The 288358-nt window shown below is 44.8% G+C and overlaps 2 protein-coding genes across 3 annotated transcripts; one reads left to right on the top strand and one right to left on the bottom strand.

The window, feature by feature from the left end:
* Positions 1 to 57240: 57240 nt before the first annotated feature.
* PTDSS1 (phosphatidylserine synthase 1) lies at positions 57241 to 170855 on the bottom strand. The gene is made up of 13 exons (XM_029591753.1): positions 170533 to 170855; positions 147739 to 147830; positions 147309 to 147353; positions 144850 to 144974; positions 135822 to 135980; positions 123207 to 123358; positions 115391 to 115532; positions 112902 to 113014; positions 112090 to 112155; positions 88268 to 88367; positions 86695 to 86763; positions 79210 to 79279; positions 57241 to 59211 (listed from the first exon to the last, which is right to left on the bottom strand). The coding sequence occupies exons 1-13, from the start codon at positions 170709 to 170711 to the stop codon at positions 59111 to 59113; spliced, it is 1413 nt and encodes a 470-aa protein (XP_029447613.1). The 5' UTR covers positions 170712 to 170855; the 3' UTR covers positions 57241 to 59110.
* A 73-nt stretch (positions 170856 to 170928) lies between these two features.
* MTERF3 (mitochondrial transcription termination factor 3) lies at positions 170929 to 257654 on the top strand. Of its 2 annotated transcripts, none has more exons than XM_029591755.1 (8): positions 170929 to 171058; positions 174462 to 174827; positions 178953 to 179105; positions 185235 to 185424; positions 188099 to 188246; positions 206732 to 206803; positions 225946 to 226107; positions 256211 to 257654. In XM_029591755.1, exons 2-8 carry the CDS (start codon positions 174473 to 174475, stop codon positions 256403 to 256405), a joined length of 1275 nt encoding a protein of 424 aa, XP_029447615.1. In that variant the 5' UTR covers positions 170929 to 171058; positions 174462 to 174472; the 3' UTR covers positions 256406 to 257654. The 2 variants fall into 2 exon arrangements, with proteins under 2 accessions (XP_029447615.1, XP_029447614.1); XM_029591754.1 differs by lacking the exon at positions 170929 to 171058 and adding an exon at positions 171069 to 171373.
* The last annotated feature ends 30704 nt before the right edge of the window (positions 257655 to 288358 follow it).

The raw sequence follows: 288358 nt of genomic DNA, 5'->3' as shown, positions 1-288358 counted from the left end.
ATTGTGAGAGACTGTTTCTCCAAGAGAGGAAAAAACAAAGCACACATTGTTCCATTAAGATAACGGTGTCACTGGTTTTAAGCCACATTTCTGTGACACACAAAATGTCAGAGTTGTGACTAATAGGGGTGCACAGGAGTAAAAATTTAGTTTCATTTTTTAATTTCATTATTGGGTTGTTTTTCCCATGAATTTTGTTTCTTTTAATGTTTATTTCATTTTCTTTAGTTTACAAAATGAAATTTAAAAAAATCCAAAACACAATAAAAAGAAAAAAGAAAGGGGGCCTCCCGAGGCCTACTGTCCTTACCATCCATCCCTCCCACCTGCAAAAATACCAAGGCCAGAATCCTCCCCGGCCCCCATTTACCCAGTCCAGAGGGATCTGCTGTTGAGTCCTAAGTTCAGGTTAAAGACTTGAACCTGTATAGCATTAGGCCTTGGTAGGATGCTGCGACTTTGGTCTAGGCCCTACGCCCAGGCTTTGAGGACAGTCCCTTGCCCTTGGCCTAGGCCCAGGCCCAATGCTGGGACCAAGTCCAGAAGCTGGCCCTTATTATCAGTTTTACCCCATTGCATGCTGGGACTTATTCTGATTTCCCTATTGAATTCCCTAAGAAAAGCAAGACTATAGTACCTGCATGCAGGGGAGTAAAACTAGGATTGGCTCAACCTGTCCTGAAAATCTGGAGCCAGTTGGCAACCCTACCACATAGTTAAACTGATCCTGCAAGACTGCACCTGGTCAGTGGAGGAGGCAGATGCAGATATGAAGAGCTTTCTTCCTGCTAGGGAGGATGAGAAGAGGGGAGCCTATTCTGGGATAAGGGAGATGTCATGGAAGACCACTCCTTAATTTCTCCCTGGGATCTAGCACATCTGATGCTGGGCCTGTGGAAGAGGGAATGAGTGAAGATTCAGGGAGGAAAGAGAATGATGAGAGACAAGGAACTTCATAAAGGTGTAGGAGTTCATAATTACAGTTTTGCAATACTACACATCAGCATAATCCTGCAAGCAGGTCTAATTACATCTTATACACCAATTTTTAATTGAACATAACTTGTATAATAACCATCATAATATTAACAGAAATCTAATTGCAATGAATTGACTTAACATTAGTACCAGTGTTACTGATTTAGCAACAGAATGTATGTCCTTCTAGACTCATGCTAGATATTGTCATTACTGGGAATCCCATTAATAATATAAACCCTCAGGCTCATAAAATATTATCAGAAAAAGAATATTGCATAATGCATACATAGAGACTTCCTGAACCTTTCCTGGTGAACCCATAGTCAGATGAGTTTTCAGGATATTCACAATGAATATGCATGAGATCAATTTGCAAATAATGGATCTGTAATTCATGCAATTTGATATCTTGCATATTCGTTGTGAATATCCTGGAAACCTGACTGGCTATGGAGTTGCCAGGACAGATTTGGAAACTACTGCCCTACACCAGCAAGATCATGCACATACTGTAATGAAACAATTCAAGCGCTGTTTTAAAATGAGTGTGTCTGACACTGGCACTACAGAAAGCATCAACACTAGACTCAGGGCCGGCGGAACCACTAGGCGAACTAGGCGATCGCCTAGGGCGCTGAGCATTAGGGGGCGCCGAGCCGCTGATGGCCAATGGCCGCCGGTAGACGTCATCCCAATGGCGGCTGAGCGGTGAACTACTGCTATGCTGTGTGCCGGATACACACAGCAAGAAGATCGGCAAGACCGTGGTACAGTCGCGTCTAAGCATGCTGGTGCTCCTCCTCTTTCCTGCCCGCGCGGCTCCGGCAACATTTTTCTTCCGGGGCCGCGCGGGCAGGAAGGAGGAGAAGCTCCTGCATTGGCTGGTGCTCCTCCTCCTTCCTGCCCGCGCGGCTCCGGCAACATTTTTCTTCCGGGGCCGCGCGGGCAGGAAGGAGGAGAAGCTCCTGCATTGGCTGGTGCTCCTCCTCCTTCCTGCCCGCGCGGCTCCGGCAACATTTTTCTTCCGGGGCCGCGCGGGCAGGAAGGAGGAGAAGCTCCTGCATTGGCTGGTGCTCCTCCTCCTTTCTGCCCGCGCGGCCCCGGAAGAAAAATGTTGCCGGAGCCGCGCGGGCAGGAAAGAGGAGGAGCATCAGCCGCGTGCAGAAGAGGATCAGCGCGGCTCGAGAAGACCGGGGCCGCTGCAGAGCCCATCCTGCAGTGGCCCGTGAAGAGGAGGCCCAGAGGTGAGAGAGAGACTGAGGGTTTGTACAGTGTGTATGTATGAGATGAGTTGAGAGACTGTGTGTGGGAGTGAAGACCTGAATGTTTGCAGAGACAGCATGGGAGAGCCTCTGTGTGTGTGAGACAGCATGTGACAGTGAGAGCCTGTGCTTGAGCAAGACAGCATGTAGGAGTGAGAGAGAGCACCTGTGTGTGTGTGAGTCAGCATGTGACAGTGAGAGCCTGTGTGTAGGAATGATTGTATGAGAGAGAGCATGTGACAGTGAGAGCCTGTGCTTGAGCAGGACAGCATGTGGGAGTGAGAGAGAGCCTGTGTGTGTGAGTCAGCATGTGACAGTGAGAGCCTGTGTGTAGGAATGATTGTATGAGAGAGAGCATGTGACAGTGAGAACCTGTGCTTGAGCAAGACAGCATGAGAGAGCATGTGACAGTGAGAACCTGTGCTTGAGCAAGACAGCATGTGGGAGTGAGAGTTAGACAGCATGTGCAAGAGAGAGACTGTGTATAAATGATTGTATGAGGGACAGCATGTGAGAATGAGTGCCTGTGTATGTGAGAGAGAGAAAGCATGTGAGAATGAGAACCTGACTGTGTGTTTGAGGGAAGCAGACAGATGGAGAGAAAAGAAATATGTTATAAAACGAATTGGCAAAAAAATAAGAAAGGGAAGGTGGAAAAAAAAAAAGCCTGTGACCAACCGATTAGAAAACTAAGATCAGACAGCAAATGTAAAAAGAAATAAATTACTTTTTACTGATTGGAACATGTAATCTTTGGGAATGTGCAAGAGTAGCACTTTCTCTATGCGGATCTCACAATGTACGAGATCAGCATAGAGGAACTGGAAGCCCATGGGGCCTGCACAGAGGAGGCAGCAGAATGGGCTTCAGTGCCAATAGCAGCAATCAGCACCTCCGCAATAGCCATAGAGCAGCAGTGACAGTGGCAGCAGAAGAATGAGAGAGGCTCTGAGGTTGCTGGCAAAAGAAAGAGAGGGGGTCTCTGCCTTTATTGTGTGCATGTGTATGAATGGGAGTCTGTCTGGCGGTGTATGTGTGTGAATGCATGGGTGCCTGCCTGAGGGTGTGTCTTTGAATGTATGGGTGTCTTCCTGGGGTTTGTATGTGTGAGAATAGGTGCCTGCCTGTTTGTGGTGTATGTGTGTGTGTGAGAATAAATTGGTGCCTGCCTGGGGGTCTGTGTGTGTGAGACTGAATGTGTGCATGCCTGGGGGATGGGGAGGGAGTGGTGTGAAAATGAATGGGAGCCTGCCTGGGGTTCAGTGTGAGAATGACTAGGAGCTTGCCTGTGTGTGTGTGTGTCTGTGTGAGAACGAGTGGGAGCTTGCCTGGGAGTGTGTGTTTGTGTGTATGTGAGGGAGCCAGTGAGAGTGAGAGCATGAGTGTGTATGAGAAAATCCAGGGGAGTAAGAGTTTGTGTGGGGGTGTGTGTGGAGGGGGAGAGAGTGCCTGAGTGTGTCAGTGTCTGTGAGAGCGAGAGGTTATGGTTGGGTATAAGAGCATGAATGTGTATGTATGTGACAGTGTATGTGTGAGAGAGAATGGACATGTGAGTATGTGTGAGAGAGAGAGGATAACCTCCTAATCCTCGACAATATCAGGGTGACTGGAAATCAAGAGCTCCCATGTATGGACAGCAGGGGCTTTTTAAAATCCTTATTAGTTTTAATTATTGTGTGTTATTTGATATATGTACTGTTTTGAAATATTTTATTGGTGTTTGGGAAATTGTAAAAAATATATATGATTTTAATTAATAGAAATTCTATTTATCAGTAGTTTTAAAATATTTTATTAGTATGGTTTTACTATTATAACTGATGCTTTGTTTCTTGATTTTATTTGTTTTATGAGGAATGGTTGTTCTGTTTTTCCATTGCTAATACACAGAGTCTGGCTTCTTGGGGTTTCCATTTCAGTTTTTTCTAATTTGTGCTCCTTTATTTTGTATTCTGTATTTGGTGAGGGTCTGTCTCTGCTCTGTGTGTGTGACCATGATGAGAGATTCTGCTATCATATAGTGTCTGTATAGAGATCTATAGCAATCGGGTTTGTTTTGTTTCCTCAGTAGGTGGTGTATTGGTATTCTAGGACCCAGTGTAATATTTACCCTTGCTTATTCACAGGTAGGGTATTGTTGTTTGAGTCCTTGGTGTTATTACTGTTATGTTATGATGGGATTGCAGTATAGATTTTGGGTGTCTTTTTTGCGGTGCTTTGTGTTAGTTCACAATGTGTCTGGCAGTGGAAGGTGTTTGTGCTGCTGTTACTGTGAGGTGACACCAGAATTTGAAAATATATTTTAATATGATGAGCTGTAAGGGAAACATCCAAGCTCCATTGTTTGGGGGAATTTCAGTGGATGCACAGAGATACAGAACTGGAGGTGCAGGATTTGTATTGACATTCTGTCCCTTCCTATATATTCCAGACTTCACTCTCATAATCCATATAGAATTAGTTGAATGAGGCTATCAAATAATTTTATAGTAGTTTTACTAGAAGTGTGAAACTGGCCAGCTTTTTAAAATAATGCAGAGGACCCTTTGGACTTACAACACTTTTTTTTATAACCAATTTTAAAGCAGGATCCATGCTATAGAGGTGGGTGAGATGAAGAAATGTCATTTTGGCTCCCCCCCCCCACCCAAAACAAATTCTTCTGTCTAGAGATGCCACTGATTTTCTGTGGCACACAAATGCATTGGCCCCTGGGCGCCGGAGACCCTTGGTGCGCCACTGGGTGCGAGCCATATGGGGCCGCAAGTGGTGGCAAAGAGGAGTGGAGATTTGGCGGGCCGCAAGCAGTGCCCAATCTGCTCGCGACCCAGAAAACCCCAGTCAGCGGGCGTGATTGAGAATGAGGTAGGAGTCGGGGCCGAGACCGGGGGGGGGGGGGGGCGCAAGGAAGAAGGCTCGCCTAGGGCGCCAAATCCCCTTGCACCGGCCCTGACTAGACTTAGTCCTTGGGGAAGTAGAGAGGTGAAATCTATTTTTCCCCGCCACAGAGGACAAGCAAGCATCAAGGTTGGAGAAAGATTTGTTTTGTTTTTTTGCAAATGTGACTGTGCCTTTTCAATTCATTGTGAATCAATTTGCCTGTGCTTTAGTGATAGTAATACATTTAGAAAATAAAAAGGATTCCTCTGCTTTGTTAAATATTTTGCAAACATCATCATGCAATAATTAATACTTCATCTTTCCTATTTTTTAAAATTTGTATTCATTAACTTCTTGCCAAGCCTCCTTAATCAAAGATTTATTCCCATGTATTTCCAGGGAGGTCCTTTTATAATGCTCCAGTATAAATTAATTTAGAACACTATTTTCAGACGGGGTGGGGTGGGATGAGGTGGAGTGGGGAGGGAAGAGGAAACTTGAGGAGAAGCTGGGAGAGCCAGGAAGGGAAAGGCAAAAGAAGAGGGGATGGAGAGAGAGGTAAAGAGGTACATGACAGAAGCAAAAGAGGCAGGGAAATAAAACATAGGAGGTAATTTTCAAAGGAGTTACGTGTATAAATGTAACATACTACTGTAGCAATTTTCAAAAGCCATTTACCCATGTAAAGTGCACTTACGTGAGTAAATCCTATGGACAATTCAATGGCATATATTGTAGCAATTTTCAAAAGCCCACTAACTCTAGTAAAGTGCATTAAGAGGTGTAAAACCCAATTTTAAGCATGTAAATGCTTTTTAAAATCAAGCCTAGAGCAAGCAGAGACATGGAAAAGACATAGGTAGAGTGAGAGAGTGAGAGAAAGCAGCAAGAGAAAGAAAGATGGTAATGAGAAAAAAAAAAAAGAAAGTCCTGAATCCTTTTCATAAAGATATAAAAACAGTGATGGTAGCAATGTATGCTTTGGAAGGTTCAATGCAACAGAGTATGGCAAATGGGAGAACAAAACAGGGGGATAGAGATTTAACTAATAGATAAGGCAAATGAAGAAAAATTTGAGAAGCAAATAAATTAGGTAAAGAAAAACTCGAGAGGGTGGTTTTTCCTATATTCATTTGGGAATGTGAGGCTAGGCATTCCGTATTATTTTAGTCACATAGGATGGATATAGGCGTGCATTGGATAGATAGGGGAGGATTGGAGATTGGGTATATCATGAAGGAGATGGGTTGGTGAGTGTAGTAAAGGTTTAGTAGGTGAGTGAAAAGGGAAGGGGGATAGGATAGGGGGAGGAGAAGGAGAGGCTATGAGTGAGTTGAGTGGTGATTGTTCTCATGATATTGTAAAAGCAATGGGCCGGATTTTAAAAGGGTTACGCGCATAAGTTATGCCAACGATAGGGGGGGGGGGTTAGATAGGGCCGGGGGGGTGGGTTAGGTAGGGGAAGGGAGGGGAAGGTGCGAGGGGGTGGAAAGAAAGTTCGGAGTGAACTGAGGGAACGGGCAGCGCGCGTAGGGCTCAGCGCGCGCAAGGTGCACAAATGTGCGTATCTTATAAAATCTGGCATACTTTTGTTCGCGCCTGGTGTGCGAACAAAAGTACGCTTGCGCGTAAGTTTATAAAATCTACCCCAATATGTTTAAATATGGCAATGTGTTTAAACAGAGAATTAGAAAGTGTCACTCCTTCAATATGAAACCCTCTTTGGAGCTATTTAATATGTTAGGAAGCCAGTCGGTGTATGAAGTGATTCACCACCATCTTATCTATCACCATCACCTACCTTTCTTGAGTGAGAAGTGTAACATAAACAAGGCATTTTTAAAGTGTTTTCAACATAAACATACACCAATATTAGAATGTAAAATGTTCAATTAGAAAAAAGAAAACCCTGACATCAGCTAACGTTTTTTCTAATTGAATATTTTATATTCTAATATTGATGTATGTTTATTTTGAAAAGAAAACTTTAAAAATGCCTTGTTTCTTGTGTTACACTTCTCTCTCAAGAAAGGTGGATGATAGATAAGACTGGGTGATGGGGGATCATTCCATACACTGACTGGCTTGCTGACATCTTAAATAGTTTCATACAAGTGTGCTCGTGACTTTAAATTCTATTCATGCTTGACCCTCCTATTTTTCAATTGCATTGATATTGGGCATTATTTTATTCTTTTTTGTTATTACTCCTCTTCAGAGACCATCCCAGAATGCAGGAGCACACAGTTGTCCCTGGGGCCACTTCTACACCTGGACCTCACACTCTTCTCTTTCTCTCTCCACACAGAACATACGAACGTAAGAATTGCTATACTTGATCAGACTGAGGGTCCATCATACCCAGTATCCTGTTTCCAAAAGTGGCCAATCCAGGTCACAAGTACCTGGCAGGATCCCAAATAATAAATAGATCCCATGCTGTTATCATGCAGTGATAAATAGTGGCTATTCCATAAGGGGGTATTTTCAAAAGGATTTACAGGTATAAATATAGCTACTATTATAGCAATTTTCATAAATCATTTATCCACATAAAGTGCACTAAAATGGGTAAATCCTATGGACAATTCAATGGCATATATTGTAGCAATTTTCAAAAGCTATTTACATAAGTAAAGTGCATTTATATGTATAAAACCCAGTTTTAAGCTTGTAAATTATTTTAAAAATTATCCTCTTAGTCTACTGATTAATAACAGATTATGGACTTCTCCAGGATCTTGTCCAAACCTTTTTAAAACCCAGCTATACTAACTGCCTCAATCACATCTTCCAGCAATAAATTCCAGAGCTTAATGTATGCTGATGAAAAACAATTTTCTCTGTTTTGTTTTGAATGTGCTACTTACTAACTTCATTGACTGTCTCCTAGTCTTTGTATTTTTTGAAAAAGTAAATAATTGGTTTATATTTACCCATGCTATGCCACTCATGATTTTATAGGCCACTAGCAAGTCTCTCCTCAGCCCTCTTTTCTCCAAGCTAAACAGACCTAACCTCTTTAACCTTTCCTCATAGGGGAGTTGTTCCATTCCTTTTATCATTTTGGTCATCCTTCTCTGTACCCTTTCCAATGCAATCTTATATATATTTTTTTTAGTTCACTGATGGCCACCAAGATGCTGGGTTCCATTCTGGCAGGGAGGAGGAAAAACCTCCAGAGACCTAGGCTCAAGAGGGTGGGGACAAGTTCACAGTCTCTCAATCTCTCTTTGGTTGCAGTCTCCACTGTACTCATCCTTGGGATGTTCTTCTTGAGGGCACCCTTGGCATTAAAGAAATGTGCTGGATACTCAGGTGAAGTGTTGACAAACATTTACTGCAACCAAAAATACTCAAAGTCCAATTTACAACAAAAATTCTTCAGATAATCTTCATACAAAAATAAACAGTCCAAAGTGCCTTTTCTCAGTTCTGCTAGCTGAGTAAGTGTCCAATGGCAAGCACTAGGAAACCCTACACTCCTAGATCGTAGGGGAGGATTCCTAATAGGGTTGGGATCTCCTAATCTCTCTGGACTTCTTGGGGAAAAGTCCAAAAAATGTTCAAAGTCTAAAAAATATCTACTCCTTCTCTACTAGGCAGGAACTGGTGGCAAAAGAATTCCTCCCAAAAATACAAGCTCAGAACTCTAATCAAAATCTTTTCTCTCAATACACAGGCAGGCGACTGCTGTCCCTTCTTTAAGTGGATGGAGGGATTCACAGCACCTTCCTGACATGCCAAGGCAGGCTAACCCTATCCTCAGGCAGGAGCAGGTCTCAAAACAAAATCTCAGCAAAAAGACAAAACTCTTTTAAAATCTTCCAACTTGCTCTTCACTCCTCCAAGACAATCCCTTTCAGATCCGTGAGGGTGCTGCCAAGGGCAGAGTCCCTTCTCTGGTACTGAGCTGGGTACCCAGATGTGGGAAATGCCACCTCCAAAACTCTCCTCCACTCAAAACACTCAAAACCTCAAAAAATATTTTTGGCGCAAGCTGAGAAGCCCAAATGGAAAATCTCCAATTGCAATTCAAGACACCAAACACTACTAAAAATCCACACCTCTCTGCTCCATGTTCTGATCTCTTGGAGGAACACGCTGCCACTTAATGAAATCTCACTTAGCCCAGGAGATCATCACCATCTTCTCATGCTGTTCCTTCGTAGTATCTTGCTCAACAAGGTCAGCCTTTTGAAGGTCCTTCTTGGCTCCTTCAAGGTTCCGAACTTTAAAATTAGAGCCACTAACATTAAAGAAGAGCCCAGATTGGGAGAGCCACTTCTATCAGACATTCCCGCTCCTCAATTCAGCTGCAGTTTCTCTGAGTTCTTGTCTTCTTTTGAGAGTAACTGTAAACAAGTCCTGGTATATTTCTGCTTTATGGTCTTCCCACAAAAGAAAGCCATGGTCCCTCATCTTAGTCAGGATTTTCTCTTTAATCGGGAATAGAGTTGCTAATTTGCCTCCAGATTTTCAGGACAGGTTGCTTCAGTCCTGGTTTTACTCTCCCTGCATGCAGGTACTTATTGTTTTGCTTTTCTTAGGAAATCAGAAATTAGCATGCAATGGAATAAAACCAGGACTGGATCAACCTGTCCTTAAAATCTGGAGCCCATTAGCAACCCTAATCGGGATGTCCCGATAGCAGACTATAATGTTTCTAGGCAGATTCTGCTGCTGCATGCCAAGGGCTCTATGTGCTGTCTCCACCATAATGGTAACTGGAGAATCACCGGCTCTGGACTCCTCACCCTCTAACATGGCTAAGCTGATCTTGTGCACCACCTCCATACAGTTCTCATATTCTGAAGTTTCAGGTACACCCTTAAATCTAATATTCTTTTACCTAGACCTATTCTCAAGATCTTTCAGTTAGTCCAGGATTTCATCCATGGAGGATTCTAGGACTTTAGTGACCAATCTTATCTCTTCCAGCTGGTGCTCATGCTCCTCTAACCTCTGCTCCATCTCATTCCCTCTCCCTCTAAACTCAGCAAGTTCCCCTTTAAGCGCGAATGTCAAGTCCAATACTTCTCCCTTAACAGCTGCAAAGTCACTCCATAACTCTTGAAACCATCTTTTCAGCTCCAGCTGCATGAAATTGTTTTCCTCCGCCCCCCACCTTGGCCCCTTCCATATTTTCTGCATCAGAGTCAGAAGAAATCTAGTTACGCCATTCTCGGACTTTATTTGTGCACTTCAAGAAAAGGCTTAATTTTACTAGTTTTATGCCTCGTTGTCATAGCAGAGGATGTCATGTTGCCTACCAAATGAAGAGGAGTGCTGAGGTTTGTTTTAAACTGTATTATAATTAGTATGCCATCTGATCAGAGCCCATGTTCTAAGCGGCTGTCTCCATCAGTGACATCACTTCCTCTTTGCTGCCCTGCCATTTTTAGGGGAAAGCTGACCAATCCAGACAGGCATAGGGGGAAGTCTTCAGGAATGGTCTGCAAATAAAGAAATCCTAGCTTAAGGAAAAGACTAGGGACAATTTAGTAACAATGGTAAATACTTAGAACTAGGAACCTTGAGACCTTGTTCTAATCTACTGCATGCTATACACTGTGCCACTGAATATTCCAGTTAAGTTAGCCAGATATGGGTATCCGGCTAACTTAACTAGCTACTTAGCGGTTGAATATTTACCCCTGTGTGTTCTTCAAATCACTGAACTTCCCTTTGCTCAAACTTAGAGCCTGATTTACCAAGCTATTTTTCCCATAGATACAAAATGAGAAAAAAGCTTTCATTAATCAGGCCCTTAGATTTATATTCTTTGGAATCATGACATTGTAACATATGACTTATATTGTACAGCTGCTAGATAAGTAATAAATATTATTATTAGCAGGATGCATAAAAGGATTATTATGTAATCCTATGGAGTAGGCATACCCCAAAATTGTGTAGTATATCTAGGTTAAGGGTTCTTACTATAATTTCTAATGTAACTCACTCTTGGTGCTCAAGTATGGCAGCGTGCTGTATCCTTTTCCTCTCAGCTCTTCTGGTGATCTCTAATTAGTGCCAATGGGCCTTGTGTTTAATGTGACAATGAGGTTGAATGGTGATTCAGAATAGTATAGCGTGGTGCTTCCACCTAGTGATTACATTCTATAATATTTCTGCTAGCAAGGAAATTTGTATCATCCAGGCAAGTTTTCCTGACAGAGAAAATGAAGTACTGACAATAAAATGTTTTTAAAAAGAAGCAGGAAAAATATATTGGAATCTAAGCCAGTGTTTCCCAGCCCTCTCTTGGAGGCACATCTAGCTGCTCTGCTTTTCAGGATATCCGTAATAATATGCATGAGATCGAGTTGCATACAAAGGAGACCCAGTGAATGCAAACCTATCTCAAGCATATTCATTATGGATATCTTGAAAACCAGACTGGCTAGGTGTGCCTTCAGAAAAGAGTTGGGAAACATTGAACTAAGCATTAATTTACAAAATTAAAATATACCAATAACTGTAATGAGGCATAATAAAACAATTAGAGACGAATAGCCTAAAGCGGAACATAAATCAAATAAATAATAATAATAGTCATAGCCAATATTGCCCTATAGCACAAGGGAGTGGTCCCTTCACTTATTTCAAACTCACATTTTGTCATGTTAGGTATAGGGCAAGAAGAATGCTGGCCAAGAATGTAATGAGATATAGCTATGTACCAGCTATTAAATATGAGGTAAGAAAACCAGTCCTATATCTTAGGCAGCAGTGCACTGTTGCAAGGATTCAGGTTTGGCCGCCCCTCATCCACTGGGCTCAGTTAGGCTTGGGTGTGCTGCAGAGGTGGTGCTCTTAGGCCCAGGGAGAGAGGGGAGATGGTTACTGCTCCTGTGGCAGTCACTTCTAGTTACTGACTGGTTCTGAGAGTGCGACCAATTGACGTCAGGTTGGCGAGGGATCCTTGGGCTGCTCAGATATGCAGGCTAGGGAAGAAGGAAGGATACTAAGGGTGAAAAAATAAGTGAAAATATGAGGTAAGTCCGAATCAATCAATCAATCAAGCTGAATGAAACGTTTATATTATTTTATAAAAAATAAAATTTATTTTCAGTCACAAAATGTAATGATACCAGAATGGATTATTTCTTCCTGGATACCATTATGTCTAAACTTAAAAAGAAAAGAAGAGGAAATTTCTGTGTCAGAAATAGCTAGTTATTAATGGGGCAATTTTCTGAAAGTTTTCCATGGGAAAATATATGGAAAATAGCCTTCTGAAAACTCCCCTCCTCCTCCTTGTATGTGGGGGGAAATAGTATGCTGTCTACAGTGCCTGTATTTCTTACTGCTGCAAAAAGGAGCATGCCTGAGGTAGGGCATGGCCCTAAAATACCTGTAGGGATTTCATTCTGAAATAACAGCACTTACTTTACTCTCCATGCCCCATCCCACTCCCTCCCTGCCTGCAAAAGTTCTAAGGAAAACTTCTCCCTCCTGCAAAATACCCTCGGGGACTGGAAGTACCCCTCTAAAGGTCTAAGTTCTGCATAGGTCCCTGCTCCAGATATATTTGGAGAAATAATTTTATAAATCCCGGAGCCCATAACTATGTTCAGAAGGAAAACTCTGTTTCTTTACATAGATAATAACATGATGGCAGAAAAAAAACAAACCAACCAGCCAATCCAGTCTTCCTAGTTATGCTGTCCACATTACTAAGGATATATCCCAGATGTCAGGTTTCTCTTTATCCTGGACAGTCATTTTTTTGTCTCTCTCATTTGTACTCCATTATCTTGGGCAGAAAACCATACAAGAGCTCCACAGAGAGGTCAATTATAAAACGAGTGGGTGTGCACCCATACAAGCATATATCGGCACGCATGCAAAGATACACTGGAATTTTAAAGCATGCGCACGCTTTAAAATGCACCAACCGTGCAGAAGAATGCTCCTGATTTTAAGAGTGTCTTCCATGGGACCTTGTTGGCTTTTAAGTGTGTATGTAAAATGTGTGCATGTGAGCCACATTCCCAGTTTTGCAATTAGTCCACCAGTTTGTCAGAATTCTCTAGTTCTTCATCCTACACAGCTCCCAGTTAACCCAGACCCCTCACCCTATATTATAAGCCCTATATCTCAAGATCTACAAACATGTTCCTCATTAGGAGCAGCAGTAAAGTTACACAGATATCTAGCGTGCATGTGGTGCAGTTTTTGTTTTTTGAATTCAGTTACATGTGCATTTATTTATTTTAATTTTTTTATATTCCACACTTTAAAGTGGATTACATTTAGGTAATGTAGTTATTGCTCTGTCCCCAGAGGGCTCACATTCTAAGTTTGTATGTGAGGCAATGGAGAGAAAAGTGACTTGCCCAAGGTCACAAGTAGCAGCAGGGGGATTTGAATACTGATCACCCTGGTTCACTCCTTCCTGGGAACACCCATGCCTAGGCCATGGGTGTTCCCAGGAAGGAGTTGCAAAAGGAAGGAATTGCAAAACCGGTCCCTTATTCCTTACACATGCATGGGTACAATGCTCGTATTTTGCGGCTTTTTAAAATCCGCGTTGCTCACGCACAGACTACATATGCGCATATGTGAGCATTTTTGAGTGAGCAACGCTTTTAAAATCAACCTGTTAGCTCCCTCCAGCACCCACTCTTCCCTTTTGTAAGCTCTTTGATAATCTAGTCAGCATACCTAATGCCTAGAAATACTACCTCTTAGCTTCCTTGAGTAGCTTACCAGATAGACCTGGCTAATAAAGACCTGGCTAGGACTTGAGTTTAATTACATAATTTGAAGCCTTCCAGACAGACCCTAGAAGTCCTTGCAGAAATACAGGCACTCGCATAGCCAGGTCTGTTTGGCAGGCTATGCAGGGGGATTTAGGAGGCCATACACTAGTTTTTCTGGATATTTAAATTATCATAGAACTTTATGATTAGACATGGGATAGGTGGGTGCTGGAGGGAACTCAGTAGGGATTTTGTATGCTCTTCTACCCAAGTATTATGTTTGGAGGTCCATGGGTTAATCCTGCAGACCGCTGCATTCACCTCCTTTGCTGGGCCTATCCTGCCTGCTCCCGACGCTTTGAATGAGCTACATGCAGCAGTCTGTCATGCTCTAATATGGCTATACACAGACTCCTCATGCGGCCCGATGTTGCTGACTCCTGAAGTGGCCCAGCGCTGCCAACTCTGCATATGGCCCAATACGGACGACTCCCCATGTGGCTCGATGCTGCCAGCCCTAGCTGACGCACCTCTTCCTAGGCATGCATGCGCCCAATATCACTTGATTTAAAGGGCCAGTGGCAGGAAAGGCCCCGCAGCACTGGATAATGATGTCACCACTAAAGCCCTATAAAAGAGCTCATTTGCTCCTGCCTCATTGCCTAAGCAACAGGTCCTACTACTTTAGCAGTAGAGGTTGTTGCCTCAGCATCTTGTCTTCAGTTTCAGCCTTGTCTTCAGCATCTTGTCTTCAGTCCAGCCTTGTCTTCAACATTTTGTTTTTAGTCCAGACTTGTCTTCCATGATCTTGCCTGCCTGTGCTTCTCCTTGCCTACCTGCCCTGCCTATCCATCCCTATTTCCCTTTTGGATGGATACTTGGTTTGACCTCAACTTTATCTTGGATTTCCCCTAACTGAAGCCTGCCACTGACCACTGCCTGTTACTGGATATGCTTGACTGCAGCCTGCCACCAACCACTGCCTGTTACTGAATATGCCTGATGGCCACCAGCCCTGACCAGCACTTGAACCTTGGACCATCCGACCTCTATCTGCTTCAATCCAAGGGCAACTACCTCCACCATCAGCAGAAACCTGCACCTAAGACCTGCCGGCCCGGCACCCAAAGGCTCAACCCAAGGGGAATGAGGGCTGGTATAGGTGAAGCCCCAATAGGGTCTCTGCTTCATCCAGGTCTGCCTGTCAACAGTGGGAATCTGCAGGTTCCTCCCTGAAGGATGTGCAAATCCCACCTCGGCCCAAGGGTCCATTAATGCAACATCAAGATAGTGGAGTACAAAGAAAGAAGACAAAAAAAATTGCCCTGCATAAGAAGAAATCTTGAAGGTGATCCTGCTCTGTGATTGACAACTGGGATGTATTTTTAACAGTGTGGACAGAATAACTGGGCAGACTGACTGGGCCAGATGATCTTTTTCTGCCGTCTTGTACCTTGTTATTATCAGAAAGTTCCCTTATTTTTTTTAAAGATATTTATCCCACAGAATCCAATGTTCTTGGTAGATAAACGTTCATACATAATAAAAACATTAAATACTTTACAATACTAAACATACAAGCACATCATTTGTGGTATTAACATCTTCAGGATCAGGGCAGGAGATTATATAGTAGACAGCCTTGAGGCTGAAAAAACCTTTGTTATGCTGTCATGGGTCACTTCATATTCAAGCTCGACGATGTGGAATGAGTTTACTCATTATACATTAGATATTATAATGATAACTCTTCCCAGTATCTCCAGATCTGAGGGTTTTCAACTGGCTAGGAGGATGAGACAAGGCTGTCTGCAGTCCTTGCTGTTTGTTTTGGCACTTGATCCAGGAGAAATTAACACTTTCAAGGCATTCCAGTTGGGTCAAAAGAAATTTTGTTGGCACTGTTTGCAGGCAACCTGCTGCTTTTAATTGATATCACAATATAATCCCTACCAAACATTATTAGTAGTATTTTGGAGTTTGGATCCTTTTCGGCCTTCTAAATTAATTTTGAATCATTAGAGGTCCTGCTATTATATGCAAAGCTTTGAACTTCTTGAAAGGGGCCTTTTCTGCTAGAATAGGCTTGTGATCATAATAAATGCCTAGACTTATTTATACCATCTGATCTGACTGAGATTTATGCTTCAAATATTATTTTGGCATTCAAGAAAATTAAACATGACTTAGAGATTTGAATATTTTTCCCATTTTCATTTTCTGGAAGGATACACTTAATTAAAATGGTAATTTTGCTAAGAGTTCTTCTGATTAATATTGAATTTAAAGATGTTCTCAGAGCTTGTCTGAAGGGCAGAAAATCTCATATGCATATTGAAAAGTTGGTGAGGCCTTGGGACAGAAAGTGTTGGCACTTCACTTGACACTTCTAGATCTGAGATTACATAATATTAACAAGGTTATTGAGATATGCTAGAGACAGGATCATTGAATTTTCACAATTTAGCTCCTCAGGAATTGTTACAAGAGAATTTCCATTCTCTCAAACATATTATCCATGTAGGCATGAGGAAGGAGATTGAATCTCCCCTAACATATAAATAAAATAACATCTTGAACAAATCTAGAACAAATCGGGGTATGTAACGCTCCCGCTGTATTCCAATTCATGGTCAATAAGATTTTCAGGGACCTTCTCTACTCTCATGTAGTAGTCTACGTGGATGACATCCTGGTCTTTTCCATGTCACTGCCTGAACATTGGGATCATGTGAAGAAGGTCTTGCAAAGGCTTTGTGAACACCAACTCTATGCTAAACTAGAGAAGTGTTCATTTGAACAGGGAAAACTACCCTTTTTGGGATACATCATCTCTTGTCAAGGCCTCCGTATGGACCCAGAGAAGCTAAAGTCCGAAATGGATTGGCCCTGACCAATGGGCTTCAAGGCCCAGCAATGCTTCCTGGGATTCATCAATTATTATAGAAAATTCATCCCGAACTAATCCTCCTTGACAGCTTCTCTCATAGCCTTGATGAACAAAGGAGCGGACAACAAACACTGGACCAAGGCTGCTGTTCAAGCCTTTAAGCATCAGAAAAGGGAGTTCACCCAGGATCCATGCTTACTAGGGATGTGAATCGTTTTTTGACGATTTAAAATATCGTCCGATATATTTTAAATCATCAAAAAATTGTTAGGGCCACGATACAATACCAATTCCCCGATTTATCGTTAAAAAATCGTAAATCGGGGGAAGGGGGAGGGCAGGAAAACCGGCACACTAAAACCCCCTAAAACCCACCCCCGACCCTTTAAATTAAATCCCCCACCCTCCCGAACCCCCCCCCCAATGCTTTAAATTACCTGGGGATCCGGCGGTGGTCCAGAATGGCGGCGGTCCGGAACGGCCCCCTCAATAGAATCGTGTTGTCTTCAGCCGGCGCCATTTTTCAAAATGGCCGCCGCAAAATGGCGGCGGCCATAGACAAAAACGATTCGACGCAGGAGGTCGTTCCGGACCCCCGCTGGACTTTTGGCAAGTCTTGTGGGGGTCAGGAGGCCCCCCCAAGCTGGCCAAAATTTTCCTGGGAGTCCAGCGGGGTTCCGGGAGCGATTTCTTGCCGCGAATCGTTTTCGTACGGAAAATGGCGCCGGCAGGAGATCGACTGCAGGAGGTCATTCAGCGGGGGTTCCGGACCGCCGCTGAACGACCTCCTGCAGTCGATCTCCTGCCGGCGCCATTTTCCGTACGAAAACGATTCGCGGCAAGAAATCGCTCCCGGAACTCCGCTGGACTCCCAGGAAAATTTTGGCCAGCTTGGGGGGGCCTCCTGACCCCCACAAGACTTGCCAAAAGTCCAGCGGGGGTCCGGAACGACCTCCTGCGTCGAATCATTTTTGTCTATGGCCGCCGCCATTTTGTGGTGGCCATTTTGAAAAATGGCGCCGGCTGAAGACAACACGATTCTATTGAGGGGGCCGTTCCGGACTGCCGCCGTTCTGGACCACCGCCGGATCCCCAGGTAATTTAAAGCATTGGGGGGGGGGTTCGGGAGGGTGGGGGATTTAATTTAAAGGGTCGGGGTGGGTTTTAGGGGGGTTTAGTGTGCCGGCTCACGATTTTAACGATTTTTCACGATAGTTTACACACCCAAACGGCAACAATACGATTCCCTCCCCCTCCCAGCCAAAATCGATCGTTAAGACGATCGAGGACACGATTCACATCTCTAATGCTTACATCTCCAAGATCTGGCCAAGCCATTCGTCCTCAAGGTAGATGTGTCCACCCTCGGGGTGGGCGATGTCCTCCTGCAACACAGTTGAAATGGTATACTCATGACCTGCACCTATTTCTCAAGAAAATTCTCCCCAACAGAGTGAAACTATACCATAGGGGATTGTGAGTTGCTAGCAGTTAAACTAACACTAGAAGAATGGCAGCATTTGCTGGAAAGAGCCAAGCTCTCTATTACTATCTATACAGATCACAAAAACCTTGAACATTTGGCACAAACTGAGAAACTGAATCCCAGGCAAGCATGCTGGTCTTTTTTTTTCAATTTCTTTGATTTTCAGTTGCAATATCGGCCTGCTGACAAGAATAGTTGAGCTGAATCTCTCTCCCGGTCCTTTGATACAGAAGGAACCCTGGAATCTCCTCACCACATCATTGACCCAGCCAAGATTGTGGTAGCAGCCATCTTCACTGTCCCTCCCGGGAAGACGGTGGTACCTCGGTGTCTATGACAGAATGTACTTGATTGGGCTCACAACTCCTGGATATCTGGACATTCTGGTGTAACCTGGACTTTGAAAACTGATCGTGTAACATTTCTGGTGGCCCCAAATGAAAGCTGACGTTCAAAGCTACATGAAATGAAGTACCGGTAACTATGCAGTAAATAAATCTATAAGAATACAAAAACCACATACAAGCATAAAAGCCACTAATGTGATGAGTATAGGTGTTAAACCTTCATAGGTGAGCACAAGGCATTGTGTAACACTCCTGCGTTACTTTAAAGGATAAGTGTCTTTCTAAGCCTTCTTTTTGACGTTGAAGTAATATGTATGTGTTTAACAAAGTATCAAAACATTTTTGAAAAACAAAAAAACAAAGCAAAGTGGCTCAATATCTCTTCATAGAGTGTTAATATAAACCCCGTGATTAAACTAGTGGAACAGACATTATTGTTACACTTTGTAATAAGTGAACATACTGTGAAAAACGCTTTTGGTATTCATGCCTTGTGCTCACCTATGAGCACAAGGCATTTATGCTTGTATGTGGTTTTTGTATTAATATAGGTTCAATGCTACATGGCATCCTCACCATGTGTTGTGTCCGTCGCTGCTCGAAGCCCTCACTCCACCCTTTTTACCTCTGTGGCAACTCCCTTCGGGTGTGATGGACAGCTAGCTGCCGCGGCGTCTTCTTGCCGTCTCCCTCCGGCGTCCCTGGACCGGCATGATGCTGTGGATCCGCCATATTGCCTGATGATGTAGGGCGCGCACGCACGCGCGCTCCCATTGATGTACCAGCAAGGGCGCGAACCTCGGGGGCGTCCCCCAAGATGACGTCATCCGCTTCCAATATAAAAGGTCTCAGTTTTTGCTAACGAATTGAGTTAGCAAGGGGTTTCGCTACCTAAGCTACTCTGCCTCCTCGGACTTACCAGGGGTACCCGCTCCTCAGGGGCCTCGCTCTCTTTTCTTTATTTCAGATTGCCGGCAGGAACCAGTACTCGCTCCTCGAGGGCCCATATTCCTGAACACTCTGAAGATTCTCTACTGCCTGGGAGCTACCGCAGATACAGACATTGTGAGTTACCAGTCCTTTCTCAGAGCTTTCCCTGGAACCAGGTACTTGCTCCTCGAAGGCTCATGTTCCTGAACATTCTGAAGATTCTTTAATGCCTAGTAGCTATTGCAGATACAGATATTGTGAGTTACTATCGCTCTCTCAGAGCTTTCCCTGTAACCAGGTACTCACTCCTCGAGGGCCTAACCGTTTCCAGCTACTGAGCTTCATTAAGACCTTATGTGAGTTTTATCAACCAGTTCTGACTATGTACACCGCATACCCTGTCTACTCGCTATCTATAGTTTCTCTACAGCTCAGCAACCCTGGGATCACTGTTTCAATACCTGAGGGACTTCAGCCCTGCCGGGCATATCAGCTCACTACTGCCACCTCTGGTGGTTCTACTAACCTGTCTAATAAAAGAACTATCTGTGTCTGTCTCCATATCCAAGCCTAGCCGGTGGTCCCTCTCAGGATATCCTCCTGGGGGCACAGTCATCTGCCATCGGCCCAAGGATCCACCTATCTACATTCCTCTACAGCTGAGTGTCCTCTCCAAGCACTCCGCTGATAACAGATTGCTACTCCTTTCTCATCAGGAGCTGAGCATATCAGATGGCTAACTCCTCCTTCCACAGGAGCCAGTTCATAACGGATTACTAACTCCTCCTTCTACAGGAGCAAAGCGTAACAGATTGTTGACTCCTCCCCTCTGCAGATGAAGAGCAGATTCATAACAGATTGCTAACTCCTAGCTCTAACACAGAGCTTTCCTAATAGTTTGCTACTCATATCAGATTGCTCCGCCCATCCGGCATCAGATTCCTAACACCATGTGTGCCATTTAAAAGAGTATCAAAGCATCACTATGGGGGTTGTTATAGCTGCTGCCAGCGACCCATGGAACTCTGGACCCATGTGACCACAGATTTCGACTGTGACCTTCCCCTCTCTGGCAGCCATATCACAATCTGAGTAGTCATGGATAGATTTTCAAAGATGGCACATTTCTATCTACCTCCCTGGTCCAGTCCTCAACTCCTTGACTTTTCCGGTATCCTCTTCTCAGCCTGTCCCATTATCCAGTCCTCTCCTCCTTGCAGGCCAGTTCTCAGCTTCTTCCCTGTACCTATATCCAGACCTCTGCTCCCATTCTGTCTCTGCCCACTATGTCCAGCCTGTGTCTGCTCTACCTTGTCCAGCCTAGCCAACCTGTCCAGTTAAACCCTAATGGAACCCTGGGACCCAAGGGCTCAACCTGCGGGGGAGGGGGCTGGCTAGGCAGAAGACCATCCCAGCTTCAACTATGATGTTCAGACAATATATTTATTTATTTATTTTATTTATTTATTTAACAGCTTTTAATATACCGGTGTTCGTGCGAGCACATCACGCCGGTTTACAATAAACTTGAGAAAGGAGGAAATTACAAAAAACAGGGAGTGGGAGATGGAGCAGGAGCGAAATGAGGGGGGGGAGAGAGAGGGAGAAGGTAAAAGAGGAAAGACAGCAGTTGAGAAGGTAAAGGAACGTAGCAGTATTTACAAGAGAGACTGATTAACGAGGGTTAAACATTGTCGCTTAATTACAGCGGTTAATGAAGGATATATAGATTATATAGAGGATATATATGGTAGCTTATTTTCAACAGTTATGGCAGGTTATAATAGATAACTTATTTAATATTTAAACATGTATATATAATAGCTTATTTACAGCAGTTATGGCAGGTAATAAAAGATAACTTATTTAACTTTTAACACACAGATTGTACATTTTAATTTGAATTACAGTGGACATGATATATAATATAGACGATCTTGCTGGCCCCCAGAAGCTGAGGGCTCAACCTGTGGGGAAGGGGGCTGGTCAGGCAGAAGATAAACTCAGTTCCTGGCCTGCAGTTCTTCCCTGCTTCTGAGAGGATAGCTCTAGACCACAGCCCACATGACTCTCTGACTACTTGGCTTTCACAGATTCATATCACAGTTATACCAGGTTCTGCTATCTATTTGGATATCCTTGATATCATATCATTTGCAGTGAGTGTTAAAATATTCGTTTAATAAATGTTTTGGGATAAGAACTGAGGTTTTTCTGATATCTGAAGCTGGGGAAAAAAGGTTTAGTAGCAACTCAAGCAAAGGCAGATGAGTTATGAGAACAGTACACCTAGATTGGTTCTGCGTTTTAAGAGGATCTGAGCGTTTGAAGTGTTGAAGAAGACCAGGAATATTTACAAGGAGATAGAGGTTCCCTCAGTCAACAGGGATATTTTTGCCTTGGAAAGTCCATAATTTGGGACAAAGATCTTTCAGGAGGATAGGAGTTTCCAGTGCTGCATTTAGGGTCCTGTAGGAGTAAAGGGCCCTGGGGAGATGGCCTGGAAAAATCCCCTGAAAATGGTTACTTCTGAAGTAGATGGAACTGTGAGTACATCTGTATAGGTTTTTGGTGATTGGAAGTGAAAAGCTGTACCTTGAAGTTAAATTTTGGACTTGGATTTCTGAAGTTTTTCCCTATTTTTATTCTGCTCTAACTGGACTGTGATTTTATACTTCTGGAATAAATGCGGGTTTTGTTTTTGGATCAACACTTTGATGTGGATTTCTATTTTTGACTGGTTGAGTGCAGTGTCTTCTTGGGCCTCACAGCTTTGCTGTTCCCCAGTGGACTGTATCCTGAGTTCTGAGGCTGCAGAAAGGTGTTTATCCCACTCCTGCAGCTGCTGAAGGTGACTCCTGCTGAAGGATGGGTTACACATAGATGCAGAACAATGCCTGGGCTATATCCCTTTGTTTACCTTTTTAGGCATTCTTTATCATGCATACTTTAAGAAAATCTTATGTGCCTGACAATTTGTCCATCTGTAATTTTTCAACTGTACCTGCACAGGTACAGTTGAAAAATGCTGAGATGCTGAGAGTGGCAGGGAGAGCCGCTCTCAGCATCTTCATGCAGCCTGAAGATTCTCCTCCTTCTCTTTGGCTGGCAGGGCTTGGAGATTCTCATCAGCCCCATTGATCCCACCACTGGCTCCCACTCTTCTTCAGCTGATCAGTGGGACTGGTGAAGTGGGAAACTGCACCAGCCCCATTGATCTTGCCATAAGCTCCTTCTGTCTTTATTTGACTGGCAGGGCCTGGGGAACCCTGTTATCCATGCTGTTCCTATCCTGACTCCTTCTGCTGTTGTCCATCAGTTTTCAACTTATGTATAACTCAAATAATGAGTACTCCACCTCAAACAATACCAAATTACAAAAAGAGATGTCTAATAAATCCTAAAAAATACATCTTTAAGTTAAAAGATTTTTTTTATTTGGAAATGGTATCAGATTTCAAATGTGCTTCAATTATTAATCCACAGGCTCTTGCCTGCAATGGGCTTTCAACTTGTATCATAGCGAAAGGACTCTGGTTAGACGTTAATCAGAGTGCGTTAATCAGAGTCTTCAAAAGGTTCTTATGGAGAAAATCGGAATCGGCCTGAGTCTCCTGAGACCTCCTACTAGGACTCGTAAGGTTAGGCAGAGCGGTGGCCACAATCAAGGCATGAGGAGGGTTCGCTGGTTCAAGGCAGTTCTCCGAACATTGTGGACCCCACTGAATAAGGTCCGAGGCCCAATCGAACTGTGGCTGATGTTTTTGTAGCCACGATAGGCCTAGTATAACTAGGTTCACAGCTTTGGGAAGGACATAGAAGGTAATGAGCTCGATGTGATCATCTCCCACCCTTAGGGTCAATGGATGAGTAACCCGAGCCACCAATTTGGGAAGGAAGTTTCCATGGATAGAGTCTAGAGCCACTGGTGGGTTCAAAGGACACGTGAAAATATGGTTTTGGTCGACGAGGTCTTGCTGGATAAAATTCCCCCCCCCCCCCCGAGCTGGAATCCACTAGAATCTGGGTGGCGAAGCGGGTAGAGGACTGCTCCAAGGAGGATGATAATAGAAACAAAGGTGATGTGGTAGTTAGACCGAGGACCACCAAACCCGTGATTCCTTGGCACAGAGGAGGTTCCTTCTTCTCTGGGCACTGAAGACAATAATGGCCCTGGTTCCCACAATACAGGCATAGGCTGAGTTGGTGGCGATGGGATTTCTCTTCTTCTGATAGATGGACACGAGCCAGTTGCATAGGTTCTTCGGAGCTCTCTGAGAACAGTGGAGGGTTCTTGATGGAGGGAAGTGGGACCCTCAGACAGTTTCTCAAAATAGACCGGTTCTCTCGGGCCCTCTCCTAGAGGCATCGGTCCAATTTCCCCGTTAAGTCAATTAGACCTGCCAGAGATGCAGGGATCTCCCATGCGGCAAGTTCATCTTTTAGCCAGGGTGCCAGTCCCTCCAGAAAGATGGCATGTAGACTGCTCCCTTGCCAGTTCAGCTCCGTGACCAATGTGCGGAACTCAATTGCATAATCAGACAAGGAGCGAGTCTCTTGTTTTAGTTGTAACAAGTCGGAGCCCATCATGAGAAGCCTGCCAGGTTCATCAAAGACTTGTTTGAAAGCTGACAAGAACTGTGGGAGGCTGGACAGCATAGGGTCGGAACGTTCCCACAGTGGGGAAGCCCAGGCTAGGGTCTTGCAATCCAGAAGGGACATGATAAACGTTGTTTTGATTAAGTCGACCAGAAAAAGCGCAGACTGTAGAGAAAACTGCATCTGACATTGGTTTAAAAAACCCCGGCATTGTTTGGAATCTCCCAAGTAACAAGGTGGTGCTTGCTGGTAAAGAGATGACCACATGGCCAGGGCTGGGAGTGGGTGGTGCAGGGGCCGCTGAAGAAGGTAATGGGAGGTTTATCCAGTTTAGGAAGTCTTGTCGGCTAGCAAGGCGGTTCACGTCCGCTACCACCTGTTCCAGAGTTGACTGGAGCTTCTGAATAATCCCAGGGTAGGAATCCAATCGGATGTGCAGCCGCTCCACAGAGGAGGACAGGGCCTCAAGGCATCGCTGCTGCTCCAGTACCTTGGACACCAAGCCAGGAATGGCCTGCAGAGCAGAGGACTCCGCCAAGTCCATGGCCTTTGCAACCTGTTGCACTGGAGGTGGACCCTTGGCCTGGTGCAGGGTTGGTATGGACCTCAGGTTGGACCCAGAGAGTGTCTGCTACCAAGAGGCAGAGCTCACGAAGAGACAGAGGCAAGCTGGAGCTTCGCCAATAACAGTCCGGGATTTCTGCAGGTTGAGCCCTTGAGTACCCGGACTGCCTGGACTTAGGTGGGCCTCTGGAGGTCTCCCAGAGAGATGACGGAGTAGTTGGACAGGCAAAGGTCAGGCTTGGAGAAGTCAGCGTAGTCAGGCAGGCGGAGGTCAGGCTTGGAGAAGACGGCTTAGTCAGACAGGCAGAAATCAGGCCTGGAGAGGTCAGTGTGGTCAGGCAGGTAGAGGTCAAACTTGGAGAAGTCAACGTAGTCAGGCAGGTGGAGGTCAAGACTGGAGAGGTCAGTGTGGTCAGACAGGCGGAGGTCAGGCTTGGAGAAGACGGCGTAGTCAGACAGGTGGAGATCAGGTCTGGAGAGGTCAGTGTGGTCAGGCAGGCGGAGGTCAGGCTTGGAAAAGTCAACGTGGTCAGGCAGGCAGAGGTCAGATACCAAGGAATCTACGAAGGGTGTTCAGGAACCAGGACACAGCCGAGAACCAACAGGAACAGGGGGAACCTTGTTGCAAAGGCAAAGGCTGAAGTGACGATTGAGACCTTTTGTAAGGCTGAAGGTGGATACGCCCAGATGACATCACAGGAAGGAGTAAGAGGTCTGGCCTTTTAAATTCGGCGAAGCAACGCGGTCCTGCGCCTAAGGAGGAAGCAGGAAGGAGTGCAGGACCTTGGACAGCGGCCCTGCTGAAGACGCTGAACAGGAGGAGGAGTGGACCGTAGGACAGGCCCGGAGTGGGAGGCGGCTTCCTGCCGCATGAAGGCGCTGAGAACAGCTCTCCCTGCCATGAACCACTAGCATCTGCGGCCTCCTGACCACAAGAAGAGGAGTCTGGTTGGTGGCCCCTGCCGCAGGCGATTCCGGCGTCGGCAGCCCAGCTGCGGGAGAAGGTAAGATGCGCAACAGCAGCCACTGCTATTACTGGCATCGGTAGCATGGGATCTAATTAGTGTTTGGGTACTTGCCAGGTACTTCTAGCCAGGATTGGCCATTGTTGGAAACAGGATACTTGGCTTGATGGACCCTTGGTCTGACCCAGAATGGCAATTTCTTATGTTCTTATGTCTCCAGGACAGACCCGGGAAGTCCTGCTGTATGGACTGTTGGACCAGTGTCAGTCCCTTCAGGACTATATTTAGTGGACAGGTTATCTTCACCCTATACATCCTGTACAACTAGCCACAAATAGGAACCGCTGGCTAAAGCAAAGGAGAGTAGTATGCATTTCATCAGCATACGCATGCTTACCTGTCCCTGATGGCACACTAGTGGGATGGCCAGGGTAGGGGCAAGAACAGCTCTAGTAGGGATGGAGCATCAGGGTGCAGGAGATGGATAGCCCTCATAGCTTGTGCAATATTCTATCAGACATGAGAAAGATGCCCGAGGGTTGGCAGCTAGACAGGAGAGGCAGGAGTTGTCAAGCAGGTTTCTTTGTGATAAACAGTGGAAAAAATGTGAAAAGGGCAATAGAATATAGGGATTTTTGGGAGATCTGTTGCTTTGCATTCTTGTTACACCGGGCAGTGAGGGATGACCTAGGCCTGGGAATCCATTCCTGAAGAACCTGATAAGGAGGTTCCAGAAAATAGATGAGTATTTCCACTGAAGTGTGAAGGGGGCCCGTATTCTCCACAAGAATTCAGGATGCTTCATAAATGTCTGATTCAAGATGTTGGCAGCCACTGGAATTCCACCTATATGATGCTGCAGAGATTAGTGGCAAAATATTATAGTAACACATCAGATAATTATTTAGAAAATTTGCATCTTTATTTTATACAAAACACCAATTTATATAAACATTATATATAGGCTCTCATTTGTTTTCACAAGATACACATGAAAAAGCCCAGGAACAATACATACCTCACACTACAATAAAAAACAAACACTCATACAGTCATCCATTCAATTTAAAAAATAAAACTTTCTTTTCTTTTATTTCCTCTCTTCTAAGAAACTCCCAACATGTTTCGCTGTCAAAGCTTCTTCAGGGGAGCACATATCCAATCACATAGTTAATGTTCCTGTGCATTCAAGAAGAAAAGCATTTCCATACCGCTTCATCTTCAAAACATGTAATTCTTCCAGATGAAAAATGTGTATCTTTTCATATTAATCTATCTACAAAATATAATACAAATACTAAAACACTTTTTAACTAACAAATAAACTTTTACAAAAAACAAAAAAATCATATATTTTTTTACAATAGCAAACCTCAAATCCTGATCCTGTGGGTTCAAATGCAACACAGAGGAAAGGCTATTCTTAAATTTTCACTTACTTCAAATCTGCAATAGTTAGATTTAACCCCATAAAATTAGTGCACTCAAAGCCAGTAGGCACCCCTTCTTGATCTGTCTCTTGAAGCAGAGATAGGTGATAGATGTGGATCACTCCCTGCGGCATCATGATTGGGTAGTGAAAAGACAGCTGATAAAAATCCTTAAACCCTTCAAGGATGTCATGGAGGATATGAGTTTCAGAGCACCACCCTGGGCAGAGTCATCTCTATCATAAATATTCTGGAGGAAAAGGTATAGGATTTCTATGAGCAGAGGTGTCGCAGTTTGTGGATTCCTTGCAGCAGCAGGTATAAGTGAAACTGAAGCCTCTGACAGAAAATAATGCGTTCAAGCTTGCTACACTTTGTGATCCACAGGTTAAAGGGAATCCACCTTTCAGTCCCACATCCTAGCTGAAGTTTCTCCTTCATGTATGTGAGATACATGAAGGAGAAACTGATAGCTAGGGGTGTGAACAGGAGCACTAGGGGCATAGTGGAATATAGTGCAGGAAAGAGTGGCCACCCTAGAGAGTAGTGCAGGTACAAGTATCAACCTGTCAGGTAATACTTTCTCCCCCACCTCAAAATTCCAAAGCCACATTGCCAGTGACTCCACAAAACCATCTCTCCTGACATAGGCTATAGCTAGAGAAACTGGCAAAGGAGCCCCCAGAAGACATTTCTGTGACATATTATCTCACAAAGCCTATCAATGACAAGTACACAGATCCGTTAACATATTGGTCACACAAGTCTATAGTCTGGTCAGACCTAGCCAAGGTGGCTTAGCACTATCTTTCCTGCCCACCAACCAGAATGCCCAGTGAATGTTTCTTCTCAATGGTAGGGAACAATGTGAGCCCTCATTGTTCAACAATGGAAAAGTTTAACCTTTTGAAAATCAAACTGCCTTTGCTGGATGTTTCATAATTTCTAAGCAAGTGGCAAAATTACTGAAAGCACCTTGAATGTCTTGCTACCACTCTGCCTATCTGCCATGCCCCATATGCTACAGCATGGAGCTATTGTTTCCATTCTGCCTATCTGCCAGGCCTATGATGTACCATTTTTGGATCTTGCTGCCAGTATATCTAGCTGCCATGCCCTGTTGTACCACCTTGGGAGTTTTAATGCTTTTATGTTTGCTCTTTGTAGCCCAGCCTAGTTCTCCCACCCTACTTCTTTTTTATGTTTGGGTGGTTTGTCCCCGAAAGAAAAATGTGAAAAAAGAAAAATAATACAAGTTTTCTAGTTCTCCACCTTATTGTTTTATTCTACCCATCTACAATCCCTGCCTAGTTCTCCCATCCTGCTTCTTTCTTGGTTATACTGAGGTGGTTTAGCCTCAAAATAAAAATGTGAATAAAGAAAAAAAATTATACAGGTTTTTCCTCTGAGTGATCTGCCAAGTGAATCAGCCTTGCCATGTCACAAAGTTCTCTGGAGGGGACCTGAACAGGAAGACATTCTTGGTACCTTAGGGTGCTTCCTCCTCTGCTCTGGCTGTCTTCAAGGTTCTTTTCAAATCATCTTCCCCTAAGCTAATTGACAACTCTTGGTCTTACCCTGGCCATCCATTGCTTTGCATTCTTGTTTCACCACCCTGGTACTACATTGTCCTTCCTGATACCTTGGGCTATTGAATCCATTCTTCCTCCCACCTCAGCTCTTAAGATACACCATGGGGGGTTTCAGATACTCTTGATGCTGTGTTGACCTACTCCTATCATTTCTGTTTTTAATCACCAACACCACTGCTGCTGTCATTACTCTAAGCCAGTCTTGGTACCTTAGGATACTTCCTCTTCTGCTCCAGCTGTCTTCTTGATGTTTTCCCAATCTCAGTGAGCAGCTGACATAAGATGTCCCTGAGGCAGACTCTAGTTTAGAAACATGGATGCCATGTTGGGCTTTGATGGTTTTCAAGAAAATGTTGTTGATGAGAAATATAGTTCCTCATGACTCTAGATTGCTGCCAAAGCTAAATATAATTTAATGCAATCCAAAATATTTTTTTAAAAATTTGAAAAAGTTTTAAGAAAATTCTATGAAAATTGTGGAAACTGATGATTTAAATGATTATGACTGCATGTTTAAAATCAAATTAATATTAACAGTCTGTTTCCAATTTATGAAAACCTTCGTAGTATATAAAGTTTTCTTCTAATTGAAAGGTAGGAAAAAGCTTAGGGGCGGATTTTAAAAAGCATTTACATGCGTAAATCTGGGTTTTACGCATGTAAATGCACTTTACTCGAGGAAGTGGGCTTTTGAAAATTGCTACAATATATGCCATTGAATCGTCCATAGGATTTATTCACATAAGTGCACTTTACGTGAGTAAATGGCTTTTGAAAATTGCTACAATAGTAGTTACATTTATGCGCGTAACTCCTTTGAAAATTACCCCCTTAGAGTTTGTGTGTGTTTGTCTTTCTCTCCCACCCACCCCTAGTTAGTTCTTTGATTTATAGGCAGGATACACTTTCACATTAAAAATCAATCAGGCATTTATCTAAAACACAGGATTGCCTCTGGCCTTATTAAGAGTTTAATTATCCTATTGCAGGTCACTACCAGATTAATAGTGAATATACCAATACATTTAAAGGACTCATTTATTTATTTATTTATTTATAGGCTTTTCTTTGCCAACATTCGTAAGGCACATCATACCGGCTTACATTGAACTGAAAGGAAGAAAATACAATAAACAAAAATCATATCACAATCAATGTGAGGAGAAACTATGTACATAATATGAGGCAATATATAACAGGTCTTGAAAGCAAAACAAAAGGCAGAAAGGGGAGAAAAGAACTTTGTACATTCTATACATCATTATCTTTATCCATGGAGTTTGTATGCTGAGGGAGTTCAAAAGAGCAAAATTCTGGGGAGGAATGGAGGGGGCTGGTAAGAGGAAAGTCATGGTGGAAATCCGACTAGGCAGTAAGTCTACGTTGTAAGTCTACACATTCCTACTCCCTTACCAACCTAAACTTTTTACATTGTTAAGTTCATTTAATTTTATAGTTTTAGATAAGTTATTACTTATTGTATTGATGTATATATTATGAATTTTTAAATTGTATATTTTGTAAACCGATGTGATGGTCCTTCAACTAAACACCGGTATATAAAAACCATATAAATAAATACATAAATAAATAAGAACTCAACAAAATTAAGATGAAGGCAGCAATCCAGAAGCAAGAGGGGGGCCTTCTAGTCTTCTACATCAAATGTTACATGTATGATTTTTTTACCCACCGGTGAGAGGTAGTATGTGTGCACCCGTGCAAAGAGCTCAGAGAATGAGTCTGATCTCTGGAGTCTAGAATGGCAGACCTGGAGGAGCTGAGGCACACAGAGAGGTTTATAGTTGAGACCTTAAGGGACATAGTAGCCAAGTCCTAACTCCAGTCTGGCAGCTCTGGTTGCTCTTCAGGTGATGCGTTGTCCTCTTGCACCAAGTATGTGTCTCCCAGGGTTTTCCCAGGAGGGAAGGCTTAGGTCGACCATCATAGTTGGTGATTAGATTATTAGGAATGTAGATAGCTGGGTGGCTGGTAAATGCGAGAATCACCTTGTAATATGTCTGCCTGGTGTGTGAAGGTGGTGGACTTCACGCATCACCTAGATAATATTTTAGACAGTGCTGAGGAGGAGCCAGCTGAATGTACTACATGTGGGCACCAACGACATAGGAAAATATAGGAGAGAGGTTCTAGAAGACAAATTTAGGCTCTTAGGTAGAAAACTAAAATTAGGCTCTTAAGTAGAAAACTGAAATCCAGAACCTCCAGGGCAGCACTCTCTGAAATCTCCCATTCCATGCGAGGGTCCCCAGAGGTAGGCAGAGCTCCAGAGTCTCAATGTATGGATGAGACAATGGTGCAAGGAAAAGGGATTCAATTTTGTAAGGAACTGGAGAACACTTTAGGGAAAGCAGAGTCTTTCTGAAGGCATGGGCTCCACTTTAACCAGGTGGAATCAGGCTGCTGGTACATACCTTTAAAAGGAGATAGAACAGCTATTAAACTAAAACAAAGGGGAAAGCTGACAGTTGCTCGGCAGCACATGGTTTGGAGGGAGGTATCTTCGAAGGATACTAGTTTAGCAGGAGAGTTAGGAAATCCCAACAGAAAGGTTCCAATAAATGGAAAAGTAGTCCGTGTGTTTATAAGTAAAAATTCACCTTAGCTAAAAGATTCCAAAGTATCCCTTTCCACTAAAAATCAGGATTTTAATATAAACAAAAAACACACTTTGAAATGTCTATATGCCAATGCCAGAAGTCTAAGAAGTAATATGGGAGAGTTAGAAAGTATAGCAGTGAATGATGTGAGAGACTTAATTGATAAGGTGGAAGGAGAATAACCAATGGGATAAGGTGGAAGGAGAATAAACAATGGGATAGTACCATACCGGGGTACAAATTATATTGCAATGACAGAGAGAAGCAACTTGGTGGCGGGGTGGCACTTTATGTCTGGAATGGCATAGAGCCCAACAGGATAAGGATCCTGTAAGAGACTAAATGCACAATAGAATCTTAATGGGTAGAAATCCCATGTGTATTAGGGAAGAGTATAGCAATAGGAGTATACTACCGTCAACCTGGTCAAAATTATAAGATGGATGATGAAATGCTAAGAGAAATTAGGGAAGCTAACCAAATTTGTAGTGCAGTAATAATGGGAGATTTCAATATTGACTGGGCAAATGTAACATCAAGACATGCTGGTGAGATAAAGTTTCTAGATGGAATAAATGACAGCTTTATGGAGAAATTGGTTCAGGAACTTATGAGAGAGGGAGCTACTTTAGATCTAAATCTTAGTGGAGTGCAGGATTTGGTGAGACAGGTAATGGTGGTAGGGCTGCTTGGCAATAGTGATCATAACATGATCAAATTTGAATTAATAACTGGAACAGGGACAGTAAGTAAATTCATGGTTCTAGCTCTAAACTTTCAAAAGGGAAACTTTGAAAAACTGAGAAAAATAGATAAAACTAAAAAGTGCTGCCACAAAGATTAAGAGGGTATAACGGTGTTGTGTTTGGTGATCCTTGGGTCTCCCCCACAAAACACCTCACTTTCCTCTGGCCCTGAGCCACCACCATCAGCCCCTGATACCGCCAGACACTCCCGATGTGGCCTCCCCTAGGCGCACATGCAGCCAACATCACCATATTTAGAGAGCCCATGGCAGTAAATGCCCTGCGGCACTCATTGATGACCTCACAGGTTCTGGCCTATAAAAGACCCTCTCTTCCCTACGGTCCTCGCCTCAGCAACAGGTCTCCCTACTGGTTAGTAGTGTGAGTTGCTTCAGTGTCTTCAGTTCCTGTGGTCCTTGTCATCAGGTTCTTCGTAGTTTCCTAATCTGCCCGCCTGTCCTGCTGTTTGTCTTCCTGCCCTGCCTATCTGTCCTACCTTTCCTTTTGGATGGATACCTGGTATTGACCTTGGCCTGCCTCCTGGACATTCTTGAATAATGCTTGCCAGTGACCACTGCCTGCCTCCTGGACACTTGAACGCCGCTTGCCACTGACCCCAGCCTGCTTCTGAATTCATGGAAGACATAGGTGCATTTTGTCCAGAGGGGCAAAGTGAAAATTGTAATTATAAGCATGCCAAGTGGATTAACACAGATTTGTTGTTACAACCACAGGTACATGAACAAGAGAATGAATTGTGTATCTGCTTCCTGGAGGAAGAACTTAAAGGATGGGAGAACGAGAGAGATGTGGATCAGCAGTGGACCAATCTAAAAGGAGCAATCACCAAGGCAACTGCTCTATATGTTAGAAATGTAAAGAAAAGCAAAAGAAAATTGAAACCTATCTGGTTCTCAAAGGAGGTGGCTGACAAAATTAAAGCTAAAAGAACAGCATTCAAGAAATATAAAAGATCCCAAAGGGAGGAGCACAAAGAAGAATATTTGTATCAACTGAGGGAGACAAAGAAATTAATCAAGTTGGCAAAAAGTCAAGCAGAAGAGAGGATTGCCAAGGAGATAAAAAATAGTGACAAAACATTTTTCAGATAAATCAGCGAAAAGAGAAAGGTCCAAAGTGGTATAGTGAAATTGAAAGGTGGTAATGATCAATGTGTGGAGAGAGACGAAGAAATGGCAGAAATATTAAATGAATACTTCAGCTCTGTGTTCACTAAAGAAGACCCTGGAGAAGGACCATCTCTACACAACAAGAAACTGGAGGGAAGTGGAATAGATGAAAATCCTTTTACAGTAGAAAATGTGTGGGAAGAGCTAAAGAACCTGAAAGTGGACAAAGCCATGGGGCCTGATGGGATTCATCCAAGGATATTGAGGGAGCTCAGAGATGTTCTGGCGGGTCCGCTGTGTGACCTGTTCAATAGATCCCTAGAAACGGGAGTGGTGCCGAGTGATTGGAGAAGAGCGGTGGTGGTCCCGCTTCACAAGAGTGGGAACAGGGAGGAGGCTGGCAACTACAGACCGGTTAGCCTCACTTTGGTGGTGGGAAAAGTAATGGAGTCACTGCTGAAAGAGAGAATAGTGAACTATCTACAGTCCGGAGAATTGATGGACCAGAGGCAACATGGATTCACCAGGGGAAGATCCTGTCAGACAAATCTGATTGACTTTTTTGACTGGGTAACCAAGGAATTGGATCAAGGAAGAGCACTCGATATCATATACTTGGATTTCAGCAAAGCTTTTGATACGGTTCCGCACAGGAGACTGGTGAATAAAACGAGAAGCTTAGGAGTGAGTGCCAAGGTGGTGACCTGGATTGCAAATTGGTTGACGGACAGAAGACAATGTGTGATGGTAAATGGAACCTTCTCTGAAGAGAGAGCGGTTTTAAGTGGTGTACCGCAAGGATCGGTGTTGGGACCGGTCCTGTTCAATATCTTTGTGAGCGACATTGCGGACGGGATAGAAGGTAAGGTTTGTCTTTTTGCGGATGACACTAAGATCTACAACAGAGTGGACACGCCAGAAGGAGTGGAGAGAATGAGATGGGATCTAAGGAAACTGGAAGAGTGGTCGAAGATATGGCAGCTGAGATTCAATGCCAAGAAGTGCAAAGTCATGCATATGGGGAGTGGAAATCCGAATGAACTGTATTCGATGGGGGGGGAAAGGCTGATGTGCACGGAGCAGGAGAGGGACCTTGGGGTGATAGTGTCTAATGATATGAAGTCTGCGAAACAATGCGACAAGGCGATAGTAAAAGCCAGAAGAATGCTGGGCTGCATAGAGAGAGGAATATCGAGTAAGAAAAGGGAAGTGATTATTCCCTTGTACAGGTCCTTGGTGAGGCCTCACCTGGAGTACTGTGTTCAGTTCTGGAGACCGTATCTACAAAAAGACAAAGACAAGATGGAAGCGGTACAGAGAAGGGCGACCAGGAAGGTGGAGGATCTTCATCGGATGACGTACAAGGAGAGATTGAAGAATCTAAATATGTACACCCTGGAGGAAAGGAGGAGCAGAGGTGATATGATACAAACTTTCAGATACTTGAAAGGTTTTAATGATCCAAAGACAACGACAAACCTTTTCCGTAGGAAAAAAATCAGCAGAACCAGGGGTCACGATTTGAAGCTCCAGGGAGGAAGATTCAGAACCAATGTCAGGAAGTATTTCTTCACGGAGAGGGTGGTGGATGCCTGGAATGCCCTTCCGGAGGAAGTGGTGAAGACCAGAACTGTGAAGGACTTCAAAGGGGCGTGGGATAAACACTATGGATCCATAAAGTCAAGAGGCCGCCAATGAAGAGTGGGTGACTCGCCAGAATGATGGCTACTGCCTGGAGACAATACCCTTATTCAATAAACATACACATGCTTACTGTGACTCCAACATCGCTCTAAGCTTCAACAGCAAGAGGAAATGTGGAAAAAAGGATTTGCACTCACAAAGAGGGGAGTAGCTGGCTTGTTACGGCAGTTACTACCCCAAACCAAATAAGCCTGATACTTCACTTTCAATGCATATACAGCATAGTTCTCTGCTTCAACGGCAGGGAGAAGAAAAAAGGGTTCGCACTCACAAAGCGGGGAGTAGCTGGCTTGTTACGGCGGTTACTACCCCAAACCAAATGTGCCTGATACTTCACTTTCGATGCATATCCAGCATGGCTCTCTGCTTCAATGGCATGGGAGAAAGACTGATACATCACGCATTTCCAGCATAGCTCTCTGCTTCAACAGCAGGGGAAAAGAATAACTGATGCTTCACGCATATCCGGCATAGCTTCAACGGCAGGGGAGAAGAAAAAAGGATTTGCACTCACAAAGCGGGGAGTAGCTGGCTTGTTATGGCAGTTACTACCCCAAACCAAATGTGCCTGATACTTCACTTTCGATGCATATCCAGCATGGCTCTCTGCTTCAACGGCATGGGAGAAAGACTGATACATCACGCATTTCCAGCATAGCTCTCTGCTTCAACAGCAGGGGAGAAGAAAAACTGATACTTCACGCATATCCAGCATAGCTCTCTGCTTCAATGGCAGGGGAGAAGAAAAACTGATACTTCACGCATATCCAGCATAGCTCTCTGCTTCAACGGCAGGAGAGAAGAAAAACTGATACTTCACGCATATCCAGCATAGCTCTCTGCTTCAACGACAGGGGAGAAAAAAAACTGATACTTCACGCATATCCAGCATAGCTCCCTGCTTCAACGGCAGGGGAGAAGAAAAACAACCAATAAGGGCTGTATAACATAGTCAGGGTAAAACAAATAAGCATGGGTGTAGCTTGCTTATTGCGGCGGTTACTACCCCTACTACCCCTAACTAATCAAGCTAGATATTTCACTTGGATGCAGCTCCATCACTGCTCTCTACATTAATGGTGGAGGTGGAAGGGAAATAGAACCAAGAGCTAAGAGAAACAGATAAGTATGAGAGAAAAAATTTGTGAAGCTTGCTGGGCAGACTGGATGGGCCGTTTGGTCTTCTTCTGCCGTCATTTCTATGTTTCTATGTTTCTATGTTTCTATGCTTCCATTTTCACCATAGAATTATAAGGTTCAGTGTAGTGTAAAGAAACATTGAGGTGTATTATGTCTTCATCCATCTTTTCAAGATTCCCTGGTGTTTGCTTTCACAAGGGGATATAATATATGTGATAAATTGGTACATTCCATGTTCAATGATGATGAGGTTTCTCCCAGTACAAGGTCACCACCCCTATGGGAGATGATCTATATGTACACAAACTTTTGATGGTGATTTGTTACCTTTGACCCCACTTTCTACACACAGATTGAATATTTATATCACTTTTGCTTCCCAAGGGGTGGTATACATTTTATGGTGTACATGCCCACTCATATACATTGGGAAAACAAGGAGATCATTGACTTCAAGAATGATAGAGCATCATAGCTCTATTACAAGACAGCAAGTGGAGGCACCAGTAGTTACCCATTGTTTAGCTAAGCAGCATTCTTTTGCCAATTTTATTTTTGCAATTTTGGAAAAAGTGGCTTTGGATGCATGAAGGGGCGATCTTGATGCTTTATTAATATACAGAGAACAGCGATGAATTCACAGGTTGAATTTTATACATCTGTTTGACTCAATAAATGGGTGCTTGTGGTTAATATATGGATTCCGTGTTATCCATGAGTGGGTATGGTGCTATTGATTGGATAGGAGCAGTGTCTATGATGTTTACATTCATGTTATTGAGTAGGATAGGACATGGGGGTATTGAAATGGACATGATGTGATTGGGCACGCAATTGATTGTTAAGTCGCTGATGAAGAAATAATATGCTGTTGCGGCTAGGCAGGTGGACCCCTTGCCCGAGATGAAGTTGACACAACCTGTGGAGGAAACCTCCCCAAGTCCCCACCATCAGAAGGCGAGGCCAGGCTGGAGCAGAGACCCTGCTGGAGCTTCACCACTACCAGCCCTCGTTCCCCTCAGGTTGAGCCCTTGAGTACCAGGGCGGCTGGACTTACGTGGGGTCTCTGAAGGCTGCGGAGACGAAGTTGGAAGGAATTCAGGAAAGAGTCCAGGAGTTGGACAGGCCGCAGCACTCGAAGAAGGCCAGGCGTAGGACAGGTCAGATGGTGGATCTCGTAGTCGGGTTTTCAGACGTAAGTCAGGGCAGGCGGCAGATCTCGTAGACGGATTTCCAGGCGTAAGTCAGGACAGGCGGCAGGTCTCGTAGTCGGGTTTCCAGGCAAAGGTCTAAATCCGGAAGGTGAAAGAGCAGGAACAAGGACTAAGGTGCAATCCCCGCAGAGGAACAGGAAACAGGACCTGAGCAGAAGCCAAGGAAAGGTCTGAGAGCCAGACCTTGCCTTAAGTAGCAAAAGGCTGGGCAGGAATCACGGCAATTTCCTGCTATGGTCCCTTTAAATCAAGAGCAGGAATGCAAGCGCGAGCCTAGGCAGGCCCAGAAGAGGTGGGGCCCGTGCTGGGAGTGGCAGCACACCGGGAAGGCCTGGGTGGACGGGTCTGCCGACGCAGGGGGAGAGAGGAGTGAGAAGCAGCGCCCCGAGCGTGGCTGGCCGCCACAGCAGGCGACCCAGAGCTGGAGGATGCCGTGCTGGTAAGGAAGGATGACCGGGCATGGGAAGCTGCGGCCAGTGGCCCTAACAGTACCCCCCCCCCCCCTTTTAGGCCTCCCCCTTGAAGGTCTGGGCTTCCCAGGGTGGTCAGTATGGAATCGCTTAATAAGATCCTTGTCGAGAATATTAGTAGAGGGTTCCCACGAGTTTTCCTCAGGGCCAAAACCCTACCAGGCTAGGAGGTATTCCCATTTGCAACCCCGTCTTCTCATGTCAAGAACCTCTCGGACTTGATATGTAGTCTCATTTTCAATGGTCAACAGAGGGACTTCAGGAATCTTACGAGAAGGCCAGGTGAGGACCAGCGATTTTAACAGGGAGACATGGAAATAATTATGTATCTTCAGGGGGGTAGGCAAGCGAAGTTGATAAGTCACCGGACCCAGCTGCCAGAGAACTGCGAAGGGACCAATATAGCGAGAAGCCAGGCAAATGAATGGTACCCTTAGATGGATGTGCCGGGTGCTGAGCCACACTCTCTCTCCCTGTCGAAATTGAGGAGCCGGTCATCGATGAAGATCCGCAAATCTTTTAGCAGACTGAGCCGCCTCCCGCAGCATCTGTTGAGTGTGCAACCATAGTCTCTTGAACTTTGCCGCTGTCAGCTGTACCGCAGGAGATGGAATGGACAGTGGAAGGGGTAGGGGAGGGGTGAGTTGTTTCCCATAAACAATTTGAAAGGGGGAAGCCCCCATGGCAGTACTGAAATGAGAGTTATGTGAAAACTCAGCCCAGGGAAGGAGACAGGCCCAGTCGTCCTGACGAGCGTTGACATACGATCTCAAAAATTGCTTCAAGATGCGGGTGGTTCTCTCAGCCTGACCATTGGCTTGTGGGTAGTAGGCGGTAGTAAAGTCTAAGGAGATAAGACATTTTTTGCAGAGATACTGCCAGCATTTGGCAGTAAACTGGGAGCCTCGGTCAGAGGTGATGTGCTGTGGTAAGCCGTGAAGATGGAAAATGTGTCATATGAATAACTGGGCTAGACGAGGAGCAGATGGAGGATCGAGTAAGGGCGTGAAGTGTGCCATTTTAGAAAAGCAGTCGACCACCACCCAGATCACTGTGTAGCCCTCAGAGGCAGGGAAGTCCACTATGAAATCCATGGATATGTGGGTCCAGGGTTTCCTGGGAGCCGGTAATGGTTGCAGTAAACCCCAGGGTTTCCCCACCGGGGTTTTTGTTGAGCACAGGTGGGGCAAGGGTTGACGTAGACACGGATATCCTTGATCATCTCTGGCCACCCGTAGAATTGTTGAAGAAGGTTCTGAGTCCTTGCCATACCAGGATGGCCGGCGACATGGGAGTCATGTGCCCAGGCTAGGACCTTGCTGCGGAGCCTCTTGGGGACTACAGTCTTGCCTGGAGGAAAGGTCTGGATGACCGAGAAGATGACGCAGGCTGGGTACAGAATGGTTTTAACAGATTCCTCTTGATCTTCAGAGGAGAAGGAACGGGAGAGAGCATCCGCTCTTGTGTTCTTACTGGCAGGTCAGTAGCTGAGTTTGAAATTGAACCAGGTGAAAAAGAGAGCCCACCGAGCTTGGCGGGGGTTCAGTCGTTGAGCTTGTTGCAGGTGTACAGGATTCTTATGGTCTGTGTACACAGAAATATGGTGCTGGGCCCCCTCCAGCCATTGACACCATTTTTCAAATGCAAGTTTGATGGCTAGTAGCTCCTTATCCCCAATAGAATAGTTTCGCTCTGCTGGAGAGAATTTCTTCAAAAAGAAGGAACAGGGGTGTAGTGTCCCCCCCTGAATTGTGTTGACTAAGAACAGCTCCTACTCCCTCGGAGGAGGCATCCACCTCCACAGTGAATGGAAGTCGAGGGTCTGGGTGTCTGAGGCAAGGTTTCTGCAGGAAGGACCTCTTGCGGGATTGAAAGGCCACCTCTGCTTCGACGGGCCGTGTCTTAACATTAGACCCCTTGCGGGTCAGAGCTGTGAGGGGTGCGGCTAGTTTGGAGAAATCTCAGATGAAGCTGCAATAATAGTTTGCAAATCCGAGGAAACGTTGAAGAGCTCGCAGCCCACTGGGTTGAGGCCAGTCTTGAATACACCTTAACTTAGACGGGTCCATCTGGAAGCCTCGACTGGAAATAATGTACCCCAGGAAGGGCAGGGATTCCTTTTCAAAGATGCATTTTTCTAGTTTCACATACAGATGATGCTCCCTCAAACATTGGAGGACCTTATAGACATGTTGGCGGTGGGTACGCAAATTGCTGAAATAGATCAGAATATCTTCGAGGTAGACAACCACACACTCATACAGGAGGTCCCAGAATACCTCATTCATTGGGTTTTGAAAGACTATGGGAGCGTTGGTAAGGCCAAACGACATGACTAGATATTCATAATGGCCTTCCCATGTGTTAAAGGCCATCTTCCACTCATCACCGTATTCGGATCAGGTTCTAGGCCCCTCAGAGATCCAACTTTGAAAAAACCCTTGTAGACGGTCAAAGAGTTTGGATATCAGTGGAAGTGGGTACCGGTCCTTGATGGTGATGGCATTCAGACCACAGAAGTCGATACAAGGGTGCAGTATCCCGTCCTTTTTGCCAACGATGAATAAACCAGCCCCAGCTGGGGAGGTGGACCGTCTAATAAAGCCCTTCTGGAGGTTCTGTCAGATATAATCTGACATGGCACAGGTCTCCGGGATGGATAGCAGGTAGACCCTCCCGTGAAGAGGTGTAGAACCGGGAATCAAGTTAGTGGCGCAGTCGAAGTCTCGGTGCGGTGGCAGGGTGTGAGCAGCTTTCTTAGAAAAAACATCGACGAATTGGCTGTACTGAGGAGGCAGTCCTTCCAAGATCGGGGTGTTGAAGCAACAAGGGAAATGGGAATTTCCTTTCAGACAGGTTTTTTGGCAAGTGGATCCCCATCGGGTCAATCGGAGGGAAGCCCAGTTGAATTGGGGGTTATGCAGCTGGAGCCAAGGTATACCGAGAACTACCGGGTGGATAGCCTTCGGAATTACATAAAGGGTGATATGCTCCAAGTGACTAGGATGCAGCACTCCAGCGGGATCATGATGTGCGTGATCTACCCGGAAGAGGATCTCCGCGGATGGAAGAGAGGGACAAGGGTCTAGGACATTGGCAAGTAGGGATGAGAAACTGTTCTACAATTTCCCGCATGACAAAGTTTCCTCCCGCTCCAGAGTCCACCAAGGTTAGAATAGAGAATTTGCGTTCTCCCAAAGAGAAGGTCACAACCAGTGTGAGCGGGGGAACTGGAGAAGTTGAACCTAGGGTCATTCCCCCCACTGACTCTCTTTGATTAAGCTGGGTAATTGAAATCTCCCATTATTACTGAACTGCTAAGTTGGTTATCTTCCCTGATTTCTCTTAGCAATTCATCATCTGTCTGACCATTTTGGCCAGGTGGATGGTAGTATACTCCTGTCACTATACATAGATTCTACTGAGCATTTAGTCTCTTGTATGATCGTTATCCTGTTGGACTCTATACCCACCTGAACATAAAGTGCCACACCCACCAAGTTGATCCTCCCTATCATTGTGATATAAATTGTACTCTGATATAGCACTGTCCCATTGGTTATCCTCTTTCTACCATGTCTCTGAAATGCTAATGTGTCTATCTCACCATTTACTGCTATACACTCTAAATCTCCCATTTTACTTCTTAGACTTTTGGCATTGGCATTCTATGCCTTCGTTAAGCTAGGTACCATCACAACGGTTTACAACAAGGCACAAATATTAATGTTGGTAGATGTCTTGATTTTTATCCACTAAACAGGTGCCATCAGATTACGGTAACATAGTTTCATCATAAATACTAAGCGGTGGGTGTGATACATTATGTCCATTCTTATCTGTGACCACTTTAAAATAGATTGTTCTAGTTTAAAAGCTGTTCTATTGGTGTGTACTGCATGCTCTCCTCATTCTACTGGAACTGGAGGGGAGGGGGCTAGAATTTAAAAGCACAGCTTGCTTTCTGCCTCCTCAAGGATGGAAGGAAGGAAGGGAGCATAATTGCATGCTATTCTCACTCACTGTTCTATCCCCTTCCCTTATTCACTCTTTACCCGACCCTCTGATTGTCTCACAGACTGCCCCCTCAGCTTTGACCATTTCACCACACCTCAGTCCCTCCAATCCCCTCACTCACATCCTGCAGCGGCTTTGATCCCCTCACTCACTGTCTCTCCCTTTCTTTCTCACAACCCACATCCCCTTCTAGCTGCTCACTTACACTTTTGCCCTTCCATATTCCCTCACTCATCCTCTTGCCCCTTTCCCCTCCCCAGTATGGTCACCAGGGGCAGAGATGACAGGAAGTAGGAAGTCAGCATGAAAGCAGAAATGGAGCCAGTAGACCAACACACCAGGAGCAGCAGAAGCAGTGGGGCTGGCAGGCATTCACCCCATGAGCCTTCAACCATGGCCATTTCCCTCACAGCCTCTTCAGTTGTGCTGGGAAATCACGCAAAAATCAAGGCCATATGATGCCCCCCCCCCCATCTCAGGGTAAGCAGCTCCAACACTCTCTGTTCTGCTCTGCTTCCTGCAGGGGCTAGGAGGCCAGAAATGATCCATTCTGTTACTGGCTCTGCTCAGGCGAGCCAGAACTGATTTACAATGGGTCCTGGAAAAAAAGGTGCCAAAATGCTGTTCTAGGTCATTCTACCAGAAAATAAGTCCTAGGTAACAGATACAGAGGGTTTGAAATAATTTAACATAAGTTTGAAAGTTGTAAACAGTAATGCCGTTCATCTAGGCCAGGGTCGAAGCCTTGACAACTGACCCTACTGCTCACAAGTTTCAAACCTATGCTAATTCAATCACTTTTTGTGTCCCTTGCTCTGCAGTGTCTGCTTCAGGATCACCCCCTTTCCTCCTGTTCCTTACAAAACAGGATAGGAGGTGGGGACAACAGGGTTGGGAGAAGGGGGGCTGGATTAGGAAGCAGAGTTACTGTTCTTTGCTCTGTCTGCTCCCAGTTCACCCCCTGTTCTCCTCTTCCCTGTAGGCTGCCTGCATGGGAGGGGCTGGAGTAATACAGTCCAGCTGCTCTGCTTCTTAAGAACTCCTTCCCCACAAATTAAGCCCTAGTTAGATCTGCCAGGAGAGCCTGAGATCTGGATCCCTTATCTACCACTGACACAGCAGAGGTTTGCAAGACAATAGAAAAAAAGGTGTGTGTTTCTAATCCTTACTACAAATTTAGGACGTACAGGGCATATAAGGGTTAAACCTTTTCCCTAAAGTTTGAATGTCTGTCCAACTTCTTGCAGCTGCAAACTCGGAGTTAATAATTGAACATGCCAAAAGTTCCCAAAAACTCAAAGGAACGCCAGTAAACTATTCTGAGGATAATTAAAGAGAGCTATTTTAAATTACTAATTGGCTTATTCAGGCACTCTGAGGTTTGATTTTTTTTTTTTTTTAAAGAGAGGTTTGAAAAAGACAGAGTTAGAGAAAGAAAAAAATTGAAATGCTACAGGAATAAACTGCCTGCAAAAAACCCCAGGCATTGCTTCCTGTTTGGATATCAGATAGCTGCTTTAACTTCAACATAAGTTACTAGATACTTATTTCCTGTGGAAGGAACTTCAAGGCTTATAAACTAAAAATCTGCTCCCGTTTTGTGTCTATGGGAAAAATGCTTAGTACTTAGGGCCCTTTGCGAGGGCCTGGGGTTGCTAGAAAGCCAGAGAAAGTAGTAATTTCTAGGGGTGTGAATCGTGTGATCGATCGTCTTAATGATCGATTTTGGCTGGGGGGGGAGGGAAATCTGAACGTCGTGTTTTGTTTTTTTTGTTAAATCGTTAAAAATCGGGGGAGGGCGGGAAAACCGGCACACCAAAACAACCCTAAAACCCACCCCGAACCTTTAAAACAAATCCCCCACCCTCCTGAACCCCCCCAAAATGTTTTAAATTACCTGGGGTCCAGTGGGGGGGGGTCCCATCGCGATCTCCCGCGATCTCCCGCTCTCGGGCCATGGCTGCGTTGAGAAATGGCGCCGGTGGCCCTTTGCCCTTATCATGTGACAGGGCAAAGGTAGCGCCGGCGCCATTTTGGTTCCTGGCTCCCGACGTCACGCGTGCAGGAGATCGCTCCCGGACCCCCGCTGGACCCCCAGGGACTTTGGGCCAGCTTGGGGGAGCCTCCTGACCCCACAAGACTTGCCAAAAGTCCAGCAGGGGTCCGGGAGTGACCTCCTGCATGTGGGCCATATTGCCAATCTTCAAAATGGCGCCAGCGCAACCTTTGCCCTCACTATGTCATACGGGCGACAGTCGCCCATATGACATAGTGAGGGCAAAGGTCGCCCTTATGACATAGTGAGGGCAAAGGTAGCGTCATATGACAGGGCAAAGGTAGCGCCGGCGCCATTTTCTATCAACGCACTCGTGGCCCAAGAGTGGAAGATCACAACGGGACACCCCCACTGGACCCCAGGTAATTTAAGACATTTTGGGGGGGTTCGGGAGGGTGGGGGATTTATTTTAAAGGGTCGGGGTGGGTTTTAGGGATGTTTTAGTGTGCCGGTTTTCCCGCCCTCCCCCGATTTACGATTTACACGATATTTATAAAAACAAAACCGCGACGATCCGATTCCCAACCCCCCCAGCCAAAACCGATCATTAAGACGATCGATCACACGATTCACATCTCTAGATTTTGTTCAGTTCGTCTGACTCATCACCCCTGAAAACCATTTCCAGAACTGGTATCTCCCCAGCATCCTCATTAGTAAACACGGAAGCAAAGAATTCATTTAGTCTTTCTGCAAGGCTTTATGTTCCCTAAGAGCCCCTTTAACCCCCTCGGTCATCTAATAGTCCAACCGACTCCCTCACAGGTTTCTTGCTTTGGATATATTTTAAAAAGTTTTTATTATGAGTTTTTGCCTCTATGGCCAACTTCATTTCCAATTCTCTCTTCGCTTGTCTTATCAATGTTTTACACTTAACTTGACAATGCTTATGTTTTATCCTATTTTCTTCAGATGGATCCCCTAGCATTGCCTTTGCAACAGGTCTCCTCGCTGGTGGAGTACTCGTTGCCTCCTAGAGATTCGTCTCAGCCCTGTGTTCCTGTTCCTCATTGTTCCTGGTTCCTGTCTCTTCGTTCCTTCCTTGCTTCATACCTCAGATTTTGAAGATGTGTTTTAAAAGCAAAAAGCAGACCTTCTTCTGCCTCTTTGAATGTTTGATTGTCCCATTGACCTCCTTCCTGGGACCACGCCTCCCCGAGGATGCACCTATCCTCTGTCTCTGCCAGAGACAAAGGCTATGATGGAGTACATTCAAGAAAACCTTGTGAAGGGATTCATTCGCCCCTCAACTTCTCCTGCTGGGGCAGGATTCTTTTTTGTGACAATGAAGGATCGGTCACTCAGGCCGTGTATTGACTATCGCAGTCTAAACTCCATCACCCGCAAAGACAAGTACCCTCTGCCGCTGATCTCGGAATTATTCGATCGCTTACATAGAGCATCTATATTCACGAAGTTTGACTTACGTGAAGTGTATAATTTGGTACGGATATGTCCCAACAACATTTGGAAGACTGCCTTTAATACCCGAGATGGGCATTACGAATATCTGGTGATGCCTTTCGGCCTCTGTAAGGCGCCCGCAGTTTTCCAATGAATGATGAATGAAATTTTCTGAGATTTACTGTATACTAAGGTTGTGGCATACTTGGACGATATACTTGTCTTTTCTAAGGATCTGGCCACACATCACATCGATGTCTGTAACGTCCTCCAACGCCTTTGCGAGAATCACTTATTTGAAAAATTCTTTGGGCTTATAAAAGTTTGGTGAAAGGTGAAATTAAGGGTTATATTCTTTAGAGTTTGTGTGTGTCTGAGGTAATAAGCAAGCCAGAGATAGTTAATTCTAGTGTCTGTCTTTCCCACCCATTCACCCCATGACCACCGCTACCCATACCTTTGTTAGTACCATCCCCTGTGGCGCAGGCTACTGCGGATGCTCTCTAGACTTTATGGGAACAGACGAATCTTCACTTACATCAAGCTGCTTACCGGGCCAAGACAACTGCTGACAGTCACCGACGCTCGACCCCTGAATTCCTTCCTGGCCATAAAGTCTAGTTAAGTACTCAGTATATCCGACTCAGAATACCTTCTCAAAAGTTCGCTTCAAGGTACATTGGACCTTTTACATACCAACTTCGGCTGCCTCTTATGGTGGGAATACATAATACGTTTCAAGTATCTCTTTTAAAACCTGTGGTCTTGTCCTAGCCTGCCGGAAAGGCTCCTGAACCACCTCCATTGGTGACTGAGACTGATACGATGTACAAGGTACATGAAGTCCTCGACGTCCGCCATAGGGGCCGCTGGTGGGAGTACCTCCTTTCTTGGGAGGGTTATGGACCTGAAGAAAATTCTGGGAACCAGCTCAGAACATCCTGGAGAAAACCCTCCTCCTGAACTTTCATCATGCCTGTCTGGGGAAACCCCAACCTCCAAGAGAGGGGCGTAAAGCAGGGGGTACTGTTACGCGTGCCATCCACGGCAGACCCGCGGCACAGCCCCCTCACCTTTCTACAGTGACTCCAGTTTCTTGTTCCTTTTCGCTGGCAGTGGTGGGCCTTCAGCTCCATCCTCGGACCTCCCCCGGTGCCTCCGGTCCTGCCACAGTCCCCGGCATTCCCTGTCCTGCTAACACGTCTCGTCGGGCAACTCCACGTGGCCAGCGGAGAGATGCTGCTACTTGCGCCACACCATTGATTCTTAAATAGGGACTGTGGCGGGAACCTAGCCGTGGCCCCAGATGATGACGTCAACCTAGCTAAAGTATTTAAGCTCAGGTTTCACTCCCTAGCGTTGCCTTTGCAACAGGTCTCCTCGCTGGTCGAGTACTCGTTGCCTCCTAGAGATTTGTCTCATCCCTGCGTTCCTGTTCCTCAATGTTCCTGGTTCCTGTCTCCTCATTCCTTCCTTGCTTCATAACTCAGATTGACTACACAGACTTTGACTTCGCTTTGCCTGACTTCACCATTGATTCTCTCCAAGCCTAGACCTTCGCTTCACCTGACTACACTACTGCTTATCTCCAGACCCAGACCTCTGCATTGCCTGACTACGCTACTGTTTATCTCCAGACCCAGACCTCTGTTTTGCCTGACTATGTTACTGCTTATCTCCAGACCCAGAGCTCTGCTTTGCCTGACTACGCTACTGCCTATCTCCAGACCCAGATCTCTGCTTCACCTGACTACGCTATTGCCTATCTCCAGACCCAGACCACCGCTTCGCCTGACTACGCTATTGCCTATCTCCAGACCCAGACCTTCGCTTCGTCCGACTATGCTACTGCCTATCTCCAGACCCAGACCTCCACTTTGTCTATGTTATTGCCTCTCTCCAGACCCAGACCTCTGCTTTGCCTGACTATGCTCTTGACCATCTCCGTGATCAGACTTCTGCCTTGCCTGACTATGCTCTTGACCATCTCTGTGATCAGACCTCAGCCTTGCTTGCCACTGCCTTCAGATTGCTGCCAGCCCTGACTCAAGCCTGCCCTTGGACGCCTCTTCAGCTTACTCCCTGGACGTGGTTTCTTCAGGCTTCGGCCTGCTTTTGCTCGAGCGCCCTCTATCTGCCTCCGTTCCATTGGCGCCTGAGTTTCCAGGACAGTACCCAGTCCAAAGTAAGACTGCACCATCTCTCACCAGCTGTCTCTGAGCTGAACCAACTCCTACTTCAACACAGAGGCCCACTTAAGTCCTGCCGGCCCCGGCAACCAAAGGCTCAACCCACAGGAACAAGGGCTGTTATAGGTGAAGCTCCAGCGGCCTCTGTCTATCAACCCACTCCGCCTGCCAATGGTGGGGACCTGTAGGTCCTTACCTACGGGTTGCGTCAACCCCACCTCGGCCCAAGGGTCCACCTCCGACGCAGCAGTTGGTTCCCCAGCTCTGTGTTCTGTTTAATTATTTGCATACACCGGGTGCCCAGGTGGGTTCTTTAACTGAGGCCCTTATTATTTTAATACATAAGAAGCCGAAAGATTTCTTGGAATGTGCCTCTTACAGACCTATCTCTTTAATTAATACAGATGTGAAATTGTTAGCCAAAATTTTGCAGCTTCGGATTGAGGATTTGCTCCCTACTCTCTTCTATCCAGACCAGAGTGGCTTTATAAATGGATGCCTTTCTGTTAATAACACCAGACATTTATTTAATATTCTTTAGCTGCCTCTAAGAAAAAGATAAGCGGGGCAATTTTGTCACTAGACGCCAATAAGACATTCGACAGAGTGTCCTGGACCTGACCTAGACCACCGCTTTGTCCAACTACGCTGTTGCCTATCTACAGACCCAGACCTCTGTTTCGTCTGACTACGCTACTGCCTATCTCCACGGTACCTATGTTCACGGTACTATCCCGATTTGGATTCCCAGAAGCTTTTGACAGCTGGATCCGGGCACTTTACAACCACCCCCACAGCGCGCGTGGCTACCCGAGGCACTATGTCTAGGTTGATTCATATTGAGAGAGGGACGAGACAGGGCTGCCCCGTCTCTGTTACTGTTCACTCTTGTGATTGAGCTTTTGGCGCAGGCAGTCCGCCACTCGGACCTGATACAGGGGTTTCATCTTGGGGGCTTAACCCATAAGATTTCGCTGTATTCTGATGACACTCTTTATTATTTAACCCGAGTGCCTGAATAGTTGGCCACGTTGATACAATTGTTGGAACATTATGGCTCTTTTTCTGGTTATACTATAAATTATAATATGTCAGAAATTATGACCGTGGGTGGAGGAATCCATGTGGTTCAGGGTAGGGATATTTTCCAGCAGGCTCCTATGGGTTTTAAATATTTAGGCCTATGGGTTCCTAAGGATATGACTCATCTCTATCAAGACAATTATGTCCCTTTACCGCTAAGATTTATAGAGACTTGTCTGGCTGGTCTCAGCTTCCGCTTTTGTTAATTGGCAGAGTCAATTTGATAAAGATGGTCATTCTGCCTTGCTTAATTTACCCTTTTATGCATTTACCCTATGTCATTCCCTCTCGGACCTTTCAGCAACTTCAGGGTGTGGCGTCCAGTTTCTTATGGCGGGGCAAGCCAGCCTGCTTAAAATACACCACCTTGGATAAACATAGAGATGTGGGAGGGCTGGGGCTTCCAGAATTTCAATGGTATTTCTGGGCATGACGGTTATCTTGTTTACGGGAATGGGTGGGTGCAGATCCTTCTCAGGCCTGGACAGAGATTGAAAGGGAGGTGGCAAAAGGGTACAATCTGGCTGCATTATTATACCTACCTTTTTTGTCCTCTAAGCTTCGGGCCATCCTATGTGATCATAAAATAATCTCCCACGCTCTGGCTTTGGAGAAGGGCCCAGCGCCGCCTTGTTGGCTTGGTGGACTCTCCCCCATATATGACCTCTCTTCTTTGTAATCCTCAGGTTTCCCCCAGTATATTCTCTCCTGACATGGATCATTGGGTGACAGCAGGCCTGCAATATCTTGGGCAGCTGATATTCCCTCTTCCTCTCACTATCTTTATCTACAATTACCTTTCAAATTGTCCAGATAGCAGAAGAATGTAGAGTGGAGGGGGTGATATGCTGTTCTTCTAGACCTCGTCATCTATCAGTTTTATACATCTCCTTCTGATCTGAGTTGGGGGGCTCGGCAACTATCTCAGGATTGATTAATCAATGGAATGTAGAGCTGACTATACATTTTGGGCCTCGGGATTGGAAGGCTATATGGAAGCATTCTCACAGGATTACTATCTGTTGTAAAGGACAGGAAACACTCTTTAAGCTGGCTTGCAGGCTGTGCGCATCCCCATTTCTTTTCTCTAAATTTAGTAACTCTGGGGCAGATTGCTGGAGGAGTTGTGAACAAATAGGTTCATGCTTGCATATGTGGTGGGAATGCCAGAGAGCGCAAATCTTTTGGGCTGCAGTTGCAGGCTGCATATCAGCTATGTTTTCAGTCCCTAGTGTTATTTTTGTTGGGGCGCTAGACAGATCATCTCATCATGCGTGGCTGTAGGAAGCTGGTGGGATACCTCCTTCATGCTTCTCGCCTCACAGTGGCTCATATGTGGAAGTGGACTCCTTCACTCCAATGTTGGTGAAGCAAGGTTACCAAAATCGCTTGGATGGAGAGATTGACACACCAGCTGAAAGACAAACTGGACTTTTATAAGGACTGGGGGCCATATTTGGACTGGAGGGGACAGGAGGTGGACTCCTCTGGGGCACTGGTTGAAGCAAGTAATGTTTAAGTTCTGATGTGGGACCCTTCTGTAACTCTGTTCATGCATATGGTGCGATGTATGTCTTAGCCTTTTGGTCTGTGTAGTTTAAAAATAAACAGTTAAAAAAAATACAGACATGTTTTGTCTGATCACGCATGTTTTCTTAAAATGCTACACATCTTACAAATGCTGCCAGAGGTATGTAAACTTATGAGCACAGCTGTATATATTAATAATATGAAGGCATTTTTATCTATCTTACAAGTACTTAGTTATTGCACTGTCAACAATTTTGACTGGGTACCCTTTAGTAGCATGACTATTTTCAATGAATTAATTTACATATGAAGGAAAGATGTGAATATAGCATCATGCCAAAAAGGAACCAAACGACATACAGCTTATGACAATATATACAGCACACATGACAATGAATACTGAAGAGCAAACAAGTTTTCACTGTTGATTCTAGTTGAGTGGAACAGTTTATTTACAAATTTCAAAATTAAAACTGCATTGTATAGGCAAATGGGAGTAAGTAGTCAGAAGTATAGTTTGAGAAAGATCAGATCATCCTCCTTTTTGAAAGGGGATTTAAGCACTATTTACTCTTTATCATAAGGCTATCTCCATGACATTAGCTAACTTCGATCTCCAGGGTGACAATAAAAATCCTCTCTGTATATATAAACACATATATTTGCATGAATCAGAAATTTTGCAGCTCTTTTCATATTACATTCTTGTATCCTACTATTGCTCATCCCTAAATCCTATGACTAAGATTGTAGCATGTGGCCAGCACTTGAATAGATTTAGCAGAACAAATGCGAATTATACACAATGAGTCAGCTTTAACCAAGCTGTACATTTCCCATGACATTAACATCATGCTTTGAAGAAATGAGAAAATAAATAGAACTAAAACTAATGTGATCAATGTAAAAATGCTGTTTCCACTTTGATGTGCTAACTGGATTTATTTACAAATAGCTACTTTGAACAAAAATGGGCTGTCACTTTGCCCACAGTATTAAAAACAAATCTATAACCAGTGTGGTATAAATACAGTACATGATAAGATACTAGAGACAAGGACAATATCTGAATTCAAGAAAGCACGGGATAAGCACAGGGGCTTTCTGAGAGAGTGGTAGGGATTGTAGAGCTGAGTAATTGGTATGGATGCGCAGACTAGATAGACCGCAAGGTTTTTTTTCTGCCACAAATATTGTTTCTATGATAGCGGGGGAAAAAGAGGACACATTTATTTGCTGTTTTAACATGTTTCCTACTAACTGCCATGAATTGTCAGAATAAATGTACAATCCCACTGATCGGCATTAAATGGCTCACACATACACTGATCTTCCTTTAAAAAAAAGCAGCAGTTTTCATACAGGTGAATACTGAGTTACTGCTTTGTTTTTTAAACTTTGGTACTGAAGCAATAAAGCAGATGCAGTTTGCAATAAATGGAGAAATTACATATTCAAAGGTAGCTAATTTTCATGTCCACAGACAGACTTGGAAAATAAGAAATTCACCATTATACATAATATGCTACATTCTGAGAAGAAATGGAAATCAAGAATACAATAAATGTTCCCAATCTGCAGAAAAAAAGCCTAAAACCAAAACATATGCAGGCAAATCAGTGTCTTTTAGGCATCCTGCTTTCAGATAAAAGTGATATTCTCATGCAACTGTATTGGAAATTAACAAATGGGGTTGATTCATTCATTCTGAGGACAGAAAGGAGATATTGGTGAATAAAAATATTTATTCCAATATTCACTCCATGAAACTGTCAACCAGTAGATATAAGACAAATTATAGAAAGTACTTTTTCATTCAGTGCACAATCAAACTGTGGAATCTGTTGCTGGAGAACGTGGTCAAGATGACTAGCATGATATCCTGTTATATTATATTATCACAATCTAGGGCTGTCTTACTTGAAGTGGTAGGTAAGTTTTGGGGGTGCAGGAATCTGTCTGCTACAGGACACTTCCGGTTCCCCCCCCCCCCACCCTCACCACCCTAAGTTCCGGAAAAAACAACTTTTTCTCCACATAATTAGACTTTTATTTATCAGATTTGGCAGGATTAGCATTTAGAGGATAACAACACATGTCTCTAACATACTCGCTACTGAGCACCAGTTTACCCTAAAGAAAGTTCTGTACAACAGGTTGTTTAAAACATGCTAAAAACCTTAGTCTGCCTAATATATTAATACTTAACTACCCCTGGTCCCAACTTCAAGCATTTCCCTGCTTAACTCTGAAGCAGGCTCCGATTAGAGGTCTGGAGAATGTGGGCAGGAGAGAAGGCTCGCTTCCGGGTCTGGTACTGGCAGATCTGCAGAGGGGTCTGGGAAAGAGGCTTGCTTCCGGGTCTGGTACTGGCAGAGTTGCCAGGCTGCCTGGGGCTTGCTTCCGGGTCTGGTACTGGCAGAGCTACCGGGCCGCTCTCAGCTCCTCACTGCCTCAAGACTGCGTGCCACTGTCCGACCCCTAGGCAGGGTGTTTCCTCTCCACGGCCTCCTGGCCACACCTAGTCTTCTCCCTCCTTGATAGCAGGGGATGCTGGAGCTGCTTCGGGTCCACTCCCTTTCTCCTTAGTTGCCCTGTCTTATACTTTCCAGCTGATAAATATTCATAAGCTCGTGCATAATCACGTAATGCGTGGAAGGTCTTTGCTGCATTGCAGGTCTTTTCCCCCTCCCCTTTTCATTTTTTTTTTTTGGGGGGGGGAGGAATCTTGCCACGTCCAGACCAAGGCTGTTTGCTAGCATCAGCGTTTTCTCCATTTCAGAGTGCTCCCCCTTCATCCAAGGGCGGTGTTATTCGGACTGCGGGCAGCCTCCCGCCCCAATCAGGGGTAGTTTTTGTACATCCCATTGGTCCTGAATCCATCTGGCTACACGCTAGGAAATGGAGAAATTACTTACCTGATAATTTTGTTTTCCTTACTGCAAACAGATGGACTCAGCATCCCGCCCACGGCTGCCCAAGAACGGTGCCAAGGATTCACCCGTGGAGCGAATATAGATTCCAAGAAATTACAGGTAAGCCATCAACCCTAGATCAGGGCATATATAGTTTACCGGGGTTCAGTGTTTATGTTTGGTTGAGTACAGTTACGGCTATCTGTTTTTAATCAAGTTTTTTCAATAGTATGTCCTCAGTGGCTTTTGAAGAGAATACTTGAGGGCTGAGGTCACTGCAGGGATGTATGTAGGGTGACGTCAGCTTTTAAACCTGACTCCATCTCCATCTGCTGGCAGGGGAGCATAACCCATTGGTCCCGAGTTCATCTGGCTACAAGCTAGGAAAGTCAGCATTTACAGAAGCAACCATGCCATGAACAAACTGGAGCATCTGGAGGCCATAGGCTGATTATTGCCATTTGCTCTTCTTGTCCTTTTTCCTAAAACCTGCTGCACGGAATTACCAAAGAGCCAAGGGTGCCTGTCACTGTGCTTAGGGCAGCACAAATAAATCAGAGTTCAGTAAATGGTGGTATTGCATCGTGCTAGTAGAAATGCTGCACACAGTATAAACATGCAGCCATCACATGTTCATATTCATTGCCTGAGACAAGGGCTGGCAGTCAGTCCCTCAATCACAATACCCACTGCTGCCTGCTCGCAATTCTGTCAGGTCCTCTGGGACCAGTAGTGGATATAAGGAGGACTACCATCTTTAATGAAGTCTCCTGCCAAATCCATTAAATCTTGTAACTTTTCTGAGTAAGAAGAATATGGTCTGCACCTATTGTTAATGGGGCTATTGTGTACTGCTCTAATGAGTGAGAGACTTTTTCCAAACTAATACTTTTCTTTGCACATATTTGATTCAATGTATTTATTGTTTACTTGAATTTATAGCTCATCTTTCCAATTTGCTCAAGGCAGTGTACAACAAAAAGAAAAAAAAACAGTGTTATAAGATCCACATCATAAATATACAATTCACTAAAGACTTTTTTTTTTTTTTTTTTAATTTTCACAGATCGATCTAGACCTGGTAAGGTTAGCTAATCCTGATGGTGGGGTATCAGAGGAGTACACTCTGCCTTCTGCAAACTTTGAAGCAAAAGTAATGAGGCAAGGGTTAGTCTGTACCTGATGGAGGACTGTCATGCCAACTCCACAAACACCCAGGAAGCCCACCTTCCCCTTTTGCATTTGTCCATTCCCCCAGGAAGTGGAGCAAATGTTAAATAATATGTATTTTTAATTTATAACAATAACATTCTTCTGTTTATTGACAGTTGATGTACTTGTCAGTTTTTCCTTGGCTTAGTGAATGCACGAGTGACGGGTGCAAGTGCAAGCATGTGAATGGCTACTGTAGTACTGTCATCTTTAAAAGCACCGAGAAACAGTTCCAAATGGGACTTTTTTTGAAACTTCTTCCTGAGGCTTTTCCCAGATTCCATTCCCATGAGACTGAGAGGAGTAAATAAATATTAGGATTCCACTGTTCAACACCCAAGCTTTTCCATGGGAGAAAAGAATTATAAAAACTTAGCTCGAAAACACACCTTCTCCGTAGCAGACCCTATATTGTGAAACTCAATACCAAACTCGATCCGGCTCCTAACGAATACAAGAGAATTAAAAAAGGCTGTCAAAACATATTTATGTTCATCAGTATTTACCAGTCAACAGGTGTGAAGGCTGTTTCTGTACTTATATACTGTACTTCCGCTTGTTTGTCATTTTAAAGTTTTTGTTTCTACATTTAATTTTAAAACATAATCTTTTGTCAATTTGATTATGTATGTTATGCTTGTAAACTGCCTGGACCTACTAAAATTGTATAGGCAAGTTGTTAAATAAATAATAAATGTTTCCTCCCATAGGAAATAATGGGAGCTATATGGGCAGACTGATCAGACTTATTCCTGACTCTGAGCTGGAGTAAATCTATGCACGGTACAGGCCTCAGGGAAGCTGCATATCTCGGTAGGGTAGGAGTGGAGAGGAACTCAACAATGGATACTATAGGTGGGCTTTGCTTTCTGCTTAGAAACATAGAACATATTGGCAGATAAAGACCCATATGACACATGCAGTCTGCCCATCCACATCTCTTGCTTACCTTCATAATCCCTCTCCATCAGAGATTGCCCTTGCCTTGTCCCATGCTCTCCTGAATGCAGATACAGTCCTTTCCTCCACCACACTTTCCGTAAAGAAAGATTTCCTTAGATTACTCCTGTCTACAACTTTTCATCCTTATCTCATGCCCAGAGACTTTCAGTTGAAAGAGGCCCACCTTCAGTGCATTTATTCTTTAGAGGTATTTAAATGTCTCTAGTCTTTCACCTCAGGAGCCTCCTCCAAGCTTTCCTTTCAGAGGCCATAGTTCACAGCATGGAATGCATGTCAACCATCTGCTGGAGACAGAATACTGGCAGGCTGGTGTCAGCACAGAGGTATCTAAGGCGAGACTTCAGTATGCCTATTGATTTCTGTCTCCATCTGCTGGTTGGCATGCATAACCCACTGGCCTGGTCTGACTGGATGATGAGGAAATCCAGATTCATGTGTACGTACTTTTACCAGCAGAACACCTGTATTGATTTTCAAAGATTGATTTACGTGCCTAAAGTGATTTTACGCATGTAAAGCACTTTCAAAATCAAGTCCTATAAAAACTATGAGACAGAGGTACTAAAGCTAGGTTTGGATAGCCCACAGAACACTAAAGAAATAATTTGCCAAAATCAGAAAAGAAATGGATTATTTTAACCTCTACTATAATACATATTAGGAATTTGACCATTTCCATATACAAAGAAATAATCTAGCAGATGGCATAATCATTAAGAGACTATGCATTGACTGAGTTACAGCATTCTCCAGGGTGGCTTCTACATATGATTTGCATATCAGAATAAAGAAAGCTCTCAAAAAAATGCTCAACTTGCTGGTGGAGAAACTTAAAACAGTTATCAGCATTTCTCTTATGAACTACTCTTACAGCAGGCAAGACATTTGCTGGCATTTTAGCAAGACCTCTTGCTTATTTCCAGTCTGCAAATTTAAGCATAATTGTTCTTTTTGGGCAGGAAATTACCAAGCATTTACACGCAGTAAGGAACATTAGGCTGTTCAGGTGGGTATGCTAAGTGACAGGCCCTTTTTCTCACGGACCCCCATGCTACTGAATGTTAAGTGCAATGTTGCCATGGCTACACCTCATGAGCTGTTATTGTGTTTTTCATGGGGCAGTTTTATGTGGAGCAGCGTTTGTTGATGGGTTGTGTAGTATCCTTTATCTATTTTAAGCTGTTCAACACCTTCAGGCCTGACCATCATTATTCATTATTTAGATTTCTTTTTTTTTTTTTTTTGGGGGGGGGGGAAAATCAAGGGACTCTGAGATGAGAGTTCCCCAGTTGGGTAATTTCTGGAGGTGGAAAAGAGTAAGAAAGAGAGAAGACACATGCTTGATGGTTCTGGGCATTGAGACTGATTCAGTGGCTTGGACATCACAACTGCAGTAGTTACAGCTTTTTATTTACTTATTATTTTTTTATATACCGACATTCGATCTGAGATTTCACATCGGTTTACGTTCAGATACTGTAGGTATAGCTCGGGTGTGCGGAGCCAACCAGGTGACTCTTCAGCAAATGCAGTCAATGCAAGTGGCTGCTGCCAGGCTTTGAGCAAGGGTTGGAAGTGTGGTCCTGATGGGAATATAAAGGCTGGTAGCAAGACTGTCACCCACTCTTTTGAGCTTACGGGCGTTTGGCCTTGCTCCCTTCCCACTCACCCCTCTTTCTTTGGCAGTGGATGTTTCAGAGCGGCTGTTGCAAGTCACAGCTTGGGCAGTTGCGGTATGAGGGTTTTTGTTTTGCACGGTGACTCTGTGCCAGACTGAAAATCCAGCCTCTGTGCGATGCTAATGATGGGAATGGATGAACCATATACAAGTGAAAAAAAAAAAAAGTTTCTCTGTGTGTGTGGGGAGTGGACCAGAAGCTTTCTTCAATTGCATTTTAGTTTCTTCGGATTTTCCACCCATGTTTCCACGGCTGTTGGCTTCACTCATAGGGAATGGAATAGGCAGTTAGACTGAACTGTGCAGAACAAAAGTCCTCCTACTACAAGGTCCGTTTTACTGTTTCTGGAAAAATTATATAAAACGTGCTCCATTTTCTACAGAATGCTTGCTTCATTTTTTTTTTTTGGAAGGTGGGAAAGTTAGGAATGAAATAAAGGAGGCTGCAGCCAAGGGAAAAGAGACAAACAGATCTGATTGGGCACTTGCAGTGTATTTACTCTTTCGTTGATTAATAACCATTACCACTTGTGCTAGTCCATGATTCCTTAGTGAACATTTTTATTTTAACATTTTTTTAAATGACTGTAAATACAAAGAAATGTTACTTTCCAGGAGTCATCTGACAAGAGGCTTTGAGACTAAAGGTTCTGTCTGATTTGCCTTTTAAATAACTCAGTTGGCTGGCAGACCAGAGGCATGATGAGCATCTCTCTCTTGCTGCAGTTCTCTCCTGCAGACAAACGGGAGCCTTACGCATCTGAAAGCTCCTCCTCCTCCTCTTCAGCCACACCACCATCAAGGACCTAAGCAAATCAAGATGTGCTGGGAACTGCTCTTCAACAAAGCCAGCACCCAATACGCCCAAAAGCAGGCCTAGACGATCAAAAGCAAGACAGCATTCCCCCAAGGAAGGGAATCTTTTTTTTTTTTTTTTTTAAAGCAATGGTGTAACCGCACTCTAGGGAGGCATGCTTTAACTTAAAAATGCATGACAAGTTAGAAATACAAACAAAAACAAAAAGAACAGCAAGTAAGTCCAGCAGGTTAACACTTGTTGATAGAAGTTACTTTTAAATAATCTTTCCTTCTCAACTGGACATTAGTCTCAATAGGGGAAGAAAATGTTGGTCACCAGTATGCCATTAGCGACCAAAAATATTTACATCAGGGAGTGGGCTGCTGGGTTCTGCCACATGGGTTTCTTTCCTGAATCCGGCTTTTGCTCCTTGGGTTGACTGCAGATGCCCCTGTGGGGAGAAAATGTCAGCCACCACACGACAGCAACACCTCTGGATCAGATTTCGGGGTATCTGTGGCCCCTTATGAAAGCTAAGCATTACAATGGCCAGACTATACAAGGAGGAGGGTGAGGAAATATATATGAGCAAAAAAAAACCCACAGGCAGCCAGGATTGGAGGTGCACAGTACTGCAGGATTAAGCGCGGCAGGTTCCAATTTAAGTGTGACTGCCTGCTCCCTGCTATGGGTCCCTGGGATACGGATTGGGGTGGAAGTGTGGTTAGGAAACTCTAACTGCTTTTATTCATTAAAAAGCATATTCTCCCCCCTTTATTCAGTGCTCTCGGCAAGAAAACCTGCCACACGAAACAAAGTCAACTCCATGGCACTCTAAGACAATGTTCTGTAGCAGCATTACACAATACTAAGTGTTCACCAGGCCACAAACCCCATCCCCTCCCATTTTAACCCTTAAAAGGAAACAGGTGGCTTTAATGAGACAAATAACATTAACAAATCACTAAACAAAATGTCTGACCAATCCCACCCCCGTCTCCCAACCAAAAAATAAAAGGGAGAAATATACCGATTGACCACAAAGTTGTCAGTTAATAAGAGTCTTAGTCACTCAGTCTATCCAGAAAGGTTGACTTAGGGAGCAAGAAGCGAGTTACAAAATCAGAATAAATGATGGTATCAAGTAAAGGGGGATTCTTAGACATAGCGCAGGGAACATCACTGACAGCAGGAAAAACACCAAGGGGCAGATAGGAAGTGGTTTCTGGTGAAAATATAGGGAGTGCTTTAAAAACAAAACAAAAAAAAGTTATGAAAAGAAGGCAATGCAAAACTGTTGCCAAGTCCATGAACCTTCAGCCCATGCTCTCAACCAAAGTCAAAAGCTATCAAAGATTTTTTTCCCTCTCTGCACTTATGGATGCTGGTAACCGGGTGCTAAGTGGTGACCTACGGCCACACCAGAGACAGGCAGGCAATGGATTTGGTCTAAAGTGTTCCTCCGGTTGCCCTGGGCTGCTGATACCAGGTCCCCTGTTCTCCTTTCCTCCGTGTGCAGGTTACTCTCCAATGAAGTAGTCAGAAGCAGGTCCAGCGTTCTGGGCAGTTGCAGGCTTCTCTGGAAAATTCTGCAGTCTCGTCTTATTTCTTGTTCATACCATTGATTATTCTGGATTTGGAAGAGCGATTCTTTCGCCTCGATGCTGTGGGTTCACTCTGTTTTGGGGGAATTTCTTCAGTGCCTTAAAAAGAAAAATTAAACTGCTCTGTTATTATTTTTTCTCCTCCCCCCACCCCCCACCATTTTGTCCTCATTTTGAAGCACTGTCCCACGTGGCACACCTAAGTGGCTCATGTGTACTTACTGGACCAAAGACTAGACCAAGCTCTCCTCACAGCGCTTCCCTTACCACTGCTCTATGCCTGCCGGGGGGAGGGGGGGGTCACAACAGTGGTGGCAGCCATCTTCCCTCTCTCCCCAAACTCAAGCACATCCCTTCTGTGGTACACCTTCTCCCTGTCAGGTAGTAGACTAGAACTAGCATGTGTATTCGCAACACACACACACACACACACACACACATATATTGTATAAAATACATATCGGGGAGTTAGACCTATCACAGGTGTCAAGTTACCATGGAGCCCAGAAATCACTCTGGGACATCCATAAATGTTATCCACTTCTCAACCCCAGCTGGCAGAAAATTACTTAACCTCTTGCTACTACCACCACTATTCAAAACTGCATGCTTTCAATATGGTCCATACACTGGCGGCATCTACAAGCCATGCACTGTTCAAACCACAAAGCTTTGCAGGGTATGTTGCTCCATCTTCCTCCGGTTGGCCGGGAGTGGAAGTTTCTGCAAGAGTGAGTGTGTCAGTGGGGGAAACATCAAGGATGCTGTGGAAGCAGATAAGTTCATCAGGGCAGGTGGGTATTATGGAGGATGAGAGAGTGCACTGGTGAAAGGATGCATCCTAGAGACTAATTTTTTTGAGATGGTTCCTCATTATGTATCAGATACATCTAGATCTAAAAATACATATATGAAAAATAACAAAAAGAAGCCCCAAATTCCACTATCATAATAATATCAAAAAAGGTGTAAAAATAAACAAGAAAATAAAAAACAAAACAAAACATAAACCCACAATGCCACACATATGGTTGTACTGGGAGAGGGGGGATAAATAGCATGCTACCATTTAAGTGAACGGCAGCATTAAAAAAAGGGCATTGCAGGTATGTAACAAGAGATACCAGCCCGGGAAAACCAGAGTGAGATTGAAAAGGTGGCAGGACCCCTTACTGTGAAGGTGCTTAAATGAGCATTGAATAGAAGTCAGACACTCAGGTAAGGGATTTGCATGTCATAGAAACATAGAAATGATGGCAGAAGAAGACCAAACGGCCCATCCAGTCTGCCCAGCAAGCTTTCACACTTGTTTTTTCTCATACTTAACTGTTACTCTTTGGCCCTTAGTAACCTTTTGGTTCCAATTCCCTTCCACCCCCGCCATTAATGTAGAGAGCAGTGCTGGAGCTGCATCTAAGTGAAGTATCTAGCTTGATTGGTTACAGAGATTGGATACAGAGGCATTCTTATTGAACTCTCGTTCAATAAGAATGTCTCTGTATCCAATAATCTGCTGTAAATAAGTTAATCTCTGCTTTTGGTATTTTATATTCTGTTGTAAATAACTTGCTAATCAGTTTTGGTTACTCCTCTCTACCTTCTTTGCTGCTCTCTTCTTCCTCGCTGTCTATCCCTCCTTCCCCCCGCTCCCTTTTCTCATGCCTGCTCCCTCCCCCCGCTCCCTGTTTTTTGTAATTCCATCCTGTCTCAAGTTTATTGTGAACCGGCGTGATGTGCCTCACGAACGCCGGTATATTAAAAGCTGTTAAATAAATAAATAAATAAATAAATAAATAAATAAATAAATAAATAGTAACTGCCTCAATAAGCATGCTACTCCCACGCTTATTTGTTTACCCAGCCTGTGCAATTCAGTCATTGTTGGTTGTTGTCTGAATATAAATCCACTTTCCTTCATTATTCCTGCCGTTGAAGCAGAGAGCTACGCTGAATATACATTGAAATGAAGTATCAGGCTTAACTGATTCGGGGTAGTAACCGCCGTAACAAGCAAGCTACACCCATGCTTATTTTTTTACCCAGACTATGTAATTCAGTCCTTGTTGGTTGTTGTCTGAATATAAATCATCTTTTCATTCATTCCCCCCTGCCGTTGAAGCACAGAGCTACACTGGATAATCAGAGAGCTACGTTGGATATGCATTGAAAGTGACGTATCAGGCTTATTTGGTTTGGGATAGTAACCGCCGTAACAAGCAAGCTACTCCCCCGCTTTTTTGTGAATGCAAATCCATTTTTTTCCCCACATTTCCTCTTGCCGTTGAAGCATAGAGCAATGTTGGAGTCGCATTAACCGTGTGTACGTTTATTGAATAAGGGAATTATCTCCAGGTAGTAGCCGTCATTCCTGCAAGCCACCCTCTCTTCATTCACATCCTCTAAACTTTATGGATCTAGTGTGTTTATCCCACACCCCTTTGAAGTCCTTCACAGTTTTGGTCTTCACCACTTCCTCCGGAAGGGCGTTCCAGGCATCCACCACCCTCTCCATGAAGAAGTACTTCCTGACATTGGTTCTGAGTCTTCCTCCCTGGAGCTTCAAGTCATGACCCCTGGTTCTGCTGATTTATTTCCAACGGAAGAGGTTTGTCATCTTTGGATCATTAAAACCCTTCAAGAATCTGAAAGTCTGTATCGTATCACCTCTGCTCCTCCTTTCCTCCAGGAGGTACATATTTAGATTCTTCAATCTCTCCTCTAGAGGAAGACCACCCACCTTTCTGGTCGCCCTTCTCTGGACCTCCTCCATCCTGTCTCGGTCCCTTCGGAGATACAACCTCCAGAACTGAGCACAGTACTCCAGGTGAGGCCTCACCAGGGACCTGTACAAGGGGATAATCACTTCCATTTTCTTACTCGATATTCCTCTCTCTATGCAGCCCAGCATTCTTCTGGCTTTAGCTATCGCCTTGTCACATTGTTTCCCCGACTTCAGGTCGTTAGACACAATCACCCCAAGGTCTCTCTCCTGCTCCGTGCCCATCAGCCTTTCATCCCCGATCGAATACAGTTCTTTCGGATTACCACACCCCATTATGCATGACTCTGCACTTCTTGGCATTAAATCTCAGCTGCCATATCTTTGACCACTCTTCCAGCTTCCTTAAATCCCGTCTCATTCTCTCCACTCCTTCTGGCGTGTCCACTCTGTTGCAGATCCTAGTGTCATTCGCAAAAAGACAAACCTTACCTTCTATCTTGTCCGCTATGTCGCTCACATAGATATTGAACAGGACTGGTCCCAACACCGATCCTTGTGGCACTCTGCTTAACACCGCTCTCTCTTCAGAGTAGGTTCCATTTACCATCACACATTGTCTTCTGTCCGTCAACCAGTTTGCAATCCAGGCCACCACCTCGGCACCCACTCCTAAGCTTCTCATTTTATTCACCAGTATCCTGTGCGGGACCGTATCAAAAGCTTTGCTGAAATCCAAGGAGATGACATCGAGCGCTCTTCCTTGATCCAATTCCCTAGTCACCCAGTCAAAAAAGTTAATCAGGTTTGTCTGACAGGATCTTCCCCTGGTGAATCCATGCTGCCTCTGGTCCAGCAATTCTCCCGACTGTAGATAGTTCACTATTCTTTTTTTCAGCAGTGACTCCATTACTTTTCCCACCACCTCTGTTTAGCCTTTCTCCATTTGAAGCTGAAGGATCTGAATATGTATACCCTGGAAGGGAGGAGGTGCAGGGGAGATATGATACAGCCCTTCAGATACCTAAAAGGATTTAATGATGCACAATCCCGGACCTTTTCTGTTGGAAAGAAGCAGTAGAACTAGGGGTCACAAAATGAAACTCCAGGAAGGATGACTCAGAACCAACATCAGGAAATATTTCTTCACGGAGAGGGTGATGGATGCCTGGAAAGCCCTTCCAGAAGAGATAGTGAAGACAAAAATAGTAAATACATTTAAAAAGGCATGGGATAAACACTGTGGATCCTTAAAGGCTAGAGGTGGAAATGAAGAAAAGGGTGTAAGGGGGTAACTTACATGGAGCGGCAGCTACTACCCTTAACAGAAGTGGCTTTCATAATTTTGAGGCAATTGCAACATCGCTTTCTACTTCGACGGCAGGTAGAAAAAGTCAGGGCCCTGACATTTATGATGTGCGGTACTGATATGCAAACATTAGGGAAACAGGACTGCTTCTACTGCCAAGTCCAAAAACATTGCACATTCATACAGCATTGTCTGAATTATCAAGAAGGCCGTTCACCTGGTAAAAATGTTGATAGCAGTAATTTTGACATAAGTTTCAGAGTGTTTGGTTTTGATTGTCAATATTACTACCTCTTAACATAAGACTTGGGTGTAACCTGCATAAAACAGCAGTTACGAACCTTAACAGAAACACAGGGAAAACCTGCAATGAACGGCAGTTACTTCCATAAAAAGCTTGCTGGGCAGACTGGATGAACCATTTGGTCTTTTTCTGCCATCAATCCTATGCTACTATGTTTTAAGGGAGCTTTTCCATCCTCCTCATCATTTTGGTCACCCTTCTCTATACCTTTTTCTTATTTCCACAATGTCTTTTTTGAGATGATGTGACCAGAACTGCACATAATATTCAAGGTGTGGTCGCACCATGAATCTATGCAAAGGCGTTATGATATTCTCAGTTTTGTTCTTTATCCCTTTCCAAATAATTACTAACATTCTATTTGCCTTTTTGACTTCCACCACACACTTAGCAAAAGATTTCTTCTCCTGGGTGGTGACTTCTAACAAAGAAACCAGCATCGTGTACCTATAGTTGGGATTATTTTTCCCTATGTACATTATTTTATACTTGTCAACATTAAATTGCATCTGCCATTTAGATGCCCAGACTCCTACTCTCATAAGGTCCTTCTGTAGTTCCTCACAATCTGTTGCTGTTTTAATGACTCAAAACAATTTTGAGTCATCTGTATACTTGATCACTTCACTTTTTGTTCCTTTCTCCGATCATTTAAGAATATGCTAAATAGCATAGGTCCCAATACAGACCTCTGGGGCACTCCACTAATGACCTTTCACCATTTGGAAAACTGATCATTTAGTCCTACCCTCTGTTTCCTATCCCTTATCCAGTTACCAATCCATAACAGAATTGTCAAGGCTTGGCGTGCCAGTATAAGGGATAACCATCAGGGCTGGAGTAGCTGGCAGGCTGGATTCAGGGACAGAACAGGACCAGAACAGGAAGAAGTAGACATATATACTAGTCACCTGCATCTCAGGTTGAGCTTTTGGGTTCTGGTGGTCAGTTGGACTTGGATGTCTGTCAATCTGATGATATCAATGTGAAACTGGAGGATGTAATTTAGTTGTTCAGTAAAGACAGAGGCAACAAATACATTAGTTTTTCTGCTATTTCCTTGTCCTCCCTGTGCACTCCTTTTACTCATCAGTCATCTATCAATCCAAATGACTCCCTCACAAGCTTTTTACTTTCTGATGCAAACAAATTGATTGATGATCGACCACAAAGGTGAACAGCCTGTTTGCCACTCCTTTATCTAGAGAACTCATGTAGTCAAAGCACCCCGCTGAGGTGAGCCGCCAATGTGTTACTCTGGGAAGATCGGTTGTGATTGAGAGTTCACTCTCAAATTCTTTGAGATTCCTGGCAGAAAGTCCAGAATGCTGTGCCCCTTGCAGAACATTGCTACTTGATTGTTGGTTTGGACCACAATTCTTTTTCTTGATGAAGATGAGACATTCAATTGCTGGGAAGAACCTATATCTGCACCCTACCCTCTGGTGGACACATCCATCACCTGATGAGGTGGAACTCAAAGTGGAGAACCCACTTCTAGGACCAGTGGATCTCGCTACCTATTTCCCTCTGACTGAGGAGCAACTCCACCTCGAAATGAAGTTGAGTTGAATGAGACAGAACCAGGTCAAAGGCCAAATACTAGTGAAGTGCACAAGGCCAGGAAAAGCACAAATGGTAAATTGACTGCACAATACTGAGGACCTAGCGGTCCTTGGTGATCTTCCTCCATTTGAGGAACAGCTAGATTCTCCACTTTACTGGAAAAATTGAGGTCTGAGATCCAAGGCTCAACAAAAATGAGTCCCTGGCTTAGACTGAGACTATTATGGCATGTTAAGTTAATGCCCTTTGTGCATACATCCTCTAGCTGGACGCTGTTGCTATGGCAGTGCAGGTGGAATACAATACCATTGAAACTTATAGACGGAGCATCTCTGAAGAATGGATCATTTATAAGGGAATTATGGATGCCTGGAGGCTGAAGGCTGATTAGTGCCCACTGATAGGACTGGATAGCCAGCCACATGCTGCTCCTCAATTTGGGCAATGGTTTCTCTCACTTTGTTCCCAGACTGTCACTGGAACATATGATGTAGACCAACTTGTCATGGATATCTTCCCACAGACTGTTTGCTCTTAACCAGATCATTCAGCACTCCCCATTGGCTGCTGCAGAAGATCTAGTGCCATATCAGAAGACTCATACACTAACCGGATAAGGTGCCTCTCGCACTCTTATGTCCTAGGTAGCCTGGAAATAATCCTCTTGCTCCCTATCCAAGGGACTCCATGATGCACTTCATCTTGTCAGTGTAGTCATGTAAGTATTAGACCCTCAAAGTTGATGGGCCATAATGCAGGTGTTCAACATTGAACTCTAGAAGACTTTCTTCCCAAAATTGTTTAGCAACCTGGGATCCTTACCCAGAGATGTGCTGGAAAAATCCAGGTATTCTTAACCCACTTTAAAGCTGACTCCACCACCACTAACTGGTGGAGCAGCTAGATTTCACAAAAACCAGGAGCCTGTTATACTCTGTACTTGAGATCCAGCTTCCTGGCTACTGGGGGGTAGGAAGCCAGATTGTTCCACATTCTTATTTGCTTGTATCAAAGAATTTGATGTATTGAGATTGCAGCTAGCTCTAAGGGGATATCCAGAATCCCAAGTAGATTAAAGACCTCTGTGTGTGGGTTCTTGACCCTCCAAATATTGATTGTCGGCTTTCTCCAACCTTTCCAGAATATGAAATGAGAGGTCTTCTGCTGGGGACGAATGCTCTGGTGTATCAGGATAAAGGTCTGAGAAATCCCTATAGACCTCTGCATCGAACCAAATGGTGGAAAGATGCTAACACATAACACCGATGAAGAAGATGACGATCGAGGCACAGACCATGGTTGTCTGGAAAGAGAAAATTCTAAGGGGAGGTCCAAGTTGGCCATGCCCCACACTTCATTCTCTGAATGTTGGCTGATTTACTCAAGAGAGGTGAGCTAACTTCCACAGCTACAGTTCTAATAGGAGTTCCCATGGCATGGAAGGGACTCCACTAGTGGAAATAAATTACCATTCTAGACAGAAGAGCCTGAAGGATGTCCTCCTTGTCACTGGCCACCGAAGAGGAAAAGAAAATCTTCACTAGTTCTGTGATGTGATCCACAGACTGCCGTGTCCTCTGGGCAGGAGCTGGAGAAGAGACATCTTCCTCTGAAACCAGTATAGGATCATCGTCTCAAGAAGCTTGCACTGGACTCCAGGTGGTGACTTCCTCCTGGATTACATGGGTTAGGAGTCACATGTTAACCAAAAGCACGATGGAACAGATAGGATCTGGGGTTTCCAAACAGAGTGGGAGGGACTTGGGCTGGGTGCTCTGAGCAGACGTTATTGACAGGGCCCTTGTGGGTCAAAGGTCTGGGAGAAAAGGTGAAACGTTGATAAAGGCAACTTTAGAGGCAGAAAAGATGATGGCACCTCCTCTGGGTCCTACCAGTGCCAGAGTCACTTGGGCCTTAATGGCACCAACTATACCATGGATTTCTGCATTGACAATGCTGAGTGTTCCAATGGCACACAGGATTAGTGTTTCGTTGGCGCCAGTGTTGACAGGTTCTGCACCAATGGCGCTGACTGCACAGATGGTGCCAAAGGGAGCTTCTTCTTCAGCGCTGACAAACTCCAAGATGGAGAACAGGCTCAGGAATGCATCATGGAGGGTGTCAGCTTCAGTGAATCTGGAATCCGGCAACATAAGTGGAAGAACAGCGCTTGAGGAGCCTTTGCTCACCTGGAGATGGAGGGAGTCCGAAGAGGCACCACTCTGGAAAGAAGATTGGCTCAGTCTTTCCACTGACCTGAAGAGCTCCAACATTTTCCACACCCATTTCTGCTAGATTCAAGAGGATATCTGACCACAGATATAACAATAAGCACATTGTGATCTGGTCCCAGGCACTTGTAGAAGATGTTGTGTCCATCAGTGATGGACATTCGGAGGTCACAGACACAATCCTTGAAGCCACTGAACGTGGCCTTCTTGTAATAGACATCCTGGAAATTTCTTATTCTTTATTCAGCAATAAAAAGTGCTGTTTGAGGGGCTACCAAGGCAGCAAGACAAAAAGAAAACAGTAAGATAAAAGCTGAATAAGTAGAGAGAAAAAATGGTAAGAGAGAGAGGGTACATGTCAGTGCGGATGCTTGGACAAAACACAACTGAAGGGCACATGTTTAGTAGTAAAACTTTACTGAGCTAGAGTTGGATCTATTTGGTACTGTTCTATGATGTCACTCATGTGTCATGGCTAATTCAGCCCTGCTTGTTGACCGAGAACACCACATGTATTTTTAACCTCAGGGAGGGTGGGCAATTTTAAGGCAACACATTTATGTGGGTAAATAGCCATTTACTCATGTAAATGGTTTTTAGAAACTGCCCTAATTAAATTAATATATAACCAAATATCAAACAAAAGTACAACATTCCAATCAAATTCTTGCTATTAGGAAGAAAGCTAGAGTGTCCCAAATGCACAGAATGGAAAGATTGCAAAACTGACATAAAACTGTGTGTGAAGACACAACAAAGGCATTTGAGTAACATGAGCTATATATATGTATATACACACACACACACACACACACACACACACACTGCTCTTTCGAGTCAAGCAACATAAAGCAAAGATAAGAGAAACTCATGAGAAGGGCTGTGACTGTTTACATGCAAGTGCCTTTCAGCTATTCTGCTTTGTCTTACAGGGTTGGTGGTTACATATGCAGCAAAGGAATCAGCTGGCATAGTCGTGGCACAGGACAAGGAGCCAGTTGCTGGAGCAGTGACTGTCTGCATGGTTCATGGGAGTTCAACACTAACAACCAAGGCAATGTGAGCTTAATGAATGCATAAGGAATGGCAAGAGTGTGAGCCCTTCGTGCTGCAGCGCAGTTGACACAGCCTTGCGGGTGGGCCCACAAGGCCTGCTCTGACAGCTAGAGAACGTGCTTTGATACTAGCCAGACTAAGGCTTCACTTAAACCAGCTGCATCCCCTATGAGTTGGGGTCCAGCAGCCGGCAGGACTAGGAGATTCAAGGGGCAAGGCAGAGTCAAAAGGAAGTCGAAGCATCGAGGCTGGCAGCAGACAAAGCACAGGCCAGGTTCGAGGCTAAGGTCAGGTCCAGGCAGCAGACAAAAGGTAGATCTAAGTCCAAGGCTGAGGTCAGAAACAGAGACTGGCCAGGACAGAAGAAAGGGCATGGCAAGACTCCAAAGACAAGGGTAAGTCAGACAGACAAAACAAGGAAACAGAGATATGGCAAGGCTGGAAGGCAGGCTGGACAAGGTAAGGGACCTGTTGCTGAGGCAAGACAGAGATGTCTGCTGGGCCCCTTTATAGGGCTGAAGAGAATGACATCATCTCTGGGTGCCAAGGTGTTTTCCTGCCCTGGACCTTTTAAGGTAGACTTGTCAGGTGTGTGCGTGCCTAGGCAGGGGTGGGAGCTGTCGGCATCCTGTTGCACATGGGAAAGTCAGCAGCGTGTGCTGCGAAGGAGGATGCTGGCAACGTCAGGGTGAGTGCGGCAGCTTGTATGGGCATCCCGAAAGCCACCAAATGTAACAGAATGTTAGCACCCCTCCTACAACTAGTAAGGGCCCTGCTAATACCATGCATATTATAATAAAGAATATATAACTTCAAACAACTGCTTCTCAGCCTCTTTTTTGCTGAGATCAAGGAGCCATGTGATAAGGACAGATTCTTTCTGGCCAAAATTAATAATCTGGGGAAATGATAACATTACAATCATGGTCAAAGCTGGAGGAAAAAAGGAAAATTAGTTCTTACCTGTTAATTTTCGTTCCTGTAGTACCACAGATCAGTCCAGACTGTGGGTTGAGCCTCCTGTCCAGCAGATGGAGCAGACTAAAACTGAAAGGGCATCCTATATCAGGACAGAGCCTACCCTGCAGCCCTTCAGTATAACCATTGTCAAAGCAGATAAGAACAAAGATAGCCAGTAAAAGATCAAGCAAGTAACCAGAGAACTCAAGCGAGTAACGAAAGAACTCCCAAAAACTAAACAATTACAAACATTGAATGGACTCTGTAGAAGAACACTCTTGCATATCCTTTGTCATCAAAATAGATGCTTCCGGTGTCCTTAAAGATAATGATACCCTGTTTCCCCGAAAATAAGACAGTGTCTTATATTAATTTTTGCTACCAAAGATGCACTAGGCCTTATTTTCAGGGGATGTCTTATTTTTCCATGAAGAAGAATTCACTTACCGGTATATTGTTGAACAAAAAAATGAACTCGCTCCTCGAGGGCCTGCTCTCCCTGCCTCGGTGCCTGTATTCAACTACTTCTGCCTGCTGGGATCATTTTTAACTTGCTTCCTTTTCTCCATTGGGAAAAACTGAAAGGTGGAGGCTGCTGCTGACTCAAACCTAGAAAATGACCACTGATGTTCCTGAATCCTGAGAGAACGGGGCGTTGAGCACATTGTCCATTTACATCCATTCTTCTCCATTCATTTGTTGATCTTTGAGAGAATGCAGAAGAAAGGAAACTCAGACTAATCTGATTAATTTGATTCCTTCCTTCTTATAGCAATTTGTATGAGATTTTATTAATCTAGATATCCAATTATATCACCAATATATAGGGCAGTTGCTGAACAAAACAAAACAAAGCTTGCATTCTCTTCCCTTTTGGGCTTGCGTGCTCACAGATTGACTGAAAAAGAAGAGTGATGCTCTTTATACAGTAATTTTAAAAAATGCAAGCTGCGTCTACGGTAAGAAGCGTCCGTGAAGCGTTAGGCCCGCGCAACCCATTTTACTGTATAGAGCGCTATACAGTATCCTGGGTGCGCTGGCCTAACACTTCACGGACACGCTGGTACCGGTATCTGTCATTTCAAATGACATTTGAAATGACAGGTACCAGGAAGTGGACGGTTCTCCTACGCTTGGGATTGCCAGTCCTCTCTCCTCTCCTCCCAAAGCAAGCAACGAAAGCGGGAAAATAAAAAAAAGCGAAAAAATGAAAAAAATAAAAGTTGCAAGAGAGAGAGGGGAGAGAGGACAGGCAATCCTACAGTACGCTCGGGATTGCCAGTCCTCTCTCCTCCTCCCGAAGCAAGGCACGAAAAGCAGCCTTGCTCCGGGAGGAGGGGAGAGGACTGGCAGTGTACGGTAAAGCAACGAAGTGACTTACTTTTTTCACAGCCCTCCTCCGGAGACGGATTGCGGCTCCCCTGCCTCCTGGAGGCGAAGATGGATGCCTGCACGGGCGAAAGCGGCCCCTGTGCGTGCAATTGGGCCGCTCAATGCGTGACGTCACGACGTTTGGCGTCACGGCATGTGACGTCACGCATTGAGCGGTCCAATCGCACGTACAGGGGCCGCTTTCACCCTTGCAGGCATCCATCTTCGCCTCCGGGAGGCAGGGGAGCCGCGATCCGTGTCCGTCGATGTCCGTCTCCTGAGGAGGGCTGTGAAAAAAGTAAGTCACTTCGTTGCTTTAAACTGCCAGAAAAAAAACAGCGCTAAAAGCAGCCTTGCTCCGGGAGGAGGGGAGAGGACTGGCAATCCCAAGCGTAGAATTGCCTGTCCTCTCTCCCCTCTCTCTCTTGCAACTTTTTTTTTTTGCTTTTTCGATTTTTTTCCGCTTTCGTTGCTTCAGGAGGAGGGGAGAGGACTGAGACTGCCCCGGAGACCAGCACCCATGGCCGCGGCCAGGGCAGGTGAGTGGGGGGCTGGGGGAAAGTTTGCCGCCTACCCTTACCCCTGCCTCTAACGCAGGGGTAAGGGTAGGCGGTAAGTTAGCAGGTTAAACGCGCGGCAAAACAGCAGGGGCGCGCGTTACTGTATGGGAGGGAATACCGTAGCTAATTAGATCGTTTACATGTAATATGTGCTAGGTCTTACTTTCGGGGGAGGTCTTATATTTAGCAATATGGCAAAACCTCTACTAGGTCTTATTTTTGGGGGATGTCTTATTTTCGGGGAAACACGGTAGGTGACTCTCATCCAGAGACCTGTAAAAAGAGCTTCGAGTGGACGGCAGAAAAAGACAGGGAAGGGTGTCTGGACTGATCCGTGGTGCTACAGGAACGAAAATTAACAGGTAAGAACTAATTTTCCTTTCCCTGTATGTACCCGGATCAGTCCAGACCGTGGGATGTACCAAAGCTTCCCTAAACCGGGTGGGACCAAGACAGTCCCACTTGAAACACCTGCCGACCGAACGAACCAAAAACCGATGCTTGCATATCAAGACAGTAATGTCGAGCAAAGGTATGCAGGGATTTCCATGTTGTGGCCCTGCATATTTCCTGCGGAGAGACCGATTGACTCTCCGCCCACGAAATAGCCTGAGAACGCAAAGAATGAGCTTTTAAGCCCTCAGGAACCGCCCAGCCTTGGCAGATATAGGCTGACGAAACTGCCTCCTTCAACCACCGAGCAATAGTAGTCTTAGAAGCCTGTTTGCCCCTATTTGTACCACTCCACAGGACAAAAAGATGATTGGAGACCCGAAATTCATTGGTGACCTGGAGGTAGCACAGTAACACGCGTTTCACATCAGACCGGCGAAGATCGCTCCCAACTGAACTCGCGATGTCCTCCAGAGAGAACGCGGGAAGCACCACCGATTGGTTGACATGAAAGGAAGAAACAACCTTCGACAAGAAGGAAGGAACAGTTTTGAGAGAAACCCCCGAATCAGAAAATCGCAGGAAGGGCTCCCGACAGGACAACGCTTGGATCTCCGACACCCGTCTAGCGGAGCAGATAGACCCCAGAAAAACTTTCTTAAGCGTAAGATCCTTGAGAGTAGCCCGATGGAGAGGTTCGAACAGAGCCACACAGAGAGCCCGAAGGACTAAATTGAGACTCCAGGACAGACAGGTGGACCGGATGGGAGGCTTCAAATGCTTGGCGCCCTTCAGGAAACGAACAACGTTTGGGTGAGATGCCACTGCGTGACCTTCCACTCGGCCTAAAAGAGAGCAGAGAGAGTGGACACTTGGACACGCAACAAGCTGAAGGAAAGACCCTTGGAGAGGGCCTTCTGAAGGAAGGAAAGAATCACCGAAACCGGAGCTGAGCGCGCCGAAACACCCGATTCAGCACATATATTCTCAAAAACTTTCCAAACTCGTATATAAGCCAAAAAAGTAGATGGCTTACGAGCCCGAAGGAGGGTGGAGATAACTACCTATTTATATCCTTTCTGTCTCAGTCTTATCCGTTCAAAAGCCAGGCTGCTAGACAAAAGCGATCCGCCTGGTTGAAAAATACGGGACCCTGCCATAGCAAGTGTGGGAGATGGCCGAGACAAAGAGGCCTGTCCATCGCCAGGTTTACCTGATCCGCGAACCACGGTCTGTGGGGCCATTCGTGTGCCACAAGGATGACCCGCCCCTTATGAAGTTCTATTCTTCGGAGAACTTTGCCCACGAGAGGCCAAGGAGGAAACACGTACAGGAGGACATCGTGGGGCCAGGGGAAAGCCAGAGCATCCACTCCCTCCGAACAGTGCTCCCTCCAGCGGCTGAAGAATCTGTTGGCTTTGGCATTGCTCAAGGTTGCCATGAGGTCCAGGTGAGGAGGACCCCACCTGCTGATGATCAGATCCATTGCTCCTTTCGAGAGCTCCCATTCGCCCGGATCGAGACACTGGCGACTCAGGAAATCGGCTTGCACATTCTCCTTGCCCGCTATTTGGGAGGCTGCTAGGCACGCCAGGTGACGCTCTGCCCAGGCAAGGAGCCTGCTGGCTTCCAGGGCCACCAGGCGACTTCGCCTCCAGGCGATTGATGTGCCAGCGGGATTGGACTGGGGACCAGGATCCCTGCATGGCTTGTGACTGGAAGACTGCTCCCCACCCGGAGAGACTGGCATCTGTCGTGACTACAATCCACTGTGGAGTCTGAAGGGGCATCCCCTTCAGAAGGTGCGGCTACGATAGCCACCACTGTATGTCGGCAATGGTAGAGGCCAAAAGCGGGAGAATCGTTTGAAAGTGTTCCGACACCGGCTGCCAGCAGGATAGCAAAGCTTTCTGTAATGGTCGCATATGCGCAAAAGCCCAGAGAAACAGGTCGATGGTGGAAGCCATGGTCCCCAGAACCTGGAGGTAATCCCATGCCGTAGGAAGCGGGAGCGAGAGAGGGTTGCGCACTTGATCCATAAGCTTGAGTGCCCGAGCGTGTGGCAGGAACACCTTGCCGACCTGGGTATCAAAGCGCGCCCCCAGAAATTCCAACACCTGGGAAAGCTGTAGGTTGCTTTTGGGGAAATTGACTATCCACTCGAGAGAGGTAAGGAGAGCAAGGACCCGGTCGACTGCCTGCCGACAGAGAATCTCCGACTTGGCCCGCACGAGCCAGTAGTCCAGGTAAGGATGGACCAGGACTCCTTCTCGTCGGAGGGTGGCCGCCACCACCACCATGACCGTGGTGAAAGTGCGCAGCGTGGTGGCTAGGCCGAAGGGCAGCGCCCGGAACTGAAAATGCTGGTCCAGGATGTGGAATCCAAAGTACTTCTGATGTTCGTGACGAATCGAGATGTGTAAGTAAGCCTCCGTCAAGTTGCGAGAGGCCAGATATTCACCGGAGTGAACAGCCACTATGACCGCCTTCAGGGTCTCCATTCGAAAATGTGGTACCTTGAGGGCCCGGCTGACTCTTTTGAGGTCCAAGATTGAATGTAAGGAACTGTCCTTTTTCGGTACTACGAAGTAGATGGAATACTGGCCGGCGCCAAGTTCTTCTGCCGGGACTGGGACAATGGCCCCCAGCCGCTGGTGCCTAGCGAGAGTTTGACCCACAGCAGCCTGCTTCAGACGTCCGCAAGGAGAGACTACATGCAGATCCGGCAGATCTCGAGCAAATTCTAAAGCGTAACCGTTTCTTATTATCTCGAGGACCCACTGGTCTGACGTAATTTTGGCTCGTTCCTTGTAAAACAGGGAGAAACGACCACCAAGGTTGGGAACGGAGGAATGGGTCGGCCAAATCTCATTGGGAGGCTGGCTTGGGCATGAGACGCTGAGGGACACCATCTCGTAAGGTCCGGCAGCCTCAAAAGGAGTGAGACCAAGATTGCAATCTGGAGGGATATCCTCTAGAGGAGGCACCTCGCGCCCGAGCATTGTATCTATGCTAGCCCATGAAGCGGGAACGTGAAGGCACAAAGGTTCTTGACTGTTTCGGACGGTCCTCAGACAGTTTATGAACCTTGTTCTCACTCAATGAGTTAATAAGCTGCTCAAGGTCCTCGCCGAAGAGCAACTTACCCTTAAAAGGCAGAGTGCCCAACCGTGACTTGGAAGACGGATCAGCCGACCAATTGCGCAGCCAGAGGAGCCGTCTGGCCGAGACCGTCGAAACCATCGCCTTTGCCTGGACGCGGAGAAGGTCGTACAGAGCATCCACCCCATACGCTATAGCGCCTTCCAACCTTTCAGCCTGCTCCACCTCTGCAGACGGGAGGTCCTGGGTGCCGAGCAATTGTTGGACCCACCTAAGGCTTGCCCGCTGCATGAGACTGCTGCAGATCGTTGCCTAAACTCCCAAGGCCAGAACCTCGAAGATAAGTTTGAGATAGAATTTGAGCTTGTAATCCTGAACATCCTTTAAGACCGTGGCTCCCACCACTGGGATAGTGGTGTGCTTGGTAACTGCAGACACAGAAGAATCCACTGTGGGAATTTTCAGTATTTCCAGGCAGTCCTCAGGGAGAGGATAGAGCTTGTCCATAGCTCTCCTGATGCGAAGCCCTGCCTCGGGAGCTTCCCATTCCCGGAGGAGCAGCAACTTGTACATAGCATGGAACGGAAAAGCGTAGGAGGGAGCCCTAAGTCCTGCCAGGACCGGATCCATGTATACTGGCATTGCGGCAGTGAGAGCATCCACTGGAGACCCCTCAATCCCTAGCTCCTGAAGAACAAAGGGAATGAGAGGCTCCAGCTCTTCCTTCTGAAATAAGCGGAGCACCTGGGGGTCATCCTCTTCTAGAGGGGGGGCATCCCTGACAATCCACATCCGGATCCTGGTCCGGAGATACCGGAGGAGCCGGGGGATCTGGGGGGGGGCCATAGCTCTCCTGACGCGAAGCCCCGCCTCAGGAGCTTCCCATTCCCGGAGGAGCAGCAACTTGTACATAGCATGGAACGGAAAAGCGCAGGAGGGAGCCCTAAGTCCTGCCAGGACCGGGTCCATGTATACTGGCATCGCGGCAATGAGAGCATCCACCGGAGGGCCCCTCAATCCCTAGCTCCTGAAGAACAAAGGGAATGAGAGGCTCCAGCTCTTCCTTCTGAAATAAGCGGAGCACCCGGGGGTCATCCCCTTCTAGAGGGGAGAGCATCCCTGACAAATCCGCATCCGGATCCTGGTCCGGAGGAGCCGGGGGGGGGAGGGGCCATAGCTCTCCTGACGCGAAGCCCCGCCTCGGGAGCTTCCCATTCCCGGAAGAGAGCAACTTGTACATAGCATGGAACGGAAAAGCACAGGAGGGAGCCCTAAGTCCCGGGTCCATGTGTGCTGGCATCGCGGCAGTGAGAGCACTGCCGCAATGCCGGCACACATGGACCTGGCGCTGCGGGAGCGAGCAGAGGAGGCATCCGCGGAATCTTGGCAGGAAGAGGACCTGAGGGAGGGTCCTCCTCCTCCTGCAAGCTGGCCAAATAAGATTTGTGCATTAAGAGCACGAATTCAGAGGAAAAACGTGGCCTGGACTTGCTGGAGGGGAGGGAGGGTAAGGGATCATGTCCTGAGGCCGCACGGGGCTCAAATCGGGGGGGGGGGGGGGGGGGAGAACCCAACAAAACAGACTCCTCTCACTACTGAAAACGCGGCATGCTCACTGAAGAGGAGCCGCGAGCAGGGAGGAAATCAGCTGAGCTGTGCTGCAGTGAGGAGCGGGTGCAGAGGAACGAACCCTGCTCGCTCCTCAACTGAAAAACAATCAGCCGCCAAATAAAATGAGAAAAATGAAGTGCCCTGATATTTAAATAAATCTTTTTTTTTTTTACACAGGGGAATGGCACATCCCTGAAGGCACTGCTGGGGAATGAAGCGTCCCGGGGCAAAGGCAGCTAGGTAGGGGGGAGTGACTGGACCACCAGTTTCACCCCACACTAGGAACACCGGGAAAAGGGGCCTAGGCTGCGTAACACAAGGGGCAAGCTCCCCTAGGCCCCCCCAAGAGCGAGGAGACAGCGCTGTCTCCTGACCAGAAAAAACTCAGAACCAATTCAAAGGAGAAGAAAATTTCCTCCTTTTTTTTTTTTTTTTAACTGAGACAAATTATGAATACTTGCTTGATCCTGAGATAAAGAGACGAAAGGTACTCCGCAAGGCAAGGACTAACTAACAAAGGCCAGGGAATCGCAGGGTGAGCTATCGCATCTGCTGGAGACAGACAAATACTGAAGGGCTGCAGGGTAGGCTCTGTCCTGATATAGGATACCCTTTCAGTTTTGGTCTGTCTCCATCTGCTGGACAGGAGGCTCAACCTACGGTCTGGACTGATCCGGGTACGTACAGGGAACTGTTGGTTTAAGAAAGGTAATTAACTTCACACTAATAAAATCATGATCACACAAGAATACTACAAATCAAAAAGTGAGGCTTTAAGGAGGTAATACTACAGACCATTCTGACTGGTTCAACCAGTAGAAAGGACTGCTAGTATGTATCACAAGCCTAGAGAGCACAATCCCCCTTCAGGCGTAGAATGCTAGGAACATTTGTTGGTTGCATCTATGGGGACTTTGCCAGTTTTACAGAAAGGAGGCTTTTTCCTGAATGTTTCAACAGAGTGCATATTATTTAACAGTAAAGTTTTAAATTACACTAGTTACCGGTGACACAGAGAATACAATTTAAAATTATGACTTGTTTTTAAGGTGATCAAAGAGTACAGTCCTTCCCATCTATCCAGTTTGCTTTCATCTCATACACCTTCCCAAGCTTTAAGTTCTTAGAATGATGCTTTGCTTGTTATACCATCTTTTTAAATTTTTCATCTGTGGAGACCTGTGCTAAAGCATTTTTGATAACTGGCTCAAAGTTCTGGAATGATTTGCCTCAAAATCTGCAATTTATGTCTGATATCAAGAAAACAATGAAGGCCTTTTTATTTCAGAAATCCTTTGCCAATATTTTATGCTAATTTTATTTTACCTGATTTTAGTATTGGATTAACTCTGTTTTGTTTATTTGTTTTCTATATTTTATTGTATCTATCTTAGTACGATTTATTTGGTTTAAGCAGTTTATAAGATTGTTTAACAAATAAAATAAATTTGAAGTGTAACTTTTGCTACTGAGGGTTCTTAAAAACCCTTAATAACATATATGGGTGTGTGTATGGAATTACTACTAAAGTCTTATTGGTAAGCTCTCACCTGCAATATGGTCCCATGTATCAGACATTTACTCTTCGATAAGGGTACTACTAGGCTGGGGGATGGGGGCCAACTTCAGTCCTCAAGAGCCACAAACAGGCCAGGTTTTCAGGATATCCACAATGATTATGCATGAGATACATTTGCATACACTGCCCCCAAATCTATCTCATGCATATTCATTGTGGATATCCTGAAAAACAGACCTGTTTGTGGCTTTTGAAGACCAGAGTGGGCCACCCCTGTACTAGTCTAACAACGACCTGATGCAAAAGTTCTTACTTACTCTTCTCCCTTTTTTTTTTTTTTTTAATATTGTTGCTACCCATATTCGTATTTTCCCAACTATGAACAATTTCATTTGATCAACAGATTCATTTGATCAATACCAGTGTTCCACCTGGTGGCCAGACTGAATACAAATGTTTTTCACCAAATAGAAAATCTCTCATTAATTCTGCCTAGAACCACAAACACATTCTGCCAGCCACACAATATACTGTAAACTAACCTCCTACAAAAATATTGAGAAGAGCCGTTTCAGTGTTTGTGTTGTGTTGCCGTAATTCCCCTTGGTTGCAGCTTTTCAGTATGTGCTTAAAACAGGAGATTAGTTTACAGTACATTGTGCGACTGGCAGAACGAGAGTAAGGTGGCACTAAGGAAGGGAAAAAGTAAGGGTGGAACAGTTCCTGGAAAATCCCACCATCGCATTTACTTCAGATACTGGTGTATAAACTAGAGACATTCCTTGCTGTTGAAGGAAAACAGCCGCAGAGGGAATGCGTGAAAAGCAAGACTCAAGAATGAGTGACTGCAGTATTCCAAACAAAATTGGAAGACTGAAAAAAATGCCTTTTTTTTTTTTTTTAAAGCATGTCAATCTGAATTGCTAAAACTGAACTACCAATATAAGGAGTTTTAAAGCTACCCAGGAGAGTATTGAAAGCCAGTTAGAGAAATGCCCCTAAGCACTGGACAGGCTGCCTTCCCTCAGGTTTTTCAGTTCATTTTTACAGGGTTACAATTCTGAGCTTCTGGTGCCAATGCTCTTTCTCGCTGGATGAGAAAAGTTTACCCAACATTTTGTAAAAGGCAAGACTGTCAAGACTGTCATGTCTTTTTATCTTCCAAGCATAGCTCAGCAGATAATTTTTGTTTCTCTGAAATACAAGAAATAATAGCGGGACATCAATGCTGTCTGTAAGGTGCCCTTATCAAAGGTACATAAAAAAAACAGCAAGAGAATTAACACTAAAGATCTGTCTTCCTGGGCTTTCTCGTGGGACTGAGAGGCATTGTACAGAGAATCTCAGAGTACCCATGATCCAGGGACTAATGACATCAGATTTAGATGCAACTCACCTGGATAGAAATCAGAATGCTGCCAGGGGACATCTGTGTTGTAATTATTGTCTTCACATTCTGATAGGGTCTGCAATAAAAGAGATGTTACTGGGCATCTGCACAGGGACGGATTTAGGCGTAGGCTACGGAGGCATGTGCCTAGGGCGCTAGATTCTGAGGGCACCCAAAAAGTGGAATGACTCCTGCTGCCCTCTGATTTCCAGGAAGTTAAACCTCCTACCCTCAGTCCTTTGCCCATAGTGCTGTAGTCTTAAAGCTGACCCTGCATCTGCTCAGTTTTGATGACTCTTTTGCTTACGATCAAAGGTACAGGAAAAACTGAGCACCATAAAATCATCCAAGGCACATAAGTAGTACCCTGTAACCTGCATACCTATTCCCATGTTCTTGTCTTGTTTTCCCTCTGGTTTACCTGTTGGCTGCACGTCCTTGTGTCAGCTGACTACCACTAAGTGCTCTTTATCAGATGCCTGTCTATCTATCTGCCGTGACACAGATAACAGCAGGACCAGCTGCGAGAAGCCAGAACATAGCCATTGTAGAGCAGAAGCAAAGACATTCCAGACAAATTCTGCCAGAAACCAGTAAAACCAAAAGCGGTGTTTCCCAACCAGCGTGCCCGATTCTCAGGTCCAGACCAGCTCCTGGGCTCTGCTCTCAGCAGCTCACAGCAGTAAGAGACCAGCGTTGGCTCTTAAACGTGCAGGTGCTCCTTTTTAAAAGCACATGTAGTCTTTGCATCCCTCTCCTACCTAGCCACAGCATGAGCCCTGAAGTGTGGAAAGTAATAGGCAGTAGGCAGGGCATGGATATCCAAGCCCCAATTTAAGCAGCAGACACACTGCACATGGCACTTCCTTCTCTTTCCCCTCCTGAGCCTCCTGCTATGAGTCCATCCAGCCTCTCTCTTATTCCCAGGCTGAGTGAGATGGGGACAGCGGTAAGTGAGCACTGGCTGTAACTTAGTGTGAGAGTGTTGGGAGCAGCAGTAGCAGGGCAGCTCTGGAAGTCACTCTAGCAGCCAATGTAACTGACTGAACCAATTGACTGCACGCCACTAAATTCTCCCGTCTCCTGCACTTTATGTTAGAGGGAGCTGGCCCACTGTGATGGGAGCATTCATGTGTGCTTCCATCCACTCTCCTTTTTTGAAAAAAAAAAAAATGTGTAAGAGAGACTGGTGGGGCTTTCAGTGCTTCCCCTAGCTCTTCTTTTAATGAAGGAATCCTCTCCATGTCCCTTACTGCCTGCTCCATGGAGGTCGGTGTGCCACTCTTTTTTTTTTTTTGGTAATGCAGACGTGCCTTGGGCTTGAAAAGATTGAGAAACACTGGTCTAGAGTACTTTCTAATCAAATGTCTTCTGCATGTACACACTGGCTCTCTTTACATGCAGGCACTAAAGGAGCAGTGTTAGCCAAAGTATTTAAAACATCAACTTGGCTGTTCTGTTCTCCATTACAGCTTCTGGTCTTTTTTTCTTAGATCTTTTTATCTATTATATTTTACTTCTTAAACTTTTGTAATAAAAATGTAGGCACCTTAGATTATGGCCATGCCTGTCCTTTTAAAAATCACATTACTGGAATATACTTTCCAAATCTTCTAATTTTTTTTTGGTAATTTACTGTTTATTCAACAAGGTCAAACACATACCATCATAATAAAAAAAAACATCAGTACAATGCAAGTCTTCTAGTGCTGCCAATTGCTAATGCAAAGTAGAACATGCCGAAAATATCAAACAAAGATATGTATCAAAGAACCTAAACATGTAACCCTGGATTTATTTTATCCCTCTGCTCCCTTCACCTCACCCTCCCTCAACCCCTAATCCCCCTCTCCCACCTATATCCCCTAAAACTCCCTCCCAAGCCTCAATATTTATTTATTCATTTTATTTATTTGTTTTTATATACCGACGTTCACACATGTGTATCACATCAGTTTACATTATAACCTTTTGATAATGTGACGGCGGTCACATTATCTTTACATTGTAACATTGCAAAAAATTGTAAAAAACTACATCTATGTATTGCTTTAACAATTATAACATTAGAGCATTGAATAATATACGCTGTTTAGTTTCTTAACATTATCATTAAAATGGCTAACGTTAAAGAGATCGTAAGGATCTTTGTTGGAGATGTTATGAGTTCTCTTGGTGGGGTTATAGAGCTAGTTGTTTGGTGCTGGATCCCAGTGGGGTGGGTTAATTGTTGTTGTCAGGATAGGCTAGGCGTGTGTGTGTGGGGGGGGGGGGGGGGGGTGTGTGTCTGTGTGTGTGTCTGTTTAACCCTAGTTCACCCTTTGTCCTTGCTTGAGGGTACGTGCCCCAAGTTCTGGGTCTCTTGAAACCCGATATATGGCTCCCATGTCTTTTCAAAACGTGGGAGAGGATCATGTACATATGCTGTTAACCTGTACATAGTATACAAGTGTGCCAAAAGAGATTGTACATTACTTTTCTGAAGAGTCTCAGGATTCCACTACCAAGCAGCCAATTTACACCTCACAGCCACAATTATAAATTGAATCAGGCGGCAGAACCTCTCATCGATGGTGCACAGATCCATTGAAAGATAGAATAGTCTAGGATTTCTAGCTACTGTGCAACCCATGATCTCAAGAAATGAAATTCACAATCATATTCCAGTGACCAACCACTTTAGCACATTCCCACCAAATGTGATAAAAATGTCCCTTCTCCACACACTGGCGCCAGTATCTGTCAGATAGCCCTGGGAACATTCTAGACAATCAGACTGGAGAAAGGAACCAGTGTGCTGTTCTCAGCTACACCTGAGGATACCAGGCTCTTTCCAGTCATTAGCTAGAAGAAGTCCAAGTCAGAAAGCTCAAGTTATAAATGCATATCTTTCTCCCACCCTAACACATGACTCGGTTTCATAGTCACCTCACCCAACAGTAAGGCATATGTTTTAGAGACTACCTTCCCCACTCTATCCGCTCTGGAACAATAGACTTCAAATTAGGATTTACTCTGAAGCACTTGCATTAGTCTCTGGGACTTAACAAAGGATAACAACTGAAGATAGGCAAACTTGTCTGTCTCTGCTAGGGGTTATATCTGGGACAGCGCCTCAAATGAATACACTGCTCCTCCATCCCACACCTGCTCCAGCCATTCAATCCCAATTCACCTCCAAAAGCCTATTGTAACCCGCTCCATTCCTGGGGAGAATGATCTATTAAGAAGAGTGAGCGGGACTAAAATGTATGATCTCCCACCAACTGCTTTCTGTACTTTGCCCAGATTGCAAGGGTGACCTGAGAGAGCAGAGATGCCTTTACCAAATGTCCTCTGGTTGACCATACTAAGTACTCCATAGAGGGTGGACCCACAAAATCCTGTTCCATCAAAGTTCACAGTTTGCAATTAGACTGGCGAAGCCAATCAAGTACTACCCTTCGCTGGGAAGCAGTATAATAAAGGATAATATTAGGTACCCCCAAGCCTCCCTGACGCTTAGTATGATACAAGACGGCTTTTGCCACCCTCGGCAGCCTCCATTTCCAGATAAATCTAAAAAGCTTGTGCTGCCAATCTCGTAGGAGGCCCATCGGGATAAAGATCGTAAGGTTCTGAAAGAAATGAATATCCTGCCTAGATTTTGTTATCTTGATAACATGGATTCTACCCAGCCAGGACAAGTGTATCCTCTCCCACTTCTCCAGATCTGTAAATATACCCTTCAACAATGGACAATAGTTAATATTCTGCCCTTCAATTAAAGTACCTCCACACTTCCAAGGGTCAAATTTAAAATTTCTGATTTATCTTCATTCACCTTAAATCCCGACACTTTCCCATAATTCCTCATTTCACCTAATAAATTGGGGAGGGAAAGACCAGGATTTGTGATTGTAAACAATAAATCATCCACGAATAAGGTCATCTTGTAGGAATGCTCCCCAACTCCGGTAATCCCATCCTTAGCCCTAATACGGGCATTAAAGGGTTCCAGGGAGAGTGCAAATAACAAGGAGGATAATGGACACCCCTGCCTCGTGCCACGTTCCACTTCAAATAGGTCTGAATACCCCCATTAACCTGGACACTAGCTTTCGGATGATAATATAGGGCTTGAACCCAGGTTAGAAAGCTAGACCCCCAAGCCCATTTGGTGAAGAACCTGAAACAAATACGAGCAATGACTCTGTCGAATGCTTTCTCAGCATCCACCGCCAAAAGTACAGCGGGGATGTTCTGCTTCTGGACCCACCACATTATGTTTAAAACCCTGCGTACACTGTCTGCACCTACTCTACCAGGAACAAAACCCAATAGATTCCCATGAATGAGTAGGGGAGCCACCACACCCAGCCTCCGAGCAAGACCTTAGCAATAATCTTTAAGTCAATGTTTATTAGGGACATAAGCCTATACGCCCACAAATCGTGGGGTCCTGACCTCCCCTGGCTATAACAGTAATGCTGGCCACGTTCGAACCCTGTGGAAGATGTCCTCTGTCCCTCAAGAAGTTAAACATTGCCGTGAGAGGCTTGACAATTACCTGCTTACAGGATTTATAAAATCTGGCCGTGCATCCATCCAGACTTGGAACTTTCACCAATTTAAGCTCAGCTATCACTTCCAGGACATCCTCTTCCTTAATATTAGCATTCAAGTGTTCCTTTTCCTCCTTAGGTAAACTGGGCATAGCTACATCCTTAAGATATGTCTCTAAATCCGCTTCAGTAATAATAGAATCCGAAGTATAGAGCTCCGAATAAAATTGGGCAAATCTATGTGTACTATCAAAGATAAAATTCCACTATTTTTAATTTTGAAAATCTGGTTCTGTAAATGTTGTTCCTTGAGGCGCCTAGCTAGCAGTCTACTGGATTTATTACCAAATTAAAAAAATTTCTGTTTCATCCATTCTAAATTAAACGCTAATTCAGCAGCATCCAGGGCCTTCAGCTGCTGACATGCTGCTTAGAGAAGTGAGAGGCTGGGTCCATCACCACATCTCTTATGTTTAATTTCCAGTTTCCTGATCCAAAGCAACACTTGGACCCTGGTTCTTTCCCTCTCCTTCTTTAGGGAAGAGGCCCTAGACATCAATCTGCCTCTAATTACCACTTCTAGCCCTTCCCAGAATTAAATAATCCTCAATGTCTTTTAGAAGGCTAGCAACAAAAGACTTGTCTGAAACCAAGTCTTCATTGAGCTTCAAAAAATCAGTTGGAATTGCTCTCTATCCACACTCATATTTATCCACACTGGGGCGTGGTCAGACCAGGTGATGTTACCAATGCGCACTTCCACTACTTTTTTTGCTAAACCCTTATCCAAAAGAAAATAATCAATCCTAGAATAGGACTTATGTGGCTTAGAGTAAAGGATATATAATCCCTTGTTGTAGGCACCAAATATCAACTAGTCCCCAAGAATCGAACAACTCCTTCAACTTCCGCCTCTGTGACCAAAGAGCATGTTGCCATCCATCTGAATTATCTAAGTAGGGATAACAGGTCATATTAAAATCACCGCCCATTATAATGTGCCCTTCAGCACATCCTGATAATGTGGAAGATAGTGAATCAAAATAAGATCCCTGGCCTGTGTTTGGGGCATAAACATTAACCAACGTACACTATTCCCCATGCAGTGTCCACTCACAAAAGAATAAAAAAGTAATGCAACTGCATAGCACTCTGGATTTGATTTATCATCTAAAACCCATTTGCAAGCTCATCATATGGGAGTTACCAAAGTAGTCATTCTTAGCATGTACCCTCTGAATCACAAGATTTCCTTTCCTCTAGGAAAATTCCCTAGAAAACAGTATTGATAACCTCACTGGCAGAGGAGCAGAAGGCCATGTGACTATGACACTTCTAGCTTTCAGGAGCAAACCCTAGGACTTTGCTATGTGACTGTATTATTTATTAATTTATTTCTCTTTCTTAAAGTCTGCAAATCTAGTAACACAAATCAGTGGGAATTCCAATAAAACAAACATTTTCAATTACATAAAAACAATTAAGATGGTAAGTAAAATGAGTGTGCGGGTGCCCATTTATGTGAATGCAGGCGCACAAGCACACATACACAGGAATTTTAAATAGTGCGCAAGTACTATTTAAAATACATCTAGTGTGCATATGTGTGCTCCTAATTTTAAGCGGTTCATAAGCAAATGTTAATTGTACATCTTCCTTAGGAATTTGTCGGCTTTAACGTGTGCAGCTAAGCAGATTTTAAAAATGCACATATGAAGGAAATAACCAGTTTGACCAATCAGTCCACCAGTTTGTCCAGTCTATCTCTAGGTCATCCAGACCCACCTGGTTCTTCAGCCTGTATTCCCTCAAGTTTACCTAGGCCTGAAATTAGTTTTCCTTAGACTTACATATCATCAGGAGCCGAAGTAAATAAGCACAGATAATATCCAGACGGGCACTGCGGGTGTGGGATTTAAAATCCATACGTACGCATTTAAATGTTGGCTCTGCCCTAGAACGCCCCTTACAAACCCTAAATCCGCCCCTTTTTTTCGCAAGTTTGGTTACTCGTGCATGCATATATGCATGCATAATTGGGCCATATTAAAATACGAATTGCTTGCGCATGGCCCAGATACTGGCATATACGGGCCTTTTAACACAAGCAACTCTTTTAAAATTCATCCCAAAATACCTTAAATACTTACATTATATCATTCTTAACAGTCCCTATCCATGGGACTTGCTTAAATAAAAATGTCTCTACTCTTTTTCTAAAGCATAAGTAGTCTCTTTCATCCCATAAATCCTTATCCAGGGAATGCCATATAGTTTAGGACCAGCAATAGAAATTGCTCTATTTCTTGTTTCTTCATGATTATAATCTTTAAAGGAAGATACTGTCACCAAGTTTTGATTAGTAGACCGAAAGAGTGCACACCAGTACACATGGTTGGCTCAGACTAACTAAGCAGTTATGTATTTTATTCCTTAGATGTTTTCCAAGCTAATAAAAGTATCTGAAAATGTGATATATAGAAGCAGATTAAACAAATATTTGCTCCCAACTTAGCAATAAAAATGTCCCAGAATTCTCAACCAAAGTGGATTTTACATTGGAGTAAAACTTTTATATATCTGCTCTATCATATATGATTTAGAGCAGTGGTTTTCATCCCAGTCCTCTGGGTCTTTTTCAGGATATCCACAATGAATATGCATGACAGATATGAACATACAAAGGAGGCATGCAAATATATCTCATGCCTCTTCACTGTGGGTATCCTAAAAAGCCGACTGGCCAGACAGTCTGAAGATTGGGCTGAGAACCACTGATTTAGATTATAAAATTGTGTTTAATATAGAAAACATATTGTAGTATATAAGCTTTTCAGACCACCTAGATCTCTTCTTCATATATTCCACAAGGATTCTAGTTTTCTCCAGAATCACAAGTTCTATCATAGTATTTAAGTCGATTAAAATTAGTGGATTAACCACTCACCTTTTGTCTGGAACCATAGTGTTCAGCATACCAAACCATTCCATACAAGCAAAGAAAGGTAGTAAAGGCCTGCAAGATAAAAAGTGAGAAATGTATTAACAAAAAGAAGGCAGAATTAATTTTGATTCAGAATAATTGGCAGATTAATTGCATCCTGATCACAGGTACAACCGAGAGAAGAAGTTACACAGCTTCTATACAATCCGTCATAAGCATGCTGAATCTTCTGTGGCACAGCTAAAGTTGCCCCCCCCTCTGCTGGACTTTCACATCAAAATCTCCCCTCCTTTGAAACCCTTACCCTGATACTTTTTTTTACATAATGGATAAGAAGTGTGAGAGCTGATCTTGTGTTGACAGTAAGAGAGATTCTTACTAGGTCGATAAAATAATGGAGTGGAATGAATAAATGCTAATTGGTTACTTGCTCTTTCAAAAAGTACAAAGGACTAGGGGACACACAATGACATTACTATGGAAATACATTTAAAGCAAATACGAGAAAATACCTTTTGTACTCAGTGCTCTGGAATTAATTGCCAGAGGATGTGGTAAAAGCTGTTAGTGTAACTTGGTTTTATAAAAGGTTTGGACAAATTCCTAGAAGAGAAGTCCATAAACCATTATTATGATGGACTTGGGGAATCTCTTGTTTATCCCTGGGATAATCAGCTTGGAATCTATCGACCTTTTGGGATCCTGCCAAGTACTTGTGACCTGGATGGCAACTATTGGAACTGGATACTGCGCTTGATGTATCTTGCGTCTGACCCAGCATGGCAAATCTTATGTTCTTATCTTTGTGTGTGCTCATCACATAGCAAATATGTTGCTAGCGATAACATTTTTATGAGATACTATAAGGCTTGGGAATAACTGCACGGAGGAGCAGTTGCTACCCTTAAGAGAAACATGGGGGTAAGCTGCACGGTGCAGCATATACTACCAAAAGAAGCTTGTTGGGCAGTGTGGATGGACCATTTGGTCCTTTTCTGCTGTCATTAAGTGTCAAGCTGTATTGCAGGGAAGACAAAATTAGTAAAATATTTTAAGTTCCGGGATTCCAGGGGTCCTTCAGGTTCTCAGCTAGTGTAAAACTGAGAAAGGGCCTCGGCTATAAAATGTGCCAAGATTTTTGCAGTCAGGAACCCAGCAATGGTGCAACAAGGATGAATCCCCTCTAGAAGACATTACAAAAGGCTGAAAATAATCAGCACTGTGCTATTATGGAAGCTTATGATTTCAAGAGAATCCTTTGCAATAAAAACCAACCTTGTGTTCATTGTCCGCTGAATGCTATTTACAACCAGAGTTACAGGGCTCTTAGAAGGGTATCACAGGATTTATTTATTTATTTATTTTTGTTGTGGGTCTCAAAGAACCTTGCAAAACTTTATCTAATGAATACAACAATTACATAATAAGGGCTTTCCAAGACATTTCTATACATTTGTATAGAAATTTCAAAATATATAAAAGTAAATCAAAACCCTAGTTTCTGAACAGCAAGGTTTTAATGCAGGGATACTTAGTCCTATTTTATGAGCACAAGTATCTGGAAAAAGTCACTTACCACAAAAAGAAGCCAAAAGACAACATACAGCAAATGTGTTTTGGAGAACAGATCTTGACCAAATTTTATGCACACTATTGCTTCCAGGAAGCCAATGGCACTGCAGAAAAGGAAAGAATCAAAAGATATTACAGGAAGACTGGCACTGTGGTAAAGTAGATCTTCGACATCCTGTCCCTTGAAAGTAGTGGACACTATTAACCCTGAACTCTGCTGCTGCAGGAATCCCTCATTCTCCAGCGACTCTACACGTAGAAAGCCCTGGGTGGCCTCAGTAATTTCTAATCCATGCAAGCGGCACCGAACCTCCGCAGCTGCCTCTTTAGATCCCCAAACCACTTCTTAGTGAGGGGCAGAGATGTCACACATGAGGCATGGAATAGAAAGGCCATGCTCTGCTGCAGGGAGGCAGGCAACTCCCAGCCCTCCAGTGCCACAAACAGGTCTGGTTTTCAGGAAAGCTTGCACAAGATAATATTTGCAGGCACACTGCCTGCACTGTATGCAAATCTGCCTCATGCATATTCATTGTGGACAGCCTGAAAAACCAGACTCGTTTGTGGCACTCGAGGATCAGATTTGCCTATCCCTGCTCTTCTGATAACTCCAGAATGATTTCTAAGCAGATAACTCACAAAAGAACCAATCACCGGTCCAGTTTATAAACGTTTGCTGGTAAGCACCCAAGACCTTTTTACAGGAACATTAAATATTGGAAACTTTTCCTTTCTTGTCTGCCTACCCCCTGATTCTAACACCAATAGGTGAGAGTCCAAGCTTTACCAGTGATACTGACAAAAAAAAAAGGAGGAATACCATGCCTACAGTAACTGGGCATAGTGTAATCTCAGCAGCAGATTTTTAAAAAATTAAGTGGCAAATATGCAGAATTTTCCATAAAGTTTCACATCTCTCACTATGCAAAAAAGACGTTTTTTAAAAACTGAAAACCTTTTACAATGTTTTAAATCATTTAAACTACATAAGATACAAAATTCATCACATACAAAAATCAATTATTAAATAAATATACTGGGGTTTATATTCAGCTGCTATCCAGGTAAGTTGGCCAAGATATTCAGTAGCACAGCTGCACCACAGATTATACATGGCTATCTTATAGTTAACCGGATAAGTTTAGGTCAGCCGACTACAGTCTTACACTTACCCAGCTAACTAAGGCCTGGATTTATCAAAATGCGATAAGTATAGCATGCGATAGCAAAAGGGGTGTGTTTTATGCTAATATACATTTTATCGCAATTTGCGCTAATTACCTATGCTAAGAGCTAAGTTAGCGCAAACAGCGATAATATTTTCAGACTTTGCGATACGTGCCATTCAACGTGAGACGTACGAACAGAACAGTGGTATCTCTCTCTCTCTCTCCCTCCCTCCCCCCCCCCCCCCCCCCCCCGATGGCTAGGCTGCTGCTCCAGGAGCTTCAAACCTACTAAAACAGGCCTTTCAGGAGACATCGTGAAATGCGCTAACACTTTGCCGCCCTGTAACGCAACCTATCGCACAGCTTAACGCTACTGAAAAAGGTGTAGTTAAAATCGGCATTAAGTCTGTGCGATAGCACTTCGCAGACTGGCAAACCCAGCCCACTCCCGCCCCTAACTTCTCCTCTTTTTCGGATTTGCACTGCACCATACGATATGGTGCTATCGCATGCATTAAAGGCATTTTCACATGCGTTAAGGGCCTATCGCATGTGTTAATGAGGCTTTTCGCATGCGATAAGCCTTTAATGCATGCGAAAACGCCTTACCGCATTTTGATAAATGACCCCTTAAGGGGGTGATTTTCCAAGTTGCGTCATGGCCTTTTTGCACGCGTTTTGGGTATTTCAAGCTGGAGAGTGAGAGAGCAAGACTAGATATAAGGCCCTGCTAGTATATACCTCTATAGGAGGCCCACCTAGTAACTCAAGGTGAGGTTGTAGTGTAGGGGTTAGGGGCCACTTTGACATGCAGAATGAGACATACGAACAGAACAGTACACTCTTGTGAAGATTTGATGTCCTTCGGAGTGAGGAAACTCACACAAAGATGAGATTTGTACAATGTTCCCTCAACCTAGCTTGATGTTACCTAGGTTGAGAGTCCATCAAGCTAGGTTGAGAGAACACTGTACAAATCTCATCTTTGTGTGTGTTTCCTCTCTCTCTCTCATTTATCCAGCTAAGTTAACCGGACAGGTTGCTCTACCCAGAATACCCCTGTCCTGCCCCTCACTCAGTCAGCTAAATTTTTAATATGACAAAATTTTAACTGGCTAAGTGGCAGCTGCTGACCACATGTGGATATTCAAACAGCACCACTGATTCAGCAAGTCTGAACTTAATTGGCTACGTAATGCTGAATATCTTGGTCTATACATTACAAATTTTAATTCTGAAATGCCATTTTTATTTTTGGCTTGAAAAATGGTCCCAACCATCCATTTTATACTTTCTTGAGAAAGTCATAATCTTTGCAAATACATGAGCTTATCTATACTGATGCTGTACTCAGAATCAGTAGAGTTTATCAAGTTGTTATGTGAAATCAATGCTATCTCTGCCAGCTGTGGGGAAGGAGAAACAGATGACTTCAAAAATACATCCAGGTCTTTGTCAGCTGGTATAGATGGCCACAATCATCTCTCTTTTGACTTATAAAGACAGGACAGGAGGGTAAGAGGAGGGGATCTGGCTTAGGGAGTGAGTGGCTTGGTTCTTGTCTGCTCCAGCCTTTGCATCAAACCTCCCCTCCATTTCCCTGCAAGCTGCCTGGGAAGGAAGGGCCTGAAGCATGAAGCTACACTCGAAGAGGTGGAGAAGACGACAAAATAATCATCCTAACAACAAAGGCAAACCACCAGCATTACTGTGCTCATCTCCCCCACACAGAGAGCACTTGTAGCAGAGTCCACTGATTCTGGCATGTAAATCATTTTTATGTACGTAAGGCAGGCCAGTTGTGACCGTTCCAATTGGCCCCCCACATCCATTAATTCACAATGCAAAATGCCCCATTAAATTCACCGCTGCATCAGTTCCTGCCACTTTGTAGGAACACGTACAGGATCATGACAGACTGCCACCGTGCCCTTTGAAAGTTTTATTTGTTTGGTTCAAGCTGAGGTCTATTTTAAATCTCGTAATCAGAGAAATACAAGATGCTATATGACAAAGCAAAAAAAAATAAAATATATATATATATATATATATCAGAAGTATACACCAGATTATCTGTTAAAAGCTGCAAAAGATGACAGCTTTTCCATGACTCATGCTTGTTAAAACAAACAAAAACCCTCCTCTTTATGACGAATGCAGGCCCTGAAAATGCCTTCCTTTCAGCAGACTGCAGGCGATAAAAAAGTTACTTGTCAGTCTTTTGTCTTATGACTCCAGCCCAGCAGTCCTGACAACATAGGGTATATTCTAAAGATCAAATAAAGGTCAACATAGGGTATATTCTAAAGATCAAATAAAGGTCATCAAATAAAGGTCATCATTTCATAACTCCATTATAAAGACTTAATCATCCACCACCTACTCCAGACCAAGACTGCTCCCAATCAAGGTCTTTAAGTTACATATTTTGTAAAGAGCCTTTGTAAATGTATTTTTTAATTGTTATACTCTCTTCTTCTTCTTCTTCCCACTCCCCCAGTTGTATAATTCCTTGTTCATTGTAACTGTATTTCCTGCACCAGTTTAGTTGTTCCAGTTCTATGTTTAATGCACAAACTGTTCAATGTAAACCGGTTTGATGTGACCCCTGGTCGTGAAAGCCGGTATAGAAAATAGTCAAATAAATAAATAAATAAATCATCAGAGGCAAAGAGCAGAAAGAGTAGGAAAAAGAAAGCGAGGCAGGAAAGAGTCAGGTGGATCAAAGGCCCAAAGAGAGGAGGAAATGGCCCAGTCTGTAAAAAAAAAAAAAAAAAAATACAAAACCGAAAACCAAAGAAACTTACTTCATATATGAGAGAGAGAGAGGAAAAAGAGAGAGAAACAGAAATGAAGAAGGTGGGGATAGTGAAGAAGATGGGTGAGCAGCAGAGGGCAGAAACCTTAAAGGGGAAAGATGATAAACCTGAGGCAGGATATAGGGGCAGAAAGGATGATGATACGACCACAAATTCATTTATAGAGGAGGACACGTTTAAGAGGAGAGGAACACCAGAAAGAGGGTAAGGCCACCATGGGTTGTGAGAATGCTCTCTTCAGCTTGTCTTTAGAGATGGAGAAGATTTCTAGGGAGACTAGAGAAATAAAAGCACAAAAGATGGAGGAAGCTAATTACAGACCTCGTCAGTCTACCTGCGGTCATGGGCAAAGCTACAGAAACACTATTAAAGGCAAGGATAGTGCAAAACCTTGAAATAAGAGGATTAGAAGACACACTCGAGGAAGGGTTTCGATAAATTGAGACATAGTAGATGAGGCCCATCTGGACTTTACAAAAGCCTTAAATTCTTCTACACAAAATACTGTCAAACACAATAGTCAGTACTGAAGAAGTAAGAAGGCAACAGAATTCAAGCGTTGTGGTCAATGGGGTTCACACTGGTTATTAGAAAAATGAGAATAGTGTGAGTAGGGTAATGGCTATGAGCTTTCGTTAATGTCAACTGACGAATAATAAATAACTTGATCTAGGGACATAGATACCATTATTGGGTAGTATTTTTCCCCCAGTTTCTGTGGAACTAAAAATTTTTGTCTGAAGTGTGTGTTTATTATTGTTTTTATTATGTATGTATTTTTGTTCATTGCCTTGGCCAGGGGTGGGCAATTCCAGTCCTCGAGGGCCACAAACTTGTCGAGGTTTTAGGATATCCTAATGAATATGCATGACATAGATTTGCATACAACTGAGGCAGAGTGCATGCAAATCTCTCTCGTGCATATTCATTAGGGATATCCTGAAAACCAGACTGGTTTGTGACCCTCGAGGACCGGAACTGCCCACCCCTGGCCTAGGCCTATTCTGTGTTAGGCGATCAATAAATTTTAATAAATGAAAATGAAATGAAAAGTAAAGTGATACGTAACTTTCCGCAGGGCTTGTGGCTACGATTGGGCACTTTTCAATGTATTTGTCATTGAAATCGCAGAAGGACTTGAAGAAAGAATATGCCTGTTTGCCAGAAGATACAAAAATCTATGAGAATGAATAAGAAGGGGAAAGGAGAAGAACAAGAAGGGGGCAGGACTGAAAGATTACCTGGAAACAATCTAAAACACAGCAGCTATGCTCTGGAGCAAGAAATGGTAAAAGTGTGCATCTGGAGTGCAAAAATCTATTAGTCTCTTATCAATTAAAGTGCAAGAACTGGCAACTATCAAGCAGAAAAGGGACCTAGAAGCAATCAATCATTTAAAAGACCTGACAGTTTACCGACCAGGGTGATTAAACAGTGGGAAAAACTAACATGCTTATGGACCTAGGGAGAGACACCACCAGTAGGTAAAAAGGAAGCAATACTGCCTTTGTACAGGACACCAGTGAGACCTCACCTCGAGTACTGTGGAAAGTTCTGGACGCCATACCTTTGTAAATAATCTATGATACCATGTTACCAAAATGGTGCAGGGCCTTTAACACAAGCTCCAACATACAGAGGCTTAAGGAACTCGTGTTCTCTCTAAAAGACATGTGAGAAAAAGGAAATACGATGCAAACATTCAGATATGTAGAAAAGTTCAATTTAGCATGGTCTTCGAAAATTCAACCATGTTACCCCTGTTCTTCAGAAGTTACACTGGCTGTTTGTGTTAGCCAGAATTAAATTCAAAATACTTTGGCTTTCCGCTCTGTATAGCATTGTCTACTGAAATAATTATCTATTTTGCTGACTTCATACAGTTCGATAAGAACACTATGTTCTTCCCAGCAAGCCTTGCTGGTGGTTCTCAGGTATTTGTCTTGGGACTGGAACAAACACATTGTATCTCCTTTAGCTTCCAAGCTCCAATCAAGTGGAATGATTTGCATTGCATTGCGAAGACCTGATCTTTCCTACAAAATTTCAATTAAGTGGAATAGGACTCTTCCATAGGTCTATTCCATAAATTGCAGAGATTACTGTGACTTCTTTCTTTCTGAAATGATTTATTGAGTGCATTTGTTTTCTTTTAATAGTACTTTTCTTTTATATTCTGGGTTTTAGGGTTTTTGTGATGTTTTATTGTTAATTTTTTTCATTGTTTAATGTTATGCATTTTAGTTGTAAACCAATCTAATGTGGTTTTCGACAAGCAGTATATCAAGATTAATTAAAAAAAAAAAAATTACAGTACACTGGCACTCTGTAGAAAAAATCAGCTCAGAGGAAATAAACACTTTGCTGAGAATGTGGAGGATACCTTGAAAAACCTGCCAGCAAAATATGACAGTAACTGAAACAATGACAGATTTCAAGTATGCCAGCTACAGACGGTAGTGGTCTGGAGATGGCAGCAGAGAGAGGACAAGAGCTAGAACAGGGTCTGCGATGCCACAGGAGGCAGAGAAAATCTAGCAGACTATAACAAGCCAAGAGAGACTGTTATCTGGCAACAACTACTAAGTTACTACAGAAAAAGGACGGAGAAGGGCCTGATTCGGTAATAAAATATGGGGCTTGTCACAGGCCTCTATGCTTACTGGCAACCTGCAGCCACCATGCTCTCCTGGCAGCCATGCCCACGAATGGGCCCAGCAGCTTCCCCCACTCTGGGAGAGAGATGAAGTAGAAGGGCCAGCGCTCCCTGTTGCAGCTCCCACGCTACAGAGCTGTCTTTAAACCCGTGTGGTTCGACTGCCAGAAGATCCCCCTTCCAGCTGCAGAGCCTGTGTGTTCGCACTTGCCTAAGGGCAGCCCTCTTATAGAAAGGCTGGTTGACAGCACTGCAGTACTGAACTCTGATAAAAGCTTCTTCACGCACAAAAACTCAGCACTTGGAAGTTTTTGTGTATGCATTCCAAGTAGAATGGATGCTATTCTGAATATTCAGATTCCAATAGCAATCTACGGCATCTGAGAGAGAAAAGAAAATCCTGTCTGAAAAGCCTGTTTACTGCAGTTTTTTTTTTTTTGGTTTTTAACAATCTTTCTTCCGCTGAATATTTTCCCATCCTGAACGTCCGAGCCCACCCAAACGTTGTGACTAATCTGATGTGGGATCTCACGGCACAATGCTATTCCCACAGCTGTTAGTAAAAGAAAAAAAAGATATCCTATGATCAGAAAAAATTAGAATACTAACTATACAAACATCAGAAGTAAGTAAATCAGGGCACCTGATCCAAGCTGAACTTGGACATTTAGGCACTGTCCCATTCAAAAACTACTTAGCATGCACAGCCCCAGCTATTGATTTTAACTTTCAATTAAATCTCTTGCTACAGTAACCTAAAGTCAAACAATTTATCTAACGAGTAGGTATAACATGGACAGTAGCAATGCAATGACCTTCTAGTGATCATCAACCTTATTGTGGCAGGATTGCATTTAGTTGTGTCATGTTCTCTTTACTCAGACGGCCAACTGGGATTGCATTTAGTAATATTTTGGTGGCACATGACACTGAGCGTGGAAATGGGGCTCGTTTACTGTGCTCTTGTTAAGAAATAACAACAGTTGGTGTTAAATTATTGGTAAATGGCAGCAGGTTATGCAGAGCAAGACAAAGAGGTGGCAATCAGGCTAGTGCACACGGGCTGTGCTACTTATGCCTTCTATAAAGTGAAAACATTTGCAGCAGGGATTATGGAATCATTGGGGACCATCAATCTAAGTCACATCAGCCCGTAAACAAACACTGGAAGGCCTCGGTATGACAGTGAAACAGATTCCAATAATTTTTATTTGTTGCCAATGGTTCCCCCTTGAATTCGGAGGCCGGCTGGTGGGGAAGGCGGCCATTCTTTCTAGCTAATGGCCTGACATGGATCAGCCACAGTGACCTTCTATTCATGGTGAAAGGTGCCACTTCCTCCTGGCAGGGCCTGCTGGTGACCACCCCCTATACTGGTGCATCGGGCACCTACCTGGTTTACCCGTTACTTCTTGATGGCCCCTGGCTGCCAATCATTTCTTCTAAGCAACAGAATGTATGTGACAGCTTTCAGTTACTGCCCATCCAGTCATTCCTGGAGTGAGGGGCTCTCTGTCCCTGGGCTTGAATTTACAATTGCCCCCACCGAGAAAACGGTTAATTTCCATGACTAAACTGCTTTTCTTGTTGGCATGATATGAATTAAATAACTGTAGGGTGTAATTGTTTGGATTGTGTAGGCTGAGATTTCTTACTGGAATTCTGCATAAGCAATTTTAGCTTTTAACTATTTTCAGCATAAAGGTTTTGATATGGAAATCATCTGACTAGTGACTAGTTAGTGCAATTTAAGGCAGAAAGTAGGCGTACATGTCTTAATACAGGCAGACAGCTGGCTAATTAAATATAGGCTCAAGAAACAATTTTTTCAGACTTCATCCTGCAAAGGTATTAACAGCTTATAAAAAGTTTAACATTTTGCAAATCCAAATGATAAACAGTTCCATATAGCCCTCATATGGTTCCAAGTCTATTTATAAACTGAATCCATTATGATACCGCTGTAGAGCTCAGTCACATCAATGACTAGTGATCAGTTACCAATAGGGTAAATTCTGCCAAAGCCTTAACCTGGAAATAAACATTTTGACTAGATTAAGTATGCAGCAATGAATAGTTAAAATAAGATTTGTATCCCGTTTCTGATCAGCTTACGAGCTATGCATACGTCTATGTGCACGGTTCACACTTTTTAGAACAGAGTTCTATCAGCGATTACAGGGAAAAATCACTGTTAGCACTTAAGCTCTCAAGAACATAAAAAATCATCAGCTACCTTTGACAGCGAACATCTTCAGGGGGGATTGGGATGTTTGCCGACACTGCATACCTGCATGCTATAGTATACATATGGGGAGGTAATAGTCAACAGGGATTTCTGCAGGCAAAACCGGGTTTTACGTGCAGAAGTGGCCTTTTGCCCTACCTGATGTGTGGGTAGGCATATGCACGTATGTCCTGTTTGCTCATAAGGTTACCCGGACTGAGTGAAGGCGTTTGTGGTTGGGGGGGCGGGGGATGAGGGCCTCAGTTGGGGAGAGGTTTGGACTTATGTGCATGCTTTTTGATTTTGTAAGGTTTTGTGCATAAATTTTCTGGAAAGATTTGAGCACATTTTACCTGGTGTAACTTGTGCAAGGCAGATCATTTTCAAAGCAGACATTATGCCTGACTTCATTTTGAAAACCAGTGTAACTTGGGGAAAAAACTGGTGTAACTTAGGCACGATTTTGCCAACTAGCTTATGCAGGCTGAACGTTATCATCATGATGGGTGAACACTAAGTGTGGGGTGGAGGAGCAACAATTTTCAAAGGCTTTCTCTACGCAGGTAAATACATTTTGCTCGTGTATTACATTTTGAAAATTGTCCCCGACATGGCCACGACAAAACTTCTGATCTTACCTCCCAAACCCACATTTCCCTCATTCTCTTTCTGTAATTAATTTTATTATTATTATTATTTAAAATCTCTTTTATACCGATAGCCGTTTGCACATCGTATTGGTTTACATTAAAACAATAACATTAGGGCGGGGCCCTTACAAATAACAGTCGAAAAACAAGCAACAAATGAACAGTATAGGGAAGAGTGAGTTAACAATTTGATATGTACTAGTTCTAGGGACTAAATAAATAAATAGGGTATTGAATGTAAATACATTAACAGGAACTATAAGTAATGCTACGAGGCATAACAGAGTAAGACAACTATAATACCACGAAAATACAATGTACGAGGGTCAACGTTCTTGAAGCATTCTTAATCATAATCGAGGGAGGCGGTTAGGTACAGTGAAATTCTCCTATTCCCCTCAGTCTGTCATCTTTTATTCTAATCGCTCCTTCTCCACACACACATCCACAATGCTGCTAAAACATGTTTCACCCTTTATATCATTAAAATCCATTCCATCCTTTCTGAGCACACTACCAAAACCCTTATCACTTTCTCATCACCTCCCGCTTAGGACTACTGCAGCCTTCTCCTTGTAGGTCTCTCTCACGTTTAATCTATCCAAAATTCAGTGACATGACTTTTCCTCAAATATCATTAGAACCACGTAACCCTGCTTCTCAAGTCACTACACTGGCTCCTGCCTGCCTCTGCAAGGGTTGGCCAACTCTGAACAGTACAGATTTTAAAGGCAGTGTAAGGAAGCCAGACGGAGGGCTAAAAAGTCGGGATTTCAACCCTCCGAACTAGTGCAGCATTTATGTTAACAGCTGCCAGCAGACACTTCTCAAAAACTAGCCTGAAGGAGCCGTGTTTTAACTCCTCAGCAAAAGATGGTGCAGACTATCTGCACCCCCACTCCCTGCTTTCTTTGGCTGCTGGGAATCCCCTTCTTTCCTGCAGCACAACAGGGCCATGGACATCTTTCCCCCCCTCCCACCCCAGTGCAACAGTGGGCCTTCAGCGTCTTCCTTCCCGCCCGCGGCAGGAACAAGAAGAAGCCAAGCAAGGCCGCGGACGTGCTCAAACAGAGACCTGGAGTGTGAGAAAGAGGTGTGTGTGTGTGTGTGTGTGACTGAGTGAGTGAGAGAGAGAGAGACGGTAACTTTCAAAGTGGCACGCAGGCGCACGTGTGCACATTCGTCGGCCTGCGCTCAGGGACACGGCTATTTTCTAACATACGCACGCGTATGCGTACAACTTATAAATTTGCCTGCCGCGCACCCATGTGCGTTTCAATTTTAATTAGGCACAAATGCTGCTTCTACTGCGTAAGTGAGGGGATTTTAAAAGGCACTGCCAGTTTCCCAGTTTGTCCAGTTAAGGGCTAGGACTTCCGATCACTCCTAGTTTAATAGCCTGCCTTCCCCTCTGTTAGCTCCTACTTTTAAAACCCTGCTCATCTGCCCAGATTTTTTTGTTTTATAACTTTCTCCATAGCAGAAGTAAAGTTACGCAGCAGGGGATCCCAGTGCGCACCAGTGTGCATAAGTATTTATGTGCAAATTTAATATTAAAATCCTGGAACACCCATGCCCCTTTTTGGAAACTTTTTATTTGTGCACACAGCGGCATGTACGTGTGTATCCTGGTGGCTTTTAAAATCCACTTGGTGCATGCCGGCCTACATATTTGCCCATCCCCTAATTGATGCATGCGTCGGACTTTTAAAATTCATCTTTATGTGTGTGAGAGACTCTCTGTGTGAGGGAATGCCACTGAGTGTGCGAGAGCCTGTGTGAGTGTCAGAAAGCCACCTATTGTAAGAGAGCATGCAACTGAGAGAGCATGCGTGTGTGAGGGAGGGAGGGAGTACCAGGAGTGCGAGTGTGAGAGCCTGTATGTGTATGTGAGGGAGGGGGATAGAGCTAGTGAGTGTGAGAAAGCCTCTGTGTGTGTGTGAGGGAGTGGGAGATTCCCTATGCCTTGGTCCAGGGACCACTCATGGGGTCTGAAGACTCAACTTAGCTTGTCCGCTTACCACGTTCTCTGTACCAGCTAGTACATGGCCCTGAGTTCCATCCCATGGGATAGGGCCCACGACCAGATCTGAACCACTTCCTGACACAGGAGGTACGATCCTGTGCCTCCTTGCTTGTTGACATACCATATAGCCTACTTGGTTGTTGGTGTGTATCAGGACAACATTGTTGGACAGTTGATCTTTGAAAACCTATAGCAAGTACCTGATCGCTCGAAGCTCCAGGAAGTTGATTTTGACAAGAGCATTCCTGGGCAGACCAGAGACCCTGCTGGATGTATCCATGGTTAGGACAATTTGGCAGGGGAACTTTGAAACGAGATTCCATGTTCCAGATCTGAAAGTACTTGCCATCAGAACAATGAGTCCTGGAGGGACGGAGTGAACAGATGCAATCCTGGAGGCTCTGAGTGGCCTGGCACCACTGCAACCTCATGGTCCATTGCTCTCTGGGCATGTGTAAACGTGCTAAGGGAATGACATGGATGGTTGCTGCCATATGGCCTAACAACCTCAACATGTGCCAGGCTGACATCTGCTCACTCTGTTGGATCTCTGCCATGATGGTCATCAAGGTGACGGCCCTCTAGCAAGACAGGAAGGCCTTGGATTGAGCCATATCTCAAGGGCTCCTATGAAGTCCAATTTACGTGACGAGCTGACACGGGACTTTGGGTAGTTCAGAACGAACACTAGTGATTCTAACACCTGGCTGGTCAAGCGCATGGACCTCATGGCCCCTGCCTGAGATGTGCTCTTGACCAACCAATTGTCCAGATCACAGGAAAACATGCACTCCCAGCCTGCAGAGGTGTGCTGGCACCATGGCCAGGCATTTTGTGAAGATCCATGGAACTAACGCGAGCCTGAACGGCAACAACTGGTACTAGAAGTGCTGTTTCTCAAGACAAATCGGAGATACTTCCTGTGACTGAGGAAGATCTCAATATGAGTGTATGCATCCTTTAGGAAGAGGGAGAATAGCCAGTCCCCTTTTGGCAAAAGGGGGTCAAGGTGCTCAGGGAAACCATCTTGAAATTTTCTTTTCTTAGAAACTTGTTCAAGGCCCTTAAGTCTAGGATGGGATGTTCTCTTTGGAACCAGGAAGTACCTGGAGTAGAATCCTCACCCTGTTTCCCCGGCTGTACAGGCTCAACTGCTCTGGCCATTAAGTGAAAGGAGTGTTCTGCTAGTATTACCTCCTGATGCGCTACTGGCCTACAAAACGGCCACGGAGGGCAATTTGGCAGGACACCCCAATAGGTTCAATTGGTACCCCTAACTGATCTCAAGCATTTTGTGCCTGGCTTTCTCCTCCATCAAATAACTGAAACGGCAATGGCTTCCGCCTAAGTCCTCAGCTGGAGGACTTCCTTCGCTCCTCTGGAGAAGGTTCTGAAAAGAGATCCTCTGAGTCTTCGGATGACTCCAAAATGTCATTCCCCCAGGGGTCATAGAGTTCTTCATCCTCACTGTAAGCCACAGGGGATGGGTCCCTAGGTGCTCAACCTTCATCCAGAGGTGCAGGCACCGGTAGATCTGGATGGGGGGTGGCAGGCTTCAGGGTCTCTACCACCCTCAGTGGAGCTTCCTTCTCGGAGGAACCAGTAACAACCACCATATCGGTAGGGGAAGGCCTCAGTGCCCCACTGGGTACCTATGCTGTCCCAGGAACCTGCGCCAGCTGGTTGGTAACGCACCAACGAGCACACTGATCTTCTCCAGAAGTGGTACGAGGGTGGGCAGCACCGGGTCCAATGCAGTCTGTGCCACAGGACCGAAGCAATGCGGTGGCTGGTCCACTGCTAGCTGGACTCTGTGCTCCAGCTCCTCCTCGAACACTGCCAATTGCCAACATTGACTAGAAGAAGAAGGGGTTAGTCAGATCCTCTTCAGACCATTGAGGTGGATCGGTGACTGGTATTAGGACCGGTGGATACAGTTGCAGATCCCCGGCACCTAAGGATTGGCATTCCTCACCCTGTGGTTGCTTTGGGGGCATTCCGTGCCAAGCACCGTGCAATCTTCGGGGACCACTGCCAATGCTTCTTTCAGCTTCTCTTGATGTTCAGGCCAGTCCTTCCCTGGTGACAAGGCCGATGACGAGGAACCTATCATCCTTGGCTTGGTGATCAACAATGGTCAGTCTTGCGTACCCCCTGTCCACCGGTGGCAACGACAGAAATGATAATCCCGCCCATGTTGATAGCTCGATTGTGGCTCCTTGATCTTTCGATGCTGATGCCACTGATCCCAATGGCTCAGACTTCTTCGACCTGAGAGCTGCCCCATCTTGTCGAGTCAAAACAGACAACCCTTCGGTGGTCATTGGGCGCAGAAGAAGCAACCCCGGACATCATGTGATGCCTTCAGGCAGAGGACACACATCTCATGTGTGTCCTCTGCCTGACATGCCTGACATCTCGGCTGCCTTGACACTGTCAACCACCAAATCCTTCTGTCCCGGTTGGCAGAGATAGGTATCGCTGACACTGCCTTATCCTGGTTCTCCTCTTATCTCACCCACAGAAAATATGTAGTACAACTTGACAAATATGAATTCTCCCATATCCCTTTGTCGCAAGGGGTCCCCCAAGGATCTTCCTTATCCTCCACACTTTTTTTAATATCTAACTTCTGCCCCTCTGCCACCTTCTTTCAGACCTCGGTCTGAACTTTTTTCTGTATGCCGATGACGTTCAAATTCTCATTCCCATTCAAACTACGCTCAAAGATTCCCTGCAATACTGGGATTCCTGCCTCGTCACATTAACTCCCTCTTAACCAATCTCCACCTTTGCACTCAATGCTACGAAAACTGAGATCCTCATCATCTCCAATCAACCGGAATATGCTACCCTTCCCACTGCCTCCATCCCCACCTTAACCCACCCACCACTACCCTCTGTAAGAGATTTAGGAGTCACACTGGACCAGCACCTCAATTTTAAACCACACATTAAATCCCTACTAATAGGGGGTTTCCACAAATTACACATCCTTAAAAAACTTAAGCCACTCCTCCGTGCCCAAGATTTCCAACTAGTCCTGCAGACAACCATCCTTGCTAAATTGGACTACTGTAACACTCTTCTATTAGGCCTCCCCTACTCCACCATCAAACCCCTACAAATCTTACAGAATGCCATGGCAAGAATTATAACTAACACCCGTAAAACTGAACACATAACCCCCTTACTTAAGGAGCTGCACTGGCTACCGATCCCCTACCGCATCCAATACAAAACTCTCACCATCCTTCACAATGCACTCCACAAACATAAGGCTGCATGGTTCAATAACATGCCACACCTCCGTACCTCTAATCGCCCCCACTAGAACCGCCCTCATAGGCACCATTGTACACACCACCCCTTAGAAACCGCGCACCTCACCTGCACCAGAGAAAGGGCGTTCACCATTGCCGGCCCCACACTCTGGAACTCACTTCCCCCCCATCTACGTCTTGAACCCTCTTTGCAAACCTTCAAAAAGGCATCAGACATGGCTCTTCAGGCAAGCCTACCCAGTTGTCAACCAAACATAGCCTTTCCCCCTCCCCCTCAACCCAACATAGCCTTTCCCCCTCCCCCCCCATCCCTTCTCTTGGTACTTAATCAACCCCCCTCCCCCCCCCCCCCTTCTCTCCCCTGCTTTCCCCCTTGCCCTCTACTCTCCCAGTCTCCCCCGTCCCTTCTCCTCCTCTCCCCTGAAAGGAACCTTGAAAACGATTTAAATTCTCTCTGCCTGCATCGCTTTTATTTTTAAGAAATTGTTGTATATTGTCCTCGTTACCTCCCGTTCATTTTAGTTCCTATCGTATTTCGCACTACTGCACTATCCTTTCCAGCTGCTCTCGCCCCTTCCACCTGCTCCCCCCTGCTCTCGCCTGCTCCCCCTCTTCCCCTACCGTGTTCATTATATTTTCTGCCTTTCCAATTTGTTTGTAAACCGGCCTGATGTGCTCCACGAATGTCGGTATATTAAAAGTGTTAAATAAATAAATAAATAAATAAATGTGGATCTGTGATTGACATGGTCCTTGGGCACAGGGGGCATTACCAAAAACCGGATGTGGCCATGACGTATGAAACAAAAGGGGCACAAATCGAAGGAGACGGTGGCGATGCCCAGCGGGCACCAATGCACCGCTACCACGGGGAATCGACCACGAAAGAAAACTTACCTGAATCACTGAAAATTCTGACTAGGAGACACTATGGGAGGGCACAGAGAGGGACCTGGTGACAGAAACAACGAGGAAAACCAAGAAAAAAGTGAGAAAAAACAAAGCTTTCCACAAGGCCAAAATAGCCAAAATGAGCTGGCTTACAGCTCTGCAGAAAAAGAGGGTCCCCACGTGGACGCATGGTATATGGCATGCTGGGCATGCTCAGTGTGCCTAGTCAAAGTTCTAGAAACGTTGACATAAGTTTTCAACATTGGGGCTCTATCTGATGATGTCACCCATGTGCGAGGAGTACCATCCTGCTTGTCCTCAGAGAATACTAGGAATAGGGGCCACGCCATGAAACTAGCAAATGCAGATTTAAAACAAACTTTATGAAGTATTTTTTTCACTCAACACACAATCAAGGCATGGAATCTGTTACCAGAAGATATAGTGAAGGCAATTAACATAACAGGGTTCAAAGAAGGATTGGACAAATTCCTGAAGGAAAAGTCCATAAACAGTTATCAGCCAGGCAGACTTGGGAAAGCCAGCACTTAACCCTGGGAATAAGATACAATAAATAGATCAACTATTGGGGATCTGCTGGGTACTTGCAACTTGGGCTGGTCACTGTTAGAGACAGGATGATGGGCTCAATGGGTCTTGGTCTAACCCAGCATGGCTCATCGTTATGTTCTTATAGATGTGAAATAGTACTGGAGAAAGGATCAACCCCTGTGAAATGCCGCACAGCAAAGGTTGGATCTTTGAACAACTCCCCTCAATGAGACACAATGAGACCTATCAGTCACCTAGCCCCCAAGTTTCATTCTCCCTGTTATTTGTAACTGCGCTTCGGCCTTCCTGTTATATGGTAATGTTCAGTTAATCCCTAAGTTTGATGTAAACCGGCCTGATATGAAGCTTGTCATGAAGTTCGGTATAGAAAAATGTCAAATAAATAAATAAATAAATAAATAAACAAATAAATAAATAAATACATAAATAAATAAATAAATAAAGCCATAAACCAGGTCAACATTGTTCCCCCAAGTCCAATTAAACTAAGTCTTTCCAGCATGATGGGGTGGTCCACTGTGTCAAATGCAGCTGTCAAATCCAAAGAGATTAAGACAGTTGCATTTCTTTTGTATAAATCATAAGTGGTCCAACAAAGACAACAGTGAAAATTCCATGCTGATTCTTATAGAAACCTGATTGTTAGGGGTCATAAGAACATAAGAACTTGCCATACTGGGTCAGGCCAAGGGTCCATCAAGCCCAATATCCTGTTTCCAACAATGGCCAATCCAGGTCACAAGTACCTGGCAAGATCCCAAACAGTAAATAGATCCCTTGCTGCTATCGCTCAGTGATAAATAGTAGCTATTTCTTAAGTCTGCTTGGTTAATAACAGTTTATAGACTTCTCCTCCAGGAACTGTCCAAACCTTTTTTTTAAACCCAGCTACACTAACTGCCTTAACTACATCTTCCGGTAATGAATTTCAGAGCTTAACTGTGTATTGACAGGCCAATGCAATAATCTAGGCGCTAAGAAAATGTGCACTGGTTTCAGTGAATATTATCAACTAGAAGAGAAACACTGGTTTCAGAAACACACATTTCATTTCCCTCAGTAGAGGGAAATTTTAACATCTCCCTTTCCCCAGGACTACTGAAAAGTCTGGTCAACCCAAACTTTTCCTCTTAAAACAGTAAAAGCAGATGACACTAAAATGATATGGCGCAGAAGAAGCTCTAATATCCCAAGGTTCAACACTGCTGAATCTGCCTCAGGATAAGATTAAATCAAAAAAAGCAAAGAGAATTTAGGAATTATTATAAAGGAATAAATAGGAAATCTTTAATCATTATAATGCCTCTGTATAAATTCATATGATCACACTTTAAATACTGCTTGTAGCTATGGTTGCCCCATCTCAAAGAGATCTAATAGTAACAGTAGAACAACTTTATCTGGAGTTCCATTGTCCAGAAAATTCCTAAGATCTGGAAATATCTTCCTGTGGTTAGGAATCTCCAAAAGTCCAAAGAAGTGGCTGGGAGGATGGAACAAAAATGGCTTGCACCTCTTTTTCAGATGCCTCTTATCATTTCCCCCTCCTGACTCAATTACAAGCTGGCCTGGCCAGCAAGCAGGTGGGCAGTCCAGTGCCTCTCTGAACTTTTTCCTCCTTCTACTGGTGCCCTCTCCCTCCCTTGTGGTTCACAGTCCCAAACAAGCTGCTTGAATCATGAGGTGCTCCTCTGCCATGCTGATGGAAAGGAGTGCCAGCAAAGGGTGGAAAGGAACTTCCATTACTGAAAAATAGCCAGGACAGGTACATTAACAGTTATTAGCCAGATAGGTTTGGGGAATGCCACCTCTTACTACCCGAAGCTGGGAGTAAACAACAGGGAATGGGGCTCCCTGTTAGGATCAGTTGGGTAGATGTGGAATCGGTTATTTACACTTTCAGATAACAGAAGGATTAGGGGGCACTCCATGAAGTTAGCAAGTAGCACATTTAAAACTAATCGGAGAAAATTTGTTTCACTCAATGCACAATTAAGCTCTGGAATTTGTTGCCAGAGGATGTGGTTTAGTGCAGTTAGTGTAGCTGGGTTTAAAAAAGGTTTGGATAAGTTCTTGGAAGAGAAGTCCTTAACGGTTTATTAATGAAGTTGACTTAGGGAAATGGCCCTCTGCTATTACTAGCATCAGTAGCATGGATCTACTTAGGTTGGGTACTTGTGGCTGGTTTGGCCTCTGTTGGAAACAGGATGAAGAGCTTGATGGACCCTTGGTCTGACCCAGTATGGCAATTTCTTATGTTCTTATCTTCAAGTGATTTGGACTGGCCACTGCCGGAGACAGGATGCAACTCCTTATGGACAATTGGTCCTGATCCAGTATGACATTTCTTATGCTCGTCCAAAACCAAAGTCATTTACAAAGTTCAATGAGTTGTATTTAAAGTCAAGAAATGTGTTAACTGACAGCTGCATGAAACATTGCTACTACACCTGTTCACTTATTGTGCATTTTATGATTATATTATGTACTTTTAATGCTGCAAGCCACTCTGAAGCAGTTTTTTTTGGAAACGGCATACAAATAGAACAGAAGTAGACCACTCCAGGTCTGAAGTGCCACAAACAAGCTGAGTTTTCAGAATATCCACAATATGCATGGTATATATTTGCAAGCAAATATCCCTCATACATATTTCATTGTGGATATCTTGAAAACCAGAACTGCTTGTGGCACTCCAGACTGGCGTTGCCTATCCCTGAAATATAAATACAAATCCTACATTTCCCCAAGTACCGGAAGCCTTTACGCTTTGCAAATAAACCGAGTGGTATCAACATCTCTCTGAAAATATTTTCTAAAATTACACAGAATGCAACCACCCCTAACTACACCCTGGTATGCAAGCTCTCTCAAACTAACAATAACTAAAACTGTCACAAGAAATTGTGCTTAAATGCTCACATAGTGCTGCAGCAGAGGGTCAGATACCTATCTGAAGTAACTGTGGAAGCAAGCATGCATTTACACTCTGGTTATTTCTTTGATTAGGGAAATTCTAGCATTCTACTCCCTATTTTACCTCTTCAATAACACAAGTGACAGCTGAAAGACAAAGAATGCTAGGTTTTCTGTATGTTATGCCTTCCATGCCTCTCACAGTCTTTAAAGTCCCATGTGGAGCTGTTAGAGTTACTGGCACTTATGTATCAAGTGATTCTAACCATCCCATTCTGTAGTTGGAAGCCTTTTGGCTGTTCGGGGTGGTGGATTCACAGAAATATTATTCTGAAGGTAGAGGAGGGGGGGGTGGAGCAGCAGCTTTCACTGGTCACTATTGTTGCCGATCAGCTGGTCAGTGAGATGGGCCAAAGAGAGAGCACGAGCCTGGAGCAGGAGCAGCAAGGAGTTCTGCCACTGCTGGGAAGAGATGACTGGGGATGTGCATCTTCTTCTGGGCTGGCAGCCCAAAGGTTCCGGATCATCGACCCAGCACAAGATCACCTCTGCCTCAAACCTCTTGATTAACTCCTATTCTCTGGATAAACCGTTATTCACAAAAAAAAAAAAAAAGACCAAATATCCAAATATAAATAAATTACTGCAAGACCTTTAAGTAACGTTCCTGTTTCATACATGAGCAAAACAAACTCGCAAGCAAATGTTCACACCGCGAACTCATGCTGACCGGCCACCCGCTCAGATATGTTTCTGCTAAGGGCACAATTTTGTATGCAACTTGTACCTCTGAATTTACAAAGCGAGTCCTTTACAAAAGAAAATAAATGGGCAAACGGGGGAAGTGAAGCCGCAACATGACCAACTGCTAGAGCAGTTTTTTGCTCACCTTTGAAACTACAGAATAGCATCTAAAAGGAGATTGTAAATACATTTTTGGAGGTCAACCGGCCACAATCGCTAATAGCTTTAAGAAAAGCTTTCTGCTCATGGCTGGCACTCTCTCAGACTCTGCCTTTCTATGAATGTCGGACACTTAATTCTGACATCATGAGCCTTCGCGTAGCTCTCAGACCTTACCATTAGTTCAAAACAACATCTCAAACTTTCAAAACACTTTTCATAATGATAACATTTCCATTCAAATTCATTCATAGTGCTGAGCAAATTAATTTACTTCCAGGGTCTCAATGGGGACAAAAAAAAAAAGACTGAAAAACAAAAAAAATCCTGCATGTCAAACAAAACTTTGTGATGAAGTGGACCCTGGCTTGCCAATGGGAAGGGGAACATACATACAGCTTTTGACAGAAAATTCCAAATCTTGTAAACAGAATCAGAACTATGATTATAGCAAACTTATAATAAAAATGGGAGCACTGGCCATTTATTTCACATTCCATATACTTTAGCAGCTTCAGGGAAAAATGGCAATGTATAATGCATTATTTGCCATGCTAGGAAGGGAGTCAAAAAAAAAAGACATCTACAACAGAAGTCCCATTCTCTTTGCGAAGCGGTAAAAGCAAATAGGAATGGCAATATTTCTGCAAGGTAGCCAAGTTTATTGGCTTTCAGTGCTCTCTTTTGGACTTTCCTAGTATGTACAAGTGACCCAGACAGGCCACTGTTGGAGACAAGACGCTCGATGGACCATTGGTTGATCCAACGTGGCACTTCTTGCATTCTTAAGCAATATTTCCGCTTGACCCCTCAAGACCTACAGGATTTCCTGCTTCTATCGTTTACGTGCAGACAGGTACAGAGATTCAGCAATTGGTCTGGCTCCTTGCTGCACAAGGTTCTTAAAGCCACATTTGTTCATTTGACTCATGACCTGCTCTAACTGGCTGCTTCCCTCTCCCTCTTTGCTGGGTGAACTGATCATGCACATTAGGCTATTCTTTCATCTATCCATGCAGAAGTAAGCTCAACTGCTGCCATGCTGGTACAAGATACAGCAACTGTGCCTGCAGGCAGACACTAAAATGAACTTTAATTAAGGCTACTGTGGATGCCAATATAATTAAAGTCAGGGAAAAGGAAGAAAGGTGCATCTGAAATCAGTGACCCAGATGGAACATTTTCTGCTGGATAAAGTCATGCTAGGGTGAATGTCCTACGGATGCCTGTATTGCCAGATCTAATCAATGTAGTACTGAACCATGCTTTTGAAAAAAAAAAAATATATATTTTTTTTATAAATTATTTTTCTTTGGGTTTGGAAGTTCTCCTTTCTCCAAATTCTTCTACTTCAAACAGTAGAACCAGTGCTGGGTTCTGGTGTCACGAGTCTTCATTCACAACTATCCAGGGATTTCCCTCTGTTTTATTAAATTCTCCTTCCCAATGTTCCTAAGTCTGCTCATTGCAGCAACAGTCCTGAAACCAGGCAGCACGAGTCCTTCTTGAACCCTGTATCAAGGGCTCTTAATTTGTCCACCAGGTGTCACCATGACAATGACCCTGCCACCGCACCATCCCCAGTCCCGGCCAACTTGGGGTGCAGAGAGCCTGATTCAGGAATCAAACCAACAGGGCCGGCACGTCCGTTAGGTGAACTAGGCGGTCGCCTATGGCGCCGACCCTTAGGGGGTGCCGAAGAGCAGCAATGTGATGCAGTGAGCGGTATCCCACTCGTGGCAAAGAGGAGTAGAGATTCGTCGGGCCGCGGAAGCAGCACGCGAACGAGATAGGAGTCAGAGATGGGCTGGCGCGACTTGAGCAACCAACGGTCGCAAGGCAGAAGTCACCTAGGGCACCTACTAACCATTGCACCGGCCCTGCAACCCAGGACCTTCCACATGGAAGTACACAGCACTTGCCACTAAGCCAGCCCCCAAACATGTTTCTTAATGTCTTATCTTGGTTGCCTAGCAGGGACAACCAGGGATGAGGAAAAGGCAAACTACTAATTGCTAAATTTAAGGACTGGTAAACCATTTGTCTTTAGGCTATAGCTGGGACCTGATGCGGTAATTAAATGTTGGGGCCCTCTTATTTCGTTATTGCATTCAGTATTTCTTTCACTCCCCCTCCCCCCCCCCCCTGGTTCTCACCTCTCTCATGCCACCTCCCTTCTTGCTCTCACCCCTTCCCTCCTCCTCCTCTCATCTCTCTTAGCAGCAGACCTGGAGCAGCCACAGCAGAGGGAGGAAGCAACGCTACTCTCACCGAGTGGCTCATTCTGCTCAAGAGAGTCAATAGGCTGCGGGAGAAGCAGCAGCAATCCTGGCTCCCGTGGCAGGCAGTCCTGCTGCTTCCATTCACTGGCCCAGAGGACAGAGGCAGCAGTGCTTAGCATATCGGGGGGGGGGGGGGGGGGGGGGTGTTTGCAACACTCCAGCTCCTCCTGCCTGCCAGCCCCACATGGGAGCCGGCTCGGGTCAATGCTCCTCCTCTCGTTCCTGGCTGCTCCTACCAGGCTGTTGCTAGGTCTGTGTAGATGCAAGCTACGTGGGGCATCACCTATAAAGGTGGTGCTTGCTGCAGTCACAGCACTCGCGCCGGCCTAAAGACAGCACTGCAAGCCCACCCAGTGCTTCTGGCATGAGAGACTGACTGCACATTTGTTTCTATGTGCACAGAAGCTGCGGGAAGTTAAAAGACCTGATGCGCTATTTCGAAATTGGGCATGCGAGCGATGACGCTTTTTTGCACTGTTTTTATGCTACTGTTGTCCAATCCTTAAATCTGGTCAAAGCATGGCTTAGGAAAAGGACAGTCATCTCCTACTTCGGTCCTTTTCATTAACGTACAGCGCCGAGAACTACATGCAAAAGGACAAGCTCCTCACACACAGGGCCAAATATACTACGCATTTTTTCTTATAATCACAAAACTGGGGAAACCCTTCAGTACATCAGGTCCACAGTGATCTTACCTCACCAATACAGCAATCTTGGCTTTCCAGAACCTTCTGTTATTAAATCCTTTTGATGCCATATTGGCAACAAGAGAGAAAAGGGGAAAACAACTTTTCAACTCTCACAGAACTGTTTAGTTTCTTTGTGTTTATTTACTTTGCATTTATGTGCAGACAGATGTCCTGCAGAGACCCTGACGCAGGCGGCTGTAAGCAAATTTATGCTAGCATAGTAATATGGCAGATGTTGGCAGGTCAGGGCCATCTGGCACACACAAATTGCCCAGGTGCCCTTGCCCATAGAGCTCTAACAACTCTGGTCATCCCCCTTCCTTGCCCTTATAACCACCCACTGAGCTAAGATGTTATCTCAGGTGTCAGCCATATAGGCTTTTGTGCCTGTTCCTTATCCTTGGGGCGAGAGCATAATTTAAAAGCACAAATGTATCCACTGGGGCCATGATGTGAGAAATAAAACAATGGGAGTTTCTGCTAAACATCTAAGCAAGAAATTAGCTTGAACAGCGGCTCACAGCACAGAAAGGGAACGCGATGAAGACATCACATAATGCTACTCTGGGATAAAGTAACGCCCTGTGAGGAACTGAACCGGAATTTTCTGATGGTTTCAAGCTTCAGTTCATCATACTGAACACACACACGTCTAAGAAATAACTGGGGGCCAGACTGCTGAAAAAGGGACTAGCACTGCCACCTTCAGAAAAACGTTTGGTGGGCTGCCACACTTACCCGAACACCCAGCACTGGGTTCCTACCCTCTTGCACTGCGTGTCAGTGAGATATGCATAGTACTGCCTAGAAAGAGAGTGAAAGAGACGTAAAAAAAAAAAAAGATCATTAGGAATATTCAGAAAAGCATACACATGGAAAAAATGGCTGAATGAGCACACACAGGTTTGTGCACAACAATACCAGTCATCACGGCTTCAGCCCCCGACTAACGATGTCATTCATTCATCTCTCATCAACGCTGCTAACTCAACCACAGCTGTCCCCTCTCTCCCAGCTTGAGCTCGTGCTGCGAAAAGCAGATGCAGTTACACGCGGACAAGGGGGAGAGGGTGCTCTTAAACGTTTATCTAGGCAAGCGAACATCAAAGCAACAAAGATTAAGCCTTGACGAACAGCGCTGTCGCCAATAAGTTTCGAACTTATGTTATTCAACTATGAAAGAGTACTAGGAAAAAAAAAACCCCTGAAATCTTTTTCCCAGTACGGTTAAAGGGAAGCTTCTGCCTGCTGTCAGAGGTGGTCTAGGCTGTTGTTAGAAAGTGTAGCACCACAAAGCAAAACTGCGGAGAAGCTCTTCTGACCTGTCCGATCTCCCTCTCACAGCCTTCCAGCTGAAGCCTCCTCACCTCCTTCACCAGCATATTGAAGCTCCTGATAAAAGCTGTCAACCGCAGCTTAAGATGCAAAATTCTCTAGAACTGCTGAAAGGTCCTATGGCCCCCGGCTCCTTTTCCGTTGCGGCATTAGAGATTAGCACATAGAGCAAGCTGCTTTTATTTTCACAGGACCCACAGAAATAAAGATCGCACCTGACAGTGGGTGCTGTGATTATGCCGATGAAGAGGATCCTGCACCAGCTTAACGCGTGACTTGCTTGGAACACAAAGATGTGCTTCAAGAAGAAGGTATTCAGCTCGGTCAGCTGGAAGGAAATAAGAGAACATAGATAATCCACTTCTGCCCCATCCCCCACATATGCAAACATCCTCGCTGGATGTGTTGTTTAATTCATGTTTCATGATCATAGTGGGAAAGTAACAGTTGGAAAAAAAAATCAAAGAAATAAAAAAAACCTCTCTCCAGAGGCATATTTTGCACGTATTACATAAAAGTAGCCTCAAAACAATATCTTATTCTAGTATGAGCCTACCAATAGTTCACTAAATGTATAACAGGTGTACTCATACTATGGCAAAGGTAGCCAATTCCGGTCCCCAAGAGCCACAAACTGGGCAGGTTTTCAGGATACCCATAATGAATTTGTATGAAGTAGATTTGCATACAATGGAGTCACTGCATGCAAATCTATCTCATACATATTCATTGCAGACAGCCTAAAAAACAGACCTGTTTTTGGCTTCTGAGTAATGGAGTTGGCTATCCCTGTACAATGGGAACCATTGGTCAAACTTGCAGGCTCTCCCAACTTTTAATCATTGGCCTCCAAAAATCCATATAATACTTCCCTGTCATAAACTTTACGGTCTGACTCTGAGTTACTCAGGCCCCTCCCCTTGGAAGCTGTCACTGGCGGGGGACACACTTCCCCCACACAACAGAACCCATCACTCGGAGAGGGGCCCACATCGGGGCTCAAATGATCATCAATCCACCACTGCACAAAGGCCTGAAAATGCCGAGTGATCACCGCCGTGGCAAGCATAACCTTCCACTCCCTTGTACAGAGGTGATATGACAATTCTGAATTATATGGCGTAGAGGTCAAACAGGGTGAGAGAGGAAACAGAAGGAAGGGAAGGAAGAAAACCACAGCAGAAGTGGTACATGAGGGTTAAAAGGACAAACAGAAAGGGAGGATAGGACAACAGGACTATTAGAAGGTGGGAATGAGAGGCTTGAAAAACAGGAGAGGAGAAGTACAAAGAGGGGACAGAGGAATACATGGGAGACTCATGTAACCTGGGTCGGAGTTAAGGAATGGCCAAAAGCAGGGTAAAAAGAAAATGTAGAAAAAGCTTACAAGTTAATTTACTTGCACAGTTCTGAAATAAATCCCAGAGCACAAAGGTGTGTTAATTCCCTTCAACTTCTTTCATGAAAAAATAATCCCTTTAAGCAAAATGTTCTGCTTAAAGCATGGCAGAACTTTTGTTTGATTCTTAAAATTTGCATTTTCAGGCCAAAGTCTCACAGAGATTCGGGTTGTGAAATTTTGTTTAATGGCACTTTTTCCCCTTCCTGAAGTTTCAGGCAAAATAATCCTTGGCAAAAGATGAGCCGTTTCAAAACTGCACAAGCCAACGGACCTTCACACTTTTTTTTGCCCAATTCTTTAATCTAGATCAAAAGAAATGGTTGATGGGTGTAAAGTTTCCGAGGGGAAGAGAATAAGACGGAAGCCAAAACACAGCACAGGATGCCAGAAGAGTCCCTGTTACAATGTTCCTTAATTTCACAGCGCTGAGTAACAGACTGCTTGCAGGATTCCCATAAGGCCCAGTGATAGCCCCTAGACTGCTATTAAAATCTCCCTTTGAATGCCTTCTTCTCCATGTACAAAGTAGCCCCAGTTTGGACAGTCCTTCAGCCATAGCTATGCCCTTGTGCCCTCTTTATTAGCACAGAGGTTAATTTTCAAAGAGTTTAGGCCCCTAACTTAGGTAAATTTTCAGCTGAAAACTTAGAGTCTTGAGTATAACTGAAAAGAGGCACATAACTTAGATGTCTTTATTTAGAGGCTCAGTTTTCTTTACAACATCAGCTTCTTAGAATTCCTTTCTGCTTTTGTCAATCATTTGGATATCCTAAAACCGAACCCAAAACTCCCAATGGGACCAGGTGAAGGCCTTGGGCAGAGGAAGGATGATTCTGTGGTTAACAATGACCTAGAAGATAATGATCCAAACTCCCATGCATGGGGTTTACATCAGGCTGCAACCCCTGATCTCAAAAGTCTGATCCTTAAGAACTGAGGGGGAATAATGGTAGTCCCCAAGTGGATTATGTCTCAGTAGATTAGCGACAATCATAAAAATGAAAAACTTCTATAGTCCTGTCCTACATCCTTCTCTCATACAACCTGTGCAGGTCGTTCTCTTGTACTGCAATACAAAAGCCAGTCTTTTTTAAAAAATAAAACTTATTTCTTTACTTTGCTGTTATTTCTGTGATGCACTTAATATGAACTTTTATTCTTGTAGGAGTAGTGAAATCTTATGATAAAACATCTGTAAAGCCAACCAAATGAAACAAAAGCAAAGAAAAAGGCATTTTTAACCCACTGAAATCTTCCACAACAAAAACAAGTTAGAAGGGGTATCAGATTATTTATTTTCACCTGCCAGATGATCATGAAAAGATAGATTCCAGCCACCCTTTGAAACGAAGACTTGGGGTCAAACCAGCGAACATAGGTCCAACTGGCGGGCGTGAACTGTAGAGCAGCTCTCTTGATTTTCCCCGTGGTGGTGTGAATGTCCCTGTATGAAAAAGAGGAATAGAGGAATTAATACAGTCGCCGTGGATAGACAATCTTTTGGGGAAAGAAAGCAGGAAAATTGGTTCTTACCTGCTGATTTTCGTTCCTGTAGTACCACAGATCAGACCAGACTCCTGGGTTCTGCCTCCCTTCCAACAGATGAAGACAGAAAGTTTAACTGACACTATCTCTTAACCTGGTGTGCCACCTGCAGTCTGTCAGTACTGACCTGTACCCAAGCCAAAATGGAAAACTATGCCCAAACTCAATATAACCTAACAAAACATCTCCCACTGAACGAGCAGGAGAAGAACCAATAAATCTGAACAATTCTTATAACCATATAAGTCAGCATGTGCAACCACCTCCTGAGCCATAAAAGGCCAACTGAAATTCTTCAGCTTATATATTAAAAAAACACAGATCGAGCGGACTCTCCAAACCCGGGCGGGACGACTCTGGACTGAACCTAAGCTTCCCTAAACTGGGTGGGATTGCAAGAGTCCTGCTTGATGTACACCTTCCCCAAAGCTCTGAAACTGTGGCACCTGGACGTCCAGATGATAATGCTTGGAGAAAGTGTGCAACGACTTCCAAGTAGCCGCTCTGGAAATCTCTCGTGGCGACACTAACTTATATTTGCCCAGGATGCTGCTTGAGACTGCATTGAGTGAACTCTCAGACCCTGAGGCACCGACTGTCCCATGCAGATGTATGCCGAAGCTATGGCCTCCTTCAGCCATCGTGCTATGGTCGCCTTTGAAGTTTTCTGCCCTGTCTTTGCATCGCTGAAAAGAATGAAAAGATGATCGGACACTCTGAAACTATTAGTGACCTCCAGAGACTGTAACAGTTCTCGCTTCACATCCAGACACCTCAACTCCTAATCCACTGCAACCGTCCTATCCAAATTCGGAAAGGCAGGTAACTCCACTGTCTGATTCAAGTGAAAGGAGAAAACAACCTTTGGAAGGAAAGAAGGCATCGCCCGCAGAGAGAAACCAGAATCCAAAAACCTTAGGAAAGGCTCTCTACATGACAGGGCTTGCAGTTCTGAAATCTGCCTAGCTGAACAAATTGCCATCAGAAAAACAACTTTTAAAGTAAGATCCTTCAACATCATCCTGCGTAGCAGTTCAAACGGTGCCACACAATAATTTAAGAATCAAGTTTAGGGGCCATGGAGGACATGCTTTATGCACCGGGGGACGCAAATGCTTGACTTCCCACAAAAAAAATGTACCACATCCGGATGTGCAGCCAGAGCTCCCCATGACTCCTGCCCCATAGGCACCCCAAAGCAGCCACCTGGACTCTCAATGAATTGAAAGCCAAACCTTCCTGCAAAAGGACAAAATGTGGGCCACTGAGGCCCTAAAAAGATCCACGCTATACTCCTTGCACCAAACCTCGAATACCTTCCACACTCGTACATATGCTAGGGAGTGGACTTCTTTCGTGTTTGCAACAGAGTGGTAACAACATCCTCCGGATACCCCTTCTCTCTTAGGCACTTCCTCTCAAAAACCAAGCCGCGAAAGAGAAGCGAGCCGCCTGATCTAAAAATACAGACCCTTGTGGAACAGGTTGGGAAGATGAGCCAGACATAGTGGGCTGTCCACAACGAGATTGACTAAGTCCACGAACCACGGCCGGCGAGGCCATTCTGGTGCCACCAGAACTACCTGCCCCAGATGAAGCTCTATCCTTCCCAAGACTTTGCCCACCAGCAGCCATGGCGGGAACACATACAGGAGAATTCCCTCTAGCCACGGGAGGACCAAGGCATTGACTCCTTCTGCCCCATGCTCTCTCAACTGAAGAATCTCGGAGCCTTGGCATTGCTGCATGTTGCCATGAGGTCCATACACTGTACTCCCCACCTGTGATGAATTAGGAACATGGAATCCTCCGACAACTCCCACTCTCCGGGATCCAACTGTTGGCAACTGAGGAAATCCGCCTGGACATTGTCCAACCTTGCTATGTGGGAAGCTGCCAGCATTTCCAGGTGGTGCTCTGCCCAGTGAATCAACTCTTGGACCTCCTGCGCCACTGCCCGACTCTTGGTCCCACCCTGCCGGTTAATGTAAGCCACTGCCGTCACAATGTCGAATAATACTCTAACTGGCCTGCCCTGGACAAGGAGCAAAAAGGCCTGCAACGCTAGGCACACTGCTCTCGTCTCTAGATGGTTGATGAACCATGTCGTCTCCTTCGGAGACCAGCGTCATTGCACCACTTGAGCCTGAAACACAGCCCCCTAGCCTGGCGTCGTTTGCGACCACTATCCAATTCGGCACCTCCAAGGCTCAAATTGCCCCAGCACAACCACCAATACAGACTTGACCTGGTATGTCCATAAGAGGCAGTGGTAGATGAAATTGTTCCGAGACTGGATTCTACCTGGACAGCAAGGCTGACTGAAGAGGCTGCATATGAGCAAATGCCCAAGGAACCAATTCCAAAGTGGAAGCCATAGACCCAAATACCTGAAGATAATCCCAGACCCTAGGAAACTGCACTGTTTAGCAACCTGCCAACCTGTCCCTGCATCTTGACAATCTGCTCCTCGGTGAGAAAAAACTCTTCCAATCCTGGTGTCAAAGCGTGCTCCTAGGAAATCAAGAACTTGAGATGGCACCAGCTGATGCCAATCCTGGTGACGAAGCGTGGACTAAGTCCACGAATTGGTTCGTGGACTTAGTCAATCTTTTTATGGACAGTCCACTACGTCTGGCTCATCTTCTCCACCTGCTCCGCCAGGGTCCTGTATTTTTAGATCAGGAGGCTCGCTTCTCTCTCGTGGCTTGGTTTTTGAGAAGAAATGCCTAAGAGATAAGGGGTATCCGGAGGACGTTGTTACCACTCTGTTGCAAGGACCAGGACGCCCTCCTGCCAAAGAGCTGCTGCTACTGCCACCATCACTTTTGTAAAGGTCCTTGGAGCAGCTGCAAATCCGAATGGCAGTGCGCAAAACTGAAAATGATTTCAGAGGATCATGAACCTGAGAAAACTTTGATGGTCTGGACGAATTGGAATGTAGAGATAGGCCTTGGTTAAATCTAGAGAGACTAAAAAAAGAAAATTACTTCCTTACCTGCTAATTTTTGTTCCTGTAGTGCCAAGGATCAGTCCAGACGGTGGGTTATGTCCCCCGTCCAGCAGATGGAGTCAGACAAAGCTTCGGAGGGTGCTGACATATCAACCAGTGCACCCTCCCTAGATCCTCAGTATAGAGAATATCAAAGCCAGAATAACAAACTAGAAAGGATTGGATCAAGTGTATCTGAAAGTAGATCAAATGATACTAACAATTGCAACTTGCAAAGAGAACTGTCGAACAGCTCGAGGAACGGAGGCAAAAGACCAACAGAAAACCAAAAATAGCAATGTAATGGCAGATCGAGCAGGCAAACCCCAGTATCCCAGCAGTAACTGGGAGGGCGTCTGGACTGATCCTTGGTACTACAGGAACGAAAATTAGCAGGTAAGGAAGTAATTTTCTTTTCCCTGTAAGTACCAGGATCAGTCCAGACGGTGGAATGTACCAAAGCTTCCCGAAATCGGGTGGGCCCCTGAAAGCCCTGCTCGAATGACCCAGTCGCCAAAGTATCCGGAGGTTGGCGACTGTAGATGCAGACGGTAATGTCTTTCAAAGGTATGCAGTGTCTTCCAAGTCGCAGCCCGACAAATTTCCTGAGATGAGACGGACTGGGATTCCACCCAGGAGGTTGCCTGTGAACGGAGTGAATGGACCTTGACCCCCACTGGAGGAGTCCGACCCGCACCAACATATGCGGTCACTATTGCTTTCTTGAGCCATCTCGCGATCTTGGTCTTTGTGGCCTGCGACCCATTTCGTGGCCCCGACCAGAGGATGAAAAAGCGGTTGGAAGTCCTGAAGTCGTTAGTAACTTCCAAGTATCGGATTAGGCTGCGCTTGACGTCCAAATGTCGTAGAGATCTTGGCTCGCCGGCTGCGAAGGACGGGAGCTCTATCATCTGATTCACATGGAAAGTTGAGACAACCTTGGGAAGGAAGGAAGGTACTGTACATAAGGATACCCCGGTGTCCGTACAACGGAGGAATGGTTCCATGCACGAGAGTGCTTGGAATTCCGAGATGCGGTGTGCGGAGCTAATGACCACCAGGAAGACTGTCTTCAGGGTGAGGTCCTTGATGGTGGTGTGGCGAAGGGGCTCGAAAGGAGGACCTGCGAGAATCCTGGGGACCAGGTTAAGATTGCAAGAGGGGCAAGGGTCCCGGACCGGAGGCCGTAGATGTTTCGCCCCCTTGAGGAAACGGGTGATATTTATTTATTTTATTTATTTAAGGTTTTTATATACCGGCATTCATGATAAAATCACATCATGCTGGTTTACATTAAAACAGTGGTGCATAGAAAGAAAAAACAAACTGGAACTGTAGTGCGGAAGAAAGCAGTTACAAAAAACAGGGATGCTTAAACTGGGAGAGGAAGGAAAAAGAAAAGGTTAATAGCATTTTAAATATTTACAACGAAAAGTTAAATGAGCTGGTTGTATTATAGAACTTGAAGTTGAAGGACATTAGTTGGAATCCGGGAAAGCTCGGATGAGACAAGAGAGAAGGGTGATTGGTTGACTGAATGAATGAACCCAACGCGGAAACTTGTACTCGCAGAGAATTGTAGGCAAGTCCTTTGTCCAGGTTGTCCTGTAGGAATGCGAGGACCTGGGGTATTGAAACCCTGCTAGTATGAGTGTTGTGGTCAGTGCACCATGACTCAAAGACCTTCCAGACCCTCACATAGGCGACCAAAGTGGAGGTCCTCCTAGCCTGTAGAAGGGTTGAGATTACCGCGTCAGAGTAACCTTCAGGCCACAAGACAGAAGCGTTCTGCCTGGTCAAAAAATACGAGCCCTTGATGGAGTAGACGAGGAAGATGTCCGAGGCGCAGTGGGCCGTCCTCTGCGAGGTTGAGCAAATCCACAAACCACGGTCGTCGCGGCCACTCTGGGGCTACTAGGATGATGGGCCCCCGATGTATCTCTATTCTTCGAAGCACCTTACCCACTAGAGGCCAGGGCGGGAATACGTAGAGGAGGAGATGACCCGGCCAGGGGAGGACCAGTGCGTCTATGCCCTCCACCCCGTGTTCCCACCTGCGACTGAAGAATCGTGGCACCTTGGCGTTTTGAGGCGTCGCCATGAGGTCCAGGCAGGGTGTCCCCCAGCGACTGATGAGGAGCTGCATCGCCTCGTCGGAGAGAGACCACTCCCCGGGATCCAGAGTCTGTCGGCTCAAGTAGTCCGCCTGAATGTTGTCTACGCCTGCGATGTGGGAAGCTGCCAGGCATGTGAGGAACCGCTCTGCCCACGCCATCAGGCGGGCGGCTTCGAGAGCCACATGTCAGCTCCTCGTTCCGCCTTGGCGGTTGATGTAGGCTACAGTGGTCGTGTTGTCCGACAGGATCCGCACTGCTCGATTTCTCACGAGAGGCAGGAAATGAATAAGTGCCAAAGGCACCGCCCTCGTTTCCAGGCGATTGATTGGCCAGACGGCTTGCGCCTTTGTCCACTGCCCCTGGGCGGAGCTCCATTGACACACTGCTCCCCAACCCGTCAGGCTGGCGTCGGTGGTGACCACCACCCAATCTGGCATTTCGAGCAAGGTGCCTTGTGCGAGATGCAGTGGATCCAACCACCAAAGGAGGCTGGATCTAGCAATCGAGGGGAGAGGGAGGATGAGATGGTAGTCCTGCGATACCGGTTTCCAGCGCGAGAGTAGTGCTGGAAACCGGTATCGTGAATGCTCATGGAACTAGATCGAAGGTGGAGGCCATGGATCCCAGGATCTGCAGATAATCCCAAGAGGTGGGCTCCACAAGCGCGGCGAAGCATTGGATCTGGTCTCGGAGAGATTGCGCCTTGTCCGGGCATAGGAAACCTTGCCCTGAACTGTGTCGAAGCACGCGCCCAAGAAATCCAAATGCTGCGAAGGCCTAAGACTGCTCTTGGTGACGTTCACCACCCCAGCCGAGAGATTGAAGGAGTTGAACGACCCGAGAGACTGCCCGCTGTCCCTGGGAGAAGGTCTTCGCCCGGATGAACCAATCGTCCAGGTAGGGATGGACTAGGATTCCCTCCCGTCTCCGGCCTCGAAAGGACTGACTCCAAGACTGCTGCCTCCCAGCCCCTTGTCTCTGACCTCCTCCTGAAGGACGAGACTGACGGGGACGCTGACTTGAATGGAAATGAGCCCAGGTCGAAGAGAAGCCTCTTCCAAAGTTCGGATTGTCCTAGGAAGCTTGTGCCCTTTTGTCTCCCCAGAACATAAGAAAAACATAAGAACATGCCATACTGAGTCAGACCAAGGGTCCATCAAGCCCAGCATCCTGTTTCAAACAGTGGCCAATCCAGACCATAAGAACCTGGCAAGTACCCAAAAACTAAGTCTATCCCATGTTATTGTTGCTAGTAATAGCAGTGGCTATTTTCTAAGTCAACTTAATTAATAGCAGGTAATGGACTTCTCCTCCAAGAACTTATCCAATCCTTTTTTAAACCCAGCTACACTAACTGCACTAACCACATCCCCTTGAAACAAATTCCAGAGTTGAGTGAAAAAGAACTTTCTCCAATTAGTTTTAAATGTGCCACATGCTAACTTCATGGAGTGCCCCCTAGTCCTTCTATTTACCCGTTCTAGACCCTCATGATTTTAAACACCTCTATCATATCCCCCCTTAGCCATTTCTTCTCCAAGCTGAACAGTCCTATCCTCTTTAGTCTTTCCTCATGGTGGAGCTGTTCCATCCCCTTTATCATTTTGGTTGTCATTCTCTGTACCTTCTCCATTGCAACTATATATTTTTTGAGATGCGGCGACCAGAATTGTACACAGTATTCAAGGTGCGGTCTTGCCATGGAGCGATACAGAGGCATTATGACATTTTCCATTTCATTCACCATTCCCTAATAATTCCCAACATTCTGTTTGCTTTTTTGACTGCTACAGCACACTGAACCGATGATTTCAATGTATTAACCATATTATGACGTCTAGATCTCTTTCTTGGATGGTAGCTCCTAATATGGAACCTAACATTGGGTTATTTTTCCCCATATGCATCACCTTGCACTTATCCACATTAAATTTCATCTGCCATTTGGATGCCCAATTTTCCAGCCTTACAAGGTTTTCCTGCAATTTATCACAATCCGCTTGTGATTTAACTACTCTGAATAATTTTGTATCATCTTCAAATTTGATTACCTCATCGTATTCCTTTCCAGATCCATTTATAAATATATTGAAAAGCACGGGTCCCAATACAGATCCCTGAGGCACTCCACTGCCCACTCCCTTCCACTGAGAAAATTGAAGGACATATGAGCTGAAAGGTAATGAGTAAGGACACATAGGTAATGTCAGTTCATACAATGTTGTTGTCACAGGTGATAAATCAGTGAAAACATGGATATACAAGATATACTTTCCTAAAACTACTGTATACATTGAAAGTGCCAGTGCACTAATAAAAATAAAAAAATAAAAAAAAAATGGAAATGGAAACCTTAAAAACATAACTTCTTGACAGTGCGGTTAACCTCTCATTGAACCATCGACTGTTCTGCAATGAAACACCAATGAAACACCAAAAAAGATGAACTCATAAGTGTACCTACTTGAAGCTTGCCCAGTGGTAGGTCCTCATTTCCAAGAAGTGACAGACCACCATGCCCAGCCAGATGCCGCCGCCGTTACACAGCAAGATGTCCAGGATAACTTGATCCCACCAGCACTCGGCAAAGTTAGGCAGGAGATGCATGAAGAACAGCTAAGAAGAAGAGCACATGTGACACAGGAAAGGGCATTTTAGAACTGGCACAATAAAAAAAGAATAATTCTGCTAGGTAGGCAAAATGGCCATTTTCAAAATGTTTATTTCAAGGCCCTTCCCTTCACCTCTTGGCTGCTGGGTAGTTTAGTGGAATCCAAGAACCAGTTCTAACCTTTTTTCAGCCACACAGATTCAGTTATCCATGGCATAGGTGCTGTGTGTTGTGTCTAGGAAAGGAACAAGTGCCCAGGGGGCCATGCAGTGTGCCACAGGGCATGCAAATTCTTATCAGGGAGGTTACTGTGACTTCTTTCCATTTTTCTAAAGTTAGAATTTCAGCAAATAAATAAATAAATAAATAAAAATATGACTTTATACAGCTAATAGAAATTTTGTTTTATGCTCTGAAAACAAAGAAAACAAAAAGATTTGAAATAGCAAGTTTGCTTACCATAAACAGGGCTCTCCATAGACAGTAGGATGAATTTCTCATGACACTTGGATGTTGTCATTCAGTGGCACAAAACTGACCCCTCTCTCTAGCTCAGTAAAGCTTGTGTGGGAGTTCCCCCATGTGTGCTGCCTCATGAGCCCCTAAGTTCATTATAGAGTTTAACTTTAGCTAGACAGCCAACTCTCCAGAGAGACAGGTGGGTATTAAGCATGGTTAATTCATGCTGCTGTCTACAGAGAACTTTGTTTATAGTAAGCAAACTTGCTTTCTCCTTTTGCAAGCAGGGCTGAATTAGCCATGTCATGTGGAGAGTCCTAAGCTGACAGCTGCACTGCAGAGTATTTACCAGTAGTGCATCTGTTCCACTGTAAACCTGAGGAATTTTCAGTGTGTGTAGGAAGGTTGGGGATGTCAAGTCCAAGGTGCATATCTAGCCTCCTATTTGGATGAAGGCAAGGATGATATGGATGGTATTCATCTTGAGTTTCTCTCGCAATAAACCCTTGCTCAGCCTCTGTAAATTCAGGATGGATCTCAATCCCTCTGATTTCTTGGGGATAAGGAATAGCGGGAGTAGAACCCTTTGCATGTTCCTCAGGAGGGACTGGTTTTATCGCCCGTTGACTGAGAAGTGACTCCACCATGAGACAAAGTTGAGTGAAGTGAAACAAATCCAGACTGAAGGCTAAATGCTGGGGAGACACTGGAGAAGTGCAACTAGTAACCGTAACTCCACAATTTTTAGGATCCAGTGGTCCTTGGTTATCTTCCTCCACTCTTCAAAAAACCAATGGACTCTTCCTCTCACTGAAGGGTTTGAGGGCTTGAGGGTGGAGACCCATCAAAAACTTGGTCCTGATTTAGGATAAGCCTATGGCTGCACTTTAGGATGATGCCTGTCATGTGGATGCCTTCTTGCCAGAAGTTGCTGCTAAGGCCATTTAGGTGGACCTCGATAACAGTGAAAGTGTGCATGGGGAATCTCTGAAAGAAAGACCCTTATAAGAGAAGTACGGACACCTAAGGCTAGAAGGGTGCTCCAGGCCACCCAACAGGAACTAGATGGCTGCATATTGTTCCTTCATCTGGGCAACTATTTCTCTGACTTTTTCCCAGAAAAGTCTGTCACCAGCACAGGGGATAACAGCCCACTTGTCATGAACATCTTCTCGCAGGCTGCTAGCTTGGAGACAACGTCATCTAATGAGCTCCAATAGCTGCAACCAAAGATCTGACCGGATAAAGTGGTGCTTGCACTCCTCTGCATCTAAGAGGGCCTGGCGATAATCTTCCTGCTCCCTGTACAGGGATTGTATAAGGGTTTTTAATTTGTCAATGTGATCATGTAAGTATTGCACATATGTAGAGTTGATGTGCTGCAACACGTGCATTCAGAACTGAACTCTAGAAGATTTTCTTCCTGAAATTGTCCAACCACCTGGGGTCTTTAACTGGGGTTGTACTGTAGAAGATTCAAGTCTTCTTGACCCACTTTAGAGCTGATTGGTGGGGTAGCTGACCCACTATAAAGCTGGTAGCTTGGTGCACTCTGTACTTGAAGTTGAGCTTCCTGGCTACTGGAGGACAGGAAGCTGGATTGCCCTATATTCTCTTTTGCAGGTCTCACAAAATCTGCCGCCAGCTCAGATGGGGTTTCCAGAATACAAAGCAGGTCAAAAATATTCTTACATGGGTCTTTGCTCCTCCGGATATTGACACCTATTGTCTTGCCCAGCTTATCAAGAAACTTGGAGTATGAGAGGTCTTCCAGTGGTGATGAATGCTCTTGCAAGTCACAGACCCTTCCTCTAAAACAAAGGGTGAAGAGACGCTAACCCATGACCTCCAATGAAGAAGATGGTGACTGGGGTGGAACATTGGTTGCCTCAGAGGGGAAAAATTGCAGAGAAGGTCTAAGTCGGGCATGTCCTGTGCTTCATCCTCTAATGTTGGCTAGACTCCTCCACAGAGAAATGTGGTCTGCCTGACTCGGGTGGGCTGACTTCCATCAACAGATATACTGACAGGACTTCATGCGGCATGGAAGAAAGTGTGACTACCCCATATGGGGATAAATCTGAAATCTTTGAAGGGGATAAATCTGAAATTGTTGAAGGGTGCCCTCCTTGTCATTGGCTATCAAAGAGGTAAAGAAATTCTTCACCAGTTCTGAGATCTGGTCCATGGACTGATGTATCCTCTAGGCCAGGAGTTGGAGAAGAGACATCTTCCTCTGATGCTCTAGGGTCATCCTCCTGAGACACTTGCACTGGCTTCCAGCAACTTCTTCCTGAGATGCCCACATGGAAAGCAAGGGAACCACAGAGCAGATGAGATATAGAGGATCCAGACACATTGGTAGAGACCCTGGCAGCGTGCTTTGAACATCGGGGTCCAACACTCTAGCAGGCCTAGGGTCCAAGAAGAAGAGATAAGATGGAGATGAGGGCATTTTCGGGCCATGAAAGGATGAGGAAACTGGAAAGCAGTCTCTTCTGGGTCCACCAGACTCCAGAGCCACAGTAGGCTTTATCTGTGCCGACTGCACCACTGACTTTAGACCCGGAGATGTCAACGACTTATGTGACAGAACAGAGGACTTATGCATTGATGGCACTAGGCCCTTATACACTGACTGGTGCAACAATGGTGCACAGGATTTATATGTCGAGTACACCAGATGCTTCACTGGAGCTGAATGTTTCGATGGCACTGAGTGTACCATTGGGGTAGAATAGTGCTGATTCTTTGGTGCAGTCAAGCTCCAAGAAAAGGGATGAGGCTCAGGAGAGCAATGCAAAGCAGCTGGACTCTAGTCCTCGGTGCTTCTGTGCCTTGCTTAACCCAGAGTCTACAGCAGATCAGAAGAACCCTTGCTTGACTTGGCACGAAGGGGGAAAAAGAAGAGGCTCTGTTCCAAGAAGATGAATGGCTCTTACTCTCAACCGAACTATGAGCTCTCCCATTTTGAAGGACCGGTTCCACTGGGATCTGGGAGACATTCAGCCACAGTGATAACAGTTCACAGAGTCGTGATCAGTGCCCAGGCACTTACAGCAGTTGATGTGGTCAATGGTGATGGACATCTTGTGACCAAAAACACAGACCTTGAAGCCAGTGGGAATGGCCTTCTTGGGAATGGACAAGACATCTTAAAAAAAAAAAAAAAAAATTTAAGGATAGCAGTGAAAAGTGCTGTTCAGGGGCTGCTGAGGCAGCAGAAAAATAGTGAAAGATGATTTCCAAAGGCAGAAGTAGAAAAAACTACTACAAAGGATCCACATCTGAGAGGTAGTATGGACAAGAAGTATGAGGGGCTCACGAGGCAGTGCATGTGCAGGAACTCCTGTGCATTCTTAGTACTAAAGTAAAACTTTACTGAGCAAAAGAGAGGCATCTGTTTGGAGTTGTCGGATGATGTCACGCCTAAGTCATGGCTCATTCAGCTCTGCTTGTTGATGGAGAACTCATAAATCAATATACAGGGAGGGCAAATTTCAATGGGATTCACCTGGGAAAACTGGCCTGTCTGATTTAATTGCCCTCCAATGCACGGGCTTTCACAAAGTATGTACCTTTAGCCGAGGTGAAGAGAGGCATTACCAAGGGTGGAAGAGAAAACAGCATATACGCATTGAATTTTTGTGCCATTTTTATTTATTTACTTGTTAAATTGACTTTCCGATTAAAACGCTCAAGGTATTGAACAACCACAAACGAAAGGGACTATTAGCTAAAGGTTTTTTCCCCATTTTGCGTCTATGGGAAAAATGCTTAGTATATAGGCCCCCATCTCACATGAAGAGCGGGTGCAAAATCTGTGAGCATTTTTAGCACATATACGTTACGCTAGCTAAATTTCAAAGAGAAACTACCCAGGTCATTTCTCTTCGAAAACTAGCTGCAAGTACATGCAGTATAAGTACACACAGACTGTGCAACTATTCAGGCTATTAAAAAATTGTCCCCTACAATATGCCATCACCTCTGTAGTACGAGGATTATTTTAAACAGTTTTCTTGAGGGCAGAAACAGAAGATTCTTCCGCTTGATATTGAGCCCACCACCCTCTTTTAGGAATTTCCCCAGCTACAACATGGGACTGGGAGGGTGACTTACAGCTTTGCAGAACTGTAGAATCAAGGCTGCACTGTGCACATTAAACCCCCTGTGACCTTTCACTCTCAGGCAGGCAGAGAGATTTTCTCAGTGCTGCACTAGATACTGGGGAAACATATCAGTTGACGTGAGCACTAAAACATGAGAAGGTGTGCAGTGGTCCTGGATACCTTTCTTTAGCCTGTAGAATTAGTCCAGCTTTTGTTTATCGGCAGAGGTGGCGGCGGTCAGCACTATAACAGAATTTAAAATGCCTGAGATGGATACAGAGGGCCATGGTAAGAACAAAGTTGAAAGGGTGGGTAAAAGACATGGAGGTGGGGGAGGGGCTGGGGTTGCTGGTGTTGGTATCAGTATAGAAGTTTAAATGCTCATTTACCAGAAGCAGCAGAGAGGAAGAATTTCAATTGGGTGGATCAGGTGGCTCTTATCTGCCATCAGTTACTATGTTAAATGACCCAGCTCTAGTTATATTTCAGCAACTGGGATTAATAAAAGGTCAGCAAGCAAGTTTAAGGGAGCTCAGCTCTTCAAAACTAGTCTAATAGAAGGGAAGTTTACAGGTTTATCTTTATTTCTATGTATGAAAGTAGACTAATGTGATCACATTAATTCATAGAAAAGGACAAGTAAAAGATCTTCCTTTCTCTAAAATACTGGTTTGGGATTTTTGTTCACAAGGCATAGTGGAAGAAAATCACTTACCCCTATGATCTTGACATCCTAGACTCTAGACTGTACTTGCTCACAAATATTCATAATTGCCAGGAGCACCCACTACCACCTCAGGCAACTCAAACAGATAAGAGAAAGGCCACCTGACTACCCTGACTTATGCATTTGTCCTTTTCTGACTGGACTACTGCAACACACTTTACATAGTTCTCCCACGCTGCCACCTAGATGCTGTCTGGATCCAATAACAGGGAACACATTAGTCCAATACTCTGAAACCAGCACTAGCTTCTAATTCTCTACTAGGCCTAATTCAAAGCCCTTATGTTTAGTCTTCAAAAAGCCCTAGGCCCCATTTAACTAAGAGACTGCCTATCCCCCTACAAACCCATCCACAGGCAAAGATCTGAAACGGGGGTCTTCTCCTTATTCCAGGCTCACCCGAACCCACAAGCACGCCTTCTCCTTGTTCCTCTCAGGCTCTGAATTCTCGCCCAGTGGAGGCCAGATGCACAACAAATATATTGACATTACTCTGCATAATCAAATCCTCCTTTTTAACTTTGCCTACTCTTCCAGCCCCTACTATCAGCAGAACTGACCCTAATGCACTACATATTTACCTGTTTCCACATAACTGTCACTCTGTCAATTAAAATTTGCATCACACTGCACCATATAATGATCTGTATCATTATAGAATTGTACTGTATTGTATTAAATGTAAATGTTATCATATATACTGTATGCAGATCCCTCAATATCTGTTCCTCCCTCTTGAGTACTATGGTAGGAAAGCAAGTAATAAATCCTTGTAATAAATAAATAATATATTTTCCCTCCCTATCACTCTCTTGTTCGCAGTGCTCAGCCTGTCACCCCCCCTTTGCTCACTTTGTCCTCTACAGCCCCCCCCCCCCAACCGCTGCACTCTCCAACATTTTTCCCCTGCTCCTTCCCATGGTATCTCAGCCCTTTCTTTAACCTGACTTTATGATTTTCTGGAGTACCTTGCCTATCATAGGTCTTGAAGGAAACACATACAGAAGGACTGATCGCCGGCCAAGCTTGCACCAGGGCATTGATGCCAGAGAGGTTCTCTTTCCTTCTACTGAAGAACTTCTGCACTTTCGCATTCTTGAAGATACCATGAGATCTATTTGTGGTAATCCCCATCTTACCAAAATTTGACTGAAGGCTACCTGAGATACATACCACGCTCCTGGATCAACCACACTGCGACTGAGATAATTTGCCCAAGTATTATCCAAGCCAACAATATGAGACACAGACAAGGCCCATCAGATTCTCTTCCACCCAGGCAATGAGAAAATCAATTTACAACAACACTTGAATACTCTTGGTCCCTCCTTGATGATTTATAAGTACACAACTACTGTTGCGATGTCAGATATTATTTTGACTGTTTGACCTCTCAAGTGAGGAGCTAAGTTCAGCACAGCCAACCAATCCAATCCAATCCATAATATATCGGGCTTGGTAGTATGTCCGTCAGTGCTCGCGCATGTTCCCCAGCCCACTGATAGATGGCGCAGGCGGCTCCCTGGCCACCTTGGAGGCTCAGACACGCCAGATGTATGAAGGACAGCGGCCATCACGGGACAGGCAGAACATAGCAGAGGAGACCCTGGCATGCTGCGAACGGAGCACGTCCCGCGGCACACGCTCCGTTCGCAGCGAGGATGAAGGCCCGGCGCGCTGTTTGCGGCGAAAAGGGAAGGCCCCCATGAGCCGTGATTGGCGCGCCCGGGCCTTCATCTTCACCGCGGAGCGTGTGCCGTGGGACGTGCTCCGTTCGCGGCATGCCAGGGCCTCCGCTGCTATTTTCTGCTCAAGGTGAAAATGGAAGGCCCCTGTGTGCCGCGAACGGCGCGCCGGGCCTTCATCTTTGCCACGAACGGCGGGCCAGGCCTTCATCTGCGCTTCGAATGGCGCGGGTCCCACGGCATGCCGGTGAGAGAGAATGTGTGTCGGGGAGGCAAGGGTGAGAGAGAGCAGGAAGGTGTGAGAGAGAGCATGGGGAGGGGATGCCGGTGAAAGAGAATGTGTGAGTGAGAGAGGGGGGGTGACAGAGAGCATGGTTGGTGAGAGGGGGTGGGGAGGGGGTGACAGAGAGCATGGGAGGTAAGAGAGGGTGGGTGGGGGGATGCCGGTGAGAGAGAATGTATGTGTGAGAGAGGAGAGGGAGTGTGGGGGAGTGCGAGAGACAGCTTGGTTGGTAAGAGGGGGAGTGTGCGGGATGCTTGAGTGTGGGTTTCAGAGAGGAAGCCTATATGAGGGGATGTGTGTGTGTGTGCCAGAGAGTGAGAGAGCCTGTATGACGGTATGTGTGTATGTGGAAGGGACACTCTTATAGTGAATTTCTAGGGAAATTCTGTTCAAAACAAGAGCAGATGTGCCAATAAAAAGGCTCGCCGCCCAGGCGTAGAACAGGTACAGTTGCTAGTTTATTTATATTCCACACTTCAAAATGGATTACATCCAAGTACTGAATGTATTTCCCTGTCCTCAGAGGGCACATAAGCTAACCGGGTCATTCATCAAAATGCGTTATGGCATTAATGCACACACTAACGAGTTAACGCATGCGTTAACGCCATAACCCATGCATTATTGTTCATAACACATGGCGTGAATGCAAATTTTTTGGAGGGGCGGAATCAGGGAGAATTTGGACAGGATTTAGTTTGGACAGGATTTAGTTAAATGAGGGATGCGATAGCATAACGCATGGGTTTAATGCCAGAAATAACTACACCTTTTTTCCTGGCGTTAGGCTGTGCGATATGCTCGAAATGGCCATAATGCAATTTGTGATAAATTTTTTGAATTGCATTTTGGCCATTTCTGGGCTTGGGGAGAGTGGAGTGAGTGAGGGAAAGAGAGGGGGGAGGGGGAGAGAGAGAGAGATCAATGCATTAGTAACACTTTTTGATGACTCTAGCTGTAAGTTTGGACAATGGAGGGTGAAGTGACTTGCTCAAGGTCACAAGACATGGCTGAGGGATTTGAAACTAGTTTCCCTAGATCGCAGCCTGCAGCTCTAACCACTAGGCTACTCCTCCAATACACGACCGAATTGCTCTGGCTTCCAAATAGTTGATGGACCATTGAGCCTTCCCTGGGCTGTGTGAGTCAGACAGTGTGTGCCCACCAGCTCTTTAGACTGGCATCTATTGATACTATTACCCATGCCGGACTTTTTAAATCCATGCCAACTTCCAGGTTCTTGGAAGTTAACCACTCTGTAGACTTAACTCTCACAGCTTCTGTACCAAAGTCTTCTGGAATAGCACAGCAACCGGGGGGGATTCCAACTAGAGAGTAACATCTTCTGAAGAAGGCGCATGTGCACCCTTGCCCACAGCACCAAGTCCAAGGTCACTGCCATAGAGCACTGAAGTTGAAAGCTGGACCACACCATTGAACTCTCTGTGGCCAAAAGCACTTGCACTGGGCACTCTATCTGCTGTCAAGCAAACATGGCTCAACTTTGTATCGAAGTGGGCTCCCAGATAATCAAGAGACTGGGCCGGTTGCGGGCTGCTCTTGGAGAAATTTACTATCCACTCCAACTCCTGTAAAAACTGAACCACCCTCTGGGTGGCTAGGAGAATTTCTGGAATATGACTTCAGTCGGATCAACCACTTATCCAGCTATATATGAACCAATATTCCTTCCTTGTGCAAGGCCGTTGCAATCACCATCATTACCTTTGAAAAAGTCCTTGGTGCTGCTGCCAAGCCAAACACTAGGGCTTAAAACTGGAAATGCTGATGCAGAACTGCAAATTGATGAAAATGCTGATGAGCTGACCTTATAAAGCCTCAGACAGGTCCAGAATTTTCCCTTTCTTACCACCAGTATCACCAACCTCAGTATTTCCATTCTGAAATAAGGTATTTGCAAGAACTGGTTGACCTTTTTTAAGTCCATTATGAGACGGAAGGACCTGTCCTTTGGAACTAAAAAAATATATGAAGTATTGACCCAGATATTCCTCTCCCTTTGGGACTGGGATGACTGTTTTCAAGGCAATTAGTCTTCCCAGTCTCGTCTTTACTGCTTCCCTCTTCTTGTGAAACAGCAAGGGGAAATCATAAAAGTTATTGTAACAGCCAGAATTCCAGGGCATAATCATCACAACCCATCACGCCCAGTTGTACCCACTGATCTGTAGTAATGTGGACACATCTCCACAAAAACAGAGAGAAAGCCGCCTATTTTTGAAAGTGGAGATAGAGCCCCAAAGCACTCATTCCGAGGTCAGAGGGGATCCTGAATGTAAGGATTCTTCCTTACCTCTTCTTTTGAATCAAAAGGACTGAGATGATGTTGATAACTTCCGAGAGCGAAGCAAGGTGGTGATCACGGCTGCCAAGTAAACACGCTTCTTCAGGCGAGCCCTCTCAAGAGCCAGATCGTAAGAGAGAATCGAGACGGATCTTCGTGAAGAATCGGGCCCTGCTGGAAAACGTCCCGGTGTGAGGACTCCCCATGAGGAGCCTTCGCATGTCTGCATACCACAGGCGTCTGGGCCAATCCGGCTACTAAGAGGACTAAACCTTTGTGGTGTTCTAACTTGCCCAGTAGAGGTCATGGGGGGGGGGAAGGCGTACAGCAAGTCCTCCTTCTCTGGCCAGGTCTGGACAAGGGCGTCAATCCCTTGGGAGTGCTGATCTAGTCTGCGACTGAAGAACTGGGGGACTTTTGCATTGTGAGATGTGGCCAGTAGATCCATGGTCGGGAGGCCCCAGCAATTTACTAGAAGCTGGAAGCCTTTGGTTGACAGTGTCCATTCCCCCAGGTCCAGACTTTCCCTGCTGAGGAAATCAGCTGCGACGTTGTCTTTTCTTGTGATGTGGGAAGTCGAGATCCCTTGTAGGTTTAACTCCACCCATTCCATAAGGGGGTCTATTTCCAGAGACACCTGATGGCTCCTCCCTGGCGGTTGATGTAGGCAACCGTTGTTGCGTTGTCAGACATCACCTGGATTGTTTGCTCCTGGAGCCTGTGGCTGAACTGCAGGCATGCTAGTCTGACCGCTCGAGCTTCCAGGCGGTTAATGTTCCAGTTTGCCTCTTCCTTGGTCCACTGTCCCTGGGCTGTCAGCTCCTGACAATGGGCTCCCCACCCTCAGAGGCTCGCGTCTGTTGTGAGGATGATCCAGCTTGGTGGGGATAAGCTTACGCCCTTGCTTAGGTGGATTTCCTGAAGCCACCTCTGGAGCCGAGAGTATATCTCTGTTGGTAGGTGGAGGCAGATAGAGAAGTTTTGGAAAAATGGGTTCCCAGTGTGACAGTAAGGAGCAATGGCGAGGCCGCATGTGAGCCCTCGGATCTACTTCCAGTGTTGATGCCATGAGGCCGAGGACCTGAAGATAGTCCCACACCTTGGGGCACATTGTGGTAGTCACCTGGCATACTTGGTCCATCAGTTTCCTCCTCCTCAGGGGAGGGAGGAAGACCTTGTTCTGCTTGGTGTCGAATCGGGCCCCCAGGTACTCTAAGGACTGGAAGGGCTTGAGGCTGCTCTTTTCCATGTTCACGACCCAACCGAGTTCCTGTAGGAGGGACCTGACCCTGCTGGTCACCTGGAGGCTCTCTTCCACTGACTTCGCCTGGATCAGCCAGACGTCCAAGTAGGGGTGCACCAGGATCCCTTCTTTCTTCAGTGCTGCTGCCATGACCACCATAATTTTGGAGAATGTTCTGAGGGCGGTTGCCAGACCGAAGGGTAACGCCTGGAACTGGTAATGGCGGCCCAGTACCACAAAGCTTAGGAAACGCTGGTGGTCTTGATGGACTGGAATATGAAGGTAGGCTTCAGAGAGGTCCAGGGAGGTTAAAAACTCTCCCAGTTGCACTGCCATTATGACAGAGCGGAGAGTTTCCAAGCGGAAGTGCAATATCCGCAAATGATGATTGACGCTCAAGATCCAGGATGGGCCGGAATGAGCCCTCTTTCTTGGGCATTATAAAATAGATGGAATAACGCCCCGTATTTACTTGGGGTGTAGGTATCGGAGTTATAGCCCTCAGACTGAGGAGCCTTAGCAGTGTGGATTCCACTGCCAGTTTCTTGAACTGGGAGTGGCAAGGTGATATCATGAACTTGTCCCGAGGGATGCTGCGAAATTCCAGAGCATAGACTTCTCGTATGATGTCCAGTACCTATTTTTCTGATGGGATCTTGATCCAACACTGGTAGAAGAGGGAAAGTCGACTCCCTATCTCCTCTTTCCGTGGATGCATCATTGGGAAGCTCGGGTCGAGCCTGAGCCCGAACCTGTTCCTCTTTTGGGTTGTCTGTTCCGAAAGGACTGAGACCTCCCCGAGGGTCAAGGTGATTGGAATGACCAGTTTCTGTAGGGCCGGAAACACTGGGAGTCCCTGGTTCGACCCCTCATGGGAGAGGGGCGCTGAGACCTCTTTTTCCTGTCTTGCGGTAGTTAGGACACTGGAGATTAGCCCCACTTACTGGCTAGCTTCTCCAACTCATTTCCGAATAGGAGGGATCCCTTAAAGGGCATCTTTGTGAGGTTTGCCTTACAGGTTGCGTCCGCTGACCAGTTCTGCAACCATAGCTGTCTTCTGGTTGCCACCACTGAGGCTACTCCTCTGGCTGAGGTATGCACTAGGTCTGAGCTTGCATCTGTCAGGAAGGCTGCAGCGGGTTCAATCGCCTCTCCAGTGTGTGCCCCAGAGCTATCTGACTTTCTCGCGAGGAGCAAGCAGGAGCGAGCCACTAGACAGGGTAGTGGATGCATGGAGCAGTTTCTCTATGGAAATGGAGGAGACAAAAACTGTAACTGAATTCAAATAAAATGGGGAAAAACAGGGGAGGATGAACAGACTAGACAGGCCATGTGAACTTCTTCTGATGTCACATTTCTATGTTTATAAGATCACAAACTTTTTACTGGGTTATAGGAAAAAGCAAAGTTTTATAAAAGTAAACAAAATAAATCAACAAACCCTCCCTCCCACCCCCCATTTTACCTTATTTTATATTGGTGCACTCCACAGCACAACTATGTGTACAGAATTCAATGTTTCTATTCTAACTGTAGTGTTTGCAGTTGCAGAAAACACTTTGTCTTAATGCACACCCCTCTCCTAGCTCTCCGGAGGGCACAGAGCCAGCTGAGTTTTCGTTAGCTCAGGATCTTGCTTAAATGCCAGACCTACCTCAGTGACTTCCCAGGTGATGCTGATTGTCCAGCAGAGCCCGTAACTCCGGATCAGTAGGGCTTTCATGGCCCAGCCCCAGAAGTGCCCAAATGCAAATATGTCAAAATGGCTGAGGATCCTCTCCCAGGTGATCACGTGGCAGTTAATGGCATACTCCTGCAGAAATAAAGAACACCACCAAACTAAAGAAAACAACTTTAAAATGGCAACTGTATCTACACCTGTATTTGCATTAGCCAAATGGCAGGCCTCTTTATCATCATCACTAAACAAATAGCAAATAAAATTAAAAAAAAAAAACACAAACACAAAAAACCCTGGAAAATGTTCCTCATTTAAAACTAATATTAATGCAGCAATTACAAAACACACTCTCAGTCTCCTAGATCTTAGTGCATTATCGTCAAAAGGATTAATGGAAGTCCAGAAAAAAAAAAAAAGCAAGGATTTTTAGAGGTTTTTCTGAAGCTCTCCAATTCATTTTCAGCTCAAACAGATTTTATTATTTAGATTATCATTTATGGCAAGTGAATACTGTGATAATGGGCTGTACTGTGCACTAAAACCTTGCAGACTCCAACCCATGGGTTCCCACATTACCTGACATAAAATGTTTCCTTAGTGTTCTGAGAAGCACATGTTTTAATACATTAGATTTAAAATCATTCAGTTTACTTCCCAAATCTCACCCAAACCAGGGCACCAGTAGATAGCAATGAATGAATAAATATTTTTTTTTAATTCAAAATATACTTTATAGAACATAAAAATGACACAACTGCAATCAACAGCACAGCATCAGTTAATTTGCAGTTACATTATTGCAACGTACTGCACAAGGGCCTAACAAACAAGGCCATCCACAGACTCCAGATAATACAAAACTACACAGCATGGCCCATAGGCCACTGGTACACCCATCCCAGCGGCAGCTGAAGATGAAAGAGGCCCTGAGGCCACCGATGCACTCATCCACTTGATGGTTGAAGATTGAAAAAAGCTGCGGGGCTGCCGCCACCGTATCTCAACCCACTAGCAGCATGAGAGAGGAGGCAGCCATGGGACTCCCCCACCCTACAGACTTCAGGAAATAAAGAGGAAGAGGTCCGGGTGAGAGTGAGGGTGTGAGAGCCTATGTGAATGAGAAAGGAGTGTGTGTGCCTGTGAGAGCATGTGTGTCTAAGAGAGTACCTGTGTGTCTAAGAGCATTTGTGTATGAGAGGGAGGAAGTATGTGTGTCTGTGAGAGCACGAGAGTGTATGAGAGCACGTGTCTGTGAGAGCATGTGTGTAAAAGAGAGAGCATTGTTTCTGTGAAAGCATTACGTTTGCCGGCTCACTCAGTCAGCGGCATTGGTGAGACAAGACTTCTCTTACGTAAATCCATACTGGCTGTGTCCCATTAAACCATGACTTTCTATATATTCTGTGATTTTATTCTTTAGAATAGGTTCTACGATTTTTCCCAACACTGAAGTCAGGCTCACTGGTCTGCATTTTTCCGGATCACTCCAGGAGACCTTTTTAAAGATCAGCGTCACATTGGACACCCTGCAATGTTCAGGTACAATATAGACAATTTTAAAGACTGAAGATTACTAGTAACAGACCTTCAATTTCATTTTTGAGATCTTTCAAAATTCTGGGATGCTAACCATTTGCCCCAGGTGATTTGCTACTCTTTATTTTGTCAATCTGCTGAAGTTCATCATCTGGGTTCACCGTTTAAATTCTTCTGAATCATCACCACTGAATATCATTTCCGGCATGGGTATCTCCCCAGCATCTTCAATAAACACCGAAGCAAAGAATTCACTAGTCTTTCCGCTATGACCTTGTTTTCCCTAAAAAGCTACTTTATCTCCTTTTTAAAAGTTAGCACCAGCAGCCTAGTTCCACTCCAGTTAAGTGGAGCCCATCCTTTCAGATTAGGCTCCTCTTCCCCAAAATGTTGACAAGTTCTTGACAAAACTAACGTTCTCTTCCCTGCACTGTCTTATCCACACATTGAAACCTCAGAGCTCTGCTTGTCTATGGAGTCCTATGATTAGAGCATTTCAGAGAATGCCACCATGTAGGTTCTGGATTTCAATTTTCTATTTAAAAGCCTAAATCTGGCTTTCGGAATCTCCCTCCCATACCTTCCTTTTTTGCTGGTGCCAACATGTACCATGACAGCTGGCTCCTCCTAAGCACTTTCTAAAAGCCTATCTAGGTGAGGCATGAAGTCCGCCACCTTCACAGCAGGCAGGCAAGTTACCAAGCGATCATGTCCACCAGCCAATGACCTATCTACATTCCTAATTATCGTGTCACCAACTATGACAGCCAACCTAAACCTTCCCTCCTGGGCGCAAGCCCTTGGTGATCCATCCTAGGTGCGAGAGATAATGCATCACTTGGAGAGCAGGTCTTAACTACAGGATCACTTCCTGCTAAATAAAGTTGATGGTCTCCTTCCAGGTGAATTTTCTCCTCCAGGGCAGCACAGGGGTTGCCAGACTGGAGTTGGGACTTGGCTACTATGACTTTGAAGGTTTCCCTTGTATACCTCTTGGTCTGCCTCAGCTACTTTTGATTTGCAACTCTAGTCTCTAGAGATCAGACTTGTTCTCTGACAGCCAGGAGCTCTTTGTACTGGGTACAGACATACAATTTCTCACCAACTGGTAGATAATTACAAATGTAGCACTCTGTGCAAAAGACTGAAAGGCCTCCATCTTGCCTGGCCTAGGAATATTTAAACTTTACTAAATGCTTGACTAAATAGCCATATTTCTAGTCCTTTTCTAAATTTTAGATACTCTACTTAAGAACGAATTTTCATTCCTCAGATCTGTGAGCTGCAGTGATCTCCAATGCAAATCAGCTTCAACTTCTACCTTAAACTGTATGATGGCCAGGGGGTGAGACTGAGCAAGCACTGGGCCCTCATGATGGGTTAAGTGCACTGAAGAAAAGGTTGCTTCCAGTACTGAAACTAAAACAGAGGCCTGGGCATGTTATCCAGAGACCTTTATTATCCACCAAGATGTACTTAAGCACTACATTCATGGCAAAGGAATCATTTTCTGTTAATATCAACTGCTGATGTGAAAATAGTTAATAAATGATAGCTATAACAATAACCAACATGAAGTACATGGTTTAATTAGTGCAAATGATTAATTCTGGGTCAGCCCTGTGGTTCAGGTCATAGCATCGGGGCCAGTCGAGCCTGGGCATGTCCCGGGGATGGTGCATTCAGGTACAAGGGAAGGAAGATGGCTATTTGGCTGCTGGTCAAAGAATGGTGCACTTTGGGATGGTTCTCAGATCTGTCCAGGCATGCTGTCAGTAGGGTGGGGACACTGACAGCACAGAAAGTTTTGAAGATGGAGGGAAAATAGGAGGCACAAAACAAAATAACAAACCAAAACTGAATGTGTTAAAAAAAAAAAAAAAAAGTCAAAGCTCAGAATTCTCTTTCCTATAAAGGTGAAAGGAAAATTGGTTCTTACCTGCAAATTTTCATTCCTGCAGTACCACAGATCAGACCAGACTCCTGGGTTTTGCCTCCCCTCCATCTGCTGGAAGGCAGGCAAAACCCAGGAGTCTGAACTGATCTGGGTACGTACAGGGAGCCAAAGTAGTCGGCTGAATTCTTGTAAAACATCAGCCAGGAAATTGCACTTCATTAGCTCCCAAGGTAGGTGCCTGTTAACTCAGTATCCTATTGGGCTTAAATGATCCGCAGCCGTTCTAAACAGGGAGCTTGGCCTGACCTAAAGACATTGCATATTTCAAGTTCCTAACATCAAGCTTCCAACCAGGAAACGCCACAAGAGATTCTTCTTCTGTCCTGATTAAACGTGCAAGGTCACCGGAGCGCACACGCAAGCACACACCCCACTTGGGTCTTTCACGCCCCACACCTGGCAGGTGCAGGCAAGGACCCACACCATTAACAAATCCTCCCCACAAAAAGGAGGCTGGGAGAATCATTTGTTGCCCTTTCCTAAAGAAGTCAAGTCAGTCTTCCTTTTGAATATCCCCAATATAAAAAATATGTATGTTCTTCCCATTTTGCTGCTGACAGACTTCAGCTGTGAAACTCTATTTGCCATACACATGGGGGTGTGTAAAAATGCCCGTTGAAAACTGCCCCGGGAACAAGTGAGCGCACATATGTTTAGCCGCTCCTAAGAGGAGCGGGGGAGGGCACAGTAAAGCACGCACAGGACTTTCATTTTGAAACAATCCCCCTCCCTTGCAAAATACACGCGTACATGTGCACCCCCCCAGGACTCTCCCAAATTTTCACAGGGAAACTTGGTGGGTGAGGGGGTTTGGGGGGGGGGGGGTTGCCTTTGAAAAGACATTTGCAGGACTGTGGGTACAAAGTATCCTCAGATCTGCAAGCATGGTAGATAGTTTCAAATACCCCCCCTCTCCCCAGTTTTGTTTGGCACCTGTAACAGGCACATACAGGATTATTACCCCAGTAGCCAGCTATCAACGTTGACCAAACCTAATTTGCCGCCCAGAATATCAGAATGCCATTTCCATTTTTTTTTTTTGAGAATTTATAAATATTCCAAAAGTAAAAACAATAAAAATGTCTTGTTTGGTTTGCATCAAAGAAAAAAAGCAATTTCCGAAAAGCCAGAACTTCCTGGCTCTGTTTCTCAAAAAACGTCACAGCAACTCAAGTAAAATACTCTCACAAATGGTTTGAGCACATTTATAAAATGTCCCCTCAAATAAAAATAAAATAAAAAAATACAATAAAATCCCCCCCCCCTCTCCATCCTAGCTGAAGAATCTATCCTACCATGAAAAAACTGCTGCCACTGCTCAATGTCAGGGAAAACCTTTCATCCTTCAGATGCCCAAAGCGCTGTTCAAAGTTATCCCCAAACTGCTGATATTGAATAGCAGTGATGTTCCTGTTTCCATGAGTCCTTTTCCATCAGAAACAAGAAGCAGGGGAGGACAGGTTACCCCCGGCCTTGCCGGTATGGTTGCGTTCATGGATATGGTCAGAGTGCCTTCACTGATGACGGGCATCCATCACAGCCGAATTCTCTTTACTGCTGGCTCCTGCAGCTGCTTCTCTGAAGAGGAAAGTCACTGGACAGATTTCTCCTGGCTGCTTCAAGATAAATTCACTATCGCCAATTATCTCCCACAAAAAGGCCCTCTCAGACCTGCAGCTGGTTTCCCCCAGAACGCATATGATCTCTGTAGTTTTATTACCGTGCCGAACACTGGACATCATTGCTGCATCTCCCTCTCGTTCAGTGGCTGCCAGGACACAGGGTTACTTGTCATTATTTCTTACATACTCTTCTAACTAAAGAGCTCAAAGTAGGGTTACACAACCTGATATATCCATTCAACACCACAACAGGGATAATATTTATTTATTTATTTAAAAACTTTTCTATACCGTCGCTAAGTTATATACCATCGCAACGGTTTACAAATAGGCACATAGACTAAGGTAAGTAAATGTAGGATATCGTACATTCTAACAGGTGCCAATAAAGTTCGGTTACAATTTCATAAATAAAATCATTATTTGAGTAATGTTGGTCAAGTCCAGGTATATTACTGAGTTACTATCGCTTTGAAATATTACTTCTTAAATGTAGGAGTGAGTAAATTCATTCTCATCTGCATTACCCTGTACTTTCATTCTCTACCCTCCACACTCGTTAGTGTCTTTAATATCTGAGCAAAGTAGAATTAGCAAAAGTTATACTGAACACAGGGATACAGTAATTAAATATCTGGAATGCAGCACCAAAAAGGTAAGGCACAGGACACAGTTAAAGTGAGTGAGGGCAGTTTTGCTGCACATCAGATAGTCTTTTTAAACCTTAGGGGGTGCAGCCTGAGAGGAGGGCTCTATTTCAGTTTCTAATCTGAATGCCAGGTTTTCAGTAGTTTTCTAAGGCTACCAAGCTCGGAGCTAATTTGATGTTACAGTGTGCTCCATAGGATTGGAACAGATACTGCAAAGATTTTTTTCTCTGGAACTTGCTCCCTAGATGCTGACACAACTTAGGGGGGCTTGCAGCAGACAATGCAGAGAGCAGGAAGGCATATAAGGCGTGAAACGACAACTGAAATAGAATGGTGCACAGGCCTTGAGGGCCTTAAAAGCCAGCACCAAGATTCTGAACTTGACTTGATAGCGTATCGAAAGCCAGTACATTTTCTCACACCCAAAGCATTCGAGTTACGGCATTCTGAATGAGTTGCCAGTGACCAGTGGGTTGCAGCAGTTCAGACAGGAAATCATGCAAGCTTGGATGACTGTTGCAAAGAATGGAGAAATTACATACCTGATATTCTCACACAGCCCCCTGAGGCAGCCCCCAAGAGAGGGAGGCGAAACTCGGCCTGAGTCGGGCATTTTTATATTGGATATACGAGTCTCCTAATAAAGCATCTTAACGGACATTACCTGGCATCTATTGTTCATTTTGTACTTGTCCACATTAAATTTCATCTGCCATTGAGATGCTCAGTCCCCCAGACTCGCAAAGTTCTTTGTGGTTCCTTCACAATCTGCTCATGTTTTAATAACTTTGAAGAATTTTGTGCCATCTGCGAATATGATCACCTCACTTGCTGCTCCATTTTCCAGAGCCTCCTCTGGTAAAGACCAACACAGCACAGCACTGAACCAAAATCTGAAGCCGCTGATTACTGCCGTGGGCCTTCTCATACAATTGTGCACCAGCATTTACACAGGCCCTGCAGCCATTGTGACTGCAGCAATAGTGGTGGTGGAGGTGGGGGTGGGGGTGGAGGGGATTACCAGAACACATGAATACATGCTACTGGCATTCTGAGTGCCAGCCAGTGGATCATATTCATATATTATTATACACAATGAAGGGATTAAGTGCTGGAAAAGATGTACAAACTGATTTATACTTGTTTAGCACAAGATCGCCTATAAGCAGGAGGGAATACTAGAGACATCATGAAATTCAGAGAAATATGCTGAAATCTAAGAGATGATGCACAACCCTACGTAAAACACAATGAACACTTACAGACTTTTTTTGAATACATCTTAAAAGGAGGAGATTAAAACACAACAAACTCTAGAAAGAGATATTTTGGAGGTCAGCCTTTGGAAGAGAACCACAGGTTCTCTGTACATTTGTTTCTGAGATTCAAATGAAGGTGATGCATCAAAGTATGCAGCGCCCCATTAACAACATGGGATTATTTATGGAGCCTTCAAAACTTTTCTAAACAGACGTGGAGTCTGCCACTTAGCTGGCACGGAGAGAATGCTTTACGTACCCAAGATTCTACTCCAGGTTGATCGGGACATCCTGGTGACAGTCAATCCCCAGCTGTCCCTAGTAGTCAGCTATTGCCGAAGTGTCAAGGTGACAGTTGGGGGCCTATCTAATATCCAGGTTATTTTATGATTTGGATTCATTAGACCAATGGTCCTCACCCCAGTCCTAGAGCACCTGATAGCAAGCCCGGTTTTTCAGGATATCCACAAATCACAACCATGAGACAGATTTGCTTAAAACAGAGGCAATACATGCAAACTTGTCTCATGCATATTCATTGTGAATATCCAGAAAACCAGACTAGCTGGGGGTACTCAAGGACCAGGTTGAGAACCACTGCTATATTAAACTAGAACTTATTGGGGTTTTTTTAAACCAACTTCAGTCACAAAACTTTACAGTTTTTCATATGCAAGGATTCAAAGAAGTTCTTCCAGGATTTACTCGCTAGGGAAGAAATCACACACTATGTACTCCTGCCCCTCCCCACTCAATAAGTGGTTCGATGGGAGGGAGGAGCTGCAGGAGGAATGCATGGAAACCGATGCAGCTCTCTCACATTCCTCCTTCAATCCTGACACCCCCCACTCACCCTGCATCCCCTCTTACTCTTCTCTTCACCATCCTACTCCACTATCCCTTTTGCAGACATCTTACTCTCCTCTCTCTGGCTCTGATGCTGCCTCCCAGGCCTCAACTGGGGCCAAAGACACTGCCTCCTCCTCCCCCCATTCAGGGTGATGATCAGGGCTAAGATGCTTTCTCCTCCTCCTCCTGGACTCTGATCGGATTCGCTCGTCTCTCCAGCACAGAAAATCCACTCACCTGGTGAATTTTCAAAAGGCAGATGCATTACATTCGCCTCAGATCCAAAGAACATACCCAGAGTAAGTGACATTACTACAATACGGAACTCACACCTAACACAAATAAGAGACAAAATGTTTTCCACAGCAGGCCCTAGACTATGGAACTCTCTCCCAGAGTCACTATGTCAGATAACAGAAAGAAAAACATGGCTCTTTGCAAATGCATACAAACTAATGAAAAACTGCTAATAACATAGCTGTCGGAACATTGGACTACGTTAACAGACTGAGCAATAAGTACTGAGTGATGTTAAATGTTTACTGAATATAACACGAAGGATAATTTAATAGAAATCTTAGGTTATAATTCTACTTCAAAGCACCCCAAATAAAAATGATTTATTGACCCAGGATATGCATTTGTGTTGAGATGAACTAGATTATGTATGAAGACAGAGGCATCATCCTCCCAACTGTTTTGACTGCACATAACATAATGACCCCCAGAAAGTCCTAATGCACCTAACCTTCAAGGAACTGAATGTGACCTCCCCACTGGGGCATTCTGAAGGTATATAGATATGCTGTTATATCGACCTAGAATATGAACACTGAAACAGAATGGGAATGTTGACCTGACAACCGTAAGCCGATATCTGTTATTGTAAACCGGTGTGATCTGATTTTAGAACGACGGTATATAAAACACCTAAATACAAATAAATAAATTATTCTCTCCTTTCTGCTTATCACTAAGCTACTATTACAGAACACCTTAGATGCCTGGAGATAACCACATCTAATTTATAACAATCAGTCTGGGAAGGACAGGGGAAGAGCTGAAGGAAAAAAAAAAGAACTGATTAACTTAAGCAAGTTAAGTTGGAGGAGGTAAGCAGTCACATACCATTATATCCGCCTCTCGTTTGGCATAGCGAAGGTTAGGGTCCAGCCAATACATCACTGCTTTCACTTGCTCAAGGTTCAGGAAGAGCAGGAAGACCAGAAACAGGAAGTAGAGAACACTGAGACCTGCAGGAGATAGAACACCTGTGACAAAGCCAGAGCTGTCTAGAAGGTTCTTTATTTCAGTCACAAATGAAGGCAAGGTAAAACAGACAGGATACTAGCCACACTTGTATTCTAAGGTTCTCTACTAAATGTCAAAATAAAATGCTACTATAACTTGAGGCTCTGGGGCAGCCTCGGCCTCATAGACATACCATTCCAACATGCTGCAGTTCAACAGGAGAGCACCACAATGTCAAGAGATGAGTAATACACTATTTTAAGAAATTATATCATTTTAGCCATGCCAACATACACACAGCTAGAGGCATCTTCCTCCCAACTGTTTTGACTGCACATAACATAATATAATGACCCCCAGAAAGTCCTAATGCACCTAACCTTCAAGGAACTGAATGTGACCTCCCCACTGAGGCATTCTGAAGAACCACTTCAGTTCAAGTCAGATGTCCTGAAATGCCTGTCCGGACCTTCGAGTGTAAATTCAGATATCACAGGACGCAGAAGCAGAGCACTATGTCACGAGCCTAAGAATCTATGGGGAAACTTCAGGAAGGACCTGCATTTTATAGGACAGACAAAAAGAGATTCTAACCCTTCTCGCTGGTGGTCTGTATATGTTGGGAAATGCAACACTGAGTCCCTTCTCCCCAGTCTCTCCCTTCAGCTGCAGACTTTGCCTGGATACGGGCTGGGGGAGGGAGATGTGCGATTCTGAATCCATACTTCTGGATCAATCCAGGGGAATAGAACAGAAAATGTAAAACGTCTGGTGGAATGTGACAGAAATTAAAACTTCTTGGACATTTTCACAGTAGGTTGAGGGGAGAAGGCACAGGCCCCTTATTGAGGAGGACCTGCGAGAGATACAGAAAAGGGCAGCCCACCCGAGCCTGGAGGTCTGCCTCTCCCTGTCAGTTTCTATGTGGTGTCTGCTGGTCTGCTTCTGTCCCCTGTACCACAGTAGAACAGATCATGTTGTAACAGGTTGTGGGAAAGACATTGCCCCTGTGGTGCCCATCAATATCCTCACGCACTCTGTTGGGTAAGACTCCTCATCGCGCAGCTCCCCCGAGCCCGCTGGAATATTGACGGAAAGCCTCAGAACGCGGGGGGCTTCCAGCAGTAGGATGCCGCCTGGCTTCTAAGCAATGCAATCTGCAGGTGGACTCTGCTGCTGCCACAATGTCACAGGACTGCCTGCTGGCATCAGCTTCTGTTCCTATTCTAGTTTTCATGCTAAACTGGCCCTGCACAGCAACTTTCACTGACACAGGATCACCCTGCACGTGCATTTCACATCCTAGAACAGAGACACTACACGCAGACACTTCTCGAGTTGTACGGCCTGGCAGTTGATTTATGACACCTGGACAGTATGAAAACGTATGGGGGGAGAGAACATGTGCTATGAGTATTATCACCCAACAATGAGCCATATTCAAGAAGACCACCCCCTGCCCCATCAGGTCTTTATTGAATAAGACCCTAAAGTTGAGTAACCTGTGGCACAGGGAGAGAGAGAGAGACCCAATCCAGGGGAAGCCAACCTGTGGCTCTTTCATGTGCAAAATGTGGCTCTTTCCCTCTTGGCTACATGGCAATTGAGTAGCATTGCAGAGGACAGCAGGGGAGGGACTGGAGCAAGAAGCACACAAGATAGAACAGAGCAGAGAAGAGTCGTTCTGCTTCCTGTTCCAGGCCTTCCCCCCTCCTAACCTCACAATGTTACTGGTTGCTGGAGAGACAGAAGAGAGGGGCTGGAGAAGGGATCACAGGCTTTTCTCTGCTCATCCCTTATCTACTTCTCCCCCTTCAATGCAACCAGCAGCTGTGGAGGTCAGAAGGTGCACACACAGAAGACGTCTCAGCACCTCCCGCCCTCTGCTGCTTTGGTTTTCCTGCTCACTGGCAACAACTACTAGCTTCACTCTCTGGACACCTCAGGCACTCTTCCAATGGCCGGATTTTGCTGAAATTTCACATGAGTAGTCAATGCCTGCCTTTGGGTAAAGCATAATGGGTGATTGTCCGGGGTGCCATGAGTTGAGGGGCACCCTGGGCACCGCCAGCATCACCCTTTAAAGAGCCAATGGGGAGCTGGTTTTCGCCCAGGGCGCCATTTGCCCTACAGCCAGCTCTATAAGCAGTGACATGACGGCAAGAAACTCTGCTATCAGATTTCTGCAAAATCTGTCCCTGGAGACATGTACGCTTACGGGTGGACAGACAGATTGACTACCTTCGACAGTAAGCAGTCTTGCTCCAGCAAAACATGCCTAAAATATGGTTAAGATGAAATGACTAAAAGATAAAAATAATCATAAAAAAACTTACCAAACACCATTCGCCATAGCGCAGGATGTGGTCGTGTGAATGGACCTGGGGAAAAAAAAAAAAAGAGTTAACAGCAGCTTACGGCATGTGCCAGGCATGCAGCCCATGACAAACTAGTCACCTTATAAAACCCTGAAAAATGGAAAGCAATTTTCTTTTAAGTTTAAAAGCAATAGCTTGGCATCTGCAGGGAAAACGCTCCACCATAAACCCTGAAAACATTCAGACATAGCTCAGAAATCAATCGAATGGCAAACAAAAGTGCTTCCTTCTGCTTCTACAACACCCTGACAAAGCGTTGAGAAGACCAATAAACAGGCTAGCTCTGCTCTTCAAAGGCAGATAGCACTGTGTTACGAGAAATTTTATACAAACGATGAATGCCGACAGAAGAGCAGCTCTGGAGAGTTCACAGCCCAATGCTACTTACCGTTCGGGAAAGCTAAAACGCTAATGATTAGAAAAAAGAAAATCACGGACAGGATGCCCTTCCAGATATTGTCTTCTTGGCTTGTGTCTTCCCTGAAAAGAAGAGCGTGGACATTACTTAAATAAGCTGGGGGAATCAGAATAGAAATATAAATCCTCTAAATTTACACTTACAATCCTCAACCTAAGTTCCAATACAGGGCAAGGCAAGGACCACTGCATTAAACAATTCAAACATGTTTCCTTGAACCTAATACTTCGCTGGAGCAAAAAAAAAATGCAGAATGCTAGCAATGAAATTGGAGTGACTTGTTCTCTCTCCTAGTCTGTAGACCCTGGAATTCACACCACTAACGCTAGGCACTTTCACATGTCTTAATCACAGGCTGGTTAAAACTTCATAGGACAGGGAATGATTTAGAACATGTTTGCATGACATAGGGCTACGCAAGAAGATGTGTATAAATGTGAGTTAAAATTGTGTAGCTGATTTTAAAAGGACAAAGAAGAATTAAGTAAACATTTTCTTCTGCCCTGTGTCTGGTGATTCGTCCTATCAGTTCCATCTTATCTTTGTTTTATCTTTTCATGCTTCTATTTCCTCTTGAATGTCTTTTTTTTTTTTTTTTACCGTTTTCTGTCCTCTCTGCCCCTGCTCCCCAGTGCCCTACTGCTGAAGCTCAGCCTTTCATGTCTCTCACCCACCTTGCAATCAACTTTCCCCCTCTACCCTTTGTTCCTGTCCCCAAGCTTTTCTATTTTCTTCTATACCTTTCTGTCCCTCACAGATATCTCTCAACTGTTTTCGCCTTGACTCCTCTCCTCTCATACTTTCAGTCAGCAAGCAAGACTGTCAGGATGTCAAAACCTGTATCCTCACAGCTCCCCCTTTATCCAGCCTAATATTACACTTCCCGCCTTCATGAGAACATAAGATATGCCATACTGGGTCAGACCAAGGGTCCATTAAGCCCAGTATCCTGTTTCCAACAGTGGCCAATCCAAGTCACAAGTACCTGGCAAGTACCCAAACATTAAATAAATCTCAAGCTACTATTGCTTATTAATTAATAGCAGTTTATGGATTTTTCCTCTAGGACTTATCCAAACCTTTTTTAACCCAGTTACACTAACTGCTGTAACCACATCCTCTGGCCATGAATTCCAGAGCTTAACTATGCGCTGAATGAAAAATAATTTTCTTTGATTTGTTTTAAATGAGCTACTCACTAACTTCATAGAGTGCCCCCTAGTCCTTCTATTATCTGAGAGAATAAATAACCAATTTAAATTAACCTGTTGAAGTCCTTTCATTATTTTGTAGATATCTATCATATCTCCCCTCAGTCGTCTCTTCTCCAAACTGAACAGCCCTAACTTCCTTAGCCTTTCCTCATAGGGCAGCCATTCCATGCTCCTTATGTTGGTCACCCTTCTCTGCACTTTCTCCCATGCAACTATATTTTTGAGATGCAGCAACCAAAATTGCACACAGTATTCAAGATGCGGTCTCACCATGGAGCAATGCAGAGGCATTATGACATCCATCATTTTATTTACCATTCCCTTTCTAATAATTCCTAACTTTTTTTGCTTTTTTGATCGCCACAGCACACTGAGCCGATGATTTCAATGTATTATCCACTATAATGCCTAGATCTCTTTCCTGGCTAGTAACTCCTAAGATAGAACCTAACAGTGTTTAACTACACCAAGGGGATATTTTTCTCTATATGTATCATTTTGCACTTGCCCATGTTAAATTTCATCTGCCATTTGGAAGCTTAATCTTCCAGTTTTGCAAGGTCCTCCTGAAATTTATCACAATCTGCTTGAGATTTAACTACTCTGAATAATTTTGTGTCATCCGCAAATTTGATCACCTCACTCGTCGTACCCCTTTCCAAATCATTTTTAAATATATTAAAAAGCACCGGTCCAAGTAGAGATCCAAGGCACTCCACTGTTTACTTTTTTCCACTCTGAAAACATACTATTTAATGCTACTCTTTGTTTCCCGTCTTAGCAGCTTGCAAACCACAAAAGGACATCACCTCCTATCCCATGACTTTAGTTTTCTTCGAAGACTCTCATGATGGACTTTGTTGAATGCCTTCTGAAAATCCAAATACACCACATTTACAAATTCACCTTTGTCCACGTTTATTCACCCCTTCAAAAAAATGTAGATTTGTGAGGCAAGACTTCACTTGGGTAAATCCATGCTGACTGTGTCCCATTAAACTATGTCTATTTAAATGTTTTGTGATTTTAATAGTTTCCACAATTTTGCTTGGCATCGAAGTCAGGCTCACCAGTCTATAATTTCCAGAGTCACCCCTGGAGTCCTTTTTAAATATTGGGGTTATATTGGCCATCTTCCAATCTTCAGGTACAATGAATGATTTTAATAACTGGTCTGAAATTTCATTTTTTAGTTCTTTCATAACCCTGGGGTGTATACCATCTGTTCCAGGTGATTTACTTCTCTTGAGTCTGTCAATCTGACCTACTACATCTTCCAGGTTTACTGTTGATTTGGTTCAGTTCATCTGAATCATCACCTTTTGAAAACTGTCTCTGGAACAGTTATCTCTCAACATCCTCTTCAGTAAACACTGAAGCAAAGAATTTGTTTAATCTTTCCACGATGTCCTTATCTTCCCTAAGTGCCCCTTTAACCTTTTGATCATCTAACGGTCCAACCGACTCCCTCGCAGGTTTTCTGCTTCAGATATATTTTTAAAAGATTTTAATATGAGTTTTTGCCTCTACGGCCAATTTCTTTTCAAATTCTCTCTTAGACTGTCTTATCAATTTCTTATATTTAACTTGCCGATGCTTATGCTTTATCTTATTTCTTCTGATGGACCCTTCTTCCAATTTTTGAATGAAGATCTTTTGGCTAAAATAGCCTTTCACCTCACATGTTAGCCATGCTGGCAATCATTTGACCTTCCTTCAATCTTTCTTAATGCTTGGAATTCAGCTGGACTGCGCATCTAAGATGCTATTTTTTTTTTTTAACAATGTCCATGCCTGTTGCACTCTCTTTACCTTTGTAGCTGCACTTTTCTGTTTTTTTTATTTAACTATTTGTCTCATTTTATCAAAGTTTACCTTTTGAAAGTTTAGTGCTAGAGCCATGGATTTACTTACTGTGCCCCCCTTCCGGTCATTAATTCAAATCTGATGAAATTAATTATGATCACTATGGCCAAGTGGCCCCATCTCTCTTACGAAATCCTGCGCTCCACTGAGAATTAGATCTAAAATTGCTCCCTCTCTCATTGCTTCCTGAACCAATTGCTCCATAAAACTGTCATTTATTCCATCCAGGAACTTTATCTTCTAGCATGTCCTGATGTTTCACTTACCCAGTCAATATTGGGGTAATTGAAATCTTATAACAATCACGTTGTGTTATAAAACGTTCATCTTATATTGTTGTTAGTATCACATGTGCTTTGCATAGCAATTTTCTATGATGAATTTTAGGACCTTCATATCACCCACGGATAACAAGCGCAAACTTGTATTGCCACCGTTACGAATCTTTTTTAATCATCGGTACAATCACCATTTTTTACAATTAAATTTTTTTCAATTTTTCTTGTTATTTTGAAAACTTTTTCAAAAAATTCCAAAGAACTGTACTTTCCTTTTGCTTAAGTCGATAAAGTTCCAGAGTCTAGAGTCCAAGTCCGAAGTGAACATGTTTCGCTGAGCCGCTGCCTCAGGGACTTCTCAAAACGACTCGTTGAGCACTGTTAGATGCTCGGTGAATTCTCTGGATGCTCGTATCATGGAAGACTTCAATATTTATATTATTCGGTCAAGGTCCGAAAACAAGGAAATGGTGGCAGGTGTGAAGAAATAAAATGGACCTTGATCAAATAATATAAATATTGAAGTCTTCCATGATATGAGCATCCAGAGAATTCACCGAGCAGTGCTCAACGAGTCGTTTTGAGAAGTCCCTGAGGCAGCTGCTCAGCGAAAAAAAAAAAATAAATAAAAAGTTGTTAAAACAGCAGTGGATTGCGAGGAGTTGGAAACTGGGTATCTACATGGCAGATGAAATTTAATGTGGAAAATTGTAGTGATGCACATAGGGAAAAAAATACCAGCTACAGGTATACAATGCTGGGTTCCCATTGGCGTCCTTGTGGACAATACACTGAAATTTGCAGCTCAACGTGCAGTAGCAGTCAAAAAACAAATAAAATGTTAGGAATGATCCAAGATACAATGGAAAATATCATATTGCCTTTGTAGCTATCCAAAGTGTGACTGCACCTTGCATACTGTATTCTGTTCTGGTTGCCCCTTCTCAAAACAAGACACAGCAGAACTAGAAAAGGTGCAGAAAAGGACAACAAAAATGTTAAATATATCGGTGGCTGGAAGAGACTGTGAGAGGGTGGTTAATATGTGAAAGTCATCAGATGATGGTCAGAGGGGGAAAAACTGAGGTGGAGAAGTTTGAGAGGTGGAAGTCAGAGGAAAGAACTAGATCAAGGCAGTGGTTAAAATGGTAAGTAGTAAAAGTAAAGATAGGAGGTTAATGCACAGAGGGGTAGATTTTCAGAGCCCTGCTCGCCTAAATCCGCCCAAAACCGGGCGGATTTAGGCGAGCAGGGCCCTGCGCGCCGGGAAGCCTATTTTACATAGGCCTCCCGGCGCGCGCAGAGCCCCGGGACTCGCGTAAGTCCCGGGGTTCTCGGAGGGGGGCGTGTCGGGGGCGTGTCGGGGGGCGGGCCCGGTCGTCGCGGCGTTCCGGGGGCGTGTCGGCAGCGTTTTGGGGGCGGGTACGGGGCGTGGCTACGGCCCGGGGGCGTGGCCGCGCCCTCCGTACCCGCCCCCAGGTCGCGGCCCGGCGCGCAGCAGGCCCGCTGGCGCGCGGGGATTTACGTCTCCCTCCGGGAGGCGTAAATCCCCCGACAAAGGTAAGGGGGGGGTGTAGACAGGGCCGGGCGGGTGGGTTAGGTAGGGGAAGGGAGGGGAAGGTGAGGGGAGGGCAAAGGAAAGTTCCCTCCAAGGCCGCTCCGATTTCGGAGCGGCCTTGGAGGGAACGGGGGGAGGTAGCGCGGCTCGGCGCGCGCAGGCTATACAAAATCGATAGCCTTGCGCGCGCCGATCCAGGATTTTAGTGGATACGCGCGGCTCCGCGCGTATCTACTAAAATCCAGCGTACTTTTGTTTGCGCCTGGAGCGCAAACAAAAGTAGGCTGTTCGCGCTCGTCTGAAAATCTACCCCAGAGTGTTGAGACATAAGAGTCAGGGCGTCATCAGCATGGAGGTTGAAGTCATCAAGAATGAGGCCCGTTAGGGAAGATAAGTCCATCGCAGAAAGACTAAATGAATTCTTTGCTTCAGTGTTTACTAATGAGGATATTGGGGAGATACCAGTTCTGGAGACAGTTTTCAAGGGTGATGATTCAGATGAATTGAACCAAACCACGATGAACCTGGAAGATGTAGTAGGCCAGACTGACAAACTGAAGAGTGGCAAATCAACTGGACAGATTGGTATACATCCCAGGGTTCTGAAAAAACTAAAAATTGAAATTTCTGACCTATTACTAGTAATTTGTAACCTATCATTAAAATCATCCATTGAACCTGAGGACTGGAGGGTGGCCAATGTAACTTCGATGTTTTAAGAGTGCTCCAGGGAAACTAAAGGTGAATATTACTTCAGTGGCAGGAAAACTCTTGGAAAAATATATAGAGATATGGTTTAATGTGATACAGCCAGAAACTATACACCAGTGATCCTAACTTCAATGTCAGGAAAAATCATAGAAACTATTCTAAAGAATAAAATCACAGAACATATAGATAGACGTGGTCTAATGGAAATCAGCCAATATGGATTTACCCAAGAGAAGTCTTGCCTCACAAATCTGCTACACTTTTTTGAAACATGTGGATAAAGGTGAACCAATAGATGTAGTGTACTTGGATTTTCAGAAGGCATTTCACAAAATCCCAAATGAGAGGCTTCTAAGAAAACTAAAAAGTAATTGGAAAGGAGATAATGTCCTTTTGTGGATTGCAAACTGGTTAAAAGAAAGGAAATAGAGTAGAATTAAATGGCTGTTTTCACAGTACAAAAAAACCTAAACAGTGGGGTGCCCCAGGGATTTGTACTTGAGCTGGGGCTTTTTAATATATTGATAAATGATCTAGAAAGGGGTATGACGAGTGAGGTGATCAAATTGCAGAAGACACAAAATTATTCAGAGTAGAAACATAGAAAATGACAGCAGAAAAAGACCAATTGGCCCATCTAGTCTGCCCAGCAAGCTTCCACTTATTTTCCCATACTTATCTGTTTCATCAACCTTGTTGATAACAGTTTGATTCAAATTTCCTGCCATCCCCTTTCATTGATGCAGAGAGCAATGTTGGAGTTGCATCAAAGGTGCGCATAAGGCTTATGGTTAGGGGTAGTAATCACCGCATCCAGCAAGTTACCCTGATGCTTGTTTGCTCAGACTGCACAGATCGATGCTTTGTTGGATGTTGTCTGAATGTAAATCCTTTTTTCCTCATTTCCCCTATACCGTTGAAGCAACGTTGTATATGCTTTCAAAGTGATGTATTAGGCTTAATTGGTTTAGGATAGTAACCACCGTAATAAGCAAGCTACCCCCATGCTTATTTGTTTACCCAGTCCTTTTTGGTTGTTGTCTGAATGCAAATCCTCTTTTCCACATTTCCCCCTGCCGTAGAAGCAGAGAGCAATGCTGTATATGTATTCAAAGTAATGTATCAGGGCTTAATTGGTTTAGGGTAGTAACCACCATGATAAGGAAGCTACACCCACGCTTTACCCAGATTGTGAAGTTCAGTCCTTTTTGGTTGTTATCTGAATGCAAATCCTCTTTTCCACATTTCCCCTTGCCATTGAAGCAGAGAGCAATTTTTGGGTTGTGTTAACCGTGCAAAGGCTTTTTGAGTAAGGGTAGTAATCACAAGGTAGTAGCCAACATTCCAGCAAGCCGCCCCAATGGCTCTACTCTTCATTCCCATCCTCTAGCCTTTATGGATCCACAGTGTTTATCCCACGCCCCTTTGAAATCCTTCACAGTTTTAGTCTTCATTACTTCCTCCGGAAGGGCATTCCAGGCATTCACCACCCTCTCCGTGAAGAAATACTTCCTGACATTGGTTCTAGTCTTCCTCCCTGGAGCTTCAAATCATGATCTCTAGTTCTATTGATTTTTTTTTCCAGCGTAAAAGGTTTGTTGTTGACTATGGATCATTAAAACCTTTCAAGTATCTGAAAGTCTGTATCATATCACCCCTGCTCCTCCTCTCCTCCAGAGTGTACATATTTAGGTTCTTAAATCTCTCCTCATAAGTCATTTTATGAAGACCATCCACCTTTTTGGTCGCCCTTCTCTGGACTGCCTCCATCCTGTCTCTGTCCCTTTGGAGATATGGTCTCCAGAACTGAACACAGTACTCCAGGTGGGGCCTCACCAAGGCCCTGTACAAGGGGATCATCACTTCCTTTCTCTTACTAGATATTCCACTCTCTATGCAGCCCAGCATTCTTCTGGCTTTAGCTATCTCTTTGTCACATTGTTTCGCCTATCACCCCGAGGCCTCTCTCCTGCTCCGTGCACATCAGTCCTTCACCCCCCATCGAATACAGTTCTTTCGGATTTCCACACTCCATATGCATGACTCTGCACTTCTTGTTGCAGTTGTGATAAATTGCAGGAGGATTTTGCAAGACTGGAAGATTGGACGTCCAAATGGCAGATGAAATTCAATGTGAACAAGTGCAAGATGATACATATAGGGAAAAATAACCCATGCTGTAGTTACACAATGTTAGGTTCCTGTTGCGACCGTCACTGCCCAATGTTTTCACTCCGCCCTCTTTACCTCTGTGGCGACTCCCTCCATGTCTGAAGGACAGCTGGCTGCCGCGGTGTCTCCCTGCCGTCTCTCTCCGGCGTCCCCGCACCGGCTCGACGCTGCAGATCCGCCATGTTGCCTGAAGCCTAGGGCGCACGCGCGCGCTCCGAGTGAAGTACCAGTAAGGGCACGAATCTCAGGGGCATCCCCCTGAGATGATGTCATCTGCTTCCAATATTTAAAGGTCTCTGATATCGCTACTAGTTGAGTTAGCAAAGGTTAGGGCTAAGATTCAGATTGGGTTCCCTGCCTAAGCTACTCTTCCTCCTCGGACTTACCAGAGGTACCCGCTCCTCGGGGGCCTCGCTCTCTCTCTTTGCCTTTCAGGTTACAGACGGAATCAGTACTCGCTCCTCGAGGGCCTTCGTTCTTTACTATCTGCTGATTCTCTTCTGCATGGAAGTCATCATTATCTACATCATTGTGAGTTACCATCGCTCTCTCAGAGCTTTCCCTGAAACCAGGTACTTCCTCCTCGAGGGCCTATCCTTTCCAGCTCCTGAGCTCTCTGAGACCAATTGTGAGTGTTGTCATCTAGTTCTGTTCATGAACTCTGCATACCCTGCCTACTCACTGTCTACAGTTTCTCAACAGCTCAGCCATCCAGGGATCGCTGTTACAGTATCTGAGGGATTTCAGCCCTACCGGGCACTTCAGCTCACTACTGCCATCTCTGGTGGTTTCAAGACCTGTTTAATAAAAGAACTAGTGTGTGTCTGTCTCCATACTCTAAGCCTAGCCGGTGGTCTCTCTCGGGATCTTCCCCCGGGAGCGTGGTCATCTGCCACCGGCCCAAGGATCCACTTACTACTATCTCCGGCAGTCTATAACAACGGATTGACACCCCTATCTGATTGCTCCTCCCACCAGCATAGCGGATCATGACAGTTCCATGTTAGGAATTACCACCCAGGAAAAAGATCTAGCTGTCATAATGGATAATGCATTAAAATTGTCAGCTCAGTGTGCCGTGGTGGTCAAAAAAGCAAACAGAATGTTGGAAATTAATATAAAGGGAATGGCAAATAAAATAGAGAATGTCATAATGCCTCTATATCACTCCGTGGTGAGACCGCACCTTGAGTACTGTGTGCAATTCTAGTTGCTGCATCTAAAAAATATACATATATAGTTGCACTGGAGAAGATATAGAGAAGGGTGACCAAAATGATAAAGGGGGTGGAATGGCTCCCCTATGAGGAAAGGCTAAAGAGGTTAGGGCTGTTCACTATGGAAAAGAGATGGCTGAGGAGGAAAATGACAGAAGACTATAAGATCATGAAAGGACCTGAATGAGTAAATATGAATTGGTTACTTACTCTTTCAGATAATACAAAGTATAGGAAGCCCTCCATGAAATTAGCAAGTAGCATAATTAAAACTAATCAGAGAAAATTATTTTTCATTCAATGCACAATTAACTCTGAAATTCATTTCCAGAGGATGTGGTTAAGGCAGTTAGTTTAGGTGGATTTAAGAAAGGTTTGGATAAGTTCCTGGAGAAGTCCATAAACTTCTATTAAACAAGTTGACTTAGGGAATAGCCACTGCTTAGTGCTTATTACCAACTTTAGTAGCTTGAGATCCATTTAATGTTTAGGTACTTGCCATGTACTTGTACCCTGGATTGGACACTATTGGAAACAGGATGCTGGGATTGAAGGACTCTTGTTCTGACCCAGTAAGAACATAAGAACATGCCATACTGGGTCAAACCAAGGGTTCATCAAGCCCAGCATCCTGTTTCCAACAGTGGCCAATCCAGGCCATAAGAACCTGGCAAGAACCCAAAAACTAAGTCTATTCCATTTTACCATTGCTAGTAATAGCGGTGGTTATTATCTAAGTCAACTTAATTAAAAGCAGGTAATGAACTTCTCCTCCAAGAACTTATCCAATCCTTTTTTAAACACAGCTATACTAACTGCACTAATCACATCCTCTGGCAACAAATTCCAGAGTTTAATTGTGCATTGAGTGAAAAAGAACTTTCTCCGATTAGTTTTAAAATGTGCCACATGCTAACTTCATGGAGTGCCCCCTAGTCTTTCTATTATCCGAAAGAGTAAAAAACCGATTCACATCTACCCGTTCTAGACCTCTCATGATTTTAAACAGCTCTATCATATCCCCCCCTCAGCCATCTCTTCTCCAAGCTGAAAAATCCTAACCTCTTTAGTCTTTCCTCATAGGGGAGCTGTTCCATTCCCTTTACCATTTTGGTAGCCCTTCTCTGTACCTTCTCCATCACAATTATATCTTTTTTGAGATGCGGCGACCAGAATTGCACACAGTATTCAAGGTGCGGTCTCACCGTGGAGCGATACAGAGGCATTATGACATTTTCCGTTTTATTCACCATTCCCTTTCTAATAATTCCCAACATTTTGTTTGCTTTTTTGACTACCGCAGCACACTGAACCGACGATTTCAATGTGTTATCCACTATGACGCCTAGATCTCTTTCTTCGGTAGTAGCACCTAATATGGAACCTAACATTGTGTAACTATAGCATGGGTTATTTTTCCCTATATGCATCACCTTGCACTTGTCCACATTAAATTTCATCTGCCATTTTGATGCCCAATTTTCCAGCCTCACAAGGTCTTCCTGCAATTTATCACAATCTGCTTCTGATTTAACTACTCTGAACAATTTTGTATCATCTGTAAATTTGATTACCTCACTTGTCGTATTTCTTTCCAGATCATTTATAAATATATTGAAAAGTAAGGGTCCCAATACAGATCCCTGAGGCACTCCACTGCCCACACCCATTCACTGAGAAAATTGTCCATTTAATCCTACTCTCTGTTTCCTGTCTTTTAGCCAGTTTGTAATCCACAAAAGGACATTGCCACCTATCCCATGACTTTTTATTTTTCCTAGAAGCCTCTCATGAGGAACTTTGTCAAATGCCTTCTGAAAATCCAAGTATACTACATCTACAAGTTCACCTTTATCCACATGTTTAACTCCTTCAAAAAAGTGAAGCAGATTTGTGAGGCAAGACTTGCCTTGGGTAAAGCCATGCTGACTTTGTTCCATTAAACCATGTCTTTCTGATGTTTAGAATACTTTCCACTATTTTTCCTTGCACTGAAGTCAGGCTAACCGGTCTGTAGTTTCCTGGATCGCCCCTGGAGCCCTTTTTAAATATAGGGTTTCATTAGCAATCCTCCAGTCTTCAGGAACAATGGATGATTTTAATGACAGGTTACAAATTTTTACTAATAGGTCTGAAATTTCATGTTTTAGTTCCTTCAGAACTCTGGAGTGTATACCATCCGGTCCAGGTGATTTTCTACTCTTAAGTTTGTCAATCAGGTCCTACCACATTTTCTAGGTTCACCGTGATTTGGTTCAGTCCATCTGAATCATGTCCCATGAAAACCTTCTCCAGTACGGGTACCTCCCCAACATCATCTTTAGTAAACACTGAAGAAAAGACATTCATTAAACATTTTAACATGAGGATCCTCTGCCCCTTTTTTATTCTTTGCTTCTATTGTCTTATTTTCATTATTTGACATCTACAGCTTCACTTTTAACTATGTATCTGGTTTTCCCTCTGGTTTCGCTTCCCACGCTGGTGTCATTTTCTCTGACTCATCGTGATTGACAGTTCTTTTGGCGGGCTCCTACAACCACATTTAAAAACCTTTGTTTGCAGTCTCCTCTTCCCTATTCCACTTAATGTGCACTTCTCCCCCTTTTCATCTACTAATGACTTCATTTATCTCATCTGCAAGTTTAACCCTTTTTTCTTTCTAGCTGCTTTTGTTCACTGACTCACTTCTAGCTGTGTTTCCTGGGTTTTGTACACATTCGCTTCACCCAATGCTCCAGCCTCGGGACGGTACTGCCCGGCATTAAAATAAGCAGTGGACTATGAACCATGAGACCAGGGTTCGAGCCCCGCTGTCGCTCCTTGTGACCTTGGGCAAGTCACTTTACCCTCCATTGCTCAGCAGCCGTTCGTACCACGGCAGTGCAATTTTGCCGGCCGCACTGCAGCCTTTCATGCAAATAGCGCCACCGTGAAAGGTGGTGCTATTCGCTGCGCTACTGCCTGCGATATTTCTCAAATTATCGCCGGCAGTGGTGCTGTGGCCGACTCCTTCCCCTTCCTGCCCTAACGCATGCGATAAACGTTTAGAAAATAACCCCCTTAGTTTGTAAGCCCTCTGGGGATAGGGAAATACCTGAATGTAATCCACTTTGAAATGCAAAAAAAAGTGTGAAAAAGAGAATATAAAAATCTAAATAATAATCCTAAATGATTTATGTCTTTTATTGCTGCAAAAGGGACTTCCACCAAGTATTGAGTCAAGGGAATGTGAAGACTTATTCAATCAGGGCCTGCACAACCCACTGTGCAAGCCGTGCACTTGCTCGGAGCGGCAGCCTGAAAGGGGCAGCAACCTGGGGGCCACAGTCAGCCATAATGCAAACCCCACCAGGAGGCCAAGAACCGGAAGAGGCCGAGCAGCAGTTCCCAAGCCGCCACACAGCTGAGCAGAAGGAGCTCCGGGGCCGTCTGGCTATCCCAAGCCGCCGCGTGGCTGAGCGAAAACAGCTGTAGGCGTTCCGGCACTCCCAACTGGAAGGAGCTGCGGGGCCACCCGGTGCTTCCAAACCACATGCAGCTGAGTGGAAGGAGCTGTGGGGCCGCCCCGCGCTCCCATCTGCCGCACAGCTGAGAGGAAGGAGCTATGGGGCTGCCCGATGCTCCCAACCTGCCACGATGTCACGGGTGCTTTCTTACAGCAGGGGAAGCGTGAGCCTGCAAGAGGAACGCTCAGTCACGCCAGTCGCGAGGCAAGTACCTTGGTGGGACCCTTGGAGAATTTTCATGGCTCGGTGGGGGGGGCGGGGTAGGATGAGAAGGGGGAGGCCTGGGAACAAGTGCAGCCACCCGGTGCTCGGGTCTGAGCCTGTGGCTGCACCAGCTGTAAGATTTCACTTCCGAAAGGTAGGAGAGGAAGCATCTGTGTTCTCTGTTCTGCAGATTCCTTGCAGTAACTTCCTCTAGTCAGCATGCATGTGTGTGTCTGAGCATGTAGGTGTGAGAGGGATCATGTGTGTGTCAGCATGCATGTGGTGTGTATGAGGGGCAGTATGCGTGTGTCCGAGCATGCATGTGTGTCTGAGCATGTATATGTGAGAGAGGGAGCATGTGTGAGAGGGATCATGTGTGTGTCAGCATGCATGTGGTGTGTATGAGAGGGACTGTATGTGTGTGTAAGCGATATTGTGTGTGTGTGTGTATATGTATGAGGGAGCATGTGCATGAGAGAGAACATATGTTTCTATGTGTGTACGTATAGATATATATCTATATCTATGAGAGAGGGAAGAGAAAGCTTGTACATCCCTCTCCCACTAATCTACAACAATCCCAGGGTGGCTGAAAATTAAAAAAAAATCCTCAGGTATGGAGAGCATGAACCCTTCTCCTTATTAGTTATTAGTTTTAATTTTTGGATATTATTTGATGTGTCTGCTGTTTTGAAATATTTTACTGGTGTTTGGGCAATTTAAAACAAATTTTATATGAGTTTTTAATTATTGGATCTTCCATTCATCAGCTGTTTTGAAAAATTATTTGTATTAATATGTTTATACTATTATGATGTATGTATTTATACTATTACGATTTATGTATTTATTATATCTCTTGATTTTATTGTTTAATGGCTGAGGACTGGTGATGGTTCTGTTTTTACATTGTTGCACTGCATACAGCATCTGACTTATGGTTTCCATTCAGTTTTTGCCTGCATGTTTCTATTTATACTTTATGGTTTCTTTTTTCTGTCTTTGTTGAGGGTCTGCCTATGTTCTGCATGTGTGACCAAGGAGAGGCATTCTGCTAGCATTCAGGGGGTCTATAGCAGCTTGGTTTGTTCTGTTTTCCTAATAGGAGGTGTATTGGTATATCAGGGCTGAGTGTAATATTTGCAGTGCTGCCTTCTCATTAATAGGGTTCTTAATTTTTAAGTGCTGGCAGTTAGTGCTGTTTCGGTATGGGAAACTTATTATATTTTAATTGTAATTTACTCATAGCTTTCTGAGGTCAAGCCCACATCCAACAGGTGTTACAGTATTTCTAATGCCATAGGGGGTTCTAAGTGTCTTTTTTTGTAGGGTTTTCTGGTTGGCACCATTGCAGTGCATGTAAATATAATATACATGCTGTGATATTTTTTTTCTCAGAAGACTGTACTTGGAACATTCTTTTTCATATAAAATCTGTTATTATGAACGCATATTTTTAACTGTGTGTTGAGAGGGTGGGTGTGGGATGCAAGGGTATAAGGTTCGCCTGGGGCACCTAATACTCTTGCTCTAGTCATGGGTTCTGGGGGAGAGGGTGAAGACCCAGAGGTGGGGGGGTGACAGATTTTAAAGTCTAGGTTGCTGGAAGGAATTGGGCTCTTTTTTGGTAGGCGCAAGATGGAGACTAAATGAAAATGAAAGGGGGGGGGGACGACAGGGGGGCAGCCAATAACTGTTCACACAGGGCAGTGAAAAGGCTAACACCGGCTCTGTATGCAATCAAGACTTTTTAGTTTTGTTTTCCTCAATACTCCTGAAATATTTCTGTAATTGTTCTTCCACAATCAAACTGTAAAAGTATGTTGTGCATAGCACTCAAACAACTCCTAATTTAATACTTTTTGATTTGTAGACAGCAGAATGTGAAGAATTTATCAAGGTGTGAAGATTTTTTCAAGGCACTTTATTTGTATATTAACAACCCGTCAATGTTCTTTTTATAAAATGCCTTTCATGGAATGCGGCTTTCCGATCTTAACTTAAGCAAATATCTTCAGAGAGGAACACAGGGAACAAAGGAAGAACCACAGAAAGAGGAGAGTCAAGAAGAAAATGTGAAGAACTGTGTGGCTATAAAGAAAAAGGAGTAGTAAAACACACACCAAGTACCGAAGGCTTTGCAGGATATGACACTTGTGTATAGTATCGGCAAATCTGAAAGCAAGATTTATATTTGTTCTGCTTTGCAGGGGCACGTAGAGCATGAGGGAAAACAAGTCACATAGATTTATGTCTTAAATGTACAGAGGCCAGAAGTCCTCACGTTCAGGGCCTCCCTGTCCAGGAAATCAAAAACAAGAGTCCTGTGGTTCTGTGCATTTCAAGGCCTTTCCTGCCCTGTCACGTGTTAGCTTTCCCAGGACAAGGTTCTCCCAGACCTTAACATACCAAATAGTTAGTTAAAGAAGGAGGCTGAGTATTTTTCCAGCAAAGAGCAGGCATGTCTGGGGCCCCCTGCAATCCCAGCAAGGCCACGTAATAGGCAGAAAAATTTCTCTTGGTTACTTTAGTTTTATATCAGGGTCATAGCCTGAACTGAAATGTTTGGTGAGGCCCAAGGTTAACATAGGTGAGCACTGTGGCCAACTCTCTGCCCTGTCCCCTTCCCATCCTGTTTCGTCGTAATGGTTAGAGCAGTGGGCTGCGAACCAGAGAAGCCAGGGTTCATATCCCACTGTCGCTCCTTGTGACCTTGGGCAAGTCACTTAACCCTCTTTTGCCTCAGGTATAAAATCTTACATTGTAAACCTGCTGGGGACAGGGAAATACCTACAGTACCTGAATATAATCCATTCTAAAGTGTCTGAAAGGTATAATATAAAATAAAACCTACATAGGCATTCTCTTATGTGTCTTGGCAAGAGTAGTGATGTTTCCTCTTCAAGCTATCCCTATTAAAGGAGCAGAGGACCATGAACTGGCAGTGACTCCAGTTCCGCCAGCCTTCTGACTGCAGCACCTTTAAGGGATGACACAGATGGGGCATAACCTTGCTGCTAGGGGTAGAGCTCTGAGCCAAAGAAGAGAAGGCACAGGGCACAGGGCACAGGGCACAGGGCACCCCCCCCCCCCGAGGCCCATCTGTGGCTGTACCCCGGTCTATATTTTGAGATTTTCTTTTCCAAAAGGCTGGAATGATCTTACCACGTATGTATCCTTCACCCACCCCTACCCCCAGCTTACCCAGAAAATAGGGCAGCCAAATGCAGCACATGAATGCACTAGATCAGAGTAATTCTTTCTAATACTTTGGGCTGTAATTTGCTATGATTAAGAAAAATGGAGATCTGCTTCCTATCACCAGCTGGATAGAGAAAGTCCAGCGTCTAACTCATAAACACCAGAGAGTCAAGTTCACCTTCTCGCAGCAGCATAAGAGGCCTTCAGATTGGCTCCATTTACTTAATAAAATGTCATATGCTTAGTATAAATAACATCTCTTGAATTCCTCTGAGAACCGTTGGCTTCTGTTTAATCTAACTTTTCTTTCTTATTTTTTCCCCACTGTTTGATGTACTCACTGTGCACACTGTGAGGTGCTACACGCAAAGCCAGAATTATTCTAAGCAGATATTTTTATGCTGCATGAAAATTCACAGGCTAAGCCTATCTGATTTTATTATCGCTAATATTTCTTTAAGGATTACGGGTTTTTTTTTCTGCATACATGTACATATTTCCAATGGCATTCTTTATGCTGAGCACAAATTTCCAAAACACGTGTGAAAACACGTGTGTGTGTGTGTGTTAGTGTGTGAGAGAGGCATGGGGAGGCTGTGTTCGGGCATGTGAGCAACTGCCAACTCCAAACATGCATCTCCTTGACTCATTGGCAACTGCTGTATCCAGTGCAGAACTGCCCAGGCAGCGTAGCCCCTTCATGCTAAGGCCTGAATTGCCATGCCCCCGTAGAAAAATCCTGTGTCAGGAGATCACCTCAATATTTCTAGCCTGAGGGCCCTTGAGAGCTGTTCCTCCCTGCACCAGAATGGTGGCCTTACAGGTGCCGCTGGTACCAGTGCATCCACCCTGGGACAGTGTAAAAGGCTATTCTTCGCTTCTGCAGGGAGAGGGTAGAGTTTCCCAATCACCTTGTCTCCTCTAAGACCCTCATCTGCTTTAGGGCTTCACATTGGGAAAAAGCCTTTGGAGGCTTCCTGAACCCCTGCGGGATTGGATACCCCTCTGAGGTGTCCTCTGGATTAGAGCCCAGTATCTTCAGGGCAACCCAGTCCCTTCTCCAGGCAACTCCAAGGAATCCCGGGTTCTGAATCGTCTGCTGCCCAGGGTTCTTCTCCAGAATCCAGGGTGGTTCTTAGCGCCAGCAAATGCAGTTGCTTTGTCTGCTTGGTCTCACTATTCCCTTTTCTTTGCCAGGCCCCAGGAGAAGCAAAGCAGGAAGGGGGGGGGGGGGGTGAGAAAAAAAAAAAGAGAGCGAGGAACCTTAGAACTCCCCCCCCTTTTTTTTTTTTAAAGGGACAGACCCTCTTCATACTCCTGCTCCTTAGAGACAGGGGTTCTTACTAGGCGAGCTCCACAGTTCCCTTGGGAAAGGGGATCAGCTCCTAGGACGCCTGCTGCCAGCACACTGTTAGGAGACAGCACCACTGGGGGAAGCAGCCCCTAAGGACTGTTGCCCCAGGGGCTAGGTGGCTCGACGAGGCTTGGTCCGCACCCTGACTCTGGGGTTCTTCTGATGTCCATCTACACTTGCCCACAGCTGCAGGAGACAGAGACTACTGAGTAAAGGCCTAAGGCTACTTCCCTTTTATGGCTGAGAATAATGTCATGAAAGGGGTGTGCCTTCTGAATCCGGCAGCTGAGGAGTGGGAAAATCCCAAGGGTGAGAACTGGACTAGCAGGAGGAAAAGGAATGTAACTGAAGTGTTTATAAAAGTTAAGAATTGTGCTCGTTACTAATTTTATATACTGTTTGCACTACTATAGTGCCTACATCTATTTGTTTAACTAAAATCTTACAAACTAGTTTTCAACATGTGAAACTCTTCCCCACTGGCATTATGAGTTTGGTTTCAGCAATTTGAAGCAATTTGAGAGTGAACAGAGGGGTAAAGTGGATCAATTTTACAACAAGCAGTGGGTCACCTTTGAAAACAAACAATAAAGCCAGAAATATTGAGCAATCTTCCCACCAGAAAACCCAAGCACTGCACTTTAGTAACCACTTTAGTAACAAACAGGTCAATGCAGAGAGGTGCGTTCAGATGAACACAGTTTTATCAGCAACAGAAAGCACATTTTGTGCGCATAAACCTTACTGCCTATGCAGCAAGCAGTTTTGCGCTCATAAACTGTGCGTTCGGGGAGGGGGGGGCAGTTTAGTGCCCTCACATGGAAATTCCATGCTAATGAGGGCATTAAGTATTCCCTACCAAAGCAAGGAAACTTTAGGCCTGGGTGAGAGGTGGAGTAAAGATTCTAGAGCGGCTGTGCAGACACATAACATTTCTAAAAAGAAGTCTTTCATGCTCCACCACTACTTAGTTGGACAAGTATGCACCTATCCGGCTAGCTAGTGTGGTTTGCTGCTCTTTATGCGGATAAGTAGCAGCGAATCGCACCAGATAAGTACGGACTTATCCAGTTAAGTTGCAATGCCTAAATGTAGCCAGATAGCTGGATAAGTCCGTACTTATCCAGCTAAGTGGCAGAGGATCTCAGAATGAACTCTCTTGTTGGTGGCTCCCTCACCCCCTCCCCTCTCGAGTTAAAATATGCATTCAGCCCATGCTGAATGCATATTTTAACTCAGTGAGTGCACATTTTAGCTCTCTATGCATCAGCATACAGTTAGCTTACTGTATTGGGAGTTAAAAAAAATATTAGCTTGCACATTAGGAAACTGTGCACTGAATTAATCCTCAGGTTTTCTGCATCAGCCTGAAAGGCTTTAAACTTACTGGGGAAAACAGGATACAGATATCCAGAAGGGATCATGCATAATCTTACTCCCAAAGCTGGATTATTGTAACTCTCTCCTCCTAGGCCTTCCAGCATGTACCATCAAACCACTTCAGATGGTCCTGAACGCCTCTGCAAGAATTCTATCAAATGCCAAAAAGAGAGATCATATCACCCCAATTCTCCACCATCTCCACTGGCTTCCAATTAAATACAGGATCCAGTTCAAGTCTTTAATGATGATACATAAGGCCTTACACAACATCGCACCTCTCAACCTAACATTCCAAATTCAATTACACACATCTGTGAAACCAACCAGAAGCGCCTATCAGAACAGACTAATCACACAACCTATGAAATCCGTTCTGAGGAAACGTGCATTATCCACAGCAGGCCCTTCACTTTGGAACTTGCTCCCTCCAGACCTTCGTTTAGAACCATGCCACTCTACATTTAAAGGGAAACTTAAGACTTGGCTTTTCAAACAAGCTTTCCCCTAGAGCCAAGAACACGAAGAAAAGTCTTTTCAAGCCCACAACGAGTTATTCAGATCTATTTTTTTCTTCCTTTGTTAATCAGAAATTTACACATGCTGACTTCAATGTAAAACTTATTACTTTGTTTTTGTTCAATGTAAAACTTCTTTTATTCTGTTCTATGTAAACCGCTATTTGTAGCGATAGTTACTGTTCTTTGTGAACCGGGGTGATATGTATATTATACAGGAACCTCCGGTATATAAATTAATTTAAATAAAATAAATAAATAATCTAATTCTCATTAACCATCACATGATCGAAAAGCTATCATGACAGCCAGCCTTAGCAGAAAGTGTTTACCAGTTGATGGAATGGACCTTGCGAGACTGGAAGATTGGGCTTCCAAATGGCAGATGAAATTTAATGTGGACAAGTGCAAAGCGATGCATACAGGGAAAAATATCCCTTGCTGTAGTTACACGATGTTAGGTTCCATATTAGGAACTACCACCTAGGAAAGAGATCTAGGCATCATAGTGGATAATAGATTGAAATTGTCAGCCCAGTGTGCTGTAGCAATCAAAAAAGCAAACAGAATGTTAGGAATGATTAGGAAGGGAATGGTGAATAAAATGGAGGATGTCATAATGCCTCTATATTGCTCCATGGTGAGACAGCACCTTGAATGCTGTGTGCAATTCTGGTCACCGCATCCCTAAAAGGATATAGCTGCACTGGAGAAAGTGCAAAGAAGGGCAACCAAAATGATAAAGGACATGGAACGGCTGCCCTATGAGGAAAGGCTAAAGAAGTTAGGGCTGTTCAGTTTGGAGAAGAGATGACTGAGGGGGGATATGATTGAAGTCTACAAAATCATGAAAGGACTTGAACAAAGTAATGTAAATTGGTTATTTACTCTCTCAGATAGTAGAAGGACCAGGGGGTACTCCATGAAGTTACAAGTAGCTCATTTAAAAAAAATTGAAGAAAATTCTCTCTCACTCAGTGCAATAAATAGTTAAGCTCTGGAATTCATTGCCAGAGATGTGGTTACAGCAGCTAGTGGAACTGGGTTTAATAAAGGTTTGGATAAGTTCCTAGAGCAGAGCTTTCCAAACTGTGTGTCGGGACACGTTAGTGTGTCGCCTGCAGTGTGCAGGTGTGTCGCGCAAGCCCGGTCAACTCTGATGCGAGTTTGGGCTTTTTTTTTTTCTAGAGATTCACTTTTTTTTTCAGTTTATGGGTTGCTTATTATTGGGTGATTTTTGCTGTCAATCGTGTTTTTTTGGGGGGCTTGGTGGGTGGAACGAGCCCAGCCGTCCTTGCATTGGCTGCTGCTGCCGATGAGGCCTGGCCATGAGGAGTACTGACTGCAAGCAGCAGTGTCTGGTGATCATGGAAGGGAGTGAAGCACTTAACTGGCAACAATCAAAAAGACGAGGTACATGAGTGTGGGGGCCAGACATGTGCTGGGGGGAGAGAGATGAGTGAGTGGGGGGCAAACGTGCTGGGGGGCCAGACATGTGCTTGAGGGGGAGAGATATGAGTGTGTGGGGGCCAGACATGTGCTGGGGGGAGGAGAGAGATGAGTGTGTGGGGGACAGACAATTTGTTTTATTATTGTTTCTCATAAATTATAACAATAACATGAATCTTGGAATATATATTTTTAATATAAATTTAAGGTTTTCATGAGATAGGTTGTGTCGTGAAACATTTTATTTATGTATATATTTAAGGAAACATACATAAATTGTTGAAATATGTTTCGTTCGTTTAACCTTTAACCTCTGGTTTGCTAGTAGACTGAATTACCGTGTCGTGAAATTATGTTTGTCTAAAAAGTGTGTCACCAACATGAAAAGTTTGGAAAGCTCTGTCCTAGAGGATAAATCCATGAACTGATATTACTGTAATTAATAATCAATAGGCAGTAGAGATGTGAATCAGAACCGGAATTGGTTCGGATTCCGGTTCCGATTTACATCGTGTTTTTTTTTCGTATGGCCCGATCGAGGTTTTGTTTATCGGCTGTGCCCGAGCCGATAAACAAAAAATCCACCCCGACCCTTTAAAACTAATCCCTTAGCTTCCCCCACCCTCCCGACCCCCCAAAAAACATTTTACAGGTACCTGGTGGTCCAGTGGGGGTCCCGGGAGCGATCTCCCGCTCTCGGGCTGGAGGGAGCACTGGATGGCCGGCGCCATCTGGCGTGGGCCATCCAGTGCTCCTACCATGTGACAGGGGCCGGCCAATGGCACGGATACCCTGTCACATGGTAAGGGCAAAGGGCCATTGGTGCCATTTTGATTAGTGGCAGCCGACGGAGCAGGAGATCGCTCCCGGGATCCCCACTGGACCACCAGGTACCTGTAAAAGGTTTTGGGGGGAGGTCGGGAGGGTGGGGGAAGCTAAGGGATTAGTTTTAAAGGGTCGGGGTGGGTTTAGGGGTTATTTTTGTGTGCTGTTTTTCCCGCCCTCCCCCAAAACGATGAGAACCCCCACGAACAATATCGTGGGGTTTTCCTATCGTTTTGGGGGAACCCCCAATTTCTGACGATTTTGAAAATATCGTACGATATTTTCAATCGTCCGAAGCCCAATTCACATCCCTAATAGGCAGGCGTGTGTGATCTGTTTAATGTTTGGGTACTTGCCAGATACTTGTGACTTGGATTGGCCACTGCTGTTAACAGGATACTGGGCTTGATGGCCCCTTGGTCTGATCCATTATGACATTTCTTATGTTATCATAAACATAGGTTATACTTGTTTATAAACAAAAATCTTGAAAATTATAATTATAATCACTGCTTGTTGAAATCCTGATATATAAGAGAGAGAACTTCACTATTATTATAGTGTTGCCTCAGAATTTCTAAACTGTCACTTTCAAATTGGGGCTTATTCCCCTAAGATCTGTAAAAGAAATGCAAAATGAAGGAATCCAATAGCACTTGGTCTTTCCTACCTCCTTAGACCTACAAGCAAAACAAGCGAGTTGCAGGGACCTGTGAAAAACAGCCTTTTGACAGTCACTCTCCTCCTATCAGCTACGATGGGCTGATCAAAAATGGATAAAAAGCGTGCGCTGCACAAAAAATCATGCATTCTCTGTGCAAAAGGTATACTGATACAGCATACTAATAAACCATGAAAACAAACTAAAGGCAGATTTAATAGGAAGAATAGTACTCTCTCAACACACCACTTTCCGAGTTAGGAAACGGCAAGATTTACAGGAGCACTTCGGTGGCCTATCTGAGATGAACGTGCTCTGCCGGATCGCTAATCTAACTCTCCCAGAACAGTGGCCTTCAACTGGTTCCCATAACCGCCGAGAGCTTTCCGCTACAGACACAGCGCTATTAAGCATCCACGCACGATCCCTTGCAGAGACACAGCGCCCTGCGTGTGCTGCAAGATCACCAGACTGCAAGAATCGCATCCCCATCTCGTGCCCGGCGCACAAGGGAGAGAGGGGAAAAATAGGAGAAGACATGCAGCCGTACACGCTTACAAAAAAAATAAAATAAAAAATCGCCTCCCGCCAATTCTCTGCCTTGAACCCCCATGCAGTACCTACGGGAACGGACACCGAATCCTTACCGCGTGAAGGCGAAGTACATGAGGCTGACGATGGTGAAGGTGAGCAGGGTGATGGTGTGTGGCCGGTAGAAGAAGTCGATGGTGATGTCCTCCACTTGCTGTTCGTTGATCATCCTGAAGTGCACTTTGTAGTTGACGTCGTTCTTACTCAGCGTCCGCGATCTCATGCAGGATGCCATCCCTACCGCGCCAACACCAGCAGCAACCGTGGCGCCCCGCCAGCCTCCCGAGACTCCGCCCCCTGCCGCAGCGACGCCGGGAGGAGGAATGAGCCAAGAGCACTGCGCAGGGGTCGCCCCGCCGGCCGGGGCTGCGCTTATCCCAAGAAAGAGTAAGGGCCAAGGCCAAGGCCGTGTGTGACCACCGCTGGAGGAAGTGGGGTGTCGGAACACGAAGCAAAAAAGACGCCACTGCGGGTAGTATCCCTCCTTCTCCTCCACCCCCCCCCCCCCATCGACGACGGAAGAGGATGGACTCGTCCGGGCAGGAAGTGCTACAGGAAGAGAAACACGTGGGTGAGGCGCAGGTCAGTGTTATGAGTGCGCTCCGCCTCCGGCGCTTTCTCGGGGTTGTTGCTAGTATTGAGCGTTAAAGCGGGAGTGCCGGCTGACCCACGCCTTTTGCATACTGGTTCTTAGTTTAGAAGGGAGAGGGTGTAGGGGTATCTTTGTGTGTTACGCCAGGAGAGGTCTGGCAGAGGGTGAACGCGTGGGTTAACGTGGGGTTGCAGGTTCCGTCTCCTCGAAGTGCTTTTCGCATAGGTAGATTGACTTGAGAAGGACGTAGCATTCATTACCTGTTTGATCTTGGATTCTAACTTGCAAATAGAAAACTATCCCAGGTAGATTTTTAGAAAATATGTCCATGGTTTATAATTTGTAATGTGGGGACATACCAAATATTGTATCCTTTTGCGGGAGTGATATTAAACTACTCTCATTTTGCATATTTCACTGTTTATTTACAAACATTTTGATATTCTACTTTTTTCCCAAGAATGGTCTCAAAGCGGATTACAATCACATTATACTAGACTAACAAATATCATAACAGCAACATATTTGTGGAATCTTATACAGTTACCATTGGATAAATGTGCAGGCATAGTGGATTCTAATTCCTTATTACTGAGGGAAGGCATGGTTGAACAGCCATGCTATTGTTTAATTTGTTATAGTATTTTCCTGATTTATGGCCTTTACTCTAGATTGTCAGTAAGCAATCTAATATGTCTTAGAATATTACATTTTAATTAGAGAAATGTTAATCCCTGCTTACGAATACCACCTATGTAAACTGTCAAGATTTGCTGATTGACAATGATAAATGTTTCATATGTAAACAATTATGATCATTTTATGGAACAACTGTATATAAAATGTCTGAATAAATAAATTCTGGGACATGAGTTAACACTGTTCAAGGCAAGGGGATTTTGGGTGCATAGGAGCTGAAAGTCTGCAATCTTTAGCAGTTCAATTTTGAGGAGGGGGGGGGGTGGGTACAGAAGGGCATGTGAAAGGATAAAGATCTCTTCAAGGAGTGAAAGAGCCAAGAAGAAGGGAGAAAAATAATGGGGCCTATTCACACATTTAAAGAAAAAGTTTTGAATTGTATCCTGGTTTCTACTGGTAGCCAGTGGAATTGTGTAGAATGGGCTTGATGAAGTTTGTTGCTTTAGCCCCTATCAAAATTCTACCTGCAGCTTTTTGCAGGAGTTGAAGGATTTCAAACTGTATTGAGAAATGCCATTTAGTAAGGCGTTAAAATAGTCAGTTTGACTGGTGAATAGTTTATGAATTACCGTATACTAACTAAGTTATGCTGATCAAGGTAGTTGTGTAATTGGCAAATCTGGTGTAGATACTATGAAATGCCCCTTTTTTTTAGCATGTTTTAAATACTGGAAACAAAAAATGGACTGTAAATCTTTATATTTTTCAGTAAACAGATCTTAAATTCTCTTTTGGAAAGACAGCTTAAACTCAATCTGAAGTGGGAAAAGATTGTTTTAAAATTTTGATGCAACTTCAAGTTCAGGGTTTATAGCAAAACATATGTCCATTCAGGCTTTCACAGCTGAATAAATGGTGCAGAGAAAATAAAGGGAATAATGACTTTAAATAAAGTTCATATTTTAAGGGACCAGATAAAGGAGTCTTCCCATGATGTTGCCATGTGGGATTGTGCACTCATTACTACTGGGAGGCTATGTAGTGTCTGCTTGTCACTGCCCTTTTAAACATGAATTTAGAGTGAATGTATGTATTTTGCAGCACTGAGTGTTGTAAGGGGAAATGTGGTTTGATTCCTGGATATAAATACTGGTTGTTTTTTTTTTTTCCTCAGGTCAGCTGTAATGGGTTGATATAGAAGTAATTCTTCACAACCACTACTGCTGCTATTTTTGGGTTTGGTTTTTTTTCCAAGCTTGCTCTTGTGCCGATTCCTGGGGAGAATCTATGGCCTGTAGCTCTTAGCTAGAGTAGTGTTGCCATGGTGGCTTGGTTTGGATGGAAAGGGGAATAAAATAGTTTAAGAAAACCATGGACAGCTTTGAAAGAGGATTCCTGGTAACTTGAGTCCATTTAGGGCAGGTACTGTATTAGTTCATCTGGAAACCCTAAAGATCAGGAAGAAACCTCAGGTTAAAAAGAAGAAAACATTATTCATTTTCATGGCCAAATAAATTAACGGAAAAGAGCGATGATTTATTAATCTGTCTTCAGGAAACAGAGTACAATTTCGACAAATCAAGGTCCCATAAAATCACAAGTATAGAGGCCAAATCCTTGGCTATTTTACTGCTTTAAATCAATGTTCTTTGCAGAAGAAATGATACGGAAGTCAGTATCTACATAAAGTGATAGGGAAGATTATATGAACAGCTCCAGTCCTTGCATATCATTCTGATGATAGTAATAAAACTCTGCACTAATTGCTGTGTGGAAGTTCATATCTGTCTTGTAACCTTGACAAAAATAGAAACATGCTTTATAAAAATATAAATAGAAACATGCAGTAATGGCATTTAAAAAAAAATTCACAGGGACTGATGCAATAAGACATGTATTGAAAACAAGTGCTCATACTAAGTGCCTGTTTTCCTAACGTGCATGCAGCCACATCCCCTGGGTGCCGATTGCAGTATTTAAATGAGGGGCTGCCTAAAAAAGGATGCGCCAAGGGAGAATTTTGCGTCCCTAGTGATCAAATGCATCGGTCGCCCACTATTGAAATGGGTGCTCAATACGAGCGTCTGTTTTTTATCCTGCTTCTGGCCGATGTTGCTGAAGACGCCCATAGCTAAGCACCCGTTGCTCTGGGTGTTTAAATTGTGCATCCAGAAGAATTTTATTTTATTTATTTATTTTTACAGCAAGCCACCATACATTTATTTTTCAATATCGCAAGCAGCAAAGTAGGAGGAACCACAGAGGGCCATGTTTTTTTAAATTTTTCATGAGCCCTTGACTCTTTAAATTGACTTTATGCCACCTCTGGGGCTGGAGTTAAATTTGCCACTCTAAAAAGTGTACATTGGGTGCTCAGGTGATTTTCCACATCGCAGGATAATAGCTAATAGCCTCATCTGCATGGAATATACATGTGATGGGCGCTATCAGTACGCATTTGTTTGGGCACATGGTTTTGGATGTGCTAATCAGGTGCTAGTCTAGTGCGTCCAAAACGCGCAAAGCTGTGCACTTTATTGCATGAGCCCCACAGCATGGTCTGATCAGAAACTATAGGCATTTGTATATTTTTGTTTTGCTATAATATTTTTATCCATTAAAACCAAATTAGATTCATTTGTAAAGAAGACAACGATGCCTGACTTTTTTTTTTTAAACTTGTTTTAGTTCTTTTAAGAACTCAAAGTACTTTGTATAAAATAAACTTGTTGCATGTCTTTCCCCTCCCCTCAGGGTGGGTAATCATGTGGCGGACAGGACTGTTGGGGCGCCAGCTACCACCACCACGGTGTCCTTTGTTAAAGGGATTGAACATCACATATTGTATACAAAGATGCCAGCAACAATCAATCAGGACTTGGACAGCGTCACACAGACTCTCCAGCCTCTCGTCCACACAGTGTTACAGTCTCCGCCTCTTGCATTGCTTGTGCTTGAGAATCTACTACCCCAGATCTTTGGCTCTGGTGGGAAGGTTTCAGTGCAGTAGAGGGACTGGCGCAGAGGTTCTTCCTCCAGAAAAACTGCTTCGTTCTGCTAACCAGACTCATCAGACCATAGAAATGCTGCCCAGCACAGAGAGAAGCCCTCCGCCTGAAGGTAGGAGAAGCTCCAGGGGCCTGGCCATTGACCCTTGTCAGCAGGCACAGATACTTGCAGTTTTCACCTTTTTGACTTAAGTGGTGACTGTCTCAGCTTGCCACGATTGCTAGCTTTTTTGAAGGACTGGCTCTGCATGGCCGCATGCAGAGCATTTGAACGGAAAATGCAGACTTGGCCAGTTTTATTGACCGAGTTGGGATTTTCTGGAGGATCCGCACTAAGACTTAGTTGTATAAAAGGTTTGAATCAGCCCCAGTGGGTTTCCTGTTATATTTATGCCTATGGGAAGATTCCTTGGGGAATATTACATTGGACAGGGAAGAGGCAGCTTCCTATACACAGAAACGGGATACTGTCTGGTAGAAAATGAAGATGCTACTGTGTTGATACAGATTCATGAAATCTATGTAAATGCCTCCTAATTCTTACAAGATAAGACAGAGAAAAGCTGCAAAAGTCCAACTATTATCTGGGAAAGAACCACATTGACAGGGCTGTAACATCTAGAAAATGTAGGTGTTGATCAAGAATTTTCACTAGCCTGAGAAATGTTCTTTTGTCCTTTTTTAATATTTAGTTTGTATTTTTCCTAGTTTTTTTTTTAATTTTTTTTTGTTCTCCCTTCACTCTGGTTTATTTTTCTTTTCTTCATCCCTCGTGCTGCTCTTCCCGCTTTCCTTCCAGGTTCCTCCCATCCTCCTCCCTGTTACTCTTCTCCCCCGCCCAGCTGATTCCCTCCCTGCAGCTGTTTGTTCCTCTCTCTCTCTTCCTTTTACTGTTCTTTTCCATCTCCTTCAGCTGCTCCATCCTTCAGCAGCAGTGCCAGCTCCTCCTTAGCCAGGACTGGTCTGCATCTACTGTTCTGCCTCAACTGCTAAATGTTAGGCAACCTGACACCTGGGATTTTTTTCAACTCTGGCCCATCCCAAGTGGGCTGGGACTCTGAGATTTTTCTTGTGGAAGGAGCCTTATGGAAGGTGAAACTTATGCATATAAATTGCTATGCATATTGTGTAATCTCTATCAAATTAGGAAGCTCTGAGGTTAACATTTATTTATCTTCTGCATTTGAAAGCGATTTTATTCCCTTGGGGATGTAGTGTACATGAAAAGTCTTGTTTTTTCTGTGCGAGGACAGCATGTACATGAGTGCCCCAGGTTTTTCACTCCTGTTTTACCCATGGTTTTTCTTTCCCTGTTTTCCTTTGGGGGGGGTGTCCATCCCAAATATTCAGTGGGATAAATGTCTCTCTGAGTATACTCACCTAAAGTTATCTGGTTACATGTAGCTGAATAACTAAAGAGCCTAACTGGTTATATCTGAATATAACCAGTTAGGTTTTTAGTTATCCGGCCTTGTGTGGTTGGATAACTTGGTTCTTAACCAGATTTCTTCAAACGATATCTGGTTAAGAGGCATTGCATGTGTAATTATTTATTTTTTCTTAAAGATGTAAAAGGGCCTGTGGCCCCTTCCTTTTCCTCCCTCACAAAATTTCATATATGGCCCTGTCGGGTTGTGCTCATCCCCAAATGTCCAAATAATGTCCCAAGGTATGTAGGTCGGGGGACCTTCACCCCATCTTTCCTGATTCTCTTCAAATATACAAATTGGGCTGCCTCACACACACCCCCCCCCCCCCCCCCCATACACACAGGCCCCGGATACCATAAAATCCCCTCCCACTCCTGGCGCTTCCAGCGCTGCACTGTCATAAGCAGCGCTGTAAGCGTAAGCCATGCATTGCTTGCACTTGCAGCGCTGGGAGCAGGTAAGTGTGCATCTCGCTCCCGGCAGGGGATTTTAAGGTATCAGGATGTTGTGGGGGGGGGGTGCACAGGAACTCCTGAAGGGTGGGTTGTCTGATGGGGATAGCCCAATTTTCTATATTCAAAGAGAATCAAGGAAGGGGAGCTCACCTGCATTCCCCAGGACAATATTTAGACATTTTGGGTGGGGGAGGGAGGGGCTTGGCCACAGGCTCTTACTACTGCACACGACCGGATACTTTAGACCTACTCTGAAGCAGGTCTAAACTTAGCTGGCTAACTTAACTGGATACAACTGAAATTTTTCAGAGTTAGCCAGATAATTTAGACATGCCCTGGACTGGCTAGATTTTAGCTGGATAATGACTTATCTGACTACAGTCTAGCTGAATAAAGTGGCTCAGTATTCAAAACCTACCATTTAGACAGATAAGTTGTGAGAGATCTGTCTAAATGGCTTTGAATATTGACCTCATTTTATGAAATCTACATCATTTTCCCTGATCTTTTCTTTGCTATTATTTGGTGCCTAGGGAAAGCTTGGATCCCTTTTTCTTTTTTTCTTTTTTATTCTGCTGTGTTGAAACATTTCAGTCATTTGAAGGATGGGCTTTTTCACATTTTTTTTTATTCTTTTTGAATAAGTCCTCTGCTGAAAACAAACAAAACCCCTTTTATTTTCAGGCTGTATTGGCTACTAACGGCCTAACCCTTTGAATGTACTGGATCTAAAATTGTGGACAATTTCACAATCTAATGATTTCCCCCTCCTTTCTTTAAAAAAAAAAATATATATATATATATTTTCTCCCCTCTAGTCCCACCATCTTTGCTTCCCAGCATGTCTGCATGGCTTGGTAGTCTTTTTAGCCCAGACAGAAGGGGGGCCTCCACAGTAGCATCGCCATTTTCCTTCCCTGAGTGTGCCACCACTTTGGCGCCCCGCAGACTCCACCAGTCCTGGATCCTTTTTTGCCGAAATGCTACAGACGTAGGAGCTAGCCCAAATAATAATTTCTTGTAAAAAGCTGATTTTCAGGGGCAGCCTAATAGCCCTGTGATTAGCACTCTTCGCTGCCAACTGGGCGAGACCCAAGGTCCACTGCTGCTCTTTAGAAAGTCTGAGGTTACCACTCACAGCCAGGGCCCTGCAAGCAGTCTGCATCCAAAGCAAATGTGGTCAGTGCTGTCCCGCTTACCTAGTTGCTAGCATCTCTAAACATTAGTTCAATTTGTATCTTTAAAAAAGTGTTTTGACTTTAAGAGAAACTATTTGTGAATTTATTGCCTAAGGCAAAACTATTGGGGATTTATTTTTTTTTTTGGTGAATTTCAGTGAAATTGGCAGTTATTTGCCTGACAAAGGTTCACAGTGAATTCTGCAAATTCTCAGGGCATTCAAGAACTGCTCAGGGCATTCAGTGTTGAGAGATGTGCTCAGCCTCTGGGGTTGGAGCTTACTATAGGATACCTAGGGTCAATGCAGAGATCAGCCCTGCAGGCAGGTCATAGGACACTGCACCCTTAGCCACAGGAGATCACCCCAGCATTTGGTGCAATTTTGGGAGAGGATTAAGACATTGCCCAATGTCAGTGCATAAACAGTTGAAAGATAATATGCAAATTTCTCTTAGGCATATTTTATGGAAAGCCTGAAAATCCAGTTAGCTGCAGCATCCCTAGGGCAGATCTGGGAAGTGCCATGCCAGGATTTTAATATTCTTACTTGTTCAAATATGGCTGAGCATAACCTCTAGTATCCTGTTCTCTCAACAGTTACACCTCTTCCTCTTTTATTTTTTTTTATTTTATTTTTAATAATTTCCAAACTTTTTACAAAGAAAACAATAATCTTTGCATCATTGCATTGTATTGCTCTTTCTCTCTTTTAAATGTACAAAGAGCTGCAACTTTTTGCTTGTCTTCAAGACCTCCTTCTGTATGTCTTACATTTGGCTTCAGCCAAGAGCAACTGTCCTCCAATATTTAATATTTTTGTGTTTTCAATGTATGCAAGCATCTCATGTATAGACCTTGTGGGTGCTCTGAAACCTGACTGTGGGGTTTCGAGGACAGGTTTGGCATCCACGTTTCCCAGGAAAAGGTACGTAGTTCTGGCTTAGTGTTGTTGTGGAAGACTTTAATAATTATAATCGCACCATACTTGATGACGCGCTTGTGCCCATGTTAGTGACAGGTTTGAATACAGAAATTTTGTCTTGAAGTTCAGTTTCATAAATAGTGGAAGCAGATGACTGATAATTGCTGAGTTCTGGTCCTTCAGCCTTGTAAAGTGAAGGAGGCTCGTTTTGATTTGCTCTGTCCTTTTCTTTTAACATTCATGGCTTCCAGTCTTGGAGGATCCACCACCCTTGGGTCCCTTGGATGACATTTCTGAGGAAGAAGCCCTGCAGGTGGTAGCCGATCCACTCCTTCCTTCGGTTTCCTTTACTCTTCGAGATTACGTGGATCGTTCTGAGACTCTGAGCAAGCTGCTGCTTTTGGGTAGGTGAAATAATGTTTGTATGCAGGTTACATGCAGAGTCTCTTCTAAGCTACGTGTCGGGCTCCTGACCATCCGTCTGACTGCTGGAGTGCACCCAGTGGTGAGTCTGGTGTCGGGGGGCGTTCCTCGCACAACTTAGAGATGATGAATTGTGGTAAAAATATTGGTTCTGTTTATTGACTTATCAATAAATGTACATGCTTGTAGGGCAGATTTTACATTCTACATATTCACTTGCATGCAATAAATAATACATTGTGGTTTAAGTCAAGTGTGAAAGTTTCTCTCATTCATCCCTTTGGCTTGTAGAGATCATTATTGAGAAACTTAATGTTCATATTCCTGCCTTTTGGCCCATTTTTGCATGATAGTGAAAGGCAGCACACTCTGCCCCAAGCTGCCAGCAGATTGGTCTATGGTGACCAGAAGTGCTGCTGCATACCTAGGCTGGATTTTGCTTACTGACTTCAAAGTTACTTTGCTGTTTTATTTTTCTCTGTGCTGTTAGGGAGTTGCTTTGTAGGGCATGGGAGCCAACAGCCTAACTGAGCAAGACGCAATGTCATTCAGGAACATTGTGCTTTACTGATCCCAAGATTATAAATATCTGTTCTTGATTCCTTGTTCAACGTGGTACAAAATTGAACTGTGAATATATTTTAAAAAGGCATTTTAGCTTGTGGAAATGCTTTCGTACCGACCCCCACAGATGTATTGCCTTTAAATATGTTACATGCTACCAAAGAGAACTTTTTTCTTATTCATTCGGGGCTTGGCTTGTACCAATGAAACTCTTGTTGCCTTGCCTGTGGCAGTCCTTGTTGAGCCTGTGGGAGAGGTATGCACGCCCCTTCGTGGAAACATGGTGGCAGAAAAACATCATGCAGGGTTTTCATGTTTCTTCCCCTCCCTGCTGTATTGTGGTTTCTCTACTTTCCCTCGTTCTCAAAAAAGAAGAAAATTCCAGATAAATCACTAACCCCTAGTAGATTCATCATTCTGCTATGTTTTTAGCAGAATGATGTTTTAGCAGAATGATGAGGTGCGAAAAAAAAAAAAAAGGAGCGGGGGCGATAGTGGGCGGTGCGGCCACACCGCCCACTATCGCTCCCATTGAGACACGGGAAAAGGTGTAGTTGTTTCCAGCGGTGCTGCCGACGAGAACGTGAAAAACATTATGGCCCACAGCGCTGCCAGGAGCTAACTCTGCCCAAATCCAGCTCACACTCCTCCCTACCCCCTAATTAGAATGATACCGGCACATCGCAGAACAAAGAATGACCCTGTCAGTTTGCAGAGAGAGACTGTAGATTTCTAGAGCAAATTCAGATAATTCCACTTTTGTTCAGCCTTAATGGGATTTATTCTGTTCTGCCTCTGGAGGTTTTCATGCCAGTCCCATATTTTAAAATGGGTGAATAAAATATATAGAAGTTTAGCAGTTTAAAATATCATTATCTGCATGGTCCCTAGCTATTATCTTACATTCCTAGTCCTTGCAGAAGCATGCCCCTACACTTTTTTTGCCAGAGAGTTTCACATTCATTCTTGTTGGGATCCAGCTCTCCACTTGGGCTTACTCTTGTCTCCCTCGGGACTTCAGAAAGTAGTTCTGATATGAGTAGATGTAAAGAAAGCAGGGATAGCTGAGATCGTTTCCCAAGAAACGTTCTAAAAGAAATGTGTCCTCAGTCACTCAGATCCAGCAGGTGCTTGGTTGGGATGGTGAACTTTAGAAAGTCATCCTTGCCCAATACCTAGATTTCATTGGAATTTGATTTGATACCCAAGAAGAAAAGGATAGTTTTAAAACCAATAAAGTAGGCTCAAGCTTGGTTTCAGCTCTTAAAATTTAGGTTTAGTGTAATGAGCAAGGATGAAAGTGAGGGCTCTGCAGGTGAATTTCCTGATCAAGTCTGATAATTTCAGTCGGACATGAATGAGCAGATGTGGGCTCACAGCTCTGCCACCAGAAGAAGCAATTGTGGGCCTGGAGCACTGCCATCGGCAGGAAGAAAGATGGCGGGAGAACTTAGGAAAGCAAGAGGCTGGAAGTGGAGGTGAGAGGAAGTGTCGATCGGGAGGAATATTGCCTGATTACCTGATTGTTTCTTCGTGGGAAAAGGAGCCTCCTGGCTCGTAAAAGGACTTCCATGTCGGCTGACGTCATCAGGCCGGGACCCTCGAGAGGTATAAGATCTGACCCCTTCTGGCACGTCGCCGAAGCTGCGTGCACCAAAGGGGCGCGCGGCTTTGTTGGAACATCGCCAGAATTGAAAATTCATCTAAAGATTTCGCCAACAACGAGAAGGACTTTAATGTCTGAAAGTAAGTACATTAATTAAATATTTTCGACTCTCTACCTGAAGCCTCCATTTACTCATCAAGGCATTTCTGAAATTGTATTGAGGAACGGGGTTAAGAAGCAGTCCGGAGGCTAATAACATGAACTTTACCTATATAAGATGCCTCATACAAAACGGAAGGCAAAAGTCAGGGAGATGGCCACATCCTCCCCTGTACTGGAACCCTCCCAGCCTCGGATATCTGCTTTTCTTGCCCCTACAACAGGATCACAACCGGTGGATTTGGCTGCTGTAAGTTGTGGGGAGCAAACACCAGCCTCAATGGCCGATATATCTTTGAGCCCCAGTGCACCGAGCACCCCTCCTCCACCTCTTAATATTGCATCTGATTTTTTAAAATTATCACCATTGATACAAGAAAAAAGAGAAGGAGTTCCAGCTATATTTGGGGAACTTGAATCTGAAGAAACGGGGAGCTCCATACCCAGTCTTGATTAAGCCTCCAGAAATAACAATGGACACACTTTGGGGTGCTATAAAATCCAACAAAAAATACAATGAACTCTAATCATTGTTTTAAGAATATTGAACTTTTTATATCAAACTCTGATGTTAAAGTGGAGCAAATAGAGAGGAGATTAAATAAGATGGAAAAATATCAGCAAAAATATGTGAAAGCAGAGCTAGTTTATGAAAAGAGGTTTGAAACATTAGAAAATACATTGAAATATTTAAGCCTTAGGGTATTAAACTTCCCAAAACACGATTTGATTTCTCCTTACGGTATGTTTAAAGAGTATTTAGAGGAAGTTCTAAAGTTGCCTCAACAAGCTATCCTTACTGTCTCAAAGATTTATTATGTACCACCAAGAAGTAATCCTTCTGATAGAAATATTTTAGGAGAAACTTCCTTAAATTTAACAGGAGTAATGGAATCTGTTTCAAATACTATTATAACAAATAGATCTGTTTAACATGTCTCCTCTTCTTTCGCAGTAGACAGAGAAGCAGTTTTTAGATCATATATGCATAATCGAATGGCTATTTTTCATGGGGACAGAATTTGGATCTACCCTGACTTTTCTAAATTAACGCAAGATAGAAGGAAAAAAATTCTTAGGCTTGAGATCAGAGTTAGAAGCAAAAGGAGGAAAGATGTTGTTGAGATTTCCTTGCAAATGTGAGGTTGTTTTTCAGCAGCAGAAATATATGTTCTTTGAAACATTGCAGCTCCGCGTGGATTTACGCGAGCAGGGCCCTGCGCGCCGGTGCGCCTATGTTCAATAGGCCTACCGGCGCGCGCAGAGCCCCGGGACTCGCGTAAGTCCCAGGGTTTTCCGAGGGGGGCATGTTGGGGGCGGGGCCAAGCGGCGTGCCGTTTCAGGGGCGTGGTTTTGGTCCGGGGGCGTGGCCATGCCCTCCGGAACCGCCCCTGGGCTGCGTCTAGGCGCGCCAGCGGCCCGCTGGCGCGCGGGGATTTGGGAGGCGTAAATCCCCCAACAAAGGTGGGGGGGGTGGGTAAGGGAGGGGAAGGTGAGGGGAGGGCGTTAGCGAATTCCCTCTGAGGCCGCTCCGATTTCGGAGCGGCCTCGGAGGGAATGGAGGCAGGCTGCGCGGCTCGGCGCGCGCCGGCTACACGAAATCGGTAGCCTTGCACGCGCCGATCCAGGATTTTAGCGGATACGCGCATATCTACTAAAATCCCGCGTACTTTTGTTGGCGCCTGGAGCGCCAACAAAAGTACGCCAATGCGCCGTTTTTGAAAATCTACCCCCTAATTAGCATACATGGCTGTTATTACATCCTGCGCTGCTGCTGGTATTTGCCACGCGCTCGCCAAAAAATTCCGCGCAGAAAAATTAGCGCGGATTTCAGCGTGGGTCTTATTATTATATCAGCCACTTAGAGAGGTAATTTCTTACAGTGTGGCTGTTAGTAAGTGAACTAAGTAAAACACAACTCCTAGCTTTATCGGAGTGGCTGCCTAGACTTCCCTACCATCTCCTTCACCATCTCTCCCCTCTCTGGGTTTTTACCTGTCGTCTTCCTCTTTTTCAGGCTGCTTCTGACTGGGAATGTGCTCTCAGAAGTCCAGGCCTCTATTTCCCAGCAGCCTCCAGTTTTCTCTCTCTTCCCTTTAGTCCCCCGACTAGGGGTGGGGCTTATAGTCCTGGCAAATGCTCTTCCTAGTGCTCCCAGAGTCCTTTGCTTCCTTAAATAAAGTTCCCCTCTTGGGACCTCTCCCCCTCTTACTCCTAGGAGATTGCTTGTTGCACCCTCTAACATCTTGGCTGTGTGGCGTATAGACTTGGTTGCAATATCCTTCTGCTTTTATGTAATGTCATTTTGATTGACTGAATGAGGTGTTCCAGAACAGTAATTAGACTGGGTAAATTGAGATGCCTGTTAGGTTTAGCCTTTCTAAGAGCCACAGACCCTTGTTGTAGATCCTCTAGCACAGGGGTGGGCAATTCCAGTCCTCGAGGGCCACAAACCTGTCGAGGTTTTAGGATATCCTAATGAATATGCATGACATAGATTTGCATACAACTGAGGCAGAGTGCATGCAAATCTCTCTCATGCATATTCATTAGGGATATCCTGAAAACCAGACTCGTTTGTGGCCCTCGAGGACCGGAACTGCCCACCCCTGCTCTAGCATATGCTAGTCCTGGGGCATTAGTGAAGCTTTAATCTAGGAGTCCTCAGGAGGTTGCAGTACCCTTTTTTTTTTTTTATCCTGCCAACATAAGACTTATTCAAAGACGATGTACGTGAGCTTTCTAGAACAGCTAGCGCCTGTATTCAGATAGCATCTGGTTTTCAGTAGCTAAGAACATGACAAGCCTGCTTTTTAAAATATATTTAAAGCTGTAGCTGTTGAATCTGATTGTAGGCAACATTTCATAGTTTTATTAACCTCACTATAAAAAGCTGTTTTCTAAGTTTAACATTAAATGTATTCTTAAGTGTTTTGTGGTCCCTGTCTCTCTATTGAATGGACCTTGAACATTTCAAGATATATGAATGTCTGTGTTCATCGTAGAACCACATGTGATATTCCTATAGCTCCTGCTAGTCACAGTTTTATTTTCCAAATCATTCTAGTGATCCTGGTATTATAAGATGATCTTTGAATGCCTCTTGGTTTTTGTAACATCTTGAGGATGCCAGCCCTAAAATTATGCACAAATACACTGGCAATCAATAATATCACACAAAAAATCATATAGTGACATATAATATGTGTTAAATCTTTATTCATTTTTCCAAAGATATTATAGAAATAACCCCCTTAAAATCTTCTAAATTTCAAATAGACCAAAGGAATACCAATATAAAAAATTCCCAACCCCCTACTTACAAACCATTCATACTTACATTCATTTGGTCTATTTGAAATTTAGAAGATTTTAAGGGGGTTATTTCTATAATATCTTTAGAAAAATGAATAAAGATTTAACACATATTATATGTCACTATAAGATTTTTTTTTCCCTAAAATTATGCACAGCATGCCCTGCTTAAAATCTGTGAAGGATTACTGCAGAACATCATCCGTTTGTGTTTTTAATTGTAACTTTCAAGTTATTCAGCTCAAACATGGTAGTCTGTCAATCCTGCAAGAGCAAACCAAAAACATTTCTGATGATCTTTTAGTTTTGTCTTGCGTGCATAGAATATATTTTGTTTGCTGTGGCCCCGCAAAACTAATCTTGCCTTCAGCAATATTATGTGTTTAGCACTTTCACTGTGCCCAAAAGCGTGTTCGTTGGGTGCATTTGAAAATGGTATCAAAGAAATAAACTCTGTCTTCCACAGGTGTTGATTTATCTAAACTGGAACGGCAAGAAAATGTAGGCAGCCTCCTGTTGAGGTTAGATTTTGAAAAGGATGTAAGCAAAAGGCTTCTCTTTCTCAAGGATGTGGGTTTAGAAGACGGTCAGCTGGGACCATTCCTGACCAAAAACCCATTTATTCTTACCGAAGACATGGAAAATCTACAGAAGAGGTAGACTGGAGTTTGTCTTTTTTTCCTTGACCTCCCCTTCCCTTGCAATTTTACAGCTCTTGTCTAGTTGCACCCAAGTAAATTCTTCCCTGTATTGCTAGGATATCTTGGAAATGTCTTGAAAGGCCCCATGGGTGTCAGTCTGATGTTAGCATCTTCAGGCTTTACTTATTTTTTATTTTTTTTTAAGATGATTTTTGTATTAGGAATTTTACTGCAATGTTCTTTTTTTTGTTTGTTTCCATTTTAACAGTAATATCCACACTGTTTTTCATTTACCTACAGCTCTCATATGGTGCCCATGTGTAGCACAGCATTGGTGTTTTAATTTCTGACATCCAAATTGATCCGGCCTTTGGATGCTTCCAGATTAAGCTAGCACTAGAATCCGCAGGCTTTGCAAGTTTGGTTTGTTGTATGAATTTAATAATTTTTAACTACAAATGCAAAACTTTAATTTAAATACTTTTAAAAGAACTATTCTGCTATTTACACATGCCAGGAAAGCTTTATTGCTTCATGGGCCTAAGAAATCAGAAGCTGCTTCTTGGGAAAATTAAATGAGAGCCAGTAAGGAGAATTTATAATGAATTAAGATTGGTCTGACTGTGACTAAATAGAGAGGAAATTACTCAGGAGACCTTTAGTAACAAGGGAATAATTTATCAACTAGACAAAATAATGCAGAACCATAATAGAAAAAGGGAAATAAACTGGGCATGTGAATATCATGAAGAGGTGTGTACATCTGCAGCATGTGAGTTAACATTCTGCAGTATTTGATTAGAGGAATTGTGGAAGTAATATTTTCCAGAGTGTACGAGATGGGGAATTGGGCCAAGTGTCCTGAGTAGGAGAGAGCCGCTGTTCGACTGTATTATTGTGCCACAATGCTGCATGAGGCCTTGTTTCAGGACTTGAATACCAGTACAAATGGAATTAAGTAAGCTATCTTAATTTTATATTAATGATCAATTAAACAGCAGACTGTGATTTTAGATTGCTTAGAGGATTTAAAGATGCACGTTATACAAATCAGTATTTTTTTCCACGTTTCTCTTGTTAATTTTTTCTCTTTTGGTATCTCACATTAACAGACATTGCAAATCAGTCCTGTTAATTGTATTGCTAGACATAGTTTTGAAAATTACTGATACTTACATAAACTTCATTCTGGAGATATCCAGCCTTAGCACTTTTTTTTCTTACTCTGCAAAAGGAATATTTGGACTGACTTGAGGTTTTATCTGGCAGTTCCCTTTTGGAGATTTAGGTATTGCTTTTGCTCCCTCTATTAAGAGAAATAAAGGGGAAACCCACTTTTTATCTCCTATGGCACAATATAAAAAATGCAATTGTCTTGGATCCACTGCTTTTAGCATTGTCTGGAGATATTTGCCATCCAGATACCATTTTTGTACACAAATCAATTTTATGAGGTAGATTTGCTTTGTATGCTCATCTCTCATACGCATATTCATTGTGGACATCCTGAAAATCAGACTACCTAGATGTGCCCCGAGGACTGGGTTGAGGGGGCAGCAGTGACTGCTAGAAACATTTTGCCAGGGTGCACCTCGTTGCTACTGATAGTGTGCAATCAAAGATGTGGTTTAGGTTTGGTACTGGATATCTCAGCAGGAGCACCAAGGGTCATAAGAGTGAATCCCATTCATTCGCTTATGAATCTGTGACATCACTTCTTTCCCGTAAGTTGCAATGAGGAGGCATGCCCACTAGATGTAGCGGAATGCCCCTCGGTTGCTGCAGCTTCACCCTCATAAGTCCAAGGTTTACATTAGCAATGGACTGAGGTTAAAATGATACCATCTGTTTTATAATATGAAAACATTTTTCTGTATTTTAGCATTAGTAGAATTTCTCTTTGCAGCCCTCTTCCAAATCTTTCCCAAGAACTCTCTCTCTCTCTCTCTCTCTCTCTCCCCTTTGTGAGCTGCGAAATAGTAGGTTCTGTGTGTGTGCCCGAGGTGAGGTATTTTACTAGCATGTAGGCAATTGTATCAATCTTATTTGTTGTGTTTTCTCAATAGGACATGCATTAGTGGTAAATTACTGCCTTTTCATAAGGAGGGCTATTGTACCTGGTAGTAAAGAGAGTTTGTTTTGTTTTTACTGAGATGTCATCAGAACCAGAATATCTTTTTTGTTTGGCGAGTTGTACAGGGTAATGCACTAGTTCTGCTCTGCACTCATTGCTGGGAGTCGAGGGGGTTCCTGCGGATGCAGAGTGCATGTTTACATTTAGACCCTTGACGGTCACATGTTCAGTGTTTCACGCATGTGAGAACCAACTGCCGTGTGTCCCGGCTGAAAAAAAGATTGAGAACCACTGCTCTAAAGCCTTGCAAAGCCTGTCAGGGGAAAAAACAAACCTGCTCAGTAGGGCTTCAAGTCATGTACCAGGACCAACCTTTGAAACAATTGTGGGGGAAAAGTGGAATGGAAGTCTTCCTCCATGTATTATTTATGTATTATTTGTCCAGCATTTGCTACATTCTGAGGACTTTATCGCGATGCTTGTATGGTTTCATTGAAACTTTGTGTGAACAGTTGTGCAAATTCATATTTTGACTAAGTCATCTTTAAGCTTAAAGGTAAATGTTAGCTAAACGTGAGTTATGGTTCTCTGTGTTTGTCTTTTTTTTTTTTTCAGAGTGGCTTATCTTGCTTCGTTAAAATTCAGTAAGGGAGACATCACTCGAATGGTCGTAGGGGCTCCCTATTTATTAAACTTCACTGTGGAAAGACTAGATAATCGGCTAGGATTTTTCCAGAAAGAGCTTGGATTAAGCACACCAAAGGTAAGGAGAATCTTTAAATGCTACTTCCCTGTGTCCTCACCTCCCTTGTGACTTTGCGCTTTGTTTGTTCCCAGCTATTCCAGATGATCCTCGTTTGGGTGATTTCAGATCGGTTTCAAAATTATACAGGGTGGCCCGTGGAAAAGTAGCCTGCCTGTGTGGCACTGGTATTGGAGGCGGGCTACTTTTCCATGGGCCACCCTGTATAATTAAGCACTTATAAAATGTAGAACATGAATTGGTGCTTCTAACTAAAACAAAAATAGTTGGGAGGATAATCTTCTATCAGACTAGACTTGGTATAGCTATCAGTATGGTGGTGTTTTAGAAACAATGTATTTTAAATTTTATTTTTACGGGAAGTTATGTGTAGTTTGCAAGGAACATTCATGTATCAATTAACAAAAATGTAAAAATATGACAGACAAAATCTTACAACGAATAACCAAGGGCAAGTGGCTGAAGAAAAAGAACGGGGAAACAAGAAGTTCCACCTAGAACATCAAAGACAGGTTGTTTTTACAATTGAGGAGATGCAAAGCTGAATGATTAGAAGGAACGGCAGAGGAGGAAAGCACAATGGACATCTTTTTATGAGTAGCAGTCGTGCAAGGTACATTAATAATCTTCAGATATTTGCTTTGATATAATAACACAGTAGAAGATGTCTGGAAAAAGGCCAGCCAGGCCCATCCAGTCAGTCCCCGTTGTTCCTGCCCACCCTGCTAAAGCTACATCCCAGCTGCTGGCCATAGCACAGTCTGCCTGGCAGCCTGCAAGTACAAATAAAGGCTGGAGGTCCTAGAGGAAATGCAGGCGCTCATGTAGTTGGGTTCTTAGGCGAACTAGGAGGTCATATGCTGAGGCAGCAACCAGTTATTTAAATTGCCACAAAGTCTTGTGGTTTAGACGTGGGAAGGGGAAGATGCTGAGTGCAAATTAAGTGGGGAATCTTGTGCGCCCATCTGCTCAAGATGGGAAAACTATGAGGAAGGAAGGTGACAAAAACTATTCTGGATAAGCAGAGATGTCCTATGTAATCGGGCTTTACAGCTGGCGGCTGCCCTATATCCATTAGCAGCAAACTTATTTATTTTATTTATTTATTTCAAGTATTAATAGACCAGAACGGTTCACAGGGTAAAAATATACACAGTATGTTATTTTCTGTGACAAAATTCATATCAAAATGATAAAAACATCAGGTTTTTTATCTTAGTAACACTAAATGTTCCATGACCAGATTCATTTTCATACAAAAGGTTTTTAACATGTATATTCTTATTAAACAGTGTGCTTGTAATATAACCTGGTGTGTGTGTGTGTGTTGGTTTTTTTTCACTCTCTGCCCTTCATCAGGTTTGCATCTCCTCAGATGTCAGAGGCTTGTCTGAAATGGGATAGGTGATAGTCCCACACCACACCAACTTCATCTTCCTCAGCTGCTTCCTCTTGTTTTCCCTTTCTTTTTCTTCCGCCACTGTGTCCTTGATTATCCATTCTTGCAAGCTTTCTTTCTGTTAAATGTTCGTTAATTGGTATTGTGAATGTTCATTGCAAATCAGATACGACAGTCGATATTGAAATGCTTTGACTGATTAAGTTTGGGACTTAGCCGGCCAAATTGTGGATTTTGAAATTCTCACTGTTCTCAATGCCCCCATAGAACCTGTATGAAAAATTAGATTTTCAGGTCCCTTTTTCCTTTGTTCCCTGCTGGGGTGAAAAACTACATCCATGCACAAGATAGTTTCCGTAAAAACTTTTTATTTATTCCTATATACATACATGCATGCATGGAGACAGCATAACCTAATAAATCAGGAAATACAAACCAATATATAGTTTTAGTTGCTCAGTATAAACACTCGCTCATTGCTTAGTATACAGTTACTGATTGAGGCTTTGCTCTTAGTTATCTATTTTTCTATTAGTTTCTGTATTTTATGAATAATAACTTTACCTACATAAATATTTTTAGGAAAACCATTTTCTAAGGGAGAATATTCCGTCTCAAGTGGCTGTGAATAGCTAAAACTTATCTCCAGTTTCTTCATTCTGAGGAAGAAACTGGAGATAATACAAAGCAATATTATTCTGAGGAAGAAACTGGAGATACTGAGGAAGAAACTGGAGATAATACAAAGCAATGTTATACAATATTTTGTAAAGAACTGGGGAACCTTTTGGGGAAGGGGGAGTCTTTTCTGAAGGGATGGGCTCCACCTTAACCAGGGTGGAACCAGACTGCTGGCGTTAACCTTTAAAAAGGAGATAGAGCAGCTTTTAAACTACAACAAAGAGGAAGGCCGACAGTCACTCAGCAGTGCATGGATTGGAGGGAGGTATCTTCAAAGGATACTAATGATGCATTAGAATTAGGGCATCCCGACAGTGAGGTTCCAATAATAAGAAAAGTAGCCCTAGAGCCTGTAATTAAAAACGCACCTGAGTTAAAAATTTTCTATTTTATCCCTATCAATTAAAAAGCACAATGAAAATACAAACAAAAAACACACTTAGAAATGTTTGTATGCTAATGCTAGAAGTCTAAGAAGTAAGATGGGAGAATTAGAGTGTATAGCAGTGAATGATCACATAGACTTAATTGGTACCTCAGAGACATGGTGGAAAGAGGATAACCAATGGGATAATTGTATACCAGGGTACAAATTATACGTAATGACAGAGAGGAGCATCTTGGTGGCAGGGAGGCACTTTATGTCCAGGATGGTAGAATCCTATAGGATAAAGATCATGCATGAAACTCAGTGTACAATCAAATCTTTAATGGTAGAAATCCCTTGTTTGTTGGGGAAGAGTATAGCGATAGTGTAATCCTATCGTCCACCTGGCCAAGATAGTGAGTCGGACTGTGAAATGCTAAGAGAAAGTAGGCAAGCTGACCAAATTGGTAATGGGAGATTTCAATTACCACAATATTGACTAGGTAAGTGAATCATCAGGACATGCTAGAAGATAAAGTTCCTGGATGGGATAAATGGCAGTTTTATGGAGCAATTGGTTCAGGAACCGACGAGAGAGGGAGCAATTTTACATCTAATTCTCAGTGGAGCAAAGGATTTGGTGAGAGAGGTAACGGTGGTGGGCCCAGCAATAGTGATCCCAATATGATCAAATTTGAATTAATGACTGGAAGGGGGACAGTAAGCAAGTCCATGAGTCTCGTGCTAAACTTTCAAAAGGAAAACTTTGTAGAAAAACTCTGAAAGGAGCATTCACAAAGGTAAAAAGTGTGTAAGAGGCGTGGACATTGTTAAAAAATGCCATCCTAGAAGCACAATCCAGATGTATTCACCACATTAAGAAAGGTGGAAAGAAGGCAAAACGATTACAGGCATGATTAAAAGGGGAGGTGAAAGAAGCTATTTTAGCTAAAAGATCTTCATTCAAAAATTGGAAGAAGGATCCAACAGAAGAAATTAGGATAATGCATAAGCGTTGGCAAGTTAAATGTAAGACATTGATAAGACAGGCTAAGAGAGAATTTGAAAATAAGTTGGCAGTAGGGGGCAAAAACCTCACAGTAAAAACTTTTTTAAATATTAGATGATCGAGGGGTTAAAGGGGCACATAGAGAAGATAAGGCCATAGCAGAAAGATTAAATTTATTTCTTTGCTTCAGTGTTTACTGAAGAGGATGTTGGGGAAAATACCTGTTCCGGAGAAGGTTTTCATGGGTAACTAGCGGTGGCCCGCCACGCGTTGCAGTGGCAGAGTCAGGTTCTTTTCCCCCCCCTCCCCCTTCCCCTTGTTCATATACCTCAGTCACACATCGTCCTCCCCCTTGGTCACTCTCCCCCCCCTTTCCTCCCCTGTCCCCACTCCAGCTCTCTCCCCTCACACTCACCCCTCCCCCTTTGGTCATTAACCCCCCCTTCACTCCCCTGTCCCCACTCCAACTCTCACCCCTCACACTCACCGCCCCCTTCATTCTCCCTCCCATCACTGTCACCTCTCCCCGCCTACTCCCTACCCTTTCGTCAGTGACAGCACACCCTCTCTGAATCTCCTTCCCTGACTCAGATCCCCTCCCGCTCGCAATGCCCTCCCAGCTGCTCCCCCCCCCCCCCCCATCCCTCTTCCTCTAGTGCAGTTCTGCGTGGCCCGCTCTCAAAGACACGAGGTCAGCGAGGATCCCTCCCTGTCGTGCACGTGAGCCATACCAGATCGCCACCACAGCTCCTCCCAGGTGTCGAAGTTCGGCCGGCCGACACCACGCCCGATATCGCCGCAGGTCCGCCTGCTGCTCCTTCCAGCGCCATGTTGGTGCCGCTGTGCACGACGTGCACCGCTGCTGCTCCTCCCAGTGCCATGTTGGTCCCGCTGTGCCCGACGTGCGCTCCCGCATGCGCAGTACAGCAGCTTCATTTCCCAATTTAGATAGCGTGTATTGCATGTCTGTCCAACAGATGTCGCTGTTTTCCCCACAAACATGTAAAAATATGTTTTTCTCTGTAACCATGTGACATCTATGTAATCTAGATAGAGAAGAACCTTGCCGAAAGTGAAAGCAAGGTTGTGTCCAAATTTGAAAGCAATTGGTGCAGTAGTTTCTGAGATTATCGATTACGTCCAAACTATTTTACATTTTTATTTATATAGATGATTCAGATGAACTGAATCAAATCACGGTGAACCTAGAAGATGTGGTAGGCCTGATTGACAAACTGAAGAGTAGTAAATCATCTGGACCAGATGGTATACACCCCAGGGTTCTGAAGGAACTAACAAATAATTTCAGATCTGTTAGTTAAAATTTGTAACCTATCATTAAAATCATACTTTGTACCTGAAGACTGGAGAGTGGCTAATGTAACCCCAATATTTAGAAAGGGTACCAAAGGTGATCCAGGAAACTGCAGACCAGTTAGCTTGACTTCAGTGCCAGGAAAAATAATGGAAAGCGTTCTAAAGATCAAAATCACAGAACATATAGAAAGACATGGTTTAATGGAACAAAGTCAGCATGGCTTTTACCCAAGGCAAGTCTTGCCTCAGAAATCTGCTGTACAGCTTGGAGAAGAGATGACTGAGAGGGTATATGATAGAGGTCGTTAACATCATGAGAGGTCTAGAACAGGTAAATGTGAATCAGTTATTTACTCTTTCGGATAATAGAAGGACTAGGGGGCACTCCATGAAGTTAGCATGTAGCACATTTAAAACTAATTGGAGAAAATTCTTTTTCGCTCAATGCACAATCAAACTCTGGAATTTGTTGCCAGGAGATGTGGTTAGTGCTGTTAGTGTAGCTGGGTTTAAAAAAGGTTTGGATAAGTTCTTGGGGGAGAAGTCCATTACCTGCTGTTAATGAAGTTGACTTAGAAAATAGCCACTGGTATTACAAGCATCAGTAGCATGGGATCTTCTTGGTGTTTGGGTACTTGCCAGGTTCTTGTGGCCTATTTGGCCTTTGTTGGAAACAGGATGCTGGGCTTGATGGACCCTTGGTCTGACCCAGTATGGCAATTTCTTATGTTCTTATTTGGCTAAGTGATGAGCCAGATAAATATACACTATATGGATATTGCTGAGGTGTTCTGGGACTGGCCAGACTTTTTGGGAAAAATGATTGAAGCTATTATAAAGAACAAAATTGATAAACATATACATTGCATTTAGAATGTATTTTCCACATTGTATTACATTACAGCATTATTCTAAAATAGATATTATGCATTTTTTCTCTCCTCAATATACATACATTACACCAGTATGACAGAGCAAAATCAGGTTTGCAGAAATTTGTGCTAATTAAAAAAAATTATTTGATAAAGTACCTAATAAGAGACTTGAGGAAATTAAAAAGTCATGGGCAGGATACAATATTCTATTGTGGACTGAGAACTGGTTAAAAGATAGAAAACTGAGTGTAGGGCTAAATGGTCAATTTTCTCATTAGAGAAAGGTGACTAGCGAAGTGTCCCAGGGATCTGTGCTGGGACCACTGCTGTTAACATTTTTAAATGACCTAAAGATGGGAATAACTAGCAAGATGGTCAAATTTGCTGCTGATTAAAAAATGTATTCAAAGTTGTTAAATCACAAGAGGACCTTGCAAAACAGGGAAGACTGAGCAGTGCAAAGTAATACATTTAGGGCCGGATTTTAAAAGCCCTGCCCGCGTAAATCCAGCCGGATTTACGCTCAGGGCACTCGCACGCCAACGAACCTATTTTGCATAGGCCGCCGGCGCGCGCAAGTCCCGGGGCTTCGTAAAAGGGGTGGGAGGGGGCGTGTCCGGGGTCAAGGGGCGGTTCGGGGCGGGACTGGGGGCATGGCGCCGGCCCGTGGTCGAAGCCTCCGGACCAGCCCCCGGGTCTGGTGATGGCGCGCCAGCAGCCCGCTGGCGCACGCAGATTTACGCCTGCTTTCAGCAGGCGTAAATCTGCCAACAAAGGTAGGGGGGGTTTAAATAGGGCCAGGGGGGTGGGTTAGGGAGGGGAAGATGAGGGGAGGCGGAAGGAAAGTTCCCTCCGAGGCCGCTCTGATTTCGGAGCAGCCTCGGAGGAAACAGGCAGCGCGCGCCGACCCCGGATTTTATAAGATACGCGCGGCTACGCGCGTATCTTATAAAATCCAGCGTACTTTTGTTCGCGCGCGCGTAATTTTATAAAATCTACCACTTAGGGAAGAGCAGCCCAAATTATAGTTACACGATGCAAGTTCTACATTGGCATTCCCCACCCAGGAAAAAGATCTAGGCATCATCGTGGATAATATGTTGAAACCCTATGCTCAGTGTGCACCAGTGGCCAAGAATGCAAATAGAATGTAATGGATTGGAGAATATAACAGAGAATATCATTAATGTCTCTGTATTGCTGCATGGTTTGACTGCACCTTGAACACTGTGTGTATTTCTGGTCATTTATTTTTATTCCGCTTTCAGCACTTCAAAGCGGATTACATTCAAGGTCTGTAGATATTTCCCTATCCCCAGAAAGCTCATAGTCTAAGTTTGTACCTGAGGCAACGGAGGGTAAAATGACTTGCCCAAGTTTACGAGGATGGAAGTGGGATTTGAACCCTGGATTCATAGCCCACTGCTCTAACCATTTGGCTGCTATTTCACAATAACGGCATCTCAGGATGTAGTGGAATTAGAAAAGGTACAGAGAACTATGAATGTTTTTATGTTCTCCTCATTGAACCAATTTTGAAAATCTGCAGATTATAAGAACTGCTAAATGAATAAATAGAAGGGAGACTGAAATGCTAAAGGGAATGGAATGATTCTCCATATGAGGAAAGGGTAAAGAGATTAGGGCTCTTCAGCTTGGAGAACAGATGGCTGAGGGAAGATATGATAGAGCTCTATAAAATGAGTGGATTGGAACAGGTAAATTGGTGGTTTACACATTCAAAAAGTACAAAGACTAGAGGGCATGCAATGAAGTCATTAGGTGATACATTAAGGACAATTAGGAGAAAATGCTTTTTTACTCAACACACAATTAAACCCTGGAATTCGTTGCAGGAGGTGGTGGTTATCAATTTGTGTAATTATTATTTTTATTTTTTTTACATTTTTATTCCCCTTTTACAAACTGGAAGCAGCTAAACCATCCAGTTTAGAGTGCATCCCTAATGTTAACTTAAAGCAACCTGTTTTAAACATATAATGTAAAATACCCCTTATTTAGTAACAGAAAAATTATGAACATTTTTCCAGACTCTGTTGCTAGCTTTATAAAAACAAAAAACTAAATTCCCTCCTATTAGGTGGTACTATCACATTTTTTGTGAATGTTTCCTGCTCTTCTCCTTTGGGTTTCCAGCTAAGTTGGAACCAGGCCTGAATCTGGCATCCCTCACAACTATCCCCAGGGATTTTTTTTTTCTCCCTATTCTATATCTCCTACCAACTTACTTTATTCTAGTCAGTATGGGTCAAACCTCAGCTAGAAGCTAGGACACTGCAGCTATAGTCCTAAATCCAGCCACTAGGTGTCGCCAGGGTGTGATGAGTGGTTTCCCTCCACCTAAGGGCTGTGAAGGCTGCCGCCAGGGCAACCCCAGTCCTGGCTGACCTGGTGAGCAGAAGACCAGACCAGGAATAGAATACAGTCCCTCTATGTATGAGCATCCAGATTGAATTCTTTCACAGTTTTTGCTTTCACCACGTCCTCCAGAAGGGCATTTCAGTCATTCACCACAACATCTGTGAAGAAATTTGTCCTGATATTGGTTCTGAGTCGTCCTCCCTGGAGTTTCATTTTATGACCCCCCCCTAATTCTATTGATTTCTTTCCAACGGAAAAGGTTTGACGATTGTGCATCAATAAAACCTTACTGTATCATATCTCCCCTGCACCTCTTATCTTCCAAGGAATGCATATTCAGATCCTTCAGCCTTTCCTCATAACCCTTCCCATGCTGATCCCACATTTTGGTTGCCCTTCTTTGGACTGCCTCTATCCTGTCTTTATCCTTTTTGAGATATGGGCTCCAGTACTGAACGCAGTACTCCTGGTGAGGCCTCTACAAGGATCTGTACAAGGGCATTATTATTTCCTTTTACTTATTGGTTATTCCTCTCCCTGTGCAGCCTAGCATTCTTCTGGCTTTAGCTATCGCCTTTTCACATTGTTTCATTGCCTTCAGATCACCAGACACTATCACACCAAGGTCCCTCCCCCCGACTCCGTCTGTACACATTAGTCTTTCACCGCCCGTCACATACAGCTCTTTTGGATTACACCCCAGATGCATGTCTCTGCACTTCTTGGCATTAAATCCCAGCTGCCAAATCTTCGACCAGTCTTCAAGCTTTCTCTTTTTTTTTTTTTTTTTTAATTCTTTCTTTATTGAACTTTTTCATTACAAACACAAAGTAATAATTTGTTAAAGAAATATACAGAGAGTACAATTAAACTTGTTTTTCAATCAATTATCAATTTTACCATAGCATTTTACACACTCTCCATCATAGAGGTAACCTTGGAGGGGGAGGATAAAGGAAATAATAATACAAAGGAGGAGGTCAATAAACTATATCATAAAAAGAAATTGCAGCATGAGAATATCCCCACTTTACCTCTAATTATGACCCAATAATACCAGGATTCATAACTGGTACGATTAACCTAGCATCCAAGAATTCTCTCAACTGTTCAGGGCTAAAAAAATATATAAGTATTATTTTGTAGCTTAACTATGCATTTACATGGAAAAAGCAATAGAAAACTCGCTCCATGAGAAACAACTTCAGACTTCAAATTCAAAAAAGCCTTTCGGCGTAACTGGGTAGACCTAGCCAAGTCTAGGTAGACACGTACCATGCTGCCCAGAAAGGAAACATTTATACTTTTCAAATTAATAGCGCATAATCAAACTTATATATTGATCAGTCAATTTGGAAATATTTCCTTTATTGTTAGGCCGTGGCAAAGCTTGTTTTTGAAATAAAGACACTGCTTTCTTAATAGCTGTGTTTAAAAAAGGATTGGATAAGTTCTTGGAGGAGAAGTTCATTACCTGCTATTAATTAAGTTGACTTAGAAAATAGCCACTGCTATTACTAGCAACGGTAACATGGAATAGACTTAGTTTTTGGGTCCTTGCCAGGTTCTTATGGCCTGGATTGGCCACTGTTGGAAACAGGATGCTGGGCTTGATGGACCCTTGGTCTGACCCAGTATGGCATGTTCTTAACCAGGTCCACAGGTATCTTTAATATCTGTTAGATATTTCTTTAGAGTCAAAAGAGGCACTTCTCCAGATACTTTTGGGAAGTTAAGCAGCCGCAAATTCTGGTGACGCAATGAATTCTCCAGAAATTTTAACCTCCTTACAGATGCCATACACTCGCAGATAATTACAGCATTAGGGGCAGATTTTTAAAAAGTACGCTGGATTTTATAAGATACGCGCATATCTTATAAAATCCGGGGTCGGCGCATGCAAGGGGGTGCACATTTGTGCAACCTGCACGCGCCGAGCCCAGCACGCGCTGCCTGTTCCCTCCGAGGCCGCTCCGATTTCGGAGCGGCCTCGGAGGGAACTTCCCTTCGCCCACCCCCCCGGCCCTATCTAAACCCCCCCCCCCTTACCTTTGTCGGCAAAGTTACGCCTGTCGACTGGCAGCCCCTCTCCGTCCTCCGGTCCTGGGGGCTGGTCCGCAGGCCTCGACCACGCCCCCGGGCTGGCGCCACACCCCCGAAACACCGGGGCACGCCCCGAAACGCTGCATCGTTTCGGGAACGCCCCAGACACGCCCCCTCCCGTCCCTTTTCGAAAGCCCCGGGACTTACGCGCGCCGGCGGCCTATGCAAAATAGGCGCACCGGTGCGCGCGGGCATTTTAAAATCTGCCCCTTAGTGTCCTTCAAACTTTTTACATCTTCTTCCAATTTCTTAATAGATGTCATATGCTCTTGTAAAATGTGTTGGTGATCTTGAGCAACCATATCCACTTTTACTAAGACAGTATCTAAACGTTGTTAGTTCATGGAAATTTAGGGACATACCTGCTATTAAGTCAAGTCTCCTGGTCTTTTAATCTCCTGGGGTAAGTGCTTCACTATTCCACTTCCCATGGTGCAGGTACTCCCACTAGATGTCTCCGGGAGAATGTCCCCGCTTCCTTCAACCTTCTTCGTGGGGTCCTCCAAACTCTGGGTTGGATTAGGAAGCAATGCCGATCCTGGAACAACACTAACGGCTCCTTCCAGCTGAGGCTGACCAGTCAAGTCTCCTCTCAGGGCCTCCGCACCATGAGCATCACCAGATGGAGAAGCAATCAGCTGTTGTCTTGGGTCCGGAGGGCTCAGAGATATTTCCCCAGGAGAAAGCAGAGCTTCTCTCTCTATTTCTCCAACGGCGAAAGACGCCCTCAACTTCGTAGTGGGGGTCTTGAGCTTGATGATCCGTTGCTGGTCTGCAGGGAGAGTGGGTTCGGAAGGATATACCCTAACCTTCCCCTTCCTCTTATGCGGCATTTCAAATTTCAGGAAACCAAAAAACAAGGTAATTCTTGAGCAAACTGCAGAGCAGCGCAGTTCACGTCCTCTCAAGTGGCCATCTTGGATCCGCCCCTCTTCTTCAAGCTTTCTTAAATTACTTTTCATTTTCTTTACTCCTTCAGATGTGTCCACGCTATTGCAGGTCTTAGTACCATTCGCAAATAGACAAACTTTACCTTCTGTCCCGTCTGGCTTTTGATTGCATATCAAATTTGTTTTACAGTTCTTTGCTTGGTCTTTAAGGCCATTCATAGGAGTACACCTAGCTATTTGGCAAATCTTTTAATTCCACATTGTCCTGTTAGAGCATTAAGAGCAGCACAATTATACTTATTGATTTTGCCTGGACCAAACAGAATGAGATTAGAAGGCACAAGACAGTCTGCTGTCAGCTAACAAGGTCCTTTCCTTTGGAATGCTTTGACCATTTTTCCAGTGGAAAAAGTTGAATGGTGGAGTGCCCGAGGGGTGCGTCCTGGATCCAGAGTTCACCTTACTCATTAATCATCTAGAAAAGGGAGCAAATGATCAAATATGCAGCAAAGAAAGCAAATAGAATGTTAGGAATTATTAGGGATGGAATGAAGAATAAAACAGAGAATATCATAATGCCTCTGTATCGCTCCATGGTATGACCTTATCTTGAGTATTGTGTGCAATTCTGGTCACCACATCTCAAAAAAGATAGAATTAAAAAAAAAAAAAAGGTACAGAGAAGGGCAACCAAAATTATAAAGGGGATGGAATGATTCCCTTATGAGGAAAGGCTAACATGGTTAGGTCTCTTCAGCTTGGAGAAGAAACAGCTGAGGGGAAATATGATAGAGGTCTATAAAATGAGTGGAATAGAACAAATAAACATTAATCAGTTGTTTATTCTTTCAAAGAGTACAAAGACCAGGAGACATACAATGAAGTCAATAGGTGATACATTTAAAACTAATAGAAAATATTTTTTTTACTCAATACATAATTAAGCTCTGTAATTTGTTGCCAGAGGATGTGGTGAAAGCTATTAGTGTAGCTGTGTGTTTATAAAAAAAAAAAAAAAAGGTTTGGACAAATTCCTGGAGGAAAGGTCCAAAACCATTGTTAAGGTAGATTTGCAGAAATCCACTGCTTATTCTTGGGATAAGCAGCTTGGAATCTATCTACCCCTTGGGATCCTGCCAGGTACTTGTGACCTGGATTGGCCACTGTTGGAAACAGGCTACTGGGCTTGATGCACCTTTGGTCTGACCCAGTATGACATGTTCTTAATGGCATTATTCAGCTTTATTGCTTTCTTTTAGGGTAATCATTTCTCGTTTTCTTCTCATCTTCTTTCATCTTTTGTTTGCTTCATTTTAAGTTCTTTCCGTTCACTGTAAATTTTATAATTTTTTCTCTGTTTAATCTTATATTTATCTCTTCTATGCTCATCTTCTTTTGTTTTTCTCCAGTCTTTTTCTCCTTTCCTATTTTACTTATTTTTGTTCCATGATCTTTTCTTGTCTTTCTCGATACCTGACTATCCATTATGCTTTCTTTTTTTATTCTCATGATTTTTGCCTTTTTTTCCTTGCTTTTGATGGTGGTGTTATCTGCCAGCACTCTGTCTTGTTTCCGATTTACATTTTTTTTTTTTGCTTTTTCAGCCAGTTTTCTTTATTTCCTAACTTTTTTTTTTTCCTGTTTTTAGATGAGCAGTGATTTTTTAATTGAGTTATTTCCTCTTCTCCCCTTTTAAAATTCCTGTATGCCTGGCAAGCAGCAGGAAACCTTACTGGTCCTGTCGGGGGGGTGGGAGGGGAGAAGCTGAAAAGATGTCTCCTCTCCAGCGATCCCATAATACAGGTAGCTGCTTGTTTGCCCACCCTCCCCTAAATGAAACATGCCGTCTCTAGTGCATGTGACTCTAACCAGCCTAGGACGGCAGACCAAGCAGCAAATTTTTTTTTTAATTAATTAATTAATTTTTTTAAATTCTAAATATCCAGCCCCAGCCCCACCTTTCTCACATGTGTCCTGGTTTGTGTTATTACCAGTGCATTCCATAGATATGGTGCCTCATTGCACCATTAAGTACTGTTAAACTGCCCTCCTCATTTTTACTGTTCTGTTATACAGAGAGGTTTAGAAGTAACCCTCCAAAACAGAAGTTAAACCACAGAGGTTGCTGACAATTGCCTCCTGCCTTGTTCGTCCTCTCTCCAGATTCCTGAGGCCTCCATTTCCGAGTGTTAAAATGTAATTTTAACAGGACAAATGGGTTGTTATGGCAAGACTTGTCTCCATTTTGTCATATGGCCTGGCCCTTGAAAGGACATGCCTGCAGAGAGAGAGAGCTATTCCTCCATAGTCATTTTGACCTTGCTGAAAGCCCAAAAATGTTCCATGTCTCTAGTTTATATCTGCATATGGCATGTTAGAGAATGTTTGTCAAACTTGTATGGTCTACCCCTGGAAGGCAGGCATTGCTTGTACTGTGGACTTTATCAAAATTGGACCGGACAGAGGTTTATCGCTTAGCTCCCTGAAGGTGCAGGTTGCAGCTATTCTTGCTACAGAGGGCTAGTTAAGGGCCTGCAAGTAGCCACACAACTGGATATAACCTGCTTCCTCAAAGGGGCTAAGTGTATTAGCTCCCCCTCCCCCCCCCCCCCCCTTTAAGCCCTTGATCCCACAGTGGGACCTTAATCTGGTTCTTAGGGCCCTAATGCCTCCTCCCTTTCAGTCAGTAAGACAGTCATCTTTGAAGGACTTCTCCTTAAAGACAGCCTTTTTGGTGGCCCTTTGCTCGGCTAGGCATATCTCGGAGATACAAGCCCTGTTATGCAGGGACCCTTATTTGGTTTTCACACCAGACTTTTTCACCTTCTGACCGGTTCCGTTGTTCTTGCCTAAAGTAATCTCCCCATTCCTACTCATCCCTTCTAACATTTAAAGGCAAGGAAATGGGAACTCCTAACTTTAACTCTTGGACGTACGGCGAACAATCCTAAGGTACCTAAAGGTTACAAATTCCTTTCAAAAGATCAGGGTTTTTTTTTTGTGTTACATGGAGGCTGTGGAAGAGAGAAGCAGCTTCCAAGGCTACGATAGCCAGATGGATCAAGGAGGCAGTCACCTCTGCCTACCTACTGAAAGGCAAGCAGGCGCCAGCCATGCTGTATGCACATTCCAGTAGAGTGCAGGCAGCATCCTGAGCAGCGATTGTCATTGGTTGCTCCAGTGACATCACAGTAAGAACATGATAAAGACTAATATAACCAACTATCATTAAATAATCAAAAAGCTGTAAAGAACAAACAAAATGATAATATAAAAACATATAAAATGATAAGGTGACATCCTGCTGTCCTCAGAGAACATTTGTTACAGGTAAGCAACTCTGCTTTCTCCGAGGACAAGCACAATGGCAGTCCTCACACATGGGTGAATTTCAAGCTAGAGGCTGCCAAAAATAGTAAAAATGGGAAAACCCTTTAGTGCGCAAGCACCACTATTTCCTCTCACCGCACTCCCCCCCCCCCCCCGCCCCCATTTTTATTGAGTAGACAACCTATAAAGGCACTAGGAGGGAAAAAGTTTGATTTTTTTTTCACCTCAGAGAGACTTGAACAACAGAGAAGAAACCCTGATTTGCAGCAAGGCGTCTGAAGGCAGGGGCTTATTGCGAGCATGGGGTGAGAAATCCACTGAGCCACACAAAAAAATAATACCAAGGACAAGAGAAAAAGCTTTTGGATCAAGACCACAAATTTTTTTTTTGTTGTTGTTGTCTTTGGTGTCACAAGACAACTAAAAACCAGCTGAGACTAGAGAGCCCAGCAGAAAGAAAACTGCGGTTCACTATCACCTGAGTATAAGACAGATTGGGCATGCAGAGCAATGCTTAAAGTATGTCCAAAAAGAACAGGCATGGAATCCAAATGTCTACCTGGAGAAGAAGCGGCAAGAAGCATCAGGGTCTGCAGCAGACCCCACCTACCGAACTACCACAAGTATAAGATCTGACCTTCATGGTCAGATGGGATAAAAACAGAGTGCTAAGGTATGAAGGGCTACTCCTTCACTGAGAGCCCCAAGTCAAGACGCTGAGCAGGGCAATGAGCTGCATCTGAAGCTCAGCTAAACAACCTACTTCACCATTGGGGGAAGCCAGGTGAAAAGAAAGCACCTTGGCCAGGGATCTGGCCAAAGCAGGGAAAGCATAGTGCACCTTTCCATGAAGGTATATGTGACAACCATTCTCATGCACCCCCTGGCTTCTTCCTAGATCGTCTGACTGAAAGTCAAAAGAAGTGAACGACACAAGGAGGCAGACCCCTGGGCTGCATGACAAAGGAAATAACCTCCAGGTTGTAGAAAACACAATTGGGAGACTTTCCAACCCTATGAATGCCCTGCCTATCCCAGCAGAGAGTTGCCTCTTAGACAGGCACAGCCCACAGGGCCCATGTCCCCTCAGAGGCAACGTATACTGAGAGAGTCCTGGACTCCAGCAGGATGAGAACAATTTGAGGAAGAAGTCTGTAAACCTCTCTGCTGAGAGTGAAAACAGAAATTCTGCAAGAGGCAGTCCTGTGGAAGAGGACTGTCTCACCAATCTGGGAACCCTGGGGTACCAAAGCATCTGATCAGCAAAGCAGACTGCCCACCAACCGAGCATAGGATTCAAACCTATGGCTCAAGATAACCAGTTGTTCCATCTGATAAAGTCGTGGCACACAAGTGGAAATGCCTGCATGGATAAGGACTGCCTTGTCAGCTAACTAACATATCTATTGACAGGGTCACCCCTGAAGGAGGAAATAAGAACCCTTAAGTGCCCACAATATTGGGGGGGGGGAGCTGCTTTTGTTGGATCCTCCAACCCAAGCAGCCCTAGAAATGGCAAGCTGTCGGAAGGCAGACATGTCAGTCAAGAAATAGAGAGAGAATAAACCTCCCTTCAGAGGTTGAGTGCCACCCATATTCGACACCAAATGAGTAGGGGCATCACGAAATCCTCATCTGCTACTGGGGAGCAGATTTCCAGGAGAGGTAATCCCCCAACTGTATGAGGAGTCCTGATCCGGGTAGTTCATTGCCTGCCACAAGGCATCTCTGTTGCACAAAGTGCAATGGTGGAGCAAGAGCTCCCAATGGAAGGTCTTCAGATCCAACGGAGGGCGGCTGCTACTCAGCGGCTAAGCCAACCTGCAAGATGGGGTTTGAAAAACAATCCATTTCCTGAGTAGAAAACAAGGCATCAAGAGGGAACCTACTGAGAATACCTCGAAAGCCAATAGTCTGATTACTCATCGCTGGGGTGGGGGGGAAATGCACTATTCAACTGGATCTGTTCGATTCTGGAACCCCCCACCTCCCCTTGCCATGTGAGAGGACTGACATCCTGCTGTCCTTGGAGAATACCTGTTATAGGTAAGCAACTCTGCTTTACACTTCCCTCCTCATTTTTACTGTTCTGTTTTACAGTTTAGAAGTAACCCTCCAAAACAGAAACAGTTAAAACCATGGTGGATGTGGTCAACTGCCACCCACCTTGTTCATCCTTTCTCCAGATTACTGAGGCTTCTATTTCCCAGTGTTAAAATGTACTCCCTCGGGAGAGGAGCAAGATGACTGCGAGCTGGTAGACACTGAACTCGCTGCCTTGGACTTCTTTTTTACATCAATTTCCACATGGCTCCCTAGCGCAAGGGAAAGGTGAGGGTTTTTCCCTCCAAGCATGCTTACCTTCCCGGTCAGCAGACTATCACTAACTTTGCTTCTCCGATTCCTGCTCTACCCGGAGGTCAGATGCGCGTTGCAGGGCAAGGTGTGGGAGGACTGGCCCAGCCTGAGGAGAAGGTTTCCCTCAGTACCTGGGAATAAGATTCCCCACCGGCAGCAAGAAGCGACCCCTCCCGGGAAGCAGCCTCGTCGCAGGATGATGTCATTTATCCAGTGCCTTTGCAGGAAGGGGCTGAGGAGGGATTCCTTTCTGTTTCATCTTTACGGAAACTTGAGGTGGCTCCCAGCATTGAGGATTTGTCTTGTCGAGCATCGGATGTCTTGGCAGGTGAGTTTCTCCAAAGTGGCTGTTACTTCTGGGTTGGCTGTCGAAGAAGGTTCCTCTGCTAGTGAACTCTCACACTTTCTCCAAAACCCAGCAGTGGTGACCCTGGATTCTCTATGACACATGATTGCAAAGTTTGGCCAAATTTTATGTGCCTCTACTACCAAAATAGATTCCTTTGCCTTAAAATTGGAGCCTCAGTTTTCCAGACTTGGGACACAAATACTAGAGCATGGGAAACAGCTTTCTAAGCCTAAAGAACAAGGAGTGCTGTCCCAAAGGATTGAGCTGTTGGACAATTTTTACAGAAGGCTTAATCTCTGCATTTTGAACTTCCCTAAAATTGTGGGAGAAGTTCCCTGGGTCACCTTTAAAACATATTTAGTGGAAGCCTTGGAGCATGCCTTCAGATGCTCCCTGCTGTGAATAAATTCACATTTTTACCATCTTTTCCTCGGTCTAATACTGTTTGCTCAAAATGCTCCAGTTTCTTCTCTCAACGTAACTGAATTTCTGGAAACATCTGGGTCAGAAATTATTGAAAAAGTTACCTTACTTGCTACCTTTTTTTCTGAAGTTGATTTAAGTAAAGTGATGGTTGCATATTTTAGGAATCTAAATGTAGATTTCCTAGATCAAAAGATGAGGATTTTTCCGGATTTATCATGGACAATACAAGAGAGAAGGAAGGCTTTTTTTGATTCTTAGGATACTTTGTCGTTAGGTGCGTCTTGTTTTGCGTTATCCTTGTAAATGTTTTGTTAAATATCATTCAGAAAGGTTTCAGTTCTTTTTAGAGGCTAGAGGCTTTTGCTCTCGTAGAGATCTAGTAAAATCTTGTATTTAGCTTAAATTAATCGTCTTTCCATTATAGATCATATTTTCCTTATTTCTCCCTCATTTTCTCTCCCTCCCTCACTTGTTTCTTTTATGCGGGAGGCTATATTTAGATAGGTTTGAATATATTATTGTCTTGTAATATACATTTTTGTTAATCTCATTTCTATACAAAGTTAGTTTGTGCTTTGTTAAATTGAAATTGCATTAAAAATAAAACTAAAAAAGAAAAAATGTACTCCCTCACCCTATTTTTCATCCAAGCTTTCCTCCAGCACGACAACTGCTCCAGTTTTGTTTTTGCTTTCTCCCTTTGAAAATACTGGGGTGTTTTCATTGACTATAGAAATCTAGAGAAGGAAGAAAACTTAGTGATAAAATTGCCTCGTATGCACTTTCTTCAGCAATTGCGTTCTGTAAACAGAGGACAGATGGAGGTAGCAGTGCGACGAACTGCTACACAATACGCTGAATTATGTGTCCATAGCAAAACAAATGAGAAAATTTGTTGTAATGTTCGTCATAATTGCCTTTGAATGTGAGTACGCCAAAAGATTGAAGTTGTTTGTAATAAGTGGTTATGAAATAATTGTCATTTCTTATTAATAACAGACCCGAGATCTGATTATTCGGTTGCCAAGGTTGCTAACGGGAAGCCTGGAGCCTGTAAAAGAAACCATTAAGGTAATTCTGCTTGCGCTTTATCTATTAGAAATGGTAGGAGTTAGTGAGCCATCTCTATAAACAAACAAGATGGAAGCCAGCAAATGTTTTGTTTTTGGAGAGGACTTGTTCTATTAGAATTTAGGTGTGATCACAGATCAGATATCATACGAAATTTTTCTAGAGCGGATGACTTCAGTTTCTTCCTATTTTGGCAATTACATAGTTCTATTTACAGTATTCCCTACTTCAGAAAGCAACACAGAGGTCCATGTTCAGAAAGCTGGTATGTGGGTAAGTTATTCAGATAACTTTATCTGATACTCAGCAGAAAACATATCCAGGTAACTTTAGAGCTATTATTGTGTGGACCGATATCAGCACAAATTTAGCAGGATAGCACTCAATATGGCGCTATCTGGCTAAACATATTCGCCTGCTCTTGCCATTCCTCTAGCCCCACCCTCTTTTTATCTGGGTATCTTTGCACAAAACATTTGACTTTGTCTTTTGTCTTTGTCTGGCAAAACTTTTGTTCAAGGGGAGAATGTATATTTTCCTTATAATGTAGCCAGATGGACTCAGGACTAGTGGTTATGTGCTCCTCTGCTAGCAGATGGGAGACTGAGTCAGATTTCAAAGCTGATGTCACCCTAGATATACCCCTGCGGTGAACTCAGCTCTTCAGTATCTCTGTCTCCTAGCAGATGCGGCCACTATCCCACACACTAGAATAGTGTTAAGAATTACAACAAAGAACAAGATTTTTTTTTTACCTTAAAGAAGATCTAGTCCCGCTCTCCTTCAGTGATACTGAATTCCGGAGGTAATTTTTTATATCCCTCAGAGGTGTGCCTTGGTCCGGAAGCCGGTACCCGGCATGGATTTAGCCCCCAGAGTGGCTGAAAGGCAGTGGGTACACAACAGAGTGCGGCGTAAAGCCCTCTCCCCCCGCAGCTGGAGACCGTCCCGCCACGCAATCCGTAAGCGCCGAGACCAGGTAAGCAGAAAACCTTAAATTCAGGTCGCCGGGGCTCGGATTGCCGTACCGATTCCATCTCTTCTTCCGGCGAAGTAAAAAGAGAGCACAGATCGGGTTGAGCAGTCTTGGTTGGGCTAGGCTCCGATACAGTGCAGGGGTCCACACACGTGGAGACCCTTGGAGGTGACATCTTACGCACGGGGGGCGTCAGTACCATCTTCCCTTCTCAACCGGCGGTTCGCGCAGGGCAGGCCGGATGGCCGATGCGCCCAACTTGTGCGCATCCAATATAGACGCTCGCACAAGGTGCACACAACTACATGCATAGCCGTGCTTACAGCTACACGCGCATTGTGCTCATTCGCTTAACTGCGAGCACCTTGAAGCACATTACTGTGCGCCTACACATAGAGGCAATGGCACAGGCATCCAAGAAGCCCAGAAGGCACTCTCTTTGCACAGCCTGCCACATCAGAGCCGCTCTGCCTGAACTGGAGTCCTGCCTGTCAGCATTGCAAAGAAGCCCAGGGGGGACCAAAGCCTGGTCCCTCACTGTCTGAAGATAGGTCTGGAACCACTACATATGACAGCACCCCAGATCTATGCAACTCCGAAATGGCTTCTCCATGAGGGCTCCTCAGGGGCCCCTATTCAGACTCTCCCTGGGATTAACATGGACCCAGGGACCTTCTCCTGGTTAGAATTTTTCCTAGGGCTGCAAATCTTCAGGCGCAATCAGCCCCGGGTTCAACCCCTGCCAGAAGCACAAGATCCTCCCGGCCCGGCTCGGATGCCTCGAGACATGCCTCACCTAACCAAGAATTTCCCTGACAGGGACCTGGACACCTCAGATGATGATGGCGGCTCCCTGGAAGAAGGAGAAATCCCTCCAGGCCTGGAACCATACCGAACCATGCTTCGCTTCATCCACAGGGATGAATTACCAGCCCTTGTGTCCCAGACTCTGAAGACTCTGGGTATTCCAGGCATGGACCCTATGGCGGAACCAAAGAAGGACCCTATCTTTGTGTCCCTTCATAAAGCCTCTTGCTATTTCCCAATGATGGAAGCCAAATAGGAACTGATTGACCTGGAGTGGGATGCCCCGGAGGCCAACTTTAAAGGAGATCGGGCCTTGGAAGCCTTGTACCCTCTGGAACCAGCGACCAAGGAACGCCTGTGTTTTCCGAAAGTGTACGCCATGGTCTATGCAGTCTCATTCCCGTTGAGGGAGGAGCTGCATTGAAGGATATTCAGGATAGGTGATTAGAATCCATTTAAGCAAGCCTTCGGAATGACACTGCAGATTGCTTCCTGCTGCGCACTGGTGGCACGTTCCTGTTTGCTCCTCTTGAGAGAGGCAAACAACTCAGGAACATATACTAGTGAAACAATTGAACCAGCAGCAGCCTTTCTGACAGATGCAAGCTCAGATCTGGTGTGGACCTCAGCCAGAGGAGTAGCCTCGGTAGTGACGGCCAGAAGACAGTTATGGTTGCGAAATTGGTCTGATTCGACCTCTAAAGCAAATCTCACAAGGATGTCCTTTAAAGGATCTCTCTTATTCGGAAGCGAATTGGAAAAGTTAGCCAGCAAGCGGGGCGAATCTCCAGTACCTCGGCTACCGGAGAACAGGGGTAAAAGATCCCAGCAACCCCTCCCCCAGAAGAACTAGGGACAGGGGCTCTTAACGCTTTCGACCCTACAGGAACTCGCAGTTCCAGGCACCTCATCCCTCAGGAAGGTCTCAGCCCTTTCGGAACTGACAAACCGAGAGAGGAACAGGCCCGGGGGCAGGCTCCGGCCGAACTCCCCAATGAGAATGGGACAACCCATCCACAAGAAGAGGAAATAGTGGGTCGACTTTCCCTCGTCTATCAATGGTGGGTCGAGATCATGTCTGACAAATGGGTACTAAACCTCATTCAAGAACGTTACTCTCTGGAGTTCCACAGCATCCCTCGGGACAAATTTATGAGGTCACCCTGCCACTCCCACACCAAGAGACTGGCAGTGGAAAGCCCTCTGACAAGACTACTCAGTCTGAAGGCAATAACTCAGGTTCCTACGCCCCAACAAAATATGGGGCGCTATTCCATCTATTTTATTGTTCCCAAGAAAGAAGGATCATTCAGACTCATCTTGTATCTCAAACGTCAACTGTCCTCTGCAGATACTATACTTCTGCATGGAAACTCTTCGCTCCGTAATAATGGCAATATAACCAGGAGAGTTCCTAACCTCCCTGGACCTCTCCGAAGCCTACATTCACATTCCAGTCTATCAAGATCACCAGCGTTTTCTACGCTTTGCAGTACTGGAACACCATTACAATTCCAAGCGCTACCCTTCGGATTCGCAACCGCCCCCAGAACATTCTTCAAAAATATGATGGTCGTGGCGGCAACACTGAGGAAGGAAGTTATCTTGATACACCCTTACTTGGACGACTGGCTGATCAGAGCAAAGTCTTCGGAAGAGAGCCAGCAGGTGACCAGCAGAGTCAAGAACCTACTGCAGGAGCTCGGTTGAGTAGTGAACACGGTCAAGAACAGTCTGCAGCCCTCTGTCTCTAGAGTACCTGAGGGCCTGTTTCGACACCAAACAGAACAGTCTTCCTCCCTCCACCGAGGAGAAGGAAACTGGAACAATTACGACAATTGATGACCAAGGCACGCCCCAAGGTATGGAACTATCTTCAAGTCTTCGGGCTCATGGCATCAACCCTGGAGATCGTTCCGTGGGCAAGGTCTCACATGTGACAACTCCTGTGCTGCTTACTGTCATGCTGGAACCCACTGCCCCAGGACTACTCAATTCGCCTCCAACTGCCAGCAGAGGTACGTTCTCAGCTTCAGTGGTGGCTACAGGAAGACCACCTAAGCAGAGGAGTAAGCCTATCCCCACCGAACTGGATCGTGCTCACCACGGATGCAAACCTATGAGGGTGGGGAGCCCACTGAAAGGGACTGACGGCCCAGGGACAATGGAACAAGGAAGAGGCGGGATGGAACATAAACCGCCTGGAAGCTCGAGCAGTCAGACGAGCGTGCCTGCGATTCAGCCACAGACTCCGAGGCAAAGCGATTCGAGTAATGTCGGACAACACTACAATGGTGGCCTACATCAACCGCCAGGGGAGGAATCAGGAGCCAGCAGGTGTCTCTGGAGATAGACCTTATCATGTCATGGGCAGAGATAAAACCTACAAGGGATCTCGGCCGCCCACATCGCAGGAAAAAACAGCAGCATCTCAGCAGACTTCCTCAGCAGAGAGAGCCTGGATCCAGGGGAATAGAAGCTGTCAGCCACAGCCTTCCAACTGATAGTAAATTGTTAGGGCCTCCCAGCCATGGACCCTCTGGCCACCTCCCTCAGTGCCCAAGCCCCCAGGTTCTTCAGCCGCAGACAAGAGCCAAACTCCCAAGGGATCAACGCTCTTGTCCAGACCTGGCCAGAGGAAGACTTACTTTACGCCTTCCCCCCCATGGTCATCCGCAAGATAGAACACCACAGGGCAGTAGTTCTACTAGTGGCCCCGGATTGGCCAAGACGCCCATGATACGCAGACATGCAAAGACTCCTTGCGGGGAGCCCTCTGTGTCTACCTCCACACAGGGACCTTCTCCAGCAGGGCCTGATTCTTCACGAAGATCCTCTCTATTCTCTCTTACGGTTTGGCCCTTGAGAGGACTTGCCTGAAGAAGCGCGGTTATTCGAAGGCCGTGATTGACACCCTGCTCCGCGCGTGCAAGTTCTCAACATCTCTGGCATACATACGGACCTGGAGAATATTCAAAGCCTGGTGCGATGATTGGAATTCCTACAGGACGGTATGAAGAAGGGGTTGTCACTCAACTCCCTCAAGGTCCAAGTAGCAGCTCTCTCCTGCTTCAGAGCCAAAGTGAACGGAATCCATCTATCAGCTTACCTGGATTTGACCCGTTTCCTAAAAGGGGTTAAGCAACTTTGGCCACCCCTAAAGTGGCCGGTGCCCCTATGGAACCTCAATTGGTATTGGACATTTTAGCAGGGGCTTCCTTCAGACCAACGCGTGGTCTGTCACTACGCCTCTTAACATCGAAGATGGTATTCCTGGTGGCAATATGTTCAGCTCATTGCATCTCCAAACTACAGGCACTATTCTGTCGGGAACCGTTCCTTAGGTTCACTCCTGGAACCATATAGCTGTGCACCGTACTCCTCTTTCCTACCGAAAGTGGTTTCCAAGTTTCATTTGAACCAAGCCACCTCCCTACCATCTCCGGATGAACATAAGGACTCGGAAGACTCACGCCTTCTTCGCCATCTAAATATCGGCAGACTACTGGTGCCGATACTGGAAAGATCGGAACCGGTGCGCAAAACGGATTGCTTGTTCGTCCTCCACAGCGGAAAGAATAAAGGAGAAGCGGCCTCGCGGGTGACCATAGCTCGCTGGATCAAGGAAGTAATCAAGGCAGCCTACATAGAGGCAGGAAAGCCCTTACCACTGCAGGTTAAGGCTCTTTCTACTATGGCCCAGGCAGTTTCTTGGACAGAAACCAAGCTTGTCACCCGCCGAGATCTGTCAGGCGCCGATGTGGTTCTCCTTACACACCTCCAGGTTCTACTGCCTGGATGTTCAGCCCCGAGAAGATGCAGCCTTTGCAAGGGCAGTACTAAGTGGGCCACGGGCAGCCTCCCGCCCTGTCCGGGAGTAGCTTTTGTATATCCCACTGGTCCTGAGTCCATCTGGCTACACGCTAGGAAATGGAGAAATTACCTACCTGATAATTTCGTTTTCCTTAGTGTAGACAGATGGACTCAGCATCCCGCCCACGGCTGCCTCAGAGAAGGAAGACCAAGGAAAGCGAACCTCGAGACTAAGCAAATACGGGTAAGCCGTTGCCTACCCTCTAGTTCAAGACACCCGCAGTTTGTCCGGTATTGGCATTAACTGGTTGACTGCACTGGCAGTCTCCGGTTTTTGAAATCAGTTAAATCAAGTTTAATCGGTTTTAATCAAGTTATTTAAGCAACTATATATCCACAGTGGCTTTTTGAAGAGAATGCTGAAGAGCTGAGCTCACCACAGGGGTATATCTAGGGTGACGTCAGCTTTGAAATCTTACTTCGTTTCCCATCTGCTAGCAGAGGAGCACATAACCACTGGTCCTGAGTCCATCTGTCTACACCAGAGCTTTCCAAAGTGTGTGTCGCGACACTTTAGTGTGTCGCCTGCAGTGTGCCGCGCAAGCCCGGTGCACTTGACACACCGGCAAGTGGGAGCCAATGCAGCCGCCGGTGGAGCTCATCCCACTGGCGGCTGAGCAGTGAAATATCGCTGTGCTGTGTGCCGGAGACACACAGCAGGAAGATCGGTAGGACCGTGGTGGAGCTCACCTCACCACGGCCCGAAGAAGAAAAAGGTCACGTCGAAACGTGCAGGTGCTCCTCCTCCTTCCTGCCTACGCGGCCCCGGAAGGAAAATGTTGCCGGAGCCGTGCGGGCAGAAAGCAGGAAGAGCAGGTGCTCCGCCTCCTTTCTGCCCGCGCGGCCCCGGAAGAAAAATGTTGCCGGAGCCGCACGGGCAGAAAAGAGGAAGAGCAGGTGCTCCGCCTCCTTCCTGCCCGCACGGCCCTGGAAGAAAAATGTTGCCGGAGCCGTACGGGCAGGAAGGAAGTGGAGCATCAGCCACGTGCAGAAGAGGAGCAGCGTTGTTGCAGCGGGCGAGAAGAGGAGGAGGCCCGGTAGCAGGGTCTCCACCGCGGATCGGCCCGAGAAGATCAGGGCCGCTGCAGAGCCCATCCTGCAGCAACCCGTGAAGAGGAGGCCCAGAGGTAAGAGAGAAGCTGAGGGCCCGATGAGTTGTGTGCGTGTATGAGGTGAGTTGAGAGATTGGGTGCCTGTATGAGGTGAGTTGAGAGATTGGGTGCCTGTATGAGGTGAGTTGAGAGATTGGGTGTGGGAGTGAGGACCTGAATGTTTGCAGAGACAGCATGTGAGAGCCTGTGTGTGTGTGTGTGAGACAGCATGTGACAGTGAGAGCCTGTGCTTGAGCAAGACAGCATGTGGGAGTGAGAGAGAGCCTGGGTGTGTGAGAGTCAGACAGCATGTGCAAGAGAGAGACTTGTGTATGAATGATTGTATGAGAGAGAGCATGTGAGAGCCTGTGTGTGTGTGTGTGAGAGAGAGAGAAAGCATGTGAGAATGAGAACCTGACTGAATGTATGAGGGAAGAAGATAGATGGAGAGAAAAGAAATAGAAAAAAAAGACAATATGAAAGGAATTGGCAAAAAAATAAGAAAGGGGAGGTGCAACAAAAAATCCTGTGACCAACCGATTAGAAAACTAAGATCAGACAGCAAAGGTAAAAAAAACCAAATAAATTACTTTTTACTGATTGGCACATGTAATCTTTGGTAATGTGCAAGAGTAGCACTTTCTCCATGCGGATCTCACAATGTACGAGATCAACATGGAGGAAGTGGAAGCCCACGGGGCCTGCACAGAGGAGGCAGCAGAATGGGCTTCAGTGCCAATAGCAGCAATCAGCGCCTCCCAAATAGCCATGTGGCAGCAGTGACAGTGGCAGCAGAGGAATGAGAGAGGCTCCGAGGTTGCTGGCAAAAGAAAGAGAGGGGGTCTGCCTTTAGTGTGTGCATGTGTATGAATGGGAGTCTGCCTGGGGGTGTATGTGTGTGAATGCATGGGTGCCTGCCTGAGGGTGTGTCAGTGCATGAGAATGTATGGGTGTCTTCCTGGGGTTTTGTATGTGTGAGAATAGATGCCAGCCTGTGTGTGGTGTATGTGTGTGTGTGTGTGAGAATGAATGTGTGCATGCCTGGGGGATGGTGAGGGAGTGGTGTGAAAATGAATGGGAGCCTGCCTGGGGGTCAGTTTCAGTGTGTGCGAATGATTGGGAACTTGCCTGGGTGTGTGTGTTTGTGTGAGAATGATTGGGAACTTGCCTGGGTGTGTGTGTGTATGTGAGGGAGCCAGAGCGAGTGTGTATGAGAAAATCCAGGGGAGTAAGAGTTTGTGTGTGGAGGGGGAGAGAGTGTCTTAGAGCCTGAGAGTGTGTCAGTGTCTGTGAGAGCGAGAGGTTATGGTGGGTATAAGAGCATGAATGTGTATGTATGTGACAGTGTATGTGTGAGAGAGAATGGACATGTGAGTCTGTGTGAGAGAGGATAACATCCTTATCCTGGACAATATCAGGGTGACTGGAAATCAAGAGCTCCCACGTATGGACAGCAGGGGCTTTTTAGAATCCTTATTAGTTTTAATTATTGGGTGTTATTTGATATATGTGCTGTTTTTAAATATTTTATTGGTGTTTGGGAAATTGTAAAAAATGTATATGATTTTAATTAATAGAAATTCTATTTATCAGTAGTTTTAAAATATTCTTTTATTAGTATGGTTTTACTATTATAACTGATGCTTTATGTTTTTTGATTTTATTTGTTTTATGAGGAATGGTGGTTCTGTTTTTCCATTGTTAATACACAGTCTGGCTTCTTGGGGTTTCCATTTCAGTTTTTGTTTAATTTGTGCTCCTTTATTTTGTATTCTGTATTTGGTGAGGGTCTGTCTCTGCTTTGTGTGTGTGTGACCATGATGAGAGATTCTGCTAGCATAGCGATCTATAGCAATCGGGTTTGTTTTGTTTCCTCAGTAGGTGGTGTATTGGTATTCTAGGACCCAGTGTAATATTTACCTTTGCATTTTCACAGGTAGGGGTATTGTTGTTTGAGTCCTTGGTGTTATTACTGTTATGTTACAATGGGATTGCAGTATAGATTTTGAGTGTCTTTTTTGCGAGGTTTTATTTTAGTTCACAATGTGCCTGGCAGTGGAAGGTGTTTGTGCTGCTGTTACTGTGAGGTGACACCAGCATTTGAAAATATCTTTTACTATGATGAGCTGTAAGGGAAACATCCAAGCTCCTTTGTTTGGGGGAATTTCAGTGGATGCACAGAGTTAGAGAACTGAAGATGCAGGATTTATATTGACATTCTGTCCCTTCCTATAAATTCCAGACTTCACTCTCATAGCCAAATAGAATTAGTTGAATGAGGCTATCAAATAATTATATAGTGTGAAATTGGCCAGCTTTTTAAAATTATGCAGAAGACCCTTTGGGCTTTCTTATTAACACCAAATATTCAAAATCTGTGTTCATCCCATCAAGCTCATATATCTCATTAAAGAGGTAAATTGAATAACACAATAACTTTGTTTTATTATTGTTATTCATAAATTAAAACAATAACATTAATCTTGGAATATTATATATTTTTAATATAAATGAAAGGTTTTCACAAGATAGGTTGTGTCGTGAAACATTTTATTATGTATATATTTAAGGAAACATACATAAATTGTCGAAATACATTTCGTTCGTTTAACCTTTAACCTCCGGTTTGCTAGTAGACTGAATTACTGTGTCCCGAAATTATGTTTGTCTAAAAAGTGTGTCACCATCATGAAAAGTTTGGAAAGCTCTGGTCTACACTAAGGAAAACAAAATTATCAGGTAAGTAATTTCTCCATTAATGGGTCAGGTATTTTTTTTTCTTTTTCTTATCCGCATAAATCATTTGAGTATGGACCTGTAAGACTGTTTTCAACCTTTTGAAGCCGAAAGCACACTTACATTAACAAAAATGTATGGCACTCCAGCCTCTGCAGGGCAGGCAATGCAGACATGGAGTGGACTCGTATGGTCAAAAAAAAAAAAAAAGTGCTAGGTAAAGTACTGAACCCCCCCCCCCCCGCAGTCTCTTCCAAAATTTAAAATGGGGGGGGGGGAGGGGGAGTATGCGGAGACACACCTAGAACCATCACAATGGAGCAATATTCTAGTGACTTTTGAAATTAACTTGCATGCCTCTGTTATGGTATTAGGCTCTTGGGGCTCCCCCACACCAGCAGGTTTAAGCAGATGTGGTTGCACATATATCTATACAAGCCGTTAAGCCCGTTAAAACGGGCTACATCCCTCTGTCTCTCACCTCCCCCTCATTCTCTCTCCCCTCCACCCCCTACCTCCCTCCCTCTCACCCACTCCTCCCACTCCTCCCTCTCCTCCCACTCACTCTCCCTCAGTCCCACTCCCTCCACCCCCTACCTCCCTCCCTCCCTCTCACCCACTCCTCCCACTCAGTCTCACTCCCTCCCTCCCCCCCTCTCTCCCTCCCTCTCACTCTCCCTCAGTCCCACTCCTTCCGTCCCACTCCCTCCCTCCCACTCCCTCTCTCCCTCTCACTCAGTCCCACTCCCACTCACTCCCTCCCACTCACTCAGTCCCACTCCCTCTCTCCCTCTCACTCAGTCCCACTCCCTCTCTCTCCTCCCCTCTCACTCAGTCCCTCCCTCTCTGTCAGTCCCTCCTTCTCTCTCTCCTCCCTCGCTGCCGCCGCCGCTGCCACCGGACGCCACCGCCACCCAACGCCGTCGCCGCTGGACGCCGCCACCCGCCGCCGCCGCTACCACCCCAACGCCGCCGCCGCTGGACGCCGCCGCCGCTACCACCGGACGCCGCCACCACCCAACGCCGCCGCCGCTGGATGCCGCCATGCCGCTGCCACCCGCCGCCGCTGCCACCGGACGCCGCCACCCAACGCCGCCGCCGCTGCCACTGGATGCTACCACCGGACGCCGCCACCCAACGCCGCCGCCGCTGCCACTGGACGCCGCCACCCAACGCCGCTGCCGCTGCCACTGGACGCCACCATTGTTTTTTCTTTTTTTCTGACGCTGGTTCAGAGCGACGTGCTCGCCCGCACATGCGCGGTAGAGCTGGTCTCTACTGCGCATTTGCGGGCCGTCGGTCACAGGCCATTTATAAGGTAGATAGATAAAGAAATGTAAGGAACCATTGGTTTCCTTACCAGAAGGAATGTACTAACAAACATGGGGAGGTTCAAAGAGAGTGTTAGTGTTAAAAGGTTTGGGTTTTACTTCCCCCATATGGTAGCCACAGATGGTGTGTTCTAGCTGTTTATCATCCTCAACCTCCATTAGTCCTCATGGGTTTTAGTTTGGTTTTTCTGAAGGCAGGAGCTGTTTGTCTCCTGTTCTTTATTTTTCTAATTTATCCTTTAAGGATTGTATGTTTTCCCTTTTGGCGGGTCAGCTGTTCACCCTATCCTACTTGTAGCTGTATTACTCTCTTAATCCATTTTTGGGAGACTTCCATTTGTGATACTCTCGTGTGAATAGTGCACAGAGGACTGGGGCATCCCTGTGTGTGGATAAATTATTCAGACTGTGTGCTAACACTCCTCCAGGGTTTGGATCTGTCTGTGACCTGATGCAACAACATTTCAAGCTTCAGTTGTTTATTCTGCCAGAATTTAAAGGTAAGGAAGTTTTCCACCCTTTCATGTTCCCTGTTTTAGAATCAAAAATTTTTTCCACCAGGAGCTGAATGCCTTTGGTACCAGGGATTCAGTTTCCATTATATCGGGAAGAGGCGTCTTTCACATAGCTGAGAAGTAATGTTTTTTTCATCTAAAAAGAGGAATCCCGTCCCTGGCAGAGGGAAGGAGCTGAATTTTATTAAGAACTGTGCATACTGCTGACTGGGGGGTGTGCCCATCTAGTATTTCATAAGGAGAGATCAAGTAATTAAGAAGACTTCAGGAAAGACATGAGAATTGGGGCTTGCGTTCTGATAAAGTATTTGGAACTTTAAGCAGTGATGATAATGGGGCTTGAAAGGAGGATGGAACTATGTTCAATCTGAGTAACTGAGAAGAGAAGGTGAAATGTTAAGTGTGCTTCCAAAGGAATTAAGAGACTTTGCTAGAATGAGTGAGGTCACAAGTTTATTCTTCTTTCTGCTGTCCTATTATTTATTGACTTTATTTAAACTTTAACTTGAGTGCTGTAAATATTCTTCGGTCATCAAATCAACTATCAGTAAAGAAGTTGGAAACCACACTGCTAGGATAGAAAAGACTGTGATTGTAAATGTGGCTTGCAGGAATGGAAAGGGACTTGTACTGAGACTACTGCAAAAGGGCCTTGAAACGATTGTTCCACCCCTCCCCCCAGGTAGCCCTGAAACTCGCATGGTAACTGCTGTCCATGGAGAAACTGAGAGATCTGTCTACAGAAGGGGGGCCATCTCCTTTTTTTTTTGTGCCACATATATATAAGGATGGATCCTCTCACTTGCACCCAGGGGCATGCTGTGTATATAGCATGCGGATAACTGCTGCTGGTTTTTTCCTCCTGTCTTTGCCCATGAATTTCCCCCACCATCTCCATGGCTGCATTGACTCTGGAGGACGAATTACACAGCTTCAACTCATTTTTCTGAACACTTCCTTGGGCGGCAGTCACAAAGTCACAGTTTGGTCCTGTTATGCATAGGGGACTCTCACCTCTCTCCTGCTGCTGCTCTCTACTTCCCTTCCTCCCCATCAGCTGTCTTTTAGCAAGTGTACATTGCCCCTCTGTCCCAGTTCCTCACCCTGCAGACTCACCCCACTCTCTACTACTTGCAGATTTCTGCTCCTTTCCTACTCTGTTCCTCCTCATACACGGACTCCTCTCTCTATACCGTCCTCTATATCCCTTGCTTTGAATTCTCCCTCTGTTTCCTGGCGAAAGCAGAAGTCTGTGTTATTTGTTAGTTACCTTGGCTGGCACATTTGACTGCAAGAGCTCCTCCACCGTTGTCGCTCCCAATACTTGGTGAGACCCATCCAGTGCTCAGTGTATGCTCGACCGTCTCTCTCATCCTGGGTACAGGATAGAGGCTGTAAGGACTCAGGAGAAGGGGATAAGGAGGCGATGCTGTGTTCAGTGTGTGTGCTGCACAAAGCGGGGCCTGTCTATCAGAGGCGGCCTGCATGCCGCCCATTAATTCCCATACTCTGAGGCTAATGCTGTAGCTAGGAAGGTGAGGCTTGCGTGACTATACATATGCTAGAAAAGAAGCTCCTGCATGTTTAAGAGCCACCACTGATCAGCAGAGCCTGGGAGCATCAGGGAGTGGTGACTCTGCTGTGGCACACCTGATCAGGTCTGACGGCACACTGGTTGGGAAACATTGCTTTAAGAATCTTAAGTGGGTGTGTCACTTTGTGCAGTATATAATGTTCTCTCCGAGTGGCATTTCTGTCCATTACGTTAGCTGCTGACAGGCTAGCTTCATTATGAATTGGAACTGCATGGATAATTCACTTTCCATAATTGCAGCTCTCTGGGAGTGTATTTGGTAAGCACTCAATTACTTTTACTGATTCGGTTATGAGTAGTTGTTCCAGAGAGACCTTGGCTGACCTTGGATGTGTACTGTATTTTTCGCTCCATAAGACGCACCTGACCATAAGATGCACCTAGGATTCAGAGCAGGAAAAAAAAAAAAATGGTGTGCTAAACCAGCTCTGTACCCAGGCGTCTGTGCGTCTTATGGAGCAAATTAGGGGAGGGCATAACATTTTTTTTTTACCCCATTTCATTTTCAGGTCTGGGGAGGGCCATTTCTGTCCACTCCCCGGATCAGAAAACTTTTATCGTTCTCTTTGTTGAAAAAAAACAACACCCCCCCCCCCCCCCCCCCCATACCAACCCTTTAAATTTAACTTTAACCCTCTACCCTCCTGACCCCCCCCCCCCACCCCCCCCAAGACTTGCCAAAAGTCCCTGGTGGTCCAGGAGCAATCTTCTGCACTTCGGCCGTCGGCTGCCAGTATTCAAAATGGTGCCGATAGTCTTTACCTTTACTATGTCACAGGGGCTACCAGTGCCATTGGTTGGCCCCTGTCACATGGTAGGAGCAATGGATGGCCGGCGCCATCTTGGCATGAACCCCCTCAGAGATATCCTCCTTACACTCAGACTCTGCACAAACTTCATCCATCTGCGATGAGGGTGAGCCAGTTCTGTGGGGGTCTAATTGCAGCAGGATCCCCTGGAGGCGACCTTATGTCTGGGCTAAGCAGCACTCTCGAACTGGGGAGAGAAATGAGAGCATGGACTCCCTTCCCACTCTATCCAATGACCCTTGTCCAGACTGCAAAGATTCCCACATCACTAATGTCTCCATGGGGCCAGGAGAGACATGCAAACTGGTACCGCAGGGTGAGTTTCCAGTTGCCCCTTTTCTTTACCTGACCATACCTAGAAATTGAGGAAATTCATTGAGAAAAATCACAGGAAAATGTCAGAAGAATGTCAGAAGAATGTGAGTGCGACCGTTCCTTATGGTGCCATTTTGAATCTCCCTCTTTGGGGTTTTTTTTTGGGGGTTTTTTTTTTTAACAGAACCACAGGCTTTACTTTACATGGAACTTCTACAGATAAGGCTTTCTCTGGAGACCTGTTTTGGAGGTGACACATCGGTAAATAAATCAGAAGATGGAGGCTGCTATTTAGTCCCCACAAATATTTTCTGCTAACATATCCTATAGCCCTCTTCATTTTCATAACATGCTGATAGGTTCATATCTGTAGAATTATTGTTTGAATAACTTATTTTTTAAACAAAGTTTGGACCTTAGTTACTAAGTATTTTACCATAGATATAAAATGGGAGAAAAGCTCTAGGCCCCTTTAAAAGTAGCAGTGTAGCCTGCAGTTTTGCTGCAGGTATGAGCGTGAAAGAGTAAAACTTTACCGGTTTGGTAAATTTAAAAATAGAGCGCCAGTGAATTAGGTTCTGACCAAAATTCTGGGGGCATAGGACAATAGCATCACCTGTTCCCTCTCATTTCCTCCTGTAGTCACTGGTCAGAGACTGAGCCACCAAGTGGATATTACTTGAAAATTGAATTTACAAAAACTATTAAAATGCATTATGCCAACTACCGCAGCAACAATAACCATGCTTCCTTTTGTAATATTATGAGGTTAAAAAAAAAATCCCACTTATTTATAATATGGAATTTGGATCCCACCCCATTTTTTAAAATATATATCCAAGAATTTCAGGGACCCTTTTTTTGTTCTTATGACTCTTATCCCCCACATTTTGATCTTCTGTCCTGTATTGGGCTTCCCTATATTTTTTTTCCTCCATATTTCTCTTTGCCTTTGCCTTGCTTCTTCCTTGCTATATTTCATAGTCATGGGATGACATAACCATCCCATGATGATAATTGTGGCTGCAAAATTCAGTCTTTCCCGTGAAATTGGCCTGTTCCTATGGTATTGGCATGGGAGACTAAGGGCTTGGGCCAAAGTGAAAATATGCCGTTCTTCCAAGTTCATGGCATCATCGGTAACATCAGCAAGCCCCGGACAACGTGTGCAACATGCGGGAACCAGCAAAATTGCAGCCTCCTCTCACTTCCCAGCCCTACCGCAGCTAGGGGAAGCTTCGGTCTTGCTCCCTGATGAGCCCTGACCTGTGGCAGAATGCAGCCTCCCGCAGGCACGCTGCTCTGCCTGCTTTCTCTCTGACTACTGCAGTGGGAGGCAGCTAGCTGACCTTTTGCTGTCCAGAACAGAGGGAGTTCTAAACGGCAAACACAAGATGTCTGTTGGGGGGGAGTGGGCATATTCTTCCCTTTATCCCTTTCTGTTCCCTTTCCCTCCCTGTCCTACTACTGTCACCCACCTATTCTGGTATTCCTCCCCCCACCCCTCCTCACTCTTCTTCCTCACTTTATCTCCCCCCTTGGGCTCTGACCTGGTCTTCCTGCTGCTGGTGGAGCTTGAGAACCGCCACCTTCCCTTCTGCTGCTTTCTTCTTTCTTTCTAGCACAGGTAGGACCTGGAAAATGCCAGTGGCCCTTCTGCTGCACCTGGGAACATTACCAGCCCTTCTGCTGCCGATACTTCCATTTATTTTCTTTTCCTGGGCTGGTGGGGCCCGGGAAGCCCACCAGCCTTTCTGCTGCCAGCACTGCCACAATCACTGGTCCTATGGTACTGATGCCACTGCGCCTCCCTCGCTGTGTGCAGTCGTCTTCACTGCTCCAGGTGAGGCCATTATGTGCATAAAAATATGCCTGTATGACACAGTGCTCACCTGGCAAAAAAAAAAAGCATTATTTAAATTGCAAATATATGCAAAATTTTGCAAGTTTGCCACAGAAATTTCTAAAAATCTGCCACAGAATGTGCTGACTCTTGCCACAAAATCTTGAGAAATCTGAGAAATCTGCCACAGGGAAACCAAGGGCTCTAAACATAATGCAAAAGATGCCAAATCAATTCCAGCGGTGACCATGGCAGTGAGTTTGTCTGACTTTTCTTAATTTACTTCATTTATAATAGCTTAGCAAGTCATGTATCAAGTTTTATGTTTAAAACCGTAATATTACTCTTACATATGTTTTTGCAAATGATGGGGCACATCTGAGAGCTCACATTTGTGACTCCAATGGCTGCTTCAGGATAGTCCTTCAGGGTAACAACAAATTACTGCTGTAGTTTTCCTTGTGTGATGGATCGTTGTTATTGGTCAGTATATCTGCAGGGTGTATCACTGTGAACATTGCTATAGTCAGTTTGTGTGGAAATGTGGTATCTTCTATTCCAGTTCCTATAACGGCCCTGCTAACTAAGAAAACTTTCAGACAGCTCCGCGTGGCCACGTATACACACGTATCAGATACTCATGTATTATAATACATGCATATCTCTACCCCGCAACATACATCAGGATGTATGCTTGTGTGCGAACACGTGCAATGCATCAAAAGCCTGTACGTTTTCTACCGATTTAAAAAAAAAAAAATATACGCAATGTATATTTTACATGCAAAAATAAAGTATTTATTTATTTATTTTTAGATTTTTATATACCGGTGTTCCTGTATTAAAATACAGATCACATCGGTTTACATTGAAACATAAAAATTACGCCAAGAGGCACAAACAAGTATGCCTTGTTTGTGTAAAGCCCCTGCTTTAAAATATGCGTGCGTAATTGAAATTACCAGTTTTCAGATTCCTTCACAGTTTCGCCCAGTTCTTCTCCAGGTCGTTGAGATCCTCCTAGTTCACTCACACCTGTCATCCGACTAATGGTACACAGCAAACAAGCCTGCTATCAGTGACATAAGATTATTAGCCGGTGTAAAATGACATGAGTAAGTTGCTAAATGTACGTGCGTAACTGTCTGCCCCACCCTGGAGCTCCTCTTTTTATGCGTGGATATGTGCATGCAAAACGTAATGACCTCTGCATGCTTTCAGTATTTTATAAAATAGAACAGAATGGACTGAGTACAAGCTACTTACACGTGCAAGTGCTTTAAAAATAAACCTCATAGTATTTTAGCTACTCTTACCCTTCAGTTTGAAGTTGAACTACAATTAGGAAAATTTCAGCCTGGTTAGTTTGGTAGAATTTTCTCTTTTTTTCCCTTAGATTCACTGGGGAAATTTTGTCAAAATGTTTTCCCAGTGAATCTGGGAATACCTGGTAGATTTGATGTGGAATTGCCAATAAGCAGGAATCCACAGTGAATTTGCTGCAGCTTTTATAAATTGGACAACCTGCTTGAACTCAGTGTAGAAACAGTTTTAAGGAAGGTGAATGCATGTTTTTAATTTTTTTTTTAAGGGGGATGGGTAGTTTACTTAACTTTCTTGTGGGTTTGAGTTTGCAAGCTGTTTTTTGAAAGGTTCACGCATTCCCCCACTACCTCATGAGTGGCAAAGAACAGGCAGTAGCAATATATATGGGCCCTGCAGTGTACTTGGTCTGGAGCAGGCACCTTAGTCTTTCCATTGAAAGCATATATTATTGTACCAGCTATGATACAGAGGGTGGGGTTTTTTGGAGGGAGGGACGGTTAGGGAGTGATGTGAAGAATTGTGCATTGGGAACTGGACTGACCCCAGTTTTATTTCATATAACCCCTTAATGGCATTTGGTCATTTACTGACCTGAGCTGGATCTACAACTACCACTATTATTTATCGTTTCTACTATGTGTGCCAGTTCCATGGAGTTTACAGTTGAAGCAGAGACATCATTCCCACTGTTATCCAGTCCCTATAAATTTGCATTTTTATTGTGTACTGACTTGGATCTGATTTTAAAATCATTTTCCCTTAGCACAAAGTGGCAGAAAACAACTTTTATAAATTGGGTCCATTGTGCTGCATAAAAAAAATGTATATGGAGTTTAAAAGAGCAGGGACTAACTATGTTTATTTAAAATTCTTTTATTCTGCTGCCTCCATACAATAGTTTGGTGTGGATTACAAATGACCATCATAAAATTTTAAGACCAACAATAAAAATATATATAAAATACAGACATACACTTAAAATTGTTGAAAAGCTGCAGATTACAACACAGGCATCATCCAAATGGTATCTGAAAAAAGACTGCCTTCAACGCTTTTCTAAAGTCTTTTAACGCCTCTAATTGCTTCACCTCCTGTTGAATTTTATTCCATTCACTTGGAGCAACTACAGCAAAAGCACGACCTCTAGTTGTAGCTAGCTTGAAATTCCTTACAGATGGAACCTCCGACAAATTAGACTGTATGGAGCGTAAAGCACGGGAGCGTAAAACACGGGAAAGAATATATGGTCTTATCAAGTCACTCAAAGCACAAGAGGGAGAGATCATTGACAAATTTTAAAACTATGGTCATAAGTCTAAATTTACTTCTCCATTTAATAGGAAGCCAATGTAACTCTCTCAAAATTGGCATTATGTGTTGACTTCTAGAAATTCCCTTCAAAACCTGTGCAGTGGAATTTTGTACCATCTGCATTGAATGCAAAACCCTATCTGATAAACCAATGTATAATGTACTATAATAATCCAGATGGGTAAGAACCAAGGCTTGCAACACTGATCGAAAAAATGTGGGTGGTAACAACACTTTAGCGGACGCAACATTTTTAATTTATAAAAAGCCAACTTTATAATGTGACTAACCTGAGACTTCATTGACAATTGAGAGTCCAAAAGAACCCCCAAACTCTTGATCTCTGACTGTATAGGCACCGCAAAATTTGTGGATAACCACAAATTCTTTCCAATCTTTGGAGCCGTATCCCTACCCATAATATATTGGTTTTTTTGATATTTAGAAATAAGCAATGAGTGGTCAACCAGTCTTTCAACTGTTTAATGATCTCCTGAAGATTTTCCTGTGGAACTTCACCCTGAACATTACTGGGCAAAAAAAATTGTGTATCATCTGCATAGATGAAATGTTGATCTAAACAGTTTCTGAAATTATGACTTGCTGTTTTTTCAGGTGTGCCAGCTGGAACTCGGTTTTCGCCATAATGAAATACAGCACATTGTAACGAAAATTCCAAAGCTTTTAACCATAAGCAAGAGGAAACTTACAGAAACATTTGATTTTGTGCACAATAAAATGAACATTCCCCACCATATCATTGTTAAATTCCCTCAGGTAAGATGGTGAATAACTCTTTTTGTGTTGCTGATTGTTACAGCTCCGATTAAGTACTTGGGTACTTAATTTTTTTTTTTTTGTCTTCTTGCTGCCACGTGAGAGTAACTCTGGCCGCCAGTCCACAGTGCAGTGCTGGTGCCTGCTTCAAAGGAAGGCGGTTCCTACCTTGACTGCCAGAAGAATAGGATGCTGACAGTCATATTTAGTAACGACGGCAGCAAAAGACCAAATGGTCAATTCAGTCTGCCCAGCAAGTTTCCTAAGGTAGTAACCATCATTCTGTGAAGGTTACACCATGTCTCTGTTTAGGGTAGTAACTGCCATTTCGTGCTGGTTACCCCCAAGCTTTGTTAAGGGTCGTAATATTTACAGTCCAACATGCTGCTTGAACATGCTTTGCTTTTGGGCTTAGATGCAGAATCAGTCCTGTGTTTTTTCCCTAATGTCTGCGTATCAGTACCCCAGACTGTAAAAATCGGGGCCTAGCATTGGCTGTTGTCTGAATTAAATTCCCCCACCCCACCCCTGCCATTGAAGCAGCGAACGATGTTGCATTTGCTCCAGAAGCATCAAGGCTAATTAGTTAATGGTAGTAATCCCATCTGCTTCATGCAGATTACCCCGATGCACCCTTTTATTTATTTCCAACCTCTAACCTTTAGGGATCCACAGTGTTTATCCCATGCCCTCTTGAATTCGTTTACTGTTTTCATCCTCACCACCTCCTCCGGAAAGGTATTCCAAGCATCCACCACTCTCTCTCTCTCTGTGAAGAAATATTTCCTGATTTTAGATCTGAGTCTTCCCTCCCTGGAGTTTCATTTCATGACTCTTAGTCCTGTTTCCTTTCCAACAGAAAAGGTTCGAAGTTCATGCATTATTAAAACCTTTCAGGTATCTGAAAGTCTGTATCATATCCCCCCTGCACCTCCTCTCTTCCAGGATATTCAGATCTTTCAGCCTCTACTCATAAGTCTTCCGATACAGACCGCACAATATTTGGTCGACCTTCTCTGGACCTTCTCCATCCTGGGTCTATCCTTTTTTGTTGATACAGGCTCCAGAACTGAGCATAGTACTCCAGGTGAGGCCTCAAAAAAGACCCGTAAAAAGGCATTATTGCCTCCTTTTTCTAACTGGTTATTCCTTTCTATGCAGCCCAACATTCTTCTGGCTTTAGCTATAGCCTTGTCACATTGATTTGCTGCCTTCAGATCACCAGACACTAATATCCCAAGGTCTCTCTCCCAATCCATGCACATTAGTCTTTCACCTCATCACTTACAGCTAGGGTTGCCAACTGTCTTGATTTTTCTGGACTGTACAGAATTTTGAAGTACTGTACTGAAAAAAGAGGAAGGGTTAAAAGTTCAGAAATGTCCTGATTTTCGCCCTCCAGCTGCTGATGAGCATCCCAGCCTCCCCTGTGATTGTACAATACAATGTGTGCTTTGGTAGCTACACTATATTCAGTAAGTGTTGTTATAAAGGAATATATGGTAGACCCTCCTTAAAAGCCCAGTACCAGGCATTTAGCCTGGTCCATGTTAAGCCATACACAATAAGGAAGCTCTATTCTCAGAGCATTTCCCTAGAAGGGGGGAATAAGAAGCTAGGCCTAGAGAGAATAGGAGGCCCCAGAGAAGAGAGAGAAACCTAGGGAAGATTAACACAATATCCCATGAATTGCATTGTGACTTTTCTTTATAAATTGCTCAGGTAAGCTGATCTGTTCTGCTTGTTTTCTTGTCTATAACCAATAAAAATTTATGAAAGAATAACCATAATCCAGCTTGAATCTGTCCTCCGATAAGCCAAACAGTGCTCACAGTGTCACAGTTGGACACATTTATTTTGCATTGCTTGCTTAGACTTCAGTACACAATTTAATCATAGGCCTTAATTTACAAAACAGTAGTTAGCTCCTGGATTGGTTAAAGCAAACCTTTTGTGGAGTTAAGATGTTTGAGAGCTAGTGGTGAAAATATAAGGCTCCAAAGAGGTAGCCTCAAGAATAACATTGGAAAATATTTCCTCACAGAAAGAATGGTGGATTCATGGAACAACCTACCAGTGGCGCCAATAAAGGCAAAAACAATAAGAGTTCAAGAAAGCACGGGACAAAAAAAGAGGATCATTGATTACAGAGTGAGGGGAAAGTCAGAGATTAACTGGGGTCTATGATATTGTAGCAGCAAGTAAACTGGGAACACTAGATGAGGCCTTATCTCAATTCAAATTGTAATAATTGTAATTCAAATTGTATACTTGGTTTTTTATTCTCTTGACAATGTTATTTAAAGTTGCATAAATGTTCATTGTTTCATGTAATGCCATCTGGCAAGTTTCTTTTTGTTCTATGTAAACCGGTTTGATTTGCATCTAATGTAGGAAGATCGGTATATAAAAACTAAAAATAAATAAATAATAAATATCTGCTATTATATTCTATATTTCTGATTGTGAAGGTTGAATAAGTCACATATGCTTGAGCTCCATCAGCAAGATATTAAATAATATCTCCAAATGTTCAGAAATTTGACAGTTGAAAGTTGTCAACCCTACATAGAGCTCTTTTGGATTACTGCACCCCAGATGCATGACTTGCACTTCATGGCATGGCATCCCAGGTGCCAAATCTTCGACTACTCTTCAAACTTTCTTAAATCACTTTCCATTCTCTCTACTCCTTCGGGTGAGTCCACTCTGTTGCAAATCATAGTATCATCTGCAAATAAACAAACTTTACCTTCTATTCCTTCCGCAATGTCTCTCAAAGATATTGAACAGAACCAGAGCCAAAACTGATCCCTAGTGCACTCCACTTAACACTGTTCTCTCTTCAGAGTAGGTTTCATTTTCCATTACACACTGTCTCCTGTTAGTCAGCCAGTTTGTAATCCACTCCACCACCTTGGCACCTACTCCTAAGCTGTCCATTTTATTCAGAAGCCCCCTATGTAGAACCGTATCAAAAGCTTTGCTGAAATCCAAGTAAATCACATCAAGTGCTCTTCCTTGATCCAATTCTGTAGTCACCCAATCAAAAAAAATCAATCAGATTTATCTGACAGGACCTTCCCCTGGTAAATCAATGCTTTCTCAGGACCATCAACTCACTGGATTGTAGCTAATTCACTATAATTTTCTTCAGCAGAGTCTCCATTAATTTCTCTACCACCAAGGTGAGACTAACCAGGCTGTAGTTTCTAGCTTCCTCTTTGCACCACCCTTGTGAAGCGGGACCACAACTGCTCTTCTCCAGTCTCACGGTATCACTCCCGTTTCCAGGGATCTATTGAACAGGTTTTTCAGTGGACCCACTACCACATCTCTGAGCTCCCTCAGTATCCTAGGTTGTACCTCATCTGGCCTCATGGCCTTGTCCTCTTTCAGTTTTTCTGGCTCTTCCCATACATTCTCTTCTGTAAACGGAGTTTCATCTACTCCACCCTCATCCATGGTCTTGTCAATCAGCAACGGTCCTTCTCCAGGACCTTCTTTAGTGAATACCAAACTGAAGTACCTTATCCTCCCATCACTGATAGCACTACACTGGCTTCTAGTACAATCCAGAATTCACTACAAAGTATTAACTCTACTTTTCAGTATCATCAACAATATTAACCTTTGTTTATTAGGAGTGACATTTCAACATTTTCTAGCGTGTAGCCAGATGGACTCAGAACAAGTGGGTATAGTGTGCTCGTGCTAGCCGTTGGAGACGGATCTGACGCCAGCACGGGTACATATACCCCCACAGGAAGTGAAGCAACTCAGTAATTTCCATCTCCAAAGCAGTTTGGAGAGCCTGCACGCTCGCTGAGCGTGTTTTCCAATACTACTTTCTACTTTCCAAATTTCTCAGACGACGAGCCCTGCACTCCTGCGGTGATACCCTCGGGTCCCTTCCCCAGTCGAGTTTCCCGAGGTGATTTCTGTGGTCCCTCGGAGGTTTAGGCCTCGGTCCGGTGGCCGAATCGCGGCAGGGATCTAGCCCCCGAGCGAGAAGGGCTCGGGCCTGGCTGAGAGGCGCCTCGGTCCCGGCGTGGACTTAGCCCCGAGCGAGACGAGTTCGGCGGCTTAGAGGCAGCGGGTGCACTTCCTCGAGCGCGGCGGTGAAGGTATTTCCCCTCTCCCCCAGCAGCCGGAGACCGCCCGGGTTACAGCCGGGAAGCGCCGAGGATCAGGTAAGGCGTACATCTCTTACTTTTGGTCTCCGAGGTACGAGGATTGGTAGCGTAACCTGCACTTGGAGCCGGTGATAGATACACTCCTCCGAGTGCGCAAGTTTTCCACATCCCTCACCTACATAAGGATCTGGAGAGTATTTGAAGCCTGGTACGACACTCATGGCACCAATCCACATGCGACTACTATCCCTATTGTTCTGGATTTCCTGCAGGATGGGCTTCAGAAGGGTCTCTCCCTAAGCTCCATCAAAGTTCAGGTGGCAGCGCTGTCTTGCTACGGTCCCAGGAGGGATGGCAAGACCATTGCCACGCACCCAGATGTTTCTCGCTTCCTGAAAGGAGTCAAGCACATTCGTCCGCCACTGAAGTGGCCAGTGCCCCTGTGGAACCTCAACCTTGTTTTGGATTTCCTCGCGGGATCCACCTTCAGACCCCTTCGGGGCCTGTCTCTCCGTTCGCTAACTTTGAAGATGGTGTTCCTGCTGGCAGTGTGTTAAGCACGCCGCATCTCAGAGCTACAAGCGCTGTCCTGCCGTGATCCCTTTCTCAGAATCACTCCTGAGGCTATCCATCTTCGCACGGTTCCCTCCTTTCTACCTAAAGTAGTCTCACAATTTCACCTCAACCAAACCATATCCTTGCCAACCACGGCGGGTTTGAAGAAATCAGAAGAAGGGCGTTTGCTACGCCATCTCGACGTCGGCAGATTACTGCCCAGATACCTGGAAATGACAGAAGTAGTACGAAAGACAGACCATCTGTTCGTCCTTCACAGCGGGAAGAAACAAGGAGAAGCGGCCTCACGGCCCACCATCGCCCGCTGGATCAAAGAAGTTATCGGAGCGGCCTACATAGAGGCCGGGAAGACACCGCCTCTGCAGGTCAAGGCTCATTCTACCAGAGCGCAGGCGGTCTCTTAGGCAGAATCTAGGATGTTGTCGCCCGTGGAGATATGTAAGGCGGCGACATGGTCCTCCCTCCATACCTTTTCCAGATTTTACCATCTGGATGTCCAGGCCAGGGAGGACACAGCATTTGCAAGAGCAGTTCTATGCGGTCCTCAGGCAGCCTCCCGCCTGGCTCGGGAGTAGCTTTTGTACATCCCACTTGTTCTGAGTCCATCTGGCTACACGCTAGGAAACGTTGAGATTACTTACCTGATAATCTCCTTTTCCTTAGTGTAGACAGATGGACTCAGCATCCCGCCCGGCTGCCGGTATACATGGGTTTCACCGATTCAAGGTAAGCCTCATCACTTCTTACATGAGTGCGTCCACTCTACCAGGTGTCGACGTCTTCCGGTTGGGAACGCTGGCGGTCTCCAGCTACTATCAATCGGTCAGGGGAATCCTGTTTCACTAATTAATCGATCGGTCAGTACACATATATCCATAACAGCTTTTACAAGGAAGATTACTGAGTTGCTTCACTTCCTGTGGGGGTATATGTACCCGTGCTGACGTCAGATCCGTCTCCAACTGCTAGCACGAGCACACTATACCCACTTGTTCTGAGTCCGTCTGTCTACACTAAGGAAAAGGAGATTATCAGGTAAGTAATCTCAACATTACACACTACAAAGAGCCCTAAGATCACAAAACAAAGGTCTTCTAATGGTGCCTTCCACTCTTCCAGAGACTTTACATCAGATAACAAGAGTTTCAAGTGAGAACTGAAAATGTGGCTCTTTGGAAATGCATGTGATTTAATGTAAAATACCAAAACGCTGATGCATCCGACGTCAGTACCAGAGACAAAAGCAGTGGAGTGAACAACATGTAATGTTCGATGTAAACTGTAATGTTAGAATCAGAATTGGGATTTTTGTCGACCAAAAAATGTATAAATATGGACTAGATTATATAGTTATTAATGCAATGTCCTAGAATATGTATGATTATGATGTAGAATATGTATTTGTTATGGTGCTGTCCTAGAATATGTATGATTATGATCTAGAATATGTATTTGTTATGGTGCTAACCTAGAATGTGAATGTTGCCACACAGTATGTGATTGTTGATCAAGAATATGAAGGCAGATAATGTAAACCGTTGTGATCTTCTTTTGGAATGACAGTATATAAAATGCTTAAATATTTGTTTTAATATTTCTGCTATTTCTTTGTCTGTCTCTACACCTTGCGCCTTGTCACCTTTCACTATACCACTTTGGGCCTTCTTTCTCTGATATATCTGAAAAATGTTTTGTCACCTCTCTTTACCTCTTTGGCAGTCCTTTCTTCTGCTTGACCTTTTGCTTTCCTGATTTCTTTTTTAGTCTGTCAGTTTCACCAGGTATTAATCCCTGTGTTCCTCTTTTTAGGATCCTTTATACGTCCTGAATGCTTTTTGCTTTTTATTTTTTTTCAGCCACCTCCTTTGCGAACCAAATTGGTTTCTTTTTCTTCTTACTTTTCTTTACTTTTCTAACATATCGATTTGTTTCCTTTGTGAATGCTCCTTTTAATTTGGCCCACTATTGTACCACCTCACCCATTTTCTCCCAGCATTCTAGTTCTTCCTCCAGGTTTTGACAAAATCTATATTTTTCAAATTCAAAACTCACATGAAGACATAACTTCTCTGTATCATATTCATGATATCATACCATCTGATGATCGCTGGTGCTCAGGTGGGCAACAACCCAGACATGAGAGACATTATCCCCATTAGTGAGCACTAGGTTGAGAATCACACCCTCCCTGGTGGGCTCCACTATCATTTGTTTGAACAGAGCCCCTTGAAAGGCATCCTCTACTTCTCTAGATTCTGTAGAAGGGATACGCCAATTCACATCTGGCAGACTAAAATCTCCAATGAGCAGCACTTCTCCCTTCTTTTGGAAATCTTCGATCAGATCTCTGTCTAGTTGTTCTGTTAGAGTCAGGGGCATAGTTCCCTCTAAGCTGAGCGTGTGAACAATTGCTCATATTTTGGAGCATCACTCATAGGTTTTACATGGTCATTCACATATATTTTTCTTTGTGCTATATCTTTGTGCTATATACAGAAATACATCGCTAATACTGGTGCTCAATAATTGTTGGTTTAAAAAAAAATTGTTGCTCACATGGAAATAAATTTGCATATATCTAGTCACTTTTTGAAGGAAGTATGGTCGGGGGTCTGTGGACCACACCAGTGTAAATGGAAGCACCATCTTCTTTCTTTAGGACAGCCAATAATGCTTCTTCCCTACCCCACGTCTCTTGCATTTCAGTTGCTTAGACATTGTTTTTGACATAAAGAGCTGCTACTCCCCCTTTTCTGTCCTCCCTAACTTTCCTTAATGAGTTATAGCTTGGGATGGCTGAATCCCAAACATGAGACTCAGTGAAGCATGTTTCCATAACAGCAACAGTGTCCAAGTCCACCTCCACTATTAAGGCCTACAACTCTGGGATTTTATTGCCGAAACTACGAGCATTTTTAGTCTAGCTTTCCAACTTTTCTCTCTTGGTTTGATGCTCTTAGTAGTCACCTTTTCTGCTTTTTTGAGCTGATTGATTTTATTTTCATCTCCCACTTCCTGTACTGCTTGGGGATGACATGCCAATTTCATTGGCCATCTCCTGCCACTCTCATGCTCTAGTTTAAATGCTTAATAATATATGATCTGAATTTCTCACTTAGCATCCTCTTTCCTGCCACAGACCAAAGGTAGGCCATCCTTACCATATAGCCTTTTACTGCTCCAGACATGGCCCCAGCCTCCAATGTATTCAAAACACAAGTTCTTTATACCATGTTTTGAGCCATGTATTGAAGTTGTCTATATGGCTTAGCCTTCCCTTCTTTCTGTGAACAATTAACACTTCTGAAAAGGCAATAATCTTCGCCTTGTGCCTAATCTTCTTCCCCAGATTCTGGAAATATCTCTGTACTGTTTGGATGCTATTTCTATCAAGGTCATTGATCCCCAGATGGATGACATCGATTTTTGAGTCCTTACTTTATTCTTTAATTGTATTGACTTATCTGGTTTACACTTCTAATAGCTGAGGATCCTGGAAGGCATTTAACTATTTTGTTCTCCTTGAAATGAAGTCCCAAATTAGTACCTCTGACAGTCTCCCAGCACAAGAATCTTTGTTATGACTTTTAATCATGTTATGGGGTTTTTCTGTGCATTGGGTAACTTCTCTCCTTCCAGATAGTACTATAGTTTCCATTGCTGGAACATTTTTCAATACAGAAAAGATATTTTGTACCGTAATATGAGAGAGTGTGTATCTGTGTCGCTTATCTTGTCCTACCAGAGCCCACTGTAATCTATTAGAGGGGATGAAGATGGCGTCTTAGCAGAGACACAGAGTACTAAGAGCTTTTACCTTTTCCTCATCTCTCTTTTCCATGATGCTGAACACCAAGAGAAAGGTGAAAGTTCGGGAGGTGTCCCCTGTCATTTCCTCTTCTGGCCCTTCTCAGCTCAAGATTGATGGGTTCCTAGCCCCCACTGGGCTATTATCGGCAGTTGTTGGTTCCTTGGGTGGAGGTGCCGAGGAGCGTGCAGCCCTCCTTCCTGACGCCAATGTCACTCTTGAATCCCAGAGCGCCGATTACTCCGTCCTCTCCGTGGCTGGTTTCACCAATGGGATCGGCCTTGCCACCGTGTAGGCAGTTTCAGAACCCTGGATCAGCGGCTTCTGGGGAGGATTTTCTCACCGATGTGAGTCTTCTGTCTGGGAATGTGTCCACGGAACCTGCTGAGCTTCCAGGATTGCATGGGGATGCCAGGCTATCTGTGGAGACCCCAGCAATCGCACAGATTCAAGCCTCATTGCTGCTGCATGGAGTAGAAGCACTTGGAGGCTTTACATCGCCCTACATCAGTCGAGGTTTGAGAAATCCTATTGTTTCTCCTATCCTGGATAAGCCTACTGTGATGACTTTGGATTCTGTTTCGTCTGCTTTAATAACTCTAGAGAAAATCTTTCTTCCTTGGTTGGCATCACTTCTGATATATATAATCAATTTCAAGGTACTAAATTGTTGGTTATCCAACATGGAGAAAAGATAGCCGATATGGGTAATCAAATTGCTACCTGCCAAAATATTCAGGTAATTTTAATACATCCTGAATTGATCCATTCTAGGATGTTCAAAAACATTGAGAATTCCTTTCGTAATTTGGATCTCAGAGTTTTGAATTTTCCATTGAGTGATCTGTTTTCCCCAAAGGATACCTTCAAGAAATGTTTCTGAAGTTCTTGAGATTCTACCTGATCTCATGCCTACTATTGCTAAGCTTTATTTTTTGAAGAACTTAAGTGAATTCTAATATTTCTACCCACCAGCCAACTTTGAATTTAACTGAGATCTTAGAATCTTCTACTGATCCTATAATTTCTAATCGGGGGACATTGATTGTTTCCTTTGTATTTTTTTCCAAAGACCGTGACTTTGTTATAAAAATGTTCTTTAGCTACAGAACATCATTGTTTTTCGGCCAACGTGTATGGATTTATCCAGATATTATACATGTCAATGTAGAACCGTACCGGTAGATGTAGTACATGTACCGGTAGATGTAGTGTATTTGGATTTTCAAAAGGCATTTGACAAAGTTCCTCTTGAGAGGCTTCTAGGAAAAGTGAAAAGTCATGGGATAGGTGGCGATGTCTTTTCATGGATTACAAACTGGCTAAAAGACCAGAAACAGAGAGTAGGATTAAATGGACAATTTTCTCAGTGGAGGGGAGAGGGCAGTGGAGTGCCTCAGGGATCTGTACTGGGACCCATGCTTTTCAATATATTTATAAATGATCTGGAAAGGAATACGACGAGAGAGGTAATCACATTTGCAGATGATACAAAGTAGTTAAATCACAAGCAAATTGTGATAAATTGCAGGAAGACTTTGTGAGACTGGAAAATTGGGCATCCAAATGGCAGATGAAATGTAATGTGAATAAGTGTAAGGTGATGCATATAGGGAACAATAACCCATGCTATATTTACAATGTTAGGTTCCATACTAGGAGCTACCACCCAAGAAAGAAATCTAGGTGTCATAGTGGATAACATATTGAAATCATTGGTTTAGTGTGCTGCTGCAGTCAAAAAAGCAAACAATGTTGGGAATTATTAGAAAGGGAATGGTGAATAAAATGGAAAATGTTATAATGCCTCAGTTTCGCTCCATGGTGAGACCACACCTTGAATATTGTGTACAGTTCTGGTCACCGCATCTCATAAGAACATCCCATACTGGGTCAGACCAAGGGTCCATCAAGCCCAGCATCCTGTTTCCAACAGTGGCCAATCCAGGCCATAAGAACCTAGCAAGTACCCAAAAAATAAGTCTATTCCATGTTACTGTTGCTAGTAATAGCAGTGGCTGTCAACTTAATTAATAGCAGGTAATGGACTTCTCCTCCAAGAACCTATCCTTATATAGTTGCGATGGGGCTGGAACAGAGAAGGGTGATAAAAGGGATGGAACAGCTCCTCTATGAGGAAAGACTAAAGAGGTTAGGACTGTTCAGCTTGGAGAAGAGATGGCTGAGGGGGGGATATGATAGAGGAGTTTAAATCATGAGAGGTCTAGAACGGGTAGATGTGAATCGGTTATTTACTCTTTCGGATACTAGAAGGACAAGGGGGCACTCCATGAAATTAGAATGTGGCACATTTAAAACTAATCGGAGAAAGTTCTTTTTCACTCAGTGCACAATTAAACTCTGGAATTTGTTGCCAGGGGATGTAGTTAGTGCAGATAGTGTAGCTGGGTTTAAAAAAAGATTGGATAAGTTCTTGGAGAAGAAGGCCATTACCTGCTATTAATTAAGTTGACTTAGAAAATAGCCACTGCTATTACTAACGAGTAGCATGGGATAGGGTTAGTTTTGGGGTACTTGCCAGGTTCTTATGGCCTGGATTGGCCACTGTTGGAAACAGGATGCTGGGCTTGATGGACCCTTGGTCTGACCCAGAATGGCATGATCTTATGCCTGCAAATGTATCTTTACGCATCAGAATGATAAGCTTATATATTTTGATCCTGCACAGCTGTGATATCTGGATGCTCACCTTGTCTCTAATTGATATCTTTTTTTATCATGAGATGTCCCATTTAATCTCTGCATGTTTACTTTTTCTTGTTTTCCTTATTTAGCTGCTCCTTTGATCTTATGTTCCCTCGGCTTTCCTTTAATTTAGTGAGACTTAGGATTTTATATAATATGTAATATCTATATATATGGACCGACAAAACAGGAGGGTAGGCCATCTAAGAAAGCCATTAGGAAACAAAGTGGATTAGACGCCACGGAATAGTCCAATCTCAGAGCTTTATTAAAATGGAGACGCGATCTTTTAAATGTACGCCCGACTCAGGCCGAGTTCCGCCCCACACAGGGGCTGCCTCAGGGGCTAAAACAAATAAATAAATATAACTTAACATACAAGACAAATAACATAAAATAATTTAAAAAAAAAACTACATGGCAAAAGGTAACACAGAATCTGAAGGTATTTCATAATTACTTAAAATGAAGGAAACAATGGACAATAAAACCTTGAAAAATTAAAAAATAAAAATGGATACAGTAACCAGGAAACAAAATGCAGTATATGATTTACCTATATCTAATTAGTCTTATTGCAGTGATGGCTAACCTATGACACGCGTGTCAGAGGTGACACGCCGAGCCATTTTGGCTGACACGCGCAGCGTTTCGAGGACTATCAGGATTTTTTTTTTTTTTCCGGCTGCGCCGAGCCTTTTCTTTTTCAGCTGCGCCGAGCCTTTAAATGTGTTTTTTAGTTTCCCCCTACCCTCCACCAATGCCCCCGGGCGCAGGGAGGCTCATGCGTCGCAGCGATGAGGCTCAAGACAACGCGCTGATGCTCCTCCTTCCTGCCTGTGCGGCCCCGGAAGTAAACGTTGCCGGAGCCGCGTGGGCAGGAAGGAGGAAGCGAATCAGCGCGTGCAGAAGAGGAGGAGCCGCCGCGGGTCGCTGCGAATCCCAAGTCGCAGCGGCCCAAGAAGAGGAAGAGGCCCGGTAGCAGGGCTGCCGCGGCCCGAGAAGATCAGGGCCGCTGCAGAGCCCATCCTGCGGCGACCCGCGAAGAGGAGGCCCAGAGGTGAGAGAGAGGCTGAGGGCCCGTAGAGTGCGTGTATGAGGTGAGTTGAGAGAGAGGACCTGAATGTTTGCAGAGACAGCATGTGAGAGCCTGTGTGTGTGTGTGTGTGTGTGAGAGAGAGAGAGAGAGAGAGAGCATGTGCCAGTGAGAGCCTGTGTATATGAATGATTGTATGAGAGAGCATGTGCCAGTGAGAGCCTGTGTGTATGAATGATTGTATGAGAGAGAGCATGTGCCAGTGAGAGCCTGTGTATATGAATGATTGTATGAGAGAGAGCATGTGCCAGTGAGAGCCTGTGTATATGAATGATTGTATGAGAGAGAGCATGTGCCAGTGAGAGCCTGTGTATATGAATGATTGTATGAGAGAGAGCATGTGCCAGTGAGAGCCTGTGTATATGAATGACTGTATGAGAGAGCATGTGCCAGTGAGAGCCTGTGTATATGAATGATTGTATGAGAGAGCATGTGCCAGTGAGAGCCTGTGTGTATGAATGATTGTATGAGAGAGCATGTGCCAGTGAGAGCCTGTGTATATGAATGATTGTATGAGAGAGAGCATGTGCCAGTGAGAGCCTGTGTGTATGAATGATTGTATGAGAGAGAGCATGTGCCAGTGAGAGCCTGTGTATATGAATGATTGTATGAGAGAGAGCATGTGCCAGTGAGAGCCTGTGTATATGAATGATTGTATGAGAGAGAGCATGTGCCAGTGAGAGCCTGTGTATATGAATGATTGTATGAGAGAGAGCATGTGCCAGTGAGAGCCTGTGTATATGAATGATTGTATGAGAGAGCATGTGCCAGTGAGAGCCTGTGTGTATGAATGATTGTATGAGAGAGAGCATGTGTCAGTGAGAACCTGTGTGTATGAATGATTGTATGAGAGAGAGCATGTGCCAGTGAGAGCCTGTGTATATGAATGATTGTATGAGAGAGAGCATGTGCCAATGAGAGCCTGTGTGTGTGAGAAAGAGAAATGCATGTGAGAATGAGAACCTGACTGTGTGTTTGAGGGAAGAAGATGGAGAAAAAAGAAACAGAAAAAAAGACAATATAAAAGGAATTGGCAAAAAAATAAGAAAGGGAAGGTGAAAAAAAAGCCTGTGACCAACCAATTAGAAAACTAAGATCAGACAGCAAAGGCAAAAAAAAAAAATGTACTTTTTAGTGATTGGCACATGTACTCTTTGGGAATGTGCAAGAATAGCACTTTCTCAACGGATTTCACAATGTAAGAGATCAGCATGGAGAAAGTGGAAGCCCACGGGGCCTGCACAGAGGAGGCAGCAGAATGGACTTCAGTGTCAGTAGCAGCAATCGGCACCTCCGCAATAGCCACGCGGCATCAGTGACAGTGGCAGCAGAGGAATGAGAGAGGTTCTGAGGTTGCTGGCAAAAGAAAGAGAGGGGGGGTCTACCTTTAGTGTGTGAATGTGTATGAATGGGACTCTGCCTGGGGGTGTATGTGTGTGAATGCATGGGTGCCTGCCTGGGGGTCTGTGTGTGTGAGAATGAATGTGTGCATGCCTGGGAGATGGGGAGGGAGTGTTGTGAACATGAATGGGAGCCAATAAAAGAAACCGACTGACAGATGAAGTTTGTAACGCTTGCTTGGACTTGAAGTGTACGAAATACCAACCTTCAATTGAAGATTTAGCCAATGAAATTCAGCAACAAAAAAGTCACTAAGCAGGTAAGGTAAAGAATTATTTGTTTTTGCTTTATTAATAAATACAGTATATATATTAAAATTATAACTTTGTTGATTAGAGCTACAAATATCACAAAATTATGGATTTTTCTAGAAGTGACACACCACCCGAGTTATGCTCGGTTTTTTTATGAATTTTGACACACTGAGCTCAAAAGGTTGGCCATCACTGTCTTACTGTGTATGAATGTGCTTACATTAAATAATCAGAAGTCTGGTGGTCTATTGATATGTGCCTTAAAAAATCATAATTAAACCATAATTGGGTAAAAATATTAATTTAAAAAATAGGTAAATAAATGAAGAAATGCAAATTGTATCAAAATTGAGATACAAGGGTGATGCCGCAGTTAAAAGTAAAAACTAAGGTAATAACTAAACACTCCTATAAATATCACTTTAAAATATGTAAACCAAAAACATAAAGCACGCCCATGAACTGTGCAAAACTGTAAAAGAAAACAACAAATTTTTATGTACTGAACCCATACTGCCAATGCAGGAAACTACCTTTAAAAACGCAGAGTCTCAAACAGTATAAAGTAAGCAACACCGGAACATGATTGCCGGCATACATACAATGACTCAACCTTGAAAGAAAGCACTCCATAAGTGAAACTAAAAAACTAAGAGGTAGATCTTTAAAAAGTATGCGCGCGTGTACTTTTGTTCCCGTAACCGGCGCGAACAAAAGTACGCTGGATTTTATAAGATACGCGCGTAGCCACACGTATCTTATAAAATTTGGGGTCGGCACGCGCAAGGCTACGCAAAATCGGCAGCCTGTTCGCGCCGAGCCGCGCAGCCTGCCTCCATTCCCTCCGCATCCCCCCACCTTCCCCTACCTAACCCACCCCCCAGCCCTACCTAAATCCACCCCCTACCTTTACCCCCCCCCCCCCCTTACCTTTGTTGGGCAAGTTACGCCTGCCGCCTCGCATCCTCCGGCACAGGCTGCTGTGCTGGGGGACTCGGGACCGCCCTCCCAGCCCGCCCCCGGACTCGCCCCTTCCTGCCCCTTTTATGAAGCCCCGGGACTTCTGCGCGTCCCGGGGCTTTGCGCGCGCCGGCGGCCTATGCAAAATAGGCGCGCCAGCGCGCGTAAATCCGGGAGGATTTAGGCGCGCAGGGCTTTTAAAATCTAGCCCTAAGCGCTATGAGAGTATGACTTCACTGGTTCTAAAAATAAAATACCTCAGAGCAGACCGGCTCGCTCTTTGCTTCGAGCGGCAGTAGCGATAAAAAATCTTGACGCTGAATATTTGCCGAAAAAGCAGTGAATCTAAAATGTGATAAAATAAAGTTTAAAAACCAGCTGTAAAAATATTAAGCCTTACAAAGTAAAGAACAAAATCATTGAGCAAGAGCAACTTACTTATAATGAATACAGCGAAGTGTCGTCTCCAATGGAAAAGCAGCATTGACTGTAAGTTGTTAGTGAAGCCTTTTAACTTTTCAAAAAACGCACCAAATAGCGCTGTCAATCAAATAAAAACGCGCCAGAACCGCTGTCTATCAAACAAAGGGGCGTGGTCTGTGAATTGCCCGTGTACCACAACTATATCAACACTGAGAAGTGTATCTGTTAATGGCAATGGATGAAAACAGCACTTTTGTGAAATATGTGCAAAAAATAGCCAAATAAGCAAGGATACTGATTAATGAATGTATGGCACTGAGGATTTACTAATGTAAAAGTGATTAAAAAAAAAATATGAAAAATATTAAATATTGTGGGGTAGATTTTAAAAAAGTGCGTCTTCGCGTACTTTTGTTGGCGCATCAGGCACAAACAAAAGTACGCTGAATTTTAGTAGATACGCGCGTAACCGCTAAAATCCTGGATCAGCGCGCACAAGGCTGCCGATTTCGTGTAGCCGGCGCGCGCTGAGCCGCGCAGCCTACCTCCATTCTCTCCGAGGCCGCTCCGAAATCGGAACGGCCTCGGAGGGAATTCTCTTTCGCCCTCCCCCCCCCCCCCGGCCCTGTCTAAACCCCTCCCACCTTTGTCGGGGGATTTATGCCTCCCGGAGGGAGAAGTAAATCCCCGCGCGTCAGCAGGCCGCTAGCGTGCCGAGACTCGACCCGGGGGCAGTTCTGGAGGGCGCGGCCACGCCCCCAGGCCCACCCCCGAAACGCCACGTCCCGCCCCCAAAACGCCACGCCGATCGGCCACGCCCCCCTCGAAAAACCCCAGGACTTACGTGAGTCCCGGGGCTCTGCGCGCGCCGGCAGGCCTATGGAAAATAGGCACGCCAGCGCGCAAGACCCTGCTCGCGTAAATCCGGGCGGATTTACGCGAGCAGGGCTTTTAAAATCCGCCCCTAAGAGCACATAAAAATAGGACCGCACAGACAAATGTTTAGCAATATGGATTGACACTAATGAAAGATGTAAATACACAAATAAAAATAATCATAATTATGAATTAAAAGCACATAAAAATATAAAATATAAATTAGAAGCACATAAAAACTAAAAACATAGAGACGATTAGAAACAAAGTAAAATTAACTCTGTAGACAGGTAAAATCATATAAAAATTAATGTGTGCCCCAAATCATGTTCCGGTGTTGCTTACTTTATACTGTTTGAGACTCTGCGTTTTTAAAGGTAGTTTCCTGCATTGGCAGTATGGGTTCAGTACATAAAAATGTGTTTTCTTTTACGGTTTTGCACAGGTCACATGCGTGCTTTATATTTTTGGTTTACATATTTTAAAGTGATATTTATAGGAGGGTTTAGTTATTACCTTAGTTTTTACTTTTAACTGCGGCATCACCCTTGTATCTCAATTTTGATACAATTTGCATTTCTTCATTTATTTACCTATTTTTTAAATTAATATTTTTGCCCAATTATGGTTTAATTATAATTTTCTTAAGGCACATATCAATAGACCACCAGACTTCCGATTATTTAATGTAAGCACATTCATACACAATAAGACTAATTAGATATAGGTAAATCATATACTGCATTGTGTTTCCTGATTACTGTATCCATTTTTATTTTTAATTTTTCAAGGTTTTATTGTCCATTGTTTCCTTCATTTTAAGTAATTATGAAATACCTTCAGATTCTATGTGTTACCGTTTGTCATGTATTTTGTTTTTAAATTATTTTGTTATTTGTTTTATATGTTAAGTTATATTTGTTATTTATTTGTTTTAGCCCCTGAGGCAGCACCTGTGTGGGGCGAAACTCTGCCTGAGTTGGGCATACATTTAAAAGATCACGCCTCCATTTTAATAAAGCTCTGAGATTGGACTATTCCGTGGCATCTAATCCACTTTGTTTTCATATCTATATATATTACTTTTATTTTCCTGAGATTTCAGAGTCTCAATGTTTTTTCTGTCACAAGTGTATTCTTGTGTTATTTATCGAAATGAATAAATAAATGGGGGAAAAAACCCCCAAAGCCACAACAGTTATTACATTGAATAATAGACATTTTGATAATTTGTTTTGATATGGAACACCTTAAATATGATTATTTGCAAAAGAGCTTATTACCAATTATATTAATTATGTACTTTAGCAAGACTGTATAATAAGGGCAAGCCCAGGGGTGGGTGAGTAGAGGGTTAGGGAGGGAGGGCTTTTAACAGTTGAAATGGCCTTTTATTTCTGCTTTTTTTTTTTTCTTTTTATTTAGCCACAATACACTTTTGCCTTTTTTCCCTCAAAAGAATCACCCTCAAAGGTACCCAATAATACAAATGTAGACATATTTTAAATAAGCAAACAATTCCACTTAGTTCTTAAATGCCTCACACAGGAAGACTTGCAGACAATGGCTAATTCCTGCTGAAAAATACTAATCTTAAGGCAAGTGAATTCTACAGTCAGCCCCTCTCCCTACAGACAGTCTATTAGTAATCTTATGAGGCGTCTTTTTTTTTTTTTTTTTCAGACACAATATAGTTGTTAGGATCCCTGGTTGATAGTAGTGGAACCACCGATTAGACCGCTTACCTTGTGACGGGAATCTCAAAGGCACTCTGAGTCAGGGCAGGCAGCAGACAACGAAGTCCAATACTCAGTCCGGGTCGGGGCAGGCAGCAGACAATCAGGAACCAAAGCAGCAGATAATCCAGAGGCAGGCGGCAGGTAGCGAAATCCAATAATCAGTCCGGGTCGGGGCAGGCAGCAGACAATCAGGAACCAAAGCAGCAGATAATCCAGAGGCAGGCGGCAGGTAGCGAAATCCAATAATCAGTCCGGGTCGGGGCAGGCAGCAGACAATCAGGAACCAAAGCAGCAGATAATCCAGAGGCAGGCGGCAGGTAGCGAAATCCAATAATCAGTCCGGGTCGGGGCAGGCAGCAGACAATCAGGAACCAAAGCAGCAGATAATCCAGAGGCAGGCGGCAGGTAGCGAAATCCAATAATCAGTCCGGGTCGGGGCAGGCAGCAGACAATCAGGAACCAAAGCAGCAGATAATCCAGAGGCAGGCGGCAGGTAGCGAAATCCAATAATCAGTCCGGATCGGGGCAGGCAGCAGACAATCAGGAACCAAAGCAGCAGATAATCCAGAGGCAGGCGGCAGGTAACGAAATCCAATTCTCAGTCCGGGTCAAGACAGGCAGAAGACAATCAGGAGTAGAGGCAAATCCCCAGGCGAAAGCTCCACAGAACAATCGTGGCCGAAGCAGCGATTTGGGGAAGCTGCTTTCTTTAAATAGACCATTTTCCCGCGCAAACGGAGCCTCTGCTGGCGTCTGACGTCAAGGGGGCGGAGCCAACGCTTGAGTCCCGCGGTGATTGGCTCCCCTTGCTGCGCGGAGACGCCGCTCTGCCTGCTGAGCAGAAACGCCCCGATCCCCGCTAGCTCGCGCTACCGACGCTGCCGGGACCGCCCTGCTACTCCCCGGAGCCGGAACGCCGCCATCAGCGCGCTGCCTCGCCGCGGCCCGCGCGTCAAAGGTAACAATAGTTTTCCAATTGATAAGCAGGCTGAATTAGCCATGCTTTCTAGGGACATCCCCCAGGTAGCCTGACGTTGAAAACTCTCTCGATAGATACAGAGCTGTGCTCTGCGTGGCTGTTCCCATGTGGTTTCCAAATTCTCCTCAGTTTTTTGTTCTTCCCGCTCAGCTCATGGATGCAGCTAAGTCTCTCTTGTGCCTTTTTCTATTTTTCTCTTCTTCCTACCCTCTTTGTTCCCCAAACAGCACTTTTCAGTGCTACCATGGCTCCTAAAGCCCCAGGATTCAAGTACTGCCAGTGTGGTAAGGTTATGTCTGTCATGGACAGACATAACTATTGCTACTTGTGCCTGGGGCTGGACCATGACCAGACATCCTTTCATGCCTGTGGAAGGATATCTCCACAGGCCCAGCACAGAGACCCAAGAAATCGGCACCAGGTAAAAGAGCAATGTCGTTGGAACTGGTTTTGAAGTGGAGTCGATTGGAGGCCCCAGTTAAAGGGTTGAGCATAAAGGGTTCAGGAGGTAAACCCCCGAAAGACCTGGTGTGTCGTTTAAATTGAAAACTCTGGCGCCAGATTCGGTACCATCTAAAAAAGGTAAACACCACGACACATGACTTGCAGGGACACTCTGCACGAAGTACCACAATGCATGATGAGCAGAAGCATCCGATGCAAGACGACGCAGTACAACGCTTAGGGCCTTGACACAGACATGATCATTATTGACATATGCATCGAAGAATAGTAAAAAGGATTTCAGCTCTGTGTCAGACCATCCATTGTTGATGCATAAAAGGCATAAAATTGGAGGACAGCCCAAAGGTGGTTCTCAGGCCCAGTGGCACCCAGATCCAAAGGTGGTATTCACTGCAGAAGAACTTGAGGGGCAGGATGATTCTGACATGGTTGTCCTCGGGGTTTCAGGGAGATCTTTCTCTCCTTCATCTAGGGACAGGCTTGCCAGAAGTGTCCAAGTGTAAGCGTGAAAAACCCCAGCTACAGGAGCCCTTGCTGAAGCAGCATAATCCTACATGGGGCAATATGTCCAGTCACGCATGCATAGAGGACCAGTTTCCTCCATCCTTCTGGTGGTGCTGCCATCGACTGTGGGCAGACAGATGACCCCATCTGGGGATGGGAGACCAGTGGATTCAGCCCTACAAAGGACAGACCAGCATCCTCCTCTTCCCAAGGTTGGTGGAACAGCCTCAGGCTATGTCCCAGATCTCTGATATTCTGAAGAACTTTTTTGGCTCTATGCTGCCTACTCCTCAGGTTGAGGTTCCCTTGTGGTGTGAGTCGGAGGACAGTGTCTCGAGATCCATCCCATCTTCCCTCCCGGGAGAAGAAGGGGTAGAAGATACTACCTGCCAAGAATTCAGCTCAGCAGGCTCAGGTGATTGTGATGTTCCAGCCTCCCCACCAACATCTCCATGATCATCCACAGGGATCCCCTCAGACCCCCCCAGAGGAGCCACCAGAACCCTCCTCACCTCCTGAGTACATAATATATTCAAAGTTAATTGAGAAGATGGGATCCGTGTTGAAAATCGAGACAAAAAAGCTACCCGACCCGAGGGCAGAAGTTCATGGGACCCTCAAAATGTTTGATGCTCCATCTGAACCGACAGCTCTTCCGTCTTATGCACTTTTGGAAGACCTACTACTGGATAAGACCTGGGCGTCCCCATTTTCAGGGCCTTCTGTTTCGAGGAAGACAGATTTGAAGTTTAGGATGCGTAAGTTCTCCCTCTATGGGACAGTGCAACAGCCTCATGCTTCCGTAGTGGTCAAATAGGCCATAAAAAAGGCTAAGAAGACATGGCTATACTCTAACACACCGCCAGGGAGAGACAGCAAATACCTTGATGATTTTGGGAGGAAAATGTTCTAGGCTGCCATGCTGAATACCAGAATTCAGCAACATCAATTTTATATAACCCAATACCTTTATGAATTTCTACAGGGTTTGAAGCCAGGGAGTCCCTCCAGAAGCAATTAAAACAGTTGCAGATGCAGATTCAGTCTGCGCCCACCATCTCCTCAGAACTGTCTATGAAGCCTTTGACATTTCGGCAAGGATGTCGGCAATGGCCATAGTGGCTCACAGAATCACCTGGCTCCGAGTAAGTGCGATCCGCGAGGACATTCATGAGAAGCTGGCCGGCCTCCCTTGTAAGGAGGATAATCTGTTTGGAGACAGGCTGCATGAAACAGTGTCCCAAGTGAAAGAACAAAGCACAGCAGTCTCTTATTTCACGTCCCCATGGAGCAGTTCTCCTCCAAGCAGTTCTACCAGATCTACAAGAGACCTTACTTCCAACAACACCAGTACAGGTCATTTAATCCTTATAGGGCAACACCTTATCAAACTCAGAAGCAACAACCACAACAGTCGCAAACAAGGGGTCGTCTAAGAACTGCACGACAGCAAAAGCAGCCACAAGGCCCAAGCCAAAAACCACAGCAAAATTTTTGAGGGGATTTGACCACAGCCATCAATAGCGATAGGTGGAAGGATATCCTCCTCCTACCAAGATTGGTCCTTTATCACATTAGACTGTTGGGTTCTCAGTGTGGTAAAAACAGGTTATCAGCTGAATTTCTGCTTAGCCACCCAACTGCCCCACCTCTCTGTCTCCCGGAAATCGTTGGAACCAGGTTCTTCTTCATCAGGAAGTACAAGTGCTTCTCAAACAACATGCAATCCAACCAGTGCCAGGAGGACAGCACAATCGGGGTTTTTACTCCCAATACTTCCTCATTCTGAAGAAGGGAGGGGGCCTCTGACCCATTCTGGATCTTCGGGCCTTAAACAAGTTTATTCAGAAAGAGAAATTCAAGAAAGCATCTCATTTGGATGATACCCATTTTATTATCATTTATTTACAGCATGGTCAACTGAGGCAGAGCCAGAAACTAAATAGAATATCAGTATGGATCAAGTAAATTATGGAATCGTGTCTAGTGTGCTAAAATGTTGTCAAACATAATATGTCCAATGTGACACAGGACTATTATAATCATTTATCATTAGTTCTTGATTCAGTCTTTCAGTCTTTTTTACTTTTTTGAAAAATTCTTTAGTGTCTTATGTATTCTGCACAAAAAGATTGCTAATTTAGGGCCTGATTTTAAAAAGTATTTACTTGAGTAAATGGCTTTTGAAAATAGTTTCAGTAACAGTTGCATTTACGCACGAAACGTTTTTTGAAAATTACCCTTAGCATACTTAACTTCCATGAATGTCTCAAAGATAAAATGCTAGAACTCATTCTCAAAACTACTTCAATACAGGCACTCATGACATTGATGTTTTGACAAACTGTCTCCACAAAATACAAATAAGGAAAAAGCAAAAAAAAAAAAAAAGTAAATCGCCTGTTCTTAAAATTGCCAGCTGATCAAATGCAACAGCACCACCTCCAAACTTTACCAAAATGAAACTGGACATTCGACTCAAAACGTCTGAGTCTAAACTCATCATGTATGAAAGGACAGAAAACCACTCAATGAAAATCCTTCTCTCTTTCCACAGGAGCAATCATCTGTTTTCTCAAAGAAATAATCCAACTCAAGGATCATGGCATGCCCTCTCATTATGTAATAACCAATCGGAAGATTATATTAAAGCCGTTTAAACTTGAGTAGCAGAACATCTACTCAATCACACATCACTGTATGTTGGCCAATCAGATCTTGAAAAACCAGTCAGCGCACAGCATTCAGCCTGTGGAGCATGATACAGTTATCAATGTCATTGTACAGATCTTATGTAGAGCCATGCATAACCCAAAAAAGACAGAAATTTAAAAAAGGCCACCCATTCCTTTTCCTTATCAAATCCAAAATGTACCATTTCCTGGCGTGTAGCCAGATGGACTCAGTACAAATGGGGATAGTATCCGCGTGCTAGGAGACGGATCTGACGTCAGCACGGGGTATATAGCCCCACAGGAAGCGTAGCAACTCAGTAATTTCCGTCTCCAAAGCAGTTTGGAGTGCCTGCATGCTAGCTGAGCGTGCTTTCCAAGACTACTTTAATTTTTCTCTTTTCTTATCATTCTAGATTCTACTTTTTCCTTTCTACAATGACTGTTGAGCCCCGCGCTCCTGCGGGGATACCCTATGGTTCCTCCCCCCAGTTGAGCTTCCCGGGCTGATTCCCGTGGACCCCCGGAGGTGGAAGTCCTCGGTCCGGCCGAACCGTGGCAGGGACACAGCCCCCGGGCGAGGTTCGGGTGTGGCTTCGAGGCGCCTCGGTCCCGGCGTGGACGGGGCAGCGGGTGCATCTCCTCCAACGCGGCAGTGAAGGTACTGGCCCTTTCCCCCCGCAGCCGGAGACCACCTGGGTTCCAGCCGGGAAGCGCCGACGATCAGGTAAGTGTACCTCTCTTGTTTCTGGACTCCGACGGACAGAGGATCGGCGGCGTGGCACGCCGTGGAGGACGCCATTTTGGAGCCTTGTTCAGGTATTGAGCGCCTGTAATAGGCGCGGCTCTATTCCTCCTTGTGCGTATATTGCCTTCTTGCTGTGAGCAGCGGCTACATACTGGCTGCCACTGAGCGTGTGTCGCTGACCGCCTATTGCTGAGAGCCTATTGTAGGCTATTGGGCGCCTATTGCTAAATGCTTCTTGCTGACAGCCTATTGAATGCCATTGAATGTATATTGCTTACCGCTTATTGCTGAAAGCCTATTGACTGCTATTGAGCGCCTATTGCTAAATGCTTATTGCTGACAGCCTATTGAATGCCATTGAACGTATATTGCTTACCGCTTATTGCTGAAAGCCTATTGACTGCTATTGAGCGCCTGTTGCTAAATGCTTATTGCTGAAAGCCTATTGAATGCCCTTGCGCGTATATTGCTGGCCGCCTATTACTGTGCCTATATTGCAGACATTGGGCGTGTTTTGTGCCCTGCATATTGCTGAGTGTGTATTGCATATCATTGGGGCTGTTTCTTAAGCGTCTATTGCTGCCGCTTATTATTCGTATTGTGCGCCTGTTGTATTAAGCGCCTATTGCTCCCGCATATTATTATTCTTGGGCGCCTGTTGTATTAAGCGCCTATTGCTCCCGCATATTATTATTATTGTGCGCCTGTTGTATTAAGCGCCTATTGCTGCCGCATATTATTATTATTGTGCGCCTGTTGTATTAAGCGCCTATTGCTGCTGCATATTATTATTGTGCGCCTGTTATATTACGCGCCTATTGCAGCCGCTTATTCTTGTTATTGCGCGCCTGTTGTCTTAAGCATTCAGCGCATAGTTTTCAATGGATCAGAACGCAGCAGCGTCGTCAGCGGCGGCGCCGCCTGTCTCAGGCATTAAGGCCCTTGGCCTCTGCTCTGCATGCCACCTTAGAGCCACGCGCAGTGATGAGCCAGACTCCCTATGTGCCCAATGTGAGGAGGCTGTGGGACCCTCAGGCCAGGACCGGTCTCAGCCACGATTTGTTGACAGTTCTCCAGGGGCTACCCCGGATTTAGGGGGCAGTCTCGACCACTCGGGAATCCCAGGGGATCTTGTACCCCGGCGATTAGAGGCTGCTTCAATTTCCTGGGTGGATCTCTTTAAGGGGATTCATGCCTTCGTCCAGATGCAAACGGCTTCCCGTCCCGGCCCTACTGTTCCTGCTGCTCCTGTTGTTCCTGCGGTTGCTGCAGTTCCTGCGGTGGCTGCGACGGTGGCTGCTGCGGCTGCCGCTGCGGTGGCAGCGCCTATGGATCCTGTTCCTGGACCCTCACACTCTTATCGTGAGCGGGACCTCCCGCCGCTGGATAGTCCAGATCAATCAGACTAGGAGGTTTCACCGGACGAGTCCGAACTCCCGGACGAGGGGGACCTTCCCCCAGGGATTGAGCCATATAGAACCATGAGGCGGTTCTTCCCTAAGGAGGATCTCTCCGACCTGGTGTCTCAGTGTCTAGCGGAATTAGATATTACAGGTCCCAGCGCTTCAGTACCTTCTGCGCAGAACCCCCTGCTGGAAGGTCTTCGTCCTACAGCCCGCCATTTTCCATTCTTGCAAGCGGCACAACAACTGATAGATTTGGAATGGGCGGCACCAGCGGCTTCCTTCAAAGGGGGCCGGGCCCTGAGGGGCATGTACCCATTGGCACCGGCTCTCCAGGACCTGCTGGCGTGTCCTCAGGTGGACGCCTTGATTAGCGCGGTGATCAAGCGCACTACCATTCCAGTGGAAGGGGGGACGGCCTTCAGGGAGCCTTATGATCGGCTAATGGACGCCATTCTAAAACAAACCTTTGAAGTGGCAGCTCTATCTTTGCGGATTGCGACCTGCTGCACAGTGGTGACACGTGCCTGTTTGTCCCAGGTCAGGAACAATGCTCCAGCAGCTGACATGGAGTCAGCTCTTTCATTCCTCACGGATGCGGCATCGGATTTGGTCCGGACAACAGCTAAGGGGATTTCATCCTCCGTAGCCGCCAGGAGGCAGCTCTGGATCCGGACCTGGTCAGCTGATGCGCCGTCAAAGACTCGCCTCACCAGGTTGCCCTTTAAGGGCTCGTTGTTGTTTGGCAGTGACCTTGATAAGTTAGCCAGTACTTGGGGTGCCTCTCCAGTGCCTAGACTACCAGAAGATCGGTCCAGAAGGGGCCAGCGCACCTTTCCAAGGCCCTCCAGGGGCAGGAGTTCACAGCGCTTTGTTCCTTATAGGGGTCGCTACCAGGCACCCCGCCCTCAAGCCGGGAATCAGTCCTTTCGGACCAAGCAGCGCAAGAGGGGGGCTGGTCCGGGCTCGGGTCCCGGCCACGCCTCACAATGAGAATTTGCCGATTCATCTGGGGGACAGAGCCATAGGGGGCAGGTTAACCCTCTTCTACCCCAGATGGGTCGAGATCACGTCGGACCAGTGGGTTCTCACCGTTATCCGGGAAGGATATTATCTGGACTTTCATCATCTCCCTCCAGACAAGTTTGTGGAATCTTCATGTCCCATGCACAAGAAGGCGGCATTGGAAGCTACTCTAGCGAGGCTCCTGTCCTTGAACGCCATCATCCCAGTACCTGCCTGGGAAGTGAATTCTGGACACTATTCCATTTATTTCATGGTACCCAAGAAAGGGGGTACCTTTCGGCCTGTCCTGGACCTCAAGTCAGTCAACCGATACTTACGGGTACCGAGGTTTCGCATGGAAACTCTGCGTTCCGTCAAAGCCGCAGTCCAGCCCGGAGAATTCCTCATGGCGCTAGACCTGTCAGAAGCATATCTTCATATTCCGATCCATCCAGATCATCAGCGCTACCTACGCTTCAAGGTTCTGGGCCGCCACTTCCAGTTTCGGGCTCTACCCTTCGGGTTGGTCACGTCACCTCGGACATTCACCAAAGTGGTAGTAGTGGTGGCAGCGGCACTCAGGCGGGAAGGGATTCTGGTCCATCCCTACCTAGACGACTGGCTGATCAGGGCGAAGTCTCGAGAGGAGAGCCTTCGGACAACCAACAGAGTGATTGCCCTTCTGGAAAGCTTGGGCTGGGTAATCAACCTCAGCAAGAGCTGCCTACAGCCTTCCCAGTCCCTGGAATACCTGGGAGTACAGTTCGACACCCGGGCAGCCACGGTCAGTCTCACGACCAAGAGGAAGTTGAAACTTCGGCAACGCATCCAGTATTTGATGGGAGCCAGTCGACCCATAGCCTGGGATTATCTGCAGGTTCTTGGTCTCATGGCATCCACCCTGGAAGTGGTGCCTTGGGCGCGGGCCCATATGCTACCTCTACAGCATTCCCTGCTCTCTCGCTGGAGCCCCCGTCGCCGGGACTATTCCACGCACCTTCCTCTACCAGCCAGAGTTCGGACCCAGTTGCGGTGGTGGTTGCAGTCCAACCACATGAGCAGGGGGTCGAAGATGTCCTCACCCACGTGGACTCTGCTCACCACAGATGCCAGCCTGAGCGGCTGGGGAGCACATTGCGAAGAACTCACCGCACAAGGGCGATGGAACAGGGAGGAGTCAACGTGGAACATCAACCGCCTAGAGGCCCGGGCAGTCCGATTAGCATGCCTTCGATTGGCTCACAGACTGAAGAACAGAGCAGTCAGAGTGATGTCCGACAACGCCACCACGGTGGCATGCATCAACCGTCAGGGCGGCACCAGAAGCCGACAGGTATCTCTGGAGATCGCCCCACTGATGACTTGGGCAGAGGCGAATCTTCGGTACATCTCCGCCGCCCACATTGCCGGGAAGGACAATACCACAGCAGACTTCCTCAGCAGAGAAAGCCTCAATCCAGGAGAGTGGCAGCTGTCACCCACGGCCTTCCAGATGATTGTGGATCATTGGGGGATTCCGGTCATGGATTTACTGGCGGACAAGTCCAATGCTCAAGTACCCAGATACTTCAGCCGCAAGCGCGACCCATTCTCACACGGAATCGATGCCCTGGTTCAACCATGGCCTCCAGGGACTCTGCTATACGCATTCCCTCCGTGGCCTCTGCTGGGCGCCATCATCCACAAGATTCAGAGACACCGGGGCCTAGCTCTTCTAGTGGCACCAGACTGGCCAAGAAGGCCCTGGTATGCGGACATGAAAAGACTTCTGGCAGGGAGCCTCTTCCCCTGCCTGCTCTCCGGGACCTTCTACGTCAAGGTCCCATTCTTCACGAGGATCCAGCTCAATTCTCTCTTACGGTATGGCCCTTAAGAGGGCTAGATTGAAGAAAAGGGGTTACTTGGAGCCCGTGATTGATACACTCCTCCGAGCTCGCAAGTTTTCCACATCCCTCACCTACGTACGGATCTGGAGAGTGTTTGAAGCATGGTGCGACACTCGTGGCACCAATCCACATACGACTTCAGTCCCCATTGTGTTGGATTTCCTGCAGGATGGTCTTCAGAAGGGTCTTTCCCTCAGCTCCATCAAAGTTCAGGTGGCTGCGCTGTCTTGCTATGGTCCCAGGAGGGATGGCAAGACCATCGCCAAGCAACCAGATGTTTCTCGTTTCCTGCAAGGAGTCAAGCATATTCGTCCACCATTAAAGTGGCCTGTGCCCTTATGGAACCTCAATCTTGTTTTGGATTTCCTTGCGGGATCCACCTTCAGACCCCTTCGGGGCATGTCTCTCCGTTCTCTCACCTTGAAGATGGTGTTCCTATTGGCAGTATGTTCGGCGCGTCGCATCTCAGAGCTGCAAGCACTGTCCTGCCGTGATCCCTTTCTCAGATTCACTCCTGAGGCTATCCATCTTCGGACGGTTCCCTCCTTTCTACCTAAAGTGGTTTCACAGTTTCATCTTAACCAAACCATATCCTTGCCTACCACGGCAGGTTTGAGGAAATCTGAAGAAGGACGTTTATTACGCCATCTCGACATTGGCAGATTGCTGCCCAGATATCTGGAAGTGACACAAGACCTACGAAAGACGGACCATCTGTTCGTCCTGTACAGCGGGAAGAAGCAAGGTGAAGCGGCCTCGCGGCCCACCATCGCCCGCTGGATTAAAGAAGTTATCCGAGCAGCTTACGTAGAGGCCGGGAAGTCTCCGCCTCTACAAGTCAAGGCTCATTCTACCAGAGCACAAGCAGCATCCTGGGCGGAGTCCAGGATGCTATCGCCTGCAGAAATATGTAAAGCAGCGACATGGTCCTCCCTCCATACCTTTTCCAGGTTCTACCGTCTGGATGTCCAGGCCAGGGAGGACTCCGCATTTGCAAGGGCGGTATTACATGGTCCTCAGGCAGCCTCCCGCCCAAGCTGGGAGTAAAGCTTTGGTACATCCCATTTGTACTGAGTCCATCTGGCTACACGCCAGGAAATGTTGAGATTACTACCTGATAATCTCCTTTTCCTTAGTGTAGACAGATGGACTCAGCATCCCGCCCAGCTGCCTGCGTACATGGGGTTCACCGATGCAAGGTAAGCCATGTCATCTATTGCTATACGAGTGTACACTATGCCAGGTGTCAACGCCTTCCGGTTGTGAATGCTGGCGGTCTCCAGCTCCTATCAATCGGTCAGGGGAATCCTGTTTTCACTTTTTCACTGAGCATCAGTACACATATCCTTAACAGCTTTTGCAAGGAAGATTACTGAGTTGCTACGCTTCCTGTGGGGCTATATACCCCGTGCTGACGTCAGATCCGTCACCAACTGCTAGCACGCGGATACTATCCCCATTTGTACTGAGTCCATCTGTCTACACTAAGGAAAAGGAGATTATCAGGTAGTAATCTCAACATTGTGCATAGATCAAAGATCAACTTCTTTTCTGTATAAAATTAGGGCATAGTTCCTTCCTTTGATGTTCACTGGTGGTTTGAAGATCTGGTGTTCGCAGTTCTATTCAAACACATGTGATGTAGATATACAGTGAGCTACTAGGGGGGCTTCCATCTTCACTCATTTTATATAGCTCCAGTGTTTGATCATCCTAGTTCACAAAGATCGTTTGGTTTTACCAGCAACTAAACATTTGAGTTGAAGAAGCTCTCCTGATGCCTCTCTATCCTTGTTCTAAAAACCTCCTTTGTGGTCCAAACATACAACAGCCAATAAAACTTCACAGGATCTGATTTTTAAGGAACAATGTTGCTAATGTTTAATCATATAATGCAACTGAAAAAAAAAAATTACCGTGGTTAAATAATTAACGACATGTTGCTAGGCAACGCTGGCTGAAAATTGGGAGATGAAAAGTAATAAGGTGGTCCCTAAAATATCCAAAGCTGCTTAAGTTCACAATCCTGCTGTGATCCAAGATCAGGAGGGGGTCCTTCGAGCTAGAAGGAGGAACAAATGGAAAAGATGATTTGATTTTACAACACTTAATTTGTTTTAAATTTTAAATATATCTTAAGTCTTGTGTTTTCTTCCAGTAAGATGTGTAGTCAAGACTGCTTATTAACTTGCTTCTTGTAGCAAAAATAGAGAAGAACAGATGGTGGTTTATAATTCAACTGCAGAATGAAGGGAAAGGATACAATTTTGGTTTTAGCAGACCATAACAAAAATATACACAAATATGGGACAAAAAATAAGTCAAAATATAAGTTTGAAGTTTGTGAGTAGTAGTGCAATATTTTTGTTTTGCAGTGTTGGGATAGGAGAGAAGAAAGTTAGGAGACATGACTGTTTACTTTTGTAGTCTGCACAAGCTGTCTAAACTTCTCATTTTTTCCCATAGGTTTTTAATGCAAAGCTATTAAAAATCAAAGAACGACACATGTTTCTTATGTTCCTGGGACGAGCACAGTATGACCCGGCCCAAGCCAGCTATGTCTCACTGGACAAATTAGCAACCGTGCCTGATGAGGTGTTCTGTGCAGATCTTGCCAAGGCCTCGCTTCAAGACTTTGAAAATTTCCTGAAAACACTTTAATTAATAACACATGGAAAACCATGGTTATGCGTTCTATAAAATGTATTCATATCTAAAAAGAATGCTGTAATATAAACAAAAGCCTTTTAAAAATTGAATTTTTTGCAGAATAAATAGTATTGTAAATATATGTACTGTATCTACTTAAGTTGCTAAAGTATCAAGTTATATTTTTGTTAAGCATGGTATTGTGTAGATATGCTCAAGAGATCTTGCACCTGGCTTTTAAAACGGCACTTTTCAGAAACTGGAAATACACACATTTTGTATGTGGTAAGTTTTAGTAGTATAATGTACTCCTTTTTTTTTTATAAGATTTTTTTTTTTTTTAACAAAACAGTTAGCTCATATATTACTTGCTTATTTAAACTGCCCAGTAAAGCTGAAGATGGCAAATGATTCCTAGCAAAAACCTATCTGCTACTTAAAAATTAGATATTTGCTTCTTAAAAAAAAAAAAAAATTTAATAATTTACCATGCAGGTTAGGAAATCCCCAAGTACTCCATTAATACTCAGTTCCAGCCCCAGAATGGCCGCCTAACACTGATTCACCCACATTCAACGGCATTTTTTACAGGACTCTGGGAGGCCTCACAGATAGATATATTTATTAACCTCAACTCTGACAGTTGTTGACAGCCCCAGTTTTTCAATGGCAGTTTATATCTTTTCTAACTTCCCCATTTAAGAATGAAAAAGAAATAAAAAAGAGACATGGAAAAAAATCATGGAAACAGAAATAATCCAAAGGTTGATTTAATTATATTTTAATTTTTTTTTTTAAATAGTTTAAAAAAATATATTTCAGTAAAAGTTAAGTTTTTATACATTGAGAAATGTCATATATGTAAATTTACACTTCTCTCACAGAATAGCCACTGCTGCAGGAGACTGGATGTCTTAACTCTCCTATGCTTGCATCCTTGCCCACCCCCTCCCAGCCAAAAGATTCCAGTGTTAACTGTACATTTTCTGCTATCTAATTCCTTTAAATCAGCAGGCATTCATTTTCACGGTTACAAATCATTGTTGCTCAGACATTTTTAAATACATATACACAAACATGTTTACAGTTCTATATTCTGACAAGTTATTCATTTTAACTTTTTTCTCTTGGTATGGTATAGCTGAGACAGCATATCCAATTACCCCCATATGATAGTTTGTTCTGCTATGTGTTAAAACTCTCAGTCCATATTTGTGATGCATAGTGAACATATCCAAAGAGTTGTTATGTGAAGATTCAATCTGTGTTCTCTCCTGTTTTTGCTGTTCTCTGGTGTTTTATGCTGTGTGTGAATACAGCGTAGACCAACTAGCAGAGCCGCATATAGGGCTGAAGGGCTTCTTTTATTTTCTGTCTGTGGGGAAAATGTGTATGGCTGTGAGCTCTTTCATTTGTTTCTTGTTTTGTAAAAGGAGGAGCTATCTCTGACCATGGAATGCTGGTGGGTGTTGTGATTCTGAAGAAATGTGTGTGTTGTGTGTGTGTGTGTGTGTGTGTGAGAGAGAGGAACTGACAAAAGTGGCAATTCTTTAATCTGTTCATCTGACATGATATGTGTGTTTTTCTGTTTCAGCAATTGTGTGTGGTGGTGGTCTAGGTTGTCTAAGAGCACATTTGACATAAAGGAGGAACATAAGAAAATGCCATACTGGGTCAGATCAAGGGTCCATCAAGCCCAGCATCCTGTTTCCAACAGTGGCCAATCCACAGTTTATAATGGAAAATAAAGTTATATAGATTTTATTAATTAGAATACAAATACAGAATTGCTTACATTGAGCATTGAGGGAAGTTTTGAATATATTTGCACAATTGGTACAGCCAGGTTTTAATTTTGCCTTTATTATATGCTAAAGTAAAATCTAGTTGAGTCTCCTGTGATTCAGTGAGGGGACAGTCTGTGTAGGGCCCAAAGAAAATAGAACATTGATCTTCAGTATTTTTTCCAAGTAGGGGCCACTTTGGCAAAAAAAACTTCATTGTAATAATGAAGGATCATCCTTGCACAAAGTGGTATCATTTAATCATTGGCAACAGGTCATCCCTCTTCGATGATATGATCTGATGACGAGGGTTCCCCCTCTGATAATGCAGGCAATCTGACTTCTGAGATGCACTCAGAGCAACTCATGTAATTAAAACTATCCCCACCACACTCTCCCTCAGCCTGTTTTCCAAACTCTTTTCAGGACTCTCTCTCTAGCTCCTTCCCCCACACATTATTTCCCCAATACACACTCCCAATGCCCTGCCACCCTAACACCCTACCTTTCTCTTCCACCTGTCAGCTTGAACCATCCTGTCTTAACTCTAACCCTTCAAAGTCAGGTCTCCCCCTAATTAATCTCCCTCACCCCTCAGTTTCTCTAGAATCTTTCAGCCAGTGTTGACTTTGGAACAGCTTTTCCATTTACTGCCGCCACTGCACAGCAGTCGGTGTCTTCTAGGCATGCAGTGCCTGAACTCCCATGCTGTCCTCGCTGGCTTGTGAGAACTGGGCAAGTGTTTGGGCATTGCACAGTTCAAACTTGCTGAAAACATCTGTTTGTTGGGGATAAGCGAGTCACCCTAAAAAGGAGGGCACAACCAAACTTAGCAGGCCTGAGGTAACGCAAGATGCAAGTCAAGCAAGGGGGTGGCCTCTGCAGTTTTAATGCCTGTGAGAATTGCATTGCTTGACATGAAGGCTAGCAGATTCCTTTCCCCAATCTGTCCTCACCCAACAATTATGCTGGTACTACTAGACATAAACTTGCTGAGTCAGTGGTTTTGACAAACTTAATGAAACAAGGGAGCTAAAAAGGAGATAAAGTAACATTTAAAAAATGAAATGCCCACATGATTTCCTGAGGTGGTGAGGGTGCTGCTTGACCGCTTGCTGCTTGACCGCTTGCTGGCTAGATTGTTCCTCAATTTTGAGAGCTGCTGGGAGCTTCTGTATAGGGTTGTTATAGCTCTTAAAACAGTTTTTTGTTTATATATTGAAAAGGAAGCTACTGTGACCTGTGAATCAAATAAAGCACAGATATTAGGAAGCAGCATTGAGCTGCTTTGGGAGTGGGACTGGCAGTGAGTCAAGTTGTGGTGATGCAAGAGCGGAAAGAGTCAGCTGAGTTGGGTAGCAGCAGTGAGGAGGAAGGAGTCAAAACTGCGATTGGGGGTGAACCTGGCCTGCATGGTTATTATCACTTTTGTGTGCATCCCTGGCTGCTGCTGCATTAGGGGGGGCCATTCTTTGGTGTTGGGAGCTTTGGGAAGCTCCCAGCATAAACGGTGGAAGCAGGCCGTGACAGTAAGTAAACAGGTGATGTCGCTTCTTGTTTTGCCGTTCTGTTTATAAACAGATCGAATAACTAAAAATTAGCTAAGGCCTGATTCCAGAGGGCCCCCATGAATTTTCAAAGCTTCGGATGGATTTCAGTAATTTTCCAGTATAAAGTATTAAAACTCTAAAAATACCAATCAATTCAATCAAATAAAGGATGGGAACATATGGAGTCCCCTGTAAACCTCCAGTATTTCATTTAACATTAATGATGATTTCCGAATTATCCCTAACAACTGAAAAGCAGGTTGTTAATACAAACAAAAAACACACTTTGAAATGTCTGTATGCCAATGCCAGAAGTCTAAGAAATAAGATGGGCGAGGTGGAGTGTATAGCAGCAAATGATGAGCTTGACATAATTGGCATCATGGAGACTTGGTGGAAGGAGGATAACCAATGGGACAGTGCAATATCAGGGTACAAATTATATCACTATCGGGCCGCTACAGTACAGTGTGCTCCGATGGAGCGCACTGTTAACCCGCCATTAGATGCGCGTTTTCCCTTACCCCTTATTCAGTAAGGGGCCGAAAACACGTGTCCAACCCGCCGAACCTAATAGCACCCTCAACATGTAAATGCATGTTGATGGCCCTATTAGGTATTCGCACGTGATTCAGTTGATGGCCCTATTAGGTTGCCCCGCCCGATTCAGAAAACAAAATGTGCAGCCAAGCCGCATATTTTGCTTTCAGAAATTAGCGCCTACCCAAAGGTAGGCGCTAATTTCTTCGGGCACCGGGAAAGTGCACAGAAAAGCAGTAAAACTGCTTTTCTGTGCACCTTCCGACTTAATATCATGGCGCTATTAAGTCGGAGGTCCCGAAGGGTTAAAAAGAAAAAAAATTTTGAAGTCTGCCCGCAGCTGTTGGGTCGAAAACCGGACGCTCAATTTTGCCGGCGTCTGGTTTCTGAGTCCGTGGCTGTCGGCGGGCTCGAGAACAGACGCCGGCAAAATTGAGCGTCGGCTATCAAACCCGCTGACAGCCGCCGCTCCGGGCCAAAAGGAGGCGCCAGGGACGCGCTAGTGTCCCTAGCACCTCCTTTTGCCCATTTCTACCGCCGGGCCTCATTTAAATACTGAATCGTGCGCACAGGCGAGTGGCCTGTTTGCCCGCTCTCCTGCGGACTTTACTGAATCGGCCCGAATGATAGGGAGGATCAACTTGGTGGGGGTGTGGCACTTTATGTGTGGGAGATACAGAGTCCAACAGGATAAAGATCATACAAGAGACTAAATGCTCAGTAGAATCTATATGGGTAGAAATCCCATGTGCTGGACAATCTATATGGGTAGAAATCCCATGTGCTGGACAAAATGGTCAGACAGATGATGAAATGCTTAGAGAAATCAGGGAAGCTAACCAATTTGGCAGTGCAATAATAATGGGAGAAGAATGTAACATCAGGACTTGCTAGAGACATAAAGTTGCTGGATGTAATAAATTACTGCTTCATGGAGCAATTGTTAAGGAACCAACCAGAGGGGAGCTATTTTAGATTTAATTCTTAGTGGAACACAGGATTTGGTGAGAGAGGTAACGGTGGTAGGGCCACTTGGCAACAGTGTTCATAACATGATCAAATTTAAACTAATAACTGGAAGGGGGACAATAAGTAAATCTGCAGCTCTAACACTAAACTTTCAAAAGGGAAACTTTGATAAAATGAGGAAAATAGAAAAAAACTGAAAGGTGCAGCTGGAAAGGTTAAAAGTGTTCAACAGGCATGGACATTGTTTAAAAATACAATCTTAGAGGTGCAGTCCATATCTATTCCACACATTAAGAAAGGTGGAAGGAAGGCAAAACGATTACCGTCATGGTTAAAAGGTGAGGTGAAAGAGGCTATTTTAGCCGAAAAAAAATCCTTCAAAAATTGGAAGAAGGATCCATCTGAAGAAAATAGGATAAAACATAAGCATTGTCAAGATAAGTGTAAAACATTGATAAGACAGGTGAAAAGAGAATTTGAATTGAATTTGGCCATAGAGGCAAAAACTCATAATAAAAACTTTTTTTAAATATATCCGAAGCAAGAAACCTGTGAGGGAGTCGGTTGGACCATTAAATGACAGAGGGGTTAAAGGGGCTCTTAGGAAGATAAGGCCATTGCAAAAAGACTAAATTAATTCTTTCCTTCCGTGTTTACTAATGAGGATGCTGGGGAGATACCAGTTCCGGAGATGGTTTTCAGGGGTGATGAGTCAGATGAACTGAACGAAATCACTGAACCTGGAAGATGTAGTAGGCCAGATCGACAAACTAAAGAGTAGCAAATCACCTGGACCGGATGGTATGCATCCTAGGGTACTGAAGGAACTCAAAAATGAAATTTCTGATCTATTATTTAAAATTTATAACCTATCATTAAAATCATCCATTGTACCTGAAGACTGGAGCGTGGCCAATGTAACCCCAATATTTAAAAAAGGTTCCAGGGGCAAACCGGGTAACTATAGACCAGTGAGCCTGACTTCAGTGCCGGGAAAAATAGTGGAAACTATTCTCAAGATCAAAATCGTAGAGCATATAGAAAGACATGGTTTAATGGAACACAGTCAACATGGATTTACCCAAGGGAAGTCTTGCCTAACAAATCTGCTTCATTATTTTTGAAGGGGTTAATAAATATTTGGAAAGAAGTGAACCAGTAGATATAGTGTGTATGGATTTTCAGAAGGCGGTTGACAAAGTCCCTCATGAGAGGCTTCTAAAAAAACTAAAAAGTCATGGGATAGGAGGCGATGTCCTTTTGTGGATTACAAACTGGTTAAAAGACAGGAAACAGAAAGTAGGATTAAATGGTCAATTTTCTCAGTGGAAAAGGGTAAACAGTGGAGTGCCTCAGGGATCTGTACTTGGACCGGTGCTTTTCAATATATATATAAATGATCTGGAAAGGAATATGATGAGTGAGGTTATCAAATTTTGTGGATGATACAAAATTATTCAGAGTAGTTAAATCACAAGCGGATTGTGATACATTACAGGAAGACCTTGCAAGACTGGAAGATTGGGCATCCAAATGGCAGATGAAATTTAATGTGGACAAGTGCAAGGTGTTGCATATAGGGAAAAAAAAACCTTGCTGTAGTTACACAATGTTAGGTTCCATATTAGAAGCTACCACCCAGGAAAAAGATCTAGGCATCATAGTGGATAATACTTTAAAATCGTCGGCTCAGTGTGCTGCAGCAGTCAAAAAAGCAAATAGAATGTTAGAAATTATTAGGAAGGGAATGGTTAATAAAACGGAAAATATCATAATGCCTCTATATCGTTCCATGGTGAGACCGCACCTGGAATACTGTGTACAATTCTGGTCACCACATCTCAAAAAAGATATAGTTGCGATGGAGAACGTACAAAGAAGGACAACCAAAATGGTAAAGGGGATGGAACAGCTCCCCTATGAGGAAAGGCTGAAGAGGTCAGGGCTGTTCAGCTTGGAGAAGAGACGGCTGAGGGGGGATATGATAGAGGTCTTTAAGATCATGAGAGGTCTTGAATGAGTAGATGTGAATCGGTTATTTACACTTTCGAATAATAGAAGGACTAGGGGGCATTCCATGAAGTTAGCAAGTAGCACATTTAAGACTAATCGGAGAAAATTCTTTTTCACTCAGTGCAAAATAAAGCTCTAGAATTTGTTGCCAGAGGATGTGGTTAGTGCAGTTAGTGTAGCTGGGTTCAAAAAAGGTTTGGATAAGTTCTTGGAGGAGAAGTCCATTAACAGCTATTAATCAAATTTACTTTCTTTCTTACTTACTTACTTTATTTATTTATTTAACGCTTTTCTATACTGACATTCAGAAACAGTATCATATAATATCAGTTTACAAGGAACAAGGAGTATAACTTAACCATTTAACAAGAGGTAAAGTTACAGTAAACAAGGTGAAATGAACTTGGGTGCTAAGGTAGCCGGAAACAAAGGACAGAAGAGTTAAATAAAAATATAACAACCGTAGTTAGGCGGGGCGCCTAGCTGAATAAAGCGTAGTCTGACTAGATGGCATTTGCATGGTTTAGAAAGTTAAGGGAAGGCTTGAAGGAATAGCCAAGTCTTGTTTTTTCCAAAATGTTAGAAGGCAGGGTTCCGGTCTGAGGTTTCGAGGCATGGTATTCCAAATGGCCGGTCCCGCTGTCGAGAATGCTCGTTCTTTGGTGGCTGAAAGACGTGTGGTTTTGGTTGAGGGGACTTGTAGGGTTCCTTTATATGCTTCTCTGATTATGTTAATTAATGCCACTGATGCAATTAATAGCCACTGCTTATGTGGCATGGGATCTTTTTAGTGTTTGAGTAATTGCCAGGTTCTTGTGGCCTGGTTTGGCCTCTGTTGGAAACAGGATGCTGGGCTTGATGGACCCTTGGTCTGACCCAGCATGGCAATTTCTTATGTTCTTATGTTTTCAATGGAAGGAATAAAGTGCTTAAAGTGCTTAAAATCAGTCAAACAAAGGAGGGGGACATTAGAGATATACTTACAAATGAGTAAAATATTTTTTTTCTTTTGAATATCAAAAGAAACAGTTTGTACAATATATGGGATTCACTTCTTTTATCATTAAAATTGGGGTTGGAATGGGTCAAAGCATCTGGGACTTCATAGATAGTTTTAAAATTGTGTGTTTAATAATTTAGAAGAACACAAATTTTTGCCCAGACTTAAGTCTGATCCAGACAGGAATCTGAATCTAGTCTGGGTTTTCTATCTCACTGAGCTATTTCTGTGCTGAAGTTGGCAGTGCTGAGCAGAATTCCAAACTGCCACATTATGCTAATTAGATCCTGGGTCCCCATCTCAGAAAAATAAAACATAATAGGGCTGGCGTAAGAACACTGTTGTTATGACATAGGTGGCCTAACATCTATTAATAAAATACATCAGCATAGTTAAAAGATACTTGAAAGGTTTTAATGATCCAAAGACAACGACAAACCTTTTCCGTTGGGGAAAACATCAGCAGAACTAAGTGTCACGGTTTGAGGCTCCAGGGAGGAAGACTCAGAACCAATGTCAGGAAGTATTTCTTCCCAGAGAGGGGTGGTGGATGCCTGGAACGCCCTTCCGGAGGAAGTGGTGAAGACCAAAACTGTGAAGGACTTCAAAGGGGTGGGGGATAAACACTGTGGATCCATAAAGACTAGAGGATGTGAATGAAGAGACGGAGGCTTACAGCTACTACCTGGAGATAATACCTGTATTTAATAAACATACACACTGTTATTGCGACTCCAACATTGCTCTATGCTTCAATAGCAAGAGGAAATGTGGAAAAAAGGATTTGCATTCACAAAAAAGCAGGGAGTAGCTTGCTTGTTATGGCGGTTACTACCCCAAACCAAATAAGCCTGATACTTCACTTTCAATGTATATCCAGCGTAACTCTCTGCTTCAACAGCAGGGGGGATGAAGAAAAGTGGATGTATATTCAGACAACAACCAAGGACTGAATTGCACAGGCTGGGTAAACAAATAAGCGTGGAAGTAGCTTGCTTATTGAGGCGGTTACTATTCCTAACCAATTAAGCTAGATACTTCACTTAGATGCAGTTCCAGCACTGCTCTCCCAATGAAAAAAAAAGTGCATCTAGGAAGCACATTTTAGCGATCACAAAGGCGTTAATACCTGAGCGCTCCTAAAATTAGTATAGAACAGCAGAAAAAAATTATTTTCTGTACTGCCTCCTACTTAATATCGCAACGATATTAAGTAGGAGGAAAAACTAAAGTAAATTAACCAAAAAAAAAAAAAGATTAAAAAAGTGCCGGCAGTCAGGTGCAGGCAACAAGCGCTCAATTGACAAGCATCCGTTTCCTGAACCCCCTGGCTGTGTGGCGTTTAGGAAAAACTTGACGTCAGTTTTCCTAATTGGTGGACGTCTGACGCTCTCCTTAGCAAGGAGGTGCTAGGGGCGTGCAAGCAACCGTAGCACCTCCTTGCTAACGTGACCCCCTAATTATTGCATGGTACCCCCAGCAGGGGCGTTTGGGGGCGCGTTAAGAAAGCAGGCGCTGACTGTTCAGTGCCCGCTTTCTGTGCATATATATTGCATCGGCCCCATTGTCATTTGAAAATCATATTCTCTTGTTCCTACCAAATACTAAAGAGTATGTATCCAAATTTTTATGTTTTTGAACATTATGGGAGTTGTTCAGGTTTTAGATTAAATCTGGACAAATCTGAGGCATTAGATAATATATGGAAGCTGAAAGACAATTAGGAACAGTTTCCCTTAAATTGGGCTGGAGAAACAAACACCTGGGACTTAAGATACACAGAGATCATGCTAAATGGTACATGTTGAATATTTTATCCCTTATGAATTTCAAATTAAATTATGGGGATGGATGCAATCCCCGGTCTCTTTCATGGGAAGTTTTGCACTGAGTAAAATTTTTCTATTATTGAAACAGCTATATATCCTACAGATACTTCAGTTAATTTTACAGAAGAGTAATATTAAGTTTGTATTTTTTCTCAGTTTACTTGGCAGAGTAAGAAAGTAATGCTTTCTTACTCTGTCCCACCCTACCCTATATCCTCAATCCCACCCTACCCTATATCCTCAATCCCACCCTACCCAATAGGGATGTGAATCGTTTTAGGACGATTAAAATTATCGTCCGATAATTTTAATATCGTCTTAAACCGTTATGGAACACAATACAATACAGATTCTAACGATTTATCGTTATAAATCGTTAGAATCGTGAGCCGGCACACTAAAACCCCCTAAAACCCACCCCCGACCCTTTAAATTAAATCCCCCACCCTCCCGAACCCCCCCCCAAATAACTTAAATAACCTGCGGGTCCAGCGGCGGTCCGGAACGGCAGTGGTCCGGAACGGGCTCCTGCTCCTGCATCTTGTCGTCTTCGGCCGGCGCCATTTTCCAAAATGGCGCCGAAAAATGGCGGCGGCCATAGACGAAAAAGATTGGACGGCAGGAGGTCCTTCCGGACCCCCGCTGGACTTTTGGCAAGTCTCGTGGGGGTCAGGAGGCCCCCCACAAGCTGGCCAAAAGTTCCTGGAGGTCCAGCGGGGGTCAGGGAGCGATTTCCCGCCGCGAATCGTTTTCGTACGGAAAATGGCGCCGGCCATATGCGTATGGCCGGCGCCATTTTCCGTACGGAAAATGGCGCCGGCAGGAGATCGACTGCAGGAGGTCGTTCAGCGAGGGTTCCGGCGCCTCGCTGAACGACCTCCTGCAGTCGATCTCCTGCCGGCGCCATTTTCCGTACGAAAACGATTCGCGGCGGGAAATCGCTCCCTGACCCCCGCTGGACCTCCAGGAACTTTTGGCCAGCTTGTGGGGGGCCTCCTGACCCCCACGAGACTTGCCAAAAGTCCAGCGGGGGTCCGGAAGGACCTCCTGCCGTCCAATCTTTTTCGTCTATGGCCGCCGCCATTTTTCGGCGCCATTTTGGAAAATGGCGCCGGCCGAAGACGACAAGATGCAGGAGCAGGAGCCCGTTCCGGACCGCTGCCGTTCCGGACCGCCGCTGGACCCGCAGGTTATTTAAGTTATTTGGGGCTGGGGGATTTAATTTAAAGGGTCGGGGGTGGGTTTTAGGGGGTTTTAATGTGCCGGTTTTTCGATTTTTCGATTTTTTAACGATTTTTCACGATATTTTACCCCCCCCCAAACGGCAACAATACGATTCCCTCCCCCTCCCAGCCGAAATCGATCGTTAAGACGATCGAGGACACGATTCACATCCCTACTACCCAATACCCTCAATCCCACCCTACCCTATATCCTCTTACCTTATTCTCTTCAACCCTCCCCACCCCCCCTGCCCCCTTCCCCCCCCTCACCCCCCACCCCGCAACCATCACTGTATATCAAGTACACATGCCATGTTGCACTGTAAATAAGTTCCATATGCTAAATGTATCAAATGCACATGCCATGTAACATTGTATATTAGTTCTTTTGCATATCTAATCTGAATCGAATGCAAATAGTTGTATCGCTGCCTTTTAACTTTACTCTTATACTTGTATATTCACCCAGTTACCCCCTACCCTGTTCTTTGTAATTTCCTTTCCTTCTCAGTTTTTTGTAAACCGACATGATGTGTCCTACGAATGCCGGTATAAAAAAGTTTTTAAATAAAATAAATAAATAAATAATGCTTAGTATGGTGAAATTAATGGTCCCCAAGGAGGAAGGAGGTTTTGGATTCCCAATTATACATTTCCTAGCGTGTAGCAGATGGACTCAGGACCAATGGGTATAGTGTACTCCTGATAGCAGTTGGAGATGGATCAGATTTCAATCTGACGTCAGCCCTAGTACATATACCCCTGCAGGAAGTGCAGCTCTTCAGTATTTTTCGTCTCTATAGCAGTTAGGGACTCTATGTATGCTCGCACAGTGTTAGAGTAATTTTACCAAAGAAAACCAAAATAAGAAGAAACCTCTACAGACGAGCCCCACTCTCCTGCGGCGACACCCATTGGGTCCCTCCCCCAGTTGAGATTTCCTGAGGTGATTTCCGCGATCCGTCAGAGGTAAGCCTCGGTCCGGCAGCCGACCCTCGGCGGGGACCTAGCCCCCGACATCGGGTGAGGCTAAGAGGCAGCGGGTGCACCTTCGAGCACGGTGGTGAAGGTATTTTCCCTCTCCCCCCGCACCTGGAGACCACCCGGAACGAGAGCGGGAAGCACCGAGACAAGGTAAGGTAGAAATCTATTTAAAAGACTCCGGTGTCCGAAGCTCGAGGAGTCTCACAGGTCGCCAGCCGGCACCTGTGCCACCGGGTTGATCTGCCCTAGCAGGGCTAGATCCCGATCAGATCCGAGGATCCTCCCACGTGGAGACCCTCCATGGTGGTCGCCATCACCATTTTGATCTGTTCGCCGCCCTGTCCGCCGTTCCAATCCGTACGCACAAATACCTTGTGCGCACAACGTCGCGTGCCCAAGTACCATGCGCACAAGCAACGCACATAGCCACGCGCTTACTGTGCCGGGCGCATAACTTCGATATGTGTGCACAACAGCTCACACATCTCCCTGAGCGCACACCAAACCTATATGCACAACTTCGACGCATCGGAGCGCACAACTATATTTTACGCGCATAAGCCATGGCACCACCGGAAAAGAAACTCAAGGCTCAGCGCCTTTGCCCAGCATGCCACATTAGAGCTCCACAGCATGAGGAGGCCACGGCCCTCCTCATGCTGTATACAGTACGAAGAGGCCCTAGGGGATCCAACTCATGGCCCAACTCAGCCGGTACTGGGTTCCAGCCTCTCGAGCAGTACGCCGGACCTAGCATTGCACAGCAGGGACACCCCCCCCCCCCCTCAAACGAGGCTCCCCAGGGTCACGGTGCCCCTTAGTCTAGACCCAGCATCTATCTCCTGGGTGGAATTCTTCAAAGGTCTGCATATCTTCATCCATATGCAACCGGGGCCTCCTATAATACGGCCACAGGCTCCACCAGAGGACCTCAACATCCTGGGACCCTCTATGCCCAGGGAAGTGATCCCACCACCCAGAAGCCCCACCTTCGGGAACACGGACAACTCTGAGGATTCAGAAACCCTGGAGTAAAGGGAACTCTCTCCGGGGACAGAGCCCCACTGAACCATGAGACGCTTCTTCACCAAGGACGAGCTTCCAGACCTGGTCACACACAGCTTAAAAGAACTTACTAACCCAGGCACAAGTGCCTTGGGGGAACCTAAGACAAACCCCCTACTAGAGGGACTCCGTCAGACCTCCCGCCATTTCCCACTATTACAAGCAGTCCAGCAACTAATTGACCTGGAATGGGATGCCCCGGAAACTACATTCAAAGGGGGGCGGGCTCTGGCAGCCATGTACCCTCTGGACGCAGCCGCCAAAGATCTCCTGCATGTCCGAAAGTGGATGCCATGGTCTGCGCGGTCTCGAAGCACACTACTATCCTGGTGGAGGGAGGAGCAGCACTCAAGGATGCTCTCAAGACAGACGTCTGGAATCTATCCTCAAACAGTCCTTTGACGTCTCCGCTATGTCTCTAAAGATCGCAGCCTGCTGTGCCATGGGGACACGTGCCTGCTTATCATATACCAGGAACAACACTCCTGGGGAGGCCCTGGAACCAGCAGTATCATTCCTCACGAACGCCGCTTCTGATCTGGTGCACACCGCAGCTAGAGGAGTGTCATCCGCCGTGGCAGCCAAAAGACAACTCTGGCTCCAAAACTGGTCGGCCGAAGCATCCTCCAAAACGAGACTCACGAGGATGCCTTTCAAGGGAACACTCCTGTTCGGAACCGAACTAGAGAAGCTAGCCAACAAATGGGGCGCGTCCCCACTGCCACGGCTACCGGAGGACAGGAATAAAAGAAACCAGCGATCCTTCCCCTGAACCTCCAGGGGCAGAGATCACAGCGTTTCAGCCCATATAGAAGCACATATCAAGCGGCCCGCCCCACAGGCCGAAGCCAGTCCTTTCGTAAAAAGCACAACAAAAGGGGAGCCAGCTCGGGCCCAAGTCCCAACCACACCCCACAATAAAAATCAGCCAACCCGTCCAAAGGAAGAAGCCATAGGGGGCAGACTTGCCCTATTCTACCAAAGATGGGTCGAGATAACTTCGGACAAGTGTGTCCTATCCATCATTCGAGAGGGATATTACCTGGATTTCCACCACCTCCCTCCAGACAAGTTTGTGGAATCCCCCTGCCATGACCCTTCCAAGAGGATGGCAGTGGAAGCTACACTGACCAGATTGCTAGCCTTAGAGGCTATAATACCGGTGCCTCCACAACAAATAAATACTGGAAATTATTCCATCTATTTTATCGTCCCCAAGAAAGAAGGAATGTTCAGACCCATCCTGGACCTCAAGGCGGTCAACCGTCACCTGAAGATTCCTCGCTTCCGCATGGAAACTCTACGATCCGTTATAAGGGCGATACAACCAGGAGAGTTTCTCACATCCCTGGATCTTTCGGAGGCCTACCTGCACATCCCCATTTATCAGGAACATCAGCGCTTCCTACGCTTCAAAGTCCTGAACCATCACTACCAGTTCCGGGCACTACCCTTTGGGTTAGCCACAGCACCCCGGACATTCACCAAGGTAATAGTGGTGGTGGCGGCAACACTGAGGAAGGAAGGAATCCTTGTTCACCCCTACCTGGACGATTGGCTGATCAGAGCAAAGTCACCGGAGGAAAGCCGCCAAGCAACCAGCAGAGTCATAACTCTACTGAAAAGCCTAGGGATGGGTAGTCAACACAAACAAACGTTCCCTACAGCCCTCTCAGTCGCTGGAATACCTAGGAGTCCGATTCGACACAAAAGAGGACAAGGTCAGCCTGACCCCCACAAGGAGATCAAAATTGTGGAACCGGCTACAAACTTTGCTGGACGATCCTCGTCCCACAGCATGGGATTACCTCCAAGTCATCGGGCTGATGGCATCCACACTGGAAGTTGTGCCATGGGCGCGAGCTCACATGAGGCCCCTACAGCGCTCACTCCTATCATGGTGGAGCCCACGGTCACAGAACTACACCATACGTCTATCACTCCTGGGCAGAGTTCAGACCCAGCTACAGTGGTGGCTGCAGGCCAGCCACATGAGCCGGGGATCAAAACTATCCTCCCAACCTGGATGCCAGTCTACGAGGATGGGGAGCACACTGCGAGGAACTAACCAGTCTACGAGGATGGGGAGCACACTGCGAGGAACTAACTGCCTAAGGGCAGTGGAACACAGAAGAGGCGGGATGGAACATCAACTGCCTAGAAGCGCGAGCAGTCAGACTAGCCTGCATGCGGTTCGTCCACAGACTTCGAAACAAAGCGGTCAGAGTAATGTCGGACAACGCCACGACAGTGACCTACATCAACCGGCAGGGGGGAACCAGAAGCCAACAGGTGTCCCTAGAAATAGACCCCCTGATGGCGTGGGTGGAAGCAAACCTCCAGGAGATCTCCGCCGTCCACATCGCCGGGAAAGACAACATCACGTCAGACTTCCTCAGCAGGGAAAGTCTAGACCCAGGAGAATGGAGGCTGTCACCCACAGCCTTCAAGATAATAGTGGATCGGTGGGGGACACCGGACATGGACCTTCTGGCAAACAGATCCAACGCCCAAGTATCCAGATACTTCAGCCGCAGGCGGGAACTGCAGTCCCAAGGGATCAATGCCCTGGGTCAGCCCTGGCCCCCGGGGACTCTACTATACGCCTTCCCGCCGTGGCCCCTACTGGGCACAATCATTCACAAGATACACCTACACAAGGGACTAGTTCTTCTCGTGGCTCTGGTCTGGCCAAGAAGACCCTGGTACGCAGACATGAGAAGACTGCTGGCAGGGAACCCCCTACTCCTGCCCCCACACAGGGACCTACTACAACAAGGTCCGATCCTCCACGAGGACCCAGCCCAATTCTCTCTTACGGTCTGGCCATTGAGAGGGCTCGCCTGAGAAAGAACGGGTACTCAGGGGCGATAATCGACACCCTCCTTTGAGCACGCAAGTTCTTCACATCACTAACGTACATAAGAATCTGGAGAGTATTTGAAGCCTGGTGCGAAGACCACAAAATCAAACCATGCTCATTCACAGTTCCCATGATCCTGGAATTCTTACAGAACAGACTACAGAAGGGCCTGTCCCTCAACTCCATCAAGGTACAGGTGGCTGCCATGTCATTCTACGGCTCCAAGAGCGAGAGCGACAGCATAGCCTCTCACCCGGACGTGTCACGCTTCCTGAAAGGAGTCAAACACATTCGCCCACCACTAAAGTGGCCGGTACCTCTGTGGAATCTCAATCTCGTTTTGGACTTCCTAGCGGGAACCACCTTCAGACCCCTATGAGGCCTGTCCCTTCGCCTGTTAACCTTGAAGACGGTGTTTTTGCTGGCGGTGTGTTCAGCCCGCCGCATATCAGAACTACAAGCACTGTCCTGCCGTGAGCCATTCCTCAGGCTCACCCCGGGGTCCATCCAACTACACACGGTCCCCTCCTTCCTCCCCAAAGTGGTCTCACACTTCTACCTTATCCAGACCATCTCGCTACCAACGACGGATGGCCGGAAGAATTCGGAAGAAGCCCGTAGTCTCTGCCACCTCAACATCGGCAGACTCCTATCCAGATACCTGGAAATGTCCGAGCCTGTACGAAAAATGGACCACCTGTTCGTCCTTCACAGCGGAAAGAGACAAGGGGAAGCAGCCTCATGGGCAACCATCGCCCGCTGGATCAAGGTAGTCATCAAGGCGGCCTACGTAGAAGCTGGCAAGCCACCACCTCTACAGGTCAAGGCCCATTCTACCAGAGCCCAGGCAGTATCATGGGCAGAAACTAGAATGCTGTCACCTGCCGATATCTGCAGGGCGGCTACATGGTCCTCCATCCACACCTTCTCCAGAATCTACCGTCTGGATGTTCAGGCGCGGGAGGACACAGCATTTGCAAGGGCAATACTAAGTGGGTCATGGGCAGCCTCCCATCCGGATTGGGAGTAGCTTTTATACATCCCATTGGTCCTGAGTCCATCTGCTACATGCTAGGAAATGGAGAAATTACTTACCTGATAATTTTGTTTTCCTTAGTGTAGACAGATGGACTCAGCATCCCATCCTTGGCTGCCGTCACGCAGGGCCCTCAAATGTTCAAGGGTAAGCCATGTTTTTCATTTACCTAGGGCATCCACCCTGCCGGGTGTCGACGCTTTCCGGTTGAGTACACTGGCGGTCTCCAGCTATAGGCAATCAACCAGCTCAAGTTAATCAAGTTTAACATTCAACCAAGTTATGAAGTTATCCACGTTAACCAAATTATTAAGTTAATCAATCAGTCAGTCACACATATATCCACAAGGCTTTTCGAGGAGAATACTGAAGAGCTGCACTTCCTGCAAGGGTATATGTACTAGGGGCTGACGTCAGATTGAAATCTGATCCGTCTCCAACTGCTAGCAGGAGTACACTATACCCATTGGTCCTGAGTCCATCTGTCTACACTAAGGAAAACGAAATTATCAGGTAAGTAATTTCTCCTTTAACTCTTCTCCATTTAGCCATATCTTATCTATATGGCCAGTAATTTTTATAAGTTAAACTTTTACCATTTTGTCAGGTACTGACATCAGGCTCATCAATACATAGTTTCCCAGATTAGCACGCAGCCTTTTTTAAAAATTGGCCATTACATTGATCACTGTCCAGTCTTCAGGTATTGTTGCTGTTTTAAATGACAGGTTATAGATTACTAATAACAGGTTAGCAATTTCATGTTTGAATTCTTTTAGATTTCTGGGTTGGATGCCATCAGGACCTGATGATCTCTTACTCTTTAGTTTGTCAATTTGATCTGTTTACATCCTCTCTTATTGCAGAGATTTGTTTGAGTTGCTCAGACATGTCACCATCAAAGAATGTGTCTGATGTGGCTAGTTCCCAACATTCTCCTCAGTAAAGACCAAAGCTAAGAATTCTTTTTTTTTTTTTGCCATTTCCTTGTTCTTGAGCATCCCCTTTACCCCTCAACCATCTAGGGCCTTGATTGACTCTTTTACAGGCTTACAAAGCACTGCATGTTGCGGTCCCAGTCGCTAGACTCGCGACCGGGTCTTTACCTTCCTCTCTCGTGCGAGTGAGACTGTTTTAAAGACTCAACTGCAGGAAGTTCCGGCCCGCCTCCTTGATGATGTCAGACATCAGCAAGGTATTTAAGCCTGGCGTCTGGCTAAGGAGGTTGCCTAGCAATGAGGTTCTCTCCTTGGAGGCACCAGTTGCTGTGTCCCTGATCCTGGTCCTGCTGTGTCCCTGATCCTGGTTCTGCTGTGTTCCTGATCCTGCTCATCTTCCGGATTCTTCTTGGTTTGTCTCCTTAGTTCCTGATCCCGGTTCACCTCTGATACTCCGTGGCTGTCGCCTGTCTCAACTTCTGCTCCGTCCTCGCTTTGGTCTCACTGCTGTCGCCTAAGTCCCAGCGGTCCGGATCCTCAAGGGTTCCTCCCGGGGGGATCTCGGATCTCCAGAGTGAAGATTCCATCTTCTCTTCAGGACTCGCTTCTGCCGCCTAAGTCCCAGCGGTCCGGATCCTCAAGGGCTCTTCCCGGGGGGATCTCCAGGGTGAAGATTCTGTTCCTGCATTTATCTTGGTACCGCCTCCCGGCCTGTCCCATCTCCGTGGAACTCTCTCTTCCAACCATCTTCCTCCACCAGGTCGGCCCAAGGGTCCACTGTCCAGTCCGCAACAGTTTGCAACAGTTTGCTAGGCCAAGGACCCGGCGGATATCTTTGGTCTGCAAGCCATTCCGGGAATGGCCCAACGCTTGTAACAGCAGCAACATTGTCTCGACGTTCTGGCTGCCACCGTCGAGAGGCCGGTGAATTGCCTGGATGCCACTCCGCTAGAGCCACCACCATTACCGCCTCCGGCTCCTACTGTGAACATTACTGCTCCCACTCAATTGCCCGTGCCCTCACGCTACGCAGGAGAGGCCAAAAGCTGCCAGGGATTTTTGAACCAGTGCTACATCAGGTTCTCTCTACTCCCTAGTTGGTGATTCGATTATTAGGAATGTAGGATAGCTGGGTGGCGGGTGGGCGTGAGGATCGCCTGGTAACATGCCTACCTGGTGCGAAGGTGGCGGACCTCACGCGTCACCTAGATAGGATTTTAGACAGTGCTGGGGAGGAGCCGGCTGTCGTGGTACACGTGGGCACCAACGACATAGGAAAATGTGGGAGGGAGGTTCTGGAAGCCAAATTTAGGCTCTTAGGTAGAAAGATTAAATCCAGAACCTCCAGGGTAGCATTCTCTGAAATGCTCCCTGTTCCACGCGCAGGTCACCAGAGGCAGGCAGAGCTCCGGAGTCTCAATGCGTGGATGAGACAATGGTGCAAGGAAGAGGGATTCAGTTTTGTTAGGAACTGGGGAACCTTTTGGGGAAGGGGGAGTCTCCTCCGAAGGGATGGGATCCACCTTAACCAGGGTGGAACCAGACTGCTGGCGCTAACCTTTAAAAAGGAGATAGAGCAGCTTTTAAACTAGAACAAAGGGGAAAGCCGACAGTCGCTCAGCAGCGCATGGTTCGGAGAGATGTATCTTTAAAGGATACTAATGATGCATTAGAATTAGGGCATCCCGACAATGAGGTTCCAATAATTAGAAAAGTAGTTCAAGTGCCTGTAACTAAAAACTCACCTGAGCTAAAAAATTCTAACTTATCCCTATCAATTAAAAAGCAGAATAAAAATACAATCAAAAAACAAACTTTGAAATGTTTGTATGCTAATGCCAGAAGTCTAAGAAGTAAGATGGGAGAATTAGAATGTATAGCAGTAAATGATGACATAGACTTAATTGGCATCTCAGAGACATGGTGGAAAGAGGATAACCAATGGGACAGTGCTATACCGGGGTACAAATTATATCGCAATGACAGAGAGGAGCAGTTGGGAGGAGGTGTGGCGCTTTATGTCCGGGATGGCATAGAGTCCAACAGGATAAACATCCTGCATGAGACTAAATACAAAATTGAATCTTTATGGGTAGAAATCCCTTGTGTATCAGGGAAGACTACAGTGATAGGGGTATACTACCGTCCACCTGGTCAAGATGGTGAGATGGACAGTGAAATGCTAAGAGAAATTAGGGAAGCTAACCAAATTGGTAGTGCAGTAATAATGGGAGACTTCAATTACCCCAATATAGACTGGGTAAATGTATCATCGGGTCACGCTAGAGAGATAACGTTCCTGGATGGAATAAATGATAGCTTTATGGAGCAATTGGTTCAGGAACCGACAAGAGAGGGAGCAATTTTAGATCTAATTCTCAGTGGAGCACAGGACTTGGTGAGAGAGGTAACGGTGGTGGGGCCGCTTGGCAATAGTGATCATAATATGATCAAATTTGATTTAATGACTGGAAAAGGAACAGTGTGCAAATCCAAGGCTCTTGTGCTAAACTTTCAAAAGGGAAACTTTGATAAAATGAGAAAAATTGTTAGAAAAAAACTGAAAGGAGCAGCTACAAAAGTAAAAAATGTCCAAGAGGCGTGGTCATTGTTAAAAAATACCATTCTAGAAGCACAGTCCAGATGTATTCCACACATTAAGAAAGGTGGAAAGAAGGCAAAACGATTACCGGCATGGTTAAAAAGGGAGGTGAAAGAAGCTATTTTAGCCAAAAGATCTTCATTCAAAAATTGGAAGAAGGATCCAACAGAAGAAAATAGGATAAAGCATAAACATTGGCAAGTTAAATGTAAGACATTGATAAGACAGGCTAAGAGAGAATTTGAAAAGAAGTTGGCTGTAGAGGCAAAAACTCACAGTAAAAACTTTTTTAAATATATCCGAAGCAGAAAGCCTGTGAGGGAGTCAGTTGGACCGTTAGATGATCGAGGGGTTAAAGGGGCACTTAGAGAAGATAAGGCCATCGCGGAAAGATTAAATGATTTCTTTGCTTCGGTGTTTACTGAAGAGGATGTTGGGGAGGTACACGTAATGGAGAAGGTTTTCAGGGGTAATGATTCAGATGGACTGAATCAAATCACGGTGAACCTAGAAGATGTGGTAGGCCTGATTGACAAACTGAAGAGTAGTAAATCACCTGGACCGGATGGTATACACCCCAGAGTTCTGAAGGAACTAAAAAATGAAATTTCAGACCTATTAGTAAAAATTTGTAACTTATCATTAAAATCATCCATTGTACCTGAAGACTGGAGGATAGCAAATGTAACCCCAATATTTAAAAAGGGCTCCAGGGGCGATCCGGGAAACTACAGACCGGTTAGCCTGACTTCAGTGCCAGGAAAAATAGTGGAAAGTGTTCTAAACATCAAAATCACAGAACATATAGAAAGACATGGTTTAATGGAACAAAGTCAGCATGGCTTTACCCAGGGCAAGTCTTGCCTCACAAATCTGCTTCACTTTTTTGAAGGAGTTAATAAACATGTGGATAAAGGTGAACCGGTAGATATAGTATACTTGGATTTTCAGAAGGCGTTTGACAAAGTTCCTCATGAGAGGCTTCTAGGAAAAGTAAAAAGTCATGGGATAGGTGGCGATGTCCTTTCGTGGATTGCAAACTGGCTAAAAGACAGGAAACAGAGAGTAGGATTAAATGGGCAATTTTCTCAGTGGAAGGGAGTGGACAGTGGAGTGCCTCAGGGATCTGTATTGGGACCCTTACTGTTCAATATATTTATAAATGATCTGGAAAGAAATACGACGAGTGAGATAATCAAATTTGCAGATGACACAAAATTGTGCAGAGTAGTTAAATCACAAGCAGATTGTGATAAATTGCAGGAAGACCTTGTGAGCCTGGAAAATTGGGCATCCAAATGGCAGATGAAATTTAATGTGGATAAGTGCAAGGTGATGCATATAGGGAAAAATAACCCATGCTATAATTACACGATGTTGGGTTCCATATTAGGTGCTACAACCCAAGAAAGAGATCTAGGTGTCATAGTGGATAACACATTGAAATTGTCGGTTCAGTGTGCTGCGGCAGTCAAAAAAGCAAACAGAATGTTGGGAATTATTAGAAAAGGAATGATGAATAAAACGGAAAATGTCATAATGCCTCTGTATCGCTCCATGGTGAGACCGCACCTTGAATACTGTGTACAATTCTGGTCGCCGCATCTCAAAAAAGATATAATTGCGATGGAGAAGGTACAGAGAAGGGCTACCAAAATGATAAGGGGAATGGAACAACTCCCCTATGAGGAAAGACTAAAGAGGTTAGGACTTTTCAGCTTGGAGAAGAGACGACTGAGGGGGGATATGATAGAGGTGTTTAAAATCATGAGAGGTCTAGAACGGGTAGATGTGAATCGGTTATTTACTCTTTCGGATAGTAGAAGGACTAGGGGACACTCCATGAAGTTAGCATGGGGCACATTTAAAACTAATCGGAGAAAGTTCTTTTTTACTCAACGCACAATTAAACTCTGGAATTTGTTGCCAGAGAATGTGGTTCGTGCAGTTAGTATAGCTGTGTTTAAAAAAGGATTGGATAAGTTCTTGGAGGAGAAGTCCATTACCTGCTATTAAGTTCACTTAGAGAATAGCCACTGCCATTAGCAATGGTTACATGGAATAGACTTAGTTTTTGGGTACTTGCCAGGTTCTCATGGCCTGGATTGGCCACTGTTGGAAACAGGATGCTGGGCTTGATGGACCCTTGGTCTGACCCAGTATGGCATTTTCTTATGTTCTTATGTTCTTATGGTCAGTTCCCCTCGGACTCTGTGAAAATAGCCTATATCTTGTCACTTTTGGAAGGGAAAGCGTTAAGCTGGGCATCACCAATGTGGGAGCGCCAGGATCCCTTTTTAAGTAATCTGCAGCAGTTCGTTATTAATTTCAAGCAAGCATTTTATGAACCCGCACGCTTGCCCACTGCTACGTCAGAGCTATTACAGCTGAGACAGGGAGCTCGCTCCCTGTCAAACTATGCAATTGAATTTCGCACCCTCACTATGGAGGTAGGGTGGCGTGAAGACAGTCTCCAGGGAGTTTTTCTGGAGGGTCTGTCACTGCGCATTAAGGACAAGTTGGCAGCTAGGGACATTCCGGATGACCTCAACGGAGTAATTGACCTTGCTGGCTGGATTGACCATCGATTTCAGCAAAGAGTAAGGGAGGGACGTCTGCCACATCGACCCATATCCTTGGCACCTGCCTTCACTAGACCCTTGACAACCTCGTCAAGTCCTGGGGCGACACACGCCGACTCTTCTACAGAGGAACTTATGCAGTTGGGTCGCACGCCTTTAACTGCGGAGGAGAGGCGAAGGCGTCGGGCCTTGGGTCTATGTTTATACTGTGGCAGCAAGGGTCACCTCCTAGCCCAATGCAAACAGCGTCCGGGAAACGCCAAGGCCTAGGCAAAACGGAGGAGCTACTCCTAGGCTGTGCTAATGCTGCTCCTCAATGTACTGTACCAGTGACACTAGAATATCCTGGAGGGTCTTTCAACACACTCGCCTTTATTGACTCCAGAGCGGGTGGGAATTTTATTCTGATTTGGTACAGCAACTTCAATTACTTACTTGTCCTCGGACTCCTCCTGTTAGGATTACGTCTATCCAAGGGCAGTGTTGCCTGGTAGTATTTCTAACTCCACGACTCCGCTTACTCTCCGGCCCGGAGTGCTACATTCTGAGGAAATTTCCTTTTTGATCCTGGAGAAAGCGGTTCACCCGGTAGTATTGGGATTACCATGGCTACAATGCCATTCGCCCATGATCCATTGGGACTCGTTGCAAATCGTCCGTTGGAGTCCCTTTTGTTTTGATCACTGTCTCCAGGTTCTGGGTCCACCGTCTGTGTCCTTGTTGACTACTTCCGTATTGCCACCTGCACCTTACTCTGAATTTGCAGAAGTCTTCTCCAAGAAGAAAGCAGATATTTTGCCTCAGCATCGCCCCTTTGATTGCACAATAGACCTTTTACCGGAAACCATTCCACCGCATGGGAGGGTATACCCTCTATCCTTGCCAGAGACACGCGCTATGTCTGAATACATCTCTGAGAATCTCACTAAAGGTTTTATCAGACACTCCTGACCTCCAGCTGGGGCAGGATTTTTCTTCGTGGGAAAGAAAGACGGCTCGCTCAGACCTTGCATTGATTACAGGGGTCTTAACGCCATAACCAAGCATGATCGGTACCCGCTGCCATTAATCCCAGAACTTCTGGACAGATTGCAAGGGGCCAAGGTTTTTACCAAACTTGATCTACGAGGGGCCTACAACCTAGTTCGAATCCGCCCCAGGGATGAATGGAAGACTGCCTTCAACACGAGAGACGGGCATTACGAATATTTAGTGATGCCCTTTGGCCTATGTAACGCTCCGGCAGTCTTCCAAAACCTCATGAATGAGGTGTTGTGTGAAATGCTACACTCCTATGTAATAGTATATCTTGATGATGTTTTGATTTATTCACCAGATCTGAAGTCCCATCGTCAACGTGTTAAACAAGTACTGCAAGTTCTCAAAGACAATCAATTGTATGCGAAGCTAGAAAAGTGTATGTTTGAATGTGAGTCACTCCCCTTCCTGGGATATATCGTTTCATCTACCGGGTTCCACTTGGACCCAGAGAAGGTGTCCGCTATAAAGGACTGGCCTCGCCCTGTGAGGGTGAAGGCGTTACAACGTTTTCTTGGATTTGCAAACTTCTACAGACAGTTTATTTCTAATTATTCCCTCAGAGTCGCACCTCTTACCGTGCTAACTAAAAAGGGGACGGATGCTAAAGATTGGCCCAAAGCAGCCTGTCAAGCGTTTGAGGATCTGAAACAAGCATTCTTGTTGGACACTTGTTTATACCATCCAGATCCGCATCGTCCTTTCGTTGTAGAGGTGGACGCCTCCAGCATTGCAATAGGGGCAATCTTAAGTCAACACTCTTGCTCGGGTAAACTACTTCCATGTTCTTACTTTTCCAAAAAATTTTCAGCAGCCAAGTGTAACTACAGTATAGGAGACAAGGAACTCCTAGCAATCAAGTTAGCATTTAAAGAATGGAGGCAATGGCTGGAGGGGGCAGTGCACCCGATTACGGTATACACTGATCATAAGAATTTAGAATTCTTGTGCCAAGCCCAGCGGTTAAACCCTAGACAAGCCCAGTGGTCCCTCTTCTTCAATCGCTTTGACTTTACACTTCGGTATCGTCCAGCGGCCAAGAATACTCGTGCGGACACCTTGTCACGAACTATGGAACTAGAAGAAGAGGGAGAGCTTCCCCAGTACTTCTTGGATCCAGCAAGAATCAACAAAGCGGCAGTGACAGTGAGCCCACTAGGAAGGACGGTAGTCCCAAAGCATCTCCGAAAGGAGGTATTAAGGTGGGCCCATGACTCCCTTTCTGGTGGTCATGCTGGCCGAGAAAGAATGTTAGACTTGCTAAACCATTATTATTGGTGGCCAAACATGAGAACCGATGTTCGCAGTTACGTAAGTTCCTGCCCCACTTACGCGAGACAAAAGCCTCGTATTGGACAACCTTAGGGGTTATTGCAACCACTGCCTGTTCCCACGGAACCATGGACTCATATTGCCACAGACTTTGTCGTGGATCTACCTTCAAACGGGAAGTCAGTTGTTTGGGTAACGGTGGATCGCTTTTCCAAGATGGCCCATTTTGTTCCGTTGGCCAAATTGCCATCTGCACCAGAGTTAGCTCTGCTTTTCACTCAGCACATCTTCCAGATTCATGGACTTCCACAGGACATTGTTTCTGACTGGGGCCCCCAATTTACGACCCGTTATTGGAAAGCCCTGTGGAAGAAGTTTGGAGTTCAACTCAGTTTCTCTACTGCCTTTCATCCCCAGAGTAACGGCCAGATTGAGCGCATGAACCGTTCCTTAAAAACATTTCTTCGCGCCTTTGCCAATGAAAGACAAGACAACTGGCTAGAGTTACTACCATGGGCCGAATTCTCTTACAATACTCAGATTCACTCAGCCACGGGGCAGTCACCCTTTCAAGTTGGGTATGGTAAGCAACTTAAACCATTGCTACCCCTGCCTCTGACTGTTCCGTCACCGGCAGCCCAGGTGTCTGCTCAGCAATTGCATAATCTCTGGAATTCCATCCAAACCAGATTGATTGCATCAGCAAGCTCTGCCAAGAGGCATACCGATCAACATCGTCGACCTGCACCAGTGTTTCTTCCAGGAGACAAAGCTTGGTTAAGCACAAAGAACATTCACCTTAGATTGCCTTCGAAGAAATTGGCTCCTAAGTTCTGTGGTCCATTCCGAATTGCTGAGAGAGTTGGAATGGTTTCCTATCACTTGCGGTTGCCCACTTCCTTACGTATTCACAATGTATTTCATGTCTCTCTTCTCAAACCAGTTGTTCTTTCTAGGTTTCATCGAAGACTTCCAGACCCAGCGGATACCCCTGCTGCTGCTGATCCCACATACCAGGTTCGGGAGGTCCTTGATGTCCGATTCCTCCACCGCCGCTGGGAGTACCTGTTGGCTTGGGAGGACTGCAGTGAGGAGGAGAACACCTGGGAACCTGCTCGCAACATCCTGGACAAATCTCTCCTGCAACAGTTCCATCAAGACCATCCTGGTAAACCGGGTCCCTTGAAGAGGGGGCGTAAGAGGAGGGGTACTGTTGCGGTCCCAGTCGCTAGGCTCGCGACCGGGTCCTTACCTTCCTCTCTCACGCGAGGGAGACTGTTTTAAAGACTCAACTGCAGGAAGTTCCGGCCCACCTCCTTGGTGATGTCAGACGCCGGCAAGGTATTTAAGCCTGGCGTCTGGCTAAGGAAGTTGCCTAGCAACGAGGTTCTCTCCTTGGAGGCACCAGTTGCTGTGTTTTTGATCCTGATCCTGAGGTTTTTCTGATCCTGGTCCTGGTCCTGCTGTGTTCCTGATCTTGGTCCTGCTGTGTTCCTGATCTTGGTCCTGCTGTGTTCCTGATCCTGCTCATCTTCCAGATTCTTCTCGGTTTGTCTCCTTGGTTCCTGATCCCGGTTCACCTCTGATACTCCGTGTCTGTCACCTGTCTCGACTTCTGCTCCGTCCTCGCTCTGGTCTCGCTGCTGCCCCCTAAGTTCCAGCGGTCCGGATCCTCAAGGGTTCCTCCCGGGGGGATCTCGGATCTCCAGGGTGAAGATTCTGTTCCTGCGTTTATCTTGGTACCGCCTCCCGGCCTGTCCCATCTCTGTGGACCTTTCTCTTCCAACCATCTTCCTCCACCAGGTCAGCCCAAAGGTCCACTGTCCAGTCCGCAACAGTTTGCAACACTGCAGGTATAAATGAAAGGTAACACTCGTGGTTAGGGTAGAAAGCTTAATTCCAGTTCATATATCCAGTCCAGGTAAGTTCATAGTAGTTCTTCATAAAGGAAACACAGACAATGCTTGAAACACAATTTCTACTTACAGACATTAATACAAGACTTTACATAACATCATATACTATTAGCATGCATAGTGGGAAGAGCACATGGGTCTTCTTTTGGAATTCCAAACCTTATCTTGACCTCCTAGCCATCTAAATGCCAGGAACACCCTCCAGGGATTCCAGCATTCCTTTTGAATTACCCAAGACCAATCGAGTTCCCTAGGGGCAGGGCCATACACCAAGCTTTCTGGACTTTGAGGTTGGTTTTCCCACAGCCATTCTATGATTCCATTCACAGTCCACCAGCTCCAGATTAAACCAACGTGGTTCAAAAGCAGCCACAATTTCTTTTGCCCTAACAACACCAGTGACTTAGAGTGCCACTCTCTGTTCATAAATTTGGCTACCAAAGGATAAATAGAAATTGGAGTATCTTCCTCCCAATAATGGTATGCTGGAATGACACTAAGGTGTACTTTTACTGAGGACATGCTTAGTCTGGACAAAAATGAAAAATAAATAGTGGAGGAGGTCCCTTGGCCTAGAAGTGAATGGGTCTATACAGACAGATTGGCACTAGGCTGAAAATCTCATCCATTTGAAGCCCAAAGGAAGGAGCAGGTAGGAAACTATTGTGAGTTCAACCTCCATGCCATGAGGGCTAGAGAAGGCAGATTCAGATGGCATGGATAAGAATGTACCCAGTGAAATCAGAGGTTATTTGGACAACCGCAGCAGATAGGGTCACCATACTTGCTCTGGCCATCCTGGAGCAATGAGAATCCTTCTTGCACAATCCTGAAGCACCTTCTAGACTGTCCTTGTGATTAACGGCATTGGATGATAGGTATATGGAAGATCTGTAGCACAGAAAAGCATTGGGAACCAAGCTAAACCTGTTTGGAAGCACAGAGCAAAACTTTGCTACAAAGAGAAACAGAAAAGTCTAAAGTCAATTGTTGGCTGACTCCAAAGGTCAAATAAACTGTTCACCACCTGCTGATGCAGTGAGCACCCATGAGGATGTAGGACTCGAAAGAGGTGGTCCACCAGAGTGTTTAGGGATACTGGAAGGTATTTTGCTTGAAAATGAACTCTGTTGTGGATAGCCCAAGTCCAGAGCCTGAAAGCTTTTTCACAAAGGACAAAGGAGCCTATTCCTCCTTGCTTACATAAAAACATAAGAAATTGCCATGCTGGATCCATCAAGCCCAGCATCCTGTTTCCAACAGAGACCAAACCAGGCCACAAGAACCTGGCAATTACCCAAAGACCAAGAAGATCCCATGCTACTGATGCAATTAATAGCAGTGGCTATTCCCTAAGTCAACTTGATTAATAGCTGTTAATGGACTTCTCCTCCAAGAGCTTATCCAAATCTTTTTTGAACCCAGCTACACTAACTGCAACTAACCACATCCTCTGCCATGAAGAACATGGCAACCTATTTGAATCAAGATTTTTTCCTGCTAGAAGGTGAGAGAAAGCTGTTAACACATACCAGATGGCATGGAGGTCCAAGAGATTGATCTGAAAATGACTATTTACTAGGGACCCTGTCCCTTGGGTTTGAGCTGTATCTATATGAGTTCTGGTGGAGGCGTCAGTGGACAAAATCACTTCATGAGGTGACTCCTGCAGGGGGCACACTACATCCAGAATCAAAAAGTCTTTATTCCGGCTGATATCCTGACGTAGTTTGACAAAAGTTGATGCATCTGATTCTACTGATACCGAAAGACCCCGTGTATTTTTTTTCATATTCTCTCCCGATTGGGAGAAACTTGTCAATCAATCATCCTGGTAGGGGATGTTGCATAGGTACCCTGCGACCACAGCCAGTCACTTGGTGAACACCACTGGGGCTGCAGATTGGCCAAAAAGAACAACTTTTTACTAGTAATGAGTCCCCTCCAGTACAAATCTAAGGAATCTCCAATGCAAATGATGAATCAGGATATGAGCATAGGCATCCTTGAGATCCAGGGTACACATCTAATTTCCAGTTGAATGAATTGAAGAATCATGTGAAGGGAGACTGGAGGATAGCAAATGTAACCCCAATATTTAAAAAGGGCTCCAGGGGCGATCCGGGAAACTACAGACCAGTTAGCCTGACTTCAGTGCCAGGAAAAATAGTGGAAAGTGTTCTAAACATCAAAATCACAGAACATATAGAAAGATATGGCTTAATGGCAAGTCTTGCCTCACAAATCTGCTTCACTTTTTTGAAGGAGTTAATAAACATGTGGATAAAGGTGAACCGGTGGATGTAGTATACTTGGATTTTCAGAAGGCATTTGACAAAGTTCCTCATGAGAGGCTTCTAGGAAAAGTAAAAAGTCATGAGATAGGTGGCGATGTCCTTTCGTGGATTGCAAACTGGCTAAAAGACAGGAAACAGAGTAGGATTAAATGGACAATTTTCTCAGTGGAAGGGAGTGGGCAGTGGAGTGCCTCAGGGATCTGTATTGGGACCCTTACTTTTCAATATATTTATAAATGATCTGGAAAGAAATGCGACGAGTGAGATAATCACATTTGCAGATGATACAAAATTGTTCAGAGTAGTTAAATCACAAGCAGATTGTGATAAATTGCAGGAAGACCTTGTGAGACTGGAAAATTGGGCATCAAAATGGCAGATGAAATTTAATGTGGATAAGTGCAAGGTGATGCACATAGGGAAAAATAACCCATGCTATAGTTACACAATGTTAGGTTCCATATTAGGTGCTACAACCCAAAAAAGAGATCTAGGCGTCATAGTGGATAACACATTGAAATTGTCGGTTCAATGTGCTGCGGCAGTCAAAAAAACAAACAGAATGTTGGGAATTATTAGAAAGGGAATGGTGAATAAAACGGAAAATGTCATAATGCCTCTATATTGCTCCATGGTGAGACTGCACCTTGAATACTGTGTATAATTCTGGTCGCGGCATCTCAAAAAAGATATAATTGCGATGGAGAAGATACAGAGAAGGGCTACCAAAATGATAAGGGAATGGAACAGCTCCCCTATGAGGAAAGACTAAAGAGATTAGGACTTTTCAGCTTGGAGAAGAGGCGGCTGAGAGGGGATATGATAGAGGTGTTTAAAATCATGAGAGGTCTAGAAAGGGTAGATGTGAATTGGTTATTTACTCTTTCGGATAATAGAAAGACTAGGGGGCACTCCATGAAGTTAGCATGTGACAAATTTAAAACTAATTGGAGAAAGTTCTTTTTTACTCAACGCACAATTAAACTCTGGAATTTGTTGCCAGAGGATGTGGTTAGTGCAGTTAGTATAGCTGTGTTTAAAAAAGGATTGGATATGTTCTTGGAGGAGAAGTCCATTACCTGCTATTAATTAAGTTGACTTAGAAAATAGCCACGGCTATTACCAGCAACGGTAACATGGAATAGACTTAGTTTTTGGGTACTTGCCAGGTTCTTATGGCGATTAACTCCTGCCAGTGGTGCTCCCCATCCTCATAGGCTGGCATCTGTGGTGAGCAGGATCCAGGTTGGTGAGGATAGTCTTGTTCTCTGACTCAGATGGCCTTCTTGTAGCCACCTTTGTAGTTGGGCCCGAACTCTGTCCGGGAGCTGAAGACATACAGTGTAGTTCTGGGACAGTGGATTCCATCGTGATAGTAGTGAGCATTGTAGGGGTCTCATGTGAGCTCGTGCCCATGGCACTACTTCCAGTGTGGATGCCATGAGGCCGAGGACTTGTAGGTAATCCCATGCTGTGGGGTGAAGTTCGCTCAACAGGGTCCGCAACTGGGGCATCAGTTTTGATCTCCTTGTCGGTGTCAGGATGACCTTGTCTTGTTTGGTGTCGAACCTCTAAGGCTAGCAATCTGGTCAGTGTAGCTTCCACTGCCATCCTCTTGGAAGGGTCATGGCAGGGGGATTCCACAAACTTGTCCGGAGGGAGGTGGTGGAAATCCAGGTAATATCCCTCTCGAATGGATAGGACACACTTGTTGTGCTTGGTCCGAAAGGACTGGTTCCTGCCCTTAGGGTGGGGCGCTTGATAGTTGTTCCTGTAAGGATTGAAGCGCTGCGAACTTCTGTCCCTGGAGGACCTGGGGAAGGGACGCTGATTTCTCTTTGTCTTATCTTCCGGCAGTCGCAGCAATGGGGACTCGCTCTATTTGTCAGCCAGTTTCTCTAGTTCGCTGCCGAACAGGAGGGATCCTTTGAAGGGCATCCTTGTGAGGTGTGTTTTGGAAGATGCGTTGGCCGACCAGCTTCGGAGCCAGAGTTGTCTCCTGGCAGCCACCGCAGAGGACACTCCTCTGGCCGCTGTGCGCACTAGGTCGGAGGCAGCGACCGCTAGGAATGATACCGCTGGTTCCATGTCTTCTCCCGGGGTGTTGTTCCTGGTTTGTGATAGGCAGGCACGTCTCACCACGGTACAGCAGGCCGCAATTTGCAGAGACATAGTGGCGACGTCAAATGATTGTTTGAGAATGGACTCCAGACGTCGGTCATGTGCATCTTTGAGCGCAGCTCCTCCCTCCACTGGGATAGTGGTGCGCCCAGAGACCGTGCAGACCATAGCATCCGCTCTTGGGCATGCAAGAAGATCTTTGGTTGCTGGGTCCAGGGGGTACATGGCCGCCAAGGCTCGTCCCCCTTTGAATGCGGACTCCGGAGCATTCCATTCCAGGTCAATCAGCTGTTGTGCTGCTTGTGACAGAGGGAAATGGCGAGAAGTCTGTTGAAGATCCTCC

Source organism: Rhinatrema bivittatum, chromosome 2 (genome assembly GCF_901001135.1).
Source record: "Rhinatrema bivittatum chromosome 2, aRhiBiv1.1, whole genome shotgun sequence".
NCBI classification, from domain to species: Eukaryota; Metazoa; Chordata; class Amphibia; order Gymnophiona; family Rhinatrematidae; genus Rhinatrema; species Rhinatrema bivittatum.
This window is presented reverse-complemented; position numbering and strand designations above follow the sequence as displayed.

Excerpts from the sequence above, each read along its gene's own strand:
- MTERF3 (XM_029591755.1), top strand. The coding sequence starts at position 174,473 with ATGTGGCGGACAGGACTGTTGGGGCGCCAGCTACCACCACCACGGTGT. Across the intron at positions 174,828-178,952 it reads GAGAAGCCCTCCGCCTGAAG|TCTTGGAGGATCCACCACCC; the intron begins GTAGGAGAAGCT and ends CATGGCTTCCAG. Across the intron at positions 179,106-185,234 it reads GAGCAAGCTGCTGCTTTTGG|GTGTTGATTTATCTAAACTG; the intron begins GTAGGTGAAATA and ends TGTCTTCCACAG.
- PTDSS1 (XM_029591753.1), bottom strand. The coding sequence starts at position 170,711 with ATGGCATCCTGCATGAGATCGCGGACGCTGAGTAAGAACGACGTCAAC. Across the intron at positions 147,831-170,532 it reads ATGTACTTCGCCTTCACGCG|GGAAGACACAAGCCAAGAAG; the intron begins GTAAGGATTCGG and ends TCTTCTTTTCAG. Across the intron at positions 86,764-88,267 it reads TCTTTTGGCTTCTTTTTGTG|GCCTTTACTACCTTTCTTTG; the intron begins GTAAGTGACTTT and ends TTTATCTTGCAG.